We start from the raw sequence: 278,524 nt of genomic DNA on the forward strand, positions 1-278,524 counted from the left end.
GTTTTTACTCAAAATGATTTTTTCTTTTAAACCATTGTTTTGGAATTGTCGGCAAACTGAGAAATCGGTTATTCACGCCGATCTCTTTGGGACGGGCAGGTAGGGGGACCCGATAGCAACTGTGAGACAACGGGACAGAGGGTGGAGGGTAATAGGCGCCTATATATGAAAAAGTCCCCAAAAACGGAACTGTCCCTATAAAAACGGGACATCTGGTCACCCTAGATGGGCTGCATCAGTGGTGAATCCCACAGACCCCTTTGAAATTTCTTGTCTCCGCCCCCACTGAAATATACATGTGCTTGTAAGTTTCCAGGCTCCTCACTCCCCCTGTAAATCTTGATGGCTACATTTTGATAGGCTAACGAATGGGAATAAAAGCCGAGATCATTATTTTGAGGGGGTAGTAAATGTCTGTCCTTGTCTGACGAGGCTCAGGAGTGGAAAGGGGCTGCTATGAACACAGCCAGGGCGGAGGAGTACGGAGGAAAGGGCCGTGCGGGTGAGGTGAGGAGAACTCATGCAAATTCCACGCAAATTTCACCTCTAATTGCTCTCATTTGCATTCATTAATTATGTAAATTAGCCACCATTTTTAGGCTCCACCTCCTTCCTGGTGTGCTGTTGGTTACCTTGCCACTCCATAGCCAGCTGGAGGAAGTGGTGAAGCCAGAGATCCCAGCATACAGCATCCATTAGCTCACTTGCTCCCATCAGTGAATTAAGTGGCTCCATGGGGCTCTGATTTTCTTAATGTCCCCCGGGGGTACTTTTAATTATTATTTATATCATGGTAACGTCTAGAGGTTCCAACCAAGATCAGGGCCCTGTTGTGCCGAGCGCTGCCCAGACCCCGACCGAGATCAGGGCCTCATTGTGCCGGGTGCTGCTCAGAACGTGACCGAGATCAGGGCCCCCCGTTGTGCCGGGTGCTGCTCAGAACGTGACCGAGATCAGGGCCCCCTGTTGTGCTGGGTACTTCAGAGGCACAGTAAGAAACAAGCCCTTGTCCCAAGGAACGCACAATGCTTATAGAAAAGGGGAGGATCATTATGCCCATTTTACAGATGCAGAAACCAAGGCCCTGAGAGCTGCCAGGACTTCTCCAAGGTCACACAAGAAGCCTGTGGCCGGAGCAGATCTTAGGTATTCCCATCACACAGTATCTGAGTCACTCACCATTGTCAATGTACTTATCCTGCCAAGCTCCTGCTAAGACAGGGGAAGGTTTTTATCTCCACTGTACTGCAGGGGAACCCGAGGCACAGAGCAGCCTGGCATACCGTCACACAGGGAGTTTGTGGGTAGAGCAGGGTCCTGAACCCACATCTCCAGTGGCTGTTTTAACCTTCGTTCTGCCAGTGTCGCGCCTTGAAACTCCCACTGCAACGTGCCGCTCACCCCCATCACATGATCAAAACAGAAAACCCCGGCATCGAAACAGATACGACACGAAGGAAAGCTGGCGGGTCGGAGTCTGGTTTTCACTGTGCTTTATTGGTCCACAGAGCTGGCTACACAAGGACAGGGATCTAAAAAAACCAAAAACACCCCCCCCCCGCAAACCCCAACACCTGATAGACCAGGCCACCAAGCAGCTACACAGCATCAGCACCTGCAAGAGATGCGCTCACGGCCTACGGGGAGGGTGCCGGGGGAAGAGAGTCCTCCAGCTTGAATGGGAGGTGGGGGGAGAAATCAGCAAAAAACCCAAAGTGAAAAGCCCGAGAGACCAGGATTGGGAGGATCGGGGCCGCCAGAGGCGCCAGGTCCGAGGGATCTCGCTTTAGGAATGTAGCTAGGGAATGTAACCACTGCTTTGTGTTACCCATGGATGGGGTGTGTGTGTATGAATGAGTGAGAAAGACCCCTGCAGCTAATACAGTAGGCTTCTCTCTGCATCCCCTGCCTAACATACAGGACGTGTCTGTGTTTTGTCGCCCCGCAGCGAGGATCAGGCTACGGCTGCAGCCTGCCAAGCTCCCAAGCCTGTGCTTATGGGGCGACAGGAGGTGGGTTCCTGCTGCGTGGGACAGAGCAGACCCTTACAGACACTTCTGGGGTCAAACTCGTCCTGTCTCCTCTCTGATGCCCCTAGAAGTCTCCAGACTCTGAGGGCAGGACGGCTGCGGGGACATTCAGGTCAGACCAGACCAGGCTTCTTGCGTGCGAAGAGACCTCTCCTAATTACCTCGCCTTTCTATGAGTGATGAGCTGTGTGTGACCGACCTCTGGGGCTACAGGCCTTCCCCCCGTCACATCCCGGGCCAGGAGAGGCTGGGTCCCTGTCTATAGCCCAGCAGGAATCACAGAATCTGAGGATTGGAAGGGACCTCAGGAGGTGATCTAGTCCAAGCCCCTGCTCAAAGCAGGACCAATCCCCAGTTTTTGCCCCAGATCCCTAAATGGCCCCCTCAAGAATTGAACTCACAACCCTGGGTTTAGCAGGCCAGTGCTCAAACTACTGAGCTATCCCTCCCCCCTTAATCACACCTCGCTCCCCTGGTCTGCAGTGGAAACTCAGCAGCCCCCTTCGCTGAGGCGGGATCCGGCGCCCGCACCTCCCCACCGGGGCGATGGGAGTGGGAAAGCCCAGGTGGGACAGACGCACAGAGCCCTGGGCCTTGACCTCATCAGCCAGGCCAGCTGGGTACATGTCAGCTGTACCTTCTCCAGCTGACCCCCCCTGCCCCCCGCTATGCAGGCCCCCTGCCCCTCGGCTTTCCTGGTGCTACTGCGGCTGCCTCCCCCCATCTCCCCTCCACCTCCAGGCCTCCCGTGGGCCCGACAGGCCGAGCGCGTCTGGCTGCTGGTGAAAATGACCCCTTGGGAGGCGGGCAGAGCTGACCCCTGAGCCCAAAGCGATGGTTGGGTGTCGGGGGCGGAGGGGTCAGGGAAACCGAGGTTTCGAGGACCAGGCAGAGCCGCCGGGTCCCACGAGGCTGCGTGTTAACTGCCAGAGTCCGGCTTGCCCAGTGGGTGGGGAGCCAGGCAGGTTCCCCCCCTGGCACCGGAGGGTCCCCTCTTTCTGTCCCTTCTTTGGTGCCCCACAGGGGGTCTGCATTAAACAAGAGGCCACAAGTGAAATAAACTTCTCCCTCTTGGGCCCCGGGGGGGTGGGGGGAACGGCAGAGAATAGCCACAGCACAGTGCGCTCTGGCCACGCCCCATAGCCACCCCCTCTGGGTCCTGGGGGGCAGAGGTTAGCCACAGCGCAGCGTGGCTATTCACCCTTTATACCACGCCAGCTGCGGGCAGTTCTCAGGGGGACATTCCTACCCACTCGGTAGCCCCAGAGCGCACAGTTGCTGAGATCTAGGGTGCCCCCCCCAACATCTCTCACCCTCCATTGCTGGGGAGGGATGTTTCCTGCATGGAGTGGGTGGGGAGGGTAGGTTGAAGGGTTGGTTATTTTCCTTGGCCTCAGGTCGGGCTGGGTCCCTGACGGAGTCGGGGGGGCAGGGGGAGCAGATAGAAAATCACAAGCTCCGAGGCTTTGATAACAGTCCACAGCCGAGTGAGAGAGGAGAGGAGGGATATATATAGAGAAAGCACATGTGTGGGGGTGCCGGGGCGGGGGGTGACTCTTAAAGGGGCGGCCGCCCCTTTGTCCCCCTCCCACGGCTCCCTGCTCCCCTAAGGGGGCTGGGGAGGTCATCCTCTCTTCAGCTCCCGCAGCTTCTCCGCCACCTTCTTCAGTGTATGCTCTATCTGTTCCAGATTCTCCAGCTCCCGTTCCTGGATGGAGAGAAAGCAAGAGGGGCCGTGAGGATGGGGGACCCCCCAGGGCTCATCCCTACCACCCCCCAGGCCACTACATCCAAGCCACCCACCAGGCCTTTCGTTTATCGCTCCCCAAAACCGGGCTCTGCACCTCTGGCTGCCCAGGTGCATTCTGGGATCCCCACAGCACCTATCCCACAATGCCCAGTGCTGGGAGCGCAGGGGCGTTTGGGCCAATCGTCCACATGGCCACGGGTGGGGGGAGGATGGAGCGAGGAGGCCCAACTGACCCCAATGCGCTTGCAATGCTGCAGGCTGCCCCGTCTCCTCTCCACCCAGCTGGCCCTGCAGCTGCGGAGCCAGGTGGGAAACTTTGCAGGGTTCGTCACGAGGAGGAAACAGAGACCTTGGGAGGCGCGTAGCGAAAAATAGGAGAGCCCCACCGCAGAAGAGCCCATAGCCCCGGGTCAGAGCACTGAGCTGGGAATCCAGCATCTGGCCCCTGCTCAGCTTGATTTGGAGCAGGGACTCAAACCTGGATCTGGCCCATGCCAGCTGGTGGCCTTAGCCACCGGGCTACTGACGCTGGGGCATGGCGTCCCCTGGTTCTGACCACAAATTCCCTCCTGGGACGCTGACAAAACTTGGGTGGCAACTGGGCCGTTCCACTGAAAAATTCCCAGCCGGCTCCTTTCTGCCCACGGAGGGCCAGACCCCCGGGGCTCCCGAAGGCCGTGGGAGCTGGAGGTATGCAGGGAAGATTTTTTTCATGGGCACAAAGGCCGTTTAGCTGCCCACCTCCTGGCTTTCAGCTGCTCAGTCCTGAGAGCTGGCAGGCTCCCAGGCTGGAGGCTACCCCCAGGATCACTAGCCATGTAGCCCATGGAAAAGGGCTAAGTGCTGACCTTGTCCTTCTTGGCCTCCCTCTCTTCTTCCTCTTCCTCCTCCTCCTCTTCCTCTTCTTCCTCCTCCTCTTCCGCCTCCTCCTGGTGGCCCCAGTGCTTGCCCTTCAGGTGTCCCGCCTCATCCTCATGGTGCCTCTTCTTCAGCGCGTGGCCGGGTGGCCCGTGGTGGTGGCTGTGCCTCTCCTCCCCCTCCTTCCACAGCTGCCCGTCCCCGCGGAGGTGGCTCTTCGAGTTGGAGATTTTAACGCCCTTCTCCTCTGCCTCAAACTGGGCCGTCTCCTCGTCACTGGCCTTCTCGGCCATCCGCTTAGCTGGGCCGCCTTTCCGCTGGGCCGAGCCCGATCGCTTTTCCTCTTCCTCCTCCTCCTCCTCTTCCTCCTCCTCCTCCTCTTCCTCCTGCTCCCAGTCCTCTAGCCCCCCGCGGTGCCGGCCTCCATGGTGGTACGGCAGCTCCTCCTCTGAACTGTCCTCTTGGCTGAAGTGCCTCTTGGCTGGCGGCCCTGTTTTCTTGCTGGCCCTGGGGCCCCGGGTCTCCCGCAGCTTGGGCGATGCCCGCCTCACCTCCTCGTGCCTCCTCTTCCTCTCCTCCTCCTCTTCCTCGCCCTCAAGGATCTCTTTGGCCTCCTCCTCCACCTGGGTGCTGTCCTTCCCTTGCGAGACCTTCTCCTCCTTCACCTTCTCCTCAATCTTCTCCGTCTTCTCATACTCCTCCTTCCGGGCCTCGCCCTCCTTCTCCTCCATTGTCTCGGAGGCGGCCGAGCTATGCTGGAGGGACTTGTCCTGCTTCCTCAGCTCGTCCCCCACGGGGCCCTCCTCTGGCTCGTGCCAGGCGCCGCGGCTCGGGTGGTGGTGGGCATTCTCTAGGGGCAGAGAGGAGAACAGTGAGCTGTTCCCACCTCGTGGCAGTCCTGACCCCATTGGGGATGGGTGGACACAGGCCAGGGGACCCTATTCACACAGCAAGGCCCGTGTCCACAAACTGCCCATGCACCCTGGTCCCCCATCATCCGGGTGCCCCAGCCCTACCCCGTCTCCAGACACGTCTCCCTTGGCTTCTCTGCTCGGAGTGTCAGCTTTGGTGGTGAGTGGGATATTGCCCTAATGCCCTGTATCCCTTTCCCTGATCCCCCCCAGCCAGGTCCCCTCCACACGCACTAGGGTTGGATGAAACTGGGGTCCCCTCCAGGGGGTGCCAGCTCCAATCCGGCCTCAGGACAGGGGACTGGCTGCCTCAAGGAGGTGGGGAGTGGGAGCCAAGGGCCTTTCCCCTCTCGCGGGTGCCAGTTCTGATCCAGCCCTAGGGTGGGGAAACTTGCTGGCCTGGGGGGCGGAGAATGGGACATGGGGACTTTCCCCTCTAGGGTGCACCAGCTCTGATCTGGCCCCAGGGCAGGAGCGTGGGTGGCTCGGCGGGTGGGGGGGCAGGGAATGGGACATGGTGCCTTTCCCCTTTAGGGGGCACCAGCTCTGATCTGGCCAGAGGGTAGGGGGACTGGGTGGCTCAGCGGGGGCAGGGGCACGGTGTCTTTCCCGTCTACGGGGCGCTGGCTCTGATCTGGTCCCAGCGTGGGGGGCTGGATGAGTCAGAGGGGGCAGAGAATGGGATCTGGAACTTTTCCGCTCCAGGGGCTGCCACCTATTTTCCAGATTCAGGTTGGCAACAGAGCCAGGAATAGGACCCAGGCATCCTGACTCCTCGTGCGGTCACTGTAATTTGTGCAGGGAGGGTGGGATGGGGGCCAAGGCAGGTACCTTCGTGGACCAGCTCCTTCAGCTCCTTCAGCAGGTAGTGATGGTGCAGCATGGCCAGGACCCTCTCGTCTGGAAGAGACAACAGGTGAACCCCCTTATGAGCTTGTGCCCAATTGGTGCCCTCGGGCAAACGACCTGCCCTGGTCGTGGGCTAGGAACGAGCCGCAGCCACGTGCAGTGGTATCACTGAGCTGCCTTTCACCCGCAAGGACCGTCTCGTGCAGAGACAGGTGGGAAAACCTGTCCCGAGTGCAAGGTAATTCTGGGGGAGGGGGAGATTAACTAAGTGAATTAAGGTAGCGCCCCGAGTTCTCTGAGCAGTGCTAGGTGATGTACACACATAGCATGAAAAGCTGGTCCCCGATTACAGTCAGATTCCCTGTGTTTCTGGTAGAAATAGGGGGAGGGGACTATAACCCCCTTTGCCCTCCCCGTGTCCTGGGTCCTGCATGGTCCTCAGCATCACAGCAGCCTTAGAGCTGCTCTAACTCGTGGCCACCACCTCTGGGCCCTGGGGGGCAGAGAATAGCCATGGCGCAGGGCACTCTGGGCATGCCCCCAGTCCACCCCCTTACTCCACTTCCACTTCACTTGCTAAGGGGAGAGTCTCAGGGGGCTTTTTCCCACCCACCCCCACCAAGGCCCCTGGTTGCTCCCAGGGCAGCCCCGAGGAATCTGAGAGCAATCAGGAGCTGCCTTCTAAGTCTCTTCCATCAGAGATGGGACTGAGTCCTTGCTGAGCTGTGGGGGGTGTTCGGATCTGTATCCGGCTCCGCTTTCCCCAGGAGCTGATGGCCACATCCCGGGGCACTCACCTTCTTTCAGGATCTTCAGGCAGTCGCTGGCGACCGAAACCGGGCTAGGTTTGGCCAGGGTGTCAGCCAGAACTTCCGTGATGCATTTGATGACCTGGCCGGGGGGATGGTAAGAGTGAATTTGGGTTTACAATGACAACACACCAAAGATCCCCTCTGGGTTTCACCACCTCTCCCATGGCTGTCAACTTCCGACAGGTCAGGGCCAGCGTGATCGGAAAACGGGAGGGCCATCGCACGGCTGCAATGAATGGAGGTTATATTTTTACGAGCCACCGGAATGCCTCAGGTTCCCTGTGGTGTTCGTACAGCCGCCCACTGAGCGCCACCAGGAACGAGGGGCTAGCAGAACCGTCCCCTGCTCTGTCTGAGCTGGAATCAGACAGCTAAACCAAGGACCAGCCTGAGTCAACGCGGGTGAGCGAAGGAGCCGGAAGATAGATCCGATGGTTGAGACTTTGACATAGCAATTTCCAGCACCACTCTGCAGGGAAGCAGAGGAGAACAGCAGCTGGAAAGAAAGGAAAGCCCAGATCCCAGGAATCCAGGACAGTGGGAAATGCTGGTTTGTTTGTTTTTTTCTCCTGACAAGGCCAAAACCCAAAACTTCTTTAGGAAGTGACCATGGTGCAGCATGGGCGATGTAGTCTGGCTGGGGAGTAAGGTTCATGAGGAGAATGGGGTGTGGGAGGGGGGTGAAAGCATACAACTCCCATGGGGCACTGTGTCGACCTGCAACGGTCCCATTTCCCGGCAGGAAAGACGCCGCCAAAATGGATCTTTTCCCAGGGAGAATTTCACTTGAGATTTTCCGACGGGAAACCGTTTCGTTCTACATTTTTGCAGCCACCCGAGTCCTGACAACATTGGCCGGGGCTCTGTGGTGACTTATGCGGCATCGCGAACAAAGAGCTGACATAATCAGCGTTCTTAACAAATAATAATCCCGAGCACGGGGGGTCTCATCCCTTGTCTTTCTGAGGCCCCCCCCAACATGCGATAAAAACTCCACGGCCCAGCTGTGCCACAAGAACTGGTTTCCTGCCTATAAAAGCCAGGGCGGCGTTAGGGGGTGGGAAGCGGGGCAGTTGCTCGGGCCCCACATCACGGGGGCACCGCAAAACTAAGTTGCTTAGACTGCAGCTTCAGCCTTCGGTGGTGGGGCTCGGGGTCCTGGGCTGCAGTCCCTTCCGGTGAGGCTTTGGCTTTCTGCTCCGGGCCCTAGAGAGTCTAATGCCAGCCCCCCTGAAACCAGCTCGCGACCCCCCAGACCCCTGGTTGAGAACCACTGCCCTAGCGCTTGTCATGGGCAGATCCCAAAGCCCTTTCCAAAGGAGGCCAGCATAGTTTCTGCCATTTTACAGCGGGGAAACTGAGGCACGCAGCTGGACCACGACTTCCCCAGCAAGTTGAACTAGGAAGAGAACCCGAATCTGCTGAGTCCTGTTCCGATGCGCCATCCACTCGCTTACGCTGCCTCTCATGCGCTTATAGACGCCCATACGTACCTGAGAACACTCAGTGGCGCGGGGAGAAGAAAGAGGAAGACGATGGGAGAGAATTGCTATGAATGATTTGTGTTACGGTAGCACCTACGGACCCCAGCCCAAATCAGGTCCCCATCGCGCCAGGCGCTGCACAATCACCCCCTCCCCCTAACAGCATCCAGGCATATTGCCAACTCTCCAGAATTTCGGGAGACTCTTGAGATATTTGCTGATTTCTCGCCAGCCCCAGATCCTGGAATCACGTGAATTCCTCAGAAGCTCATGGAATCATAGAAACATCGGGTTGGAAGGGACCGTGAGAGGTCACTGTATCCAGCCCCCTGCACAAACTTAGCCCATCCCTGACAAGGGTTTGTTCTTAAAAACCTCCAATGACGGGGATCCCACATCCGCCCTTGGGAGCCTGCTCCAGAGCTTCACTCCCCTGGGAGTTAGAAAGTTTGTCCTGATAGCTCACTGCTGAAGATTGAGCCCATTGCTTCTTGTCCTACCTCCAGCGGCCCATGGAGAAAAATGGATCCTTGTCTCCTTTATAACAGCCCTTAACCTACTGGAAGACTTCTCAGGACCCCTCTCAGCCTTCTTGTGTCAACACTAAACATGCCCACGTGTTTTTGTCCTCGGCCAATTTTCAGGAAATAGAAAACCCGCCTGGTGTTAGGGTAAAGCCTTGAGCATGTGAACCTTACACCGGTCAAACAGCGCAGGGTAAATCAAAGGAGCTGAAAGTTTAGTTAAAAAAATCTCATGGTTTTTAAGACCAATCTCGTGAGTTTTGAATGTTTGAGGTTGGCAGCACCATAAACAGACAAGACAGACAAATGCACAAAGAGAGAGGCCCCACGGGTCTGGGGAAAGACCCCAGGTGTCCTGTGTCCCGGCCTCTCTACTGCACTGTTCCTGAAGCAGGGACCCCAGTTTAACCCCGTCAGGCGTCTTGTTCATTTCAGTGGAAATGTTGGGTTTGGTCCGTTTTCTTTTTCTTCCTTCCTGTGTTGTTTTTTTTTCTTACCTTTTCATCTTCCTCCGAGAGCTGGGTGGACAATGGCAGTGAATCGGCTGCAAAATAAAAGAGGTGAGGCAATCTATTATTACGGGCTTTCATTAGTCGGCAACACAATCGCTAGAACACAGTCCCTCTACCGCTTCCCGGGTGTTTCCGTGATTAGGGGTACTGCAGTAACTCATTAGAGGCTCCAGTTGAGCCTGGGGCTGCCTTGTGCGAGGTGCTGCACAGACACATAGTAAGAGACAGTCCCTGCCCCCAAAATCTTATGAGCTAAACAGACAACTCAAAGAAAGGGAAACTGAGGCACACAATTCTTTTTTTAAAAACTTTGTCCAAGATCAGACAGGCACTCTCTGGGAGAGGGTTGTAGCCTAGTAGATTAGAGTAGGGGGTGGAGAGCTGGGAGTCAGGACTCCTGAGTTCTAATCCCCACTCTGGGAGGGGGAGGGAGGTCTCGGAGTTAGAACCGTGGGGACAGGGGATCAGGGATGCCTGGGTTCTATTTCCAGCTCTGCCAGACTTGACTAGGTAACTTTGGGGCAAGCTGCTGCCCTGCTCTGTGCCTCAGTTTCCCCACCTGTAAAAATTGGGATGCAAGTTCTAACCCCCTGAAGTGTTGAGATCTGGGCATGACCCGCGTGGTATATAAATAAAGCGTACACTCACACCACTCGTTACGTGTATTAGGGTAGCACCTAGAGGCCCTGACTGAGGCCAGGGTCCTGTTGTGTTATCCATAGTGCAGACACACAGAGAGAATAAAGAGTTCACAGGCTATATTGATAACAAGCGGGAGGGGAAACCGAGGCATGGATGCAGCGTTTAGCTCTGATCAACGCCTGTAGGGGAATCTGGGGTTGAACTGAAGCCCGAGTTAGTAACACACCTTTGGTTGCAGTGTGGACATACCCAGAGGAGGCCTCCCCCCGAGGTCACACACCCTACCACTAGATCAGCCTCCCCCGCAGGGTCATTCATTACAGACCCACAACTCATGAGTGCTTAATGGCATGAGGAATCCAGGCTCAGACTAAGTCAGCTGACAATCAAGGTGGAAAAAAAACCATTCCCTGCCCATCTACTTACCCCTCGCTTAGCACACGCTGTTACCTACGCAGTGGTTCTGCCTTCCCGATGCTAACCACCCTCCAGGCACCAATTACTTTCCCTTCCTTTTTTTTTGGCTCCCTGAAACAGCTGCACTTCATGCAGTTTTAATGCACCAGGCTCTGCCACCGCCGGGGAGAGAAAAGCTTCTTTCTCTGGCTGCGTGATCGCCGCCATCATCGTAATGAGGTCCCCGCAGGGGCTGCTGGCAGAACAGCAAGATCTCGGGCAAAATAAATGACCAGGCTTTTGTTTCTTTGTGAAGAGCAAAGCAACCTGAGTAATTGAAGGCCGGCGGGTTTGCAGGCAGACAGGTGTGTTGCTTTTGGAACAATGAGGGGAAAATAGAAGGGTTGACAGTATTCTTGTCAGCAAGTTAAAGAAGTACGGGCTGGACGAATGCACTGTAAGGTGGGTAGAAAATTGGCTCGATTGTCGGGCTCAATGGGTAGTGATCAATGGCTCCATGTCTAGTTGGCAGCCAGTATTAAGTGGAGTGCCCCAAGGGTCGGTCCTGGGGCCGGTTTTGTTCAATATCTTCATAAATGATCTGGAGGATGGTGTGGATTGAACCCTCAGCAAGTTTGCAGACGACACTAAACTAGGAGGAGTGGTAGATACGCTGGAGGGCAGGGATAGGATACAGAGGGACCTAGACAAATTGGAGGATTGGGCCAAAAGAAATCTGATGAGGTTCAACAAGGACAAGTGCAGAGTCCTGCACTTAGGATGGAAGAACCCAATGCACCGCTACAGACTAGGGACCGAATGGCTAGGCAGCAGTTCTGCAGAAAAGGACCAAGGGGTGACAGTGGACGAGAAGCTGGATATGAGTCAGCAGTGTGCCCTTGTTGCCAAGAAGGCCAATGGCATTTTGGGATGTATAAGTAGGGGCATAGCCAGCAGATCGAGGGACGTGATCGTTCCCCTCTATTTGACACTGGTGAGGCCTCATCTGGAGTACTGTGTCCAGTTTTGGGCCCCACACTGCAAGAAGGATGTGGAAAAATTGGAGAGAGTCCAGCGGAGGGCAACAAAAATGATTAGGGGACTGGAACACATGAGTTATGAGGAGAGGCTGAGGGAACTGGGGATGTTTAGTCTGCGGAAGAGAAGAATGAGGGGGGATTTGATAGCTGCTTTCAACAACCTGAAAGGGGGTTCCAAAGAGGATGGCTCTAGACTGTTCTCAGTGGTAGCAGATGACAGAACGAGGAGTAATGGTCTCAAGTTGCAGTGGGGGAGGTTTAGGTTGGATATTAGGAAAAACTTTTTCACAAGGAGGGTGGTGAAACACTGGAATGCGTTACCTAGGGAGGTGGTGGAATCTCCTTCCTTAGAAGTTTTTAAGGTCAGGCTTGACAAAGCCCTGGCTGGGATGATTTAATTGGGGATCGGTCCTGCTTTGAGCAGGGGGATGGACTAGATGACCTCCTGAGGTCCCTTCCAACCCTGATATGCTATGATTCTATGGGGGAAAGAAAAAGAAAAAGAAAAGAAAGAGTACAGACCACCCACTGATGGCACATCCGTGGGAATCAAACCCTCTTCCTTGTTAAAAGCATAGGTCTCTATCGCTCGAGCGAAACGATTAGCCCCATCAGCTGCTAGCAGCAGTAGGCTGTTATCCTCATACGTGAACCAGCCACTAGAGGGGGCTGCATAACACACCGGTAACGTCGCTGTGGAGTCAGAGCTGTGGAATAGCAATAGCGCCCCCTTGTGGCCAAAGGAGGCTGACGCTGGTGGAGTCTCATGGCCCCTGAGGATGAAGCTGCCCGGCTTTGCACAGGCCCCGGCGTGCCAGGCCAGCGGTGTGGCCTTCCTCAAACGCTCTGCACCTGCCAGCGCACCAGAGCTCGCGCCATGCAGCTTGCAAATCCAGGCACCTCAGGGCCTGATCCAAAACCCGGTGGAAAGATTCCCCCGCCCCACCCCCCAGGAACCCCCCGGCGCTTGATGGCTCTGCAGAGTGGATCCAACGTGCCCTTCTGGGCGGGGGCAGAGCAGGTGGTAAAGGGCTGGGGGGGGGGCTGCATGCCTCAGCAGCAGGTGCCCACCTATTATTAGCTGCATTTAGCCCAGGGCATATCCCTCAGCTGTTCCGGGAGGGCAGGCTGCCCGCTCACGACACCCAGCAGGTGGACGCTGACACCAGCAGGGACCCAGCACCAGTGGGTGCGGGAAAGGGCCAAGCAGGGGTGGGGGGCCGGACCCCAGCATGGAGGTTTCAGGGCAGCAGGCGGCTGCATTCCCTGGGACAGCGGGAGGGCAGAATCCCTGCGCCGGTCACAGTTACACTGGGGCAAATCAGCTTGGAACCTGGCCCCCAGGTAGCATAGGATTCGATCCCCGGCTCCCCCGGGAGGGAAGTGGGGTCTCGCGGTTAGAGCAGGGAGGGGCGGGGAGGGGGTCCAGGACTCCTGGGTTCTATCCCAGCTCTGGGAGGGGAGTGGGGCCTAGTGGCTAGAGCAGGGGGGTCTGGGAGCCAGGACTCCTGGGTTCTATCCCCAGCTCTGGGAGGGGAGGGGAGGGGAAGGGGGGGTCTAGTGGTTAGAGCAGTGGGGTTGGGGCTGGCAGTCAAGACTCCTGGGTTCTATTTTCAGCTCTGCCATTGACTTGCAGTTCGACCTGGACTAAGTCATTTCATCTCCATGGGGGCCGAATGATACTGACACCCCCCGCCCCCACGTGGGGGATCTCCCTGGCGGAAAGGAGATGTTGATGTGCTGAGTGTCCTCCAGCCCCTGCTCTCCTACTCTAGCTGCCCCCAGACCCTCAGGCTGAGAACTTGAGGGGCCACCCCCCGCCCTCCTTATGTAGGGCGCCCTGCAATAGTGGGGCCCTTCAGCTCTCCATCTCCTGTAGCCAGCGTTGGCGTGCAGCCCCTGGATCCTTTTACCCCAGCCCTGAGTGGGGCGCAGGCTGGCCCCTGTTCACACAGGGGCTGGGACAAAGATTCTCCCTCGCAGGCGTCTTCCTCCCTAGCGTCTGCTGCTCCTTGGCACCCAGGTGCTGCACAGACCCGGGGGGATCTTTGCTTTAATATTAGGGGCATTGCAGCAGCAGCTAGAGGCTCAAACCAGGATCTGGCCCCCAGTCACGCCAGGTGCTGCACAGACCCGTCCACACACACACTTGTCAGAGAGGGGGGCCTTCCTTGTGCTGGATCTAGCATGGATCCTGCCCAAGATCAGGGACCCCCCATTTTGCCAGGCATTGCCCAGACCCTGACAGAGAGCAGAGCCCCCAGCCATGCCGGGTGAGGCACGGACATGGAGTGAGAGACAGTCCCTGCCCTGAAGAGCTTGCCATCTAAATAGACACAAAAAGGGGAAACTGAGGCACAGAGTGGGCAAGTGACTGGCTCAAGGTCCTGGAGCAGAGCTGGGCCCAGAACCCTGTTCTCCTGATTCGCAGGCTAGTGCCCCAGCTGGTTTTGGCCGAGGCCCTGTTTTGATAACCAGATGCTGGCTGGGTAGTGCGTTCCTGCTGTGGGGCCGAGAGACCCTACGTTTGGGATCTTCCTGCGAAAGCCAGACAAACGCAAAGGGCAGCTCATTCCATCCCAGCCCCTCTGTCTGTACCCGAGTCCAATTCCTGCTAGCATTTGTATCTGAAACCCTTATACGTGGATAATTTCACCCAGCACTGAGATGCAGCCACCTCTGGGCTGGAGCACAGCAGCTGTTTTTACAGGGATCCCTCACCCAGCGCTGCGATGCAGCCACCTCTGGGCTGAAGCACAGCAGCTGTTTCCACAGGCATCCCTCACGCCCTGCTGAAAAGCAGCCACAGAGCAAAGACGAATAATAATGCAAATAAGTCGGACCTGGTGCCTCCTATCTAACAGCTTCCTTATGCACAAGTCCCCCAGGGTATGCTCCTTCCCCAGCACGTGCATTGATAATCCACCCCTCCAGGGGACCCCGGGGTTGTCCCCCCACCCCACACACAGGCCAAACAATGGACTGCAGAAGGGGAGCCGTCGCTCTGGCACCTGGAGGCTGCAGCGAGGGACGCACCAGCCTTATATAATGATATTATGTAATGCGGGAGGTAGCACAATGGGGCGGAGAAAGCAAGCGGCTGGGATCCAGCTGGAGGAAGCCTTGGCCCACCTAGCTCCGAAATCGGGGCTTCGCTCCTGAAAGCTTGGGCCTGATTCCGGGGTAAATCAGCAGCCGCCGGGGTGATGGCGGCAGGAGAACAGAAGGAGGCCCCTGGGCTTTTTAATGACTTTGACCTGGTCGGGGACTGCTGGGAAAGACTCAGGGGGTGCTAAGTGAAGTCTGCCCCCCCCCGAAATTGATGTGAACCGAGCGCCGCTCTTTCGAATGCAACCGCAGGGGGAAGTTCCTCGGCCCTGCACGCAGATCTAGCGAGACAGGTGCACACGGGGGTGCAGATCGCCCCCCCAGATCTTCACCCACGCGGCCCCAGACCCACCAATCCGGGGCTGCAGGGACAATTTGTACAGTTGCGGGTGCTGAGAGCCATGGAACCAAACTGTAAACCCGGCACATGATGGAAACCACGTCAAGCCAGGGGGAGCTGCAGCACCCCCAGTTCCAGCCCTAGGTGCGTACACAGATCTGTGCGTGCAAAGGGGACACGGAGATCTGCACACACAATCTTACTCTCCCTCTGGTGCACCCCCATGACTGGGCAGGCCTTTGGATTCATATCAGCATGTCTAGTCTGAAAGCAGCCCTTTCTTGCCCTGATCCGGTCCCCTCAGGCCCCGATCCGGATTTGCCTTGAAACCTTTTGACTAATTGCAAATTCTCCACCACGCAGGATCCCAGGAGATGGCCGGGGAAGCCGTCCCCTTCACAACTCGGGAGCGGGGGCGCAGCGTTTTGAGCGCCGGGATATTTAAGATGCAGCTCAGATATTCCTCTGCCAGATGCCTGGGGCAGGATGCTGTCTAGGGTGCTGAAATCCTTCAAACCCCCTCCACACGCGGGGCTTGGCACACACCGGCTGCTGCCAAGACGGCCTTTCATTTGGTGCCACCCAGCGTAAAACAGGACTTTGTCCCACTTCAAGCCGAGCTCCTCCTGCAGAATACCCCCAGCCAAAGAATAAAGCCGGCTGCTGGTGAGCGCGTGTGTGTTTTTTTCAATGCAGCATGTTCCCCAGATGGCACGGAACATGGATTTCTGGCAGATCCCCCCAGAGAGGCTGCATTTTCCCAGGGGGCAAACAATCGCCACCTTCCCACGCCAGCCCCCTTTGAAAGAGAAATTGGCCACACGCTGTCCCAGCCCAGGCGGGATCTTCCCCAGAAGGCAGGAGAATGGGAAAGCAGGACTGACCCAAGCCAGAACACACAGTGGAAACTTACAATGATCAGAGACATCAGGGCATGGAAGAGGCACTTGGGGGCAGATTTACAAAGGTATCTGTGCATCTAAGATGCAAAGTTTGGCTCCGAAGGGGATTTTCAAAAGCACCTAAGCAGACCAGGCACCTAGCTCAGCTAGGCACTTCTGAAAACCCGCCTAGCTGTGTCTCTCCCAGTCTGGGCCTTGCTTTGCTCGGCTCTTACCGTGCCAGCAGGACAGGAGCAAGACGGAGAGGCCGACGGCCAGCATGGTGCTCGGGTGGCGAGTCCCAAAGAGCTGCCCAAATTCTGCTGTTGACGACGGGTGTAAAACAAAGGCAGGCGGGCTGGGAGCTCAGGAGCGAAGCGGGCTGCAGACGCGGGTTAGAAGGGGCTGGGGAGGCAGCCGCGGAACAGCTGGTCAGCCAAGGCCAGCGAACTTGCCCGAATCCCCACAGGTGCAGCCTTCGCGTGTGTGCGGGAGCGGCCCTGCCTCTGCATCTGAGGACAGGCAGCGGGATTTTAAATAGGAGGCAGGCTGCAAAGGAAGTGATGTCAGCTCGGGGGGGGGGGTAATCTCCCCCTCCTTTCCCTTCTGCACACTGGATTTATTCCAAGCCACCCCAGTGCCTAACCAAACCTGGCCAGCAAATAATCTAGCTTGCCTCCTCCCTAGCACACACTGGTCACTGGGCTTAAGGCCTGGGTTACCGAGGTAGCTAAAAGGTCTGGGCGGGCCAGATTCTGACCAGACCCTGGTGTAAATCAGGAGTGACTTTGTGGATCAGAGTCCATGTCCACACCAGGGGCGCTCAAGCTTTCCAGACCCCTTTCAGGAGGCTGATTTGTCTTGCGTACCCCCAAGTTTCACCTCTCTGAAAAACGACTTGCTTACAAAACGAGACAGAAAAATACAAAAGTGTCCCAGCCAAATGGCTTCCTGTCTCATTTTCACCACCGAATTATAAAACAAAGCAATTGGAATATAAATATTGTCCTGACATCTCAGTGTCTAGTACATAGAGCAGTATAAACACGTCATCATATGAAATTTTAGTTTGTAACTTCACTAGAGCTGTTTACGGAGCCTGTAGTAAAGCCGGGCAAATATCTAGATGAGTCGATGTACCCCCTGGCAGAGCTCTGCGCACCCCCATGGGGTCAGACCCGGTCTTGTGGACACGGTTTCCAAGCCAGCGCTTGACTGGGGTCCACCCTCCATTGTAAACCTGGCTTTACAATTGCTGGACCCCGGTCTCAGAGCCGTGCCCGCTCTGTGCCACGCAGCCCTTCTGACCCGGGTCTGCGGCTTGAGCTGCGTCCACACTGCAAAATAACAGGTCTGGGACCCAAGTCGCAACAGGACTTGGGCTCTAGAAGGGACCTCGGAGCAGGGTCCTGAGTGCTTGCTGATGGGAGTCAGACTGATTTGTGTGTGGACAGAAGCGTGTACGAGACTTCATTAACTAAGCCGAGTGCCCTGACGGCCACTCCAGTCAGAGTGCTGCGTACAAAGCTCCGGGCGAAGGTGCTCCCCAGCGCGGGTGAAACTCACACAAGCGTAAACGGTGACAAACATAGGACAGCTCCTCGTTTGGCTCCTCTCGGGAAATATGAGCCAGCCCGGCCGAGGAAACCTGGGGTTTGAAAAATGCCTCGTTCACTTTAATTAAATTAATTTCTCATTTTGATCGCGCTGCTGCCCTTTCAAATCAACCCCCATTAACGACGCGCTTCCCTTCGAAAACTTGACGCCGGCTCATCTTGTTCTAATGTTGTTCCTATGACAACCCTCTTCTTTTTGATTCCAAAGCCGGGGCCAGATCCCCCCGGCCCCGGCCAGAATCGGTGTCACTCCGTTGCAGCCAATGGGGCCAGATCTGTAGCAGGTGTAAACCGGCGTCACTCCGTTGCCCTGATTCTAAATGAGCCTCATTGATTTAAAGCTCCAGGTCCGTTTCAGTCTGAAGTCAGTCAAAGGTGATTCTCAGCTAGCTGCCTGCTCCCGGTGCTCTCAAGCACCCGGGGGGCGGGGAGGGGGAGAATGGTGCCAGGGCTTAGCTATGGCGAGCAAAGGAGTCAGGCGGATGCCAGGACCCGGGCCAGAACCATGCAATGGTCCTGGCCATCAATCCAGAGTGACTCCGTAATAAAGTACATTACAATCAGCATCACAAGTTCTAAGGCTGTATGGATAAGGATCATTCCTCCAGCATTAGAATGCAGCCACCTCTGGGTGGAAGTGTGGCAGCTGCTCCTATGGGGATCATTCACCCAGGGCCCAGGTGCAGCTGGCTTGTGGGGACAGCTACTCAATAACTCAGAGCAACGCTACGCAACTGCTTTCATCCAGGGCCTAATGCCACCTCTTATGGACATTGGTGGGAGAAACTGAGGCCTGTGATGATGGCCATCACTTGTGGAAAGTGCTGCGGGGGATGCAGGAGGGTGAGCCACAAGCCGTCATCGCTGACCCCAGCGGGGCTCTAGGGGCCGGCTCTCCCCTCGCAGTCACCGCTGACCCCAGCGGGGCTCTAGTGGGCGCTCTCCCCTCGCAGTCACCGCTGACCCCAGCAGGGCCTCTAGGGGGCGCTCTCCCCTCGCAGTCACCGCTGACCCCAGCGGGGCACTAGGGGGCGCTCTCCCCTCACAGTCACCGCTGACCCCAGCGGGGCCTCTAGGGGGCGCTCTCCCCTCGCAATCACCGCTGACCCCAGCGGGGCCTCTAGGGGGCGCTCTCCCCTCACAGTCACCGCTGACCCCAGCAGGGCCTCTAGGGGGCGCTCTCCCCTCACAGTCACCGCTGACCCCAGCGGGGCCTCTAGGGGGCGCTCTCCCCTCACAGTCACCGCTGACCCCAGTGCAGTGGGAGGTTCAGTAGTGGGCGCTCCTCCTCTGCAATCAGTGCTGATTAGCCCTGAGCAAATGACTGGCTGTTTTGGGACCCCCCCCCAAAATCAGGTAGGTTCGAGCCATAATGCAAAAAATAAAATTAAATTAAAATAACTGTTTGTTCATTGGATCGAACCCGGCCTTCAAACCAAAACACAGCTTTTCAATGGTTTCATTCAGAAATTTAGCTAATTAGACATTAAAAAAAACCCCATTTTTTCAGCCAAAACTATTTGCCAAATTCCACCCAAATGCACGAACAGTTTCGGTGCCCTGAAAAATGCTCTTTTGGGGGGGTGACTTTACTCTTTGCAAAGAAAAAAAAAAGAAGATCCGGCTCTCGTGCTGCCCTCAAAGCGAGGGGGCACGGTGCTGCGGGGGCAACTCCGGAGGGGGTGCTCTCCCCTCAGACGCAGCCGCCCGGGGCATCGCGAGCCCTCGCCCTGCAGCCGAGTTTGAAGCAGTGGGCGCCCGGCCCTAGCTCCCGGCGAGCGCTGATAAATGCCGTGCCCCTCACTATTGATCAGCGCAGCCAGGAACGGGCAGCTGTTCTGTGCTTGCCTTTGCAGGCCCCTCTTTGTGGCAGAGCAATTGTCAGGCTGAGCCAGGCACAAAGGGTTGCACCCTGTTCCCTTCGCAGGAGCAAAGCAGCCCCAGGGAGGACGCAGGAGGAACTGAATCAAATCAGCCGGCATGGCAAATTTCTAAGCAATAAAAAGCCCCGGGGGGGAGCAGCAGGTTTTCACGTAAACCTGGACTACTTGCCCCTCTCTGACGCTGGCTGGCAAGGGCAGAGGTGATGGACAAAACAGCTTTGTCCTACCACGTCTCTGGGATCCCAACTTGGCTACCGCCAACCCAATCGCACCGGGGCCTGTCGTTCTTTGAGCAGCCGGCATTGCTCAGCTGCTGCGTTCCGCACCAGAAGCGGGTGCATCTCAGCCCAGGGGGAGCGATCCCCGTATAAACAGCTGCCATCTTTCCACCCCAGAAGTGGCAGCATTTCAGTGCTGGGGGAGGATCCCTGGATAGACAACTGTGGACTGCCAACTTGGGGTTGGAAGGATTTCACTGGTGGGGAGCAATCCCCATATAAACAGCTGCCACCTTCCACCCCAGAGGTCGCTGCATCTCAGTGCTGGGTAAACTGTCCATCTATAAGCAGCTGTCACACCCCGCCTCAGAGACGGCTGCCTCTCAGTGGCGGACAGCAGTTCTGTACAATCACGAAGGGTCAGATCCTGCCCCGAAGGCAGGGAAACCACTGGCCAGGGGAGCTGTTCCAGTACCCTGCACCCTGTCCTGCAGGCGTCGCTCTCCTCCGTGGAATAACTGCTGGAGTACAGAGGAGCAGGGGTGCAGGAGCATTGGCTATTCCGTTCCCTGGTGACTCTGGACCACAGTAGCAATTAAGATCAATTTGCCACAGTCAATTGGTGCCTCCCCCTCCAACGCAGCAGGACTGGAGATCTCAAAGCACCAGGGCAAAGGGAATTCCCTGAGGCAGGAGGGTTTTCCCAACTGCACGACACCCGACAGGGCTGATCCAAAGCACACAGAGGTCAATGGAGATGCTGGGTCAGGTCCTTCCAGACCAACTTCCCCTCCACTCTGCCCAGGAAAGGCTCAGCCGAGGATCCACAAAGACAGAAGGGGAGGGGTGACCCCATTCCACACAGTGGGAAACAAAGTGATTTGTTCCAAGGTCCTGAGTCAGTGGTGGAGCTGGGAGAGAACCCAGGAGTCCTGACTCCCAACCCCCCTTGCTGTAACCCACTGGACCCTGCTCCTCCCGAACCAGTTTGTGTTTTAAGCAATGACCTTGAGAACAGAAGAACCTTTTCCAATTGCAGATTTAATGGGTGGCACAATCTCGTTGCCTTGATTGGCAGCTCCAGGAACCCCATGCCTCACTTTGGCAGCTGCCCCACTCAGGTATCTCTCTCCCCCTCTCAGCCCCTTGGCTGGGATCCTGCCCACCTGCAGTCAGTCCAGCGACCGATCAGGGAGCCTGGATCTCCCTTTCCTTCCCCATAGCATGGGCAGCTGCAAGGGCGAACCTCCCCACCCCACACACTGCCCCCCTGCTTGGTTGCCAGAGCCCCGGGGGACCTTGGCTACGGCTGAGGGGGAAGTACAGTCTCCATGGCCTGTTCTGCCTCTCCACTGAGGCTGCCGGTGAGAATTGGTGCCGATCCTACTCTGTGCGAAGCGGCTCCACCAGGGAACCGGGCTTAGACCTGGCAAAACTCATTTCACTTCAGGGTCTCCAAATGGCTGGCCGACGGGAACAGGCTGCAGCCAGCGCCGGCCCGAGTCAGATGAGAACCGGCAGCCCGCAGGGAGAAAAGCTCTCGATCTCATCAGCAATCAGCTCCGCCGGTCGTGGCTGGTACCGGCAGGGAGGTTGCGGAGCAGGACACGGAGAGGGAATTGTTCAGGGCGTGAATGAATCTAGCCATGGCGGCAGCATGCCCCCGCAAAGGCCTCTAAGCCAGATCTCTCCTCCTCCTCGCCAGGGGTTACTGATGGAGGAACCCAGGAGTCCTGGGGAGAACACAGCTTCCTGCCTCTTGCCAGTGCTGGGGTCTGGCTCCAGGCAGCTCAATCCAGTGCCGGAAGGATCTTGGGGTTTCTGAAGCACCTCAGACCCCATCCACATCGGCCCCATCCAGGTGCCACAGACCAACTCGAGGGGGCAGGAGAAGGGACGGGTCACAAGCCACTGAGAATAACCTGGGTGTGGCTCAGAGCCGGAAAACAAGCCAGGAAAGGCCCCTCCGAATGCTGCCGGGGTGTGCGCGTGTCTCGTCTGCGTCCGGCTGGGCTGGCTGGCGGGGTCGGGGTCGGGCGGGGGGAAGTGGGATCCCCGACAGCTGGTCCCTGTTACGGCTGCTCCCGGTGGGCGGCTCAGCAGCGTTTGGGCTGGTTGGGCCCGATGTATTTCAAGGGGGCGTAGCTGGGTTTGACGATGATTTCCGCACCCAGGAACGGCTGGAGGATCGCGGGGACTCGGACGCTGCCGTCCTGGGGGGAGGAACGGAGCAGGGGGTGGTTAAGACGCAGCACGGGGGGGGGGGGAATCCACCCCCCCATGGCTAAACAACAGCAGGGACTGTAGACGTTACCCGCTAGCTCCCACCTGGAGCCCACTCCACCATCCTGGCTCCGGGCCTGTCTGCCTGGGCAGAAGGATGCTCCCTGCTCCCCAAAAAACTTGGATCTTGTGGGGGGGGAGGGAATCTGGAATGGGGCCCACACTGCTGAGCCATCCCCTATTTTCTGCGCTGCTCCCCAGCTGACGGAGAGAAGGGGGGCAGGGAGGAATTTCCCCCCAGCTTGGCAGGGACATGGGGATTTCCCCGCCACACCCACTTTCCTCCGTAGCCAGGGGTGCAGGATCATCTGGGGAGATCTCCCCCCATCGATTCCCTGCAAGTGCAGGGGCATTGGGGGCCCCTTGCTCTCGGAGACAAATGCCCTGACTTGCCTCATGCTGCGAGCGCACTCCAGCCATCGGCGGGTGCTACTTTACGGCCCGTGCTGTGCGGGAGGTTGCACCGGATGAGCTAACGGCCCCATCTGGCCTGAAACGGGAACCGGGAAAGTGCCTTCTAAATTCGACCCTAGCCTGGCTCCGGTTCAGTGGGGGAACCTCCCCACTTCTCTACTCCCGGCTGGGGCAGAGAATCCAGGCTGCCACAACTCTGCCCTCTCCCCCAGGGCCGTGTGGCCGGCCCCCCTCCGCCGTGCTGGTCGTCAGTGGGGGCAGCTGTCCCCAGCGCCAGCAGGCGCCAAGCCCAGGAGCCGAACGCAGGGCACACGGGTACAGATGTCCCCCGCGGCGGGACGGGAGCGCACCTTGAGCTGGTTGGACTCCAGCAGAGCGATCAGCACCCGTGGGACAGCGCAGGCCGTTCCGTTGACCTGGGGGAGAAGAACAGCGTAAATGACGGGGGGGGATTTAATCCCCCCTGCCCCACAGCCGCTCACCAGCCGGTGACCTGCATCTGCCAGCCTCCCGAGCAGCTCCGGGACCTGTAGCCATGAAGTTTGCTCGCCCCCACGGCGGATGAATTTATTAACATACAACTTTCCCCCTGCACGATCCAACCTGACAGACAAAGGGACCCCTCCCTCCCCCAGTACTGAGCCGTAGCCCCCTCTGGGGTGGGGCGTGGGGACGGTTTCTACAGGGACCCCTCGCCCAGCACTGGGATGCAGCACCCAGGCTCTGTTAGGTCTCCCACCCAAGTCCAGCTAGATCTGACGCTCCTGTGAAATCGCCTGAGAAACGCCCCTCGCTCCTTTTGGGGGGCGTGCGGGTGTTCCCCATCTCCCCGCCACCCCGGGCGCTCACCGTATGTGCGTAGCGGAGCTGCCCCGTCTGGTCGCAGTACATGATGTTCAGACGCCGGCTCTGGTAGTCAGTGCAGTTGGAGGCGCTGGAGATCTGGGGAAGCGAGGAGGGGGCCGTGTGGCGGGAGGTGGCTTGGGGGACGGCAGTCACGTGACGCAGAAAGCAGCCACATGACCCGCCAAGGGCATTAGGTTGTCCCCACATCCAGACCAGTTCCCTCCCCCCACACCTCCCCAGGGACAGACCAGTGGGCCTGGTGCAGCCACACCACTCCCCACAAATGGACTCTCCCCCCCCCATCAGTACATTTACATTAGGGGTGTGTGTGAGATTGTATATCTCCTTCCTGACCCCTCACATGCCTATCCACCCCCACACCCTGAAGCATGCGGGTGGACAGCCATTGTGGTTGGGATCCTAACCTAAGGGAGCCAAGGCACATGGGGCAGCAGCAGATATCAGCCAGGGCTGCCCCCTTTGCCCCAGATCCCCTGGACAAGCTGCTCCCTTGGTGCCTGGATTTCCCCCACCCCCAGCACCGCTCCAGCTGGCGGTTCTCACCTCGCCATACTTGCCCCTGCCAGGCATCCAGGCTTCGATGTCATATTTCCGGTAGGCGGGCAGCCCGAGCTCCTGGGTGGGCATATCCAGGACCCTGCCGCAGAGAGATCGATCAGGCAGGTGGCGGGAGGTACGGACCAATCCCACCACTCCGGGCACCCGGTCCGAAGCAGGGCTGGGGCTGCTGGGGCTGTTTTCCCCAGCCGAGCTGGGAAAGCGGCCCTGAGCCGCCAAGGAGGGCAGAAGGGTAACCCTTGCGGGGGTGCTCCCCACCCCCACCTCATAGCTCCCCTTTTGACAAGGGCCTGCAGAACTCCCAGCCTCCCTTTCCCCGCTCACTTGTAGTGCAGCCCCAGCTCGGAGAAGATCTCCTTCTGCAGGGCGAGGAACTCCTCCAGCAGGGCGGCGCTCTCCTCCCCGCTCTCCGCCGCCGTCACCCCGAACATCTCCACCTGTGGGGGGGGAGGGGGGAGAGAAACTGGTGCATCAGGCAGGAGGAGCTGCTGCCACCCCGTGTGGAACCGGGTGCTGCTCCTCGCGCCATCCCACGGGCCTTTTATTCGGGAGGGCTCCCAGGCCCCCCTCCCTCGACCTGCACTGACCCTGTCCCCCAGGGCTGGGATCTTGGAATGCCACCCTGTTGTCAATGCCCTGTGACAGGACCCTCCTGACCCGAAGATGCCAGGCTGGTGGGAGCGGTTGGCCCAGAGGGTGTCGGTTCTGATCCAGCCCCGGGGAGGAGGCGCTGGCAGTCCGCTCCCCCATCGGGTCAGCGGTTAGGGTAAGAGAGAGGATCTCAGTCCAGGTCCCAGGTGCCAATGCAGATAAGCCCCCTTGGCCAGTAGCTGGAGCAACCCAGAGCGGGATCCTGTATGGAAACTAAGCGCCTCTCTGCTCACCCTTCCTCAGCAAAGGGAAGGTGGCCCTGCCTCTTGCAGAGGGGTCTAGTGGTTAGAGCAGGGGGCTAGGAGTCAGGACTCCTGGGTTCTAATCTCCCATTCCCCCTTGCCCCCCAGTTCCTGCTTTCCCCAAGAGAATGAATGGCACCCCTACCTTGGTGAACTGATGGACTCTGTACAACCCCCAGGGCTCCTTGCCAGTGTCTGTCTCGGTTCTGTAGCATGTGCTGGAACACACAGTTCTGGCAAAGGGGAAAGGGACAGGACAGGCCATGAAATTAAACCCATTGTTCCAGCCCTCTCCGGGGCTGGGTGGGGGAAAAGAACCCCCACAGCTGCCATGGGGGTGAGCATCATTAACTCCATTGGACAGAGTGGGGAAACTGAGGCACTGAAGTACAGACTTTTCCCTATTCGACTCCGAGCCAGGAACAGAACCCTGAGGTCTCGGGGCAGGCTTGGGAGTGAAGGAGGTTGGGAGTCAGGATTCCTGGATGCTATTTCGGGCTCTGGGAGGGGAGTGGTGTCTAGTGGTTAAAGTGCAGAGGGGGAGGAGGTGTTGTGGGTGTTAGGATTCCTGGGTTCTATCCCCGCCCCACCTTGTGAAATACAACAAGAATTTACTTTGCACAGCGTCCCCAAACCCCTGGCAGGGAATAAATGACACCGGAGGGACAGAGAAACCAAGTCTGCTGAGGGAGGAAATGAGGGAGGGATGCGATTCCAGATGAGACAGAGAACTGTCAGGGTGGGAGAAATACGGGGCAAGTGCCCAGGACGGCGAGCGCTGCGGGGGGAGAAGGCTCTTGCACTGAGCACCGTGGGATTGCACGGAGGGGCCAGTCAAAGGGCCGGAGCTGGGATGGGAGCAGAGAGAGACAGATCAAGAAGGAAGATGACGATTGTGAAAAACAAACCATGTGAGGCAAGGGGAAGGTTATTACCTGACAGGCATGTCCTCCAAATTCACAGCATGATCCATGAAGTAGCCTGGAAAAAGGGGGAGGAGGGTTTCAGTAAGGGGCACAGAAGAGGGTGATGGGGTGGCCCCCTCCTTGTGCCGGGCACGCTAAGCCCTTCTCCTGGGTACAGCAGCAACAAGACCAAGGCCCCTGAGCTGCTGGATTCTCTCGGTGGACGGCCGGAGAAAGCAGGGAATAGACAGAGCCCACACTATCAGCTGTAGGGAGATCTTCCTGGGCTGGCTAGCGACCGCACTGCTGGCTCAGCGGAGGAGAGAAAACATGTTCCCTGCAGGATCTAAAGCCAACGAAGGAGTTGGGGGGAGGGGGGCCGTTAATGAACCCCCCCCCGCCACCCCGAAACAATGAACTACCACCACCATGGGGACCAGGCTGCTCAACCTGGCTCAAAGGCCCTGGCACACGATGCACTTGGAACAGCACAAAGCGCCCGCCCTGACATAGGGCAGAGGGTCCCTCATGCTCCAGCCCAGAGACAGGCCCTGCTGGGTGCCTGGAGGTCTTCGAGACCTGCCAGCTGGAAGACGGGTGAGCACCTGTGGTTCCTGGTTTGGGGTTTTTTTCCCCAGATCTGTTCTCTCTGGAGCGCTTTTGTTCTGAATAAATAGGCCGCGACTGGTCGCTGGCTAACTCTCAGCACAGCGGCAGAGAACAGACTGGTGGGGGCAGAGCTGCTGGCGGATACGGGGCAGCCTGAGAATTAAGGCTACGCCGGAGCTTGGGGTGCAATTCCCAGCAGGGACAGAGGTACCCGACTCCGTAATACTCAGGCCGTTCACCGTCGACTGGAGAAAACCGACCGGATTGGCGGAAGACACAAGCCTACGGCACACTGGAGGAACCAGGCACAGAAACGGGACGGCGTTCGTCCGCCAGCCACCGTGTGAGTCCCGGCCTCGAGACAACCGAAGGCAGCGGTCGGGTGGACTGGCAGCGGCCACCTGCTATTCCCCTGGCTGCACCAGAGCGCTGAAAACCCAGAGGGGCTCGGAGACGCCTGGAAGAAAGCCACACAGCGTGGGCAGGGCCACTCGGTGTCTAAGTGCTCTGTTGGAGACGTACCCGGGCTCGCTCCGGTCGAGTGAGCGTGCAATCAAGGGCAGCCGCGGCGGAGTCAGGGCTAGTCTGAGGAGGTGCCTGGGGTCTCGCAGGGGAGGGGTCACACCGCTATTCTTTGCCGGCTAGCTCTGTCCGAAGTGGGAATTACAGCTCCCAGCTCCAGGGTAGACGAACTCAAAGCCCCCCGCCAGGAGGAAGAGGATGGTGGGATCCTGCCCTGACGAAGGTACCGGCTGGAGGCCTGAGATCTAAGCGGGGAGGTGCACTGGGATCCAAGAAGGGGCCGGTTAAAACTAAAATGTCCTTTTTAGGGCCCCTGAAGCAATCCCAGCTGGCAGAGTTCCTAGCTCCCGGAGCGTTTGAGGAGCTCGGGAAAGAAGCTGCTTAATCCAGTTTCTAAGGGCCTGGCGTCAGAGCCTCCAAACTTACAACTGAAAAACCGATTTTCCCAGGCCTAGGTCTGGTCTCTTCTCCCTTTGGCTCAGCTTCCTTTCCCTGTTTACACACAGCCCCAGTGCAGGGCAGGGTGCGCCGTGATTGCTCCCGGCTGCCAGTTCCAGCCGGTCCCTTAAAGGGGTAATATGCCCCGCCACCGGTGTAGGGTCGGAGGTGCAGCGAATGCAGGAAGCGTAAATGATCAGACATCAGCCCAGTGGCCTAGCGCTCCCTGGGGCTCAGGGATCAGACCAACCTCATCTCACATTGACCTGGGCCCTTCCATCCCGTCCCCACCACCGCTGCTGAAATGCGGCCACCTCTGGGGCACAGCGTTTCAGTGTCGCACCAGGAAGCCGAGGACGGACATGGCCCGCCGGTTCCTGCCTCACCTGCGATGCCGACCTCGGAGGTGCCAGCCAGGCACAGGTCCTCGAAGCGGGTCGGGTCGATGTTGTACACCGGGGACGGGACGGCGTTGGGCTGCATGCCACAGCCTTCCTGAAGGGCAGAGGTTGCAGAGCCCTGGTTATTTCCACGGTGTCCAGCTCCCCAGCAGAGCAACCCACCCCTGCCAGGGCTCCCCCAGTCCTGGGTGGCCACCCTGTCGGCTCACCCAGAATCGCGCCTGCCCTCCCTCCCTCCCAAATTCGAGGTTCCGAGAGGTGGCCAGACACTCTGCACGGCTGATGGACCCATGGCCCTGCTACCAGTGGGAGAAATGGAGAGTGAGGGAGACCGCAAGGGGCCTGGAGCAGGGTGGGCAGACCCCCGGGGAGCACCAGTAACAGGGGGAGGAGCAAGCTGGTGGAGAATGCACGACCCTGGGAATACAGGGCTTGGGGGAAGTCGGGCCAGCTGCCACTCTCAGTGTAGAGCTGGGGGACAGGGTGGATGCCTGGGAGCAGAGAGAGACCTGGGAGCCAGCAGAGCTGGGGTGGAATGGGCACCCGGGAATTGGCACTGCTGGGAATGCAGAGGCAGGAGCCAGCATCACTGGGATCCCAGAGCTGGGGGCTGGGGGGATCAAGTTGTAACAGGAACACTGGGATAGAGGAGTCAGGGGCCAGCACTGGGAACACGGCACCAACACAGCCGGCCTCTGGGAGACCCTACTGTCAAGGCCAGCAGAGAACAGGGGGGTGGGGGGGGGGTCAGAAACGTCCGTGTTCCTGGGCAGGGAGGGGCCAGGGCTCCGTCCCCAGGACACTTACAAACACGGCTCCTCGCAGCAGGTCTGGAACGGCCATCGGAATGAAGCCCTAGGCAGGGAGAGAGAAAGGAGAAGATCCTACAGGCCAGCGGACCCAGGGCGACTGTCCCTTCTCCCAGCATGCCCCGCAGGGACCCCGGGGACGGGGGGAGGAGGCAGGGGAGATTGGGCTCCGTGACCCCATTCAGCCTCTGCGGAGGCTGCCGACCAGGGGGTTGAATTCTGGGGGCGGTTTGGCGCTGCGGACAGCGGGGGCTGGCCTGAGACCGACCAAATGTCCTGACACAGGGTCTATCCGAGGACGCCGGTGGGGCATGGAGCCTCAAAATCCTATTAATGAACTGAATCCTGACGCCCCCTCAAACACGTGCGAGTCAATGGCACTGTCTGGAACAGAACCTAGGAGTCTTGACGACGACTCCCCCTTCCCCCGCCTTTTCCCGGGGCTCTATCCACTGGACACCACTCCCCTCCCAAGCCCGGAAATAGAACCCAGCAGTCTGAGCTCCTGATCCCACCCTCCCCTTCCACAGCTGGGAGCAGGAACCAGGAGTCCTGGCTCTCTGCTCTAACCACTAGATTCCACTCCCACCCTCCCCAAGCCCAGAAATAGAGCCCAGGAGCCCAACCTCCCTGCTCTAAGCCCTAGACCCCACTCCCCTTCCAGAGCTGGGAACAGAACCTCTGACTTCCAGCCCCTCCCCATTCCAGCCACCAGACCCCACCCCGCTCCCCAAGCTGGGGAGCGAGCCCAGACGCCTCGCACCCTGCTCCAACCACTAGATCGGGCTGCCCCCAGGCCACACGGCAAACCCGGCTGGAAGTACCTGTTTCACCAACTTGCTGACGGTGAACTGCACCAGGGCATGCTGGAGCATGGCTCCAGCCCCACGGAGATAATAGGAGCGGTGGCCTGAGATGTGAGAGAGACGCCTGCATGGGGAGAGAAAGGAAGAGAGACCATGTCAAGCCACTTCCACTGGGCAACATAACACAGGGAGCAACTGCCTGCTCCCGGAAACATGGCGCAGCCCTAACCTGGAGCCCAGCTCTGCTGTTGACTCCCTGTGCGATCACGGCCAAGTCGCTTAGCCTCTCCGTGCCCCAGTTTCCCCAGCTGTATAACAGCACCGCCCTACCTCACAGGGCAGGTGGTGGGGAGCTTCAGCTTGTCAGTCACCATTGGGGTCACGGAGCCCAATCTGCCCTGCCCTCCCCCCCGCGGGGTCCCTGCAGGGCATGCTGGGAGAAGGGGCAGTTCAGAGAAAGATTAAAGGATTGCAAAACCTGCCTTATAGCGAGAGATTCAAACTACATAGCTTAACAAGGAGACGTTTAAGGGGCAGCTTGGCCCCAGGCTATAAGTACCTCCATGGGGAACAACTATTTAATAACGGGCTCTTAGCCACTGGAGCAATTGACCAAGCGTCGTGGAGCATTCTCCATCACAGACAAAGTTTAAATCAAGAGTTTTGCTACAAGTTCTGCTTTGGGGCAGTTCTCTGGCCTGGGATATACAGGAGGTCAGACCAGACGATCACGGTGGTCCCTTCTGGAGAGGAATCTGTGACGATCCAAGGATGGTGGGCGAAGGAGTTGAGACGGAAACAGCTATTGTCCCATTTAATGGACAAAGGGGCCAGATTCGTCTCTGGAGTAATTCCACTCACTCCCGCCTTCCTGGAGCCACGGGAGCATCTTGAAGAGGGAGAGAAATTGGCCAAGCCCCGTGACACCCGTGCAGACGCCGAGGGAGAAGAGACTTTTTCCATGACGGTCCATCGCTCTCACCCCAGGGCAGTGGGGGAGTCAGGGGAGGCGTGCCTGATGTCGGAAAGTGCCCGAGGCCCACAGCCGAACAACAGGGAGGAGAAAGGGCAACCCATGCAACATTTATGGCCCCTCCATTCTGCAGGAGGCTGGGGGCATCAGCAATCAGCTAATGGGCCCAGAGAGAGCAACAGCTGATCTGGAACTCAGGACCCCCGAGGCATCCAGACACAGCAGGTGGCTGATCACTTTAGTGCGGTCGGATGCCCTAACTACAAGATCAACATGCCTATCGGAGGGTGCCCCTTTGATGTGGTTAGAGTGGGGGCAGGGGGCATCAGGACTCCTGGGTTTTATTCTCTGTCCAACCTCTGAATCCCTCAGGCAGCTCAGTTAAGTCACTGCCTTGCTCTGTGCCTCAGTTTCCCCACCTGGGAAGTGGAGAGAATAAGATGTCCCAGCCTCTCAAGGGTGGGTTTTTTAGAAGGGCTGATTCAGGGTGGTGAAGCTCAAGATCTTTGCCATTTCACAGAGAGGAGAAAACTGAGAGAGAGAGAGAGGGGTGAAGGGACTTGCCCCCAATAGAACCCAGGAATCCTGACTACCAGACCCCCCCCGGTTCTAACCACTAGACCCCACTCCCCTCCCAGACCGGGGATAGAACCCAGAGTCCCGATTCTCAGCTCCTGCTGCTCTAACCACTAGACACCACTCCCCTCCCAGAGCCGGGGATAGAACCCAGAGTCCCGATTCCCAGCTCCTGCTGCTCTAACCACTAGACACCACTCCCCTCCCAGAGCCGGGAATAGAACCCAGGAGTCCTGACTCAGGCCCCCTTTGCTCTAATCACTAGACCCCACTTCCTCTTTGTAATTCAGACCTAGGATCTTCCATGAAGGTGTCCAGTGGGACCCGTCTCCCCATGTCAGCTGGCAGCTGCGTGCTCCAGCCTAGCCAGAGCAGATCACACTGTTAACTACCAAAAAAGCCAGAGGTAGGTTCCCAAGAACCAGTGTCTGACAGCTGCCATTTTGGGAGACATCCCAAGGGGACTGAACCAAACACCTGGAGAGCTGAAATCACAAGCTGCTAGGAGCCAGGCCCCCGAATCTGGCTCTTAACAGACCCGCATCCCCTGCGGACATGAGCCATGTAACACACATGGCCCAGCACGTGGCACTTGGCCATTAAAGCACCAGATCCGCAACTGGTTTAAGCTGCCAGAGCTCCACTGAACTCAGCAACGCTTCATCCGTTTGTAGCTGGCCGAGGACGTGGGTCGTTGACAACGGCTGTTTCTCTTCCAACCCAGCGGCCTCCCGAGGTCTGTGGCGTTCTGCCTCGACAGCAGGCAGTTGCTCCCCCAGCAACCATCTGCCACCCTGCCAGAGAGAGTTTATGGCTCTCCCTGCACAGAGCGCAAAAGATGCAAGGCAGATTTGCCTGATGGTGGATGGGCAGGCGACATTTACGAGGGATCGGCGGCTTCGGGGGGGCCACCTAGTCTCGGCTGTTTTAAAGAGACAAGCCCTTCGACTCAAACAAGCCCCAATCTGGGCTACAGGCCAGACTATCTGACATCCTGCCTGGACTAAGGTTCTGCTCTCTTCTTCCCCAGGACTTCCCAGGTAGACAGCATCCCCAGGGCCCGATTTTCACAGGTGCTCAGCACCCACAACTCTGAGGTCAACCGCTCAGCGCCAGTCGAAGTCCAGCCCCCGGCCAATCGATCCTCAGCTCCCCCCGATTAGATGTATTATAGGAGCCCCACTGAAACCAGGGCCCTGCAGAGGCAGTCCCTGCCCCAAGGAGCTCACAGGCTGAGGTCAGGGTTGGGAGGGGAAACTGAGGCATGGAGAAGGCACATGACTCGCCCAAGGTTACTCAGCATGTCAGTGGCAGAGACCGGAATAGAACCCAGGTGTCTGGATTCCCATGCCTCAGTCCTTAGGCCACAGCGCCTTCCTTTTGTTACTTCACCCTGCAGGAGACTTGAGCTCGTTCCTTACCCGGAGCTATCCAGAGCCTCCATCACCCCAAAGGACACAAGAACCAAGCAAGTTGCAGCCACGGCTGTGAAACTGACTTCCTGGGCTGCTTGTGAACAGCTACCCCTCACTCTCCCATCTGTGCATCCGGCCCTCTCCCTTCCAATCTGCTGCGAGCAACATGCAGAAAATTTCAACCTCACAACCATCCACAGTTCAGGAGAGCAGACAGCCCCCTCCGCATCCCCTGGGGGTCCCCCAAGGGCAGGCTCAGGGGCCAGCTGCCTCATCGATGGGATAGCAAAATGCAGTCTCCCAGTCTGGAGTGGTCTCTCCAAACCTGACCCTCTGCCAGAGGCAGGAAGGTATAAACGTGGGGGGGTAGGGGGGGCAGCTAGCAAGTCACGGCCCTTTAGGCTCCAAGGGTCTGATGCTCAGATATATTCGGGACCCTTCGGCAGTGTAAAGGGATCCCACGGTGGGTGGAGATGGCCCCCCAAGAAGCCACCCTGCGCAGCAGTCTCTGCAGCTGGTGTGCAAGTGGCAAAGGGCCCGGCCTGCAGCACAGGGAGTGGATCGGGGACATGGCCGGAGCGCACTGTGCTGTGGCTATTCTCTGCCCCCCGCGGCCCATGGGTTAGAGCGGCCCTGAAGCTTTGCACCTGATTTCCAGTCTATTTGTCCAGCTTCAACTTTCAACCAAGGGATCTTGTCAGGCCTTCGTCAGCTAGACTGAAGACCCCTCTCTCGTCACGTTGCTGCTCTCCACCTACGTACCTAGAGACTGGGATCAAGTCTCTCCTTTACCTTCTCTTCGTTAAGCTAAAGCAGCGTTTGGGCTCTTTGAGTCTACGGCAGGTTTTCTAACCCTCTGATAATTCTCGCGGCTCTTCTCTGGCCCCTCTCCCATTTACCAACATCCCTCGTGAATTGTGGGCCCCAGTCCTGGACACGGGATTCCAGCAGCGGTCGTACCACCCAATTTAGCATTTAACGTGGAGGGCTCAGAGCCGGGTGGATTAAGCCTACGTATCAGGCAGGCCTTGGTATCAGATTTCAACCCAAAGTTCAGTGTAATGTAGCTCTAAAAACAAACCCTCCCCCCTCCACTCGCCCCCACCATCTTACCTTTGTCTGACGATAGCCAGGTCTTCCCCAATTTCCAGGTGCCCCTTCACTTTGAAATCAAAAGCTAAAATGAAGGGGAGGGGAAACAAAGGGTTAAAGTCACAACGGGGTCCCAGGAGACGCATCACAGCTGTAGGGGACTCTTCCCCCACTAACTCAGTGGACACAGTACTCGGCAGGTGCATCTACTGTGCAGGATCCAGTGAGCAGAAAGCACTTGGCAGTCGGGCAAACCACCCAGGAGATTGGGCAAGCGTTAGTCTCTGCTACAGCTGCGGAAACTGAGGCACAGAGCAGGGAAGTAACTTGCTCAAAGTCACAAAGGGAGCCAGTAACAGAGCTGGGAAGACACGGTCAAAGTTATTTAGTTTCTGAACTGCAGGACAGGACCCAGGAGTCCTGACACCCAATCGTCCTCTGCTCTAACCCTTTAAATCCGACTCCCCTCCCACAGCTGGGGACAAAATCCAGGAGTCTTGTCTCCCAGCCCTGTTCTGCTCTAACCACTAGACTCCACTCTCCTCCCAGAGCCTGGGATGGAACCCAGGAGTTCTGACACCCAGACAGCTAATGTTTGAGTGACCATGCACTCCAACTATCAGCATTCTCCTCTCACAGGGATGATGTATGACTGCTCTCATCCTATGTCTTAATATTTGGTGTCTTCCCCCCCTTCCCCTGCCCCCGCAAACACACATACTGCTGCCAAAGACCTGCAGAACCCCACTAAGCCAGCTACTAGGGCCCCATCCCCAGGCTCTCTCTGCCTGTAAGCTGCTGCTCCCAGAGTTCCCTGGGGCTCACGGGGACAAAGCCGGTCTTTCCCCTTCTCCCCAGCAGATGTTCCCATCTCCAAGGCAGATTTGGAGAAGGTAGGTCACAACCAAGGCTAACCGAGGGCCAGATGGATGGGATCAGGAACGCCAGCTGTAGATGGGCTTTGCAGCCAGCCCATGTGACCCTTCCCCACATACAGGGTCCGAAACCCACCCCCCGAGAATCCGTTTCCTACCTGGTTTCTCTCCCACGACCTCCACCACCCTCGCTTGGCTCTCATCTCCAATGGGCTGGAGGAAGGAAAGATCAAAGGTCGTGTGGGACCACCACAAAGATTCAAGAGAGGCATGGGGAACGCACTCCAAAACCAAACCGGATGAGCCCCATAATTACATGGATCTCTCTCTCTCTTTGACCCGGCCTTGGGACGCAGCACTACCTAGGGGCTAACTGAATTCCAGGACACTGGAAAGGGCACGTTCGACCCAAAGTCCCACAATTCCAAGGGCAGCGTGAGAAAAATCCCGCAATGCAGAGTGCGAAGCAGGGGAACACTGCATGCTGGGATGCTTACCCAGAATGCAGCGCGCCTATTCACAATCTGCAGGGGAAGCAGCTCTAGCCAGTTTAGCAAGGCGGTGTGGGTTCACTGCTTTGGGCCAGTTATACCTGTATTATCAGAGCCAAGACGGCCTTTCCACAAGAGGCAAGCCCTAAGCATGGTTCTCTAAGACCATCGGAATGGCCAGACCGGGTCAGACCGAGGGTCCATCTAGCCCAGTGTCCTGTCTCTGGCAGCGGCCAGTATCAGAGCTGCAGGGGGAGCGTACAGGGCAGGGCAATTCTGGAGAGATCGGCCCTGTCTTACCCTCCTGGCAGTAATCACACCCAGACTCCCTGATCTGCCTCTCCTATGTCCGTGGATGAGAAGCCGTTGGGTAAAGGTGGGGAGCCGGGCACAAATCAATACATCTAATGGGAGGGGAGCAAGGTCTAGCGGTTAGAGCTGCAGATACTCCACACCGTTAGGAAAAAAAAGAAAGAGTGAGGCCATGACATTGTAAGAACGGCTGTGTGCTATGCCGGGGCAACGCTCTCCTTACTGGGAGGATGGATGGAGAGAGAGAGAGAAGATAAATAAGATTTTAAGGCCAGAACAAGGGACCATTCGCTCATCTAGTCTGACCTCATGTAGAGCACCGGGTGGAGATTTTCACCCAGTCACCCCTGTATTGAGTCCAAGCACTTGTGGCTGGCTAACACGTCTTCCTGAAAGGCATCCAGTTGAGATTTGAAGCCATCAAGAGCTGGTACTGACGGTTAATCACCCGCACTGTTTACCGGTGCCTTCTTTCTAACTGGACTTGGTCCAGCTTTAACATCCACCCATTGGTCCTAGTTCTGCCTTTCTCCGCTCGATTAAAGAATCTTCTCACACCTGGTCTGTTCTCCCTGGGAAGGTATTCATACACGGCGACCAAGTCACCTCTCCATCTTCTCTTTGAGACACTGAACAGACTGAGCTCCTTAAGTCTCTTCCTGTCAGGCGTTTCTTCCAGCCCTTGGGTCCCTTTCGTGGCTCTTCTCTACACCCTCCCTTGTACACGAGCAGCTGTTTAAGTCAAAGCTCAGGGACAGACTTGACTGAAATAAGGTGAAAGTTCCATATCAACATCTAAAACCCAGGTGACTGAATCCACATACACGAGAGGCACCTAGCTTTACCTGGATCTCTTCTGTATTCATAAGAGTTTCCTACCAACTCTAATGTTAAGCCTCCCACTGTCTTGAGTGACTATTGTGCACCCGTACAGCAACCCTCTGTCCCATGACCCAGCAGCCCCGCCTTACCACGTCAGGGTGGGTCCAGTTCGGCAGTTTCAGAGCCTTCAGATAGTACTTTTCATCCAGTTCCATCTCCTGCTGGTACAGGGAATTCAGCTGGTTACGTATTTCCCGACCTCGGTTCCGTAGCGCTTGGTAATCGGGAAGCTGTTTGGGGGAGCAGATGAGAACACAGCAAGGAGGAGCGAGTCTCAGCCAGATCCAGGATTAAAAAGGAGCCAGGTATATATCCAATGGCCGAGTTTTGTGGCACTCTTGGAGGTTCATTGCCCATATGCCCCAGAGTATTACAGGATCTTCCCAACAGCTTGTACCCTGCACTGTATTACAGCATTCATTTCCACTGCCTCTGTCAACCACGAACCTCAAAGCAGCATCAGCCCCTTCTAGAAATTTAGAAACTGGGCACAGAAAGGCAACCCGCCCAGCGTCACACAGCGGCAGACCTGGGAACTGAACTCGGACATCAGGCCAGCCAGTCCCTTGTTCTCACAAAACTAATCCAGGAGTCCCCTCTCGGAGCTGGGAACGGAAACATTCCACGGGACACCCATCACACGCTCTAACCGCCAGAGAGCCCCTCTTTTCTTTAAAGCCCTGAACATCAGGGATTTGAATGGCAGTAAAGCCTCGAGGTCACAATGAAGACCAGAGCCTCATTGCATTAGGACAGGAAAAAAGGAGACTGGTCATGCATCAGAGGGCTTAAAATCTAAAGACAGACAAAGGTGGGGTAAAAATAAAAGATGTGTTCTCTTCACGTGATAGCTGGAGAACTGCGGCTCAGGGTCACACATGAAGTCCAGTGCCCTAACCCCCATGCCCTGTCTTCCTCTCAAAGCCACCTGTCCACGCCTCATCCTGTTGCCCCAACCTCCATCCTTCCTAGTGAAGGAGGATTTCTAAGGAGCTCTCCATATGCTCCTGCCAGGGCTTGTAACGTATGAGGGCTTCTGTTAATAGCACATTCATGCTAAAAGCAGGGATGGCCCAAAACCAGCGGCCACAGATCAAACAGGCCCTGCGGAGTCCTAAACATGAAGCCTTCTAACACAGCTGACCACCTGCAGTTTTCTGTTGCACAGCTTCACTAGTACATATCTATTCAGGTAGCTAGCAAGAAATCCAACGATCCAAGTCAGTTTCTGGACTATTAGGGTGGCCATTTAGCTTCTGAACAGATTATCAAAGCAGATTTGGGTTGCTACAGTCTGATCAATTTCAAATTTTCAGGGTATATTTTAGGCATCAAGACGCAGAGCCCAGTTGATTTGCGAGAGAATCGGAAAACGGGATTTCAGTGCTCTAAGTGAGAGCAAAGTCAGAAACCCAGTGTGGCCGTTTGCTGCAGTGAGTTGGTGGATATCTCTCTGGCGCCCCCTGCTGCTCCTTACACATCACAGGCAACAGCTTAATATTCTGCTCTCCTTGGGCTTACAGCTCAGTCTACTTAAGGAATTAAGTGTGTGACCCTCTAGCATCGATCTGCAGAGGTCAAGTGTGCACTTAATGCTTCCTTGAGCTTTCACAGATTGTTACATTAGCAAAATCTGGCTCTTACCGACTGCAATGTGCTCTTGTCCTGGGTCTCCTGGGAGGAAAAAAAGAAAAACAGGAGGTAGTAAGAGTTATTTCCTTGCTGAAGGGTGTCCGGCCTAAAGAAAACAAAACCAGGGGCGCCTGGATTGTATGAAAGTAAGCAACCTCATAGCTCCCCAGCATCTGTTCTTTTAAGATGCTGAACAGAGCATCTGTGATGACGGAAAATTATACCAGCTGTTAGAAGCCACAAGCAGTAGGGGCTTTTAAACATGGAAATATTGTATTGCACACTGGGGCTGTTTGGAAATATAGAGGAAAAGGGGGCAGCCTGTGACCTAGCAGAAAATCTCACCCCAGGGCCCGGGAGTAATCTACACACTATGCACCTGATTCTCTGCTAACTTATCTCAATTTTACACCAGTGTAACTCCACCCACTTCCCTGGGGTCACTCCAGTTTTGCACTAGTATGAGGGGAGAATCAAACCCAAGGATTGCCAGCTGCTGGATTTTTCAAAGGCCCACAAGTGTGAAATGGATCCAAAAGCAGCACAAAACCCTTAGGGGTGGGGTTAGAGAACGGGGGGGGGGGAGAGGGTTCGTCAGTCATGCTCGGCAGGGGGCGAGGCAGAAGGGGGAAAAAACAGACAAAACATGCACAAACCGCCCATAAAGTTAAACAAAAAAACCCACAAGCAGCAAGTAGACTAAAGACACCTTGCTTAAAAGTCATCAAAGTCCAAAGTCACATATTTTGAGCTACCATGGCAACCCATGAGGTCATACAGCGACAGACTGAAAGATGCACCCACTGAAGTCAATGGTAGTTTTGCCAACAGGAGTTGAGCCCAGTTACAGTACTTTGCTTTCTGGTAAAAGGCACTTGACAGACTCTCTCTAATGGATACAGTTCATCCAGCACTAAAATGAAGCTGTTGTTGCTAGAGTGATCGGCAGCCAGGATTAGTGACGGGAGGGGGAAGAAGATCTGACCCCCTATGCTTAAGAAACGTGCCATATGGGAGTTTTAGTGTTCAGTTTCTGACGTTCTGGTCTCATCGGAAGAATCCACATAACATAAAATATGTAGAATTTGAATTAATGGGAAGGATAAAGGTTTGCATCAACTGCTGGATCCATGCTCTAGATCCAGAGAGTCTACAGGTTTCAAACCTGATGTTTGGTTCACTGTGCCATCCCCTCTGGCTACAGTAGAGGGGACTGGACTAGATGCCCTACAGAGGTCCCTTCCAGTTCTACATTTCTATGATTCTATGCACACAGTCACCTTTTCGAAAGGGCCTGAAGTCATTCACGGCCGAGGAGATGGCAGCTGAGGCAGATGAAGCCAGGATACAGTGAATAAGGTGTCTGTGCAATTTCCAGGGATGCCCCTCGGATAAGTTCTGGACTGTGACATCTGTGTGATGGTGGGTATTTTTATTTTGGGGAATAGGACAGGTGCTGCTGTGTAGACTCACCACGAGGTATTTCACTTGAACAGAGACTTCCTCTTTCTCAGTTTCAAGTTTTCCAATCTCTTCTTGCACATTCACCAGTCTCTTCCACGTGGAGAGCTGGTGGGGATGGAAAACAGCAGCATGAGTGCTCCGAGCTGGGGTTTCTCCAACAGTCGCTCCTCCGAACACTACAAAGCAGCAGGTATTTTCCACTCTGTAGATCATTTTCCCTTCTCGCTCTCCCAAACCCTCTCTGTCTTTCTTTCTTTCCCATATTCAAAGCATCACCTTTCCCCCTGAATCCAACTCTTCAACTTAACCTCCTAACCTTACGTCCTTCCCTCCCAAATCCACCTCCTCTTCCAGCTTCCCCTTACCCTGAGCTGTCTCCTTCACCACACAGAGGCAGCTGCAGCGCTGCTGGCAGAAATAGCAACAGGGAAATTTAGAAGGCTCTAATCAGCTTCAGGGCTGCTGTTCAGAGTCCTGTGAGCAGGGGTGACAGAGACCAAAATCAGGTCAGGATCACCCTGTTGCTTTTGCTTGGGGAAGTTGGATCCATCTTCTCCCTGTTAGCTGGCTGCTGATCTGAAAGATGGAGCCATCACACCCAGCAGGAGCCAGGGACAACGGCAGCACACAGGAAGGCAAGCCAGTACCCTCCACTTCAGCAACCCCCCACACCCCATTCTCTGTTATCCTTTCCCCAAAGGCCCCTCCCCAGTTCTCTAAGACCCACTTCATATCCCATAAACCCATCCATTGTAGACTCCCCCATCCCCATAAACCCCACCCAGTAGTCCCCGGCAACTCCTCTATAGTCCTCATGACGCTTCCCTATAAGTCCCTCCCCTTTAGCCCATCCCATCCCCATAAACCTCCCACTCCTCTATAGCCCCCATCCATCCTCCCCCATAGGCCCCACCCACTCTATAAATCCTTCTCATCAGCCCTATCCTATCCACTCTCCACAAGACCCTCCTCCCTCTAGCACCCACCCCAACCACCCATATCCCCTTCGCCAAGGCGCTCATTGTCCCTGCCCCCTCCCCTGCCCGAAGCCCCACCCACTTACCACTAAACCCCTCCCATGTCCACAAGTCCCACCCATTTCCGCGGGCTCATTGCACACACGCCCCGCCCCTTTCAGATAGGCCCCGCCCACTGCCCACAAGCCCCACCCCTTTCCCGCTAGGCCCCGCCCCTGACTCACGATCTCGCGCAGGTCCTGGGGCCCCAGCGGCCCCTTGCGGGTCTCCAGCTCCCGTTCCGCCTGCTCGGGCCGGGCGCTCAGCGCCGCCATGTCCAGGCGGGGCCGCGCGCTGTTCCCTTCCCGCACGTGCTCGTACAGCCGGCTCCGCCCCGCCGCCCCCTCGCTACTCCGCCGCCTCCCCGCCCCGGGCAGCCCCGGCCCCGGCAGCGCCCGCCACGCCCGGACCCGCCGCAGCGCCCGCCCCAGCGCCATGGGCGCCGCCATGTCTGCCGGTCATGTGACACGCTCGCCCCGCCCCCCTCCGGCCTCTCCCGCGCGCGCCGGCCAACCGCAGCGCGCCCCCAAGACGGGGCGGAAGGGCCAATCAGAACAAAGAACCTGCCCCTCGCCCGGGCTGGCCCCGCCCCTGGAGACTGGTCGCTAAGGAGGGACCCAGCTGGTTGCCATGGGGACGGGAGGGAGGGATGCTGAAGGAGCAGGAGCCCCCCCCCCCCCGGCCACCAGCCCTACCTCCCCAGCAACCCCACCCCACTCCATCCAAGGACACTGCCTCCGGGCAGGGGGAGCCTCCCGCTGAGAGCCCCCCTCCCCAGACACCCCTCCTGTACCCTGCAGAGCCCTCCTGTGTCCCACAGCCTGAGCAACACCCCCCAGCCCTCCCCAGACAAAGACAGCTCCCCCAGGGAGACCCCACCACCCAGAGACCCCCAGTGCTCTCCCAATCCATAACTCCCCCATGTGACCCATCCTCAGAGTCCTCCAATGTCCCACAGTCTGAGCAACACCCCAGTGCTCCATCACCCTGAGTGACTCTCCTGGAGACCTCTGGTACCTGCAGGATCCCCCAATGTACCACAGCCTGATCAACACTCCAGAAGCCCCTCTCCCAGGAGCAGAGGAAGAGACTCCTCCCTCCCCCCCGAGCCTTAGTGACTCTTCCAAAGAGCCCCCTTAGCCAGAGACACCCCCTCATACCCTCCGGGAACTGAGACTACAACTCAGAGCCCTTGTTCAGAACACAAATCCACCCTGTCTCTCAGAGACGAGTTAGAATTTAATGAGCATGGTCTGCATGGAAATACTTCACAACAGTAGAGAGCAAGTAGTAATGTCTCTGGAGGATATCTGCCATGATACAAATGCAGACGTGATTAACACTCCTTTCCTACTATGCCGGGAACTTTACAATCCCACAACACCTCTCAGCGCGGAGGCGCTTATTTCTTCTTCTGAACATGGGCGCAGTCATATTTCCCACGCACTATTTTGAGCTTCACCCCAGGCAAGTCCTGTGTCCTTCCACCTTCCACCAGCACAATACTGTGCTCCTGCAAGTTGTGACCTTCTCCGGGAATGAAGCAGACCACCTCCTCGCCATTGCTGAGCCGCACCCGGGCGCACTTTCTGTTGGCAGAGTTGGGCTTCTTGGGCTTGCGAATCATGGTCTTGAGGACCACGCCCTTGACCTGGGGGTTGCCAAAGGTGGGGCCGAGTTTGGGTGGGGGAAACTTTGGCTTGCCCTTACGGTGCATCTGGTTGAGGGTTGCCATGGTGCGGGTTTCCAGCCTGCCCAGAGCTTGGGTTAATGGCCATCTCCCTGGTACTAAGGCATGAGGGAAAGCATTGATACCTATAAGGAAGAGAAGTTTCATTAATTACCACTTGGGAACAATCCGACTAATCCAAGCTGGCATCCCTTTCTGTACCAATGGTCCATCTATTCCTGTAGGAGACCAGAACAATGGTCCATCTATAATAATGCCTAGCTCTTACCTAGCACTTTTCATCAGTACATCTCAAGGCACTTTGCAGAAGAGGTTAGCATCGTCATCCCCATTTTACAGATGGGGAAACTGAAGCACATGGAGGCACGTGACTTGCCCAAGATCACTCCACAAGCCAGCGACAGAGCCAGGAATAGAACCCAGGTCTCCTGAGTTCTGCTCTAGTGCTCTCTCCACTAGGGATTATGTCTCATGCTGTGCTATCTTTCTAATCCATTATCCCACCTTTTGCCATGCCAGATAGGACCGTAGTACCCTGCCTCCGAACTGTGCTTCAGAGAAAGGCATAAACCCCTGCCCAATTATTCAAATTGTGCAGCCCTAGGATTATTTCTTCCTGTTCCCTGGCTGGTTGTTCCTGGAGCAACAAAAACGATAAGCGATTTAGAACAGAGTTTCTCAATGACCAGTCCGTGGAGCAGCGCCGGTCCCGGAGATCTCTCTCACACAGTTTAGGAGGCATCAAGACGGTCCCTGGTATTGAAAAGCTTGAGAAACACTGATTTAGAAGACCTACAGGGAAAGGCTGAAAGAACTGGGCATGTTTAGTCTAGAGAAGAGAAGACTGAGGGAGAACAGGATAACAGTCTTCAAATATGTACAAGGTTGTTATAAAGATGACTAATCAATTGTTCTCCATTTCCTCTGAGGGGAGGACATGAAGGAATCAGCTTCGTTTCAAGGGAGATTTTGGTTATATATTAAGAAACTTTCTAACTCCAAGCATGGTTAAGTACTGGAACAGGTTACCGAGGGAGGATGTGGAATCCCTGTCGTCGTCTAACCTTTGCTTAAAAACCACCAATAGACCTGCCAGGGATGGTCTATTGATAGTTACACCTGCCATCCTGCCTCAGCACAGGGGGAAAGGCTAGATGACTTCTCAAGGTCCCCTCCAGTCCAATATTTCTATGAAGACTGGGAGCCAGTATAGTTGCTAAATGCATTTTTTGCATAGCAAAGCAATACAGAGCAACACTCCAGAATCAATCAGACTCAAAGTAATGAATAGAAACAGATACGTACTCCATCTCAGAGGTGGTGCCAGCAACCTCAGGAAACCCCTGCATGACATTCTCCGCATTAAAAGCTCACTAAAGCCCCAGAGACCATGAATACAAGTCCCCTGGAAGAAAGGAAAACAGGAAGTTAATATTTCTGGTGGGCAGGAACTCCAGCTACCACATTGATAGGCACAGTCTCAGTCAAGTGAGACAAGATGGTTTATGGGATTGGTAACTGACTACAGAGCTTATCATTTTAAAATCACTAGCCCAGAAGAAAAGCGAGTGAGAATTGTTACTATCTGACAGGGGTTTGTTGCTGTACGTGGCACGAGTCTGGCAAGCCTCTGCCCAGTTCCTAGGCGGAATGACGCATCCAGGTTACAAAGCTGCTCCTTTGCCAAGCACTAAACAGAGTCACAGACCCACTTTCCTAGAGCAGATTCGGATTGAGGCCTGCTGAAGGGTCCTGGGGTGCATGTGTGTGGAAGGCTCAGCCTGTTCTCTACCTGTGTGGGGACACACCTGGCCCACCACGGCTGGGAATCTGACAACGGTTTTGAAAAAGGGGGCACAGTAACGGGGGCAAGGCAGGGAGGTGGGTGTGGGATTTTTCAGCAGGACAAGTCAGCTGATTTGGGGAGGGTACAAATCCCCTACGCCCCCAAGTGGTTGGGAGGGGAAGAGCAGGATAGGCACCAGCTTGGGAAGAGGGAGGGGAGGGAACACCCACACGGAGTAGCTAGGAGGGGACCACGAAGAGGAGAGGAAACGGGGCCCTCTCCCCAGCCCCAGAGCAGCTGTTGGGGGAGGGGGGAGCGGCTGAAAGGCGGGGCACTAAGTGGGGAGGGGGATGGGAAATCCTTTCCCCTCTGCCAATCACAGGGGAGCAGCTTGGAGGAGAATGGCGAGAAGTTAGGGCACCAGCTGGGGGCGGGGGGGGAGAACCCCCCCCCCAACCACCGAGGGGCAGCTGGGGGGAAGGAAGGGAGAGAAAGGACCGGGGGGGGGGGGGGGCGTTGGCAGGGGAACGGGAGGGGTCTTCCCCTGACCCGCTGACCAGGGCTTCAGATGTGGGGTGGGGGAGGGGGAGGCGTCCCCCCAGAGAAACCGGTGGGGGAGGGGCGGCGCAACCCCTCGCCGCCATCCACACTGACCTCACTCCGCAGCCGCCATCTTGCCTTCCCTTCCCCTCCTCCGCACGAGCCCTCCGCCGCTCGGCCCCGCCCCCCCCCCACTCTCTGATTGGCTCCGGCCGCGCCGCCTCTTGGTTGGCCACGCGGGAGCCCCGCCCCTCCACCGCGCTGGGTCGGTCAGCGCGCGGGGAACCTTGCCCCTCCTCTGATTGGCCGGGGAGAGCCCGGAGGCGGGATCATGGTGGGGAACTACGGGAGAGCGCAAGGGTCATTCCGCACACCCGTCACAGCCCTGCGTGCAGAGTCGTGCAGCGCAGCCGGGGGGCGGGGCTGGGAAGCGGGACTCCTGGGTTCTATCCCCAGCTCTGCTGCTGAGTCCCTGTGTGAGCTTCAGGCCACGTCCTCTTCCCCTCTCCAGGCCAGAGCTCGTCCCACTGCAGCGTGGGAGGGAGGGGAGAGGCCAGTGGGGCTGGGTCGCTTGCTGCCTGGGGAAGGCTTTGGGAGCCATGGGGCACTAGCCCCACCCAGCGCGCCCAGCCCCACACTGGCTGCCAAGGGCGCTGTTGCCCCAGCGGGCGATACCGAGGCAGCTGCCCCCCACCGCTGGTTCGGCCTTTAGTTGCCCCGGCCAGCGTCCCTGGGAGGAACGTGTCTTGCAGAGCTGTCTCAGGCTTCACACGCTGTTTCACACACACCCCGGCACGATCCTGAGCTTCGCCCCCCTCTCTGAGCATGCCGGGCAGCAGCCTCTCCTCCGCTGGCTTCTCAGCCGCTTGCAACCTGCTGCTCAGGGAACTGGGGGCACAGCTGCCTACCCCTCCTGGGCCAGGCCGCCCAGCACAAACTCGGGGAGAAGGCAAAGGGGGAGAGCTCTTCCCCTACAGCCCCCAGACTGCATCATTTAATTACCACCCCACTGCAAGCTCCCGTCCGCTGCCTCCTTCTCTCTGAGCTGTGCCTGGTCCCCACGTTTCTTCCTCTCATTGAAAGCACCCGCACCACATGCTGTTCAGAAAAGCACTTTAATCTTCATTAACAAGCTGCTTATGTCATATTCAGCGATTCCATTTCAGGACAGAGCCCTCTGAAACTGAACAGCTCATATACTCGCTGGCCCCTCTTTTCTGGTTGGTGACCAGCTGAAAACTTCCATACCCTTTTATTGATAAAAACAATTCAGACCAACAGGAAACCCATTAGCTCTCTCAGTAACTAACCTACCAGGGATTTCAGCCCAGGCCCATGGGATCATTTTAAACAACAGCAGCCTTGCTCCAAGTGCCACCATCCATTCCAGCTCTCTCCGCACCACGGGAACGGGCTGGGAGGTTGTTCAGTGTTCGGACTGTATGGCTACCTTAAGTCCCTTCTCTATCTCTCCGGTGTAAACCAGGCTTAAGACCATTGGAGTCAGCAGGCCTCCTTCTTCACTCAATCATTTGAGCAGTAGGAGAATCAGAGCCCCGGACTTCAACGGGGGCAGAATTTGGGTTTTTGAGACAGGTAACACAGAGCACCACATCCCCCAGCATCACGCCTCCAGGTCAACAGGACGGTATCCCCTGCTGGTGTAAGAGAGCAAAGACACCAATGGCAGGATACTGGTTTATACCAGCAGTGGTTCTGGCCTGTCTTTACTAGTAGGGCTAAGGCCCATCCCGATGGCTGTATGCAGGACAAGGTGATGCACTGAAGGCCGTCGCTGGGCCATGTGGCAGGAATTAGACCCCAGTCCCCTAGAAAGGTCTTGCCCGTCCACCCCTGCTGGGAGTGGGTTCTGTGGCTCCACCTACAACTCTCTTCTCATGCCCCGTGATCATGCGTTAGTACAAGAGTAGACTTTGCCTTACGTCCACATCGCCCCCCCACGGGGAGGGAACTGCACCAAAGCACTGCTAGGCCCCGGTTCTGGTCTCATGTAGACCTGTGTGAGTCTGGAGTCACTCTTCTGGAGTCTTTCCAGATTTACACACTTCAGAAGCTGACCCTTGGTTTATGTCAGCAAGAGGCCTGAGCATCTACCACGCCTGCTGGCTTTGCTGGGATCCGAGTGCAGTGAGAACAGACCTGAAGGTTACGTTCCCCATAAACTCCGGGACAATCAACAAGCAGCTATTTACGTTTGTCCAAGGGCTGCCCTGTATGGTATTCTCATGAGCGCTGGACTACCTGAAGCTTGCAGGAGCTGGGTTCTAACCCCCGCTTCCGCAGAATCATGCAATCTAACTAACATGGGGGGACGGAGGGGTATTTTGCTCACCTGCCTGTGAATCTGGATACACATCAGACAGGCAACGCCACAGGCATCAGCTGGCAGAAAAAACTCTTCCGTTAACAGAACACACAGCGAGCTCCCAAACCAAATCTCTGCAGCTTCCAAACGGAAACGTGGCAGAGAAGATCTGACAACTTCTCCTCACGGTGGTAAAAAAAAACACCTCAAAGAACTATTTTTTTTAACCCCTTCACGCTCTGATGGCACAGTCCCAAAGCCCCACAAATAATGGCACAAGCCCAGCTGTTTCCATCTTTAAAGACTTGTTGCTTTTGCTGTGCAGGGGCAGGTTCACAGGCACTAGGAACCTCAAGAGTCGCCACGGTACTCTTTTGTCCTGTGCAGGATGAGGCTGGCCGGAAAGAACGGACCGAAAAAGCGTAGGGGCATATTAATTTAAAGGAGACGCATCCCTCTGATTTGTTCTAGGACAGGAGAGGAGCTCGCAGCGGCAAATGGAGATCATCATTCTGGCTCGCGTGAGACTCGTGGAGACCCGCTCCTGGCTCTCAGCTGAGCTTCACCATGACTGTGGAGTTGGTGATCCGTGCACCGTAGTGTCCTGCCCAGAAATGAGTGTCCTTCCCTTTGTGGAGGAAATGCACATACCGGACTCCGCGGCCGTACTGCCTGAACCAGTAGGACACCTGGGAGGGAAGGAAAAGGAACCCAGATTGATCTCTGGACTCTGTCACAAATCCATGTGCTCCAGAGAAAGTCGGGGCTACATAGACTGGTGAAGATATTCTTGCAGAGCAGGGGCTGGGCAAAACGGAATAGCCACTGTGCAGTGAGTGGGGGGTCGGAGAGCAGGCCTGTCCCACATTCCCCCCAGAGTGGTGGCCTAAGTTCCCTGTAAGGTGCTTGGCCGTGCAGCAACCTATTTAGCTCTGTGCAGGTGCTCAGGGCGTGGCCAAGGCACCCCTTCCCTAACTCAGCCACGGTCGTGGGAGGGGTGGCCTGAACCTCCCATGGCCGGGGATGGGCGCCTATTCCCTGGCCCCAGCCCCAGAGCTGCCGCGGGGACAGAGGGCTGGAGGGAGCCCCAGAGCACTCTCCTGCACCCCAAACCCCTCATCCCCAGCCCCACCCCAGAGCCCACACCCCCAGCCAAATCCCTCACACCCCTGCACCCCAACCCTCTGCCCCAGCCCTGAGCCCCCTCCCACACATCACCTCCATATTGGTGCACATAACCAGGGTGGATAAAAATCAATGATTTAAGAAAAAAAAAAAAAAAAAAAGGATTTTTTGATAAAATGCTTTTTGAGGAAAAAACTTATCTAAAGATAATTTTAATTAAGATATCTTTGAGCTATAATGTATCTCATCATGGAATAGGGATTATAAATTCTAATTCTATAGTATGAAACAATATATTCATGTAATGTTTAAGAAAAGTTTTGTAAATGACCTCCAATAGTTCATGAATTAGGGACCCAATTTTATGGGGTTCCAGGGGCTTCTGTATAGACTATTTAGGTCAGGTGGGCAAACTATGGCCCATGGGCCACATCTGGCCCACAGGACTGTCCTGCCCGGCCCTAGAGCTCGTGGCTGGGGAGGCTAGCCCCCAGCCCCTCCCCTGCTACCTCAGCTCGCCATGCCGCCAGCACGTTGGGCTGCGAGCTCCTGCCGGGCAGCGTGGCTACGAGAGCCGCCGGCCTGCCCCGGTGCTCTAGAGGGCGCTGCGGCGTGGCTGGCTGCAGCCAGGCAGCGCAGCTGTCAGTCCTGGTGCTCTGAGAGGTGTGATAAGAGGGTGGGGGAGTTGGATAAGGGGCAGGGAGTCCCAGGGGGCAGTCAGGGAACAGGGAGCGGTTGGATGGGGTGGAGGTTCGGGGGGTGGGGAGGGCGGCTGGGATTGGATAGGTGTGGGAGTCCCAGGGGGCCTGTCAGGGGGGAGGGGTCTGTATAGGGGTTGGGAAAGTCAGGGGACAGGGAGCACGGGGGGTTGGAATGGGGGGTGGGGTTCCAGGGGGGCAGTTAGGGGCAGGGTGTCCCCAGAGGGGGCAGTCAGGGGACAAGGAGCAGAGGGGATGGATGGGTTGGGGATTCTGAGGGGGTGTGGGAAGTGGAAGGGGGTGGATGGGGGTGGGGGCCAGGCTGTTTGGGGAGGCACAGCCTTCCTTACTCGGTCCTCCATACAGTTTGGGAACCTCAATGTGGCCCTCAGGCCTAAAAGTTTGACCACCACGATTTAATCTTTCTATCTACCCAATGGGACTCAGTGCTCAGTCTAGAAGATACCATCAGAGATGCTTAGTTTTGTAGTTCTCAGACTGTGGATTTGTGTCTCCAGAGGTAACATGCTTGTTAACAGCAAACATGTTTTAAAATAAATATATAGAGGTGAGAAATAACAGGCCTCAACCCTACTGTCCCTCTGCAAATTTATGTACACACAGTCAGTCCCTTAACTCTCTCTAAGAGTGCAGTTTCAAAAAGTTCAGTGAATAGAAGGTTGTTGGGGGTGGAATAGATCTGGACAAGAAGAAGAAGAAGTCTGGAGCTAAATGTGAGAAGGGAGGGACAGGCAGTAGAAACAAAAGTGAAACTGTTTGAGCAGCATATTCCAGAAGTCTTGAGGTCTTTCTGAGTGTAGCCTTCATTGATCTGAGATCTACCATACCATTCTCTCACTAGAAGGGAAAGCCTATAATGGCTGCAGGCCATAAAAGAGACCCAATTTGGGTCTCGTCTGTCTCGGAGTTGTGAAGAATATGTATAAAACAACCAACAAGAATGCACTTTTATGTAGAAATCCATGATTAAATGGAGTCTTCCTGACTAGTGATTTAAATCATGATTTAAATCAAATCCACCCTGCACATAACAAAATTCATTCCGCACATGGGTGGGAAAAATTAGAGGGAGCGCTGATGGTGACTCCCGTCCCACAGGTCTGGGCCCGACTCCAGCCCCTTGCAGAACTCAGAGGAGCCCGCTAGAGCAGTGGTCCCCAACCTTTCTTGTGGGAATAGCATATTGCACCCGCAGGCACTGAGTTGGGGACCCCAGCGCTAGAGCGTCATGGAACACGAGTCTCCGTGCACAGGTGGGGCCATTCCTGCCTCCTTCCTGGCCCTGGTGCAGCTGGATACAGAGCTTTGCTTGCCGAGTGGAGCAGGCAGGAATAGATTTGGGGTGGGGGTGGGGAAAGAGGGGCTGAACACCCACTAGCCCTAGCCATCTGTCACCTGTGGTGGGCTAATGGATAGAGGACTGGATGTCAGGAGACCCGTGTTCTATTCCTCTCTCTGCCGCCGCCACCTGCACCTCCGCTCCTCCGTAATAAAACCTACATAATTTTATAAATTACACCCACTTCATCCCTACCACTTTTCAATGGTAGATCTCAAAGCGCTTCACAGTAGATCTTGGTATGGTTATCCCCCTTTCCCAGGGGAACTGAGGCACAGGGAGGGGAAGTGACCTGCCCAAAGTCAACCCAGTGGCTGAGTCGGTTCTAGAACCCAGGCGTCCTGACTCCCTGTCCCTTAATGTTCCCAGAGAGCTGGCAACGGAGTCGGCTCACCTGGTGATACCGCGCGTCGTTCCACTGCTGTATGGGATCGGGGTTGGCCTGGAATTCAGTAATTACAGTTCTTCCGTCGGCAGCCAGGAGCTTGACGCAGATGGAGTATTCACAGCCACAGTCTTCCCGGGCGCCCCACCTGGGGGATGGGAGCAGACGTTGGGGAACAAGCAAGAGGGAGACAGGACATAGGCCCCCGAACGTAAAAGGTAACAGGAATCCTGGGAACACACATAGCCAAATCCAACACATGCAGCACCACCGGGTTTTTGGTCCCCATCAGTCAGGGGATTTGCACCAGCATCTTAGCTCCAAGCACGTAACATCCTCACCCACTGTTCTTGTCTAGCCCAGCAACTTCAGGGCAGCCCGTCTATGATCCTAGCCAGCAAGTCCGAGAACAGACGCAACCTGCGAACATGCATTTGATGCAAGCCCCAACCAACAGTTGGGCTGGAGAAACTCACTGTTAAAAATCCAGCCCTTCTCACTGCTTTAATTAAGGGCTAAGAGGGCTCCCAACCCACATCTCTGGGTCCTCAAAGGGGACCTCCAGCAAAAAAAGAGATCAAAGAAGGTTCAACAGGCCTGATATTTTTAAGGTTTAAAAAAAAAACAAAAAAACCAACCAACCACCCCAAAACAAACCCAAACCCTTTGATTTTGAGGCACAGGTGGCCCCTATAACTAGAAATAAAGGAAACTGCAGGTGTCTTATTTTGGACATCAGAAATCAGGAGCAAAGACACAAACCCATTTCTTTCAGCAGGAGACCATTAAGGCCTCTAGGGAGAAGAGGGTGAAACTTACCAATCGGAGATGTAGATTTCCGGTTGGTAGTTATCCAGCAGTTCTTCCCACAACCCCTGCTTTAGAAGATCTACGAGCTGCGATTTGATGCACCACCTACAGAGGGGAAAAGGAAACCCTAATGAGATATTGCAATCGCACCTAACTGAGGTCAGGGCCACATTGTGCTGGGCGCTGCACAGACTCTGTGGACACTGGGGGGGAAAAAGAGAGTATTAGTGGACAGGTGTTGAAATCCGACTGTAGCTAGGGCAGTTGTGGTTTTAACATGTTGGCAGGTCAAGATGAACTCTAGGAGGAGACAATCGCTGTCCCAAAGAGTTCACGGTGTAGACACAGTGGACAAAGGGTGGGAGGGGAAACCAAGGCACAGACAGAGGAAGTAGTTTTTGCTCAAGGTCACAGAGCAGAGCCAGAAACAGAGCTCAGGTGTTCAAGCCTCTGGGCACTCCCGCAGTACAGCTCCCTGTGTAGACAGGCAACGCTGCCATAAGCCATGATTTGAACTCATGGGGTCAGCTCCCGCAGTGCAAATAATGTCTGCTATAGGAGTTTGCTGGGGCAGGGGCAGCAAATCAGCAGTACAGAGAAGGCCTCGTAAATCTGGGGGTACACCGTTCCCAGTTCTCCCCTGCCAGACACCTTGGGTTGATACCGACACCTGGGTAGCATGTGTTTGTGTGTGTGTCATGATAACGCAAGGGCAGCACAGAGTCAGGGCCTGCATCTGATCTTGGTTATACCGCTGCAAATCCGGAGCGACCCCCCTGAAGTGACTCCAGATTTACTTAGGGCTTGTCTACACTGGCAAGTTTCTGCCCAGCAAAGCAGGGTTTTGCACTCAAACGGAAGACGTGTACACGCTGCCAAGCCACTTTGTGCACAGAAACTCCGCAGTTGCAGCGCTGCAAAAAAACCCGTAAGGCTATTTGCACAGCGCTCTATGGCCAGTGTACACACTTGATGGCTTTCTGTGCTGTAACTGGCTTCCGGAGCTGTCCCATAATCCCTCAAGTGACATCCCAAGGTTCCCCCCTTTCCCTGCCTCAGGACTGGTTGCTTTCTGCCACTGTCTGAACTTAGAAGACAGCATGCTGACACACTCTCTGTCCCCCAAAACACACACACAGTCTCTCTCCCCCCGTCCGTCCGTACTGTAAAACTGAATCCACACTGGGGGCTTCTGCTAGCACCACTCTCTTCCCAATACCTGACCGACAGATCTGTGCCGGCAGGAATCTGTAGCGTAGCCCTGGCCTAAATCCAGAGCCACTCCGGAGTTACTGGTGTGTACATATATTTGGGACATGACAGTACAAGCTGCAGGGCAGACTCAGGCCTGGCACCTCTGGGTCTCATTTATGCTGGGTCGATCCAAGTGACTCTGGATTCATAGGGGCACACGCCAGACCAGGACCGGACTGGCCTTTGGAGAACGGGTAGCTCTCTGCCGCACACAGAAGCTGGGCGGCAAACGGGAAGGCTCAGGGGATAGACTCACTGAAAGGATGAGACGAAGCAGGTCTGGGCCGGGGCATCCTCGACTGGGCAGCGGTTCTCTTCCACCATCCAGCCATTGCCCCCATGCTCCACCTGCCAGTGACAGAACTGATCTGTGGGAAGACGATGCGTCAAGAGAAGGGGGGGCAAGGTGTGTTGGAAGCTGGTTTGATGGGGCGGGGGACGACGCTCTGGTGGGCACCCATTCCCAGGGGAGTGGGAGGAGTGGGTTAATGTGGCTCTCGAAAATAGACCGGGAGAGAAATAAATATCTGGGGAGGAGGGGTTGCTAGGGAGGAGGGAGACTCCCCCCCCCCCCATTTCCTGACACCCTTCCTTCACACCTGCCAGACCCCCAGGTACCTTTTTGCCCCAGTGCCCTCTCATCACCCCCTCCCTCACCAGTGATAATTTTCTCCCCTTCCCCCACTCTGGTGCTCCCTCTCCTTTGCCCCCCCCACGCCACATATCCCTCCCCATATACACACTCCTCAGTGCTCCCCATTCACCTCCTGCTCTCCCACCTGGTTCCCCCTCCTCCCATGCCCTCTGCCCCCCCGTGATACCTGGCACTGTCAGAAGATAGGTTACTGGGAGAGATGGACCATGGGTCTGACCCACTATGGCCATTCTTGTGGTGTCCCCTGCCCTGGACTCTCTCCACCCCCTTCCCGTGTTCCCACCTATACCTCTCCCATGGTCCCCTCCCATCCCTACTCCCCCTTTCCTCGCCCCCCATAACTCCCCCCATAGTCCCACAATCCCCACCCCCTCCCTTCCCTAATCCCCCCCTTTCCTCGCCCCCCCAATAGAGTCCCCCCCATCCCTCTCCCACGCCCCCGGGCTGGCACCCACCCTGCCCGCAGGGGTTCCGGAGCAGGTTGCGCCCCAAGGGCTCCAGCAGGCAGATCCGGCTCCACCGCGGCGGGAGGCAGAGGCGGGCGGCCGCCAGGGTGGCCCGCAAGCCCGGCCGCCTCTCGCCCTGCAGCCGCCACACCGTGGGGCCGTCGAGGAGGTCCCGCCAGCGGCGACACACCAGCCGGCAGCGGGTCACCAGGACGCGGCCCGGCACCCAGCTCAGGATCAGCGCCAGCAGCTCGTCCGGCAGCGAGTTCGAGTTCGGGTTCGGGTCCAGCGGGGCCGGGGGAGCCCGGCTCGCCGCCTGCCCCATGGCCGCGGGGCGGCCTGGCTAGCTCAGGCCCAGCTACCGCTCCTCGCTGCATCCGCTCATGTGATCCCCGGCCCCGCCTTGGAGCCGGCCCTGGCCTCGTTTACACGGCTGCAAACTGAGCAGCGGATTCTCCCCGGCTCTCGTTTACATGGGTGCAAAGCGAGCACCGGATTCTCCCCTTGCAACCCGGGGGCTGCTTGGAAGAGGATGCGGGAAACACCCCCGGGTCCGGCTCCTCCGCTCAGCCCAGCTGCAGGGTCTGATCGCCGGCTGGTGTAAATCGGCGTCGTCCCCAACCCGCACTGTCCCTGGTGCCCCTCCTCCTGTACACACTCCTCAGTGCTCCCCATTCACCTCCTGCCCCACTCCCCCGCACAGCGCTCTCCCACCTGGTGTCCCCCCCGCACCTGGCATTGGCCACTGTCGGAAAACTCCCAGCCCCCCTGCTCTCCTAGAGTTGGGGAGAGAACCCAGGAGTCCTGGCTCCCAGCCCCACCCCACCTCTAACCACTAGACCCCGCTGCTCTCCTGGAGCTGGGGAGAGAACCCAGGAGTCCTGGCTCCCAGCCCCACCCCACCTCTAACCACTAGACCCCGCTGCTCTCCTGGAGCTGGGGAGAGAACCCAGGAGTCCTGGCTCCCAACCCCACCCCGCCTCTAACCACTAGACCCCGCTGCTCTCCTGGAGCTGGGGAGAGAACCCAGGAGTCCTGGCTCCCAGCCCCACCCCACCTCTAACCACTAGACCCCGCTGCTCTCCTGGAGCTGGGGAGAGAACCCAGGAGTCCTGGCTCCCAACCCCACCCCACCTCTAACTACTAGACCCCGCTGCTCTCCTGAAGCTGGGGAGAGAACCCAGGAGTCCTGGCTCCCAACCCCACCCCACCTCTAACTACTAGACCCCGCTGCTCTCCTGGAGCTGGGGAGAGAACCCAGGAGTCCTGGCTCCCAACCCCACCCCACCTCTAACTACTAGACCCCGCTGCTCTCCTGAAGCTGGGGAGAGAACCCAGGAGTCCTGGCTCCCAACCCCACCCCACCTCTAACTACTAGACCCCGCTGCTCTCCTGGAGCTGGGGAGAGAACCCAGGAGTCCTGGCTCTCAGCCCCACCCCCACCTCTAACTACTAGACCCCGCTGCTCTCCTGAAGCTGGGGAGAGAACCCAGGAGTCCTGGCTCCCAGCCCCGCCCCCAACCACTAGACCCCACTGCTCTCCTAGAGCTGGGGAGAGAACCCAGGAGTCCTGAGCCCCAAGCTTCTTTTCCGGTGTGTGGCCTTTGCCGCCGGGCAGCCTGGGCACATGCCCTGACCCAGGAGTGCGGCTCTGCCTCCCTGCCCGGGCTGGCCGGCTGCCACCAGCCCATGGCTCGCTCGGTGCTTCCTGCGGGCTGACGTCCTTCCGCCCCTGCCCTGCAGCACCTGCCGGGCGGGCGGCGGAGGGAGCCCACAGCAGCCGGGGCAGCCTGGTGCGTGCATCGAGCTGACCGGGCTCAGCCCTGGGAGGACAGCGCGGGAGCCCTGGCCCTGCGGGCGGCTGCGGAGGAGGGAGGTAAACGCGATTGCGGGGCTAGGGAGACCCCTGTACCGGCAGGGGTGTGTGAGCGAGTGGTTAGAGCAGGGGGGGAGCTGGGAGCCAGGACTCCTGGGTTCTCTCCCCAGCTCCAGGAGAGCAGCGGGGTCTAGTGGTTAGAGGCAGGGTGGGGCTGGGAGCCAGGACTCCTGGGTTCTCTCCCCAGCTCTAGGAGAGCAGTGGGGTCTAGTGGGTGGGGGTGGGGCTGGGAGCCAGGACTCCTGGGTTCTCTCCCCAGCTCCAGGAGAGCAGCGGGGTCTAGTGGTTAGAGGTGGATTGGGGTTGGGAGCCAGGACTCCTGGGTTCTCTCCCCAGCTCTAGGAGAGCAGTGGGGTCTGGTGGTTAGAGCAGGGGGGCTGGGAGCCAGGACTCCTGGGTTCGATCCCCAGCTCCGGGAGAGCAGTGGGGTCTAGTGGTTAGAGGCAGGGTGGGGCTGGGAGCCAGGACTCCTGGGTTCTCTTCCCAGCTATGGGTGGGGGTCTGGTGGTTAAAGTAGGTCAGTGTTGTTGACCTCCCAGGGCTGGGTTCTATTCCTGCTGTCTCACAGACTCTCCATGTGACTTTGGGCAAGTCCCTTGCTACGTGCTGTGCCTCAGTTTCCTCACCTGCACAAATGGGGTCAATGACACTGAACCACCTCCATCGGGGTGGGGGTGGCTGAGAGCAGCCAAGGAATGATTGATGATGTCATCAGCACCGAAACTGGTACCCAGCAAATTGCAGAGCCCAGGCATGGAGCTGGACCCTGCCCCAAGGCATCTGCAGTCTGGCTGCTGCCATGCGTGGGAATGCCACAGTGGGGTAGAAAGCTCCCAAAGCTAGAAATAGAACCCAGGAGTCCTGATTCCCAGCCCACACCTCCTGCTCTAACCACTAGATCCCGCTCCCCTTCCAAAGCTGGGGAGAGAACCCAGGAGTCCTGGCTCCCAGCCCCCCTGGTCTAACACAGCACCCTGACCTAAGAAGCGCCAGTTCTTCCTTCCTCATTCCCCCCCACCTCCGTCTCGTGACCTGCTCTAATGTTGTAACACCGGCCTCTGGATAACCCAGCCAGTCAGGTCAAGCTGGCGTCTCTGCCGGCCTGTGCCCCGTCCCCTCCCGCGAGGAATCCCTGAGGTGGATCCATCCCTCGGTGCTTCTCCAATGACTGATTTCTTGGGCCTCGCTAGGTTCTCCCATCACCCCCTGGCTAAGGGAGCTGGGGCTTTAATGCCAGGGCAGGGGGCAGTATGTGTGTGTGTGGGGGGGCGCTGGTATCTCCCTGGCACTATTCACTCCGTGGTTGCACAAGTCGTCCGTTTGCAAGGTTTCCCATCTGGCACCGGCCGAGCCCTTAACTAATTGGGGTTCTGGGCAGAGTTGGGGGGCAGGATGGCTGGTGTGGGTGGCAGCTTGGGTAACAGGGTGTGCCTGTTTGTCTGCCTCTGCTCTGCTCTCAGGTTCGCCCAGGAGTGGGACTCTGGGCTGCCCGTCCTGGTGGGCCAGCGTGGTGCGGAGGGGCACCTGCTTAGTGCCACGGGGCGGAGCCAGGAGCAACTGGCAGGGGAGGGGCAGCCGGTGTCAGCCTGGGGCTTGAGGTGGGAGGGAGAATTTTGGTTGCTGTCCCAGGGCCCCCCATCCCCCTTCTGCCAGGGCTCCCCAACCCCTCCCCAACAGACTGTATCCCCCCAGCCCCCCTTTGTGAGGGCTCCAGGGCTGTTTTTACAGGCATCCCACTCCCGGTGCTGAGATGCAGCTGCCTCTGGGGTGGCGTGTGTTGGCTATCTATACAGGGATCCACCACAAGGGATGTGTTTGTCCCCTGCAGCCGGCTCCCCAATAACTCTGCTCCTACACCCCATCAGGGAGCCCCAGAGCTAGCTCCCCCAGGACCTCCTCCTAGCCTCCCCACTAGGAGACACCCGGACCCAGCTCCCCCTGACCCCTGCTCCCAGCCCTCCATCTGGGCCCCCCGAGATCCAGTCCCCCATCAGGGTCCCCCCCTAACTCTGGGAATTTGAACTCTGCCCCCCAGGAGCTGTCTGGCCTCACCGCTGACGTATCAGGCTGCGGAAATCAGAGCCGCGTGGCGCTGACTCAGGACCACAGGAGGATCTGACCTGCTCACAGGCCAGCACCCCACAGCTTTCGTTTCCCCATCCCTCTTCCACACGGCTGGGAAGAGCAGGGCGAGGATGGGGCTGCATGGCTGGCTCTGCCTGCTCTGCCTGGTGCTCCCCTGGCTGCTGTGCCAGGGCATCCGCCGGACCCAGCCCGAGCAAGTGCATCTCTCCTACCCAGGTGAGGCTGTCGGGGCTCCGCCTCCTAGCAGGGGGACCGAGGGTGGGGCAGACTGGGAGCCCAGCTCCACTGGGTTATTGATGTTTATATCACCGGGCCTGGGGTCCCCAGCTTTGAGAGGGGAGTGGGGTCTAGTGGTTGGTAGGGGGAGTTGGAAGCCCAGACTCCTGGTTTCTATCCCAGCTCTGGGAGGGGAGTGGGGTCTAGTGGTTAGAGCAGGGGGGCTGGGAGCCAGGACTCCTGGGTTCTATTCCCAGCTCAGGCAGTGACCACTTTTTCTGGCTTCAAGTGAGTCCCTTCCCCTCTCTGTGCCTCAGTTTCCCAACCCCCTGCAAACACTTCCCTGCCTCAGTTCCAGAGTGCTGGTGAGATGGGGGAAGGTTGAATCAGTTTCTCAGGCAGATTCAGCTCCTTGGAAACCAAGATCTGGCTCCAGGCCTGGCCATTGGCCCATCCATGCCTGGCCGGAGGGTTGGAGCCAGAGGCTGGTTCTGGGGCAGGGTAGAAGTGTCTGGAGCCGACTCAGTGTGTAATTGGCCCTTGTAGCACCTAGACAGAGCCGGTGGGAGGGAGAGGGCCGGCGTCCCGGGGAAGACTCGGGCTCCGAGCGCTCATCAGGCTGTTCTAACCCCGGCAGGCGACCCCACCGCCATGACCGTCACCTGGACGACCTTCGACCCGGCCGGCTCCATCGTGGAGTTCGGCCCAGAGCCGGGCGGTGCCTTCACCACCTCCGCCAAGGGCCAAGCCAGCCGGTTCGTGGACGGCGGGTGGTTGCACCGTAGCATGTTGATCCACCGGGTCACCCTGCGGGGTCTGGCTCCCGGGCAGCGCTACGGTAAGCGGGGGCCCGGCCGCGGCTCCTCTCCCGGCAGTGGGCCCCGCACACTGCAGACTTCGTCCACGCCAAGCCACGTCCACGCCACCAGACTGAGGGACAGAGCCATGGGGGCAGGGCTCTAGAAAGGGGCCCCCACAGGGAGGGGGCGCAGCAGGGCCGTTGAGACCTGGGGATATGCACTGATGGGGCGGGGGGGAGGGGGGCGCGTGCCCAGACACCCGGCCACGCTCCCTGACGCCTTGTCACGCTCACGCGTGCCCTGAGACACGCGCGCACACTGATAGGCGGGGCACGCACACAAGCACAGTGTCCCCCAGCAATATCCACCATCACCAGGTTCAAATCTGCCTTGGGCCCAAATACCCCCCCACCCTGAGCACCCAGCCATGCACACTCCCCAATCTCTCTCTTTCGCACACGCGCACACAGCTGCCAGCTAGTCCGATCCACGTGCACACAGCCCCCGGCCGTGCAAACTCTGCTCTCTGTGCAATCACGTGTGAACACACATAGAGCAGGGCTCATCCCCTCCAGCAGGGAGGGAGGGAGGGACGGACGGACACACGAGAAGCAGGCGTCTGTGGTGACCAGATGTCCCGATTTTATAGGGACAGTCCCGATTTTTGGGTCTTTTTCTTATATAGGCTCCTATTAGCCCCCACCCCGTCCCGATTTTTCACACTTGCTGTCCGGTCGCCCTACAGGTGTCTGAGTCTCTCCCTGCTCTTCCCCTGTAGCTTATCGCTGCGGGAGCCCGCTGGGCTGGAGCCGGCCCCACAGCTTCCGGGCTCTGCCGAATGGCACCGACTGGAGCCCGCGTCTTGCTGTCTTTGGCGACATGGGGAACATCAACCCCCAGTCCCTGCCCAGGCTTCTGCGCGACACGCAGCTGGACATGTACGACGTGATCCTGCACGTAGGTCGGTGTCATGCCGTGCTCCCCCAGGCCCTGGGATTGGGGCTGGAGAAGGGATGGGCTCAGGGGGCGGGGAATGGGACACGGGGCCTTTTCCCTCTAGTGGGCGCTGGTGATCCAGCCCTAGGGCAGGAGACTGGCTGGCTCGGGGCGGGGGGGGGGGGGGGGGGGGAATGGGACACGGGGCCTTTTCCGTCTAGGGGGCGCCAGCTCCCATCCCATCCATGTCAGGAATGACCGACAGTCATCCCCATCTCATGACTGTTGGTGCCCCCAGGAATGAACGCGCTGGGTCCGTGTCCAGCTCCTAGGATGGCAGGGCCCATGTCCCCCAAAGCACTGCTGGGGGCTCTAATTGCCCCCCTCGTTGGGGATGTCAGCCAAGGACTAGACTCACCTCTCAGCAGGGCCGGCCAGAAGGGGGGGGGGCAAGTGGGGCAATTTGCCCTGGGCCCCGCAGGGGTCCCCACGAGAGTTTTCGGCTGCACTTTGGCGGCGGTGGGGGTCCTTCAGTGCTGCCGAACACACCCGGGGTGAAGGACCCGCCACCGCTCCTTCCGCTCCGGGTCTTTGGCAAAGTGACCTGAAGACCCGGAGTGGAAGGACCCCCACCGCTGAAGATCCCAGGCCCCCTGAATCCCCTGGGCAGCCCTGCCTCTCAGCCCTCGAGAGCACCCCTCTCCCCTCCAGGGATTAGAGCAGGATTCAGAGGGCAACAAGCCAGCATCGTTGGCTTCAAACTGGGGGGGTAACCTCAAATCTGGGTAAAATCTGCGCCCAGGCTGCCCCCTGCCCCCAGGGCAGAGCAGCCGATTCACTGTGATCCTCTTGTCTTTCCCAGGGGATTTTGCCTATGATATGGACCAGGTAAATTCTGTATCCATGCTGCCTCTTTCTCCTTCGCTTCTCCTCCGGCTGTGCCCCATCCTGCTCCCCTCCATGTCTGGGGGGCTGGCCCCACTCACTGGTGTCTCTGCAGTGGAGATCTAGGGCCAACGCTGGGAGGGGTCCCCCAGGAGAAGGGGCTGTGTGCTCATCTCCAAGGGTTTCTAGCAGAGATGCTTGTGCCCCCATGTATGTACATTCACCTGTGTGCGTCCCACCCAGCCTGTATGGGTATCTCTACCCTGCATGCCTCATGGACTCAGTGAGGTTTACAAAGCTGCTCCAGCCCTGGAACTAACCCAGCTGGCAGAGGCTGGCACGTGGGGGTGGGGGTTTGATTCCCGCACACGGCGACTTGCCCAGGAGGCTGGTATTATGAGCCCAGGCCCATGGGAGATTGGAACTGCTTCGGGATGTGCTAGGGAGCTGTGTAGCCTGCGATGGGAATTGAAGCAACGATGCGAGGCGGGTTGGCCCCGTCCACCCCACACCCCATCCGTGCCCTGGTGGCCATGTATGCAAACGCACACATGTGTTTGCATTTGCACACGGATCTGCCCACCCGCTTCCAGGCATGTGGCCCTCCAGCCACCCGGGGTACACGCAGCCCCCAGGCATGTAAATGTACTCTGAGGGTGCAGCGTTCCCAGGTGCCTCGGCTGATGCGACTGTCTCTGGGGTGTAGTGTAATGCCATGGTCGGAGATGCCTTCATGCGCAAGATCGAGCCCATTGCTGCATCGGTGCCGTATATGACATGCCCGGGGAACCACGAGGAGAAATAGTGAGTGGGGGGAATTTGTTGCCCTGGGAACCTCTCAGCCTGCGGTTGGGGCGGGGAAAGAGGTGGCGGAGCCGGAGGTGTCTCCATCTGCTCCCGGGGGACGGACTAGGAGTGGCAGCCTAGAGGCCAGGGTGAGGGGTGCATTAGGGATGCTTGAGATGCCGGGCTGGGAATTGGAAGGATTAAATCCACCCCCCCACACACACACCCCCACTGCAGCCTCTAATTGTTCTTCCCTCCCCCAGCAACTTCTCCAACTACCGTGCCCGATTCAGCATGCCTGGTGACACGGAGGGCCTGTGGTACAGGTGAGCACCCCACCTCGCCCCCAGGGGGCAGCATTCCAGCCCCAGGTGCCCGACCCTGGCAGAGGTGCAGGAGGATAAGAACACCTGGGGCAGGACTCTCTGGGCCTGGCCGTACTTGGTTAGAGTGTGTGTGTGAGGGGGTTGGAGGGCGCCTGGGTTCTATCCCAGCTCTGGGAGGGGAGTGGGGTCTAGTGGTTAGAGCAGGGGGCTGGGAGCCAGGACTCCTGGGTTCTATCCCAGCTCTGGGAGGGGAGTGGGGTCTAGTGGTTAGAGCAGGGGTCTGGGAGCCAGGACTCCTGGGTTCTATCCCATTCTGGGAGGGGAGTGGGGTCTAGTGGTTAGAGCAGGGGGCTGGGAGCCGGGCCTCCTGGGTTCTATTGCTCCTACTGACTCACTGTGTGTGTTGAGGGGCAGGCTGCTTCCCCCCATCGTGTGCCTCAGTTTCCCCCCAGCATAGCACAGGGCTCATCCTTCGCCTTCCCTCCCTTGTCACCATATGATTCTGCTTCTCTGCCCCCCGAGCTGGGACATCGGCCCTGCCCACGTCATCTCCTTCTCCACTGAGGTGTATTTCTACCTAAACTACGGTCGCCACCTCGTCCAGGAGCAGTACCAATGGCTCGAGAGAGACCTACAGGTAGACACGCCCCCAAGCCCCCACCCCCGGCTGCCACCCGCCCAGACTTTCTCGCTCACAGAGTCTCTCTCTCCCCCCGGTGGCACGGCAGGAGGCCACGCGGCCGGATCGGCACCGGCGGCGCCCGTGGATCGTCACCATGGGGCATCGGCCCATGTACTGCTCCAACAACGACTTAGACGACTGCACGAAGCACGAGAGCATCGTGAGTGGGGGGGAGCCGCTGCGGAGGAGAGAGGGGGGATGCTCTCGCACCCAGCGGGGAGGGAGCCGAGTGGGGACCTGCAGACTGATCCAGGGAGGCCGTTCCAGGGGGCGGGGGGACCTCGCTGGAGGGCCTTAGGGAGAGAAAGTGGGGCAACCCACCAGGCCCCCCGCCAGCTGCTGATTCCCCTCTCCCCCCCGCTGTCTTTCTCCTCAGGTTCGCCGAGGGCTCCCCCAACATCAGTACGGCCTGGAGGACCTGTTCTATAAATACGGTACCCGCTGCCCCTCACCCCCCATCCCTCCAGCCTCCCCCGGCAGCACCCCCTAGGAGGGAACCTGGGAAGCTCCCCCTGCAGGACATGCGCTGGGGCTGTCAGCTGGAGCTCCGGGGCGATGGGGGGAAGGGTGGCAAAGTGGCACCAAGGCGCTTTGGGGGCTCATGCCGACCAGGACGGGCTTCTGTCACTTTCTGGGTGTCTCTGTGTCATGCAGCCCTAGCCCAGAGCCCTGCCACCAGCAGCCGGTGCGTAGCGTGGGGATGAGCCAGCCTGGGTACTGATGCAGGGAGACCCCCAACGGGCCTGAGTCTCCCCTGCTGGGCCCAGTCCCTCTCCCCGGACACTCCCGGACGTCAGCGACAGAGCCCACACCCCAGGGACTTCGGGCCCCCAGCACCTTTCTCAGCTCTGGCCTCGTGCGCCCCCCCAGGTGACAGGCACCTCCAAGGAGTTCTCTGCTTCTATCTCCTATTGTCTCTGTTTCCAGTTCCACGAAGGAATCCTGGCGCCGCAGGCTCTGTCCCCCGTCATGCTGGTTAAGGGGCCTGCCCCCCTCCCCACCCACTCATTTAGCTTGATGGCTTTGGTTGCTTTTTTCATCGCCCTCCGAGGTCTGGCCTTGCTCAGTTTATCCCGCAGGCCCAGGCAAGCGGGTGGCATAGCATTACCTTCTGTAGGGCAGGCTAGGTTTAGGTACCTGCTTGCGTAACTCCTTTTTGTTCCTGTTCCCAGCCCACCTTTCTCATTCTTTGTACAGTATGGACTCATATGAAGGACCAGCGGGTCCCGGTTGGTACATGATCCCTTCCACGTGTTCTTGTAGAGACACAGATTATGACAGTTTGGGCAATGAATATTTCTTTCCCTGTCTCCTACCTGGACTCTCCCGTGATTCACCTGGGAACATGGGCTGAGCCCCACACCCTATCTCTTAAAGGGCCGGCTCGCCCAGCGACAGGGCCCCAGGGCAGAGCATGCCTAGGCCCCCAATCCAGCCATGGGTCTAAGATCCAGTGGCCAGAGTCCTGAGCCAGTGCTGTCCTCTCTTCACCAGGTGTCGACCTAGAGCTGTGGGCCCATGAACATTCCTACGAGAGGCTGTGGCCGGTCTACAACTATCAGGTGACTCCTGATTGGGGTGGGGGTTGCGGGTGTCTGGGGGGGTCTCTCCGGGGTCGCTGTCCAGCCTGATTAGGGGATTGAGTCCAAGACCTGAGTCTGAAATGACCCCGTCTGCCTCCCCGCACTGCAGGTCTACAACGGCAGCACCAAATCGCCCTACACCAATCCCCGGGCGCCCGTCCATATCATCACCGGATCGGCTGTAAGTGACAGCGGGTGCCCGAGACTGGTAGTGTGGCGCCCAGCAGCACGGGCCGATACCAGCTGCCACGGGCCCGCCTCTGCTCGCCATGCGAGTCAATGGTGAAACCTACCGCTGACGGCCGCGGGGCCGGGTGTCTCTGCCCACGATTTAAGGGCCTGATCCCGTTAAGCACCAAACACCACCTGAGTGGTGCTGAGTGCCCTCAGATCCCATAGAAATTCAGTGCGGCGCTTCCAGGATCGGGGCCTAATTTAGATGCCTGTTGGGGGTGTTAGTTTAAGGGCAAGAGTACGAGGAGTGGAGCTGGGCCTGATCCTGTCCCAGGACAGTCCCGCTGTGTGGGGGTAGGGTAGGATTGGGCCCCAGCTGCCCAGGGGATGGATGGGTTGGGGTAAGAGGCTCCATGAGAAGATGGAGGGATTGGGAGAGGAGGCGTGAAGCTGGGAGCAGACTGAGAAGAGAGAAACTGAGGCATGGGCAGGGCAGTGATTCGCCCAAGGGCACCGGGGTCTCCATCCAATGCTCTATCTGCTAGGCCACGTTGCCTTGAAAGGGATAGGGGGTGGAGGGATTGATGTGCAGTGGAGGTGGGGCTGAGGCAGTGGGAGGAGGAGTTTAGCTGGGAACGAAGCTAAGATGTAGCCCTGCCCTCTTTCTCCCCCCTGCCCCAACGTGGTCATGCAGTGTGCTCTGCCCCCCTCCATCCCCCACAGGGCTGTAAGGAGAGGCTGGACTGCTTCGTCCCCTACCCACGGGAGTGGAGCGCCCTGCGCATCAAGGACTACGGCTACACGCGCCTGCAAATTGTCAACCGCAGCCATATCTGGCTGGAGCAAGTGTCTGACGACCAGGTATGGCATGGCCGGCGGATGGACCCCCACCAACGCCCACCCCGTCCTGCCCGATCCGATCCCTACCTGGGCTGGCTCAATGTGCATTGGACTGTGCAGTGGACCCATTGCAGGGGTATCTGGGCACTGAACATTAACCACTAGACCCCACTTCCCTTCCAGAACCAAGGATATAACTCAGGCGTCCTGACTCCCAGCACCCCTCTGCTCTAACCATTAGACATCACTCCCCTCCCACAACTGGGGAGAGGACCCAGGAGTCCTGCCTCCCAGCCCCCCCCTCCCAGCCCCCCCCCTCCCGGCTCTACCCACTGGGTCCCTCTCCCTCTGAATGCTACCACCTGGACAGCTCCTGCCATAGCAACCTCTCCCTGAATCTCAGCTGGCACCCATGGGGTGTTACCACGAGGCAGTGGCAGAGAGGGGAAACCCCGGGGGTAAAGCAGCGCTGAACTCTCCTCCAGCCTAGGATGGGAGAAGTCCGGAGCTGGGCGGCTCTGGAGAAAGGCACAGGAAGCATTTGGGCTTGTCCAGCTCCAAGCGGATATAGGGGGCAAGCAGAGAGGGGTGGTGGGGTCTAGTGAGGAGTGGGGGCTGGGAGTAGGTGCTGAAGGCTGTTGGGAATCTGGCTCCTGTGTTGCGGGAGCTGGGTGGGAAGCCGGGCAGATCCCTGCTGTTTTGGTCCTTCTAACTTCGGTGGGTTCACAGTGGAAATGGGCCTGAGCCATGGAACCTCCCAGAGTTCTCCCCACCTCTCTCCAGAGCAACCTAACATTGAATTCATATCCTCAGGGTCTTGACTTCCAGCCTTCCCTCCTCTAATTGCTAGACCCCATGCCTCTCCTAGCATTAGGAGTAAATCCAAATCCCTGTAGCTGCGGTTTGCTAAACATGGATGTTTCCTGTGTTAGAAACGTGATAATCAACTTCATTTGAATGCTTAATCGGTGCTTCAGATTAAGGGGGCTGCAGGGGAAGGGTTTAGTGAAATCCAGAATGCAGGTCTGGTGGAGGGGAAATAGCTCTAGAGAGCTGGGGGGATAAGGCACATCTTCATGCCACTGGGGATATATTGCAATCCCATCCCTGCCACCAGTGTGAATGTGTCACGGAGTCACTGAGTGATGCTCTGGAACTGCCCCTACGAAGCCAGGCAGGACTCTGGGGCAGCCTCCTCTCTGTGAGCAGCCTGTCTCGAGGGCAAGCAGCTCACACAGCTTCCACCTTCCTGGGGCTGACCTCGGAGCATTCAGCATCCCCGTCCACACCGTGCGCTTCCCGCAGTGAGTCCGCTCAGGCGGGGTCCTGGGGAAGCCAGAGGGTCCTGCACCCCAATTCCACAGTCAGACGTGATTCTCAGCCAGCCAGTAAAACAGAAGGTTTATTAGACGACAGGAACATGGTCTAAAACAGAGCTTGTACGTACAGGAAACAGGACCCCTCAGTCAGGTCCATCTTGGGGGGCAGGGAGGCCAGAGCCCCATCTGGGCTCCCTCCATTTCCCCAGCCAGCTCCAAACTGAAACTCTCCAGCCCCTCCTCTGGCCTTTGTCTCTTTCCCAGGCCAGGAGGCCACCTGATCCCTTTGTTCTCCAACACCTTCAGTTGGCACCTTTGCAGAGGAGGGGCCCAGGCCATCAGTTGCCAGGAGACAGGGTGTCGGCCATTCTCTGTGTAGACACCATCACACTGGCCCCCTAGGGCTCTGCCACAATCACACACCCTTATCCCACCACCTGGATACTTAAGAACTGCATCGGGGAAACTGAGGCACCCACACAGTATTCAGGGAAAACATTAAGAACATTCCCACTTCATCACAGAATGAATCTTGCCCCTTTGTGGTCTCAATTCATCCCTCCCGTCCCCATTCCCAACACGTTGCCATAGACCCGCCGTGGGTTCTGAGGCTCACCATGAAGCTTGTCTTGGGTTCTGAGCAGTGGAGGAACATCCCCTGGAGCCACCCCTGAACCTGAGTCCTGGTTTTGTCTTTCAGGACGGGAAACTTGTGGATGGGATCTGGCTCATCAAGGAGTTGCACGGCCCCAAAGCTTGGCTTTAGCCCGGCAGCAGGCACCCAGCCCTGAGTTGAGCAGAGGGACTGCATCCTTAGGAAACTCTGAATTCCTCGCTATCTGGCTGGAGTCAGAGCTCCCTGCATGGCTACAAACTAAACTGATCAAATCCAAAGACCGCTCTTGCAGGCCGTGATGTATGGCACTGGAAGGACACATCGGACCCTGCAGCTGGGTCTTTATAATGGTGAAAAAGCGCTTTGCTGCAACTGAGCGTATTAGGTCTCAGAGCACTTTATACGGGTGGGGTTCTGTCTGTGTATTCCCAGTTTATAGATGGAGAAACTGAGGCACAGAGACAGGAAGAACATTGACCAAAATCTTAAATTTAGGGGTCTTGCTTTCCAGTCTTCCCTCATCACTAGATCCCATTCCCCTCTCAGAGTCAGGAATAGAACCCAGGAGTCCCCCCTGCTCTATCCACTACACCCCACTCCCCTCCAAGAGGCAGGAGCAGAACCCTGATTCCCAGCCCCCCTGTTCTAACCACTAGATCTGCCCCTCGCATGTCAGGAATAGAACCCAGGCATCCTGACTTCCAGTCCTTTGTTCAATCCACTGGCCCATTCTGCCTCTTAGGAAAAACCCCCCTAGATCTAAAATGTTCTCTAGCCTTTGCCTGGGGCATCTCCGCTGCTTGACTTCTTCTGGCTCTCAGACTGTGTGCGGGGGGAAGGGGTGCCGGGATCTGATGGTTTTCTTTCCTTATTTGTTCTTTCCTCCATGAGCTGAGCCTCCGTACCAGGCTTTCTCCCCTGCTGCTGGTTCCTGTAATGCAATAAGCCCTACACGGAGCTGCAAGGCGGCAAGGGATGGGGCTAGATTTGCCTTTCGCCATCAAGCATGGCCCATGGTACATCTCTGAGGTTCGCTGTATGATCCTTAAATCTTCGAGCTACACGCTGGGTCCTTTGTACTGATGCTTTGGAAATTAACAAAACAAAATCAAGCTCAAAAGGTGTGCGATGCTCATCTCCTTCAGACGGCGCTTGATTTGCCTTTGGTGCCTTGACTGTTTTAGGGCCAGATTCTGCTCCGGTGTAAATCAGGAGGCGCCCCCTCCAAATCCTTGAGTCACAGAGAGGAGACTTCGGCTCTGTCACCGGCCCCTTTAAGGGGAGGTGGGCTCAGCCCCACCTGGGACTGATCAGCTGCCTCCTAGTTGAAGCTGGGGGGGTAGAGGTCAGGTGTTGGCCTCAAGGAGCACCTGGCCAGCAAGTGCTCAGTTGAGAGGACTGATGGCAGGCAGGCAGCCTGGCTTTATGGTGTCTCCCAGATAGGTGGCTGGCACAGGAAGAATTTCTGGGAGTCTCTGGGTCCACGTGCGGGCTATGGGGGGTGTGTATGGGGGGGGGTCTCTAGTGGGGCAGAGGAGCTACTTAACTTGGGTATTTTGCCTAAGTTTTCTGATTACTGATACACACTGCCCTGTGCCAAGGGCGTGAGATAGACGCTGCTGTAGCATCTCTCCTTCATGGGCCAGTGAGAGAGCCCGCTGGCTCCCAGGTTCCTCCTAGATCATTGCCACAGTCAGGGGCGGGCCAATGCTAGGCCAGATTTCTGCTGCCCTTTGCAGAAAGCCCTGGTGAGAGTTCATTTTTTCCCCACACTTACATCGGCGGCCGTGAGAGGTACTGCCCGTCTCGCTGACCAAGGCTGTCTCCCTGCGCTCCCCCATCGGTCCCACCTCTTCTCCTGTATGTGGCTTGTTAGCCGTTTTGGAGCAGGGAGTGTCTTTTTGTTCTGTGTTTGTACAGCGCCTAGCACGATGGGCTCCGTGACTGGGGCTCCTCCGTGCTAATGCAACTCAGAACCCGGGTGATGAAGGAGCTCAGTTTCCTGTCTGGGCTTTGATAACAGTGTAAAAGTCGCTAGCCTGCATTGACTGTTTTAATCTACTGGCTCCTATTAAGAGAGACTGAAAGAGTGGGACTCTGACCTTGGAGATGAATAAGAGGGAACATGGTAAAAATGGGGGGGGAAATAGTGGGTGCTTAGCATCCACCAGCCACAGCTGTTTGGTGGCACCCTGATCAGCTGGGGGAGGGACTTGGGAGAGGGCAGAGAGCAGCGAGTGGGTGGGGGTCTCGGGGAGGGGGCAGAATGGGGGTTGGAAGAGGCGGAGTGAGGGCAGGGCCTCAGGGGAGGGGTGGAGTGGGGGTGGAGCAGCCCCGGCGAAAAGAAAACCTCCAGGGCCTATGCCGTTTTCACCCATTAGCCAGTGGAACTCACTGGCAGATGATCTCCTGGAGGCCAAGAGGTTAGCAGGGTTCAGAGAGCAAGCGGGCAACTTGACTGAGAACCCAGCTCACCAGACTTAGCCTAGTTAATGCTACACTCTAAAAAAGATCCCTAGGTAGGCACTAGTTCAAACAGAAATGAATTCAGGGAAGTCCAATGGCCTGGGTTATGCAAGAGGTTAGACTGGCCCCTTCTGGTTCATAATCTCTGAATGAGGCAGCTGAATACAGAATGGCCCCAACGTCAGATACATTTAGATGGGAGGGCTGGATGGCTGTATATATACCTGGGCAGAATAAAAGCAAATTCATGACTGCAAGGTCTTTAGAATACCAGGGCTTGGTTTGCCCGTGTCTGGTAGAGAGCTGGGAAGGGGAGAGCACACTCTGTTTAGGTAGTACAAGAGAGGCGCCTTCCTAGCTAAGGCCCCTGAAACTCTTTAGGCTGCCGATTTACCCAGGGAGTTGAGTACAAGAGCTGGGCTTCAATTTTGCCTGTCCACGCGGTCCTTGATTTCGTCTTCTGACTTTGAGCTCGTTAGCACAGTTCTGTATGGGGCCCTGATGAACAGGGCAAGTTAGTAAAGTATTCCTAGAGCTTTTGGCTAGGCTTTTGCCAGGGCTATAAACCCTCATGCTTCCTGGGGATTGGGGGAAGCAGGGCTCGATGTGGGACTGGGGAGGGTGGGTCACGTTGACAGAGGTGAACCCAAAAGCGCATGAAAAAGTTTGGGGGCCCAGTGATCTAGGCTGAGGCCCTGCATAACACAGGCCTTTATGCAATGACCCCAGTATAGACCCCCATAACGTGTGGTGTTCTCATCCGGGCTGCGATGTGGGCTTCATCACTAGCTAAGATGTGATGGATGATGCTACCGCTCTCTCCTGTCCTAAGGATAAACCCAGGGCCTCCAGTCTCCAGGGCACTTTCACCAGCATTAACGCTAGCTACCACTAAGTTCTCCACGTGGGGGCGGAATTTCTCTGCTGCTGAGCATCTCAGAGCGACCTTACCGAGCCCAGGAAATTCATCTGCAAAAGCCCCAGGACTTTGAAATCTGGCTGGCAGCGAAGGAGCAAAGGTTGGCAGAGAGTTGGCAATGGCCCGTGCACGCCTAGGAGAGAGAATGGGCAGCGTGCACCAGGCACGGGGCGTTAGGATAGGGCTCTGGGGATTTTATTAATCAGCCATCTATTGCTGTAGGGTTTTCTTGCTAAAAGCAGCTGTGCAATATGTCCAGTTGGGCGTGTGTGTGTGTGTGTGGGGGGGGTGGATGATCCCCATGATAACTAGTGTTACTTACACAGATCTTTTTATCCTGTGATCTCAAAGCACTTGCCAGTGGCGGGTATAATTTATCACCCTCCCTCCCCCCCCCCCCAAAAAACACCCCACTCCCATTTTGCAGATGGGGAAATTGAGGCACAGAGAGGGGAATTGATTTGCCACAACAAGACAGAAACGGAGATGGGTATGGAACCCAGGCGTCCTGCCTTGCAACGCCCCCTCCCCATTCTTGTAATCATCCTGACTTATAAGCCCCTTTGTACCCACTAGACCCCACTCCCTCCTAGAGAGAAGAACAGAATCCAGGAATTCGGATCCCTGGTCCTCCCCTGCTCTAATAGCTAGGACCTACCCACCTCGCAGAGCTGGGCATAGAACCCAGGAGTCCTAGCTCACATCCCCGCCCCCCTTGCTCTAACCACTAGCCATTTTGCAGCTTATCTGTAGTCCTATCAATGCTTCAGGGGTGAGGACTGTGCCATGGAAATCCACAACTGATTGATTGACCTTTCTACTGTACAAAGGAATCAAAAAACACCAAATACCAGACTGACTCCGAACTAATGAAATTCTGTAACCTGCTCTCCACGCAGATTTCATGACCCATAACTATAGCAGTTAGGGGTGTGTGTGTGTGTATAACCTATATAGTTATACCAACACAACCCCTCGTGTAGACACTGTTATACTGGGATAGAGGTGCCTTATACCGATATAGCTTATTTCTCTTCCTGTACAGGGATCGCTGTCCAGCACCTTTATCTTGGTATAACTGCTTTCACACCAGGGGTTTGTACTGCTTTGACTAGACTGGTATAAGGCACTTATATCATTTGATTATTTATTTGTATTATGGGACCAACTAGGCGCCCCAGTTGTGACCCAGGAGCCCGTTGTGCTAGGTTGCCTGGATGCTCGTACAGCCACATCTTCTCTCTCTCTGCCAGACAGAGTCCCTCCAGGACCCAAGGCCGCACCGTACCTTTTTTGTGATTAAGCAGGGGTGTTGGTCCTCAGGGCTGTCAGGCTGGCACTGAATTAACTCCAGTGACAAGCCGATGACTATTATTAGCTGCCATGTGGGTGGCTCATTCTTTGCCTTGTACTGTCAAAGCACTTAATTTAGCAAGTCGGTTAGGGCTGATTGCTGGCAGGAACGGCTGCTGGGAATAGCTGGGTTCTCCGGGGCTGTGTTGGTCCTAAATACAGCCCAGGTGGCCATGCCCTTTGGATCGTGACTTTCCCTGCGCCCAGTCAGCCTCATGACCCACCTGGGAAGTAGGTATTATCCCCACAGTTTACAGAAGGGGAAACTGAGGCATAGGCAGGTGAAATGACTTGACCAAGGCCACATATCCAGACTCCCAGTTCCCTTCTTTAACCTCTAGACTGCAGGATGCCTGGGTTCTATTTCTGCCACTGGGAAGGAGTGTTGTCTATTGACTGGGGGAGGGTGGTGGCTGGGTTTCAGGACTCCTGGTCAAATACCATAAGAACATCACAAGGGTTCGCAGCCCCGGGGGTCTCGCATCTCACCTCATGACGCCGCATCATGGTGCAAGGATGGGACAGAGCGATGCCGGGTCTTCGTCTCGTGATGTCATCGTGCGGCATGATGTCACGTTTCGGCCGGAGCGAGTGACTGCAGGACCCCAGGAGATGATGCCCTATCACGCCACGATGTCACATTTCTCAGATGATCTTAGGGTGGGATCAAATGACCTCAGCCAAAGCATCATAGCGCGCCATGGTGACAACCCCCTGTGGCTGGATGATGTCATGCCTTTTTGTGATGACATCAAAGCACAACATGATGACACCTTGTCTTGCTCGGAGGACGTCATTAGGGTGCCTGGCAACATCACATGCTGAAAATGGTGGCAGTGCTGTGACAAGATGACCCCACCCGCCCGTGGCAGTCTGGGAAAGGTCAATAGGAGCCACCCCCCACGCCTCCACGCCCTTGCCCTCTCTCCGGGCTGACCCCACACACTCCACAGAAGGGGGCGACGTCCCCTTTAAGAGAAGGCACGCCCCCTTTTCCTCCTCCCATCAATCAGCCTCTCCTCTAGCCAATCAGAACGCACGATGCTGCGAGTTCTCCCTCCCCCTCCGCCCCCGAGTGGGCAGTGCCCGCAGAGCGGCGTCGTTTTCGGCCAATCAGAGGTGGAGAATGGGAGGTGGGGGTGGGTTTGCCTCCTCCCCCCCTCAGGAGGCGGCCCCTGTTGCCGGGGGGACGGGGAAGAGCCGAGGAAGGAGGGGGGTGTCCCCGGATGTTGGCTGGTTCCTAATATGGTGGCTGCGGCGGCGGCGGAGTGACCAGGACCCGGGGGGAGACAGCGCGAGAGCCCCCGCCCTGCCCCTGGGAGACAGCCGGTGAGGGGGGGTTGAGATATGGGGGGCACGGGGAGGGAGTGTGAGCGGAGGGGAAGCCGAGGGGGGTTGGGGGAGGGAGTGTGAGCGGAGGGGGAGCCGAGGGGGTAGGGGGCTGGGGAGGGGGATCAAGGTGGGGGGAGGGGGTGTGAGCGGAGGGGGAGCCGAGGGAGTAGGGGGCTGGGGAGGGGGATCAAGGTGGGGGGAGGGTGTGTGAGCGGAGGGGGAGCCGAGGGGGGTAGGGGGCTGGGGAGGGGGATCAAGGTTGGGGGAGGGGGTGTGAGCGGAGGGGGAGCCGAGGGGGTAGGGGGCTGGGGAGGGGGATCAAGGTGGGGGGAGGGGGTGTGAGCGGAGGGGGAGCCGAGGGGGATAGGGGGCTGGGGAGGGGGATCAAGGTGGCGGGAGGGGGTGTGAGCGGAGGGGGAGCCGAGGGGGATAGGGGGCTGGGGAGGGGGATCAAGGTTGGGGGAGGGGGTGTGAGCGGAGGGGGAGCCGAGGGGGGTAGGGGGCTGGGGAGGGGATCAAGGTGGGGGGAGGGGGTGTGAGCGGAGGGGGAGCCGAGGGGGATAGGGGGCTGGGGAGGGGGATCAAGGTGGGGGGAGGGGGTGTGAGAGGAGGGGGAGTCGAGGGGGTAGGGGGCTGGGGAGGGGGACCAAGGTGGGGGGAGGGAGTGTGAGAGGAGGGGGAGCGGAGGGGGCTGGGGAGGGGGATCAAGGTTGGGGGAGGGAGTGTGAGCGGAGGGGGAGCCGAGGCGGGTAGGGGGCTGGGGAGGGGGATCAAGGTGGGGGGAGGGAGTGTGAGAGGAGGGGGAGCAGAGGGGGCTAGGGGGCTGGGGAGGGGGATCAAGGTGGGGGGAGGGAGTGTGAGAGGAGGGGGAGCAGAGGGGGCTAGGGGGCTGTGGAGGGGGATCGAGGTTGGGGGAGGGGGTGTAAGCGGAGGTGGAGCCGAGGGGGGGAGGGGGCTGGGGAGGGGGATCAAGGTGGGGGGAGGGGGTGTGAGAGGAGGAGGAGGTGGGGGTATGTGGGGGATTGGGGGCTGGGGAGGGGGATCAAGTTGAGGGAAGGGGGTGTGAGAGGAGGTGGGGGTTTGGGGGCTGGGGAGGGGGATCAAGGTGGGGGGAGCGGGTGTGAGCGGAGGTGGAGCCGAGGGGGCTAGGGGGCTGGGGAGGGGGATCAAGGTGGGGGGAGGGGATGAGAGAGGAGGGGGAGCCGAGGGGGGTTGGGGGCTGGGGAGGGGGATCAAGGTGGGGAGAGCGGGTGTGAGCAGAGGGGGAGGTGGGGGGTATGTGGGGGTTTGGGGGCTATGGAGGGGGATCAAGGTGGTGGTTGGGGGAGGGGGTGTGAGAGGAGGGGGAGCCTAGGGGGTTGGGGGCTGGAGAGGGGGGATCAGGTTTGGGGAGGCAGTGTGAGAGGAGAGAGAGCTGAGGGGTGGGGAGTATGTGAGGGATTGGGGGCTGGGGAGGGGGATCAAGTTGGGGGAAGAGGGTGTGTGAGGGGAGGGGGAGCTGAGGTGTTGGGGGCACAAGGGGGATATGAAGGCATTGGGGTGAGGGGGGGTGGGGGAGCTGTGTGTGCACGTGTAGAGCCCTGCCAATCTGGGATGTCCGTGGACCATGTTCGCGGATTGGCACTGGATACAAATTTTTGTATTGGTGCAGGACTCTGTCTGCAACTGGGATGTGTGAGCAGAGTGGGGCTGGGGGAAGGGGGCATGTAAGGGAAGTGGCCATTTGAGAGGAAGGGGGAGTTGAGGGTGGGGGGTGTATAGGGGAGCTGAGGGCGTGTATAGGGCGCATGTGACAGGAGGGGGCAGCTGGGGCACAGAGGACTTGTGGGAAGTGAGAAGAGGTAAGTGATGGGGTTACAAGGCCACTGAAGGGGTAAGGGAGGGGACTGGGGCAAGTGAGGGGACTAGAAGGGGCTGCATGTGTGGGAGGCTGGTTAGGGTGAGGGACTTGGGGGGTTGTAGAGGGTGGAGATCAGGGTGTAGTTCAGTGGAGAAGAGGCCCCTGGATGCTCTGATAGTGGGTGAGCTAGAAATGCTCCGGGAGGATGGAGGGTGTCAGTAGAATGGATGGGGGGAGGAATGGCAGAGAAGTCGGGGCTCTGTTATCTGGGACATGCTGCAGTGGGGGTGGGCAGGAATGTTCCAAATGGTGCGTGACATCATGTCAAAATATATACAATATATAGCATCTGTGGTCACCACCACTTACTGTGTGGCAGGGGACCTCAGAGAAAATTCTTGTGCAGTGCCTCTCATCTGAGGATCTCAAAGCGCTTAGCAGAGTTGGGTCAGAATTACCTCCCTCTTTGAGGTAAGAAACAGATGCAGAGAGACAGTGATTGGCCTGTGACAAATGGGTGCCAGGACTGAGAGTGCAACCCAGGAGTCTGGATTGCTGTTGCTCTGATCCCCAGAAAACGTAGTGAATACTGTACTCTAGCTAAAGGACCCTCTGCAGCTTTGCATATTCCACCATAGCTACACTTCCCAGTGCAGTCAAACCTCACTTATTTGAATGAGAAGAGGGAGATGTGGAAATGAATCCAGAGGGGGGTTTACTGTTGAGGGGTGTTACTTTGGTTCTGGTAAATGGGAATTTTGGATAACCAGGGTCTCAGCAAAATGAGGCTTAGAGGGCAGACCGTGCTATTTATCCTGAAAGGTTAAGCTGATATTTTTCCCTGGTGGGGAAAATCAAAGCGGGGGAAATAGGTAAAATGGGACTGTTACTGCTCCAGGGCTACAGAAACACTCTAGTATAAAGAAAAGGAGTACTTGTGGCACCTTAGAGACTAACCAATTTATTTGAGCATAAGCTTTCGTGAGCTACAGCTCACTTCATCGGATGAAGTGATGAAGTGAGCTGTAGCTCACGAAAGCTTATGCTCAAATAAATTGGTTAGTCTCTAAGGTGCCACAAGTACTCCTTTTCTTTTTGCGAATACAGACTAACACGGCTGTTACTCTGAAACTCTAGTATAAAACTTTCCAAGCCCCCAGATGGCTTGTTGGAGTGTTTTTGTAGGAGTTGGCTCTTTTCCTCTGTTTGGTAACTGCTCTGTGTATGACAGTCTCTGGGAACAGCTGTCTCCGTTAGGACATTCTAAGCTTCAATTAGCCTGAGTGGAGATGCCACTAATTGTTAGCAAGTGAAATGCAAGTGTAAATTAAAAGTGAAGTAAGGCTCAGCCTGCAGACTCCGAAGATATTTTTATTTGGAAATAAATGTATAGACATCAGTACCCTAGAGTAACAAAGGGAGAGAACTTAACCTTCCTATATAGGCATGTTGATCAGCAGATGTGCTCTTGGATATTTTTGCCCTCACTGTTGCTTTTTATGACTGACATTTCAAATTGGACAGTGTCCTGGTTTGTAACTCAATCCACGCTGATATTTAATGCATTCAATGATCTCTGGCTGGCAGGAGCTGCCACATACTGAGGATGCGCTGGGTTAGCAATTATAGCCACTAGAAAGTGGGTCTGAGAATGAATCCAGCTCTGTACCCTAGCTCCACATAGCTGTTGCAGTTGGAAGGAGCAGATCATAAGAACACTTCTGAAATGTTAATTGGTTGATTTTCCAATAGCTTTCATTTTTTCTAAATATTAGGTCTGTCAATTAATCGCAGTTAACTCGTGATTAACTCAAAAAAATTAATCGCGATTAATTACAGTTTAATTGCACTGTTAAACAATAGAATACCAATTGAAATTTATTAAATATTTTGAATGTTTTTCTACGTTTTCATATATATTGTATTCTGCGTTGTAATTGAAATAAAAGTGTATATTTTTATTACAAATATTTGCACTGTAAAAATGATAAAAGAAATAATATTTTTCAGTTCACCTCATACAAGTACTGTAGTGCAATCTTTGTTGTGAAAGTGCAATTTACAAAAGTAGATTTTTTTGTTACATAACTGCAGACAAAAACAAAACAATGTAAAACTTCAGAGCATAGAAGTCCATTCAGTCCTACTTCTTGTTCAGCCAATCCCTAAGACAAACAAGTTTGTTTACATTTACAGGAGATAATGCTGCCCACTTCTTATTTACAATGTCACCAGAAAGTGAGAACAGGGATTTGCATGGCACTTTTGTAGCTGGCATTGCAAGATATTTATGTGCCAGATATGCTAAACATTTGTATGCCCCTTCATGCTTCGGCCACCATTCCAGAGGGCATGCTTCCGTGCGGATGACGCTCATTTAAAGAATAATGCGTTAATTAAATTTGTGACTGAACTCCTTGGGGGAGAATTGTATGTCCCCTGCTCTGTTTTACCCGCATTCTGCCATGTTAGCAGTCTCAGATGACCCAGCACATGTTGCTCATTTTAAGAACACTTGCACTGTAGATTTCACAATACGCAAAGAAGGTACCAATGTGAGATTTCTAAAGATAGCTAGAGCACTCGACCCAAGGTTTAAGAATCTGAAGTGCCTTCCAAAATCTGAGAGGGACGAGGTAGGGAGCATGCTTTCAGAAGTCTTAAAAGAGCAACACTGATACAGAAACTACAGAACCCGAACCACCAAAAAAGAAAATCAACCTTCTGCTGGGGGTATCTGACTCAGATAATGAAAATGAATATGTGTTGGTCTGCTCTGCTTTGGATTGTTATCGAGCAGAGTCTATCATCAGCATGGACACAAATCCCCTGGAATGGTAGCTGAAGCATGAAGGGACATATGACTCTTTAGCACATCTGGCGCACAAATATATTGGGATAGCGGCTACAACAGTGCCATGAGAACGCCTGTTCTCACTTTCAGGTGACATTGTAAACAAGAAGCGGGCGGCATCATCTCCTGCAAATGTAAACAAACTTGTTTGGCTGAGCAATTGGCTGAACAAGAAGTAGGACTGAGTGGACTTGCAGGCTCAACAATTTTACATTGTTTTATTTTTGAACACCATTTTTTGGTGTGCATAATTCTACGTGTGTAAGCTGTACTTTCATGATAGAGATTGCACTACAGTACTTTTATTAGGTGAGTTGAAAAATGCTATTTTGTTTTTTACAGTGCAGATACTTGTATTCAAAAATAAATGGAAAGTGAGCTCTGTACACTTTGTATTTTGAGTTATAATTGAAATCAATATATTTGAAAATGTAGAAAACATCCAAAAATAAATGGTATTCTATTATTGTTTAACAACGCGATTAATTTTTTTGGTCGCTTGACAGCCCTACTAAATATTTATATTTTTAATACTAATCCTGAGCACTTTCATTGCATTTCTCATGCTCAAAGAGCTCAGTAAACACCTGGTTGGGGGAGGGATGTAAGGTAAGATGATGGTTGAGTTGAATCATGGAGCGCTTAAGGCCACCATTTTCCAAAGCGACATTTGGTTTTGAGTGCCCAAGGAGTGGACTTTCAGAGGTGCTGAATTCAATAGGAGCTGTGAATACTCAGCGGCTCAAGCTCGGGTCCAAAGTTTCTCAAACTGGGTGCCCAAAATTGAGCTTGTCACCAACGTTGTACAGCAGAACACTAGAAAGCCTCCTCTCCTGTCTGTCCTCTCTCACTGACTTTCCCCTCCCTTCACTTTTAAGTGGGTGATACTTTCCAGCAGGGAAGTGCCATACAAAACTTGAAAGACTTCAAGACACTTTTTACTCGCAATTAAAAATGACTGAACTTGGCAAAAATCAGCTGGACACTCTCTCCAGGGTTGCGAGTTGACATGGCAGCATCTTTCACAATGGGTTAGTAAACAGGTGGACCTTGGGTTTATTGAAAATAACCAGCTGTAAAGAGTGGCTAAAGGAGGATACAAACGACCTTAGTAGCTTTGAAAAATGCTTTTTATACAAAAGCCCTAAACACAGTCTGAGAAGTCGCCAAGGAATTGGTCATCTGCTGCCAGTAAAAACATTAACTAATCCTGGCACCCTTGTAAGGAAAGTGCTTTCCTTTGTGATAAAGGAATAAACCTGTTAGCTGAATATATTGATTGTCCTTTGTGTCTTGCAAATCCGGTTGGGGAAAGTTTTCTTGAAACCATGACTAAATTGAATGGACAAACAGAAAGATTATGTGAAGCACCCAAAAAAAAACCAAAAAAAACCCCCGTAAGGTTTGGATTTGTTGATGGATGAATACGTGGCTGGGACAGCACCATGTTACTTTATAATCTATGACTCAAGCAGGGGGTGGTATACCTAGCCAGGTGCTTCCTTGCATTTATCTGGTGTCTCTTCTCGAATGTTAGTTTCATGCTTGTTCTGACTTTGCCCTCACTCACACCTCCTCCCTGCCTGAAAAGGAAAGCTGGTTTCGTTCACTGAAACCAGGGTTTATAATGGGAACTGAAACTCAAATATATGATCATAAACCATTACTTGACTTTACACTGCTGCTCGCTTTCGTGTTTGGCATGAAACCAACTACTGGAGACCGATCCCAGGGAAGTTACCAATGTGAGTGTGATCAGTGTCCACTTGCATTACACTTTACTTCTATGCATCTGATGAAGTGAGCTGTAGCTCACGAAAGCTCATGCTCAAATAAATTGGTTAATCTCTAAGGTGCCACAAGGACTCCTTTTCACTTTACTTCCACTGAGTGGAAATGTATTCTCTGCTCTCCCACAACCGCCCGCCCCATCCCCTCGTTTGTTCCAGTACCCAGATGTTTTTCAGATACCCAGTTACTTTTGTATTTTGTTTGCATGTGTTTGGATGACAGTTCTTTTTGCTAACACTTATCAGCACCACCAGAAGGAAACTCTTAACAAAAAAATAAATAAAAATCACACTGCTTTCTTCTTCCTCCACTGGTGGCCTCCTTTCATGCCTTTACTGCTGCCTTGTGGAACTGCTGATTGTCCTGACTGACTGCTCCCATGATTTTGCAGTTTGTTTCTTTGCAGGTGCTTCTCCAATGACAACATGGTGCAACTTATTTCTTGTATGTTTGCTTGTCAAAGAGTGCTCTGGGTGACTTCTTGTTCATTAAGGTCTTTAGCCACATGTCTCATTGTGACTGTCTCTTCTCTCCAGCCCCCTGCCCCGCCAGGATAAATGTAAACTTAGTGTAGATTTTGAGGCCAGAAGGGACCATTGATTATCTTCTAGTTTTGATCTCCTGCATAACACAGGCCAGAGAATTTCACTCTGTGATTCCTGTATCTAATACAACAACTTGTGGTTGAATTACAGTATGTCTTGGGCCATCTTTCTAAATCTTTATTTGAAGACTCTTAAGTGATGTGGAATTTGCCGCATCCCTTGGTAATCTGTTCCAGTGGTTAGTTGCCACTGATGTTAGTTTAAAAAAAAAAGAAAGAAAGAAAAAAGAAACCCAGTTTGAACTCTGCCTTTGGCTCTTCTTGTGCCTTTGTCTGCTGGATTAAAAAGTCTAGTATTGGATATCTTCTCTCCACATAGGTACTTGTAGACATGATCAAGTTGCCTCTTCACCGTCTCTCACTGACTTTCCCCTCCCTTCCGATGGTTTTCAGTGGTAATAAATGTAGGCCCCTAAGTGGGGGAAACTGCCAGTTTTCCAGTTGGGAAGCATGAAGGAGAAGGAGCCTTCCAATCACCCAACACAGTGATTATCACATTTATTTTTAAATAGTAAAAAAGACTCCTAGGCACCCTGATGTTCATTCAGTAGAATAATCAATCAGACAGGAACGAAGCCAGCCAGCCCCCTGCAGAAAAGCTCTCTTCCATCTCTTTGTTGTTCCAGGTATCACACCCTCAGCCTTCTCCAAAAGCCCTCTCTGGTTGACTTCTGACCTGAGTTCATCTGCAGGCTGGCAAAGCTGAATAAAAACAGGCACCTGGTAGCGCCCACTCAGATTCTATTCCTACCACATTGGAGGGTTCAGTACCTGAACTGTGGACACAGAAATGAAATCTAAAGCCCCACCTCAGTGCTGAAATCATATAGTACTTTATGACCAGAGAGACCTCGTCCTCTGCCCCAAACAGCTGAGGTACAAGACATGGGAGAGCAAGGAGAGAGGAATTGTGAGATGGAGGGGTATCTTGCATGCATAGACTTAAAGGGGGAGAGGAGGCTCACGTAAGGTTCTATGGTCGTCTGACTAGATGATCCCAATGGTGCCTTCTGGCCTTGGAATGTTTGAATCTTATGAAGGTTGCTTCCTTGGCAAACAGGAAGCACGAGGGGGTTCCAGGCTGGAGTGGGAAGAAGAGGATGAATAATGATGTAAAGATGAGGGCATACGAATTGTTAGAGTGGATCAGACACAAGGTTCATCTAGTCCAGTATCATGTCTTCAATATTGGCCAGCGCCAAATATGTAAGAGGAAGGTGTAAGAACCTCCCCAGTAGAGCAGATGTGCAATAATCTGTCCCCTACGTTGGGTCTCACTGTGGTCTAATGAAAATTGATTTAAGCCCTGAAGCAAAAGGTTTAATATCCTTTAAATTTGTTAGTATTAACTATTAGAACTCTGGATATTTTTATCCTAAATGCCCATGTCTCTTTGAATCTTGGCATTACTGACCTCAGCGACTTCCTGTGGCAATGAGTTCCACAGTCTAATTATTGGTTTTAAATTTGCCGCCTTTTACACTTTATTGAATGTCCGTCCCCATGTTCACGTGTTATGAGCGAGAGAACAGAAGCTCCTGGTATGCCTTTTCTATACAAAGGGAATAATAAAGGCACAAAGGAGGGCGAGATTCTGAATAACTCTGAAGGTGAGGACTTGGAGAGGAGAGGGAAGATAGATTGGAGTGACGAGAACTGAAAAGGAGAGAGAGACAGCAATTAAGATGTGATTAGGATAACTAATAATGGAGCACTTTGAGGAAGGAGTGGACTTCGGTGGTAGAGAAGCAAAGCAGCAGGACTTAGCGAGAGACCAGTTAATGGGGAGGTTGAGAGAGGAGTGAAATTATGGTTCATGCGAGGTTGAGTTTGGAAAGCAAGGATGATGGTGGAAAAGCCAGCATGGGGAGAGAAAAGAGGTGCTGGGGGGGTGTTAACAGAAGATGATCAGTTTTAGAAAGACTGATGTAGAGAAGGTAGTGGGTGCAGAATACACTTATGTAACATACATCTAAGACTCTTCACTGTGAAATCAAAGCAAAGGGTTGGGTTCCTTGCTACTTGATTTTTTTCCTCTTCAGATTAATAATTTAGGAGTCGGTGGGTGGCAGCAGCGTGGGGTTGGGGGAGGAAGTTTATTTTTACATTGGGGTTGGGAATGGTTTTCTGCAGAGCCTTCTGTTGCTAATTGTGAGCGCTTGAAGAACCATTCCCCCCTCCCCCCCCCCCCGAACATCTTTGAGAGAAGCTGTCAGTTCTGTGCACCATCTGGATTTATGACTGGGTCTGTCCTATAGAGTAGTATTTCTCTGCACCCTAAGATACATCGTTCTACTTACTGGGAATTTGGCAGCCTCAGCCCCCCTCCGTCAGGATTTAGATTTTTGGGTTAGTTCCTCTGTTTTTTTTTTTTTTTTTCAGTCAGCTCATTGCTCTCTCTGTTGGCTAGGCCCAAAGCACTGACCTCACTGTGTTGTTTCGTGCTCAGTCTTTGTATCTTTCCTCTTCGTTAGAAGCCATAATTCTTTATGTGGCTGCTCCTGAGTTGAGGAACTTCCTGACCATGCTGCATAGTTTTAAGACGACTTCTTCTAGGTCGATTGTGTTGCGCATCTCTGGTCAGCCTGCCTAGGAAGGAAGGAGTTAAATTTTGATCCCTATTGAATCAAGGCGTAGGACGCTCCTGGATCATGTCGTATCCCGTTCATAAACTTATCAAGGATGTTCCATGCACAGACAAAACTGAGCACAGTGATAATTTGGGCACATGACTTTGGGCCTGATCTTGAAAGCAGCTGTGCACCTTTAACTTCCATTGAGGGCAGGGAGTGGCAGCTACGCCGCACCCCTCAGAATCAGGCCCAGGACTTACTCGGAGCAGGGTTAGAGGGTAAAAATGCCAGAGCCCTGCCTGTACCTCTGCTTATAGCATTGCTGTTACCGGTGGTGATGCACTGGTGATGAATGAAGAGTTCTGTGTGTTCTTGCTGTAAACAAGGCCTCAGTTCCACACTCTAATTGTACGGCACGGTGAACAATGGGTTTCTGGGTATTGCTTCACTGCAGAGTTAGCTGGAGTCATCTGTACGTGAGGTAGCTTGGTGTGGGGGAGAGCAGTGTGTAGCGGAGTGATACTGAGCAGCTGTGCCCCATAGCATGACAAGCGCTTGTTTAAGGAGCACTGGAGTTTCGATCCGTGCCCCCTCGGGGACCGTAGCTAGCTCCAGTTTAAACCAGGACCTAATTCGAGCCAGAGATTTTTGTGCCTGGATGAGAATCAGGTTGGGGCAAAACTCTAGTCATGTTGCGCTAACGTTGCAGTGAAGACCAGTCCTGTGTGCCTATGAAAAGCTGAAGGAGTGAGTCAACTAGGACAGGACTCTGTGATTCTGATGCAAGCTGCATAATTAATGCTCGTTACGGGAATCTTGCCAACCCTCACCTGATCCTGTAAAACCAGAGATACCTCTGCGCTCTGGGACATTGCGCTACTGAAATTCAATCTCCCAGGAATGGCTTCTCTTGTAACTGAAGTATTATTATTAGTCGTTTGCATTGCAGGTGTATTAGAAGCTTCGTCTCCATGGTGTATTCAAAGTGCGTTTGCCTGTTGAGGGAGTGGTAGTTTATGATCAATTACTCCATGGTCACAAACTTTTCATGGGCTGGTGTGTGGGTCGTAATGAAAGTGGTAGGTCCCTTTTCTGAATGAGCTGCTTTTCAGAAGGCCTTTATGGCTCAGCAAAACATCCCAAGAATGCTCTGGTGCTTCTGTGAGGCCTAATTATGGCTGCATGTGTGTGTTTTATTAAATTGAATAAAAACTGATTTCTCCTGAGCTTAGGAGAGAACTGGAGGGATAGTTGCAAAAAGTGTTCTGAACTGAGCTGCGGCAGGTTTGTAGTGTTTCAAAGACCGCTTTATACAGGCCAGGTGCAGCTGCATTGCAAAACAGTGTGTCTCAAGGGAGTTGCTTTTCCCAAGATTCAGGCAATTGTTAAAATGGAAGCAGCTCTGTTCACTCTGCTTTCTATCCCCAGGCTTAATGGAAATCATCCATTCAGAAGAGTCAGGTGCTTTCGGAAACCGAAATAGCGGTTTGCTGGCCTGAAGAATTCCAGATTGCTAATTTCTTATGTGGGCCCGGTGAGGCAGGATCATCTGTTAGTCACGGTCAGAGTGCCACATCAATGCTTTATGGATTTGGGATGATTCTTTGTCTTTTTTGTGAATTTTTGGCAGGGGGGTGGGGAGGGGGAAGGGAAATCTGTCTCTTGTTGCTATTCAGCAGCTCCTGCATTCTTTCTGCAGCTTTGAACCGAGTCCTTCAGAGCTCTTGCAAGACTAAATAATTCAGAGTTTGTGTGTGAGTTTCGAGTTCAGTTTACGGGCAGTTCTGTTGCAGGTGGACAGAGGTTGTGTGTTGCCTTTCAAGTGTCTCCTGAACACGCTTCATGCTTCAGTGGCAGCATTACCCTGTTGACTTTGCCGGTGCGAATGGCTCGGTGGTAATTGGTTTTTTAGGAATCCTTGGGCTTTCATGTAGCTCTCACATGCTGGAATGTGCATTCTGACATGTCACTTTAATGGAAGAGGACAGGGAGAGAACACATCACCGGACATCGCAATACCAGGAGGGATGAACTGGAGTGCCGATGAGATGCATAGCCAGGAAAGTAACTGAAATATTTTCCTCATGGATTGTATTTTCTAAATGGACAACCTACCTAATTCTCAATTACTGAGGGACAATCTCCACTCATTGATATAGTTTGCTTTCCACAACCAAATCTCTGTACAACTTTTCACGAGTGACGTACCCGAGTATTCAGATTCTAATATCTAAACTTATTGTTAAATCTATTCATCTAAATTTGGGTTATTGCTGATTATGTACTCTATGTATCATATGACTTTTAAAAACAAACTTTCTGGATAATCTAAGCACTATACCCAGATGTACAGACATTCTTTTCTCAGCCTATGTATTACATAATTCTTTTAAGATTGGCTTTTAAATCTAATCCCTCACACCGCTAAAAGGATTCTTTTGGGTCAGAGTGCCGTAAGGAGGAAATTGAGGTCTCCTTGCTAGAGCAAGAAAATGGGCAGAAGCAGGAGTTCAGTGGTTAGGCTTATCCACTCTGTCTCTTAGGCCTTGTCTACACTGCCACTTTATAGCACTGCAACTTTCTCGCTCAGGGGTGTGAAAAAACACCCCCCTGAGCGCTGTAAGCTTCAGTGCTGTAAAGTGGCAGTGTGGACAGTGCACCGGCTCCGGGAGCTCCTCCCTTTGTGGGGGTGGGTTTTCTTTACAGCGCTGGGAGAGAGCTCTGCTGCGACTACTCAGCCATGTAAAAGCACTTTAATGTTGGTAGTGAAGACATACCCTTTGCCTGCCTTCTGCTCCCACCTCTGACCTTGATTTACGCTGCAAGTCACTTTACTTTTCTGTGCCCTAGTTTTCACCCTTTGTAAAGTAAGGCTAATTCCTGCCCCATGGGGGACTTTGAGGCATCTTTAATTATTGCTTGCAATGCACATAGGAAACTTCCAGTGAAAGTGCTATGGAAGGGCAAGGTAGTAATTACAATCCGTTACACTGACAAAAAGCAAAACTAGGGACTGTCCTGCCAACAAAATCCAGTCCTACAGCTGCTGCTCTGCCCTTAACGCATCCTGTTAAGGTCCTCCATCGGGATTCCTTGGAAGAGTGATCACCTAACTTCTATGTGGGCTGCAGTCAGTAGGAATGTTGCAGGGGGATTAAGGTCAGTGTTCTTATACTGTGTGTCCCGCCTCTTTATTTTGGCATATCCCAGACTTGTTGATATTGCTGGTCTGTATCCACTACGAACTCTTAGGGCTGGCCTATACATAAAACCCTGCAGGGGCGCAGCGCAGAGTTGCTGCCTCTCAGGGAGGTGGGTTGTCAGCAGGAGAAGCTCTCCCACTGACCTAGCACTGTTTAAGTGTGTGTGTCGGGGGGTGAGGTTGGTATAACTGTCGCTTAGGGGTGTGGATTTTTCTCACTCCTGAACAACGTAGTTATACGATGTAGGTCTGTCATGTAGACCAGACCTATGTTTGATCCCAGGCATAATCCATCTTCCTCTTTTGTGTGTGCAAGCAAATAAAGCTAGGGCCTTGCTCCTGGAGTCTTGCAACATACAATCCTGCACGTGGTTGGTGTGCAGAGAGGCAGTGAAGGCAACAAGCTTGTTGAATGGAGTTGTCTACCTGGATCAAGAACGCAGCAGCAGCAGCAACAACAACAAAGGATTGTGAGTAAGATGTCTGCATATCCATAGAGGGGCAGAGACTACTTATCCTTGGGGCCCTACAAAAATGAAAAACGCATCACGGGCCATGAAATCTGGTCTTTTGTGTGCTTTTACCCTATACTGTACAGATTTCGTGGGGGGAGTGTTTCTCAAACTGGGGGTCCTGACCCAAAAGGGAGATTTGGGTGGGGGGTGTCGCAGGGTTATTGTAAGGGGAGGGGTCACAGTATTGCCACCCTTACTTCTGCGCTGCCTTCAGAGCTGGCTTGCCGGAGAGCGGCGGCTGCTAGCTGGGGGCCCAGCTCTGAAGGCAGCAGCACAGACGTAAGGGTGGCAATACTGTGACCCCCCGCTTACAATAACCCTGGGAGCCCCCCCCAACCTCCTTTTGGGTCAGGACCCCCACAGTTACAACCCTGTGAAATTTCAGATTTAAATATCTGAAATAATGAAATTTACGATTTTTAAAATCCTATGACTGTGAAACTGACCAAAACGGACCGTGAATTCAGTAGGGCCCTATTTATCCTGTGCAGAGATCACTGTTTGCTAATTTGGCTTTGCTGGTTGGTCAGTCTATATTTAATTGAGCATTGTGGTAAGTAGATTTCCCAGAAGATGTTTTGAAGGACGGATTTCAGTGAAGGTGGGGCTCGCGAGGGTAGGGAGGGCGTTCCAAGCAAAGAGATGTCCTGCAAGAAGCAAAGTTGACTGGTAGAAGGACGCAAATGGATCGACAAGGGGGGAAGGCTGGAGTGGAGCAAAGAGGGTGTTGGAAGGCGGGCATTGAAAGAGGCAGGCGGGAAGTTGGACAATGCCTCGAAGAGGGGTATTGGGGGGGCTAACTTTGTGGACGCCTAGAGAAAGGCTTTGAATGCGGGTGATACCTGCTGAAAGCTTTGATAGGAAAGTGCTTCCCAAAGTGGATTATGTATCGCCCCTGCTTTGCCGAAAGCAAAAACAAGCTGCAGAAGGGCAGTAATTCTCCCAAGGTCGCCCAATGAGGTTATGTCCCATCTTTTTCTGTGCCTGTCCAGAGCTTTGCACAGTGGAGTCCTGGGGTGCTATTGTAATACACCTAATAGCCAAGCTGGCCGTAGAACCCAGGAGCCCCGTTCCCTATCTGCAGGGCCATATAGCCTTCCACACGTGTAATAAAGAAGGCGATTTGTACGCACCAAAGTGTTGTTTTTTTTTTTTTTAAATAATAAGAACATGGAGTTGGAGACCAACTGACCGGGGGTGGACAAAGAAATGCTTAAATAATGCCTGTTTCTAATGAAAATTAGCAGTGTTGTCACAAGCAACATAGTGCTTTAGAATTGTATCCAACATGGTCGCCCCCTGCCTTCCCTGCACGCACAATTAGAGGGTGTGAATAAGCTATAATTTTAGTAAGTGATGTAAAGGGCTAATTAAAGGTTTTACTTGGCTAATCAGCTTGCACTTTAATTAGCACCAAATGGTAATGACTTGCTGAAACATAAATTGACTTCTCGGTTGCTACCAGCTTGTTACATTCTCTTTAACCACCTGAGCCGCTTCGGAGGAGTGTGGGCCTCATGAAGAGATGCGGCCCCGTGCAGGCATGCTACTCCTTCAGGGCTCTGTCGCATCATGGGGGGGCTCCCTTCACTCTGGAGAAGCTGCCTAGGGTCAGTCAGCATGTTTCTGTTCTAGGAGGATGGGTTTTAAATAGGTCTGGCTCATCCTGACACAGTGCTGTGTTCAGGGGGTGATGAAAGCTGGGAGAGTGTGGGCGTTTGTCCGTAGCATTCTGGATTGTGGAGTTTGCAGGCTGATTTCTGGGTGTGCTCTTTGTGAACCCACCCCAGGGGACCTGAATTCGTGTCTTTGTGAAACAAGAGTTTGGGTCTCCACCCTGTTCCTGCTGGATGGGTGTGTGCATGTTGTGTACACAAACATTGACACTAATGGCCTCTCTCAGCGGGGGTGGAGGGGCCTAGAACCAAATGGACGACGGGAGACTGACTGCCCTTTTCACCCACTTAACAAGGGAACAGTGTGGGGTGAGGAACCTCCATTTTCTGTTATACTCACCCCCCGGCCCCCCAAATCCGTTCAAAACTCTGCTGCTAAGTTTCAGAGTAACAGCCGTGTTAGTCTGTATTCGCAAAAAGAAAAGGAGTACTTGTGGCACCTTAGAGACTAACCAATTTATTTGAGCATAAGCTTTCGTGAGCTACAGCTCACTTCATCGGATGCATACTGTGGAAAGTGTAGAAGATCTTTTTATATATACACAAAGTGTGGAAAAAATACCTTCTCCCACCCCACTCTCCTGCTGGTAATAGCTTATCTAAAGTGATCACTCTCCTTACAATGTGTATGATAATCAAGTTGGGCCATTTCCAGCACAAATCCAGGTTTTCTGCTGCTAAGATTACCCTCTGGACTTGTCACTCTGATGACCCCCTCCAAAGTCCATCCATTGGCTCTTCCCTTCCACAGCATCCAACACCCATACCTTGTCTGGGCTTTCAAATCCCTCAGTGAACTAGAGCTCCCTACCTATCTGACCTGTTATCCCATCACAAGGTCGACTCCTGCCTTCACTCTGCCAGTGATTGCCAGCTTTGGTCACTTGATTCTTTGCTTCTCCAGCAAGCGCTAGTGTTGTTGCCCCTTATGCAGGGGAAAAGCTCCTAATCAAAATCCATAAAGCCGCTATCTTGTCCCTCCTTAAAATTTGCCTTTGCTGAAACGTATACAGAGAAATGCAACCTCATAAAGGCAAGGCAGGCTGCAAGTTGTGATTGTGTCCACGGATTTGTGCACATCCTAGTTTTCCCCTCTTTCCCACTGCACCCTGCTGGTGGGGCTGGTCTAAGCGAGCGCTCCCAGTGGTGGGTCTGCAGGGGTGGGGAGTTTGAAGGGGCAAGGGGTGGTGTGGAGACGCCCACAGGGGATTGCAAAGGATGTTGATGAGGGATAGTCCAGTGGTCCGGACTCTGAGGGTTCAATTCCCTGCTCTGCCATAGACTCCCTGTGTGACCTTGGGGAAGTCACGTCACTTCTCTGCCTCAGTTTCCCCATCTGTACAGCGGGAACACTATCCTCAACATCCCACTGAGATAAGGAAGTGTTTAACTACATTAAAGATTGTGAGGTTGATTGAATTGATGCCACTGGCTTGTACTCCTTTTTGGTTAAATGCCCTGACTTGCCATGTTGAAGCCTCATTGCTCCACCGGTATAATGGCTTGGGGAAAAGCTGAGTGCTAGAATGTGTGCCTAATTAACCTGCTATTTAGGTGGCATAGCTGGAGATGCCTGTGTCAGATCTTCTTGCATTCTTTGCATGCCTGCCTTCCCCAGCCCTCTTCCTCCCCCCAGTCCTGCCTCAGTAGGAACCTTGTGCAGCAGAAAGGAAAAGCCAGCATTTTGGCCAAGTCCAGCCACCACACTGCTAAACTTATACAGTTTGTTGGATCCTGGTGGAGTCACTGGGTTATGTCTTTTTTCTTTATGAAGTTGTTAGTCACTGTCTCTCGTGGGCTAAGGAGCCAAGCTAGTTCCCTGGCTTTAGCTTTGTTTGGTGAAGTTTATACGCCTGGTTTCTAGGTGGCTGAATCGCCTCCTGAGATGAAGTCACGAGTGCCTGGCCTCTAGGGAGAGGGAAGAGTGCGTGTTCTGTTTTCCTAACCTGGCCATTCGACAATCTGCGTGACTGACTGTGCTTTGAAACACAGCTCTGTGGATGGATGATGTTGTGTGCTCTGGCATCTGTGCAATAAATGTTGGGTGGGGTAGAATAGCTCCACATCCTTCGTGTGCTGCTGTAAATAAGACCCTTGCTGTCTGTCGTTGGCTGGGTCCCTAATGTGACATTAATAAGGAGTCGAGCCCTGGCTGAATACTTGGATTCCAGCAGAGGCTGCATGTCAGACTTGCCCTTGTTTCAGTTCCTCTGCAAATGAGACCCTCACCCAAATAGCATAATGGGGAAACCACTCAGAGATGGGTAAAACTTCTGTGATAAAGGGGGAATACAAAGGGGCTAAATTACTCTGGGGCAAGCCCTGTGGAATTCCACCAAGGATGAATTTGGCCTTAGACATGAGGCCTTGAGATTCCACCTGTCCTTAAGAAAGGGACTGCATCTCACTCTCAAGCTCTTTCTAGATATATAAATAAGCTGTATATTTATATAGCATTCCCTGTTAGGAGCTCTGCTGGTCAGTAGAATCCATGTTGCAGGACAGTGGAATTTCCAGGGCTAGGCGCTTAGAACAGCTGGAACAACGAGATGGTTTGTAGCTGGAAATATAATGTTGCATTGGGTCTGGGAGGCTTTGGTTCTCTGTTCTTTCTGGCCAGGGCTGCGTATGGGTAGTGGCTAGAGCAGTACGAAAGCAAATTGGATTATCAGTTGTGCAAATTGGATGGCCTAATCTGTGTGGTGGTTTACGTGTGTCTTTGGTAATTGCTCACGTTTAAGACCAGTCGAGTTGGCTGGCGTGGTGCATGAGTATAGGGGGTGTAGAACTGGAGTTGGTGAAGGGCGCTGGATTGATTATGGTAGAGACAGAAACCCTATCTCTACCCAGTCCTGGCCTTCGAAAAATAACATTGTTTGGCAATCCCGTTCAGATGCTTTCGATCCAAGGAGGCTCTCAAAGCACTAATATGTTTGGAAGATTAGGCCCTGTTTACTAGTGGGGGAACTGAGGCACAGAGCAGGGATGTGACTTGCCCGGGTCATGCAGCGGAGCCAGATGTCCTGATTCCCAGTCCTGTGGCTCACCCGCCTTCCTCTTCAGACACTGCAGCAATCCTGAACTAATCTGTTGCAGCTTTTAGCGTTGGGAAAAACGTGTGTGTGATCACACACGGAGAAATGATTTGCTTAGCGTGTGTCCCCACCTCCCTTTTCCTCGTCTCATTCACAGCAACTCTTGCGTGGGTGGTATCTGAAATAACCTCTTTAAACCTGCATTTCTTTGGTTTCATGCCAAATGACGACTGGGGCTCTGTAGTGGGGCGGTCGCCCCAACCCCTCAGAAAAGGGCTGGAACAGGCCTTTTGAGGCTGCGCAGACTGGCAGCCAATCATTAAAGGCCTGTAGAGGGCCAATCAGGGGAAGGAAGAGGCAGCCAATCAGGGCTGGGTGAGGCCCTATATAAAGGCGGCCTAGCAGAGAAGAAGGTGGTCTCTCCCTGACTAGCAAGGGAGCGAGCACCTTGGACAGAGCAGTGCTGGGCAGGCTGGGGGGGGGCGGGGGAGCAGGAGAGAGCTCCAGCCCCGTTACCTGCCAGGCTGGAGACCCTGCTACAAAGGGCCGAGAAGGTGCACAGGGCCAAAGGGGAACTGGCCCAAGGAAGAATAGGTGGACAAGAGGGGAATGAAGGAGGGCAGAAAGAGGCTGCCGCTAGAGGGTCCCCTCCCCCCCCTTACACTGCACCTGGCCACCAAAGACGGTGGCCAGTACAGACTGCAACTTGCCCCTGAGCTAAAGGGCTAGACTTTGGGTTGTGGTTGGCCACTGAGGCAGGTGCGAGTCCCCAAAACTGCTGTTAACCCCCTCAGAACGGGGCGAGTCGGGAGTAGCGGGCACTGCCGGAGGGCAGTGTCCTAAAGCGGACGCCGCCAAGCGGGGAGCAACGTGGGTCTCAGGGCAGCAGAACGGACAATGAGCAAGACCTCACGCGCTGAGGACGCTCCGCAGCGGTCAAGAGCGAATTCCTGGAGCGACCAGCAGGAGGCGTAAGTGGTGGTGAGTCTTGACCCCATCACAGGCTGCCATAATTTTTTTTTTAAATGAAGAATTTGGATCCTTTTGTATATGTGGCAACAGCTACGTAGCAGTACACAGGGGACTGCTTGAACAAGAAGATCTATGAAAGTGTTGCCATTTTATGAATATCTAAGAGAAGTCCTAGTTTTTGTGTGTGTGGTTTTTTTTGGCTGCAAATACTTCAGCTGATGATAAAAATGTTGCATGCCTTATAAAATCATTCAAAGATGATGCCTTTAAAAACATCTGTGCTAAATAGCTTCCCTGCTGGAAGCTATCTTTCTCCTGTGTATCTCCTGTAATGGACTCTCTTGTGGTTGTGGATCATTGTGGTGGTCGTTCTAATACTCAGGAGGTAGTAATAATACGTAGTTCTTATATAATGTTTTTCATCAGAACTCAAAGACAGGAGCCAAGATTGGCCCGTCCAGCATGAGATGCCATATGGGGGCACTCCTGGGTTCTGTTTCCAGTTTACCCAGTAGGCAATGTCTGTACTGGAGATGGAGGTGTAATTTCCCACATGGGTGGACATCCTCCTGATATCTCTGATTGAGCTCGTGTGCTAAAAATAGAAATTATAGCCCTGGCGGGGCGAGAGGCAAGCTGCCCTGGATACGATTCCATCCGAGACACGTTCTTGTGGAGCGAGCCCCTCCCACCATTTGTCCCATCATGCCTCCACTGCTATTTTGTAGCATGTTGGCTCAGTTTGAGCTAGCTCAGGTATGTCTGCCCAAGCTGGCACAGCGTACCTGGGTTCAAAAAAGCATTGGATAAGTTCACGGAGGATAGGTCCATCCAGGGGTATTAGCCAGGATAGCTATGGCTGTGACTGTCAGATGCTGGGAATGGACGACAGGGGATGGGATCACTTGATGATTGCCCTGTTCTGTTCATTTCCTCCTGAAGCATTTGGGGGTATGAACAGACGGGATGCTGGGCTAGATGGACCCTTGGCCTGACCCAGTGTGGCGGTTCTTATGTCTACAATGGTGCTGGAGAAACATGTGCATTGTGACGCTCCCGTCGCTGTGCCTCAGTTTCCGTGTTGTAAAAGGGCTCCCTACGTACTTCCTGCAGAATGGATGGTGATGGGGTTTAGAACATACTTGCTAAAGTGCTTTGGGAAAGCAAAGTGTTTTCAGGTTGGAGGATATTTGTCTGTGTGGTTAGAATGTGTACAACATGGTTAACTGTGAGCATGCCTGTTTCCTTTGCCTGCCTTGACCTATGCTCCTGGCACTTCACTGCCAAAAGCAAGGGGTGACTGTAGACTTGCTTGGAAGCTGATAGGTATAAATTCCAGTGACCCTGCACGTTGAACATACTGCATGAAGCCTGCACTTCGCGGGCGTAGTCCCTTGCGCCAAAACCTCTTAAAGCTTTGAATCCAAAACGCTCCATGGGAGACCTTGAAAAATGCAGCACCTGACTGAATTGCTTTGACTGTGTTTTCAGCTTATCTGCTCCTACTGTGACAGTGGGATGGATCGCTATCACATGGAAAACCAGCTGAGAGAGTAAAGCGTGGGGGGGGGGGTAACTCTGTTTTATTTATTTTTTGGAGTTGGAGCAGTGGCTCTTACCTTTTCATAGAAAGTGATTTGTGTTTATTTTGTATCCCAAATCACTTCACTAACCATAACTTTAACTCTGTTAACAGTATTATTTGCCATGGTTAATTATTGAGTCCTGGTCTGCATTAGGACACTAGGTCGGTATAATTACATTGCTCGGGGGGGAGTGAGAAATCCACACCACAACTGACACAGTTCAACCAACCTAGCTTCTGGTGTAGACAGCGCTAGGTCGATCGGGTTGAGCCCCCATTTATGCCACGAATGTAAAGCGGATATCCGAGGAGCTGCAGGGCTCTACTGGGAATGACGGCGGCAAACGCAGCCGCACATTGGGCTTCCACTCGCAGGAGCCAGCGCCCCGCGTGGGCAGCGTCTCTGACGTGGCTGTACCGCCCCCAGCCCTGCCCACTGGGGTAGGCGCCAGGCTCAGCGGCAGCTGTCCCTGGTTGCGCTACTCCAGGAGCATGCAAGCCGCTGGGGCTGGGGTCGGTACGGCCATGCCAGAGGAGCTGCCTGAGCGGGGACTGTGAGCAGGTTTCAGGGGGTCTGCCAAAATAAACCAGCAAGCAAGGCTGGTGTTAGGCTCGCTGGGGCCCAGGACAGAAAATCGAAGCCTGAGTAACTTAGCTTTGCACGGCCCCCTGTGGTGTGGGGCCCTGGGCAATTGCCCTGCTTGCTACCCCCTTAACACCAGCCCTGGCTTGTAATCTACTAGATATGCAGAAGAACAGTTGTTGTGGGCCATGCAACTTTTATAGGGGGCCTCAAAAAAAAGTTGAGAACCCCAGTCGTAGACAACAGGAGATGCAGAGTAGCAGGCTCTTGTGCCAGTGGGGTGAGTATGTTGAGGGACAGAGAAGAGGTCCGTGCTGGGTGCATACAGAGAATGAGGATGTGCGTAAAGAAATGAGAATTTGGAGCAAGTTGGTGGAGGACTTCAATTACAGAGAGCAATTTTTGAACTTGATTCTGAGATGGGTGGGGGGCATTGGTGGGGAGGGGTTTAAGGATAATGGTCTAAGCTGATATGCTCATGCTTTGGGAATACATGTGAGAAGGCCAGCAGCAGCCTTTGGTCATGCTGGCGTCTGGGAAGCTGACTTTGAAAGCCTTGGAGAAGGGAGCGAGTTAAATCTTTGGGACAATGACTGTCATTTACCATATGTTTGTACAGAATTTAGCGCGGTGGGACCCTGAGCCTGCTGATTTGTAAAGGTTTAAAAGAAAATGGCCCTGTGGTAAGTCAAGAAGCGAGGCAGGCTCTGATGAGGCCTTCAGCAGCAATGAGTCACGGCCCTGGTGACTCTGCATGGGTGCCATGCTCCGATACCAATGTGGGGGGGCATCTTCTGCCTTTAACGAGGTGCTAATAAACAGACTTGCAGCTGGGGAAGGAAGAGGGGTCTGTCTCGAATGGCATTTGGGGGAGTGATGGAACCAGCTGACGGTTTGACTGGCGTGGCAGAAGATTCCAGCCATAGACATTCATGCTCACGCAGAACAGTGCTTTTTTGCGGGGGTGGGGAGACGAGACTGTTGCCTTAAAGTTTATTACATCATCCTGGAGACCTTAAAATTCCCCCCACCCCCCTGGTCAAGCTCCAATATACGCATGCAACTTACTGAGCCGTCTTGAGGCTAGCAGTTCCCCTCGGCTTACATTAAGACCTGCCTTGCTAAGTGTGCCACCCTTTTGAAATGGGGAAATATGGCGACGGATTCTAGTCGCTCATTGGTGCGAGTTCGTTGGTGTCCCTGGAGTTATTTGGATTTACAGCACTGCAAGCGAGAGGAGAGTTCGCTCCACAATGGTATAGAAGGGGCAATCGGAGGAGGAAACCACACGTCTGTATTTCTTCAGTAAAGGAGTCGCGTTGTTTTAAAAGCACTAGCGTTTAGAAGTACAGTCTACTGACAGATTACATTAAAATCCTCATTACAGCATGCTCGCCTTTGAGGCTGCTGGGAGTGTAGGATTGATTATGCATGAATGAAAGGGACTTTGACTTAATTTGTGATTTCCTCCTCGCCCCCCCTCCCCCCCCCCCCCTTAGTTTCTGTTCCCCGTGGTAGTTTCCAGGCTGACAGGACCTCTCAGTGAAGCCCTGGGTGGATGTGCATGCTGCATGGGTTTTTTTTTCTTTTCCCCCTTGTTGGTGTTGGTGTCTCTCCGAATGAAACTTGGGCTACTAAAAGAAAGGAAAAGGTTGGCTCTAGAAATAATCGGCTACAATATATCCCTTCCTCCACAGCCATCTAGAAGGAATGAGAAGCATAGCATTTTGCACTGGGAAGGCTTGGGTTATCATGGGCAGGGGGTGGGGCTTTTCTCCTGGCTCAGGTGATGGTAATGGCCGTTTAAAGGTATTCATTGCTACAAACTGCAGACTGATGCTACACACCATAATTCCAAAGACGGTCTCTACTCTGGAGAGTTTACAGTTCACAGAATGATAGATTTTTTTTTTTTTTTTTTTAAGGCAGAGGGAGGGGACTGTTGGGATCATCTGATTTGACCTTCTGCACAGCACAAGCCATAGAACCTCACAAAACAATTCCTGACTTTTGATGGAGCTCGAGCGTGTCTATTAGAAAGACTTCCAGCCTTGAGTTAAAGATTCCAAGTGGTTGGGTTCTCCACCACGTCCCTTGTTCCAATGGTTAATTACCCAGACTGTTAAACTGCATGTTCTTTTTAAGAACTGTTTATTAAGAAGTTTTAACAAGTTTACAAATCCTTGCCATGTAAATATTAGAAACAGAACCCTTGTTACAGCTGTTAGCTTTTGTTTTGAAGAGACAGGAATATAGTCATTTTTCTGTTTATCTCGGTGTTACTCATGCCATAAAATGGCATCATTACAACACGTCTCATTTCTAGTGATGTTTATTAAATTGGGTGAAACTTTTGTACACACATCTAACAGACCAGGCATGTCTATCAAATGTTAGTATTCAGTGAAGTTGGACAGGTGCATTGTTTTGGGGGGTGGTTTTTTACAGGTGAATGTACTTTGTCTGAGTATTGAATTAAAGGTAATCAAATATCTGCCCTCTGTCGGTTTTGTTGATGCACCTTATTTCTGATCTGAGTTATTCAGCTTTCAACAACTGGGTCTCATTCCGCGTTTTTCTGCTAGATTAAAAGAGCTATCAGAAATCTCTTCCCCGATAGGTACATGTAGACCGTGATCAAGCCCCTTCTTAGTCTTCTCGTGGATAAACTAAATAGATTGAGCTTCTTGAGCCTCTCGTGGTAACACATGGTTTTTCAGACCTTGAATGATTCTTGTAGCTCTATTCTGAACCCATTCCAGTTTTTGTCCTTGTGTTGTCAAGCTGTAAGTGACTTGCCAGGAAGTCTTTGGCAGAGCAGAGATTTGAACCCAGGTCACTTCAGTCATATCTGTTGAGGTTCAGTGCTTATGGAAATCAAGTCACATACCGGAATGCACATTTAGGAACCTGACTTTAGGCACCCAAGTATGAAAACTTGGCCTCTTATAAATACAGGTCAGTTTCCAAAAGTGCATAAAGAAAAGGGGTACTTGTGGCACCTTAGAGACTAACAAATTTATTTGAGCATAAGCTTTCGTGAGCTACAGCTCAGAAGTGTATCTGATGAAGTGAGCTGTAGCTCACGAAAGCTCATGATGTATCTGATGAAGTGAGCTGTAGCTCACGAAAGCTCATGCTCAAATAAACTGGTTAGTCTCTAAGGTGCCACAAGTACTCCTTTTCTTTTTGCGAATACAGACTAACACGGCTGTTACTCTGAAACCTAAATAAACTCGTAAACTTTTTTTAAAAACAAAATTGAATGCAGGTGTCCTCTTAAGCACGGGAAGAGACTTGGAAATGTGCAGCAGAGGCTATGTTGGGTGTCTTTGGTTTCAGAGGCTTGTCTTACCAGCCATGTGAAAGTTATTAAGGTAGCCTGGGAAGAACACACCACTCCACTGCAGCCTTCTAGGGTTTAAATACATCAGCTTCATTTAGCCCTGAGCATTGTGTAGTAATAATTTTGACTGGATCCATGCTTAATGTGACTGCCTGAATTATTTTCTAGAGCCTTGAGGTGCAACCTGTCACCCTTCCCTCTCCCTGGTAGTTAGTCTGCTATTACAATACTGGCTCCATGGTATTCGAAAGATTAGGAATTTTACATCAGCCAGTTGGGGGGTGAGGGGGAGACATTGCTCAGGTATAATGGGGGGGGGTTTGATGTTAAAAGGGGAAGAGGTAGGCGTTATTAATTAAAAGAAAATAGACTGTTTTTTTTACTGCTGTCCAATAATGTGAAAGGGTCATGTGACTGGAAATAATGGACCGAAAACGATGAATAAATAAAAGGGGAAAATTCCTCTAGGCAGGGTGTAGCGAGTCTGAATCCACTGCGAGAAGGAGGTAGTAATGCCCAGTGGAGAGAAGCCCTGGAACAGGAGTCAGAAATCCTGGATTCTGTTCCCAGCTGTGTCCTTGACTTATGCTGTGACCTTGGGCAAGCCACCTTACCTTCCTGTGCCTCCAGTCTTTTATCTCTGTACAGTGAGGATTGCCAACCACTTAAAATAAGATGAATGAATGAATAAATAAATATGGCTATCTGGTTTATAAATTGGTGCAAAAGCATTAATGCCTCATCCATACGTATAAAAAGACCTTGGAATGCAAAACTTGATCGTGTTAATACTGATAGTGTCACTCTTGTATCTTATTTCAGCCTTGCAAAATTATCATGAAAATGTACACTGCTGACACAAAATCCAGTTGCCTGCTCTTACAACAATGATGAAGAAACCCCCAAATATTACTCGCTTCAGTGAAGCGAGGGAATGCAATTTTGCAAGGTTGCTTTGTGTGTATCTGTTGGGGGAAGCAGGGGGAAGTGAATACATTTTTAAAATATCCAGCTGCAGTATTTATATTTATCTCTGGGAGCCAAGATAAGGGGAATTGGAGCTCCTGCTTCAGGGTATATATTTGAGTGTCTCCAGGGAATGGAAGGAATCTTCCCACCTCTGTGCAGTATTGTCAAGTGCTATTTTAAGAAACAGGCTAAATATCGGGAAAGATTTCCTGGGAGATGAGAGATGTTCTGAGTAGTTTCCTTAGGGCAAGTAGCTGAAGCCCCAAGGCTTAGGTCACTTAAAAGCAGTCTGGGTGCGTGCTGGAAAATAGAATGCACTCCTGACCCCCTTTTTGACAACAAAAATTACTGCATGACCTCAGGAGGGGGACCAAAGCCTAAGCCCATCTGAGCCCTACTGCCCTTGGCCAGGAGGGGTGGGGGGGAGGGCAGTGGTCAGAGCTGAAGCCGTTGGGCTTTGGCTTTGGCCCTGGGCAGTGGGGTTTGGGCTTCGGTCCCAGGCCCCAGCAAGTCTAACCCACAGTTTGAAAACCCCTGGTTTAGATGTGACTCAATCACTTTTCTTTATCTCTAAAGCTTGTGAATGGATCAGGTGTGTTACAGCTTTTATTTTTTTACCATGAGGTGTTGGCCAGCAGCCTGGATTTGACAGCCTAATTGCAAAGTTTGTATGCTTTGCAAACTTCGAAAAAACAACAAACAGAAAAAACCCCAAGGTCTTGCACACATGAGCAAACACTGTGGTGGTCTGGCTGTTTCTTAGGAAATGACTGATTCTTCTTTGAATAACGTCCCCATGGGAGAGTCCCACGTCTGTCAGAAGTGCAACTTCTGCCTGGCCCTCAAGTCTATGGTAAGGAAGAACAGGGAGATTAAACTCCGATGGAGTGCTCCCTTTGGTCAGCTGCTGATTCGGGTCAGGAGACTGCCACCACAACCACCCACCTCCTTTCCAGACAGATCCAGCACCCCTTTCACCTTGGCACAGGCTTCCCTCAAGAAAGGGAGGTTGTTGGAGGCTTCAGAGAAGACTTCCAAAAAAGAGGAGCACGGTCTCTCATCTCAGGGTGCCTGCTCTGAAAAAGCCCAGGCCCATTGCAAGATCTATGGTCTCTGCAGCCTCAACCTCTTGGCTCATTACTATTGAATTAAAGGTGCTGGTAGAGCCCTGAGCTCGAGGGAGAGACGTGGCTCCAACAGGACTTCGGTGTTTAGGATAGCAAGTATGAGCATCCAGTCTGGTACCGGATGGCTCAGTCCTGCCTTTGGCACCTACCCGCTCGGTCCTGAGCAAGCTACCCCAGCGCTCCAGCAGCCGGGCTCGGGCAGCGATTTAAAGGGCCTGGGGCTCCACTGCGGTAGCCCCAGGGCTCCCAGCCGCCTCTGCCACTGGTAGCTCCAGGGGTAATTTAAAGGCCCCGGGGCTCCCAGCCACAGCCACGCCCCCGCTCAGGACTCTGGTGTAACGTAGCCCTTTAAGTTACTTTCACCCTTGGGCACAGGGCACGTGCACAGTCCGAGTGAGTACTGGTAATGGACAAATCTCCTCCAATCTTGGGCTCGAGAGGGGTGTGCACCCCCAGTGTGGAGTGCTCCTAGAGATGCCCATCGCAAAGAACCACAGTTACCGCACAAAGCGAGTAACCGCTTTTCGGGGTTGGCAGTCACTTCCCTGTGCATGACACCTCTCAAGTTAAAATATTACTCCTGATCCGAAAGTGCTGGAGGAAAGTTGCTTTTCTGATGCAGTAACCAGACACGAAGGTCTCCAATCCTTTTTTCCCCCAAATATCTCACACTTTTGGGTAGTTGATACTGACTGTTTCTAGCATGTTTTATCTAAGGATCTCAAAGTTTATTACAAATAGTAGCCCTTTGAGTTAGAGCCATATTCATCCTGTTTTATACAACAGGAAACAAAAGCCCAGAAGTCTGATGACTTGGCTGAGGTCACACAGTGAGTCAGTGGTAGAACCAAGAATTGGCACTGGAAGTCCTTTGTCTCTACCAGCATTGTTTAAATGTTGAGTGACCCTATGACAAACACAACCAGATCGTAGGCGTGTGGTTAGACATAAATGTGGAAAGGTGAAGTCTAAGGCCAGGTCTATACTACTATGTACTTTGGGATAACTTACATCACTCAGGAGTATGAATAAACCAGCCCCCTGAGCAACGTATGCTCCTGGGGGAATTCTGCACCAAAAAATTAAAAATTCTGTACACAATATTTGTCAATAAATAAATGCAGGGGCTTCAGCACGGCGGGGGGGAGCACAGGCCACTAGCTGCACGAAGGTGGGAGATCACCCTGCAGCACCCGCACCCCCTGGGACACGGACTTAGCGGTGCGGCTGCACCCGACCCTGACGTAGCACAAGGCCTGGGCCTTCCCCAGAAACACCCTGTGGGCGTGCCCCTCTGCGCCAGGTGTGGGGCAGGTTCAACCAGGCAGGATCTAAGTGTGGAGGGCCTCTGGGGGCGAGGGGATCCAGGTGTAGGGTGAGAGGATTCCGTATGGGACAATCTGGGTGCAGATGCTCCGTGGGGGATCTAGGTGGGGGGGGATCTGGATGCACAGAGGCTCACAGGGGGTGGGGTGCATTTTCCAGGTGCAGAGGCAATGGAATTGCAGGGGCTTCCAAGAGGAGGGGTCTGGGAGTGTGGGTCTCAGCAAGGGGCTCCGAGTGCTGGGGGAGTGGGGCTTGATGGGGTAGGGGTCTGGGTGAAGCTAGTTGACGGTCAGTGGCATGGGGGTCTGGATGTGGGGGCTTGGTGATGGAAGAGTTGGGAGTTAAGTGCAGGGAGCTCAGTGGGAGACGGTCTTGGTGCAGGGGGTCTCCAGATGCAGGGGTTGAGGTTCGATGGGGCAGGGTTTGGGTGTGGAGGGCTAGGAGGGTTCTGGATGTACCAGGTGAGGCTTGGCAGAGGTGTCTGGGTATGGGAGGTCCAGATGCACGGGGGTTGGGTGGATGGGGGAACAGCTGTCCATACAGTGACCTGCTCCCCCCACAGCTAAGGAGTGGTGGGGGCAGGAAGCAGGGGAGGACGCTGAGCTTCCTGCAGCTGGGAGAGGTTTCTGGGGTTGGGTGTGACACAGCCCCAGTCAGCCCTTGCAGGAGAAGAGGGAAGTCCCGGCCTTTCCTGCCTCCAGCCCAGCCGGGATTAGCAGCTGATCCTGGCTCAGGGTAGGAGCCAGTGGCTGGGGTGTCCCCAGCCCCATGGTGATTTACCTCTCCCCCAGCTGCTCCGGGTGCCTGAAATGATGTACCTGTACTGGTAGGGAGTGGTGTGTGACTGCTCCTGCAGATTCCCTGTCAGAAACTCACTTTTCCGCAGGGAAGCAAAGACATCTGTGGGGGACATGAATTCTGCACACACGCGGTGGTGCAGAATTCCCCCCAGGGTAAATGTAAGTTACACCAACCTAAGTGCCGGTGTGACCAGCGCTATGTCAGCCGGAGAGCTTCTCCCGCTGACATAGCTACTGCCTCTCATGGAGGTGGATTTATTATGCGGATGGGAGAGCTCTCTCTCGTCAGCATAGAGCATCTTCACCAGACATGCTAGCGCAGAGCAGCTGTACTGGTCCTCGCTTCTAGTGTAGACTAGCCCTAAATCAAAAGGAAAGGCTTTCTCTATCCCAACGTGTCTGGACACGCTCCAAAAGGCCCAGCTGATTTGCTTAGTCATTCTTCAGCCTTAATTGAGGGTGAAGACTTAATGGCAGGTTTCTACTCCTGGGTTTCTCTGGTTTTGGTACCTCCCCCTTTTTGTTACCTGCCTTGAAAAGAGGCAGGGCTAGCATCAGAACAGGTTTCCCACACAGAAGCAATGTCCTTGATCTGCATGTGAGTCACTTGTGAAATCCTTTACTCCCCAGAGCTGTTTTATAGAGGAGGGAGCAGCGCGCACGCTCCTCGGCTCCAGGAGTGTGAGCATCTGAGCTGTGCTGTGCAGCTGAGTGCACTTTACACAGGCTCTTCGCTGCCACTATTTTACTGGGGATTCACAACAAGAAATGTGACATTCTCATTCTCTGGAAGCCTGTAGGTTCGGGAAGACCCAACAGTTCCTGTCTCTGTACACAGTCCAACAATTCAGACAGCCGCAGTGGATTGCATCAGAGCGGATCGCTTGGGGGAACTCTAACTGTGTGTTAATGCGAAGCACTCCAGAAAGGGGCTTGTGTGTTTTCTGAGAGTCAGCAAGAAGCTTAGTTATTTAGCAGAGCAGGAGGCTGTGTAGATGATCTTTGCCCACAGGGAAAACTGAGCGACTAGTTGTCCAGAAAGCAACAGGAAAGTGAAATCAGTGCACATTGCCAGATGACCCCAAAACAAGCTCTCAGTTAATAAGCCACGGTGCTAACTGTTACAAGTCCCCATAGTACAGCGTTGCTTTTTGCTGTCAGTTTGTGGTTTGCCAGAGCTAATGAGACTAACGAAGCGTAGCGTTTTATGTAGCTCTTTAAAACATTTTCCCTTTCATCTGAGGATCTGAAAGTGCATGCAAATATCTATCCAGTCTCTTGCAATGCCCTTCTCAAGCCTTTTAGAAATCACCCCTAGGTAGTCTTTTGTCAGAGTAGGGTGATTTCTCAAGCCTTTTCTACGCTGGCAAAATCCTCAAGTGTGGATGCAGTTATATCCATGTGAAAGTGCCGATACAGCTTAGGTTGGTTCGGGGAACCGCCATAAGCTGTACTGGTATAAACACTTTGATGCTGATATAACTGTATCCACCCTAGGGCTTGTACCAGCACAGCTGTGTCAGTAAAATCACCCCTCTCTGACGTAGCCATGCTAATGAAACGGGTCGGTATAGACCATGCTTCAGTATAACTAGGACTTGGAGTAGGTAAGGCAGCGCTATGCTTTTCAGCGGGGGAAAATGAGACACAGAGGAGGTGTTGCAACGAGTCAGGAAGAGAGCTGAGATAGGAACCTGGAAACTCCTGATGCCCTGCCCCTTTGGCCATATGCCACATGATGTTCACTTCCGCCCCATGTCAAAGGAGGCCAAGTACCGAGCCTAAATTAATTTATTGTCCTGTTTGTTTGTGTTTTTTTTAAAACCTGTAAGTCCTCCTGAAGTCATTTTCCCTTTAGATTTGTCCACGGAGGATTCGATTGCTGTTTCTGGCTGCTGATAAAGTAAAGCTTTTTTTTTAAAATACATCCCCAGGTCTGCATGCGTCTTTGGAGAGAGTTAGAAGCATACTTGCTACAGGCTCCAGCTTGTCGAAAGCAGCAGGCTGTTGTGCACAAAAGTTCTGTGCAAGCATATTCCCAACGCTCTTGGGGCACGAACGATGGCATTAATGTCTCCTCGTGCGAGACTGATGACCTCTTCAGTCAGGGTTGTATTCTCATGTGGGACATCATGGCTGTATAGGGGACCCATAGAGCAACCTCAGCAGATTGCTCAACCTCCGCTGGCAACATGGGGAGCATCCATATGAGTTATATGGTGCATGGCCTGTTGTAAGCTCACACGGACAGATCTGAATGCTGCTGGCTCTGCGCTGAGCTAAGCGCTCGCCGGTCCCTACCGTAATGCCCTCGTGCATAGTAGCACTTTCCATGAAAGGATCTCAAAGCACTTCACAAACGTGAAACCTCACTAGCCCCCTTTGAGATTGGGGGCGGGGGGAGTATTCTCTTCATCCCAATTGCAGCCTTTGGCTGCTACCCTAATATAAATATTTACCAGAAGCAATTTTACAGAAGGGAAATTGAAGGCAAAGAGACGAAGTGAATTGCCAAGGGCAGCGCTGCTGCAATGTTGTGTAGATCTGCTTTGAGCAGCATGGTGGTCAAAATGCTGGTGACTACCTGTGCCCCCTTTTTTCACTTCCTGCCTGGGGATATTGGGTTGTGAAATTATCTGGGAGGATCACTTAAACGGTAATCCTTTTGACATTGTGATGCATCATTTAGGTCTCCACTGTGCACCCTTTGAGACAATTGCCAGTTAATTGCTGTAGCCACTAGCCCACACTTATGAACACCTGCAAAATCTGAATGCCTTCTCCTCACAGAAACTTCTGTGACGATGGGTCTCCTTGGAGTATCATGGCACAACCGGAGCGCAGGCTCTTGAATTCTTGGAGTTCCTAGCTCCGCTTCCATCTCTTTGTTCCCAAGTTTATCTGTCTATGGCTTGGATCTTAGCCAGGATAGGTGCGGGCTCTCCTGGGATGGGAGATACCCAAAGAAATACCAGGCTTCTACTGAATTGCCAGCAGCTATTTCTCCACCAGTACTGAGCCATTGTGATGCTAAGGGACACCCTGCTGCTGGAAGTGTCCTCATGGCTGCCATGGCCCTCACAACTCAAATATTTGCTGATGAATGTAATTGAAGGCAAGGGAGGGAGCAATGGATTGGGGCTTTGACTCTAATGGGGGCATCTAGTGTTGGTTTAAACACCAAGTTTAAAAAACCAGCTAACGTTAAGGCCAGAATTTACCAGCCGATATGCAGACTGTCTGATTAAGAAGCCGACTAGTCAGTTATCAATCTCTGCAATTACAAAGCAAACACGTACCACTTGGTAGGAAAGACTTTAGCAAAGGATCATATTAATAAAAAATCAAGACCGCAAAGCTTTGTATGTGAGGAGCAGAGTCTGAGATAACGAGCCTTATTAGCAACCCCAGGCTGAGGCCAAATGATATTACGATCGTTACATAAATTGTGGTCCCAAGACTAAGGCTGTGTCTACACTAGAGACCGCACAGCTGTACCGCTGCATCTGTGCCACTGTAAGGTCTTCCGTGTAGCCGCTCAATTAGATCACCCCCAACGAGCGGCGGTAGCTACGTCCGCGGGAGAGCATCCCATGCCAGTATTGGTCTGTCCACACCGGTACTTCTATCAGTCGGGAGTGTTGGGGGGAAAAAACATTTTACTGTCAAAAGTTAGTGTAGACACGTGCTATATTGCGGCACAGAAAGTATGGAATCTTTATAATACCTGCATTCTCTTTGGACTGATGTATATAGTTCTGATTTGCAAAACGCATCATTAGCGGGGTGAGAGTAAAGTGGAGTCTGATTAAGCCATGCTGGCGATGTTTTTATACATTATTAGCGAGTAGGACATTGGACTAGGTCAATTCTCTCCCTAGTTCTGCGGCTTACTGGCTATCTGACCACGGGCAAGGCACTTTCCCTCTTTGTGCCCCTGTTTCCTCTCCCGCCCCTTGTTAAGACGTAAAAGGGAATTCTCCGAGTGTGTTCCTAAACACAGCCGGTGCTGGGGCAGTGGTCATGCAAGTGTCCCTCCTGTGTACACACCAGCATACTTAAGTGCTGAACACAGGTTGTCCCCCTCCCTGTGCCTTTCAGCTTAGGTCTCTTTCTCCTGAGAGCGCCAGCAGAAGGGTCCTTTCTAATGGTGGCTTTGGGCTAGCCATCCAGGGATGTAAGTTGGATCTTGGGAGAGGTTGTGCTTGGGTGGCTAGCCTGTGGCGCTGTGGCCATCCCTGTTACTTGTCGTGCTTCTCTTGAGTAGTGTGTACATCTACCTGAGCTGGGAATGACAGCTCCCAGCTGCAGTATACGTATTCTTATGGACAATGGACACCTGTTGTTTAAGAAATAGGCCCAAACCCACCTGTTTCCTTCATGTCTGCATATGAACAGCCATTAGACTGCAACGACTTCCAGTCCCTGCTGATCCTTGCTGCATTTGATTTTGTAACCTAGATAAGAAAGGGATCGATGTCCCCTTGCTTTCCTGACACTTCTAGATCCCTGCTTGTACAGTGCCAGCAGCCTTCCTGAAATACACGTTCATTCTTGGAGTATTTGGAGACTGCTAGAGCTTAAGCACATCTTCCTTACACCTCATCCTGCCGGGAGATGCTCTCTCAAAAATAACCTGTTCAAATGTCCCTGGCTTTTAAGTCTCTCAAGCTCCACAAGTAATGCCAGACTAGATTGGCTCATAGTGGGTTGTTTTCCCTCTCGCTCTTGAAGTGCAGGAGTTTTGGCTTTCATTGGAAAATGATTTTTCTTGGATCCCTCCCATCTTTCCAGTGTGATTCTGGGAATGCTTCCAAGTAACAGTTAAACAGTCCAGTGGTGGTGTGGCTGTTGATGGATCAAAATATAATAAGAGGAAAATTAACATAAATGGGAAGGGAACTGTCAACTTGCAAATCATGACAGATGATTAATTTGCCTAAATACATGTTCCCCATTTAAAAAAAAAACAACAACAAACTTCTGGGGTTTTTTTTGTTCTTTTTTAACATAAAAAGATCCAGCCCTTGTAGGCTACAAGTTTTGGATGTTGTCTAGTATTCAAAATACGCTTTATTTTCAGTTTATCAAATGCAATTGTCTGATTTAAGCTGCCTTAAAAATGTCATTTTTGTTGTTGAGATGGGACTGGAGCACCACTGAATAAGACTTTTTTTCACATTTGTACTGAAACAGTCCTGCTGGGTTTGCTGTTCAGGATTTCCTTAGAGTTCCTTTTGTGCTGATAAGACCTCAGTGCTGCCATTCCCACCCCTTTTCTGGACTTTCTAATGCATTTGAGGGAGGGTGGGGAATTGAAAGCTTAAACTCCTGCATATTGCAGTGATTCTCTTAGATGTGTTTAGCTACATGGATGGCTTGCACAGATGGACACAATGAATTTGCGGTGCTAAAGAAATGTCCAGGTTTTGTTTACAGGATACACCAGCTAATTGGGCCAATCCAGGGGCATTTTCTGTTAGCTCAAACATTTGAAAAAACAAAACAACCCAACAAAAAAAAAACTGAATATGGACACAGACCTCATAACATTGAAACATTTTAATATTGGAAGCCTTGCATATAGGCTTAGAGCCAGACCTGGTAAGGACTCAAGCAGTTTTAGCCTCCCTGTCCCCCCTAAATCAATGGAAACAGGGTACTCACCACCTCATAGGATTGGCCAATTAGAGTGGCAGACAATGTCATTCTTGGTTTACTTCCTGTGTGCCAAGGACAGATGGGCAGAAAAAAGCTTTAGACAACCATGAGATCAAAGGCCAAGTGTTAGGCAAGTTTATTAAATATGGGCTCTAAATTTCCTGGTTTTTGGAGGGGGTTTAATTCACCTTGTTGGTAATCTGGCCTAGGTTTTATCATTTAAGCATCTTAACTTTGGGTTCCATCTTTTTCTTATTTTAAGATCATAAGCTAAAATCTGTGTAGAGCTTCATTAAGACCTTGTTTACACTTAGCTATGTCAGCAAACCCTCTTAGTTTAGATTCCGTTTACACTGGTGGGGACTTCAATGCTGGTATAACTTTGTCTACACTAAGGCAGTTGCCTGCATGACTTTATCAGCAAAGGATAGCACACCTAACCAACAGCTATGCCAGCAAAACTGGTAAGTGTAGACCAGATCTAAGGGAGAGTTGAACCCCCTGAGGAAAGAAAGGAGTATGCTCTAATCCAGAGGTTTCCAAACCAAGCTCCCTGGTGATACTGGCTGGTTGTGGGGTCCCAAGCGGTAGTGTTGCCTACCGGATCGAGCATTGGACTGGGACCCAGGAGACATAGGTTCTGTTCATGGCTGTGCCACAGACCTGCTGGGTGACCTTGGGCAAGTCACTTCCCTTTTCTGTGCCTCAGTTTCCCCATCTGTAAAATTAAGGTGATGGTACTTGACTCCCGTTTAAAGCACCCTGAGACCTATGGATTAAAAGTGCTATAAAAAGAGCAATTTGGCAGTGGTGTCTTTTACAAACCTAAAAATACAATAGACATCCTTCCATGGAAGCAAGTGCAGTAATTGCAACAGGGATATTATGCTCCTGAGTAGAGGCACAGGGAGTCTGCTGTCCTGTACAGGAAGGCGGTTGGCCATGGAATAATCTCGTACTAATGTGTGGTGGTCCAGGCTGCTGGAGCGGTACTGCCAATCCCCCATGTGTTCAAATCTCACGGGTCTGACTTAATTTACTTGGCTTGATTTTGTTTGCTCTTTGCTTTCTGGTGTTGAGGTCTCTAGGGGTCAGGTTTTTCAAGCTTTGCTCCTTAACCATGAGGGTTGCTTGGTGGTTCTCTCCCCCCCCCCGCCCCCCATCCCGGTGAAAGCTGTGATTCTTAGGCACTCCAGGAGCTGGGGCATTGAGGGAAAAATGCATAAAATAGCAAGGGTTTGGAACATTGCTGCGTAGACTATTTGGGAACCCCTTGCTCTGAATCAAACTGGGGTTTCTGGCTTCTGTTCCCAGACCATCCTCTGATTTCTTAGGGTACTGAATAAGATAGGTATTCATAGATACTAGTATGGAAGGGACAAACCACTTTGCAGTTGTGTGGCTCAGTTTCCCTTTCTCTCAAATATCTAAAATCCCTCTCTGTGGGTGTTACGAGGCTTTAATGATTGATGCTGATAAAGTCTTTTGAGATCAGGTGAAAAGTGGTAGAGGTGCCATAGGGTTGGTTTTGTAAAAGTGTCAAGGACTGACCTGTGTGGCTGCTGAATTTATTGCTCGGGGTGGGGGGGGGGGGGAAAGGGGAAGGTCCTTTAGAATTGCTGTTTTTGTAAGCCAGTTGTATGGGGGTCCATTTGCCAAGTAGGGAAATACCCCACTAGTGACAGCTCTTGGGCGAGCAGCTGCTTGCGGTGCTGGTGGGAGGAACCTGCCAGCTTTTCCTGGAGGAATTTTTCCCCTTTTGTGTTTTCAAGCTGACCCTACATTGGGTTGCCCTATCCTCTTCCCTCCCTCCTTCCTCCTCTTTTGATCCTGATCCACTGACTGGAGCACTTGACTGGCTGCTTTGTTTCAAACGTTGCTGTTTCATTGGCTGCAGGCTCAAATCTTCTTGCGTTCTTGCTCCAGTTCTTGTTGGCTTTGCTTTTTAACCCTTGCCCTTCCAAATCCAGCGGACAGGGTGATGTGGGAGTCCAGCTGACCTTTTTATTTTATTAAGCTATCACTTTTCCTGATTTCTACCAGATCTGGATGTGCTTTCAGTCCCAGATAGTTAGGGGTTTTTTTTGTTTAAAAACCCTGTTAAATTGCTACCTGTCAGGTTATTGCATAGTAAAACGACCGTAATTAATGCCTGGAACATGTAGGAAGGTTGTCAAGGCCTGAGATAAAACGTGGCTTGTTTTGTTTTCTGTTAACCTGAAGGGAGAGTTTCCAATTTTGAGAGGTGGCTGGCGTTCAGTTACGCGGGTTGTCGTTGGTATTGGAAGCCATTCTCCCTTTGCACTCTGGTTCCTTGTGCGAAGGACTTAATGCTACTCTAGTTCTCTGATTTTTTTGCCTTAGGTTCAGTTTGTGTTGCTGGCAACCTGGTGAAGTGTAACTGCAAGATGAGGAAGGGAAGGAAAGTCCGGTTTCATTGTGTCCATTGCAGGGAACAGACTCCCTGGGCTGAGAAATAGGCACTCTTATTTCGTTGCTATGGGGAGCTGCCCATTCCTCTCCTCTGATAAGAGGGGGTGGGACTGCAGAATAAGAGTGGAAAGTGAGAACCTGTGGGGGGTGAGGGACTGGAGGAAATACCGTGTTAATAAAACCCCATTCCACACACTCTGTGCGCGCACAGATCATATCATGTAACTGTGTGACTGGACGAAAGGGGTGAGGTGGGTTAAATATAATACCTGTGGCTTCTTTTAATAAAATCTTGTTAGGAAGGAGAGCTAGAGGTAACTGGGGAGCTCTACCATTAGAGGGATTTGGGGTGGGGGTGAGGTGGAGGATCAGGTCACATCTAAGTCTTCTCACTTTTTGTTTGTGCATGATTGCTCCTACAGCAGTGGCTGACAACCTGTGGTCACAGACCTCAGGGGGGTCCATGGGTGCTGTCGAAGGGGTCTGCGAAAGACTTAGACTAGAAACTGACCGAACAGAGTACACGCAGGCAGGCAGGTAGGCAGGCAGGGCTGCCACTTGGGGTGGGTGTCTTTGGGTTGAAAAGGTGGCTTGAGGGGCTGGTCTTGACCACTGTTCCCTCTAAGCTGAGCGCGTGTGCCCACGCACACAGATCCTAAACCCCATGCACACGGTGAAACACCGCACGCACAGAAATTTGCACAGGAACCCAAAAATTTGCACACAAGAAATTTTTTGCACACACGGTCCCTCAAAAATTAGAGGGAACATTGGTCTTGGCTGACTCATTACACCAGCTACTGTCGTGATGGGTGCGCTATTAAATCCCGAAAGTTGGTCTAATAAAAGAGATTATCTCATCCACCTCCTCTCTCATAAATCGGAACACACACAACCCCTAAGGTCTAGCAGAGAAACACAATCCCAGCTGCTCCTTCCCTGTCCTCTACTCCCAGTGCAGCAGCTCGCTTGCCAAGAAGTAGGTGGTGCTATGCCCCCCCCCCACCATACACACTCCCTGATCCCCAGTGCAGACCAATTGCCACTGATGTATGGGGAGGTGCCTCACAGTTAGCAACGTCAGAAATCTGGGTCTTGCTGAAACTGACGCCATGCATGCAAGCAAGCTGAGGTCAGGAGCAGCTGAGTTAGCGACTAAACCACCAGCCTCCTTCTCTATCAAGGAACAGAGCAAAGAAGGAAATCTAATCTCCTCTGGAGCGGGGGGGAGGAATTGGTTATTTTTATCAACCTTTTTTTCCCCCCCGGCATTATTTTTTCCTGTGCTCTGAGTTAGGGCTCTTCCTGCGCCCCCGGCTCGTTAGCAGAAGGATGGTGAAGGTGAGTGGTTTGCTGCCTGGTTGCTTTATGCTGAGTTCAACACAGGGCGTTTTTTGGAAGGGAGAGTTGACTCTGAACTGTCTCCTGCCTGATTGGAGCTGGGGGCGGCCGTGTTTCAAAAGCTTGGAAGAACAAGGAGAGTCTCCCCGCCTTGAAGACAGGAGAAATGGACACCTGTTAACAAGCTGGCTTTTGGGAGGTGGGTGGGGGACTTTCCAAAGGGAATATGGCACTTGTATCTGTCCCTTTTTTCTGCAGAATATATTTCCTGTCTGGGATGTGGGTGCAGGTTCCGTTTTCTTCCACGCTAAAGTAAAAAAAAGAACAAAACAAAAACCACCTGTGCCCTACTTTTGTGACAATCTGAGCTGCCCAGGTGTTTGCGTTTTTTTTTTTGTTATCCCTGATAAAATTGGGGATGGCTGGGGAAAGTTTTCCCTTTCGTGTCCCCTCCTCAACAGCAGAGGTAAAACAAGAGCTGACTGTCTGTCTGATACAGGGCAAGTGTCTGAACTTTAAAAATGAACCCTCCAGTATGCACACTGCATTCAGTTCCAGCTGCAACCTGCTTTTAGGATGATTGTATAGGAAGGCTTGTTCGTATGTCTGAATCAATGATGGAAAAAATTTAGTGACTGTTCTTGGGATCAGATTTTTTTTTTATGTGGATGTCACAAAACATCAGCCTATCACCATCAGTTGATGGTGATCTTTGGGATCAACAGAGAAGAGGAGTTTTGGGAGTGGTATGTTTTGGGAGCATTGGGTGAAATTTGTGAAGAGGGGGCTTTGAGATCCTTAGATGAAAGACTACAGATGACCAAAGCGTGGTTATCTTTGTTCTGAGACCCTTCATTTCTGTCTGTATTCGCAAAAAGAAAAGGAGTACTTGTGGCAGCTTAGAGACTAACCAATTTATTTGCGCATAAGCTTTTGTGAGCTACAGCTGATGAAGTGAGCTGTAGCTCACGAAAGCTTATGCTCAAATAAATTGGTTAGTCTCTAAGGTGCCACAAGTACTCCTTTTCTTTCATTTTTGTCATTACTCTCCAGAAAAAATATTTTTTTTGCCTGCAGCATAATACAGTTTGAATGCCACTGAACTTAAGTAGACTGATATTTGGAGTGAAAATTCCAGGAGCAAACTCAAGACAACTGGGTAGATCTTTTTCATGCCAAACTCCTTCTGTGGTTATTAAATATTCTTATGCAGCCTCTTCTTATAAGGTTGATATGTTGTGGTTTGCCCTGAATTACCTTGCTGCTCTGTGAAGAAATAACTTTCCCTTCTAAACATGGTGTTGAAATAAAATTTTGCTGACTCTCAGATCAGGGAAAGGGGGTGGCCTGTTTGAAGTGTCATCCCAGTTTTACTCTGCGGACAGTTGGTTTACAGAAGGCCGTGTCTCAGAACTGATTAGCTCAGTGGTTCTCAAACTTTTGTACTGGTGAACCCTTTCACACAGCAAGCCGCTGAGTGCAACCCCCCCTCATAAATTAAAAAAAATGTTTTTATATATTTTAACACCATTATAAATGCTGGATGCAAAGCGGGGTTTGGGGTGGAGGCTGACCGCTCGTGACCCCCCATGTAATAACCTCATGACCCCCAGTTTGAGAACCCCTGGATTAGCTGCTTAAGGACTGTAAAATGGGTCCTGAATCTTCAAAGTAACCCTCAATGTAGTGACAGTCTTGCAAGGACTTGGATGCCAGGGCTTTTGGACAGCTGCGTTGATGGGTGTTTAAGATTTAGTTAAATTGTTGATAATGCATAGCTTTCATAGCACTTTTCATCAGCAGATTTCAAAGTGCTTTGCAAAGGAGGCCGATACCATTATCCCAATCTTACAAATGGGGAAACTGAGGGGTGAAGTGACTTGCCCAACATCACCCAGCAAGCCAGTCGAACCACTGGGAACGGAACTCAGGTCCCCAGAGTGACAGTCAAATGCTAACAAGGCCGCATTGTGTATGTTTTCCTCTTCAGCTTTTGGTAGAAGGGAGGTGGGGAGGTGGTATGTGCCTCTGATATAACTTAATTTTTTATTTTGACATGATTTCAGTGAACCTTCTTTGTCCTTGCTTTTCGGTCTTATCACTGCAAACGTAACACACGTTGACTTTGTGTAGAGAAACTTACAAAGGGTTTCCTACTGGTTTAGCTGAGAGCCATAGCGTGGACAAGGTTCTGGAGGTCTTTTTGGTGTGTTTTTTGTATAACATTTAATTAGACAGACTTCTCCACAGGTTTAACTACAGCTAGCTCTGGCCGCTGGAGCTTTGTCTTCTCTGAGGCACCTTCTGTCTATCGCTGGTTCAGCTGACCTGATATTGTGCCTGGTAGGATTTCTTGGTAAGCTCAGTGGGGCAGCGATTGTTGGTCTTTTTGTTCTGTGTTTGTCTGGTGCCTACCGCAATGGGGCTCTGGTCCATGATCATCTCTTGGACGTTACCACAATACAAAGAACTCCTTTTCACAGCCATGAGAAGCAGCAGTAGTGTAGTCACAAGTAAACTGAATTTACCTACTTCTCATTTGGGGCACACGAGGTTTAGTTTAGGTTAGCTTACCTCCCCCCACCCCTTTTTTTTTTTAAACTACTACACCATTGAGCTCCGATGTTCTTTTCAGAAAACAGAATGGGTTTAAAAACAGAGGTAAGCGTGCAAATTGCATAACGCTGTTTTTTTGTTTTTGTTTCCTTTTTGTAGAGGGTCGGGGGGAGCGAGAACTTACTCTGACCAGTGTGCCTTAATCAGGATAATACAGATCTGTTTTTGGAGCCGTTTTTTGAGCTTCATGTTGATCTATTTATAATTTGTCCGTACTTATAGCCGAAAACGTACCTACCAATGTATAAAACCCCAAAGCAGCCTGTTTCCGGGTTATATCTGATCCTGAAGAACCAAGTTTTTTGTCAATCCACTGTTTTTCTTGCAATCAAACTCTCTCTGCCTCTTGATCTTTTTATTTTTTCGGTGAAGGTGGTGGTAAACTCTTAGCCAGGGGCAAAACTCTTGGGTGTATGCTGGCAGGAAGGAGTGCTCTGGCTGGTGTGTTATTTATCCAGGGCTGCTAAAAGTGTTGGTTAATGGCTGACTAATTAAACAAGGCAGAGAGATAAAGGGAATGTGACCTGCATTAGGACAGCAGGCTGCGGAATGTAGCTCTAACTGGAGCACAGTTTGGTATCTAGCAGTGAACGGGGAACAGCAAGGGGAAAGCTGGCTTCTTGGCAGGGTAGGGGAAAGTTTAGACCAGTTGGGCAAAACGATCATGAAAGTTCAGCCGCTGAGGTACAAAATCTACTTGATGGTGGCAAAGCTAACCTTTTCCCTTGCCTTTTCCAAAAATCACCCTGGATTCATAGATTCCAAGGCCAGAAGGGGACCATTGTGGCTATCGCATTTGTCCCAAATAACTCCTAAAACATAATGTTTTAGAAAAAACATGAGGTAGAAGTTTGCAAGGGGAGCGCTTATTCCAAGGTTGAATAATCGGATGGCAGTACCTTATCTTATGGCTCTTAAGAGAGATGCTGATGAAAAGCCCTGTGTAAGAGCGTGGTGGTGGTGGTAATATACTAATATTTCATGTATATATGTAAAAATACTTCTCTAGTAAACTTCCATTTACTTCATTGGAAGCAGGCTTAAGCCAAACCCCAGTGCTTTTGAAAATGCTGGCCCAAAAGGATAGTGAATTCCTGCTTTTTCCTCAATAAGGCTCAGATCCTGCTTGTGCTGAGCCTCTTCGTCTCCTGTGGAAATCCTTATGACCCATGTTTTCAGTCCGGGTAGCTGTGCCATTTGTCTAGGAAGGTTTCTGCTTGTAAAGAGAAACTTGACCAAAGTTTGTAGCAAGAAACTCTCTTGGGGAAGTGAAAGGAGGGTGTGAGGTGATTCCACTTCATTCAGTGCCTAGTTAGAGTCTGAAACTTGTGATACTGAGTCATTAGGTGGAAGTGGTGTGAAACTGTTAATGCCCTGCAGAAGGAAGGGAGTTTTCCTGAGTGTTACAAAAGCTGACCACATAAAACCAGTGTGACTAATAGGGAGGCATAGTTGTGGGTATTGAAGCTTTTACTAGTCATTTGCACAGGTGACTATAGTCAGCAGTGGGCCGTTAGCCCAGATTTCGCTGAGCCAGTAAACCAGGTCGGTGACTAGTGTCTGTGGATGCCGGGTCTCTGTAAAGAGAATGACTTGAGGGTGAGGGCTGGGAGCTCAGTTAAATTTGGGGCTCTTTAATAGGACAAAAGGATATCATGAAAATCAAGGATTGGATGCACAGAGGTTGTCTCCCATTGCTGTTTTTATTAATCCTTATGTGTATTATGGTAGAGCCTAGGGCGAGCCAAGATTGGGGCCCTCTAGTGGTTGGTGCTGTACACAGAGTAATAGACTGTCCCTGCCCCAAAGAGTTTACAGTCAATGAAGGGGCAGTATATGCTACTCCCTGCAAAGAAACTGGATGGAGGTAGAGGCATCCGTGTGGGGAAAGATGTTCCCGGTACTCCACAAATACCAGCTCGGCTTGCTCTGTGCTCCATGAATACCAGATGGCTTTGAGATTCATTAAAGGATGTGGGGGGTGGTAATGGAAATCTCCAAGATTAGGAAAGTTCTTGCTGGTTAGGAAGGAGGGTCTGTCCAGGTGCCGGAAATACACAAGCAGCCACTGATGCCTTCCCACTTCAAGGGAGGGATCAGGTGAGGAACCGCTACGTTTGGGTGAATAAAAGTGTCAGTCACACCCCGTGAGTCCAGAACTCTGTCCCAAAGGATCAATTTGACAGCTTGTGCCTTGCGCTGGATGTGAAAAAGAGGCCGCTCTCCTTTTGTGGTCACTAAAGGTCCGATGGCATTTTTGGCAAGAGCAGGGAACACTCTCTTGATAGCCCAGGGCTTAGTTTAGGAGATCTGTGTATTGTTCCTGGCTTCTTCCCGGATTCCCTGTATGACCTGGGCAAGTCACTTATTAGCTCTGTTCCTCCATTTCCCTAGATGCAAAGAGAGGGGTAATACTTGTCTTAGCAACCCCGGGGTAGGCATTAATGCATTAAGTATATAAAGCTCTTGGAGATCCTCTGACAAGGGTGTTATAAAAGTGCAGAGTATCATTTGACTCCTGTGTGAATTCAAATGTATGTAATTCCACTTACTCACAAATCCCTTGCAACTTTATTAGGCTACAGGCTTATTCGCTTCCTCTTCTAAGCTATTGTGTAAGCTGCTGTTTGCTGTGAAGCAGCTCCCACGTTCCACCCAAGAGATGGCTGCATTTCAGTGATAAGGGGGAAATGGATTGTATCCGTATGGGGTTTACGGAGTTGAGATGCAATAGAACGCCTCTGTTTTTGTATGGTGGATTTTTTCGGTCTTGGTACCTTACCTTTTTGTTGTGGGACTGGAAAAGTTTCCAGTGACACTAGCAGAAGCAGGTCCCCGTGGGAAGTCGGTAAGGCCAAGTGCTGGAATTCAAGAATAGTGTGGGCGGGATCTGACTCCTGGCCTGGGAGGAGCAAGTGGGCAGGCCAGCTGGTTGACGCTGGAATGCAATTCCGTCTTCGAAGGCGGGAGGAAGCTTCAAACCAACCAACTGGCTTCTGTGGAAGGAGGTGCAATGAGACACTGAGGAGGAGGGGCCTAAAAGTAATAAATAAGGAACATATGTGTTTGAAGTTGCTCCCTGTGGCTGCCACACAGTCTCCTGCAATCCCCGGGTGGAGATGAAGTCCCAGGAAGAATGGGCTTGTAAGTTTCTTTTGAATGCATCTTTGCCTTTTCCCTGTGTAACTGGGTCTTCTGCTGCAATACCCAAAGCTTTTAGCTAGATTTCAAGGATGGGATTTTCTGTGTAATCTACTTTCACCTGCATGTTTCTTCTAATGTAGCTTGGGGGCCTTGTAAATTGCACAAGTAAATGCTCTGTGATCCTTTCTGGCTGCCTCATATTTCAAAGGAGTTTGCTCTGAGTACACATCTCTAAGGCCTGGTATCCTAGTGGTTGTATCTATGATGGCCAGATGTATTCTGATTTTTGTTAGTGGAAATAAACGGGGACTGAGATATGGGGGAACTCCAAACAAACGAGAGAGACGAAGTACAGCCAGGCATACCGCATCTTTGCGATGTGACAGAATTTAAGTCTGTTTAAATATTTCAGCATTAGTTAGCGGAACAAGAGCCGATCGGCTGGGGTGAAGTCAGTGGAGAGGTATCTATGGCACACACTTTGTTGGTAGGTGCTGTAATATGAAGAGGGTTTTTTTGGGGGGAGCTCTGTCAGCCTTCAGAGACAGATCGGGCTCTCTTCCCCCTCCCGTGCTTTGTGTAGAGCTTCTCCATTCCATGGAAATTATGGATCTGATGGGCCTTTCCAGACCAGCCAATATCTGGATGGGGGAAAGAAGAATGTGGCTGTTTCATGAGGCATCAGTCTCCGTTTGTTCTCTCATTTAGCACTTTGAGAAACAAATTGCTTAAAACAAACAAACAAACCCCCAAACAAACAGGGAGTGGCCCAAACCGCCAGGCTTCCTTTTGTTTGTTTTAATAGTCTGCTCCCATGTTCTTGATCTCTGTGTTAGCAGTTTGTGTTTCTGCTGTGTTGGCTGCTTTTATCGACAAACTGGTTTTTTTCCCCCTGCTGTCAGGCTCCAGATGTTGCATCAGGGTTGGACCCCACTTTGGTGCTGCATAGGAGGAGAAATCTTGCCATCCAAACCGCTGCTGGTGTGATGATGGTCTGTCGGGATTATCTCAATTAGCTGCTCCGCTAACGTAAAACTAGTCCTCATGCGACCACGATAAACTGAAGGATTATTATAGGATATGAAGTGTTCTGCAAAGGTACAGAGAGAAAAGGGTAGAGGGCACTTTTTTTGATGTTAAAAACCTTGAAGGGCTTAAAGTTTGAAGTATCAGAGGGGTAGCCGTGTTAGTCTGTATCCACAAAAATAACGAGGAGCCCACCTCTGAAGAAGTGGGTTTTTTACCCACGAAAGCTTATGCCCAAGTAAATTTGTTAGTCTTTAAGGTGCCACCGGACTCCTCATTTTAAAAAAAAAATTAAATCTTCTTTGCTTTCAGATTTTTGCCATTTTGTTTTCGGGCGAGTTAGACACACTTACATCAATTTGCAGATTTCCAAAGTTGTCACCTGGTCAGGGCACCGGGAATTTTACCCAGTGATAGGCTTCAGTCTTACACTGCTCCCCTTGATATAAAGTGCAAGGGACTATTAAGTCAGGGGCGCTGTGCGTCCGCTCAGATCCAGCTGCGAAGCCTCCCCTAATCAGATTAATACATAGGTTCTCTAGAATTGTTGGGATCAACAAGCAGCGTAAGGATTGCTGCTATTTCTGTCGTGTCTGGCTAGCTGTGGGGACTGCTAATGGGTAAAGAACTTTTTGAACTGGTGACCTGCAAATCCAGAACAGGTCTGTAGTCACCCGAACAACCTGGTTGTTCAATGGTTTATGTGAGCTGGCAGCATTCAGTGTTAATCCTTGTGGACAGGTGCCAACATCATTCTTGGCAGGCTCTGCACTGGGGTCATGGGGATGGAAATACTGTGTCACCATTTGTCCTTCCAGGTCATGGGTGAGGCACTTGGCCAGAGGGGAGGTTTGCCGTGCGGCTGCCTGGATTATATGTGTTGTGTGGCTTAGAAGGACTTTCTGTGCAGTGTCTAGTACAACGAGTTCCTAATCTATGCCTAGGTGCTTCACTAATACAAATAATAATAATATTAGACTGGGATTTTTCAACTGCAGATTCAGCTGCCTAACTCCCTAGGGGCCTTTGAAAATTCCATCCTTAAGCCTGGTCTATGCTTAAAATTTAGATCCAGCTAGATACCTATAATAACAACAGTGAGAGATTCACACTCCTGAGCGCCATAGTTAAGATGACCTAACCCCCCAGTGTAGGTCAATGGAAGAATTCTTAGGTCAACCCAGCTACCGCCGCTCGGAAAGCTGGATTAATGGTTGCGACTGAAAAACCCCTTCTGTTGCTGTAGGAAGAGGCTACACTAGAGCACCCACAGTGTAGATGTGGCCTCAGTTTCCAGAAGTCTCCATCTTGCATCTTTCACCACCACTAAATTCACTCTAAAAGCTTTAAGGACCTGATCCAGTCCTGGGCCTGACTAGTACTTGAATGGAAGACCACTGGGGATCCCAGCTGCTGCTGTAGGTGGCCTTTCTTTACCATTTTTCTCCTTGTCTTGTCCGCTCCCCTCCCCAGTATTCCCTCTGGAGTTAGTGGCGTTACTTGCAGGAGTAAAGTTTGCATGATAGAGGCCTAAATAGTTCATCAAGTCAGAAGGAGAAGAAGCACGAGTCCTTCTTCAATTCTGCTGCCTGACCAGTAAGTTTAACCGTGTTTCTGTGTGTTGCAGAGGCAGATCCATACATACTCCTGGTGCCTCATGATTGAGAATCTGCTTTATGTTCACTGTTAACCCCCCTGACCTCTGTCGCCTAGCTAAGACCGCTATGCCCACCCACTGCTGCTTTGAGGAGGCCAGGATATTTGCAGATGTTTTTCTTTGTCCGGTTCAGAGCATTCAGCTGATAATTCACCAGCGTCAAGAGTTACAACAGGGATGAATGTGGCTCTGGATTTTTCCTAAGAAGGTGTAGATTTCCTCTTGCTTTTTCCCTCCTCCCCCCCATTACAAAATTTGGCCCACATCTGTTTTTTGAGTTAGCTTTTTGTTCAAAAGTGGAAACTCTTGCTAGCTTGTTTGTTCAGACTGCGGACTTAACTTGCCTCTTAGAAATGTGCGCAATTGAATCTGAGGATTTTTGGATTGAAATAGATTGCTTTGACAAGTGCCTACATCTCAATGTGTCGAGAAACTTGGTAAAGGGGTTGCCACATATGCTCACCTACACCAGAGGAGCCAGCCAGATGACTGTGCCAACCAGTTGCATTTAATAACTTTTGTATTATGGAATTGGCTAGGATGAGCCAGCTGACAGGTTGTCACCCATTCTCTAGTTTATTAGCTTTCCGCTGTTGTTCTTCTGACCCGGGACTGTGGTTTCTGTCTTCCTTTTTTTTTTAAAGTGTCCCTGTGATGCATTCACTGGATGGCCCATATCAGCTTGAAGATGAGCAGCTGACTATAAGGCCACCAGCACTGTCTAGAATAGTGAAGTTGTAGGTGAGCAGAGGGAGTAGCTATGCGTTGAGGCTTGGGTTTGTGTCAATGACCAGAAATATTCTTGTCTGACCCAGGTGGCTGGTGAAGGGAACATTGGATTACAAGGGCTGTGCATTTACCAGCTGCTAGAAGAGTCGCCTTTCAGACGAGAAACACATTGTTATACTGAGAGTTTCTTTTTTGTCCGTTTGTTGGATTGTTAACTCCTCAAGGCATGCATGGATCGTGATTTTTATCTTGTGCAGGGTTGGGGCCACAGTTGGTACTTGAACAAATGAGAGCTTGGAAAACAGGTTTGATATCCATCCCCTGTCACATTATCAATGGCTAAGAAGATCTCTCTCTCTCGTGCTCACTTTCGTCTTCGCTCCAGAGTGTACTCTAGCTCATTTGGTTGGATTTCCTTTCCTCTAGATATAACTTGTCTGGTCCAAAGGAAGGAAAAGGACGGGTAAGTGAGAGGATGGTGCTTGTCAGAATCATCTTGGATGGACAAACCCTTCATCTTCTCTGTGCCAGTTTCTGGAAAATTTCTTTGTTTCTGTAGTGATTTGCCAGCACTTTGAACTGCAACTGGGCAGGACCAAAGCTGTATCTTTGATTTTTATTTATTTATTTTTTTAAAGAGGACACAGATGCTTAATGATGTAAACAGACGTTCATTGTTGCCTGGCTTTGTTTCTACAAGAAAAAATACATTTGGGTTCACCCCATGGCCAGATTTCCTGTGTAATGCCAATCCAGAGCACAGCTCTAAGCCCTCTGTAAAACCCTCTTGAGTCTGCTTTGAACTTTGCGTAGTGAAGTTTCTGAAATGGTAATAACAGACCATCCAGTGTCCAATTCCTGATCTGAGTCTGTGTTTAAAAACCCCCAACTCAGAACACTGATCTGGAAACACTATCTTTAAATCTGACGCTCTGTTTTAAAACCTCTGTCTCCCCCCCACATAAAGAGGAATATTGGCTCTTTAATTTCTGCCCAAGATCAACAAAACTACACCCAAGTACAAGTGCTTTGTACTTCACTAAAAAGGAATGGGATCAGGCTGTACAGCTCACAGCTGGAACCCCTGGACTTCCTGGCACCGCAGTTCGGACCCCAGCTGGGTCAGCTCAGCCCCTTTATTCTTTTGGAGGCAGATAAACTGGGGTCCAGGAAGAGAGTTAAAGGGTCATAGGACTGGAAGGGGACCTCCTGCGTCCATGAGTCCAGTCCTTGCTGTCACAGCCAACTCTGTGCGATCATCCCATTCATAAACATATCAAGTGCCAATTTAGAACAAGTTTGGTGGTTTGCCCCCACTGCTACTGTTGCAAGGTTATTCCAGAGCCTCCCTCCTCTGATGGCTAGAAACCACCTTCTCCAGCCTCCATTGATCCCTGACTAGTTGATCCCCATTTGTTCTTGTGCCAGCATCATCCTTTAGCTTCAATAGCTCTTCTCTCTTTCTGGTGTTTACCTCCCGCACCTGCCCCCAGTGTATTCATAGAGAGCCATCAGATCCACTCCGAGCCTTCGTTTTGCTAGGCTATACAAGCCTAGCTCTTTCAGCCTCCTCTCCTAAAGTAGGCTGCCCATTCCCCTGATCATCCTAGTCATCAGTCTCTGCACCTGTTCCCGTTTGGATTAATCTTTCATGCTGGACGGGTGGGAGGAATTCTCTTGAACAAATCATGCCCAGGCATTGGGAGTGGACATGAAAGACCCCATGGAGGCACCCCTCATGTGATTTCAGAAGATTTCGCTTCTTCATTCTGCATGCAGTGCGTCATGTACCTTCCTTGCTCAACGGCAGGTGCTTTGCAGTATGCATATAGCTTGCAAAGCCACTTAGCAATCCTTTTCGATTAAAGGCCCGTTTGTGTTACTTCAGGTCAGTGATACTCAGACTTCAGTGGTCCAGGAGCCAAGAAAGAGCCACAGTAGTGTGAACTGATTGTTTCATTTTGTTTCTCCCTCTCTCTCTCATATATATACCGTGCATGTGTGTATAATATTCTCACAGCAAATTGACTGACCAGCTATTCTATAATTGGTTAATAACATAGTAAAAGCATCTTGATTAACCAATAACTTGAATTGGTTGGTTGTTAATTGAATCGGTGTTTTAATATGTGCTGCAAAGAACCACTTGCAGCTCCCGAGCCTCAGTCTGAGTATCGCTGCTTTTGGGTGCAATATATGGGCCCGAAGAGTCAAAGGCCTGTAACTGACCAACATTAAACAGTTTTAAACAAGGTTCAGGGTTTGATATACAAAGACCTCTGCCTGTTGAGTACCATGGAAAACACACCATTAGAAATCCGTTTGAACCTTTAATAAAAGAAAGAAAAACAGGTAAAGCGTTTGAAATGTAAAGTACTAAATAAGGCTTTCATTTTAACAACATCCCTTGTCTCTTTCTATCTACTCAGGGAAATGTTTTTAGAAAGACACTTCCGCCCCTCGTTTGACAGTATCTTAGATGGTTTTACACTTGGTAATAACTGTCCTTTTGGGGAAAGGGAAGACATTTAGTTGAGATGGGCTGGAGCTGTTGTTGCTGTTAGTCTGTTCCTGTTTGCTAGAAGGCAAAACAAGACCATCACCCACCAGGGGAAAGAAAAGAACAGCAAAGATAGAAAATGCAGCTTCTGTCTCTGGTTCTAACTCTCACTTGTAACCTCGCTGCTGGAGGAGAAATAGGCCCAGCACATGGTCTGATCAGCCATTCTGAGACCTGGCAAGCTGCTGCCAGCATCGGACTGGGGAACAGCTGTTTTTGTTAAGCCACATATTAGACAGAGGGCAAAAGGATAGGGATACGATAGAGAAGAAATACAGCAAGGAAGGAAAAGGAACACACTAGGGCAGGGGGTGGGGGGGAGATGTAACAAAGTCTTACATCCCGGGTGGTGGTCAGGATTTAGCCAGACCCAGTGGAGGCGGCGCTGTCATCTGGCCCCCTCTCTCTGGCCCAGTCTAGTCGGGACATCTCTCAGGATTAGGATGAGGAAGGTCCATGGTCCTAGGAGGTGGTGGGGGTGGCAGCCATATGATGCTCTCTTCTTCCTCTTTTCTTTTCTTTCAGTCAGCCAGCATTACGGTAGCCTCTCTGCCCGTCCATCTCTGTTAACTTCCCCCAAAGTCTGTTCTGTTTAAGAACCCCAAAAGCTCCCCATTGAGTTCACAATTTAAGGTAAATTTATAGGCCCAATTATCACTACAGGCACCATAGAAATATCATAACCCCCTTCGGGAGGAATCTCGTTTTGTGGTGTTGTTTGGGTCATTACCATGTGGGCTTTCCCTTTGAGCAGCATCTCCGTGACCCCACAGCATGCAAAGACTTGCAGATCAGTCAGATCTATCCCTGATCCAGTCAGCTAGCTGTGGAATAGCATATACATTACTGAAACAGATACTTACTCTTATCAATTGACTGAGATTTGGAAAACTTTGAGAGCTAACCCTACAGACAATACCTCATGCGAGCCAGGAAGCCATTGGGGCTATTTTGTCTAATGATTGCTCATATGAGGTTTGGGCTCTTGCTTCAGTTGTCCCCATGGGGAGAAGCGCCCCATAAACATCTGCAGAGCTTACCCCCATGTCCTCCTTTGCCATCATGCCTACGAACAACTTGGCAGGAGGGGAAACTGGTGTGCTGTGATTGATACGGTCTCATAGTTTCCTTGTGCTCCTCTGTTTGTTTGTCTAACCTAGCACAATGGGGTCCTGGGCCATGATTCCTAGGCACTACCGCAGTAGAAAGGCTTCAGTGGTAGAACTTTTCTTAACTATTGTCCATATCTATGTAGTATGAGTGCCCCTCAGAAATTATGTATCCCTGGCTGGTCCTTCCCTGCCAGCAGAGGTACACATGGACGATGGGCAGAAAGTTTGCGGGGGTTCGTGAGTAGCATGAATGTATGCAGAACTTTGCAGGGAAGGCAACTCAAAGTGGAGGAGATTTCTGAGTACCGCGAAGCCAGTGGTCTCATCTCTTCAAGGGGTGAGTTCCATAAGCCAGATTCTGTGAAGCTTCTGTCCGCAGCCCTTAGCAGCCTTTCTCCATGGGTCAAGACAGTAGAACCTCAGAATTATGAACACCTCAGGAAGGGAGGTCGTTCGCAACTCTGAACAAACCGTGATGGTTCTTTCTAAAGTTTGCAACTAACATTGACTTCTACAGCTTTGAAACTTTGCTATGCAGAAGAAAAATGCTGTTTCCCCTTTGTGTTAATAGTTTATGTTTAGCACAGTACTGTACTGTATTTGCTGCTTTTTTCTTGTTTGTTTTTTTGGTCTCTGCTGCTGCCTGTGTACTTCTGGTTCCAAATGAGGTGTGCGGTTGACTAGTTAAGTTCGTAACTCTGAGCTGCTTCTTGGGTTTCTCTGTGGGGAAGAATGGAGCTGTCACCGGAGGCTGTGGACATTAAGATCCCTCAGTAGCTAGGGATGTAAATAATGTACAATTGTAATAGTTTAAACGGGTTAAACATTTAACCATTAGGATCCGCTGCTATCCTGCATGCTCAGGGTCCCCTTCCTCTTAGTTAATCCTAATTTTTTCACTTACCGGCACCCCCCATTCACCCCACATGCTGGATAAAAAAGCTTTTTCTGTTCTTCTATTTAGGCACCTAAATTTAAATTTTATTTATTTATTTAAGGAGCATAAGTTTGAAAACATGGGCTGTAATTTTTTCGCTGACCGTTTCTTGTCAGGTTTGCAACCAGATAACACTTACAGGACATGAAGTACGTCTAATATCTTAAAGCATCTCTACTCTGGGAGATTCCGCATGGTTGATACCCCTGTTTTTGTAAGAAAAGTTTAATTTGCTCAGTGGTGGCAAGGTCCAGGGGAGTTTCGCTGTCCTAGCAATTGTGGTATGTTTATGACCATCGAGCTTTAAAGCTGTTTGGCCTTTTTCTCATCAACTATCAATTCCAGAGAGCCACGAACACAGTTTGGCGTGCATAGCTGGATGCTGCTCCGTGTGCCAGTTGGAGCCTTAAGGAGGACAGGTGTCGAAATGTCACCAGATCTTGGCAGGCTTGGACTCGGGCTGTGAAAACATTAGGCAGTGCTGCCTGAAGTTGTTCCTGTCACAAAGGAGCAACACCATGCTCTGGTTTTAATCCCGAAGAATATCTCCTTTCTTTATATTGCTCCTGCAGTGCCTATAGCTACTGCAGAGCCCACTGATCTTCTTCGGCTCTCCCCTGGGTCCCAGGCAGAGGGGCCCCGCCACCCAAGTGCAGCGTGAGGAGCACTGAGCAAATGGTCTAGTGATGTGGAAACATCCACCATCCACAGCCTGCAGGAGGGAATGGCTTGTTGTAGGGGAACCCCTGTACGTCAGTAGCCATTTGGGGCCGGGGGGTAGGTAGTGGGTCGGACTGAGTTGCAGTGCTTCAGAGCCATCGCAGGGTGGCTGGTTCCCGCGGCAGTCGTGTTACTTGGCATATATTGAATGTGGTGTCGAGTTCTGTGATTCATTTTTGGTGGCTCTCCTTGACTCCCACTTGATGAAGAGGTTTCTTGAGGGTCAAGTCTTCGTGTGTTTTAGTGGGTAGTTCTAGAGTGCAGGGAGATGACAGCCAGGGCTCTGGTGGATTCTCTTTTAGAAGCATTAAAAGACAGACTATGTTGAAGGAGCAACATGCAGCATATCCTTTGGGAAAGATCCTCAGAGTCTAAGCCTTCTCTTGCTCTTCTGCCAGGGCTGAAAGGTCGAACAGGACAGGGCAGAGAAGACTCTGTATGCTCCATCTGGGCTCAGGAGGCTGTTGTTTCTGACCATGTCAGTGTCACGGTCTGATCGTTCATGCATACCGCAGACCATCTGCCTGGCACAGCCTGGAGTGAGAAGCGGGTTGTGTTTTCCAAAGATTAGCTAGGGAGGATGCACTCTGAATATCCAGTGCTGAAGACCCTTTTCTGCTTTTTGAATTTGGGACACATTTTCTTGTGACATTGGGAGACTCCTCTCCATCCCTTTAATGCGAAGTGACTGTCCTGAACACCAGCTTTCCCAGACTTCAGCTTGATCTTGGGTGAACTCCCATGGCTAGTAACAGAGGGATTCCTGCTCCTGTCTACATGTGGCTGAGATCTTCTCTGTTCTCTAAGCAGTCAGGAGGAGAGTTGTGGGAAGAAGGCGGCTTAAGCATAATGCGTTTGTGAACTCTGGTACAGAGTGTCTGCCCATCTCGGAGCCAGGTTGTAACAATGTGGTGCTAGCATCCTTCCCCTTCCGCTTTCAGAACATGTGCATTTTCAGTTGGTATCAAACTCAATTTCCCAGGTGTGCTACAGTGCATTGGAAACCTGGGCTCAGACTCGGGTTTGAGCCCCACCCCCATATTGTCCACACACACACACACACACACACACACACACACACACACACACACACACACACACACACACACACACACACACACACACACACACACACACACACACACACACACACACACACACCTGTCTGACTTGAGTCAGCAAGCACTCGGGTCCCAGGCCCCATCCAGGGAGGAAGGGGTCTACACACAAGCCCTGCTGAGACTCTGGTCCAAACCCTATCACTTCGCAGCGTGGACGCAGCTCAAGCCGCGGAAGGTCTGTGTGGTTCAGTAGGGACCCGTTAGCCCTGTGGTAAGACCTGGCTCCAGCAGTTATAAACCTAGATTTACAATGCAGTGTGGATGCTCGAGTATGGGCTTAAAAATACCAAGTCCGCATGCCCAGGTCCCACAGATATGGGTCCACAGAGCCATGCAGACATACCCATAGAGCCTTTCATCTCTAGGCCACTGGTTCTAATCCAGGTCAGTAGTGAAACAGTGGGGAGCTATCTGGTGGTGGCCAATGAGCTGCTGAGGCTCGGACCGATTCCCATCGGGCAGGTATCCATATCATGAACAATACCCACGCTTGATGCTAATGACATCCCCTTGTCCGCCCTTGTTAGAAACTGAGGATTGAGTAGACCACAGAGACGAAACACCCCCTCCCTCCCCCCCCCACCTGTAGAATTGGTCTCTTCTGCTCCTAGTTGATGCACTGTGGGCTGGGTTTACAGGGCTTCCGAGAGGGGGGTCGGTTTCAGGCTTCTGGAATGTTGGATTGGGGCTGATGTTAGTCTGATCAGAATGTACCTAGCTATCCGGAAATTGACAAAAGGCCTTCAGGCAGTCTGACGTGAGAGGTAGCCTGGGGAGAAAAATCCAGCCTCATTGTTCTACATCATTTGTGGTGCTGGGCAATAGTCTAGAGTGCCCAAGAAGTAATTTGCCAGGCGCTGCCGTTAGTGGCCTCTATCTTAATTTACTGTGTAGCAGATAACTGCACAGGGAAAGCCCAATTCTGTTTCTGCTCAAGTGGGGGGGGGGAAACTTGGACAGGTTTCAATGGGATCAGGATCGGGCTCAGCGTTTACAGAAATCATAGACCTGTAGGATGGGAAGGGACCTCAGTAGGTCATCTAGTCCAGTCCCCTGCACTGAGGCAGCACGTGCATCTTCCAAGATGGATGGGATTAGAAATTGGTGCTGGTGAGCAACTCTGTCCTGACCCTGCAGTTTGCACAAGGAAGGTGTGAACCTGCTGCTGCCCTGGAATGGGGTATAGCCCTGCTTCCTTCTAGTCCTTTTTACGTAGCTGCTTGGAAACCAGAAAAGGGGCAAATGGGATGGCGGGGAGAAAGAGTCTGTATTCTAAAGTTGGTTCCTCTTGGGAAATGATTAAAGCCATAAAGGGATTATTCTTCAATTGCTTGATTAGCTTCTAAACATTGGCACTTTAAAATGTTTGAGATATTTAGTTTCACTCTAAATATAAGGTGCCTCATGGCCCAAGTCCCAGGAATCCTTTTGCCTTTCTCTCTAGCACCTTTCATCCATGTTCTTGTGAGTGGGGCTGATTATCACCTTTTTACAAGTAGGGAAACCGAGGCAGAGTGGGGCAGTGGTTTACCTGAAGCCACATAGTGGCAGAGCAAGAAATAGAACCCACAATTGCTGACTCCAGTCTCTCTTGTTCCAGCCACTAGAGATCATGCATCTCCGTGCTCCTGGGCTCTCTTCCCAGCTATCTGTCCTCAGCAAGCTGAAGGCTAGACTCTCTCCCACGGGCAGGAGAGATCATGCTCTCTGATCTCTACTCTAAGCAGTGCCTGAGAGAGAAGGACAGCTCTGTGAAGTTACAAGCAAGAGATTGCCTGTTAGGTCACTGCCAGATTTAGATTCACGTTCCAAAGCAGCTTGCCTGTGTGCTCTTCTCCTTGCAGTTGCTAGAACTTCATTTTAATGGTATTATTTTCTTCCTAGTTCTAAATTTAAATATTAATCCAAAATCAGGGACAACTGGCAAGCAAGTAAGGCAAAATGCCTTCAGGTCGGGGATCCAAACCCAGGTGTTCTGTTGGAAGAATAACAACACAAGTACAAGTTATTTAATATGGGAAGCGGAGAGTAAATGAAGGAAGAAAACATAGGATCACTTTGACTGGGAATATATTTATCCTGTGCCTTTGAGATCTCAGGGCTCTAGAACACGACTGGTCTTCTCTGTGCACATCCAGAGCTGGCAGCCTTGGGATTCTGCTTCCCATGTGGAAACGGGGAAGTGACTGGCCCAAGATCTCGCAGTGGGTTGGTACAATTGCAAAGGGAACCCGGTAACAAGCCCTAATATATCTGAGGGCACATCCATCCCATGATTCCTAGCGCTGCAGGACCATGAATTCTCCTGCAGTATGCTGTGGGAGAACTGGTGGGTTCCTTCTGGGCCCATGGTGGGAGGATAGTGGGCAGGCCTTGGAGGACTAACAGCACTCAAGTGGAGCTTGCAGAGTGGCTGTGTAGCAGCTGCCAGGCTGTGCCCACTCGAGCTGTAGCTTATACGGCTTCAGGCCAGCCAACCCAAGTTAACAGCACTACCGTGGGCGAGTGAAGGGTTATCTGCATGTGGACGGAAGCTGAGTTAAGGTCAACACTCGCTGCAAACCAACCCTAGAAAGCAATCACACGCACGGTCCTTGCAAAGCCTCCCATGCCAGAGTTGGCGATGAAGCTGAGCCCTGAGTTGGATGGGTGACCCTGAACTCCCCAGTCACCCCTGGCAGAGGTCCCTCCAGTTCAGGGTTGGGTGGAGGAAGCTTGCTGTGTCTCTTGCGGTGCACCTGCTCTCTAGATAAAGGCCTCCACTCTCTGGGGCTGTCACTTCAGGACCATTCACTGGAGCTAGCTTAATTATGTAAAAATAAATGATTTCTTTTTCCCTTTGGAACATCAATTAGTTTTACATTAGACAGTGGAGCTGCATATGGCAGCTGGTTCCCATTAATTAAAAATGCTTATTTTTAAGCAGAAAATTATGAGGTGAAACGGGCCAGATTTTGTATCCTGCCATATCAGCGCCGACTCGAGTTTTCTAGGTGCTCAGGTTGCTCTGTGTGTGTGAGAGAGAGTGCGTGCTAGCTGGATCTCTGGGATTGCCCTGGCTGTTTTTTCTTTTACTGTTGGGTTTGGTTCTGTTTCCCAGTTGATTCAGGGCTGCTTGAGACTTTCTGTCGCAAGGCAAATGGCATCTGGTACTGGAGACAGATGTAATTAGAAAGGTCTTGGTGTAATTGCTGGTCCAGTGCACCACCTGAGTGACCATACATCAGAATTCTGAATCCTCAGACGGCAGCCCATCTCTAGGACTTTCCATTTGCGGGTCTCAAAGTTCCTTACAAACAAGACAGACTTTGGCTTCCTAAGATGTCCCACATAGAGGAGAATTATCCCTATTCTGCAGATGGGTAAGCAAATAAATGAGAGGCGAAGTGACTTCTTTAAAGCTAGCCTGCGAAGGGGTTGACATTTTGGGTAGACGGGACCTGGATTTCTAATGTGTTGGGAATCCAGTGGTGAGGCTGTTAGCTAGGGAGACCTGCTCCCATTCCAAGGCGGGGTAGATCAAAGCACATTACAGAGCTCTTAGTGCCCGGCAGCAGGGTCTGTGTGAACACTTAATGCATGGCAGGCTAGATATACAGCCCAGCTTGCTGCGAGCTAACAGACTAGCCCCAAGTCTCTCTCTGCCTCAGTTACTCCTCTGATGATAGCACTGTCCTACCTCAAGGGGGGTGTTGTGAGGATAAATGCAGAAGATTGAGATGGGGTCAACATAGGTATTATGGATGGGATATAAAAACGAGCCATCAGGCTGCCTTTGTACCTCATAAATAAGCATAAAAAGGGCACAAGGCCTTTATTTACATCAGTGGTTCTCAACTGGGGGTACACGTACCCCTGGGGGTACACAGAGGTCTTCTGGGGGGTTCATCAACGCATCTAGATATTTGCCTGGCTTTACTACGGGCTACGTAAAAAGCATTAGTGAAGACAGTACACACTAAAATTTCATACAGACAATGACTTGTTTGTTCAGCTCTATATACTATCCACTGAAATGTCAGTACAATATTTATATTCCAATCTGTTATAATTACGTGGTAAAAATGAGAGAGTCGGCCATTTGTCAGTAACAGTGTGTCTGTGACACTTCTGTATTATGTCTGATTTTGTAAGCAAGTCGTCTTTAAGTGAGGTGAAAGTTGGGGTATGCTAGACAAACCCGACTCCTGAAGGGGTCCAGTCTGGAAAGGTTGAGAACCCCTGATTTAGACCACCTGGAAGATCCCATGGTAAGAAGCAGGAGTAGAATTTAAACCTAGGAGATGGTGTCTGTGTGTTGCAGTAGCATCTAGAGGCTCAACAGAGCTGGACGTTATGGACATGTGAAGAGCAAAGGGGCTGTCCCAGCCCCATAGTAACCCAAAAACCATCCGTCCTCTCCTGGGTTAGGTGACGTCTCTCTCCCCTGTGGGTGGCAGGGGAGAATGATCATTGCTGCCCGTGACTTGTGTGCTGTTTGTTCAGTGTATCAGACAAAACAAGTTATTGGCTCCTCCCTTGTCCTATACGGTGTCTGTGCTCATTTGCCTCCCAGAGACTTCCGACTTGTTTAGAACCACTCCTGAATCAAAACTGGTTTGGCGTGGTCTCTCGGGACAGCTGGTACTGGGCAGCTTGGAGGAAACAGGAAGGGAAATTGTCTTCAGCTGTGATGAGCCTTAGGTGGAGAACTGGTTAAACAAACCAACCAACCCATGAGGAAGGAATGAGCTGTGACATGTTAGCAAAGCAGAACAATTGAGGTGGAGATTCAGTGTGTCACTGTACAACGAGGTGACCTTTAAACGTCTGCACAGCTGTTCTTATTAGTGCCAGAAGTGTGTGTGTGTGGTACTTAACAGAAATAGATATGTTCCCTCCCCGGAAAGAGTGAGCCTGTAAAAACGTAGCCACGTTGAGGACACGTGAGGGGGGTTTCCAGGATCTGCCTCCAAATTAAGCTGACATAGGAAGGAAGTGAGAGAGTTTGAGGTGAAACTAACGAAGATGATGCAAAACATGCTTGGCATAAAGCTTTGGAAAACCAGATTTTTAAACTGGACACCCGGGACAAGAAAGAGAAGCAGGTGGCTGTAGAGATGAGGTCATCTGGGGAAAGGCCATCGGAAAGTGAGAGGGTTTGAAGATGGAAAGACACGTGGACAGGAATATTGTTCTGACCAGGAATGGCACATGAGCGAACCCAAAGGTGGAAGAGGTAGCCAGGTTAGGATCAAGGTGAGAGATTTCACACTGTTCCTTCAGTATGAGCTGGTACAGGGGTACACGTGAGTGGCCAGGAGCCCTGAAAAGCTCCATGTTGCCAGTGTGCACTGCTCTGTCTCGTAAACGTCTCCTTCAGAGCTTTGGCAGGACAGACATAGCACAGAAGGGTTGGATTTCTCCTGGGCACTTCCCATTCATTATCATCATCATCATCTGTCTTGTGCATGCAGAAGGCATCTCTGTCAGAGCAGAACCCTTCAGGCTGCTGAGATGTGTCTCGTTCATGAAGCAAGAGCATGCTCGGGCCATGCTGGCCCATCTGTCATGAACATACATGCCATCTGCACAGCATGGCTGCGTTGGCTTAGTAGGTGCGGCTCTTCTCCATTTCTTCTAGCTGGCTGACCGAGTGCTATGGATGGGGATGAAGTCCTGGCTGTTTGTTTCTGGTGTCCACGTGAGCACTGAGACATTGAACTTTTTGGGTAAGGGTGTGGGGGAGGGCGTATAGGGGAGGGCGATGAGACTGTCTCTAAGGCCATGAGCCATGTGGGTGAATTTTAGCTGGTTTGTCCCACTTATTCTGACTTATTACACGGGGTGGAGCAGTGGTGAGCTGGAGCCAGTTCGCACGAACCGGTTGTTAAATTTTGAAGCCGGTTTAGAACCAGTTGTTAAAGAGGTGGGCAAACTCCGGCCTGTCGGGCCCGCCTGAGCTTTCAGCTGTGGAGAGAATCCCTTTTTAATTTTTACTCACCCGGCGGCGCTCCGGGTCTTCGGCAGTACTTTGGTGGCGGGTCCTTCAGAGCCGCCGAAGGTCCGGAGCAACAGAAGGAACCGGTTCTTCAGCTTTTGCCAGCTCATCACTGGGGTGGAGCCCAATTAGATATTTCCTCCAAGCCTCGGAAGGAGCATGAGGACCAATCCCATAATTGTCTCTAACACTTGTGCAAACCAGATTTATAGATCTATCTAGCAGGGGGAGCTCTGTGCATGGAAACTTACTCCTCTCCCCTGTCGAGGGTTGTTTTGTTTGCTCTCTTGTGCTCGGCTCTGTACAAACACAACACAGCCAGTTCTTGCCCCAAAGAGCTTACAATCTAAGGAAACATTTATGCCTTATGCTTTCAAAAGTGACTGATTTTTGACTGCTCAAGTTGGGGGACTCCTTTAAAGGAGCCTGTTTTTTGTCAGAAGCACTTAGTCCCTGCCCCCTCAAATTTAGACAGTATCTCAAGGTGGGCACGCAAAATAGCTAAATAACCTCTGGAAATGTATTTCTATGCATCTGTTCTGGCAGACGTGGCAGTGGGGTAGTTCCGTAGCTAGATTGTTGCAAACACAGCAGCAAAATTGGAGACTGACTAACACTCCACCACTCGGTCTTTTTAAATGAATGCGGGACTAGCTCCAGGCATTGGTAGTGAGCGAGAACCTGTTGCTTCTGAGTTACCAATTCAAATCCAGCCCATGACTGTAGTGACTAAAAGTTGTTTCCTATCTGAGAACACTTGGACCTGTGTGCAGTGAGTTGGCGAGTCTCAGCCCAGTTCGTAGTGGACATGCAGCTCCATCTCAGACCTCCCCCAGAGCTGGTGCAAATTGACCACCTCTTGTTGGCCATCTCCGCAAAGAGGCCAAGAATTGACTGAGCCAACCTTCTACCTCACAAGAGTATGGTGGGGCACTGACCTAAATCAGTTCTCTACCTGATTGGTGGCTAAGTTATAAGAACTTAGAACTGTCAATCAAACTCCTTTCCCAAGCACTAAAAATCAGTTTAGGCTATATTAACTCCCCCCCCCCGCCCTTTCTAGTCTGTCCATACATAATAGGGGCAGTGGGAGTCAGGAGATCTGGGTTGTTGTCCCAGGTCTGCCACTGACCTCTGTGTAAACTTGGGCACGTCAGTTCAGGTCTCTGGGTGCCTCAGTGTGCCTCTCTGGGGATAGTATTTAATAGCCTCTTGAGGCTTGATACTCAAATGCTTTGTGATGGTTCTGGCGGAGGACGTGAGAGACGTGCAAATCACCATCTCTTGTCTGTTGTAGAAGAGCATCCCTGTCTGGAAAGGGAGTTGGTGAAAAGGTATCGAGGTGCTATGCGGTGACAGAATTCTAAATCCTGTCTGATTGTATTTAGCTTGCCATGTGGTCCCTGATGGGTGATCTGAGTGTTCTACCATACGGTCACCTTCTGTTATGTGAAGGAGCTTGATTTTTGTAGCCTCCCGTGATTCTTGGGCAGTTCCATGGTGGTAAGTGCTCCCCTTCCTCCTTGACATTTATTTTTCATTCCCGTCTCAGGTCTTTTAGCCAACCTCACCATGTTCAGCAAGAAGAAGAAACGCGTTGAGATCTCTGCTCCCTCAAACTTTGAGCACCGGGTCCACACTGGGTATGACCAACAAGAGCAGAAGTTCACTGGTCTGCCAAGGCAATGGCAGGGCATCATCGAGGAGTCGGCAAAGAGACCCAAGCCACTGGTGGATCCCGTGTTCATCACGGCTATTCAACATGGCTCACAAAAGGTAGGTGGTCTGGTGAACCTTCATGTGGGGTCTGGTTTCTGCAAGAGCAAAGGGAGTTCTAGTGAATGAGGCCAGGTTGAGAGACCCTATAGTCCCTCCTTTCCCTAACAGATCAATGGTCTGTCAAGGGACATCCATATCTAGGGGTTCATACTTGTAGCACAGAAATAACACCTCTACAGGACCCAGGCACCTGCACTCGTAGCTTCAAGAAGTGCCACGTTGGCAGCCCTGAAGGAGAAGAAAAGCTTGGCCAGGGGCAATTTGTTCTCCTCTTTTACATTTTTGGGGTGCCAGTTTGGCCAAGTAACATGGCAACTTGTTCTCCACAGCCCATTCAGTGTTTCTCCACCTCTCTCCTCAGGCTGCCAGCGAGGGTGCAGGTTTCAACAGCATCTTTATGTGCATGATGCCCTGTCTTCTTACTAGGAACAGAACAAACTCCCACCAAATTGCCTCTTGCTAGTCACCGAGAGCCATCGGTGGTCCCCAACGTGGGTGGATTTAAGCTATTAGGGCCAAAGGCTCTGTATTCCCTTCCCTGGGCCCCCTGGTCCTCCTGGTTCAATGGCGAGTTTAAAAATGTGTGAAGGGAAACACAAGTATTAAACGGCATTTACCCCTCTTGCATCCCACTCATTTCCCCTTTCCCAGTGTTTGTCTTTTCCATCATTCCTGTCCTTTAAACTTTGACTGTGGCTTGTCCATTTGCTTGAGTCAGGAAGACCCAGGATCTGGAAATCGCTGCTGCTTCCACGCTAACCCTAATTAATTCTTTCTAAACCTCTCCAGGTGAATGTGTCTACATGGAGCATTAGCCCTGAGCGGGGCGAACTTGCCTGCTAGGGCAGGGGCACAAAGGCTCTAGTATTTGGGTCCGCTAGTCTTTTGCTGCGTGTTTTCGTGCACTGTCTCCCCTGGGCACATGAATGCTCATAAAAAAGGAAACCTTTTGAAGTGGGTAAGGCACGGGAAGCAAGCCATTTAAAGGCCAGCCTGGAAACCAGAAATAGCTACATCTAAGACTCCGAGGTGTGTGTGTGTGTGGGAGGGATGGCGAAAGCTTGGTAACCTTGAATCCGTCAATTTCCGGGAGTATACAGAAGTCTTGCAATGACTGAGCTTGCATCTCAAACCTATGAGTGGGGAATTAGAAGTTCCCAAAGGTACACTGGAGAAGACTGATCGAGAGCCTTAAATGTCACCGAAGAGGATTTCCTGTGGCGTATGGAACTGAATGTGCTACCAGTTCAATCACTAATGATGGGATGGGTAGTTGGGGGTGAGTGGGAATGCTGGGGGATAGGGGCCATTGTTGGCTAGTAGCCGTAGAGCAGGACTTGGCGTCGGGGAGCGAAGTCGAGTCCCAGCTCTGCTACTGACTTGCCACGTGACCTTGAACTAATCACTTAAAGATCTGTCCCTCAATTATAGGGAGGAGGTTTTAAAAAAAACAAAACGGGGGAGGTAGGCAGACTCACCTTTTTAAAGCACTTTAGATATGTAGGTTAAAAAGTGCCGAGTTCCGGCAATGAGGGAGGTTGCCGGTAAAGACAAGCCTGTCATTTCATGCTCTTTTTGGCTATGTTTAAACAGCCCTCTGCATATATTCATTACAGATGGCCAGACTGGTTTTTATGCCATGTTTTGTGCCTTCCCTTCAGCAGCAAGTTGCAGAGAGTGTGATGTCTGAGGGGAGCGGGAGTCGAAGCAAGGACTAGGGAGTTCAACAGATGTCAATGTCCCGCCTCAACGGAATCCAACTCCAGCTAGGAGGACAGAGAGTCTTGTGGTGAGAGCACTAGCTGGGCTGAGAGAGACCTGGGTTCAATTTCTGCTCCTCCACAGCTGTCCTGTGAGATCTCTCTGTGCCTTGGTTTCACACCTGTAAAAGGGGGATCTTTGCAGATTCCTTCCTAGCAGGGTGTTGAGGATAAACGTTAGAGATTGTGAGGGGCTCAGATATGGGGGCCAGGTAAGCACTGTAGACCGAAGTTCTCACTACTTCCAAAAAGTCCTTACTCAGAAGACCGCATGCTGGACACTTGCAGGAGCTACCTTGCGTTGCTTTGAGATGACATGGTAGCTCAAAGTCCAGCGCCACTCGGGACCCAGCCCTCAGGTTTTCTCTGAAGCAGTTTGTGTGCTGATTTGCGATCTTCCCAGGAGCAGCCCTCACTTGGACGGTGCTTGGAAGTAGAACTGTTTTAAAACCGGAGGCAATTGCTGGGATCAGTCGTTAAATCAATGGGAATAGAAAGTGCTTGGCACCTTGCAGATTAGGCCTAGATGGATGAAGGTGTGTTAATGGTATTAAATGTGACGCTTCCGGGAGGTACCCAGCAGTGGGAGGCACCTTGCTACCACCTGCCCTGAGCGTGAGAGAGCTCGCAGCACTTAGGTTATAGCGACAACACATAAAAGTTTATTTAAGAGAGTCTAGAGATTCAAATGATCTCAAGTAGAAGGATAGGAAACAAATGTTTTCCGATAAACTAAAACCGTAACATGCATTCTAAAGCCTAGACGTACTTAACAAGGTACTCTCCTGTCTCATGAAGTATTGCTCACGAGTGTTTTCCAGGCAGGCAGGCAGGCTGTGATCCCTTTTCCATGACACAAGCTATGCTGTCAGCTTGTCTCTTCGGGGAAGGATTCTGTGGGTCTCTGTGCAATCCCAGATATATCAAACCAGTCCTTTGATCTTCCTTCATAAACCAGACACTGTCCTGCTGTGTTCCTTCCTCTAGATTCTGCTGTCTCTTATGGATTTAGCAATTTAGATTAGCTGGTGGCTTAATATGAAAATAGACTTACATTGTGAGAGAGACAAAGACTAGCCAGAGAGAGAGAATTGTCTACTCTCCCCTGCCTGAACCCTCCCCTACCTAGTGACCAGCCTTTAACACCAAGGCTCCAAGAACATAGCTTGCAGTAAATTACTACTTTTGGAATATTATTTGTATACACCCTTGGCAATGGCTATGACAACTGGCTCTTGGCAGAGACCTCACATGCCACCCTTGGGGGAGTTGCTGTCCATATACTTGACCCAGGGGATGCCTGTAAAACTCTCTGTGCTTGTTAGCACATAAAGAGGTACAGACTCCATTTCCAGTGATACCTTTCTCTTTCGGAAGCCAGTGCTGTTCTTCCAGAAGGGGGGAGGTTACAGCCACTCGTCCAACCTGTGTCCCTTCTGCCCCCATCCCGACCTGCCTGAGTGCTCCGGCATTTTGATCTTTTGGACACCAGCATCCTTCTGTGGTAAACAATTCAGTGTAGTAGCAGCAGAAGTTTTGAAGCTAAAAAGAATTAGATGAGTCCATGGGGGATAGGTCCATCAGCGGCTATTAGCCAGGATGGGCAGGGACGGTGTCCCTCGCCTCTGTTTGCCAGAAGCTGGGAATGGGCGACGGGATGGATTGCTTGGTGATTCCCTCTTCTGTTTATGCCCTCTGGGGCACCTGGCACTGGCGACTGTCGGAAGACAGGAGACTGGGCTAGATGGACCTTTGGTCTGACCCAGTCTGGCCGTTCTTATGTTCTTAAGCTTGCATTCCTGCAGGGCCGGCCAGCCTTGCTCCCTCGGCTCGTCCACTTTAAACCACGAAGCAGCCTTTAATAATGGTGTGGTGGAACTGCTCCGAACGCTCTTGAAGTCTTGTGCTCGAGCGGCTTTACAAACAGCCCTTGGCCTCGCAGCGCTGGCTCTGTCCGAAGGGCTGAAAACGGACGCTTGTTCTCGCCTTGCTCGTAGGACTCTGTGCCTGCGTGAGTCTTCCATCCTATCAATCCGCAAAGTGCTTCGGCTGAGCCACAGACCACGCGCAGGAATTGCAGCGCCCGCATTCAGCAGTGGCCGTCCCGCGGCCCCCGAGCGGAATCCTGCTGCTGCTTTGAGTTACCGTAGCACCTACGGGCCCCAGTCACAGAGCTCCTTGGCACTGTGCAAACGGAGCCAAAGGACAGTGCCTACCCCGAGGAGCTTACAATCTAAGGCCAGAGACAGACAGGGGAGCACAAGGAAACAATGAGAGAGTCTTGGTCAGGATGACTGGCTGTGGTCTCAGTGCTGGGACCGCTGGGGTGATGGATTTGCATCGCTGTCGCTGCTTTCCAGTAGCTTTCAGGGCCCGCCTCTCCCGCTAACCTCCTCATGAGGGCAGGCTGCGCAGCACATGGCAGGGTCAGGCCTGTGGAGACAGCCTGTGAAGCAAGGTCTCGTGTAATCCCTTGCCAAGGTGTCACGGGGCGAGACCTAAGGTAGGGATGGCGACTCTCCCTGCTGGGGAGGATCCGTACGGAATCCGTGCCGGCAAACCAGAACCCGAAGGGCAAGCGGGATCTCTTTCCATGGACGCTCAACCGGATGCTTGCAGCACTGGCTCAGCCAGCATGGGGAACTGCGGAGCCGGGGGTGTGACCGAGAGGAGGGAGGGAGGGGAGTCACACTCCCTAGGGGAATCAATTGCAGCAAGGGGTGGAGGGAGAATTGCTTGGACTGGGGAATTACTTGATCCCCTTCCACACCAAGCAGTACTAATTTGGTTCTGGCTCTGCGCCACCGTCTTCCACCTGCTCTGATCTGCTGAGCTCAGCAGCAGGGGAATCCTGAGCGGGATTGGTGTTTGCCCTGCGTGAGTTGCTGTGGCAACAGGGGAAGAAAAAGCAGGGATTATAAGACACAAACAGGTTGAGCTGAGCTAATTTTGTGGCGGAAGCGAAGATATTCCCCTCCGCCCCTTCATTTAACATGACTGGGTGGAAAAAGGGAGTTGCGGGAGCCTGCCTTTCACTGAAATCCCTTCTTCGCTTAACAGGGGGCCCTCTTCCCCCCTCCTCCCATGGGTTAGTAGGGATCCCACCCCCTCAATAGCACTGGAACATGATCTCTTTGTCCCCGGTTCCGCGGCTCTGACCTGGAAGGTCGTCTGTGATTCCTGCCCTGCTAGCCCGCCGCTTAAATCAAGGAAAGTGGCCCGCTGTCTGCTAAGAATGTAGCTGGGGGCTACCCCTTCTCTGTAACTGCATGGACAGCGTCGCTTGATGGAAGCGTATTAAGCAGCCCCAGCAGATGAGAGACCTAAGTCGGGCAACCTCCAAGTACCAGCCGCTCTGGGTGCGAGTTTTGAACAGGGCCATCAACCGGCACCGAAACTGGTGCCAGTCAGCGCAGGGGTTTGGAAGGGGAAAACAAGAGACGACCTATGGATCTGTGTGTCCCGGAGCTCCGTTCCCACAAGCCCGTGGGAGCGCTGTGCGGGAGGGTGGGCAGTGGCTGTGGGTGCCCAACCTGACGGTCCGTTTACATGACACTGGGGAGGTGCTCAATGCTGTTTGACAATTACGGTCCTTTCACAGAGGCCCGAAATCCCTAATTGCTGCAAACTCTTCTCTTGAGCCGCCTGATGGAGACCCTCCTTCCTGATGTCTCTGCAGAACCCTTTGATCAGTCTGATTTTTATCTGACATCGTTGGGTCCTCCCCACCCTGTCCCCTTTCTCCTGCACCAGGCTGGGGATGGTTTTTGTTTTGTGGGCTGCAGGCATGAAAGCTCTGCCCTCCTGCATACGCTGCAGACTGAGCTAAAAATAAAACCCCGTCGAGACGGAAGAGGAAACAGCCCTGTTTTTTTTCGGGTCGTAGGGGCTGCTCCACCTTGTAATTTTTGCAGAGAAAATTGCCAGTTACCATGCAGGAAGAGTGTTTTTTCATAGCACCCTGGGCTTCTTCCCAGAGCAATGAAGAGCCGCATGGAAAGCGGTGGGCATGGCTGCCATATCTTGGTGACTCTGTGGACTGGGGGAGTGCTGTGAATCTGTCCCTGCTGAGATCTTCTCTGCAGCCTCTTGTTCTGCTACCGCAGACCAGGGAAGGCCACCATCAATCAGTGCTTTCCCCTAGTTTGTCTGGTGCAGCTCTGTCATGTCCGGCTCCGATCTCACATGCTAAGCAAAGGCCTGCTGGGCCAGCAGCACGTGGATGGGAGACCTCCAAGGAAGCTGAACCTAGGGATTGCAGCAAGTGGCGTCAGTGTTTGAGGGGGCACGTTCCCCGAAGCGACCTGTGGGAGTGTAGTAATAGGTGGAGCTCCTCCCTCTGGCTTGGTGCTGACCCCAGTGGCTTGGAATAAACGTAGAGCTTTTTGAATGTATTATTTGTATTGTCATAGAGCCCCGTCAGGGGCCAGGCCTCGACCGGGCCAGGCACGAAATGGCTCTTAGACGGAATGCTTGGGCAGTGTTATGCCGTTCTCCCACCCCAGGGTGGCTGCATTTCAGTGGTGGGTGAGGCACATGCTGTTCCTAGAGCGCTTGGGATCCTTTATCCTGGAAGATGTCATCCAATTACTGACTTGTGACCAAGATGTACTTATTGGAGCCCAGCAGCAGAGGGGGCTACTAGCAGCAATGCCCGCTATTGATCTGTTGTTACCGCAAGCTACTTGTTTGGGAAAGGAGGACGTAAGACCCTTGAGACGCACACGTGGCGAGCAGTTAGTATTCCAGTTTCCAAGTAATGGGGAAACCGAGGCACGGGGGGGGGCAGTGACTTGACTAAGGCCGTGCAGTGGGTCAGTGGCAGAGCCAGCACTAGAATTCAGCTCTCCTGTTTCTATTCCTGCGGTCTGACCACTGGATATGCTGCTGCCGTATTCCCTGATAGGGCTGGGATTTGCAACTTTTAAGTCTGTGACCAACAAATTAGCCAAAAACTTCTCCTGTGAGACCCACCATGTCCCACAATCCTTTGCACCCACAAAGCTTTGTGGGATTTGGGCCACCGTATGACTTTTGGGTGTGGTGGCAGGGCAAGGTAGAGGATTGTTTGATTTTTCTCTTGCTTGTAGCCCAGTATAACATGGTGAGGTGGCATGTTTTAGGACCCTGCCTAGGAATGCCAGGACTCTTCTGCCAGGTCACCTTAATGTCAGGTGCTAAACACTTCATGAAGATGCCGGGGTCTTGTTAGCGCTGGCCTAGGATATCAGTGGGTTGGTGTGTCCCTCTCTGAGACAGAGGGAACTAAGGGCAGGAATGTGGGAGTCTGGCAGAGAAAACCCTTGGAACAGCAGACCTTCAGGGAGTTTGCCTTTATTGTTAAAGATCAAGGCAAACTCCCCAAAGGGGCTGAGTTTGGAGCGGGGTGTCTTTGTGCACGCTCTGTTTGGAGCAGCGTGGGAACTCCGCCTGCTTACGCTTGGCTCCAAATTCTATTTTTCTGCCTCCTTTCTAGTTCTTCCCCTTCGCCCTGCTGCATTCTTGTGCTGGCATTATGCCCTTACCTCTCCTCTGCTGGCTTAGGGGAGCGTGCATCCTCTTAACGAGGCTGGGGGTCAATGACGTGCCCAGGGTTACACTAGTTTCGACTTGGAAACTCGCGAGTCAGTGGCAGAAGTGGGTCAGGTCTTGGGAGTCCAGATCCCAGTACTTTCTGCGTAATCTCTGGTTCTTCCATCCACAAGGTGGCTGGCTGAAAGCTGGCTGCATTGTATTTGCAGAGCAGAGGGTCACACAGTGTTTGGCTCTCATTCAGCTGGGCCTTTGGGTTTCCTCTGAACTTCTGGGTTAGGTGTGAAGGGGCTTGGAATGCATTTGATGATTCGCGTCGAGCCATCTCTCCCGCGTGGGGAGGGAGAGCCTGCCCGTGTGGGGACGCTGGGTGGATTTGTAGGAGCTGAAGAGTTGGATTCGGGGTAGCTTATGAGTTTGTTGGTAAATTCACTTGGGTATTGTTTGCTGGCTGAGTTCAAACTGTTCCATTGCCGCATGGGATGTGGTGAGGCTGGCTCTGATGTAGTGGCCAATTGCTGACTATCTCTGGCATCTGTTGCCTGTCTTCATGTACGAAGCAACCACCTTACTCCCATCCTCTGAGCTCCCCCCAACTTCCCTTCGACGTAGGATCTGGTGGGAAATTGCCATCCTTGGGAGTTCATAAAGTCCCCTCTCTACCCCTCCGCGTAGTCTCCCTGCTGGGGTATGGGAGAGCCTTCTCTGTAGCACGTGTGGATCAGCTTCCCTGTACTCATCCCCTGCCTCACTCTCCAGCTTTATTTGAAATCTGTTGGAGGCCTGTTATCTCTGATTCCCCTTTGGCTTAAACTGGTGTCAATTGATAGTAACACCTTGATTTCATTGGAGGTGCACTGGCTGCTTACTCCTGTAAGTAGAGAGTCAGGAGACTCCTGCTGATGTTTGCAGTTCAGTCATAGACTATAGGCCCAGAGGGAGGCTGAGATCAACTTGTCTTGACCTCCTGTGCAACCCAAGCCAGAGACCTGCCCCAAATAATTCATGTTTGAACTGGAGCAGACCTCTTAGGAAAACAGCCATGATGGAGAGTCCACCACAAGCCCTGGTAAGTTGTTCCAATGGTTAATTACTCTCTTTGTTAAAAAAAACATGCACCTTATTTTTGGCCTGGATTTGTCTTGCTTCAATTCCTAGGCACTGGATCTTATTAGACCTTTGTCTGCAAGATTGAAGACCCCACCAACCCTGATATTCTATGATTTTTCGTCTCCCATGTGTAGGTATGTGTAGACTGTGATCAAGTCATTCTTTACCCTTCTCTTTGTTAAGCTAACTAGATTGAGATCCTAGAGTCTCACTACAAGGCTGGTTTTCCAATCCTTGAATCATTCTGGTCGCTCTCTGGCCCTCCGTAGTTTATGAATGTCCTTCTTGAACTGTGGATCCCTGAATACACCTTCCAGCAGCCGTCGCACCAGTGCCAAATACAGTAACTTCCCTACTTGAGAGTCCTCTCTTTCTACATCCCTTTTGGCCACAGTATCACCCCAGGAGCTCGTCCAATTATCCACCTTGTCCTCCAAGTCTAGTTTAGCTGACGGTATTAGGATTCATCATCATGGCAAGTCCCAGAGGGCCATAGTAGTCTCATTGCAAATCAAGCGGCCCTCTGGTTCGATCTCCAAGTAGGACCTTAAGGCAGCCTGTCTGTCAGTTTGTCCTTCATTGGGAGACTTCTCAAGCTGCCGAAGCTTTTGGCGTTTGCGTAATCACTGGCCCTGTGGCGGCATTCCTCCATAAACACGCTCAGGAATTCGTCCTCTTCCATCCTGGTCTGTCCGAACCAAGGGAGCTGCTGAAACTGAACAAGTGGTGTTGCTGGGTTTGGCTGTGGGTATCCTCATTGCTAATCTTGTCCTGGCACTTACTGTGGAGAGACAATCAATCCAGCATTCCTCGGCTTTCCTCAGTGCCCACGGCTCATGGCCGTGCGATAGAGTTGGCATAACTGTGTGCAGTTCTGTAGGTCCTTCGCTTGGTATTGCGACGTCCCCACAGAGACTGCTGATGGGCATGAAACATGACAGCAGCTGCTGCCCCGACATGAGTGCCCGCATCTTTTTTGAGCACTGTCTTCCAGTGTCCTCAAGTATTGATGCTGTTGGCTGCTTGACGGCAATGGTAATCCTTCATACACAACACCATAAATATCATAAATGGCCAGACAGATAATGGGTCTCTTCCCCACAGGGCCTTTGAGCAGAAGGTATTGGTGCAGGCGGAGAAGAATGTAGCTATTGAGAACTTGTTCAGCCGTTTTGAGGTTGGCCAGGGAAGGCCTACTTGAGATGGGGGAAAGGGCCAGGCATTTGGTCAGACTCAACTCTGTTCTTCATTGCCAGGGACCTCCTCTGAACCTTTCACCTCCGTTTCCCCAGCGCTCTACAAGACTGGGTCCATTTCTTCAGAGCACAGCCCTAGCTTGGCTGCCCTCTTAGTCAAATCTCTTTGCTGTGGTGAAAGAGTCTTCCTAGGCCCGCGGACTCTTAAGGAGCAGTTTCATCTTTCATCTGCATCCAAAGCCGCTTTCCCTGGCAGCGTGGGACTCAAGCTTTTGCGGCTGGGGTTGCTTGGATGAGATTCAGCTGCTCTGGCTGGAGGCTTGCATGTCAGCCACTAGGCAACCATGCGCTCTGCGTGAAAGACGCGACACAGTATAAATCTGTGTGCTGTGCAGGCAGAGGCTTGGAGCAAACTCCCGTGTATTGATCTTGCTGGGGAGCAGCTTTGAGGATGGCCTGCGGTGCTCTGGGGGTGATGGCGATGGTGTGGTGGGGGACGGGAGGCGGGTTGCCGCACTGCTCTGCAACAGATGCTTAAAAATAAACCCTGTTGTCATTCCGTGTGTGACACTGCCCCCATAAATTACCCAGTGCTGTCAATCACCCCCCCAATCTCTCTCTCTCTCCCCCCCCACACACAGTTGCTGAAAGCAGGGCTGCGGGCAGAGAGAGGGCAGGCGGGAGCTGCCTGTGAGAGCCATGAAGAGGACTGCAGCAGTGTGCAGTGAAGGCAGAAGGAGGGAGCAGGCACCTTCGCAGGACATGACTCCCATCACGCTGATCCGTTCCTTAAGTGCTTTTTGGATTCCAAGGCTATATAACCACTTGACTGGGGTCCTGGGGATGTGGTCTGGGTGACTAGAACTTATAACCTCTCCCTTTGCTTTGCCGCCGTTTCCGCACCATAGCAGAGGCAGGTACAGCCAGGACACGTACAAGAAAAGACAGTACAGTCTACAAATAGTCTCAATTTTCTTTTGGGCCTCCTGATCTGAGGTGGCACCTTCTTACTTTTCTGGAGACCAAAGGATCATGGCAACCTGAGTCAGCCGCTGTGCAGGAACCTCAGGGTGTAGGACTCTGGTCTTACAGATCTCTAGATTCACAAGGGAAGGAAGTCCTCGGGGAGTGGCTAGAGCAAGGTCTGTGATTGGACACTCAAATATTCCTGGATTGAGGAGGAGGAAGTAGTTAAAAGTCAGGACACCGGTGTTCTATTCCCCAGGTGCCCTTGGGCAAGCCTCTTCATCGCTCTGTGCCTCAGTTCCTAATCTAGAAAAAGGAGTGTGTTTTTCTTCCACCCATGTTCCATCATAGAATCATAGCATCTCAGGGTTGGAAGGGGCCTCAGGAGGTCATCGAGTCCAACCCCCTGCTCAAAGCAGGACCAACCCCAACTAGATTGAGTTAGATTGTGAGCTGTTCGGGGCAGGGACTGTGTGACCACATGCACAAAGGGCCCCTGATCTCAGCTGAGGCCTGAAAGGACTGTTCTCCTACAATCGCAGCTTTCTTTAGGATTTAACTCGTTAACGCCTGGACAGTGCCCTGATGAGTATTTGAGAGAGCGAGAGAGAGAAGCCAAGGAGTGTGCCACCCCCTAGCTAGGACCAAGCATTCCTTCCCACATCCCCACTCTTGCTTCGATCACGCCTGCTCCTGCCTCAGCAAACTCCCTCTCAGTATTATCACTTTCTACTGCTGCCGTTCTTGTACGCAGCTTCTAACCTGGTTAATAAAGTCTTGGGGTGTCCGATGCCTCCGGTGCTGGGGGAGGGGCCTGGCCAGCCCATGCTGACTGGGGGCAGGAAGGGAAACGTATGCAGCGACTTGCACGCTCTGGCCTCAAAACCTTCCCTGTTTGAAAGGCTTTCCCGGGAGTTACTGGCATCAAGTGGGCTCACAAGGGGTTACAAATGCAACAGTCCCTGCATGCATTTCCAGTGATCCCAGAGGCCCTGGCACGGGCAGATCGCTGGAGGATGTGGGCCGCCAAGTAATAAACGGCCTAAATTATTCCACCCCTCCTCTTACCTCTCTTAAATGGAGTCCTGCCGAGAGCCTGCTGCAGCTGGATGTCGGCCAGGCCCCCCTTGGAGGAGAGAGCCCCTCCCTCTGCACACTTTGTTAATCGGCATGTTGGTAGCAAAACCAAGGCCCCTCCACCGAGACGTGAGCCAAGGCCCTCAAATGAAATCCCCCGAGCCTGCTGGGGCTCCAGCCCTGAGGCGAAGCGGCCCTCGGATCTTCCCTAACGAGTTGGGGATTCCTCTGGCAGAAGGGCCCTTGACCTCGCTGGGAGTCTTGCCCCGCAGCCTTGAGGCCCTGTGTCGTGCAGCGTGTCTTCCTGCATGCATGCAGGGTTTCGTGCAGTACAGAGATGGGGTGGGGGAAACAGGGGCATAGGCCAGGGAGAAAGGAGTTGTGTCCTTAGCTGAGATTTCAGATGGGACGGAGAGGCGGAGAGATACAGGAAGGCTGCTCTTGGTAGCTGCTGCTGCAAGGAGGAAAACTCTTGTGGCGAGGGGTTGGGCTGCATGGGGCTGGTGAAGCAGCTGCCTGTAGGCAAGCAGAGTTGGAGATGGGCAGAGAGAAGGCTGAGCCGGAGCTTTGCAAAGGAGGGAGAAGAGCTTGGCACAGGGCAGCCCAGGGTGTTGGCGGTGGAGGTGTTTTGTGCTCCCTGGGATGCAGGAGAGTGAAGAAGTGTAAACCAGCAACGGGAGGGAGGGGCGAGGCTCAACTCTCTGCCGAGTGGCTTAAAACTCAATTGCCAGGAGGCTTTATAATCTGTGATCCCAAGAATTCTGGCCGTGGGGCGTCTGGTGACTACAGTCCAAAGCGACTCTGCTTCTGGCCTGTAGTAGCAATTCTTCGCGTTCCTCTCCCCCCTTCCCTCTGAGGGTCATCCAGGGCTGTGCAAATAGCTTCATAGCGCCCCCTCTTTAACAAGGTGAGAGGATCCCCATCCTCTAGACACCAGCTCTCTTGCACGGGGCACGCCGCGGCTTTGAGCAGAACCCAGGGGTCCTGACTTGAGGCCCCTGCCATTGCCACTAACTGCACCACCCTCTCGGCACGCCAGGCTGGGGGACCTGAAAGCAACTGCAGGTAACGAGCAGAGATGCAACTGCTCTGCTCCGGCTTCTGCATTCCGCTTCTTCTCTTCTCCCACACGGTAGCCGCTGCTGATTGCAAGCCCTCGACGCTGCACGTGGGATTCGGGCACCAGATGAGCCGTTGTGGAGATGGTTCTGACCTGAGCTTGGACGCGACTGGCGGTTGTATGAAGGCTGTCTCTATTACAGACCCTGCTCGCCTCTTTGGCCGCACGGGTGGAGTTTCTCTCGCCTCCCCCCTCTTTCTTTCCCTAACTAGCTTCCTGGCGGGGCCATGACGGGTCCCCCTGCTGTAGCCGCGAGCGGGGTGGTTTTGTTTGGGATGACCGCAGGTTCGGTTGTACTCGCACCTACCCAGGGCCGGGTTGTGCTAGACACCTCACGCAGAAGTATCTACAGCCCCGGCCACAAATTGCTGACGGATCCAGGGATCTTTTATCCTTTCTGCTGTAGAAGGTCGGGGCTCTGACCTGCTACCTCCCACAAGCCTGCTGTCACGTACGCCTCTGCTTGCTGCACCTTGAGCCAGACCTGTGGCACCATCTGCTCTTTCAGCCCTGGGCTCACGCACAGCTCTGCCTCCAGGCCCGATCTGCTCCGCCCTAGGGCGGCTCAACCAAATGTCACTTGTCCTGAGTTACGTGGGGTCTGCGGGTGGTTGTGGCGACGTTTTCGATGTGCACCGGCCAGTTCGTTTTGTCAGCAAACTACAAACCCGCTCAGATTGGGCCGAGGCACGGGCTGCGGTTTTGTAATTGCTGCGTGTCCCTGCGTGATCAGACAGGCGAGCAAGGCCTTCTGTTTCATAATGGTGGGGTGCACAGAAACCTGCAGCCCATGCGAAGCGTCTGCCTCGCCTGGCTGGAGTTGGTAAGGCAGGGCAGCCAGGTGAGACCAGGAGGACTGAGCCATCATCAGACACAGGTGGAGGCGGGGAAAAGTCACGTCCTGCATAAATGGGCAGAGATCACGGCATTTAAATAAAACACGTTCCCATTGGAGGTGGGGTTGGGAGCGTTAAACTCCTCAGGCTTTTCTAACCTGCAGAGAAAAGACATCAGTCAATGTTGCAAGGAAGGATGTAAAATCCCCCAGCCTAGCGGCTGACTGGCTCAGAGGCAGGCTCAGATCTGTCCCGGGTTAGCAGCGAGCTCTGCGGTGACTCCTGTCTGAGATGAGCTGGTGGGGATCTCCTCTCAGGCCATAGCAGGCACCATGCCCATGAGCAGTGCCTTTGCTGGCATAGCAGAGAGGCCAGGGGGATAGGACTGGAGGCTATGCAGGTTGAGGGTGCGTGGAGGCGTGTGCTTGAACTGGTAGACGTTAAGAACCTGCCCCTCGTTTGTCCCTGTTGGTGTGTCTCGCAGTTGAGCCGTGTAGCTGCCACCACGCGCGTGTCATGTTCACCACCAGTCGTTTCATTTTCCTTTTTTTTTCTTTTCTGTGTGTCTGTGTTTTTTTTTTTTCCACCCCCCCCCCCATCCCATGTGCTGCGCGAAGACCATCGTGCGGGGAAACAAAACCGCCAAGGACGGCTCCCTGACCTGGCTGCTGGATGAGTTTGAGAACATGTCGGTGTCCCGCTCCAACTCGCTGCGCCGGGACAGTCCCCCCTTCCAGCCCCACCGTGACCAGCTCTTCCACGAGAACGGCCTCAACGAGGGGCCGGCCAAAGCCCGGCCCCTCGAGGACAGGAATAAGGACCACAAGGAGAGGAGTCGCCATGAAGCCAGGAACGAGCTGGATCGGGACAGGGAGAGGAAACGGGACAGGGAGGAGACCCGGGCCCACCCACAGCAGCCCCGAGGGCAGGAGCCCAGCGGCAAATCCACCAAGCACCCTGGCGGCAGGCCGCCCCCTCCTGAGTACCACAAGCCCGCTAAGGAGGGCAGGCCCAGAGCCCATGACCGGGATGGAAGGCGGGACTACCCGGTGGAGAGGGACTACAGCGAGCCGGCCGACCGTGTGGTCAGGAGGGATCGCCATGACGCCTCCGACAAGAGACCCAAGTCCACGTACACCGGGGAGAAAAGCCCGCAATCCCCGCGGGACAAACGCCCGCTCTCCGGGCCCAATATCCGGACTCCAAACATCCCCGTCTCCGAAGGGGTGATGAAGACAGCTCAGCAGACCGGCCGGCCTTTTAATACGTATCCACGAGCTGAGACTGACCCTGTCAGGGGCACAGGTTCTCAGGTAAAGGTTCCCCCACCCCTCAGGTCACGATCCAGGTTAGGACTCGGTCTCCTAGGTAAGAACTGAGTCCTCCTGACTATCCAGCAGCTAAGGCTGAGCCGTGTTCGGGCTCGGTTGACTCCCAACCTACCAACAGTGCCCCCAGAGCAGATGCACACCCCCCAGGCAAAGCACCCCTCCTGCTTTGCTTCCGAAGTTAATCCTCCGCTAAGCGGCTTCTTCCATGAGGTATATCCACTCTTGATCGATTTAAGGCCTATCGAAGCGGGTGTTTCTAGCAGCCTGCCGGAGTGGGTGGCGGGATGGTTTGGTGGCCACCTTCCGGCTTGTCTGGACACTTCTGTGCGTCGTGGTGCTAAACCTCTAGTGTGCAGTGAAGATGGTTCGTTCCTCTCTAACAGCTGCATGCTCTGCGGCCCATGCTGCCTCCTGCAGGAACCGGTTCCCTGAGCCGCTGCCTCTGAGCCCTGTAGCAAGCCGATGCCACCGCTAGACCGGTCTCCTTCAGCAGTTGCATGCTCTGCATCACCACTGCATTGGCTCCCTGTCCTCCTCCTAGCAAGCCTCGCACTGCCGTACCGCGGACGCAGCTTTGCTCCCTGCACTGTCTCCTGGAACAGCACCTGTCTCCTCTACACCCGCTGCGTTCTCGGTAGCTCTCCCGCGCTGCGCGCTCCTTCAGCAGCCGCGCGCTCTTGCCCCTTTCCTGCTGCAGCCGCGCTCCCCGTAGCAATCCTGCACCATCACTGCTCTCTCCTTCCAGCGGTAGCACCCTTAGGAATGCCAACGGATGCTTGAGGCCTCTCTCGCAAGGCCCTGTCCAGTAGAAACACCTGTAGATGCTGTCTGGATGTCTGGGTTTTTTTTTTTTTTTTTTTTCCTTTCTTCGTACCTATTCCTTCTCCTCACAGCCATCCCAATGCAGATCTCCTCTCTCTTTTCTCTCTGTCTCTCTCATTCAGCAATCTGTAAACTCTAATCACTGCCGTCTCTCTTCAGACAGTCTCAGCAGGGCTTCTCTGGTAACCCCATGGGAGGATGCCACCCTGACGTCTTTTTCCTCTTCCTCCCTGCAGCCTATTGGTAGGGAAGATTTCGGAGTGGGAAGCGGCTTTTGCTCTGTGCAAAGGCAGTCAGCGATCAGAGAGCCTGGGGTCGATGTTACATCTCCCGGCCTCTCTGTTTTACGTTCAGCTGCTGATGTGCTGTTTCTTTTCTTTCCCCCCCCCTCCTTCCAGGCAGAACCCAGGTCTGCGAGGCCCCAGGAAATGGCGTCCAATGGGCCAGTAAGCGGGAGCAGTAGCTCCTCCAGGGTCCACCAGCCAGGCCAGCCGAGGTCCAAAAACCCAGAGCCGCCCCAGCCGGGACTCTCCCCGCACGCATCAGAGCCCCACTTAACTCGCATCCCCCAGTCAAACCCCCAGCCATCTTATTCCCAGCAGCCCCAGCCGCTTCCACCACCTCCCCCCACCACAGTGTCCCAGCAGCCCCGCTCCCCACAGCGCGAGCCCCAGCGGGTCTCCCACGAACAGTTCCGAGCCGCCCTGCAGATGGTGGTTGACCCGGGCGACCCCCGGACCTACCTGGACAACTTCATTAAAATCGGCGAAGGCTCCACGGGCATCGTCTGCATCGCCACGGTCAAGAGCACAGGGAAGCTGGTGGCTGTGAAGAAAATGGACCTGCGGAAGCAGCAAAGACGTGAGCTGCTGTTTAATGAGGTAGGTGGCATGTCTAACACACGTGAGCCTCTCCAGGGAGAGCGAGTGGCTACTTACCCCTCCAAGACAGTCGCCTGTGTGGGAGCCCCACTTCTTCAGAGCCCTGCCTTACGGACAGGGGATGCTGGGGACCGCAGTCCCCTTCGGGCCGGAGAGTGCACTGGCGGCGTGGGACGTGCAGTCAGCGCCACTCATTGGGGTGCAAGCTTGGAACCCTAAAGGGGAGCATGCCCCAAGGGGAGCAGTCCATTCGGTTGGTTCTGTCATGCTGTCCCCTGGGTGGAAAGTGTCTGGATTTGGGGAGGATGTTTTGGAACTTCCCGTACACCTGTGCATTGCTATATGTTGGAGAAGGAATTCGCACTTCGTTTCTGAGGGAGCTCGTTCCGCAGCCTCAGACCAGCCCCCAAAGCGGCCTCGTCTCCTGGATAGATGAGCTTTACCCTTATTGCAGAAAGTTTTCATGGTGCCATAGGGGTGTCGCTGCTGACTGCGATCTTCATCGCAGAGTTTTAGTCTTGTCTTTTAGATATCCTGGGCCCAGGACCTTGAAGATAAAGGTCTTTGGCCAACTCAAGATGCAGACAGGCGTTCAGCAGGGTTTTCAGAAGCACCTGAATGAGTTAGGTGCTTGAACCTGCTTAGATGATTTTGAAAAATCTCACTCAGCGCCCATCTGCATCTTTAGGTGCGTAAATTCCTTTACAGAGCCGGCCCTTGGGCTCCCAATTCCCAATGAAAGTTGATGAGACTGGACTCGCAAGAAATCACTTCTGAAAATCGACGTAGGCTCCCCAATTACGTAGGTGCTCCTGGTCCCCGTTAGCCTCGTTCCTCCCCAGTCGCTGAACCAGCAACGCCCAGTCCTCTGGGGACAACCATCCCAGTAAGCGTTCCTTGTTCCCTCTCCCTCTGTGACTTCCATTGTCCACCTGGCAAATGCCACAGCGATGCAGTCTCCTTGTAGAGTGAGTGCCACCCCAGCTGATCTCTAGCTAGGCCTAGGGTGGCTTTTCTGGTGGGGTGAACCCTGCCTTTTAGGGAACCACATTCAAGTCAGGTTTATTTTCTCCTCCTTTCTAAAAAGGCTTTTCCTCTGTACGTTACGGGGCTGCAGCCACGTTTGCATTGCCGGCTGTTAAAACCCACAGCCCTGTTCCTCTGCCGGTGCCGGCCATAATGCCCCACTCTGCACCCTGCTTTTCAGGTGGTGATTATGAGGGACTACCAGCACGAGAACGTGGTGGAGATGTACAACAGCTACCTGGTGGGGGACGAGCTGTGGGTGGTGATGGAGTTCCTCGAAGGCGGAGCTCTGACGGATATCGTAACGCACACCAGGTACGATGGGGGTGGTAAATCCTGCCCTGGGGCCTCGCGCTTGGGCCAGCTGACCCCTCTGATCCCAGCCTCTGAAGCGAGGTCGGCAGCGGGCGTGGAAGTCATAGGTAGAAAAGGAGCACTAAAAATGCCAAGGGGTGAGAGAGTGTCTAGGCCAGGGCAGCCAGGCCAGTGGATCTCAGTAGCTCCAGCTCAGGAGTGTGACAAGCCGGAGGGCAGGAGAGGGGAGCCCTGGGAACAGGCAGCTCAGAAGGGAGATGGAGGGGTTAGGTTATATTTGTGGGTATCTCTCCGCCGCAGAGCTAACTCGGGTGCTGCCCCAACCCCTCGCTCCCGCCCACACGCGACCCTCTCACCTGAGTTCAGTGGTGCTTTAAACCCCGGCTAGCTGGCCCATGCGGACCCGAGTGAGGCGTTCATGCAGGCTGGTAACCTGTGCACTTTGCAGTGAGGACGCAGGCTAAACCACCGAGCGCGGATAATCCTCCAGTGCCTCCCCACAATTCTCTCTGTGCGCCCAGGACAGACGCATTCGCTGGGAAAGAGGCCTGGAGTGGCTCACCTTCCCCGCAGCACAGAGACCCATGCGATGTGCCCCCAGAAGTCCTGGCGATGCTCCTGGCGGGGGAAGCGCGGAACCTGTGGCTGGCTGCACTAACCCGAGTGGGGCTAGCCCAGAGATGCAGGCCCATGGGCCTGTATCCCTCTGCAGGGATGACCCACCCAAAGAGACTAGCGGCACTCCCAGACAGGCTACGTCTACACTGCACAGTCAGCTCGGATGATTGGCCTGGACTCCCTGGGTCTCAGCACCTGGGCTAGCACGGCCCGCGTGTGAGCAGCCACTCTGCAGAGCCTTACCCGAGTTGCTGTCTCTCTGCGCTGTCTGAGGATCCAGCCCAGGGGTCCCTGGGAAATACTCCTGGTGTCTCAGCGCAGTCTGTTGTGGGAGAACTTGTCTCTCCTTCCGAGGAATTGTGGGAAGGGTGTTGGAGGGTTATCAGGGCCCCAGTGATTTAGCCGGTGTCCTCACCTTAGAGTGTGTGGTTCCAGCCTAAAATCTAGGGACAGAACCCAGGAATCCTGACTCCCCAACCCCCACTCGAGCTGGGGACAGAACCCAGCAGACCTGACTCCCAGCCATGCTGCTGGGTCAGCTAGCTGGGCTTAAAACCCCTCCAAACCCAGGCCAGGGGTCTTCCTGTGTAGATGGTAGGGCGAGAGCCCAGGTTAAGTGTGGAGCATAGCTGTACCCCAGAGGTGAGTCTGGGGGTGCAGACATATCCTGTTCTAGGAGCGGGGTGGGGACCCACCCACAGGGGGGCTGCAGAGTAGCTCTCAGAGTTGCTTGTCTGTCTGACACCCCCCCCCCCCCTTGTGTGCGGGTCTTCCTTGTTGGTCCACAGTTCTCTGCGAGCCCACTGCGTTCATGCAGTGATTCTAGCTGGGTGTATCTGCTAAAGGCAGGCTGGGGCTTTCCATCCCGGCTCTGCCAGACTCTGTGTGACCTTGAGCAAGTCCTTCCTCAGTTTTCCCCATCTATGAAGTGGTGATAATACTTCCCCCACCTAGGGTGGGTCTGAGGCGAAATGAGAGCTGGCAAAGCACTTCCCACCGGTCTGACGCTGGGCATTACACCGGGGCAGTTCCCCCTGTTACTGCAGAGCATGAGGAGGCGGGCGGCTTGTCAGTGTTCTGAACCTCTCCCTGCTTCCAGGATGAACGAAGAGCAGATCGCCGCCGTCTGCCTGGCTGTCCTGAAAGCACTTTCTGTCCTCCATGCCCAAGGGGTGATTCACCGAGACATCAAGAGCGACTCCATCCTGCTCACCCATGAAGGCAAGGTAAGTGAGACTCCCCCAGCTGCCTTAGCTCTGGTGGGGGCCTGTGGGCTGATAAACCTTCTTGGCCTGCGGTAACAGGATTTCTGCACCGCATGGGGCTGGGTGAACTGGCTGTGCCCTCTCCTGTGGGGACAGCGACACCTAGAGGGCGCATTTTGATATCTCCGCATCCGATAAATCGCTGCGTAAAGGTAACAAGGAGTCCGGTGGCACCTTAAAGACTAACCGATTTATTTGGGCATGAGCTTTTGTGGGTGAAAAGCCCACTTCTTCAGATGCGTGGATTAAAAATGACAGATGCGGGCATAAATATACTGATACATGAAGAGAAGGGAGTTACATTACAAGTAGGGTGACCAGACAGCAAGTGTGAAAATCGGGACTGGGGTGGGGGGTGATAGGAACCTATATAAGACAAAGCCCCAAATATTGGGACTGTCCCTATAAAATCAGGACATGTGGTCACCCTAATTACAGGTGGAGAACCAGTGTGGACAGGGCCAATTCAATCAGGGTGGATGTGGTCCACTCCCAATAGTTGATGAGGAGGTGTCCATACCAAGAGAGGGAAAATTGCTTTTGTAGTGAGCCAGCCACTCCCAGTCCCTATTCAAGCCCAAATGAATGGTGTTAAATTTGCAAATGAACTGTAGCTCTGCAATGTCTCTTTGAGGTCTGGTTTTGAAGTTTGTTGTTGAAGGATGGCTTCTTTTAAATCTGTTCTAGAGCGTCCAGGGAGATGGAAGTGTTCTCCTGCTGGCTGTTGTATGTTACCATTCCTGACATCTGATTTGTGTCCATTTATTCTTTTGCATAGAGATTGTCCGGTTTGGCCAATGTACATGGCAGAGGGGCATTGCTGGCATGTGATGGCATATATCACAGTAGTAGACATGCATGTGAATGAGCCTCTGATGGTGTGGCTGATGTGGTTGGGTCGTCTGATGGTGTCTCTAGAGTAGATATGGGGACAGAGTGGGCAATGGGGTTTGTTACAGGGATTGGTTCCTGGGTTAGTGTTTCTGTGGTGTGTAGTTGCTGGTGAGTATTCGCTTCAGGTTGGGGGGCTGTCTGTAAGCGAGGACTGGTCGGTCTCCCAAGGTCTGTGAGAGTGAGGGTTCGTTTTCCAGGATAGGTTGTAGATCGTTGATGATGTGCTGGAGAGGTTTTAACTGGGGGCTGTACATGATGGCCAGTGGTGGTCTGTTGAGCCTGTCCTGTTGTAGGTGACTTCTGGTACCCGTCTCGCTATGTCAGTTTGTTTCCTCACTTCCCCAGGTGGGTATTGTAGTTTTAAGAATGCTTGACAAAGATCTTGTAAGTGTTCGTCTCTCTCTGAGGGATTGGAGCAAATGCGGTCGTAACTTAGGGCTTGGCTGTAGACAATGGATCGCGTGATGTGTCCTGGATGGAAGCTGGAGGGATGTAGATAAGTATAACGGTTAGTAGGTTTCCGGTATAGGGTGGTGGTTATGTGACAATCATTTATTTGCACTGTAGTGTCCAGGAAGTGGCTCTCTTGTGTGGACTGGTCCAGACTGAGGTTGATAGTGGGGTGGAAGTTGTTGAAACCCAGGTGGAATTCCTCAAGGGTCTCCTTCATCCTCTGGACCCACGGGAAGAGGTCATCAGTGTTGCACAAGTAGAGGAGGGGCACTAGGGAACAAGAGCTGAGGAAGCGTTGTTCTAAGTCCTGCCATAAAAATGTTGGCCTACTGTGGGGCCATGCGGGTACCCATAGCAGTGCCGCTGACTTGAAGGTAGAAGTTGTCCCCAACTGTGAAATAGTTGTGGGTGAGGACAAAGTCACAAAGCTCAGCCACCAGGTGTGCGTGGCCTCATCAGGGACACCATCCCAGGGTTCTTGCCATTGGCTGTGGCTCCCTCCACTGCTGCGCTAGCATGAGGCACAACTTGAGCGTTGCCCTGAACCTGACTCCCAAAAATCTCTAGCTTGGGTTAAGTGGTGCTGTAAGCTGGCCCATCAGAGGGGGGTGGTTCGTGCCGGAGCGGTGCGGACACTGGAGTTTCAAGGGGGAATAATGCCGTGGAGATGCAGCAGCTCACCCGAGAACAACTCCGCTGCCAATCCCATCGCTGTGCGTCGCTGGAACGGTGTTACGCGGTCTAGCCACGCTCACTAGAACTAGCTATACTGCGGCGGCTCCGGGGTAGTGATGGTTAGAGTGCAGACAAGCCCGTATCAATGTGCTAACTCGTGTGAGAACTCCACGCTGTCCTGTCGTCACTAGGGGCTTGGCTCCCCTCCACTGCTACACCGACAGGAGACCTTCTCCCGTCACTGTGGTTAAGTCGCCTCCCCGAGAGGCAGTAGCTATGTCTCCTGTCATCACAGCACTGTCTACACTGGGGGTTAGGTCGGTATAACTCCGTCGCTCAAGGGTCTGGATTTCTCCAAATTCTGTTTTTGTTTTTACAACCTCCTTTCCTATTGATTGTAGAATATGCTTTTTCCTTTGTGTGTGGAAGACGAGGGGAGCGGGCTGTGCAGGGGAAACCATGAAAGTGACTGGGCCCTGCAAACAAATGTGGGGTGGAGGGGAAAGCAGTTTTTTCTCTAATCTGGTTCAATTACCATCCTTTTATAAGTGGTTGTAAAAAGTAGGTTAAAAAAACCCTTCGGCTAGTGTAAGCTGATTGTGTCCCCTTTAAAGCAGAACAAAAAAGCTCTTTTTTTTTTTTTCAAATTTACATCTTCAGAGGGTGGTAGAAATGTGAGCTAAATGTCCGACTGGTAATGGAATATCCATGTTTTTCTCTTTAAATAACAGTTCCATTTTAAAATTGTTCATCTTTTTAATGTCCTACCAGGACCAAAGTAATTGGCTCTTTTTCCCTTCAGTGGCTCATGATTCTAAGCCCCTAGAGCCAGGCTCTGTCCTAGGTCTTAACAGCATGGTTACAAGTCTTAAGTTCACCCTTCCTTCAGAACCTAACCCGATCCACGAGAGCTAGAAACGATTGTGTAATGAAACAAAGCAGTCTCTATTTCAATATGGCATGAGTCTTGGCCTATCCATGCCTCTCTGGGCAGTCCATTCGATTCACCAGGCACCCCTTTCAATACAAATCTGACTTCCTCACAAGCGAATCATATGGAAGCGGCTTCAGTCCCTCGTGCAGATTTGCATTTGGCGTGCTTTAAATAAGAAAAGTCTGATTGATCTTTCCTTTGGCTCCATTTTCTGTCTGACTGTGCAAATCCGCCTCGTTTCCCAGGGTGTTTGCCATCTAGGCCCAACAGATGCCGTTCAATAGTGGGTTTTGAAATCTCAATAATTCCCTGTCTCTCTCCCCCCCCCCCCCCCAACCCTTTCATCCAGAAGGCCCAAACCTATTATACCCTGGCTATTATGGATTAATTGCCTGCCAAGCATGCTTTTGAATCTGAGCCATTTTGGGGTTATGCCGATGTGAACAGGGGTGTTTTGTTTACACTGATAAACTCCTGTGAGACTTTTACATTTCTGAGTATGGGGATTGTAAGTCTTGTCCTTTGGAGACTGAGATCACAGCGGGTGGAGGCTGGGGAGGAATTGTGTACTTAAAAACTAAACAACTTTGCAAACCAGAGTTGATCACAGGAATGTTGAGCAGCTTAGACAATTTTTAGAATTACACTTTATATTCATCTGCGTGGCTTCTTAATGGTTATCACTTCAATTGCATTTTTGGTCCCTCTTTCTTGCTGTGGATCAGGGATTGCTGGCTGTGGTGTGGCAGGCTGGTATAGCGGCTGCCAGCAGTTTTCCCTGTGCTAACCCTCTTCCTTTCCTCTCTCCCTAGGTGAAGCTCTCTGATTTTGGGTTTTGCGCGCAAGTGAACAAAGAGGTCCCACGGCGGAAGTCGCTGGTGGGAACCCCCTACTGGATGGCACCAGAGCTCATCTCCCGACTACCTTATGGACCAGAGGTAAGGTTAGAGGGGCAGGGCCCCAGAATCCATGGGGGAAGTTCATCCTGGCCCCTTCCTGAGAAGGCTCATTGAGAGCTAAGGGAGGCCGCTGCTAGAGAAGGGAGCTGGGAGGGTAGCGATGGGAAATGGAAATGATGGGAGTGTCAGGGAAACGAAGTGTCAGGGAAATGATGGAGTGTCAGGGCCTGGGCGATCCCTAGTTTAGTGCCTGGGTAATAACCTGGCACCTCATGCTTCTCTCTCTCCTGCCCCCCCACCCCCCAGTTGGGGATACAAACAGGGGCCTCAACACAGCCATGAGCGCTCCGATCCACCTTTTGACCCTGCAGGGAGATGAATAGATGGTAAAACCCCAGCAATGCGAAACCCTAAAGGCTGCAGGATGGAAAGGTGGATGCAGCCTTTAGCTTCCTAGGCCGCGGGGTAGGGGAGCAAGTTCCCAGCACCTCGTGTGGAATGAGCTGGTAGGAGCCTGTCCACATCCCACTGACGCTAACTGGTCCTTGGATCAGCAGCCCCGTGAGGATGCTGGTGGGTCACTGGGTCGCCCGTGGGGCAGAATTCGGTTGGTCTTGCTCTATAATTTTGATGATGATTGCTGTTTGTGCGCTTTTCCCCCCAATTTTTGTAGACCTAAAGGTTCACAGTTGTGGGAGAGGTTCAGAAAAGGGGGGGGAGGGGGACAATTAATTATTTAATGACTGTAGAGGTTCAGATTCGAAAAGTTAAAGCTTTGTAGCTATTAACCTGCAAATTGTCAGCATCACCTGTCAAAATCGGCAAAGTAAATAGCCTTAAACCAAACTCTCTCCTACGTTCATGCCTGCCTGTAAATTTCAATTATCTGTGGAAATGGTTTCCCTTGGTTTGTGTGTGTGCAGTGAAATTGACGGTTATACCCTAAAGGGAGGGTGGATGGGTGTGTTTTTTCTCTCCATGCTCCCAAACCCCGGGGGCTTCTCTTGACTAGGAAAAGCTGATCACGTAAGGCGAAGTTAAATCCGATGTGCTGACTCAACCTGCCTGAAACTCTCTCACTTTTCCAAGGCAGGACAAACCCTGCAGAGGCTTCCTGTCTGGTGGCCAGTTATTCCCGTAGCAGTGAAATCCGTTTGACTGTTCACGTCTGCTTCTGGCACGTCTGTAGCAACAAAGGCCACTGGGTGGCGCTGTGTATAAAGGCAAACTAGCCAGAAGTGCATTTGGGTCCTAAAAAGGAAAGTGTTTTACTCTACAGGTGCGAACGCAGAATTTGGTCCCTTTCTTTGGAAGACTCACCTGCTTGCTTTCAATTCATGGCATTCGTTCCTGGTTCCTGTGCATCTTTAGAAATGTCTGTGTAGTAATAAAGCACTAGACACGCTTACGGCCCTGCTAATCAAGGGGCAGACTGGTGGAGGTGGGGTTTGGGATTCCTGCGGTGACAGATTTAGAAACACACCAGTCATCTGGTGTAGCAGGCCAGGCTCTGGGTTTCTACACCACATGACTGGTGTTTCTAACATGCAGCTGCCGTCTTGGTCAGATCCAGACTCCAGGCTGCCTTGCCTGGGGGAGTGTGGCCTAATCGCTCTTTCAGTGAGACCCTATGGTGCTTTTCACCTCTGGCGAAGGTACCGGTCTTTCTGATTTTAAATAGGACACCGATGTGCCGCCCAGGGAGCGTTGTCTAGCAGACTGGGCTGGGAGCTATTCTTGGACTGGGCAGGCCACTTCCCTTTCTGTGCTTCCGTTTCCCCTCCCCATCCTTTGTCTATTTACACTGTCAGCTCTGGGGGCAGAGACTGTCCATCACTCTGCATCTTGTAGTGCCCAGCCCAATGGGGCAGTTCTGGGTGTACAGCAGCCCCCCACCCCACCCATCATTCCATCACCAGTCGCTGTCCCTTCGCTTCCCTTTCGCCCATCTCTTCTCTCTTTGCAGGTGGATATCTGGTCCCTCGGAGTGATGGTGATTGAAATGGTGGATGGAGAGCCCCCTTATTTTAATGAGCCCCCCTTAAAGGCAATGAAGATGATCCGGGACAACCTGCCCCCCAAACTTAAAAATGTGCACAAGGTAAAGAACGTGTGGGTCATCTCCTCCTCTCCGGAGTTAAGTAGGGTCAGGAACCTGGATGGGGGAGACCCACAGATGTGTTCCGCAGTGCATGGGCCTGGTTCTCCCCCATAAAGGCTTCCTAGGGGTGGCTAGTCAAACTGCTCCTAACTCTTTAGCAAGCCAGCTGAAGTCCTGGTGAACCGGGTTCCTTTGTATCTGTTTTTTTTTTTTTTGCTCTCTTTCACTTGCTCACTCACTCATTGGGGTGGGACGTTCCACACACAACAGCCCTGAGGATGTTGATGTTTCACGGTGACTCTCTCAAGTCCGGGAATGAGACATGGATGTAGGTCCAGTCCCATGTTCGTATGCGCCCTGGGTGAGATTGTCGAGAGCCTAGGGGAGGCAGCAGAACTGAGTGGACAGAGCACAGGAGTGGAACGCAGGACTTCTGAGGCCGATTCCCAGCTCTGCCACTGCCCTGCCAAATGGCCCTGGGCAAGTCCCTTCCCTCCCTGTTAGATTTCATGAAGCTGTCAGTGCGGGGTAGGTGTGGAACAGGATAATGGCAGGACCTGCAGACATGTAGCTTTTAAAACCCTCTGTCTGCATTGCGAGAGAGAATATGCAACTCGGACATGAGTTCTCCATATATGTTGTGTACGTGTACGTGTGTGCTCGCACGCCTGCTGTTGGCTCTCCAAGTGAGTGCATGGGTGAGCCATTGCCGCGTTGTGCTTCAGTTTCCCCTCCCACCCATTATCCATTCTGAGCTCTTTGAAGCAGGGACTTCTTGCACGCACACAAGGGAGCCGTTAGTACGTGATCTTCTGCTGAAGGGCTTCCCTTGGTCGTGACCACAGTCGGGGGCTGAGCTCAACGGGCTTTTGCGACCTGTAGTTTTCAGCATGCTGAACCACACAACCTCCACTTTCTCACAGTGATTGTGCGGCTTTTGCATCGAGCGAGGAGTTAACAGCAACCACCCATTTTACAGACTCACTTCTGGCCCGGGGGAGAGCGCTGTGCCCAGGCGAGCCGAGGCCAAAAGCTTTCTGTGTTCTGGTCTCCACCAGGGAACCCTGCCTCCGTGTCCTCCGGCCCCCTCTGGGGGTGGGGGTGGGGGGAGCGCACAGATGGTATAAAACCCTCAGAGAGGAGTCACATGTTAGCGTGGGTCTCTGGGTGCGTGGGCGGCGGGGGGGCCTCGCATGCAAACAGGTTTGATGTCTGGGGATGGATTGCTCTGGGGATAGGGAGGTGTCTTCCAGGATCTGTAACGTGTTATCTGTGACTCATTGCCAACCGCCCTGTTCCTCGTCTGACTTCAGAGGCCAGATGACTTGGCACTTAAGGCCTGGGGTGAAATGGGGCGAGCTCAAAAGACTTCTCTCTCACTGCTTTTCCTCTATGCCCGGCGGATGGAGGTTGTGCCAGTCCATAGCTCCCCCTCCTTCCCTTCCCCACCTCCAGACCGTCCAGTTCCTGCCTGCTGCAGGATCCGGGTGGGTGGCCGACTCAGGGGAGCCTAGGGCTGTTGTCATGCTCCTCCGGCAGTGGCTTCTCTAGTTCCCAGTGGCACTCGCTCTTCTCAGCCCCTGACTCATGGCTGCGCCTTCCTCCTCCTCCTCTGCAGGTTTCTCCTTCCCTCAAAGGATTCCTGGACCGCTTGCTGGTGAGAGACCCGGTCCAGCGAGCCTCCGCCAGCGAACTCTTGAAACACCCCTTCCTGGCGAAGGCTGGGCCTCCCTCCAGCATCGTGCCGCTCATGCGGCAGAACCGGATGAGATGAGAGTGCCGGCTGCACGAGAGAGAGAGAGAGAGACGCACACGCCGTCTAACCGCTCCCCACGCGGCCACCCGAAGCAGCCACGTCCCTGCCTCGTCCCCTGGCCCTCCGTTCTCCAGGGCGCTGCTGCCGTTCCCTTTGGCCGCCGCGGCAGGGACGGCGGCTCCCAACAGCCAGATCAGCAGCAGGAGCGTTCGGCTCTCTCGGTCCCTCCGGGTTCCCGGCGGCGTCCCGTCCGCTGCGGGGCCAGCGGTTCCGCTAACTGGATTTACAACCGTGCCACTACTGTGATGGCCGGCAGGAGTTCTCCTGCCTGTCGCACCATACTGCTGAGTCGGGAGGGGGGCGGGGGGGGCCAGCTGGGGCGGGGGGGTTTAATGACTTTAAAATTTCTGATCAAAATGGTAGTTTTTACACACACACACACACAAAGACAAGGCGGGGCCGGGAGCGACAGACACTAAGCAACTCAACACTGGAACTTCCAGCCGCGTCTAGAAGCAGCTTTGCCTGTTCCTCTGTGGCTGCGGGCTCAGTCTTCCCTGGGCCGGGACAGGAGCGGTCGGAGTAGGTAGGAGCGGTTTTGTTTAGCTCCGGAGCATTTGGGTTTTTTCGGTAGGGTGGCAGCCAACGGCAGGGCATCCTCCCCAGCACCTGGGTCCTCTTGGCAGGAGCAGCTGCCTCCAGGCGCAGCAAACGACGACGCCTGTTGCTGGGTTGTTGACAACCCAAATCTCCCCCTGCCAGCTCCACCCCCGCTGCGTGACTGCTGAGATCAGCCCAGCCCCTCTGCCTGCTAGGATCGGGGTCTCCACCACACCGTCCCGCGCAGGAACCTAAAGCCTGTTGATGCTGCCCCCGTGCTCGTTCTGCGTTGTCTAGACACGTGCTGCTGCTCAGTCTTCGGGATTGGGTGAGCAGAGACCTGGCCTCTTCGCTTCACAGGTTCCTTTGCATCCAAGTCGCCCAAAGTGCCTGGCTCACCCGTCCCCCAGGGGCTCCAAAACGCAATCCACTCCGGCCCCCTGCGGCTAGAATGCAGAAGACTTGGGGGAGAGACTCTGGTATCCCAGCATGCAGTGCCGCTTCTTGATCTGTGCAGCCTTGCATGCTGGGATACCTGGAGTCCCTGCAGTGCAGGGCTGCTGTACCATAACAGGGGGACAGGCGCGTGTCGGGGAGGGAGGTTCCCAAGGCTCCCGGCCTGTTGCCTTCAGTTTTGGGCAGCCTATGGGGTCAGAGGAATAAAGGCCCCAGTGGCCTACGGGGGAGCAGGGGCCCTGAAGCTCTCTGGTGTTGTCTAGGCTTAGGGGCTTGTTGGATCATCTGTGAGAGATCCTGCCAGAGGGGACTCCCCTTCCCCGGCAGGATCTTCCCCCTCTGCGCAGCCCATGGGCCCAGTTCAGCGTAGGGAGGAGGTGACAGGGTCTGGTCGTGGGTGTGGGAAGGGAGCTCAGCACCGGTCGGGGGGTGGCCTCCTCTCGGAGCTCAGGGGCTGGACTGAGCTGTGATCTCTGACGCCAGCCGGGGAAGGGGGCGGATTTCCTACCCCTGAGAGAGACTCTTCTGTCCGAGGCTGGCAGCTGCGTCCGCAAAGCAGCCCGCTCTGCGATCGGGGGAGGTCGGTGCTATAACACGGGTCCAAAGGAAGAATTGCCCCGAACTGGGCCAACGTTTTGTTGCTTCTACTTTCCATTCTGCCAGGGAGGGGCTGCTCGGGGAGGGTCCCGCATGCAGAAACTGAGCCATTTGGAGGAGGATTCCTCCCCGCCTTTGCGCCGTGCAATGAACATGCATGCTGTACCGCACAACCTCCCCTGCATGCTTTCTGGGGCGTGGGAGGGGCACAGGGATGGTCTTTCTTTACATGCTTTTAGCTACTTCAGTTAGAGTTCGCTGCCTTTTTTCTTCTCTGCGGGAGCCCCCCTCGTGCAGCAGGAGTGGGCTGGTTACAGACACAAGGGGATTGTTTGCGGTTATTTTATCTGGTTTGCCTGGCCACTGGATTCTTGTCTGCAGAACTGCACATCAGTCGTGCTTCTTGTTACAACAGAGAGAACTACAGGGCACTAGAGACTGACAGGGGCAAGGGGGGCGGAAACTGGGTCCAGTTAGGTATTTTTATGTGCTGGACCTAACTCTTCCCTGGGTGGCAATCGGGAATTGGCTCCACTGGGGTGCAAGCGATGGGCAGAGCAGAAGTCGGTCCAGTTAGGAGCCAGCCACGGGCATGTTGAAAGTTGGCTAATGCGTAAGATCTTCTAGAGCACTCCACGCTGGCTGAATTCTGCTCTTACTGATCCAGTGTCTTACCGGGGATTTTAGGGAGAGCAGGATTGAGCCAGTGCTGCGTGCTCAGTTGTCCGAATTCGTGACATGTTATGGCTGCGTCGGGTGACCGGGAAGGTCTGTTTCATGCTCTTTTTCTATTAGGCCTTAGCCTTAGCGTTTTTAAACATAAACTAGATCACTAAAACACCCTTGAAGTGCCCGACAGCATGACCAGGATGTGTGTATTCATAGCCACCCACGATTGACCATGATGCAAAGCTCTCTGTCACCCAAACCCAGCGCTACACCCAGACGTGTTTACGGTGTGGGGGTGGGTCTTGTTCAGTACAGCCCCTCGGGCACTGTGCTGTACCTAGGCCCTCCCTTCTCAGCCCGAGCCCTTTGTCTAACTCCTGGCTGGGCTCCTGCAGTTTTTCTCAGCTCTTGACACATCATTATTCAACCTTCTGCCGTTTCTCAGCCCGCTTAAATTGCAGCAAAGCCTGTGGGTGTGAGACTGTCCCGTGCTGTACAGTACACCCGGCCTTGCAGCTTCTCACGCCCATGTTCTGTTCTGACATAAACCACATCAGCCGGCTCTGAATTCCTCCTCCGCCTCATAACCCATCCCCTGATCTCCCCATACGGGAAAGTTTTTAACCAACATTTATTTTCTTTGGGGTTTCAGCTCAATTACACAGACCTTCTCCGGTCTCTTACTTCACCCAGTCATGGTGTGTTACTGGGTACCCTCTGAGCCCCATCCTCTACTGTTCAGACCCCCGAACCTCTCCCTGAGCTTCTCGGGGAGCACACGAGCTGGGGCGGACTCTTTACGGCTCACGGATTGGAGCAGAAGGGCTTTGTGGGTCACTTGGCAATGGCGGCTGAGCCCCCAGCCTGCCACTCAACATGCCTCTGGGCCGGCTCAGGATCCGGGGTCTCCTTTAAGCAAATGGGACCTGGGGCGTGGGGTCGAGCGTTCCCAGGGGGCACAGGGAGCGGGGGGAGGCATTATCCTTCCACTGGCATGAGCATTATTCCCAGCTGATGCCACTGTAGCAGCATCTGCTCCAAGTCCCCAGCTGGTGAAATCAGCCTCACACCCAGGGCCCGCTCCTCAGCTGCTGTCGATCCCTGCGGCCCCATTGCAGGCTGCAGCTCGGCCAATTTACACCGTTCGCTCGCCACTTCTCCGGGCGACCCCTGGCGCTGGGCTGCTTCGCCCCCGGCCAAAGAGCTGCTCCCCCTTTCCTGAATCACTCGCTCCCCCAGCACCTGCTGCTGTGGGGGAAACCCCGGCGGCGGTGGTTTGCTCACTGAATGACCGGACGGTCCTGCTTCCCCCCGCTACGTCATCGCACGCCAACAGTGGGCTTGTGACAATCGGCACAGGCTGGTCCGCTGCGGTGTAAGACACTAGCTTCCCCCCCCCCGCATCCCAACTTCCACAGCAAGCTGCTTAGTGTTGCAATCCTCTGAGAGCCTGGGGCGGGGGGGGCCTGGCAAGGCAGCTCAAAGGCGATGCAAAGAACTGGTGAACTCTGTCGAGAAACAACTACTGATTTGTTTTCTTGTTACTATTTTTTTTTAAAGAAGCTATTTATATTGTCATTTTGTAACACTACAGTATTCCTGATTTGGGGGGGGGGGGGCCTGATTCAGCCAGGGACTGACTTGTATAAAAAAAAGGAATTGGATCTTGTGCTGTGAGTTTGGGGTTTGGGGACTTTTTTTTGTGGGCCTCAGCCAGGCAAAACTTTTCGAACAGTTTTGAGGTTAGTGTGACAATTACAGGCTTTCTTTTTTGGGAGGAAAACGAAACCCTGGCCTCGTGTGGTTTCTTTGGGGGGAGGGGGGCGTATGTGCAGGTTCACGTGCTGCGGGGGCTAGAGCTGGGGTGGTTAGATGGCGGGGGGGGGGCGCTGCCCGGTGCTTGCTCTCGATATGTGACGTACCTTCCTGGGGAGAAGGCGTCAGCCGCTCCAAGGCACTTTCAAGCTGGTGGAGCAAGTCGGAGCCCTGGACTGGAAGTCAAAGCCAGAGGCCAGTTAGAACGAAGGCACCGATTTTCAACCGAGCTCCCGAGGGACGTGCTCCGTTCTCCGTCTCTTGACCTCTTCGAATCCAGGCCGGGGCCCAGACCCCTCGAGCCTCTGACTTTTCACTGATTTCAATGGAAACCAGGAGCTCGGCCCGGCTGGCTTTCTGGGGGCGGGAGCCCCGGGCTCACCGTGCAGGGGCCGCGGGTGGAAGCCTCCAGCCTCTGATCTCCAGGGAAGATCTCCCTGATCTCCTGATCTGGCTCTTCCTGGACTGGCTGGTGTCGGTAACAGCTCCCAGGGGCTGTATCTGAGAGGGTTGAACGTGCAGTGGGACCCCAGTGGGCTACGTGCTGCCCTGGCACAGGCTGAGAGCCGGCCCTGCCTTACTCAGCACTGCCGAGGGAGCAAACGGGGGGTAAGGATCAGGAGCCCGCCCGCCTGAAGGGGGTAGAGTTCCTGCTCAGCATCCCAGCCTCCTTTAAAACAATACAAGCCTGGGGGAGGGGGGGGAGATTACCCCCCCCCAGTGACCTTTAAAGACATCATACATCACTCCAGTGCGCCCTTTAGAGAAAGAAAGTCACCGTCATCTTCAAAAGTACCCTCCGGCTGCCTGGTCCCACGTCTGGGAGGAAGGAAGCTGCAGATTTCCCAACCGGCCTCGGGGTGGGGTGGCGGGTGTCTGCTGCAGGAACCCACCGCGCCAAAAAGCGCATGGTCGAGAGGGTGCCAATGTGTCTCCTTAGCAGGGAGCCGGGCCTGCTGCTGCCGCGAGGCTCCCACTGCGATGTCACTCTCGCCCGCCCCGCTCGGTCTGTCCTGCTCAGTCTGGGCCTGAACCCCCCCCCCGCCCCCCCCCCGAGCACACAGGGAGTTGAGGGGCTGGGGCAGGCCCATCGCCGTCCCAGTTCAGGATTGTGGTGGCTGGATAGCGCCTAGCCGAGAGCGGCTGGTCGGGGCGAACCCCCCGCGTAGAGAATCCGCTGAAGAGCGTCCACACACGGCCGGCCGAGCGACACGCCAAGGGGGCACCCAGCCAAGGCGGGACTCGCCCAGCGTTTTACCGGGACAGCGTCTAGGCCCGGAGCTCCCAGCGCCTGCTGATCACCTAGAGAAACCGAACCTGAAGAGCAAGGGGGCCGCTGGACAACAGCCGCCGGGGTCTGCCCCACCGCCTGACTCGGGGAGGCTGCTCTAGTGGAGGGTAGGGCCCAGCCCCGGGCTACACCAGCTCTCCCCCGCCGCCATGCCCAGCCCCGCGCTTAGTGTTGCCGTAAGTCAGATGCGTGGGGCAGGGGCCCAGGGTGAACTCTGTTTAGAGCCATCCCTGGAGTTGGAGCCGTGCGGCTCTGTGTCTAGCCGCAGGCCCTGTCCGCACTGCGAAGGGCTGGCTTAGCTACGGCGGCCAGGGCTGCGATCACCGAATGAAGCAGCTGGGCTGGCAAATGCCACCCCCACCCTGGCACAGATGCAGTTACAGCAGCTCCCCTGTGCTTTCCCTGCTGCAGCTGGTCTTGCTGGGCAGGACGCTGGAATAAGGCAGGCCAGGCAATGCACCGTTTAGCTGGTAGCCCTAGGAGCTTTTTGCTGGCCTAACATCCCGGCGACGGCTCTACAGGCAAAGCACTCCTCATGTAGACGGACCAGGTCACAGTCAGCCACAGGGTCAGCGAAGCCAGGGGTGGACCCCTGGGCTAAAGCAGGGGGGGGCGGTGTTCGTGTGTAGACAAGGGCTCGGTTCTGCAACTTCTCAGTCTCTTGCCATGCACGTTTCGCAAGGACGTGGGTCGCCACGGCCGCCCACTCTTGACAGGAACTGAATTCTTGCGGGGGTGGGGGGAAACGGTCTCATGGGTCTGGGCACTCATGGGTCTGGGCACGATCAGGGGGCCCTGATCTCGGTCGGGGTTTGTACAGCACCTGGCACAATGGAGGCCCTGAGCTCAGCCGGGGCCACGAGATGCTGCCATGATATAACTATCCTAATAATAAAAGGAGAAAGGATGTTCCCTGGCCAATGTTAACCACTGGGATTGCGTTTAACTTTCAAAGGGAGCCAGATACTACCATGATGGGCCCTGGCTATTGACCTCATTCCACTCGAATAGACGTAAATTAATTTTTGTAATAACTACAGTGTCCTCACAAGGTGATTTTTAGCTGTAGGGTTACGGGGGGGGGGGGAGAATGGAGCCCAAAGTCAGGTCTGCTGGGTTCCGTCCCCAGTGCTGGGAGGGTTGTGGGGGGTGTATTGGGTTAGAGCAGGGAGGTTGGAAGCCAGGACTCCTGGGTTCCGTCCCCAGTGCTGGGAGGGTTGTGGCGTGTTGGAAGCCAGGACTCCTGGGTTCTATTCCTGGCTCTGTCACTGACTGTGTGACTTGGAGGCCCGGAGAGGGGGAAAGGACTTTCCCAGTTTCCCCATCTTTGGGGTAGTAATACTCCAGCTTGGAGGACCCTGTGAGGATAAAGTCCCTCCTGGTTGGAGGACTCTGGCTTTGACTGCAGCTCAGAGCTCCACAGGAACCTACACGTTCTGGGTGGCACCCGGAGATACGCCGACAGCCTGTGCTGTCCGGGCAGGCCCTCGGGCTCACCTCCTGCCCTGAAGCTGGCCAGAGAGAGGGGATTCCCTGCTGCTCTGCTGGGGGATTCACAGCAGGCAGGGTCCTGGAGCTCCTGACACACAGCGGGAGCCTTGAAAGCCCGGGGAATTTCTGACCACCTGACGCTTCCCACACGCTACGAAAAGCCCCTTTGTTTCCCCAGCAGCCCCAGTAGCGTGGAGATCTCTCCCACCGCCCTCACTTGCTTTAACAGGCTTGGTGCGGTCCTACCTGCCTGGGAGATCGCAATCCAAACCCACTGCCTGATCACCAAGGCCACAGTGTCCCCCATTTCCCCTCCCCACTAGTATTAGTGATCTTTTTGGCTGGTGGGGGTCTGGGCAGTGCCCTGACATGGGGCCCCAATCTTGGTCAGAGTCTGGGTGGCACCTGGCACAATGGGGGCCCTAATCTCGGTTGGGGTCTGGGCTGCACCCAGCACAATGGGGCCCCGATCTCGGGGACACCAGGTTCTACCGTAATGCATGTGGTACTCAATATTTTCACCACCTCAGGGAGCGTTTGGATCCTCCCCATGTTCCAGTCATGGGTTCAAGGTGGGAAAGGGGTCCCATGTCCCAGTTCCTCGTGGGGAAGGCGCTGCTCCCCCGATCCCTCCCCCAGCCTCCCAGACCGAGGAACTGCAGTGGCCCAGCTGGATTCAAGGCAGCAGGTTTCGGCTCCTTAGACTCTTGCCAGTGGAGTGGCCGTTCACGGGGCATTGAGCCCTGCCCACGCCCGCGGTGGCTAACAAGAGCTGCTGGCGTCGGCCCCTCGGGGAATCGGCGCTGGGGGGAAGAATTCCAGTTTCTTTTCCATGTGAAATTTTGAAATGTGGCGGGGGGGGGGGTGTTTCCCCCTTAAATTTCCCAGGGGAAATTTTGGTGTTTTTCCAACTGCCTTCATTTTCAGTTTCCCCTATAAGCTGTCAGTAACCGCAGCTCTTTGAAACAAAAACCCAACGATTTCACCGGGAAATCGCCATTGTTCAGTGACATTAAACCACCAGCAAATCATCAGCTGGGATGAACAAATGTCACCTCCATCAAAAAACCCTTTAAAAAAAAAACCCCTCCAATGAAGCAATCCTCATGGGGCTCTAAGAAGGACTCATTGGCCGTGCCCGGGATAGACAGCTGGACTGCTTTAATCATCCTGGGGTAACTGGAGGGTCTGACTGCCCCAGGTGTGGAGGCATAAAGCACTCACACCTTGTTAGTATGAATTATATTATTGTAGTATATTACATTTGTATTGCTATTGGGTGTTTTACGGTAGCACCTAAGAGCCAGTCATGGACCAGACCCCATCATGCCATGCGCTGTATATTATTATCACTATTTATTACATGTATTATGGTAGCACCTAGGAATCATGGACACGGACCCCATTGTGCTGGGCAGGAGATACATTTTTAGAGCTATTAGGTGAATTACAGTAGCACCAAGGTATCCCACTCATGGTCCAGGACCTCATAGGGCTAGGTGCTCCCGTAATACACCTAATAGCAATCCAAATGTACAGCGCCTGGCACCTTGGGCCGCCAAGGTGCTATCGTAATAGACCTAATAGCAATATCCCAGTGCTGACCTCCAGGCCCCTGCCCACCCAGGGGCAAGGTGTAAACCCAGTTCACTTCACACCCAGCCAGCTTCCCTAGAGTGGCCTGGTGGATCAGCCCCTCCTTGGGGCACTTCCCCATTGCCGCCCCATTCTGCGCTAACCAGACCAATTCCTGGATGTGACAAGGCGGCTCAAAATCCACCCTCCCCACCGCATCTCTGAGCCTGTCTGTCCTATCCCAGAGCTAAAAATAGCCAGGCAGATGGTGAGATGGGCTGTGACTGAGGAAGGAAGAAACAGTTCCCCTAGAGCTCGTGGAAAAAGCCTTGTGAATAAGGTGGCTGAGCCACCCCTCCACAAAGCATCCTGTTTCATCACATTTACAGTCTGGGCCCCTACCACATCCCTCCCCAGCGTGGAGCTCCACAGCTTGGGCCACGCACCTCGCAGTCAAAAGGACAGCACGCTTGGAAGGTGCTGGGCACTGCTGGGAAGGGTGGCCTAGGGGTTAGGAGGTGAGCCTAGGACTTGAAAGACCCCGCTTCAATTCCTTGCTCTGCCACAGACACCCTATGGGCAAGTCACTTAGCTGCTCCGTGCCTCAGTTTCCCCACCAGTACAATGGGCGTAACAGCCCCACCTCACACGAGACAGTATGAGGGGCTCAGAGATTAGGAGAACAGGGGCCAGGTAAGTAATTAAAATAATAATCTAGGTCTTATATAATAATCCCCAGCTCCAATACTTTACAGAGAGGTCAGTTGCCTCATCTGTTTTACATATGGGGAAACTGAGGCATGGGGGAGGGGAAAGTAACTTTCCCAAGGGCAGTGGCATAGCTGGGGCTTGACCCCAAGGTTCATGATTGGCTAGCACTCTGTCCGCTTGAGGCAGAGGAGTTAGGGGCCACCAGTGACCCATGCTGCAAGTCATTAGGCGGTGTTTTCCTGCAGTCCCAGCTCCTGGAGACTGATTAATTCAAGGTATTCCAGTAATACCCAGCTGAGACCTGTCTCTGCGCAGCGCCTGGCACAATGGGGCTTCAGGCCATGACTGGGACTCCTAGATGCTACCGTAATACCTGTAATAAATAATACAGCCTAAACAGACCACAGCTGTCTAAAGACTCAAAAAAAACCCCAAACAAAATCAGAGCATCCAGAAAATTAGAACGTCCCCCTGAGCTCTCTTTCCTCATCCCTCACCTTGCTCGAGAAGTGTCTCAACAATTCTCCTTGTTCTCGCGCAATGCATCAATTCTCTTCTTTTTAGGCCTTCTCTCTGGGAGGGACATTGACTGGCATAGGCTATTCTGGGATAACCAGACACCGTTTTGTAAAGAAGAAAGCAATAGACCAGTGCTTCCCTGATAGGAGACCAACCCGTTATTCCTCTCCTGGTTAAAACACAATTGTGGTTGGTTCAGAATAACACAAAGCGGGGTTTGTACTTGTAGGAAATTCTCCGGTAGCATATTCTCAGCCTATGCACCAATAAGCCAAGCTGCAAGGCAGAAATTCTCCCTACTGGATCCCTTGTCTAGGGATAAGAACATAAGAATCGCCATAATAGGTCAGACCAAAGGTCCATCTAGCCCAGTATCCTGTCTGCCAACAGTGGCCAGTGCCAGGTGCCCCAGAGGGCATGAACAGAACAGGTCATCATCAAGTGATCTATCCCCTGTCACCCACTCCCAGCTTCTGGCAAACAGAGGCTAGGGGACACCGTCCCTGCCCAGCCTGGCTAATCGCCATGGATGGACCTATCCTCCGTGAATTTATCTAGTTCTTTTTTGGAACCATTATAGTCTTGGCCTTCACAACATCCTCTGGCAAGGAGTTCTACAGGTTGACTCTGCATTGTGTGAAGAAATACTTCCTTTGATAGCTTCAAAATGGGTCTGTTTATAAATGATTAGCAAGTGCTCGAAGAATGTTCTGAGCTATACTTGGAAGTTGGCCTCCTTATAGTGATGTTTGTCAAGGGGATGGTATTTTTTTGACCAGTCTAGCTATACTGGTACAGCCTGCTAGTCTGCGGATGCAGTTATACTAGGTTGTAGGTGCCTCCCCTGGAGAGCTTATTCCCCTTCCCATGTAGGAATGGTGCTACGCTACGGCTGGTGGAATTGCTTTGACTAGACCAAAATAGTTAAACCGAGAACGGGGCACTCTCTTATTAATAGCCCGAAACCCACGTGGCGTAGTTATAAACAACTTACTAACCTGGGTGGTTGAACTGATTGAAAAAAACCAACTTTTTAACCCAGAAAAATTTGGGAGGAAATGAAAAATGTTTGGGTTCCATAAAAAAACTTTCCGAGACTTCTGATGCGGTTTTGCCAATTTTTTCCCCTTTGCCCACTGAAAACGGAGGAAGGGGCAGTTGGAAGCCAAAAATATTTTAGTTTTTTTTGGCCAGTGAAAACCCCCAAGTTTGTATTTTATTTATTTTTAGCTTTGGCTGATCGAAAACTGACATTTTTCAAGGGCCGGAAGCCAAAAGCGTCTGAGGGTTTTTCTTCCAAAACCAAAAGGCCCAAAAGATTTCGAGGGGAAAAGGAAAATTTCAGGAAAACAAAAGTTTCTTCCACAAAAAAACATTTGGGTGGGGGGGTGGGGGGGACAAATAAATAAATAAATGGTGGGAAAGAAGAAACTCGTGTGAAAGGTTCATAGATCCACTGTGATCATCCGGTCTGACCTCCTGGATAAACTAGGTCCCAGGACTTCTCTGAATGAATCCCTGTTTGAGCTAGGCAGCTCTTTTACCAAAACGGGCCAGGTGGTGGGTTTTCTTTTGCCAAAGTGGGTCCCACCCCAGCCCTGACTGCACCTGGAGAGGTCCTGTCCAGCATTGTCACCAACCCCAAACCTGGATGGGTTCTAACACTTGCCCCGGGAGATGCCCTTAAGTAGCTCCTTGGCGGCCTTTCCTGGCCTATTGTCCCCATGGGAAGGGCTGAGCAGGGAGGGAGCCTTCCGCGGCTCTGCAGGTCGGGGCGGCTGGCACCTGCTGGATGGGTGCTGTGCTGGCATGCCTGGGAAGTGGGTGAGGTGCAGACGGGCCACAAGGTCCCCAGGGGTGGCACGGGTGGGTGGGGGGAGCCAGGACACAGCTCTCCAGTGTTTTGCCACCGGGCCAGCCAGCCATCTGTCCTAGGTACCTCACCATCGGCTCTGAATGCCTCCCGTCCCAAGCTTCCATGTCCAGACCAGGGACTGAAGGCACCCACGGCTGGCAGGGGACTCGGGAACGGGGAACCGGGGACAGGCAGGTGCCCCAGGGACTCTGGGTAACAAGCAATGGGGCACTGGGGATGGGCAGGGTTCCCAAGGGGATCTAGGTCACAGAGAATGGGGCACTGGGGATGGGCAGGGTTCCCAAGGGGATCTAGGTCACAGAGAATGGGGCACTGGGGATAGGCAGGGTTCCCAAGGGGATCTAGGTCACAGAGAATGGGGCACTGGGGATGGGCAGGGTTCCCAAGGGGATCTAGGTCACAGAGAATGGGGCACTGGGGATAGGCAGGGTTCCCAAGGGGATCTAGGTCACAGAGAATGGGGCACTGGGGATGGGCAGGGTTCCCAAGGGGATCTAGGTCACAGAGAATGGGGCACTGGGGATGGGCAGGGTTCCCAAGGGGATCTAGGTCACAGAGAATGGGGCACTGGGGATGGGCAGGGTTCCCAAGGGGATCTAGGTCACAGAGAATGGGGCACTGGGGATGGGCAGGGTTCCCAAGGGGATCTAGGTCACAGAGAATGGGGCACTGGGGATGGGCAGGGTTCCCAAGGGGATCTAGGTCACAGAGAATGGGGCACTGGGGATGGGCAGGGTTCCCAAGGGGATCTAGGTCACAGAGAATGGGGCACTGGGGATGGGCAGGGTTCCCAAGGGGATCTAGGTCACAGAGAATGGGGCACTGGGGATGGGCAGGGTTCCCAAGGGGATCTAGGTCACAGAGAATGGGGCACTGGGGATGGGCAGGGTTCCCAAGGGGATCTAGGTCACAGAGAATGGGGCACTGGGGATAGGCAGGGTTCCCAAGGGGATCTAGGTCACAGAGAATGGGGCACTGGGGATGGGCAGGGTTCCCAAGGGGATCTAGGTCACAGAGAATGGGGCACTGGGGATAGGCAAGGGCCCTGGGGATTCTGGGTAACAGAGGCTGGTCTGGTCTGGGTGGGCAGGGGCCCCGGGGGATTCTGGGTAATGCAGGTGCTAGGGCCCTGGGGGATTCTGGGTACGGAATGGGGCGCTGGGAGCTCATTATGCCAAAGCAAAACGGTTCAGGGCTGGATGGGCAGAAAGTGACGCTGGGAGGCGGGTGAGTGGGGAACAAAGGGAGACGTGGGACCCTGATCGGAGCAGGTGAGGATTAGGCAGGGGTGATGGGGGGGTGCAGTGCACTGGCTGTGGGGGGAAGGGAGTAGGGGTCTGGCTCAGGCTGGAGGTGCAGGGGGGAAGTGCAATGCATAGGTGGGAGGCAGTAGGGGGCTGGCTCAGGCCGGTGGGGGGGAGGGGAGCAGGGGTGCAGTGCACAGGCTGGGAGTGCAGGGGGATGCAGTGCACTGGCTGGGGGGCAGTAGGGGCTGGCTGGGAGGGGAGAAGGGGGGCTGGGGGTGCAGGGGGATGCAGTGCACTGGCTGGGGGGCAGTAGGGGGCTGGCTCGGGAGGGGAGAAGGGGGGCTGGGGGTGCAGGGGGATGCAGTGCACAGCCTGGGGGCAGTAGGGGGCTGGCTGGGAGGGGAGAAGGGGGGCTGGGGGTGCAGGGGGATGCAGTGCACTGGCTGGAGGGCAGTAGGGGGCTGGCTCGGGAGGGGAGAAGGGGGGCTGGGGGTGCAGGGGGATGCAGTGCACTGGCTGGGGGGCAGTAGGGGGCTGGCTGGGAGGGGAGAAGGGGGGCTGGGGGTGCAGGGGGATGCAGTGCACTGGCTGGGGGGCAGTAGGGAGCTGGCTCAGGCTGGGGGGAGGGGAGAAGGGGGCTGGCTCAGGCCGGGGGGAGCAAATTGATTCGCGCTGGGAATTACCCCCCCGCCCGCCGCTAGTCAGATTTTCCAGCCGGCCCCTAGGGCGGAGCCGGCTGCTTTAAAACCCGCCCCAGCTCGGCTCCGGCTCCGCTTTGCAAGTTGCTTCCGCTGCTTGTCGGGCCTGGGAGCCGGAGCCGCCGGGGGGGCTCGCCCAGCGCCCCGTGCGGTGACCCCGGCTCCGGAGCGCCCCTGGGGAGACGCGGCCGCCGTGATCCGGAGCGCCAGGACTCGGTGAGGGGGGGTGTCTCTCCGGGGGCGCAGGGGGACCCCTATGGGGAGCAGGCAGGAGCCCCTGCTGGGGCAAGGGGTGGGGGGTCTCATGGGGCGCGGGGACCCCCTGTGGGGAGCCGACGGGGACCCCAGATGAGGCTGGGGTGCAGAAGGTGGCGGGGGAAGAATCTTCAGGGGTGCAGGGGCCCCGGGATGGGGGGTGGGGTCTCCAGGGGCGCAGGGATGGGGTTTACCGTCTCCCTTTCTCCAGGGGTGCAGGGATCTATCTGTCTCGATTTGAAGAGAGGCCCCCTGACTCCCCTCCTCTCCCCTGAGCGGCTGGCTGGGACCAGGACTGGGACCCTGGGCATATTGTGGGGTGTGGGTGCCCCTTGACAGTGGGGTGGGGGGACTCGCTTCAGCTGTTGCTGGCTGGATCCCCCTCGTTAGCCTGGGGCAGGGAGAGCCCTTTGGGGTCTTGCTTTGGGGGTGCGGGGGTTTACCCTTTGAGTCCTGCCCTTAACTCTGGTACTGATGCTAAGTGCTACCTCTCCGGTGGCTCCTGGCATGGCCAGCCCTTTTTTGGGGACCTGGGCGGGGGGGGGGGGGTCCCTCCTACTCCAGGCCTCTTTGAAAGCCAGTAACCTGTGGAGCCCGTGGCTGCCCCCCATTCCCCTGCATCTCAGAGCGCCGGGAGGCCGGGTGGGTGGCCAAGCCAAAGGGGAGATGCTTGGCGAGCGAGTGGCTTGGGATCTGGGTGCTCCTTGCCCCCCACAGGGTGCGGAGAAAGGAGCTGTGACTCCCACCAGGGCACAGGCTCGCAAGTAGGGCGAGGCAAGTGGCCCCCACATCCAAATCGTGCCCTAGCCGCTAGAGACCAGCGGTTATCAAGCCCCTTTTATCTAAAGCATTTTTGATGAACCTCTAACTAAACCAGGGGTGAGCAAACTCTTTGGCCTGAGGGCCACATCCGGGTATGGAGATTGTATGGTGGACCATGAATGCTCATGAAATTGGGGGTTGAGGTGCGGGAGGGGGTGAGGGCTCCAGTGGGGCTGCGGGCTCTGGGGTGGGGCCACAAATGAGGAGTTCAGGGTGCGGGAGAGGGCTTGGGGCTGGGACAAAGGGTGGGGGTGTGAGGGCTCCGGCTGGTGGTGCGGGCTCTGGGGTGCAGGAGGGTAGGGACTGAGGGTAGAGAGGGGGATCGGGGCTGGGTCAGGGGGTCGGGGCACTTGAGGGGATCAGGGGTGCAGGCTCTGGGTGACGCTTACCTCAAGCAGCTCCTGGAAGCAGCGGCGTGTCCTATCTCTGGCTCCTACGTGGAGGCATGGCCAGGCGGCTCTGCGCGCTGCCCCATCCACAGGCGCTGCCCCTGCAGCTCCCATTGGCTGCAGTTGCCGGCCAATGGGAGCTGCAGGGGCAGCGCTTGGAGTGGGGGCAGCATATGGAGCCCCCGGCTACCTCTATGCGTAGGAGCTGGAGAGGGGACATGCTGTTGCTTCTGGGAGCCATGGCACATGCAGAGTGGGGCAAAAGGACCCTGCTCCCTGGGAGGAGCTCAAGGGCTGGATTAATACGTCTGAAGGGCCAGATGCAGCCCCTGGGCTGTAGTTTGCCCACCCCTGAACTAAACCCATTTCTCCAAAGCTAGTGGGTGTCTCCCTCCAGGTTCTGACCCATAGCTTGGGGTGGGGCGGGGTGGTGCTCACTTTGTAAGATGGGTTATCAAGTCCTACAGGATGGTAACGTGTCGGCTTATTGCAACTGGTTCTGCAGTTCTGGGCAGAGGCTACCGGTGAGATGGCGAAGGCTCCGGGATGTCCCAGGCTGCGCCGGCCTTCATGTTACCTCCCCACGGCTCTGTTCTTCACGGCGCTCTGCGGCTCTGGTGCTGTCCTCCGGAGGAAAGGTACTGGCTGGTGCTCGCCTTCCAAACCCGCTCTGCTGCCTTTCCCTCCCCTCCTGGGTGAAACCTTCCCATCAAAATGGTTTTGACGGAAAATCGGTTATGCGACTATTGGGTATTCAACAATTTTCTGGCAAAAAAATCATCTGCTTCCCCCTGGAAAACTTGGATTTTTTTAAACTGAAGAACTGAGCACCTGAAAAGCAGAATATTTGCATTTGGCCAGGCTGCTGTGGCCCTTCGTGGGAGTTGTAGTCTGGGTGTCCCCTGCTCCTGTTCGCCTCTATAGGCCAGTTAGACTACGCTTCCCATGTTGCAACATGGCGTCCATTCTTGGAGACTGGAGGTGGTGAAAAATGGGAGAGCCTGGCTCTGGTGGATCATGGGAGTTGAAGTCCAATCATGCAGCCCGGCCTGTAGAGGAGCATGAGGAGCACGAGTCACATTAACTACAACTCCCATGAGGTGCTGCAGTAGCATTTCCAAATTGAAATATTGTTTTGGGTGCTTGAATTTTTGCTGAGAAATCAAAAATTTCTGGGCGGAAAAACCCTTTTCCCGACGGTCTCTGCAGCCTGCCCCATAGCTCCTGCTCCCAGTGCCGCAACTCTAGGAATGGGGGGTGAGGTGGGCGCTGAGCTGGCTGCTGGCTCCTCTCCTGCCCCTCTGGCAGTAGATCTCGCCAATCCGGTAGCTAAGGTGCCAGTAGCTGGCTGAAGTTAGGTGCAACGGCTGGTGCTGGGGGGAGCCCTCGGGAGAGAGAGCTTGATCGAGATGAGGAACGTAAAAGCCCGGCCAGCTCAGCCGTGGGTTTGCGGGCAGCGGGCATTTCCCTGTTGGTGACTCACTACTTCTCCATCACTTCCCTGGAACCAGGAAGTCCCCCACCATGCTGGTTTTGAGGTCAGCCCTAATCAGGCTGAAATCTGGAGTGAAGCTGGGGCGGGCATCCTTCCCAGAGCAGCCAGATGCCGCAGGGAGCGGCATGGGGGACTCTGCTCCTCCGGATCTAACCTCTCTCTGCCCTTGGGGAAATTTTGGGGTGAGAGGAGAAGATCTAAGGGCAAGAGGAAAAAGAAGGGTCTGGAAGGATGCTGGGGTCCGGAGGGAAGGGAGAGAGAAACCACCACCCTGCCCTTTGCCATCCCTGCGAGATAAGATCTCCCCATCCTCCAGAGGTCACGGATCGCCAGTGACTCCACCGGGGAGAGATGCCCCATCCCCTTGCTCTAACCCACTGGACCTCACTCCCTGCCTAGAGCTGGGCATTGAACCCAGGAGTTCTGGCCTCTGGCAACCCCCTGCTCTAACCACTAGCCCCCATCATGCTTCACTGCCTTCTTACCCCACCGAGGAGATCCTGGACCCCCCCTTCCCCCATTTTAACCCTCAATGTGTCTGTTCCTCCCTTCCAGATTGCCAGTTCCCGGACCCCTCTGATCACACTACCTACAGGTGTGTGTCCTTGGCCTGCACGCTGTCTCTGGGCAGCGGCGGGTTTAAGGCTGGCTCCATGGTGCAGCATTTCTGCGAAGACGGCTACGTCCTGGCCGGCCACCCTGGGGTCTCTGTCTGCAAGGGTGGCCAGTGGAGCGTGCTGAAGCCGGTCGTCTGCAACCCCTTGACAGGTCAGTGCGCGCCCAGCCCGGCTGATCCTCTCCTCCTGCTGCGATGGGCAAGGGCCTCTGCCAGAGACGTGGTACCTCTTGGGCCCCCGCCGCAGCTTGCAGGGCCTGTTTGCGCCACCCGGCGGCAGCTGCTGGTGTAGGCAGACGTGGGGCCGTGCTCGTGCTGGCCCGGGCGCTGGGGTAAATGCGACCTCTCTGCCACTTCCTCCTCTGTATCCTCGTCGTATATTGCAGTCGCCCCAGGAGCTGCCACCCACGGCCCAGGTCCCCGTTGCGCAAGGCGCTGTACTTTTTTGTTGCTGTTAGGTGTATTACGGCAGTGTGTGGGTGCCCCGGTCGTAGACCACGTTGTGCCAGGCGCTGTTCATTTTAATTGCTATTAGGTGTCTTACAGTAGCATCTAGGACTCCCTGTCATGGCCCAGGTCCCCACTGTGCCAGGTGCTGTACAGACACCCAACAAAAAGAGCACCCGATAAAGCCTAAAATCCAGGCATTCGCCCCATTCTGCAGCTGGGGAATGGAGTTCCAGGTTTACCAAGGTCCTTTGATGCCCAACTCCCATGAAAAATCTGGGCCTCAGAGCGAGTCGCCCTGGGCTCCTCTGCCCCACAGACTTCGTCTGCACGGCGAGTCTCTGACCCTGTGCTGACGGGTGCTAACCAGAGCTGTGGACGCGCTCAGGCTCTGGCTGGAGCTCTGGCTCCCAGGCCCACCACCTCCCTAGGCTTCGGATCCCGAGCCGTGGCAGCCACAAGGCTGCATTTAGCACCAGCGTGCCAGGCTGCATCGGAGCGGGGCTCTGAGACTCGCTGCCGGGGGGGGCTGGGTAAACGGACCCCCCCAGGCGCTCGCCAGCGGTCGCTCCCAGGCACCTTGCCTCCGCGACCCACAGTGCGTGGGTGTTTCCCTGAGGTCAGGCTGCATTTCCTCTCCCTTACGTTCCTCTTCCGGGGGGGTGTGTGTGTGTGTGTGAAACTGCTGGTGGAAACTTTCTCCTGCTCCGTGATTGGGGGCAGGATGCAGCCTGTGTGATGCCTGCCCGGGGGAGGGGGGGGGGATGGTGGATGCACAGAGGAGACCCCCAGCCCTCTGCCCCTGAGCTGTTCCCTTGCTCCCTGCCCTCGCTGGCATCCCCATCTCCGTTCCAGGAGGTACGCTGTCACTCACAGGAATTGGGGGGTGGGGGGGGCCTTTGCTCCCTTATGCCCAGCCGCGGTTGGGACAAGGCGGGTAAAACCCAGCCGCAGTCAGTTACATGAGAACAGCCTGGTTAGTCCCCAGCCTACGGTGCTGTCCCTGCTCCAGACCGCTGTAACCTATTGACTAAAGGGAGGGTGCATGGCCTAGTGGATAGAGCGCTGGGACATGGGAGGCTGTTCCCTTGGCCAGCTGGATGACCTTGGACAAGTCACTGCCTCGCCCTGTGCCTCAGTTTCCCCGCCCACCCTTTGTCTATTTAGACTGAGCTGTGTGAGACGGGCCGGGGAGGGGGGGCAGCATCTCACTCTGGGTCTGGGCGGTGCCTGGCACAAGTGGGGGAGACCCAGCTGGAGTCTGGGCAGCCCCCAGTGCAATGAAGGTCCCCCAGATCTTGGTGTTGCCAGGTGCCGTGGACTTTCCCTTTATAGAGGCCTCTGCGCCCCAGCTGGGGCCCGGAGGGCTCAAGTCCCCCATCTGGGTTTCAAGTGCTTCTGGCCTCTTGTTGTTGTTTAATGCATCCCCTTGGGGCCCGGGCTCGAGTTTGGCGGGGCTGGGACCTGAGATCTGACCGCCTTGCGCTGCAGGAAACTATGAAATAGCCTCCTGCCGTGTGTGACCCGCTGACCTTCTCTCCCCCCCCGCCCCCAGGATCCCCGGTGCCTCGCTCCGGCTCCATCTTCGGTGTCTCCTCCATCCCCATGGTGGCTGCGGCCTCGGTGACGGTGTCCGCCCTGCTGCTGGTGGCCATGGTGTGCGTCCTGGTGGGGCCGAAACCCTGCAGCAACTGGTGCTGGAGGTGAGCTCTGCCGCCTTTCTGGAGGGGGGGGTCTGCCCTGGCCGTTGATGCTGGGGCGGCGGGGGGAGGAGGCCCAAACCTCTGCTCCCTTCTCCCACTGGTTGATGCTCCCGGGGGAGGGTCCAGCCCCCACCTTCTGTCTCTCCCCTTCCTGCCCAGCCCCTGGGGATGCCTGGGTCTGACTCACCCTCTGGCCTCGTCTCGTCTTTGCCCGTTCAGTCAGTGCTGACCCCGAGGTGGGACTAGGGGGCCCCATGCTGCAGGGGAAGGGGCTGCGCGGAGGGGGCTGGGGAAACTGACGCCCACCAAGAAGGGAAGTGACTTGCACAGGGTCAGTGTAAGGACCAGGGTTCCCAATCCCCTGCTCTAACCACTAGCCCCCACTCTCCTCCCAGAGTCAGGGAGAGAACCCAGGAGTCGTGGCTCCCAGCCCCCTCTGCTCCAACCACTAGCCCGCACTCTCCTCCCAGAGTCGGGGAGAGAACCCAGGAGTCGTGGCTCCCAGCCCCCTCTGCTCTAACCACTAGCCCCCACTCTCCACCCAGAGTCGGGGAGAGAGTCCTGGTTCCCAGCTCCCTGCGCTAACCACTAGACTCCTTGCACTCCACCTCCGCTATTCCCTGTTGCCATGGCGGTCCTACCCCCGTTGTGGTGGGGCTCCAGCAGGGAGGGGCTGGGGCCCCGGGGCGCAGGTGTGAACTTGACGGGGTCTCCCCGTCCCCGTGCAGGTGGTACGAGCCCATGGAGGAGTCCGAGGTGAGCATCGTCGACAGCTGCCCGGTGCCACTCCCGTCCTACGAGGAGGCCGTCTATGGCTCCCAGGGGGGCCCCGTGCCACCCACCTCCACCACGCCGACGCCCCTCGTCCTCTCCAGGGGCCTGGCCCCCCCATCGGAAGCAGCCGAGCCCTGTTGTGGTCCAGAGGCCGCCACCCCACCGCCTTCCTACCAGGAGAGCCAAGCAGCAGCTGCGGGCGGCTCCGGTCTGGGGCGGCCCACGGTGCCCCCTGCCCGGTTCCTGTTCCCTGGGGCTGCAAAGGACCCGTGCAGGTAGCCGGGGTGCCGGGGGTCCCCTGGCCGGGCCCCAACACTACAGCAGAGACTCCTCATTTGAAGCAAACGCAGCCTGCTCCATCTTTTAACTTGCTGGGGGCGGGGGGAGAAGAGACCCCCCCCTCCCCCCGTGCCCATTAACTCAGCACCTTGTGAAACTGATGGGACCGAAGCAGCCCCCTTCGGAGGGGTGTGTGCAGCCTTCTGCCTGGATGGGGGCCCCTGGGGCTGAGGGACCGGCCTTCTGCACCCCTCCCCCCCCAAAACTGTCTGTGGGGCAGCCCTGAGGAGCCGACCTTTGCCCACAAGCTGGTAGGCACCGGCTCAGCGTGTTCTTCTGACCTCTGCACTTCCACCCCATGGGATCCCACTTTTCCCTGCCCCCCGGTCCCCGTCCCCGCCCCGGACACACTTCTCCCACTGGGGTGTCCGTTCCCGAAGGGTTAACTCAGGCTCCTCCCTCCCTCCAGCTGTGAGGATGGGGGGGTGGGGGAGGCAGACTCCCCACCCCCCCAGTTCCTAACGCTCTGGCAAACATCCCCTGGGCTTGTTTCATTCTTGGTGCTGCCTGGACCCTGGGGGCCGCCTCTGGGGTCAGCAACCTCCCCCCCACAAAAAGACCCTGCTCCCCCCCCAGCTTTCCTGACTCTTCCTACGCTTCCCACCCCCCCATGCCACCGTCCATGTGTCCCTGCTGCCCCCTGCTGGAAAGGATGAGCCCAGCCCCTGCCCTGTGTGTGTCTGTGTCCCTGTCCGCGTCCTTACTGGAGGGGGTGCGCCCTGCCTCTTCTCTCCCCCCCCCCCCCAGCGTCCGTCTGTCCAGCTCCATGCACTGTGTGTGTGTGTGTGTGTGTGTGTGTGTGTGTGTGTGTGTGTGAAAACGACCCCGGCTGCTTTATCCCTAGACCACACTGATGCCCACCCCATCCCCCTCCCTACCCAGGCCGGGGGCGCTGCTCTGTGGCTCTGGAGCTGGCGGGCAGTGGCACCCGCATCCCAGCAGGGGGTGCTGCGGGTCTGGTTTCAAGAGCTGCACTCCCTGCCGCTCCCCTGGGCTGGCGGCTCTTGTCTCCTTCCCTGCCCCTGCCCTACCCGCCCCCACCGGCTTAGCTACAGTGGGGATGAGGGGGCACCCCTGGCCCGGGGAGCAGGGGGGAGCAGCTGCAGGCTTGGATCCCGGCTGCGCCCGGGCCCATCCCACACCGCAACCGCTGGGTCTGCGGGTGGGTGCTGGGCAGGGGCCAATCTTGGGCTCTTCCTCGTTGCGGGGGCCTGGCTTCCTGCCCCCCCCTGAGCCCCCCCCGTCCCCCTCGTCGAATGTGACAAGGGGGCAGCACCGGAGATGCTCAGTTGGGCCCCTGTGGCTGGAAGTGGCCCAGGGGGCAGGTAGCCCCTGTGGAAGCCGGCTTAGGTGCGTGGGCTGGCTCTCACACTCACTCACACTCACACTCACACTCACGCACCCCGCCTGCCCGCCCCGGGGCTGTTTTTGCACAAGGTTAATCATTCTCGGTTTGTATTTAATGACGGGGGGTTTGTTTTTCTTTGATGTATTTATATGGGGGGGGTATTTCTCAAACTTTCTCCCCCCCCCCCCAATTTATGATGCTGGGGCCGGGGTTGTGGTCCTGGGGGCTGTGAGGGAGCCGAGGTGCTAATTAAAACACTCACCCCGCCCGCCCCTTGTCTCCCATGTCTGGTTTTGTGCAGGGGGAGGGGCTGACTGTTAGAACTGGTGGGGGGGGTATGAGCCCCGATTTGTCCTTCTGAACCCTCCCCCCCCAGCTTGTCCCCCTACACTCCTCCAAAAGGCTGTTGAGAGCCCCCGTTGGCTTTGGCTGGGGGAGGCAGGTGCTTGAAATTCGGGGGGAGGGGGGTGTGTGTGGGGGGGGGGGGGGCCTTGACTTAGCCTCCTGCCTAGTTGTAGGTGCCGGAGGCTCAGAAAGGCAGGGTGTCCCCTCTCTGCCACCCCCCCCCATGCCAGTCACAGCCGGGGGTGGGGGGGGGATGCATCCCTTAAATCCGGGCTGGCCGAGTCCCTGCTGGCTCCGGCCCCCCTGCTGGGCTGCAAGGGGGCTCCCAGCTTGATTCCCCAGGCCCACGTGCCCCCATTTTGTGGAGGGACAGGGCCCTCAGGCCTTCCTCCCGCTGGGGGGCGGGGAGGGGCGAGTCCCCCGCACTCAGCATCAGCTCTCTTTAGCCCTTTGATTTCATCCCAGCTGGTCCCAGGTCCCTGCTCATCCCCTCGCCTGGTGGGACATCCCCTTGGAAGGGCTGCTGACCACACTAGCCCCTGGCTATGAAGACCGGGGGGTGGGTTAAGTCGATCCTGGGGCTGCTCAGTCAGGCGGGGCCTGGCCCCCTCTCTGACCTGCTGTATGTGGCTGCCACAAGGGCCCAGCGGGGGACCCAAAGCCGGGACCCGCACACGGGTGCTGCGGCCCCCCGAGGGGCTGCTGGGTGATTCCAGCCCCCGACCCTTGGGCCTATGCCAGTCGCAATAAATCCCTTAGCGGTCAGGCTCAAGTGGTTGGGCCGGCCCTCAGCTAGGTGGGGCGTTGCTGTTAGCTGTGACGTTCCGCCCCAGCCTTGGCCGCATCTCTGGGCATCGCGCGCTTGGCGAAAGGGCTGGAAGCTGCTACAACCAAGGCTGCTGCTGCCTCCCGCTGGCCCTTTGCCTGAGTGGGAGGGAGCGGCCGCAAGGGCCCAGCCGGCGCCAGGAATCTGGGGTGTCAAGGAAGAGACCGTGGGAGGCGCCGGCCCGGGCGCCTGGCTTCCTTTTGTTCTGCTGGGGCTGGGCCAACAGGTTCTGATCCCTGAGCGGGTTTGTTTCAAACCACTTCCTGGTGGAGGGTGCAGGCCCCTGCCCCCACGGAGCTGGGGTTGGCTCAGGTCCCATCAGCACCCCCGCTCCCCCCCCCCGTGCCCCTTCTCTTCTCTTCCTAGCTCTGGGCAGGAGTGGCTTAGAGGATGGGAGAGGGGGTGTCTAGGACTCCTGGGTTCCTGTCCCAGCTCTGGGAAGGGGTGTGTGTTGGGGGAGGCAGAGTTGGGGAGCCCGGGGCTGGGCTAGCAGGGGGCTGTGGGTCAGGAGTGAGGGGCCCCGGCAGAGCCTTGGGGCTGCGCCTCTGGGGCTTGCATAACGTGTGTGTACGTGTCCCGCCTGTCCGCAGCCCGTGTCATCACCTCCCCACCCTCACCGCGGCTGGATCCCCCACCCCGAGGTTGCCCCACCACCCTTCCTGTTCCTCCTCCCCTACCCCAGCCGCGTCCCGCCCTGGGCAGGGTGGGGTGGGGCGGCCCGGGCAGGAATCCCAGGCTCCCTCCGCCAGCCCCGAATGCCTGCAACCCCCTCGGCATGGCTTCCCAGCAGCTGCAGGCCCAGACCTTGCCCCTCTCCCCCGGGGCCCAGCCGCGGAGCTGGCAGCAGGAGGTCGAAGGGGCCTGGGAGCTGGGCCGCAGGGGGGTCCCCCTGCCCAGGGACCCCGACTGGAAAGCCCTGTGCGAACGCAAGCCCTTCGAGAGGAACCTGCTGCAGAACCCCAACCCCGAAGGTAACGTCTGTCCCGCCACCAACGACCCATGCCAGCTGCCCCCCCTACCGCCCCTATCCCTCGGGCAGGGCCTTGCTCCTGGGCCGACTCAGCCCTGGCTTGGGGGGATGTGGGGGGAACAGGGGAAACCGGGCCGGGGAGGAACTGTGTGTGTGGGGGGGTGTTGATATGTACAGCAGTAAAGGCCGGGGTCCCATCGTGCCAGGCGCTGCACACCATCCATGCCCTGCAAAGCTCCCACTCTCGCCGGCCAGGCTGGGCCGTGGGTAGGGGAAGGGGGTGTGGGGTGGGGGGCACCCTGCTTAATAAACCCCGGGGCGTGCCTGGCAAGCGGAGGGTCTGCGGGGGGCTCTCGGAGGTAGGCAAAGTTGCCCTCCCAAGGAGCTCTTTTGAAAGGTTCCTCAGCCCCCCCCGCAGATCCCTCCCCTGCCCCTCCCCTCCCAGGACCCAGCAGGCTGCTGGGCTGGAGCCAAGCGTGGGTGGGCTGGAATGCGCCCGGGGGAGCCTGACTAGCTGCACCCCCCCCCACCCCGCCCATACGCTAAGCACCTGCCTCGCTCGCTCCAGTAACTTGCCCAAATGCCGGCACTTCCCCCAGGGCCGCTCCGGGACCAGGCAGCGCAGGAAGGGTTAATCAGAGGAGTCCTGTGTCAGCAGCTGCCCCTCCCCAGAGGTGGCTGCATCTCAGCACTGGGGAGGGATCTCTGTAAACAGCTGCTGTGCTCCTCCCCAGAGGTGGTTGCATCGTGTGGTGGTCCTGGGCAGCTGATGAACTGCTTGTTGCACCCTCCTCCAGAGGCAGCTGCAGCCCAGTGCTGGGTGAGGGGTCCCTGTGTCAACAGCTGCCACCTCCCACCCCAGGGGCAGCTGGTTGTCAGGGCAGAGGGAGGGATTTTGAATAAAAAGCCCCCCCACGTCCCACCCCAGAGAAAGTCGCATCTCACTTCTAGTTGAGGGTTCCCTGTGTAAACAGTCGCCTTGCCCCACCCTAGAGGCAGCCGCATCTCAGGTGATGTGGTTCCCCGTTTGGGACGTGCTGTGGGATCCCTCAGGCGGGTGTTAACATCTCTCCTCATTCGTGTGGGCCGAAGGCCGCCCCGTCTCTGGGGAGGTCTCTGCTGAACCAGTTTGGCTGCGGGGAAGGAGGCTCAGAGGCCTGTCCCGGCTTGTCTCTCCGGAGGAAAGGATTTAGCTCCGAGGCCAGTCTCAGCCTGCTGCCCGGGATTGCCCCAGGTGCCATCAGGGCAGCTGCTCTGGGACTGCGCCATTAGCTTGATGAATCAGCATCCCCCCCCGCCCCTCCCGGCCCCACATGCTTACAAATATTTCTCCCCCATGGCGTCTTCTAGAACCACCACCCCCCGGCTACTCTAAACTGAGGCACCGAGCAGGGAAGTGGCTTGGCCAAAGCCATGCAGAGAACCCAGGAGTCTGGGCTCCCAGCCCCTCCCCACTAGCCCCCGCTCTGTGATACAGCCCAGGCGTCCTGACTGCGATGCTAACCCCCCCACTGAGCCATGCTGCCTCCCTGTAAAGCAGCCAGAGGAAGGGCAGAGGGAGAGTGGGGATGGGGGTGGGGCTGCTGGGTAGGATTGTGGAGGGCTGGGGGGTGTCGTGCTTAGGCTGGAGGGGTGACACTGTTGTGTGTTTCATTTCCCCCTCCCCCCATCAGGTGTGAACATTTCGGAGCCAGCTCCCCACCTGCCACCCAACAGCCCCCGGGTGTCACTGGAGTCTTTGGGTAAGTGCAGGGAAGGGGAGCCTGGGGCGGGGCTGGTCGGCAAGGAAACAAATAGCCCCCTCCCCATCTGTCGTCCTCCTATGGGGCGCTGTGCAGCGTGGGGATTGGGCTTGGCCCTGCTGGGAGCTGCCTTGTGTGTCCCAGGAGGGGGCAGCATCAGGCAGGAAAGCCTGCCTCTGCGTACTTCACCCCTGCTTCACGGCCTCCCCCACAGGGCTAAACTGGGTGCCCTTTGATTTCCCTGGGGGCAGCTGTATCCCTGTATAAGCCGCTGCCATGACCCACCCCAGAGTCAGCTGCATTGCAGCGCTGAATGCGGGCTCCCTGTATGAACTGCTCCCATGTCCCGCCCCAGCATCAGCTGCATCCCTGTATAAATCGCTGCCGTGTCCCACCCCAGAGTCAGCTGCATTGCAGCTCTGAAGAGGGCTCTCTGTATAAACCGCGGCCCTGTCCCACCCCAGAGTCAGCTGCATTGCAGCTCTGAATGGGGGGCTCCCTGTATAAGCCGCTGGTGCTCCCTAGTGCCAGCTGCATCTCTTGTGCCCCTGGCTCCTGGTAGAAGCCGCCCCTGGCTATGCAGACCCGATTGCTGTCAGGGCGGCTTTTTTCTGCTGCTTTTAACCCTCCTTGTAACCCTTCCAAGGTAATTTCAGCGGCTGGGCCATTAGCACTGAGAAGCTGCCTCCCCAGGAGGCTGGCAAGAAGCCCTGCTCTGAGGCTCCGTGCTTCAGGTGAGCATCTGTCCTGGGCCAGCCTGGGGATCTGGCAGCTACTCGTGGCTGGGCCATAGACGTGGTTTATGGCCCTCCTGTCGCCCCCTGGGCCCGCGCAGCTCAAGCAGGAGATCCGGGCGCGTTGGGCACGTGCCTCCCTGGGCTGGATCCGAAGAGAGGGAGCTGGGCATGCGTCCGGCCAGCTAGTGCAGCCCCCCCTGGGGTGGGGGTGGGAAGACGGGGAGCGGGAGGCAGGCCTCATTCTAGAGCTGCTGGACTTTACACACCTAGCCTGCGGCACCACCCAGCCTAGGTTAGGCCAGGGTGTAGATCGCCCCCATGTGGCAACACTGGCCGACGCTTGAGGCGACAGGAGGGAACCAGGGGGCGGGTCTGAGTCCAGCAGCCTCTGTGAAGAATTATGAGTATTATTTATTAGCTGGCTTACCGTGGCACCCAGGTGTGCCAGTTATAGACCAGACCCCCACTGCGCCAGGCGCTGCACGTTGTCATTGCTATTAGGTGCATTACGGTAGCACCTCAGTGCCCCAGTCGTGGCCCAGGCCCCCACTGCGCCAGGCACTGTACATTGTCATTGCTAATAGGTGTATTACAGTAGCGCCTCAGGCCCTCCATTGTGCCTGGCGCTGTACGTTGTCATTGCTATTAGGTGTGTTATGGTAGACCCTCAGCACCTCAGTCATGGCTCAGGCCCCCATTGTGCCAGGCGCTGTACGGACACAGAACAGAAAGATGCCCCCTGCCCTGTACACCCCTCCCCTGCGGTTCCTGGCTGCCCCGCTCCTCCCTGATCCTTTCCCCTCCCCCTCCTTGCAGCTGGTGCGTGAAACAGCAGCAGGTCGACCTGCTGGCGGAGGGGCTGTGGGAAGAGCTCCTGGACTCCTACCAGCCGAACATCACTGTCATGGACTGGTACTGGCTCTCCTTTGAATGCCCCGGGGGGGCGGGTCCCAGTTGCTGCCACGGCTCCCCTCCCCCGGTCCGTGGTCCAGCTCCCCAGGGCCAGATATGAGCCCTGCCTTGGATCCCCTGGGGGCGCTGGCCAGGGCATGGGGCACCGCGGTGCAGTGCCTTGGTTGGGCCGAAGGGGGCTCAGTGTCCTTTCCCACGCCCTGCGCAGAGCCATGTCCAGGCTATGGGCAGGAAGGACAGTAGGGCAGGGGGGGTGGCACTAAGCTGAGAATCAGGACACCTGGGTTCCATTCCTGGCTCTACCTCCTGGGCGACCGCCCCGTCTCTTGTGCCTCAGTTTCCCCGCCTGTGATCATTTGGGAGTCCTGGCTCCCCATCCTCTCTGCTGTAACCGCCAGACTCTGCTTCCCTCCCAGAGCTGGGGGGAGAACCCAGGAGTCCTGACTCCCGCCCCCAACACTAACTACTGGACCCCCTCCCCGAGCCAGAACTGGGGACAGAACCCAGGAGTCCTGCCTCCCTCTCCCCCACTCTAGCCTAGGCTTCGCCTGTAAAATGAGGATCATGATCCTGCCCCCCTCTGGGAGGTGCTGTGAGCTCTGCTGATGAAACGCTGGGTCACAGCTGTGGCTTCATGTGGTTACTAGTTGCCAGAGAGAAATGGGATTTCTTGAGCTTCCCTTATGCCCCCCATCCCTGACCTTCGTTCCCCCCCACCCCTGTTATGGGGACCAACTCCCCCGACCACCCCAGATTTTGGCTGCTGTTAACTGCCCTCTGCTCTGGTGCAGGTACGAGGACAGCCGGCTGGCTCAGACCGTTTACCAGCTGCACGTCCGGCTGCTGGCCGGCGACGGGCAGACGCCCCTGCGGGAATTCCACCATGAGGGCCCCGAGCACGGGGCGTCCCGGGAGGAGAAGAACTGGTGCCATGTAAGGGAGACGCTCCCTTCCCCACCCGCGGGAAGGGGGGGCGGGGAGAGGGGCGAGACAGCTCAGGGGTAGCAGGGGGAAGGGATGACTTGAATACACAGTGTCTGGGCTAGGTCCCAGTCTCCTGGGCATGACCCCTTAGGGAAACTGAGGCACGCATCGGCATCATGCAAATATTACAGCTGCTTCCCACTTGGTCACAGGGGGCTTGGGCCTTGCCAGGGCAGTGGTGGGGGCTGAGCCCAGAGGGGGAGATGGGGACAAGGGTGGGGCTCGGTATCTCCTTGGGGCCATGGGCTCAGGTCCTAATGGTTTTGCCCTTTCGAAGGTTTCCCACGTTTTCCACGGCTACGGGCCGGGAGTGCGCTACGTCCATTTCCAGCACCGGACCTTGAACGCCGAGACGCCAGGTGGGCTCTGCCGCACGAGAGCGACGGACAGCAGCGTCTCCGTGCAGCTGCGGGACTGACGGACGGACGGGCCGGGGGCGGGCACGGTTCGGTTTCTGTTCCCCCGGAGGGCTGACGACAGCACCCAGACAAAGATCGGCGCTGGATTCACTGGGAGCTGAGAGTCCAGCCCCCTCTCTGTGCCCTGGGTGCAAAGCTGGGGCTGCGTGGGGCCCGTCAGGTCAGCCTCGCTGCTGGGATGGCTCCAAAGGAAAGGGATTAATAAAAGTTCCTGAGGGGAGCGGGGTCTAGTGGTTAGAGCAGGGGGTCTGGGAGCCAGGACTTCTGGGTTCTATGCCCAGCTCTGGGAGAGGAGTGGGGTCTAATGATTAGAACAGAGGAGGGGTGGGAGCCAGGGCTCCTGGGTTCTATGCCCAGCTCTGGGAGAGGAGTGGGGTCTGGTGGTTAGAGCTGGGGAAGGGGGCTGGGAGCCAGGAGTCCTGGGTTCTAACCCCAGCTTTAGGAGGGGAGTGGGGTCTAATGATTAGAACAGGGGAGGGGTGGGAGCCAGGGCTCCTGGGTTCTATGCCCAGCTCTGGGAGAGGAGTGGGGTCTAGTGGGTTAGAGCAGGGGTGTGGGATGGGTGTCAGGACTCCTTGGTGCTATTCCCTGTTCTGGGAGGGGAGGCATAGTGGTTAGAGTGGGGGTGGGGCAGCCTGGGAGACAGGACTCCTGGGTTCTATTCCCAGCTCTGGGAGGGGAGTGGGGTGTAGTGGTTAGCCCTCCTGGTTTGCACTTCTGATTCTGGCTCAGTGTGTGACACTGAGTCAAGGCACATCAGGTCTGTGCCCCAGTTGCCTGATGGGGTGATACTTGCAGGGGAGCTGGGAGGCTGCAGTCAAGATGGGACCTGAGCAGTGGCATTAAAGAATTTCTGGTGCTTCCTGTGAGCCTACAGCCTGTCTTCTTGGCCTCAGCCCCAGTTCCCCCTTCCCCTGTGGTACACCACAGCAAGCCTTTATTGAGTGCTACCCCCACCCCAGAGGTGGCTGCAACCTAGCGTTGAGCGAGGGTTCCCTGTATAAACAGCCGCTGCGCTCCACCCCAGAGACGGCTGCATTTGAGCAGCTGGTGAAGGATCCCTGTATAAACAGCCCCTACCCCAGGTGTCCAGTGGTTTGGGCTCCCACCTAAGACCTGGGAGACCAAAGCTCCATTTCTGATACCAGCAGAAGCCTGCCATGGCAGATAGAGCTTGTCCCAGTTCCCCAGGTGAAATAAGCTACACTCTGGACCTGGGGGGAGAGCCCTATAAACCCCATATCCATCATTTTAGATAATTGTGACATTTCATCTAAAGCATGCCTTGCGAGGTATCGCGGGAAAGGTTACGATCTGCTGAAAGCCACTGTTCTCTCTAAATCTGTACATCCCTGGTGCTTATGATGGTATGAGTGTGCGTTGGCCGGGTGTCACTAAAATATGCTGTGAGTTGGGGAATCGCCCAGATATTAAATCCCCAGAGGCACGAACAAGGGAAGTAACCAATGCCCGGGTGGGTGTCGAACAGCCATTGCCCAGCAAGGGAGTTACAATTCACTGACTCACCTGCATAAGGCCACCCCAGGGGAATTGCTCAACCTTGCCTGGAAATTCGGCAGCGCCCCCCAGACATGTCTCGACTTGTATTCTCCAAGCGCACGGATTTAGGGTATAAAACAGAACACGGGAGGGTCCCCGGCTTCACTTTTCTCCCACCCCCACCCCCCCACGCTGCAAGCAAAAAGGACGCTTGGAAGACTGAAGACTCCAACCCGGGGGGAACTGGCCCAGGTCTCAAGGGTGAAACCTGTGCGTTATGAACTGTAACATGCAACGGGGTGAGAAACCTGCTTGATCAAAACCCTGCCAAGTGCCTTACGGGTTTAGGATTGAGATTGTGCGCTGCTTTTGTTTTCGTTGGTAACTAACTCCGACTTTCCTATCACTTGTAATCGCTTAAATCAGTGGCCCTTAAACTTTTGTCCTGGTGACCCCTTTCCCATAGCAAGTCTCTGAGTGTGACCCCACCCCTTATAAATTAAAACCACTTTTTTTATATATTTAACACCGTTATAAATGCTGGAGGCAAAGTGGGGTTTGGGGTGGAGGTTGACACCTCGCAACCCCCTGAGGGGTCCCGGCCCCCAGTTTGAGAACCCCTGACTTAAATCTGTCTTTTTGTAATCAATTTACTGTTGCTCCTACCGGTGAGTTTTGACTGGAGTGCTTGGTAAATCTGCCCGGGTTTACCGTCCCTTTCCAGTGACAACGTGGTGAACCAATGAATAAACTCGCCTTGCTCAAGAAAGGGTCTTGAGCAGGGCCAGACCGTATATTCCTAACATACAGAGCTGGGAGCTGGGGGGATCTGGCTAGTGCCTTTCTCTGTGTGATCCGTGAATGGCTCTGGGATTCATGAAATCTAGCCGGGTGCGGGACTCCACACGCCGTTGGACTGAGTGGTAACAGCACCTGGTGCTTGCCACCGGTAAGGCACTGACAACCCCCAGGGTTGTGAGACAAGGGGGCCCCACGGTCCTACAGTCCCAGGTTGCACCCCGGGAATCCCGTCTCACCAGGTACAAGGGCATTTCCGCTGATATCGCTGCGTGGACACTACAGTCTTTGCCACTATAGAAATCGCACCCAGCCACCGCTCTCCTCACCGGCATTGCCAAAACTTCCCGCCGCAGACCTGGCCTGAGTCACTCTGTGCCTCAGTTTCCCTAGCTGTACAATAGCGATCTTAGCGCTGCTCTGCCTCGCTGGAGGATAAACGCATTGTGAGGGGCTTAGACCCTTGAGTACCGGCTGAGATAGCTAAACCCTGAGTGGAAAATGAGAGAGGCAGCGTGGCCTGGCTGGATTCTATCCCTGGCTCTGCCACTCACTGGCTGGGTGACCTTGGACAAGTCACCTCCCTGCTCCATGCCTCAGTTTCCCCATGTGTGAAATGGGGATCCTGCTACCGCCCTCCTTCGTGCAGCGTTTTGCGATCTGCTGCTGGAAGAGCTAGCAATTACTAGTATTGGCTCATCATTGCAGTTCTGTTTATTGCAGGGAAAGGCGTGATAAAAGCCAGGGTGTGGGGGAGAGGGTTCGAAGAAAATTGGATCTGGGGGGTAAAACCAAGCAAGGCCTGTGTGCTTGAAGATTACAGTTGCCTGGAAGTATTAAGTAGAGCATTTAACCTCTCTGGCTGCTAAATGGATGCTGAATTGGGTCACTCAGACCAGCTAAAAGCCAAAGCTCGTAGTCTATTTGTTAATATCAACTGATTGTTATTTGGTATCGCCGAGAACGCGCTAGGTGCTGGATAAAGTTCAGCTTAACACAGCCTCCCGCAAAGGGGTTTGCAAGTTAAAGGGGAATTTACCAGCCGCTCTGCACAGCTCTCTGACGCTGAGATGCTTTTCCATTAGCGTTTTCTTGCCGGGAAATCACCTAGGTTTCAGACAAACAGTACACCTGCGAGAGCTGGGCTAAAGCCCTCCCAGAAGCCTCCGCCACAGAGGGGGTTGGGGATGTTGGCACGAACCCATGGGGCTGTGATCTGGCAGCAATCGCTCAGGCGCCATGGGGCAGCTGTTCCTGGAGGCGGATATCATGGTGGCGTGCAGGCACTGAATACCAAAGCAGTCAGGGATGCCGGTTGCCCGGTGAGCGGTTTGGTGTGAGAAGTGGGATTAAGGCTTGGCCCAGCTGGAGGTTTGGTGTGAGCGGTGGGATAAAGGCTTGGCCCGGCTGGAGGCCTGGTCTCACTGCTTCATCCCTGGCCTCGCCTCAGTAGCACTTGCAGTAGTAGGCGGAGATGGAGTTGTCCCAGTCCCCGAAGAGCCCCTTCTTGATCTCCCGCAGCCGATATACCACCCCGCTCTTGAACTTGCGGGTGTAGCCTTCCTTGCCCCTCCTGGACCAGACGTTGAGCTCACACAGGGGTGCCACCACCAGGGACGAGATCTTGTCGTTCCAGCCGAGCGGTATGTAGGGAATGTCGTCGCCGGGCTGCACCTGGAGCACGTCGCCCCCGCAGCACTGGGCGTAGTAGGGGCTGTCGTCGACGTACAGCTGGGAGCAGACCTTGCTCCCGTCGGCGTTCTTCAGATCCGCCGGGGCCGGGCACTGGGCCCAAGCCGAGGCCAGGAGCAGAGGAAGGAGGAGCAGGGTGCGAGCGGTGGCCATCGTCCCGGTGCCGATGGGGGAGCCTCCGCAGCGGTTCTCGTTTATAGAGCCCCCCTTCCGAGGCTGGGGCCCTGCCGGGGCGGGGGAGCCTGAGGACGCTGGGGGCGGGTGCGATAAGGGTGGGAAAAGGGAAAGCTGGTGGCACAGCGGAGGACAGTGTGTCCTGCCAAGGGAGCTCCCCCACCGAGGCCTCACATGGGCACCTGGGGGGGGTGGCAGCTAAGGGGGTTGGGGGGCTGCTCCCCCTGGAAAGGTGGGGTCACTCACTGCGGTCCCCCAATGGGCTTGGAGGAGTTGGAAGTGTTATTGTCCTCCCCCTCATTTTATAGCTAGGGAAACTCTGGCCTGGGAGGGCACGGAGGTCATCCAGGAGTCCTGACTCCCCAAACTTCTTGTGCTGTAACCACTAGATATCACGGGCAATGGAACCCAGGAGTCCTGCCGCCACTTGCTCTCACCATTAGACCCCGCTCCCCTCCCAGAGCAGGGAAGAGAACCAAGGTGTCCTGACTCCCAGTCTGTCCCTCCAGTCAGGACGCCTGGGTTCTGCTCCTGGTTGTGCCGCACGACTGTGGGTGAGTCATTTCACGCACTCTGTGCCTCAGTTTCCCTGTTTGTAAGGCAGAGCAAAAATGAGCAACGCGATGCCCTCCCCTGCTTGGGGAGTCCCCAGAGCAGCCACCACCTGCCTTTCCTAGGATGCCAGGGCTTCATTTTCACCCTTGAGTGGGAGGGAGAGCAGTTCCCCTTCCCCCCACCCCCACCAGCTGGAATGACACCTGATAAGCTCCCCGCACCGTGACAGGTGTGTGCTTTCCCCCGGCTATCCATTCCCCTCCTCCCCGGGTCATGGCCCCGAACCAGGTGTGTGTGAGGTGGTCTGATCCTTTGCTTCTAGCCAAGCTTGTTCCCAAGGATGTGGCCTTCTCCAGGCAGCTCTGTAAACATAGAATCATAGACTATCAGTGATGGAAGGGACCTCATGAGGTCATCTAGTCCAACCTCCCCCCCCGCTCAAAGCAGGACCAATCCCCAATTTTTGCCCCAGAACCCTAAATGGCCCCCTCAAGGGTTGAACTCACAACCCTGGGTTTAGCAGGCCAATGCTCAAACCACTGAGCTATCCCTCCCCCCCGTAAGATCTGCTCCAGAGCCAAGCGGATGAAACCTGGGGCCCGATCTCTACCAGCAGGTAAGCCCCTAAGGACAGCAGGAGACACCTAGGAGGATCCCCTTGAAGTGCCTAGCTGCTTTCGGTGCCTAAATCCCTTTGTAAAACCCAGCCTAATCCTCTCTGCTAGAGACCCTGTGTTCCCTTGGGAATAGCAGGGACAGCGGAGGGAAGCATTGTTACTGATGAACTTATTTTTGAAGCCCTTCTGCATGCAAGGGAGACCATCCTGGTGATCAGGATGCTGGTCTGGCTCTCTGGTGTTTCTGGTTCGAGTCCTCGCTTTTCCAGCAGTCACTTTGAACAAGCCATTGAGGGGGGGCACACAGGGCAGCTGGTTGCTACTAGCTCTGAAAATCTACCCCCCCCCACAGTCAAATCTCTGGGGGTGTCAGTTTCCTTGGGAGAACAGCCCTGCCTTTGTCTATAGAGGCCTCGTGGGGGAGTCCCCGGGGGCGGGGGGGCTCTCAGTCCTGCAGACCCCTCACTGTTGCGGGCGAGCAGCCTCTGGAGAGGTGCTGCGGGGTGGTTACTTTCCTGGCGTGGTTTTCTTCGGGTGGGAGGAGCCTCCCAGGCTGGGGCGGGGCTTAGCCGCTCACCACCACCCGGCGCTAATTAGAAGCTTCCCAGGTGATGGGTCTTGGGTAAGAGGCCAAGAAACAGCTGGGGGGCTCCCAGTCACCCCTCCTGACTTACGCTGAGCTGTTCGGACTTGGAGAAATAAACCCATCCCTGGAGCAAAGCTACTGAAAATGCCGGGGGTGCTGTGGCTGCACTGGCCGGTGAATGTCAATCCCACTGGTTTCCAGAGCCGGGGGGCCCCACCGGCCAGGCCCTGAGCAGGTTGGCGCGTTGTTGAGAGGCCAAGGCTCCCGGCGGCCTGGAGCCGCTTGGGAGTGTCCCGCTCCTCGAGAGCGCGGTAGCAAAATCAGGATGGCGGTTTCTTTACAACGATGCGCCCGGCCCTCGGTGGTCCGTTTCCACGGGTAGTTTTGTTGTCTTCAACCCTGCTGCCTTCTGGGGGGGCTCTGCCTCGGGGCTCTGCCTCTGGGCTGTCATTAGATCTCCCTGGGTTCAGAAGGGATGAAAAGGAAAGTGAGAGCGAATCGGTGTCGGGCCTGACCTCGGAGCGGGGGGATTCCCCAGCTGAGGGGAGAGAACCTGGTACAAGAGTCTGGGCCCTGTGCTTCTCTGGACGGATCCCAGCAGCAGAGCAAGAGCGGGAAATGATTAACGAACCCGCTGCCCTCGTAGGAGTGGACTCGGTGTTCGCTCCTGGTGGCGCGCTGTCCCCTTCCCGTGGTGCTGTAGCCTTCGCTAAATTGCCGGGGCCTTGTGCTGTTAAATTCATGGGTTCGATCCCTGTGGCTGGGCCTTGTTCCAGAACGGCAAGACCCAGAGGTGGTGGGTTTGATCCCTGCTGGTCCTTGTACCACTGTGTCTTATTCAAAGCTGCCCCGTGTCTTTTCCTTCTGCAGCTGCTTTGGGGATGGCGTTAGAAAGCCCCAAGAATGATGCAAATGGAACTGCTCTCCCAGCCTGGCCCAAGCCCTAGGGCGATGCAGATGACAAGAAATACGTGGTCTTTTTTTTTTTTAACCAGCCCTTTTATTAACACTGACATAAGGCACAACACAGCAATAGGAAAAGGCTCGAGGACCAAGCGAAATGTCTCCCATCATCACTCAAAATGGCACAGTGCAGAGAGCTCAGATTCTCTCCCCCCTTCTGAAATCACAGGCTCCCTGCCACTCACATAATAAATAATTATTAAAATACCCCCTCCATTAGCGGTACAGGGCACATGACATATGTCTGAGCAGTTCTCAATCCCCCCAGCAGAGGGCGGCATTGCACACACACACACACAAGTCGGCTCATTGCACCATGTCGGATGGAAGGTCTCTCTTAACAGATGATCTAAGTCATAGATGACGAACCGTGAATAAATAAATATCTAATCAAACTCCAGTTTCAACAATTACCCTGCTAATTCCAGGGACTGAAAATAAATTACATAAATAAGACACACAATTCTGTAACAGTGCTGCAGCCAGGGACGGCAGATTGAACCTCAAAACACGAATGCAGAATTTCTTCTGCAGGAGTGAAATTCACCCCCTGGGTAGCCGTGCGCGCCTTCTACACAGGATTGAATTTCGCTCACTAGTGAGCAGAAACCAGCTGTGTTCACTCACCAGTGAGCAGAAACCAGCACCGTCTAAATGAAAACATTGAGAAATACTGGAAATGTCAGAATCACGAGTTTTGAAAATCCAACAGTTTGAAAATCCAACAACTCTGTCCACCTGCTTCAGAGTGAGTTTGCAAATCCGGGATAAAAAGCCACGGAACTGGCCGTGCTTTGACCAGCGCTGATCGCGAGTCCCTTTCGAAAACGTTAGGCCGTAATTTCTTAAAGGAGAGGAAATTAGCCAAGGGAACGGCTAGTAAATCTCCGAGGAGGCCGGCAGGATCTGCTAACCCACAGATGCAATCTGAGGGGTTGACATTGACCTGAGAAGGCGAGCCAGGAGAAAGCTACATTGTGTGACTGTTTTCCAGCCAGTCATCAGCCAGGATCTTCTCCTGGTACGTAATAAATACAATACTTAAAAATATAGACGGTCCCATCCAGACTTTCTGTCTCTCTTCCCCCACCTCCTCCCCATTCAGTTGTGTAGATGTCTGGTCTAGCGGCAGCAGGGCAGGTTGACAGCAGCAGGGTTTCAATGGCAGGACTCGTTGAACTTGTAGGCAACATTCTTCAGATCTTCATTCAGTAGATGGAAGAGGTTGAAGATCAGACCTCCCTCCAGGCATATGGCAGACTCCTGGGACCAGAGAAATAGCAAGTGGGCATTACAGCTTGTCACAGCCGCGGATTCAGAGCCTGGCACGGAGCGCTGGGGCTGCGTGGCGGCGGCAGAAGATAGAACTCGGGTCACTTGGGCTAAAGGAGAATCGCCGCTACCCGTCAGCACTAGAAGGGATAGGACACAGGGTTGTAGTGTTGTTGACTCGAGCCAGCAGAGGGCAGTGGTGTGTGCGGGTACAGACATGTGCACATGTACAGATGTGCACAGAGTTCACTACTATCCCAGCGGTGTCTTTCCTTCTCAGCGGCTCAGGATGCCCCTCCCCCATCTCATCTCAACTGGCCCCGATGCCCCAGGGTGCAACTGACCAGGGATTTATCCACAGTGGCCTTAGGGTAGCACCTAAGAGCCTCAGTCATGGAGCAGGACCCCATTATGTCAGGTGCTGTACGTTCTTATTGCTACTAGGTGCATTACGGTAGCTGCCACGGACCAGGCCCCCATGGCGCTAGGTGCTGTTCATGTGTATAGCTACTAGGTGTATTACGGTAGCACCTAGGCACTTTGGCCATGGAGCAGGACCCTCCTGTGCCAGGCACTATATATTTGTATTGCTATTAGGTGGATTATGGTAGCATCCATGTGCTCTGGCCACGGTGCAGGACCCCCCCAGATGCCCGGCGCTAGGCGCTGTACAAACCCAGACCCATAGGGCAAAGGCCCGGGGTGCCGCCCCCACATTCTCACCTCACTTTTTCCGGCAAGGGATTTCCGTAGCCATTTGGCGAGGATGGGCAGCGGCCCGGCAGCATCGTGATCCAGGCCCTTCAACTGGATCTGAAAGTCGGGGCAGAACGAGTTACAAACGGCCCCCCCGCTCTGGTGTGCCGAGGGCGGCCAGCAGCTGTTCTCGGCCTGCCGCTCGTTGCATGGCACCAGCCTTCTCCCACCCAGAGACTCCCCAGGCTCCGGCTGGGCTTCTGCGCCTCCGGAAAAGCCAAACTGCCTGCTTCCAATTCCCTCCCGGTTGGCTTGCGGCACGTTGGATTTCACTGGAAAAGAAGCATGTGTGTGTGCGTACAGGTGCCCAGCGGCCAGAGCTACTTCCCCAGCTTGGGCGCAAGAGGGTCTGGGTGTGCAGAAGGTTGTGGGGTCAAAGCTGGGTGACAGTCCAGCTTGGAGGTTATTACACGGACAACGCGGAGACATGTTGGGATATGTTTTAGCTACACCCATGTGATATAAAGCCACCACCACTTGCATGAGTATACTAGAAGGGAGCGGTAGTTGTGAGTTTCCTACTCTGTGTGTCTGTGTAAATATAATCCATATACTCATAGCACTGGAAAAAGCTGCCTTCAGCTCACCTTAAAGGGATCAAAAGAAATATGTTTTCACGTGACATGCAATTGGCCTGTGGAACTCATTGCCACAGGAAGTTGGCAAGCTCAGTGTAACGGGGTGGCCTGCCCCTTTAAGAGCCTGGGGCCTGCCAACCTGGTCTATGATAAGCCCCAGCTGGGAAGGGCAGGTGTTTTCTATAGAGGGCTGGAAAAGCTCATGGGGGAGGGGAAACTTAGGCAGCAGCTAGCATGAGGACAGACTGGGGAAGGTGGTGCTGTGCCTGGCAGGAATTTAGCAAGCTTTAGGAAGGGGTGTTTCTAAGGAGCACAAGAATTGCCGGTGTTATAAGAGCTAATGCTAATTTTAAGATTTTTGGCAGGGAAACTGGGGTTCCTGCTTCCAGGTTTAAACTCATCCCTGGGTATGAGTGATGAGGATGCTGGCTGCTGTCAGTGAGGGGATACCGGGTTAGACCGTCCTCAGCTCTGATCCATCCTGGAGACTCGTATGTTCGTTACAAACCGGATTCTGTGCTCCATGACGCACTGCTGTGGGCCAGGCGTAGCACCGGGGAGTCACTTTGCTGTGACTGGGAGTGGAAGCTAGCCCCGAGTTCAGGAATCCACAAAACCCCCCGCTGAAAGGCAGCAGCCTCTGAGGTGGGGAACGGGTCAAACATTTGGGACAGGAAATCCAAAGCTTGCTATATCCCATCCCACTGCAGAGGGACGTGGGGACAGAGAGGGCAGCCAGGCTGGGACAGCCTTGTTTAAAATCTCTGAACCAACGTGGCAGGGCTGCATCTCAGTGCCATGCGAGGGATCCCTGTATATACAGCTTCTGTGTCCCACCCCAGAGGTGGCTGCATGTCAGTGCCAGGCAAGAGATCCCTGTATAAACAGCTGCCATGTCCCACCCCAGAGGTGGCTGCATCCCTGTGGTGGTCGTCAGTGCTGGTACTCACACAGCTCCTCAGGTCCTCCTCGATGCTCGCCAGGATCTCCAGGGGCCCGGACGCACTCCTGACCAGCTCGGGCTCGCTGAGGTTCTGAATGACCCTGATGGTCAGATCTACTTTCTTCTCCAGCACCACCAAGTTTTGACATGCCTGGGGGGCACAGCAGAAGGATGTCTGAGTGAGACTGGAGTGGAGCAGCAGGGGACCCTCAGGGCTGGGGTCAGAGGGCAGGTCTGGGGGATTGGCCAGGCATGGGGATGGGGGGAAGAGGAAGAGAGTGGAATGGGGGGGCAGAGGGATGGAGGGCGTGGGGAAGAGGGAAGGGTGGGAGGAAGGGAGGGGGAAGGGTGGGATGGGGCAGAGAGGGGGAGAGGGCACGTGTCTCCGCCGTGGGGTCTCTCACCGGCAGCTGGTCCAGCTTGTGGCTGAAAATCTTGTCGGAGCAGTTCATGACAGCGCCCTGGATCGTCTTTCCCTGTGGGGTAAGGCAACGTGGGTGGTTAGTCGTTCCTTGGGCCATGCAGAGAAACTTCCTCCATTCGGGCATCAGAGCAACGCAGGGTCGCACTTTACCTTAGAGTGACTTCATTCTCGGCAGCCACCCATGAGATGCAGCCGTCTCTGGGGTGGGGCGTGGGACTGGGATCCCTCACCCGGTGCTGAGATCCAGCCGCCTCTGGGCTGGGATGTGGGGATGTTAATGCAGGGATCTGTCACCCGGCGCTGAGATGCAGCCACCTCTGGGGCAGAACATGGCAGTGGCTGGCACCACCGTTTAGGACAGGAAGTGGCAATCACTTCCTTCTGTATATCACTGAAACTGCCAGGGACAGCATGAAATTTACAATTTGGCTCCAGTTCTGGAGTTACCCCCATCCCTTGTGCTAACTCTTCAGATCACGAGGGATTGGGACAGCGGTTTCATGTCTCCCCCGAGAGTTGCCTCTACTTACGTATTTATCCCTGAAGTCCTTGAAGGCTTGGATATGTTGGGGAAGAAGGGATCTGTATTGGGAAAGTTGGCAATTCTTTGCCGGAGCCCCTTCGGCGAAAGTTTCCACCAATACCAGCAGGAGAGCTGAGACTAGCAGGGTCCGGCTCATAGTGACTGCGCCTGAAAAAACAAAAAAAATCTCCTAAGTATGGTCTTTTCACCGCACAATATTAGGGCAGAGAGAAATTTTTCAGCCAAAACTTTTTGGGGTGGGGGGATCTGGTGACCCCAGAATGTTTTTGCCAATTTGTGTCAGTTTGGTTGAATTGATTTGGTCAAAAAAAATCAAAAGTTTTGAGGGTTGATTTTGGGTTTGGGCTGACTTTTGTTTTTCAAATATCCTCCCATTTTATTTCAAGAACAATCCAAAATGGTCAGAATGGAAGTGAAGCCTTTGTTTGACTCCAAATTCGTTCATTTTTTTTTTTTAGACTTTTCAATAGGCTCCAAATTTGGAAAAATTTCCTTTTTGGTTTGACCTGAAATTATTTTCTTTCTTATTTAAAATTTTTTCCCCCCAACAAACCGAACCCCCCCGCCATTGTTCACACAAGGGAGCCCCGCTGTAATCATGCTTGGACCATCAACAGCAAACTTTGGACCAGAACCTCCAGTCCAGATTGCTTCCACTTGAACTAGCTGCCATCCTTATGTGTCTGACCTTTCCTATAGTATCTGAGCAGCACCCGCACTGATCCTCACGACACAGAAGCGAGGGAGGGAAGTGCTGTTATCCCCTTTTATAGATGGGGAAACTGAGGCACAGAGTGGCAGCGTGACTCCTCCAGGGTCACACTGGAAGGGGGTGGCAGAGCAGGGAATTGCACTCCAGCCGCATGCCTTAGCCAGTGTCACACCCTTCTTCTGTATGCTAATCTGGGTCTGGGGACCCGGGCTTCTGAACTTGGGGTTTTGAAGCCCATGCTGGAGCGTCCACACTGCATTGTAAACCTGGGCTTTCGGTTGCTCGATCCAGTCTGGCAGCGTGCTAACACATCCACACTGCATTACAGGGACCTTCTGAGCTGGGGCTGCAGTCTGAGCTGCAAAAGGCTTTGACCCACCCTCCTGTCCAAGGGCCTGGAGCCTGCGTGTTTGCTGACCCGAGTCAGACTGGTTTGTGTGTGGACGGGAGGCGGGCATGGGCTCAAACACGAGTCAGAGCTTGAGCTTCGCGGGCAGTGTGGACGTGCCCTGAAGGAGTGACATCATTAGCTGTGGGGGTAGCGATAAGTCCTTGTCCTCTAGCAGAACTAGTCACTAGAACAGGCAAGCGGTTCTCCTCCAGGGTCAAACTCGCTCCGGGCGGAGCAGGAGAGCCAGAGCCATTCAGCAAGAGCTGCTGGCCAGATTTTTCCACTGGCTCTGCACCTTCAACTGGGGCTAGCTTTTCTGACGAGCTCAGCCCCAGATCCTCCACCCTAAACCCAAGGGCCTCAGCACCTGGTCTGAGACTCAAGTGGCACCTAGGCCTGGGAGCGGAGTGGGGCTGAACTGCGGTGGGGGATGGGGTGTACCTACCCCACACTGGGCCGGAGGGGGTTAACCCCACGCTGTGGGCCAAGGAAGCCACATACCCCCTTGCCCTGCTGGGCATGCTCCCACGGGGACCAGCGGATAAGAGGGAACAGCCCAGTTCGAGCATGGCAGCTAATGAACGCAGACGTGTATCCTGGGTTGGACTCTTAACAGACCCCTCCAGCCGGCCGCCGAGGCCGAGGGACCCCCACGTTGGAAGAAAGGGTAGGAAGCAACCCGGGGAGGGGGATGACCAAGACTGAGCAGCGAGGCGTCTGTTCCCTAGGGCCCTGGGTCGAGACCTGGTGCAGAAGGATGGGCCCGGGTCCCCCTACCCCATCCAACCTGCCATGGACACTGCCAACGGGCAGGGAAGTGAATTGGGTTGCAAAAGGCCATTGCATAGGCTTTGGCCATTAGGCTGTATTGCCCTGAACTCTGGGACAGCCCTATTTATTTATTTTGTATTCTCACACCATCAAGGAGCCCCAGCCCTGGACCAAGACCCCACTGTGCTGGGGGCGGTACATGTTATTGCTCTCAGGTGTATTATGGTAGCACCCAGGCTACCGTTGTGCCAGGTGACCTACGAACACACAGAACAAGCCGGTCCCTGCCCTGGAGAGCAACGATCTCCCAGTCACCTCGCTCCCTTCTTGCCCCAAGCGTGAATATTCATGTTCCGTAATGATCTGCCGACCAGCTTCCCCTTGGCTTCGGGGTGTCTGGTTTCTAGTTCTTGAAATGCACCCGATCTCTGCCATTCTGTGATCGCCCACACGCTGAATGCCAGGCCCAAAGCGAGAGAGTTTCCCTGTGTGGCAAACCTCACACACGTTGCTGGGGCGTCTACGGAGACTGTTTGCGTTACAGATGGGGCCGACTCGTGTGAGGAAGTCTCTGACGCGGGGCGTATAATTAAACATCCAGCGGGGTTCCATGGCGCTTAACGAACGCTTCCTCGGGAAAAGAAGCAATTTTGTCTCCGCTAAGCCGGCTTGCATAAACACGCCGCTAGGTTTTGTTTCTAATTAATACCAACGAGGCGGGATGGCTTCACTCCTCGAGTCGCAGCAATTTAGTTGGCTGCTTGCCTTGTGTGTTACGGCCGTACTACATCACGCTTGGCAGGTGTTTGCAGCACAGAAATTGCAGGGGTACGATCATTCGGCTCTCAGAATGAAAGGATCATTTTTGCCCATGGACCTAATGATCGGAGTTGACTTCTATTGAACTCCAAGCAACTGAAGGGCGGGTGGGTTGTATGGGTTTGTGGGGAGGGAGGGAGGGATGGCTAGATAGAAGGGAGTGCGTGGGGAATGGATGGATGAATATGCCTTGAATCCTGCATGCCATTCGGGTCGCCTCATCTCAAAAAGATACGAGAACTGGAAAAAGTCCAGAGAAGGGCAACAAAAACGATTAGGGGATGGAGCAGCTTCCGTATGAGGAGAGATTCAAAAGACTGGAACTTTTCAGCTTGGAAGAGAGACGACCAGATTGGGGGGATATGATAGTCTATAAAATTGTGACTGGTGCGGAGAAAGTGAACAAGGAAGTGAATAAGGAAGGGTTATTTACTTCTTCTCATAACACAAGAACCAGAGGTCACCCAATGAAATTAATAGGCAGAAGGTTTAAAACAAACAAAAGGAATTACTTCTTCACACCACACACAATTAACCTGTGGAACTCATTGCCAGTGGATGTTGTGAAGGCCAAGACTATAACAGTATTCAAAGAGAATGAGATAAGTTCCTGGAGGACAGATCCATGAATGGCTACTAGCCAAGATGCTCAGGGATGCAACCCCATGCTCTGGGTGTCCCTGAACCTCTGACTGCCAGAAGCTGGGAGTGGACGATAGGGGATGGATCACTCGATAATTGCCCTGTTCTATTCCTTCCCTCTGAGGCATCTGGTGGCCTCTGTTGGAAGACAAGACACTGGGCTAGATGGACCATGTGGCTGTTTAATTATGGGACTTGTCGGTGTCTGCCCAGTGAAGTCGCTCATTGCCAGGCGCAGTTTGGATTTCAATTATTTTTTAACAACATTTACATCAGCAAATTGAGTAATGGAGAGATTAGCACAAGGCAGGAATATGATCCAGGGGCTACAATGCAGCCGAAGGAATCATGATGGCTCGGTCCTATCTCAGTGCTACAGTGTTACTTGGGCGCTGAGTTGTGTCACTGTTCAGTACCTCAGTTTTCCCTTCTCTAAAATGGGTTAATACTGTCCTGACTTTGTAAGGCCAGACCACCAGCTGGTGGTAATTGGCCGTAACTCCACTGAAGTCAGTGAGGCCAGATCCCCAGCTGGTATAAATTCAGCCTCTTCTCCACAACTTCAAGGACCAGAAACTTTCTTCATTTGAAGTGAGGGAGGAGATTTTCACCCAACGGCAACTGAGGCACCAAAAGTTGGCCAAAACATTTCAGCAGCTTACATTTTCACCAGGTTGTAAGTGACCTAAAGAAATCTATGAGTGCTGGCTGGAAAATAGAGGATTTTTTTCTGCAGAAAATTTGGACGCTTTTTGTTAAAGAGCAGAAACCCAAAATCTTTGGATCAAAAACTGGCGAAGGCCAAAGAGATTTAGGCCAAAAGCTGCCAGCACCTGAAAAGTTTGAGCTGAAATGCCAAACGTTTTAGGCCCCAAACTGCCAAAAGCAAAATCATTCGAGACCAAAAGCAGATTTCTTTTTTTAGGGCAGAATCTAAAAAATGTAGGCCACAACCCTGAACGTGTTCAGAAGAAAATTGGAAAAGTTAAAGCCGAAAATGAAAACCTTTTGCAGCCCCGAAAAATCTGGTTTCGGTTTTCCCGAGAAAACGGGAACGTTTCTGTGGAAAGCAGGTGCCTTCTGTGAAATCTTTCAACCAGGCAAACCCTTCCTCCCCCATTTTCCCCTTGCATTGAAGTTTCGACAGAAAACTTGGGATCAGCCCTAAGGTCTGAAAAAGCCGTACCTGTGAGAGCAACTGCCAGGATGGTGGTTCAATTCCTCTGGATGCTGTGATCTCTTTCCACCTGCTTTTCGCTGCTGACTTTGTCTCTGCTGCCCCATTGCCATGGCTTTTATGCCCTGGACGTTTTCTGTTTGTAACCTTGCAAAAAAGAAAACGTGGTTTTGCTTTTGGCGCACGGGGCGAATCCTTAGTGCTCACGTTTGGAAAGGAAAAATGGAAAGGTTAGGCAGGTGCGTGCAAACAGGGTTGCAAGGGAATGATCTCTGGAGAGGAACCACCAGGTAGTATCCTGGCTAAGTGAGGTAGGGTTTGGGGAGGTTTTGTACAACGTTAGCATAAACTTGCCTCTCTGTTTCTGAGGTCTCGACCAATCGGAAACCACATCAGGAGGAAGTAAAAAGGACTTCCCCCTGCTCACGAAATCCCAAGTTTGCTTTGCTGCGTGGTTTTCACTCTGGTTTGCACAGAACCGGGGAGAGTCATGGGGACTCGTGTCTGGTGGGGGCACACGAAAAGATTTTGTGCTGACGCCAAGGGGCAAAAGTCAGCAAGGTGCTGGAGGCAGGGTGGACAGAGTTTGAGCCGCAGCAGCTGGGGCAGGCCCCGCTTGTTTGGGTCACAGGTGCCGGGAGATCTGAGGTTCGGAGGGGTGGGGGTGGGTTTGGCCTGTGATAGGGACCAGGAGTTGGACATGAAATTAGGATCCGGATGCCAATTTGCCCCCAAAGTTTGGGGCCAGTTTTTTTGCGTCAGCCTCCACTTTATACAGATCTAGGAGAGACTTTATATCAGGAAGAGGGGTGGAATAGCAGCTGGCACTGAAGGTTGAGAGCCAGGACTCCTGGGTTCTCCCAGCTCCAGGGGGCAGCAAGATCTAGTGGTCAGTGCAGAAGGCTGGGAGCTAGGACTGCTGGGTTCAAATTTCAGCTCTGGGAGACAGTAGGGCCTAGTGGTTAAAGTGGGAGTGGGGGGCCTAGACTGCTGGGTTTATGCCCAGCCCTGGGAGGGGAGTGGGGTCCAGTGGTTAGAGCGGGACGGGGGCTGGGAGCCAGGGCTCCTGGGTTCTAATGCAAGGACTGGGAAGCAGCATACTCACCTCGCTCAGAGTTTCCTGCATGGATAGATTTGGGTGCATTACCCGGAGCTGGGTCTCTGTCACGCCCTATGTCCCACCCCACCAAGCCGAGAGTTAGGGTTTCCTCTGACCTCCTGTCTTATACAATCCTTGGCCATTTCAACCCCAGACTCCCAGGCCCCGGCTCAAAGCGGCAGAAAATCTACCGCTGGGCCCTAGCACAAGTGCAGGATCTTCTGGAATCTGGGAAGTTTGGGAATATCTGAGTGATCATAGAATCATGGAATATCAGGGTTGGAAGGGACCTCAGGAGGTCATCTAGTCCAACCCCCTGCTCAAAGCAGGACCAATCCCCAATTTTTGCCCCAGATCCCTAAATGGCCCCCTGAAGGATTGAACTCACAACCCTGGGTTTAGCAGGCCAATGCTCAAACCACTGAGCTATCCCTCCCTCCCCCGATCTTAGATCTTAGATTATATTTTTTTGCATGTGGGATGTAAATTATTGGAAGAACAAATATTGTCTGTTAGGTGTATTACGGTGGCTCTTAGACACCCCAGGCATGGCCTAGGCCCCCATTGTGCCAGGTGCTGTACATTTTTGATGCTATTAGGTATATTACAGCAGGACCCTGGCTACTGCATCAGGTGCTGGACAAACCCAGACCAGAAAGACAGTCCCTGCCCCAGTGAGTTTCAGCCTAGGTTTGTGGCTCCTCTAATGCGTCAACCCTCCCCCGGTCGTCTTCTTTATTCCCAGCCGATTCTCAGAACGCGGCCCCGTTTTGAATCGTCTAAAGCAGAAACCCCCCAGCCAAGGACCCAGAGAACAGCTGGGTCCCTTTGGCACCTGTGCTGTGTCCCAAGCTGCAGGATGTGGGAACCGCCAGCAAGCGGCCCTGCAGCGCCCCGCGAAAGGGCGTCTCACACCAGTGAGTCTGTTCAGCGCCATCTGAAACCAGCTGGCATTTGAAGGGGACGGTGCCCAATAAAACAGGCCTGAGATGTCGATTTTTAATTTTTTTTTTTTGTAAACTTAAACAACAACAAACCCAACCCCAATCCTCCCCCAAACAAAAACCAGAACAGAACCCCCTAAAACTGCCCCACCCCAAGCCAATAACATCCCAACAGAAATTAGAAAAAGAAAATCTGATGGAAACGGTTGCCTCTAAACTGGTGGACTGTCCCCACCGATGCTGGCCGCCCACACGTGGCCAGGTTAAAGCTGATGGAAGGAAGAGCTGTTTTGTTTTTTTTAAACACCAGGCCAAATTAGCCTGTGGAACTCATGGCCACAGGCCGAGAGAGGGACAGGATTCCTTTGACGCAGCTGAGACCAGCCGCTGTCAGAGATGGGCCTTTGGACTAGCTGGGCCAGATGAATTGATTCAGGGGTTTGAAGGCCAGAAGGCAGCCAAGGGTTTGGGGGATATCACTTGGTTTGAAAAAAGAAATGTCTCTAAGTCATAGAGCAGGAAGGCCAGAAAATGCACCTGATCCCAGAGTCTTACTTTCTAGGCGGGTAGATTTGTAAGGCATGAAGGAGCTCAGTGGTTTGAGCATTGGCCTGCTAAACCCAGGGTTGTGAGTTCAATCCTTGAGGGGGCCATTTAGGGATTTGTGGCATAAATTGGGGATTGGTCCTGCTTTGAGCAGGGGGTTGGACTAGATGACCTCCTGAGGTCCCTTCCAATCCTGATATTCTATGATTCTATGAAGGGACTGTTAGATCTTCTAGTGACTGTCCCGTGTAACAGATCAGAGACTTTCATTCTGACCCCTTGGTGCTGAGTTTGGCTAATGCACCTCCTCCAGAAAGGCAGCCAGCTGGGATCTGACTCCAGAGATGGAGAATTCACCCCTTCCCCACGATGTTCACTGCAACGGTTAATTGCCGGCACTGTGAAAAATCGTGGCTTGATTTCCAGCGGGAATCTGTCTGGGTTTGACCTTCAGCCATTGGCACATGTTCTGCCTTTCTCTGTGAGACTGAAGGGCAGTTTTAGTCTCCGATAGGTTCTCCCCGTGGAGGTGTTTAGACACTGGGCTTGACTTACCTCTCTGTCTCTTCTCTTTGACTGAGCTCCTGAAGTCTCTCACCACCGGGCATTTTCTCCCACCCTCAAAGAATTTTTGTGGCTCTGCTCTGCCCCTTCACAGGCCTTCAACGTCTGTTTGAAAACACGGTCCCCAGAGCTGGTCGCAGTAGCCCAGTATTGGTCTCATCAAGGTTGTGCGCAGAGGTGGAATCCCATCGCTAACACCATGTATACAGCCCAGGACGGCATCAGCCCTGCTAGCCCCAGCGTCACCCGGGGACCTCACGCTGAGCTGCTTGTCTGCCATGGTCAAGAAATCTTTTCTAGCGTCCCTGCTTTCCAGGAGACAGCCCCCCCCCCATTCTGGAGGGACAGGTGCTGGTTTCAAATATTGCAAAACCTGCCTGCAGGGTAGTTCTTACCCAGCTAATAATAATCCCTCACTCTTATCAACGGGGAGATCTCAAGAGGCTTTACAAAGGAGGCCGGTATTGATACCCCCATTTTACAGGTGGGGAAAACTGAGGCACAGAGGGGGAAAGTGACTGGCCCAAGGTTGCCGAACAAACCAGTGGACTAGAACCCAGGTGTCCTGAGTCTCAGACCAGTGCTCTGTCCACTGCCTCCCTCCTAGGAGTGTGTTTGTTCCCGATACATTTTTATCCTAGCCGACATACCTCTGGGTGACCCTGCTATCTAGGTACATGTGTAGCCCTTGCTTCTACCTCCCATGATGTGCATGGCGCAGCAAGGACATAAGCCTGCTCTATCTGCCAGCCAGATGGGAGTGATCAGGAAGTTGTGAGCCCAGCCGCACTATTCAGTCCTGAGGATACCAGCTCTCTGCCTCAGTGACATCTTGTGGCGGTGAGTTCCACAGGTTAACGGTGCGGTCCTTCGATCAGTTGCCTTTCAATTTCCCTGGGCAGCCCGCGACTCTGACGAGTGATCAGTGCCTTGTTTGACAATAATCCGGGCCAACAGGGGCACCCGGCTACCTTTCTGGATTGTACATGCCTCTAGCCACATTCCTTCTGATTTCTTCTCTCCCGGAATGGCCTTGTTCTTTTCAACCCCTCTTCATTTCTCTTGCCTGGCTCCCCTCTTGCTGAGCCGAAGCAGGCTGCTGTTGGGGGGACGGGCATGCTACGCCTCTGTGATGCTATCATCAATATCACTTTCAGCCCAGCCGCTTGTCCCTCCGGCTTTCGTGGTGCTCATCAAGCGGCTGCCTCTCGCCGAGCTGTCAGGGAGATGGTTTTCCCCCCATGCTCGCTCTTTATTGAGAGCTCATCAGCTCGAATGCGCAGCTCCCATTGCCCTTTGCGATGAGCACCCCCTTGCTTGCACTTCAGCAATCAGTTCCCCGCCGGCTTCTCCTAGCGCTCGCTAAAGTAAACATATCATTTTGTGTCACCCACTCATCTGAGTCTATGCCGTCCCTACATTGTTAATAAAAACCCACAGGTGCCACGGCCTCCCTACAGATCTGCAGGGCAGCCGATACTTAACCTTTCGCCAGATTGAAAATTACCGGTCTCTGGCTCGAAGATGATGGTTTCTGACCCAAGACAGGGCTTCACTTCTCTGCCCCTTGGCAGGGAGCTATTTTCTTTTCTAAGCATGTGGGGGTGCGGGGAGAAATTGCTTCCCCGCTCGATGCCTCCGTTTCCTCACTGTCCTCCTTTGTAAAGCACTTTGAGATCCACCGCTGACAAGTGCTAGGTGGTGGTGTTTATTAGGTGTATTACGGTAGCACCTACCGGCCCCGGTTGAGAGTGGGGCGCAATCCTGCACAGGTACAGAGTGAGAGACAGTCCCTGCCCCCTAAGAGCTTAGTCTCAATAGACAAAGGGTGGGAGGGGAAACGGAGGCACACAGCGGGGCCTGGTCGCTCAGTGGCAGAAAGAGAACCCAGGGCTCCTGAGTCCTGTCCAGCACTTGACCCACTTCCCTGATCACTTGGTGCTGAGTTCCCACCTCCAAAAAACTGACAAGAGAGACACAGGACAGGCAGTGGGAAACTGAGGCTCAGAGACAGGAAGTGAGTTACCCAAAGTCTGACCCACCCCCCATCCTTCCACATGTCTGATATTAACCGGTTTGTCTTTCCCCATTGTCTCACTGATACACACAAAACATACAAAGACATTGCCAAGCGTTCTGGTCTTTTCTGCCGTTCATTGTGTCAGTCAATTTTCTGGAAGCGCAGTGAGCAGCAATGCTGAGATACACCCCCAGGGCATTTCTACAAGCGAACTACGAGCAGACAGCATGCGTGAGACAGAGAAACCGTGGCTGAGCGCTGAGGATGGCTCTCAGGGAAACACATCCAGAAGAATTCAGCACTGGGAAAAGCAGGTTCAAAGGTGCTGACCACAACCTAGCAGTGCCAGGGTTAATGATCCGTGGGGTTAGTTAATTATTAGGGAGGGGAAACTGAGGCACCGAGCCAAGATGTGACTTGCCCAAGCAGGCCAGTGTTAGGGACAGGATTAGAACTCAGGGGGCCAAGCTCCAGCCCGGAACAGCTGCGTGCTAGCCTGTGCATCATGGGTGTGTAGATCTGAATTCACAAAGGCAGATTCTGATCTCAGTCACTTCAGAGTGACTCCGCTGCCATCCAGGAAGGTGTTCCAGATTTACACGTGATTCCAGTCTGGTTCCTACTCCAGTGAAGTCAGCGGAGTATTTACCCCACAGTGAAAATGAGATCAGGATCTGGCCCTGGCAGCATTGGTGTGAAAGGAGAGAGACTTGGTGTGAAAGGACAGTGATTCTGGATGTGCACCACAGTGTAAATGAGATCAGGAGCTGGCCCCGGGAGCATTAATGGGAAAGGAGAGTCGCTCTGGATGTGCACCAGAGTGTAAATGAGATCAGGAGCTGGCCCCGGGAGCATTAATGGGAAAGGAGAGTTACTCTGGATGTACACCACAGTGTAAATGAGATCAGGAGCTGGCCCCGGGAGCACTGGTGTGAAAGGAGAGTTACTCTAGATGTACACCACAGTGTAAATGAGATCAGGAGCTGGCCCAGAGGGACTGATGTGACTCCAGGGACCCCGGCATGGAAGACATCTGGGTCTGGCCTCTTCCCGCCCTGCCCCGCTCTACGCTGGGCATGGGATGGCACGGAGCTTGTAGGTGAGGCCCTGGCCCCGGAAAACCCTCCGCAGCGAGGCCAAGTCGATGGCCCTGGGGTCCGTGAGCAGCTCCAGGGTGAAGCTCTGCAGCAGGGTGGTTATGAACAGGAAGATCTCCGCCTTGGCCAGCCCTTCGCCGGGACACACGCGCTTCCCTGGAGGGGGGACAAGAGGACATGCCCGTTGGTTGGGTCTCTTGGTGCCGCTCGGGGCCCTGCCTCCAGCCAGCAGCTGGGAACTGCAGCAGCCCCTGAGAAGGAACTTCGAATGCCAGGGGCAAGTTGCCTCTTTCGGAGACGCTCAATCTCTTCCCATTTCGCCTTTTCTCCAGCCCGCGGGGCCTTTTAGGGGCTCTTCTCGGTCCCCTCTCCAAGGGGGAACGGCGGTTTTAAAAGGCAGCCCCTGCCCCAGCGAGTGCCCAGTTGAAACAGGCAATGTGGGGGGGGGGAACTGAGGCACAGAGCAGGGGGAAATGACTTGCCTCAGGTCACCTGGCAGAGCAGGGGATAGAACCCAGGTGTCCTGAGTCCCTGCCCCAGGGTGCAGCTGTGTTCTGTTGTACGCGCCCGGAGCAGGACCCAGTAGTGACGATCTCACCGGCTGAAATCCCCGGGGCTGCTCCCCGGGTCATAGGTCAGGCGAGAGGCTGGCAAGGCCTTTGCATGGGTCTTTGTTCAGAACTGAAACGGCCCTGAGCCTCTGCCATCTCTCCTGCTTGCTGAGCCCTGCGGGGGCGGGGGGGTGTCCCTGTCCCTGCTGCCCCCTGCTAGAAGGGCTGAGCCCTGCTCTGTGTGAGCGCACACGAGAGAGATGGGAGGCGAACCCGTGTCCCCATTACCTGCAGAGAAGGGCATGGCCGTGTCTCTCTTCCTGAATGCTCCGTTCTCATCTAAGAAATGACCCGGGTTAAAATCCTCCGGGGTCTCCCAGCTGGCTGGGTCGAAGTGCACCGAGGCTAGGAGAGGGATGATGGTCGTACCCTGGGGGGCGACGGGGACAAGATACTGACAGTGTGAGGTTTTAGGCATTTTACGGCAATAGGACTGGAAAGAAAATAATAGCCCCAAGGGGTCGCTATGTCCCTTTCCCAAAGAGGGAAACAGAGGCACGGGGCAGGTAAGGGACGGGCCCGAGGTCACACAATGGACAGCAGAGCGGGGAGGAGAATCCAGAATGTCCTGCTCCTGTGCTGGCCGCATAACATTTCATCACCAAGCTGGCTAGGGGATCCCTTCTCCCACCACTGAAAGGCAGCCACCTCTGGGGTGGGACGGGGCAGCTGCTTGCCCAGGCATCCCTTGCTTGGTGCTGAGATGTAGCCACCTCTGGGATGGGACGCAGCTGCAGTTTAGCGGCACAGCAGCATGGGGAAGTGAAAGTTATAAGGGGGCAGGGTGGCATTTCCTCAGCTAGAGCTGGGCCAGTGACCCCCCCCCACCCTCCCTCGCCGCATTGGGGCCAGTGCTGGCTGGGGGAGGGGGGCTTGTGTGTCTCACCTGCGGGATGAGGTACCCCCGGAAGGAGGTTGGGCAGGTGGTGGCGTGTGGCAGGCTCATGGGCACCAGGTCGAGGTAGCGTTGGAGTTCATGCAGCATGGCGTTGGTGTAGGGCAGCTGTAGCCGGTCCTCCAGGGCTGGGGGCCGGGCCCTGCCCACCACCCTGTCCAGCTCCCCGTGCACCCGCGCTGCCAGGAGACACCTGTGGTCCTGGCACACCAGGGAAGGGGGGGCTCCCCCCATGTGTGTTCCTCCCCCCACTTCCTTCCTTAGCCAGCCTCCCCTTCTCACCCATACCTCCACCTCCTCCCCCACCCTCTATGGCCAGCCCCCCTTCCAGACAGTAACACTTTTCCCAGGATCCTTTGCATCACCTTTTCTGCCCTCCCCCACGCTGGTTGGCCTCCCCATGATGGATCGGGAGTGGGGGTGGGAGGGGCAGAGGTCCTACCTCCTTCTTCCCTCCCTCCTGCCTGGCTGGGGGCTCTTCCCCTGCACCCTCTCCCCTATGCCTCCTTCTCACTCCTTGGACCCTGTTCTTGTCTCCCACACCCTGCTCTCGGGACTGGGATGGGGGGGCTGTAAGTCCCCTTTGTTCTCCCCTTTGCCCAGTGCCCGATGTAATACAGAGCAACCTCAGGGCTGCTCTAATTCATAGGACGCCCCCATGGGCCCTAGGGGGGGCAGAGAATAGCCACAGCACAGCGCGCTCTGGCCATGCCCCTGAGCCGCCCCCTCTGGGCCCTGGGTGACTGGGAGCAGGGTCCTTGCATCTGCTTCACCCTGGCTGGGGTGGCCCCCCAAGTGAGGGATGGAAGGGTGGGATCCTCGGGACGGGGGGAGGTCCCCCTCCTTTTGAGACCCTTTTATTGCTGCCAGAGCAGCCCGGAGGAGCCCCCGCCTGCCTGAGGATGGAGCCCTCTGTATGGTGCCAGCTGGGGTCCCCCAGGCAGGGAGCGTTGGGGATTATCCGCAGGGCCCCCCCGCATGGCCCCCTGGGGATGGGCCGGGGGAGGGAGCCAGCGTGTCTCGGCCACTTGCACTCACCTTGCATGTCCGGGAACTTGCTGAGCACCAGCAGGGCAAAGTGGACGGTGTTGCTGGTGGTCTCCATGCCGGCGATGAACAGGGAGTTGGCCAGCGCCGTCAGGTTCTCATCCTCAAACTCTGGCTGCTCCTTCCCTTGCTCCTAGCACAGGGCCGAGGGTGGGGGGACCCCGGTGAGGCACAATCCCACTCCTCCACCGCAAGCTGGGGTCAAGGGGTGCCCTCCGCCAGCCAATGCTGCCCGGCCAAAGGCTGCCAGGCTCCCGGTCCCCGGCCTTGGGGAGATGGAGGGACGGTTGGCCTGGCTCCAGGGGGCTGGGAGGAACGAGCGTTGGGGCAGGAATCAGAGCTGGAGAAGAGACAGCCTGAGTCTACGTAGAGGTAATAGATTCATAGATTCATAGATATTTAGGTCAGAAGGGACCATTATGATCATCTAGTCTGACCTCCTGCACAATGCAGGCCACAGAATTTCACCCACCACTCCTACAAAAAAACCCCTCACACCTATGTCTGTGCTATTGAAGTCCTCAAATCGTAGTTTAAAGACTTCAAGGAGCAGAGAATCCTCCAGCAAGTGACCCGTGCCCCATGCTACAGAGGAAGGCGAAAAACCTCCAGGGCCTCTTCCAATCTGCCCTGGAGGAAAATTCCTTCCCGACCCCAAATATGGTGATCAGCTAAACCCTGAGCATATGGGCAAGATTCATCAGCCAGATACTACAGAAAATTCTTTCCTGGGTAACTCAGATCTTACCCCATCTAATAACCCATCACAGGCCATTGGGCCTATTTACCATGAATATTTAATTATCAAAACCATATTATCCCATCATATCATCTCCTCCATAAACTTATCGAGTTTAATCTTAAAGCCAGATAGATCTTTTGCCCCCACTGCTTTCCTTAGAAGGCTATTCCAAAACTTCACTCCTCTGATGGTTAGAAACCTTCGTCTAATTTCAAGTCTAAACTTCCTGGTGGCCAGTTTATGTCCATTTGTTCTTGTGTCCACATTGGTACTGAGTTTCAATAATTCCTCTCCCTCTCTGGTATTTATCCCTCTGATATATTTAGAGAGAGCAATCCTATCTCCCCTCAACCTTCTTTTAGTTAGGCTAAACAAGCCAAGCTCCCTGAGTCTCCTTTCATAAGACACGTTTTCCATTCCTCGGATCATCCTAGTAGCCCTTCTCTGTACCTGTTCCAGTTTGAATTCATCCTTCTTAAACGTGGGAGACCAGAACTGCACCCAGTATTCCAGGGGAGGTCTCACCAGTGCCTTGTATAACGGTACTAAAACCTCCTTATCCCTACTGGAAATAGGGTGACCAGTGTAGGGTCAGTGACTGGCTAGATAGACAGAGGGGTGTGTCTGGGGATGGGTGGGGGGATTGGTGGGTAGAGGTGTGGGTGGATACAGATGTCTGGGGTTGGAGGGATGGGTTGGTTAGGGGTGTCTATGAGGATGAAGGGATGGGTGGGGGAATGCGTGGAGGATGTGTGGGTTGAGGGGTGTCCATAGAGATGGATGGGGGGATGGGTGGGGGGTGGGTTGAGGGGTGTCCATGGGGATGGGTGGGGGGATGGATGGAGGGGGTTGAGGGGTGTCCATGGGGATGGGTGGGGGGATGGATGGGTTGAGGGGTGTCCATGGGGATGGGTGGGGGGATGGATGGGTTGAGGGGTGTTCATGGGGATGGATGGGGGGATGGGTGTGTGTATGTGGAGAGATGGGTGGGGCTGCATGGTTAGAGGGGTGTCCATGGGGATGGGTGGGGGGATGGGTGGAGGGGGTTGAGGGGTGTCCATGGGGATGGATGGGGGGATGGGTGTGTGTGTATGTGGAGGGATGGGTGGGGCTGCGTGGTTAGAGGGGTGTCCATGGGGATGGATGGGGGGATGGGTGAGGGGATGGGTGGAAGATGTGTGAGTTGAGGGGTGTCCATGGGGATGGGTGGGGGGATGGATGGGTTGAGGGGTGTCCATGGGGATGGATGGGGGGATGGGTGAGGGGATGGGTGGAAGATGTGTGAGTTGAGGGGTGTCCATGGGGATGGGTGGAGGGATGGGTGGAGGGGGTTGAGGGGTGTCCATGGGGATGGGTGGGTGGATGGATGGGTTGAGGGGTGTTCATGGGGATGGATGGGGGGATGGGTGTGTGTGTATGTGGAGGGATGGGTGGGGCTGCGTGGTTAGAGGGGTGTCCATGGGGATGGATGGGGGGATGGGTGAGGGGATGGGTGGAAGATGTGTGAGTTGAGGGGTGTCCATGGGGATGGGTGGGGGGATGGATGGGTTGAGGGGTGTTCATGGGGATGGATGGGGGGATGGGTGTGTGTGTATGTGGAGGGATGGGTGGGGCTGCGTGGTTAGAGGGGTGTCCATGGGGATGGATGGGGGGATGGGTGAGGGGATGGGTGGAAGATGTGTGAGTTGAGGGGTGTCCATGGGGATGGGTGGGGGGATGGATGGGTTGAGGGGTGTCCATGGGGATGGATGGGGGGATGGGTGAGGGGATGGGTGGAAGATGTGTGAGTTGAGGGGTGTCCATGGGGATGGGTGGAGGGATGGGTGGAGGGGGTTGAGGGGTGTCCATGGGGATGGGTGGGGGGATGGATGGGTTGAGGGGTGTTCATGGGGATGGATGGGGGGATGGGTGTGTGTGTATGTGGAGGGATGGGTGGGGCTGCGTGGTTAGAGGGGTGTCCATGGGGATGGATGGGGGGATGGGTGAGGGGATGGGTGGAAGATGTGTGAGTTGAGGGGTGTCCATGGGGATGGGTGGGGGGATGGATGGGTTGAGGGGTGTTCATGGGGATGGATGGGGGGATGGGTGGGTGTGTATGTGGAGGGATGGGTGGGGCTGTGTGGTTAGAGGGGTGTCCATGGGGATGGATGGGGGGATGGGTAGGGTGTGTGTGTGGGGGGGATGGGTGGTGGTGTGTGCGTTGAGGGGTGGGCAGAGGGATGGGTGGGGGTGTTTGTATCTATGGGAATCTAACTGCAGGATCCCATCAACCCCCCCGTCCCCCCCAATCAATGGGACTGAATTCCAGCCGCGGTCCCCTCCCCCGCCGTCTACCCCGCCGCTCACTGGGCGCTGACTCCTCCTGCCCCCCGGGACGCCCCTCACCTTGGCCTGCTGCAGGAGGAAGCAGTCAATGAGGTCGCAGGGGGCGCTGGGGTCCAGGCTGCGCTGATGGGATGCCATTTGGGCCTGGATGAAGTTTTTGATGTGCTTGTATTCCCTGAATATCCGCCAGTGCTGGCCAGGCAGGAAGTGCATGATACCTGGGAAGGTATTGTACAGCTGGGGGGGGCCGGGGGGGGGAGCAGAGAGATGGGATGGAGCGGGGGGGGTGACCGTTTAATAGCAGGGAGGGAGAAGAGAGGCTAAAGCACTGGGCTGGAATTCAGCAGCCCTGGGTTCTCATCCCACCGCTGCCACTCATCTGCTGGGCGTCCCGGCACCGCCCCTCGCTGCCTCAGTTTCCCCGCGGAGGCTGCTGAGCAGAGCTGGCTGGGAAATGGCTTTCCCGTCCGGTGAGCGGCGGGACAAATGTCCTGCCCTCAATCGGGACATCTCGCAAATCCTCACAAACCCAAACTGGGGCTGAGAGAAATTCCAGCACGGGACCGTCGAAAGGTCCTTTTTGGCGCCCGCCTCGTCCGTGTTTGCTTTTGCGACAAATGACCAGAGGCTTGGGAGCGAAAAGTCATTTGGACGCAAAATCCCGGAACCTTTTCCTTTCGAAAACCGTCCGCGCCGGTGGGGACAAGTTTTTCGGAAGTGGGGAATTCACCAGAATGGGCCCTTTCCCGCACCCAGGGCCGGGGAATCGGCGTTTTCCAAGGGGAAACCGCTTTGTCGAAGAATTCCCGACCCGCCGAAGGTGCGTCCCGGCCTCAGGAATGGGCCCAGAGAGAGGAGGCCGCAGCCCAGCGAGCGGCTGTTTTGCTGTTTAGGGGCTGGGATTGTCGGGGGCCCCCCCACCCCCGGGTACCTGTGCCTGGAGGGAGCGGAAGTAGCACATGTTGGACATGATGACACGCAGGAGCTCCTGGAATTCCTCGTTGTCGCCCCTGAAGCGGGTCCCGATCACCACGGAGCAGATGACATTGGTGGCGGCCCGGGTGAGGTCGAGCACAGGGTCGAACGGGCGCCCTGCGACAAGGCGGGGAGGGGGTAGCAGACAGCAGGGAACAAGACCCACATGGGGAAACCAGACAGCGCCCAGGAGCTCCCTCTAACCACTAGACCCCACTCCTCTCCTAGAGCTGGGGATAGAACCCAGGAGTCCTGGCTCCCCCCGCCCCGAGCTGGAGATAGCACCCAGCAGTCTGGACTGCGAGCTCACCCAGTTCTAACCACCAGGCCCCACTCCCTTCCCGCAGCTGGGGATAGAACCCAGGAGTCCTGGCTCCCGGCCCCTCCTGCTCTAACCACTAGACCCCACTCCACTCCCAGAGCTGGAGTGCTGACAGCCCCAGCCCCCTGCTCTAACCACTTGGACACTCCCCTTCTAGAGCAGGGCTCCCAGGACTCGCCGGTGGGTGCCCGAGGTTCACTGTCGGGGGATGCTGCCCGGTGCCCGTGGGGCAGCATCCGGCGTGCCACTGCTCACCTTGTTTGTCAGCCACAGCTTGGGTGAGGTGCCACGCCTCCTCCTGCACCCGCTGCTCCAGCGGCTTCTTGCCCATGCCCAGGTTCCGGAGGGTGGTGAGGGTGAACCGACGGAGTTGCCTCCAGCGCTCGCCATTGCTGTCTACTAATCCTGCCACAGCCCCATGAGGACGTCATCCAATGTCATTAACAGAGGCCCTGGCTCCCCTCCCGCAGCCGGGGATAGAACCCAGGAGTCCTGGCTCCCAGCCCCACGTGCCCGCTCTAACCACTCGACCCCGCTCCCCTCCCAAAGCTGGGGATAGAACCCAGGAGCCCTGGCTCCCAGCTCTAACCACTAGACCCCACTCCTCTCCCAGAGCTGGGAATAGAACCCAGGAGTCCTGACTCCCATCCCCCCCCCCGCTCTAACCACTAGACCCCACTCCTCTCCCAGAGCTGGGAATAGAACCCAGGAGTCCTGACTCCCATCCCCCCCCCCGCTCTAACCACTAGACCCCACTCCTCTCCCAGAGCTGGGAATAGAACCCAGGAGTCCTGACTCCCATCCCCCCCCCGCTCTAACCACTAGACCCCACTCCCCTCCCAGAGCTGGGAATAGAACCCAGGAGTCCTGACTCCCTTTCCCCCCCCCCACTCTAACCATTAGACCCCACTCCTCTCCCAGAGCTGGAAATAGAACCCAGGAGTCCTGACTCCCATCCCCCCCTGCTCTGACCACTAGACCCCACTCCCCTGCCAGAGCTGGGGATAGAACCCAGGAGTCCTGGCTCCCAGTCCCCCGGCTCTAACCACTAGAACCCACTCCCCTCCCAATGCTGGGGATAGAACCCAGGAGCCCTGGCTCCCAGCCCCCCCCGCCCCTCCTCCCGGCTCTAACCAATAGACCCCCAACCACCGCGTTAGGTTAGCATGGGTTACACAAACGGCCACTCCCTGGGATTCATTGGGAAATGTCCCCCACCCCATGAAAATTTTGAACAGTAAGGGAAAGAGGGGGAAAAAAGCCACGGGTTTTCTATACAATTATTTGAAGGTTTTCATCCCCTCTCGCCCCCCCAGAAAGGCCAAAGCAGGTGGCTTTCTCCATGGAGGGCAAACAGAGAATGAAAAAGAATTGCCTGACTAATCAAATTTGGGGCAGTGGGGGTTGGGTGCACTTTTTAAAAAATTTTTAGGGTTCTATCAACACCCCCGCCACACACCCCCTTAAAATTCCAAGCAGAAAGTTTCACTGCGATGGAAAAGCAAAAAAACCCAACAAAATTATAATTTTTGTTTGCTTTTAATCCCAAAAGTCCCATTTTGAGAGAAAATGGTGCCAGCCCCGATGTTCCCCTTGACATAGACTATGGACAATCCCTGGCTCTTTCCATCTGTCGATGTCAAAAGTGGGTAAACTGAGGCACAGGGCGTGCCGTGCCAGTGACTTGCCTGAGGTCACGCAGCAGGCCAGTGTTCTGTCTGGTAGCCCGCACTGCCTGACTCCTACAAGCCTGCTGTAATCTCCAGTGGCGGGCAGTTCCACAGATTAACAAAGCCACAGAGGCAGCGGAGCCAGTGTGATGCCACTTGGCAGGGCTTTGCAGAGAGACCCTCCCCAGCCCGCACTCACCGTAGCCGTGGTTCAGCTCCTTGAGCAAGGGGATGGGCCCCCGCCCACTGAATGCATCACTCTTCTCCACCAGGGCTTCGCGCAGCACCTCGTACCCGCACAGACCACCGCGGGCCTCGGGCCCAGCCAGACGGTGAAGATGGGGCCGTACTCCTGGCAGAGCTGGGGGTGGGAATCGCAGGGGGAGGGGTAAGACAGCAAAATGGGGCATGGGAGGGAGTTAATCAGGAACTAGAGGGACCCTGTTGTTTCTACCTATGGTGGCTTGAGCCTCCGTTTCCACTCAGGGCAGAGATGGGGGAAAGCAACTTTAAGCCCCTTTGTGCTGCTTGTACCCTGCCCGGCCCCCAGTGTAATTTAGGGCAGCCTCAGGGCGGCTGTAACTCATGATCCACCCCCTATGGGCCCTGGGGGGCAGAGAACAGCCACAGCTCAGTGTGCTCCAGTCATGCCCCCGATCTGCCCCCTATGGGTCATGGGGGGCCGAGAATAGCCACAGCTCACTGCGCTCCGTCCACTCCCCCGATCTACCCCCTATGGGCCCTGAGGGGCAGAGAATAGCCACAGCTCAGTGCTTTGGCCACACACTCCGATCCACCCCCCACTATGGGTCCTGAGGCTGCCAATTTTGGTTGGCTGTATTCCTGGAGGTCTCATCACATGACCTAATCTTTAATTAAAAACTAACCTTTAATTCCTGCAGATCCCAGGACAATCCTGGAGGGTTGGCAATTTTAGGCTGGCTCGATCGAGGGGCTGCCGGGAGACGGGGAGCTAGATAGAGGGGTGGGTCTGGGGCTAGATAAAGGGGTGTGCAGGGCAATAGGTAACTCAATTGCACCTGCAGATAGAAACCAAGATGCCTGCTAGATGGACGCCAGACGGACAGACCCGCCGTGGGAGCTACCTTCGGCCTTGGCTTTTGGGTTCCAGTCCTGGCGCCCGAGCCCAGCCCCCTTCCTTACCCGGTGGTAGGATCGGTAGAGTGGGAGGATGTTCTGGGTCAGGTTCCCCAACAGGGGCAGGGGGGCTGGCCCCGGGGGGAGGCGCCCGCGGCCCTGGCCTGACGAGGCTCGGAAGAGGAGGAGGAAGAGGAGGAGAAGAAGGCAGCCAGTGATCAACACGGCACCAGGCTCCGTCCTCCTTGGCTGGGGTCAGCACGGCCCGCACTGCTCCACTGCCTTGGGAGGTGTCCGGCAGTGCCCCCCAGCTATCGGCCCCTGGGCCTTATAGCCAGCCGCAGGCTGCCCCCTGGTCACTGATTAACTCGCTGGGCCGACCCCTGCCACAGCAATTGCACATTGACCCTGGCAGCCAGGGCTGGCCCACCAAGGACATCAATGGACTGGAGCCCCCGGCAGCCTCCCCGCTCCCATTCCTGCAGCAACCCCCCACAAAGGACCCTAGCCTAACTCCCTCTGTTGCCAGCACCCCCCAGCCTGGGCAGGGTGGGTCCCTGTGCTCTCGGCCCCACAGTTAGAGGCCGCGATCAATGCACGGAGGGGTCTATCCCCGCTGTCATGCACCAGGGGGCCCGTTCTGCCCAGTGTCCTATGTAGCTTTCTCCGCTGCCCGTGGGGCAGGTAGATTTGGCACAGTCCCCCACTGACCTTTGGGCTCTCGGCTTTCTCCACCCCCTGGGGGCACCCTGGGAAGAACAGCTCCATAGCAGCGGGGCAGGGCTGCCCCTCCCCGCCCCGGGCATGCTGCCATCGCCCTAAAGAGGAGAAATCTCTCCCCAGGTGGGTCGGTGCGGCCTAGTGGCTGGAGCGTTAGAGTGGGTCTCAGCTTCTCTTCCAGTTCTGGCACTGGGAGTGTCTGCTGGGGCAAGTCACCTCCCGTCCCCCCCCTTCGTGCCTCAGTTTCCCCATCTGCGCAATGGGGACAATGCTGCTGTGCTCCTCAGCAAAGCGGGTTGAGATCGCTGGGGGAGACCAGCCGGGGATTGTTATTGACCAGGGAGCGGGGGACAAGACTCGGGAGCGCTCAGTGGTAGCAGAGGGCTCTGGAATTGCCGGGTGCATTGAGGGCACTTGGCCAGTGGAGGGGGCCGGGACACTCACAAAACTGCAGCTCTGCCCCATTAGCCCAAGCAGCTGCCGAGGCCCCGGGGCAGAATTTGGATCCGTAGCCCGGTTCTGCCCAGATACCCCGGCCAGGGGTGCTGACTGTGTTTGTGTGCCGAGCTCCCTAAGAGATGCCAGTCGGTCTCCAAGCAGGTTGCCCCCCAGCGGCTGGCCACGGGCCTAGAGACCGGTGGCACCAGCAGGAAAGCAAGTAGCCCCCCCCATCAATGCCCCCGCTCCATCCCCGTGCTGCTGCGTGGGTGGGGGGCTGCAGCTCCGACCCTTCTGATTCCCTCCGGGTAGTGCACCGGGCTGGGGGAGCGGGGCCTGGGCACACCTTGCCCGCTGGCCCCAGGGTCCCTCCCCCTTTCCTGGAGTGGAGTCACTCTGGATTAACCCGGTGTCAATCCGAGCAGGATCTGGCCCTCTGGCACCCCACGCTGACCTTTAGCAGGGGCTGGGAGGAGTGGTGGGGCTCACACGCACAGGGCGGAGGGTCAATGTGAGATGCAGCCCCCCCATCCTCCCCAAGGGTGCACCCACCAGGGCAAGATGCAGAGGAGAAGTCTCTTGCGTCTGCAGAGGGGAGGGGAGAAAAGGCCGGGTGGGGCGCCCCCTTAGTGACTAGAGCCTCCAGGGAGGCTTGGCATGAAGGGATGGGGGCAGGTCACTTGGCACGGGGTGGCGCCAGCCCCCGGGGACGCAGAGGCCTCTGGTGCCAGCCGTGCAGGGAGCAGAGCGTGGGGGGGGGGCCACTGGCAGGGGTGGTGTCACATGGCATTTCTAGCTGGTGGAGGGGGGAGAGCTGGCAAGGCGCCAGGGCTGTTCAGGGGCAGAAAGCCCAGATCCTCAAGGGTAATTGGGCTCCTCATGTCTGTTGAAATCAAGGAGAGTCCTGGGTTCTATTCCCGGTTCTGGGAGGGGAGTGGGGTCTTGTGGTTAGAGCAGGGGGGCTGGGAGCCAAGACTCCTGGGTTCTATCCCTGGCTTGGGCAGCGGAGTCTAGTAGTTAGAGCGAGCGAGCGAGCGAGGGGGCGGCTTGCTGGGAGCCAGGACTCCTGAGCTCTATCCCCAGCCCTGGGAGGGGAGTGGGGTCTCGTGGTTAGAGCCGGGGGCTGCTGGGAGTCAGGACTCCTGGGTTCTATCCCCAGCTCTGGGAGGGGTGTGGGGTCTAGTGGTTAGATGGCTGGGGATGGGCTGGAGCCGGGGCTCCTGGGTTCTCTTCGCTGCTTGTTCAGTGCCCTTGCTTGAATCAGCGGCTCAATGCGGCTCCTGCTCCCGGCTCTTTGAGGCCAAACTGGCGGGCGGTGAATTTCGCTCCCCGCTTTGCTATCGGGGAGAGTGAGGAGACTCCCGGAGGAGCGACACCCGGCTCTGGTGTCTCCCCTGCTGCAGGGTGCGTGCGGCTTTTGGCTGGAAGAACCGTCCCAGTGGTGGCTTAATTATATGTCACGGCACAGAGGCGGGGGGAAATTAGGGCTTCAGGAGAAGGAAAATCCTCTGTGGTCCCAGGCTTCTCCTTGGGATTTTACCTCTTCCCCCGGCAGGGGTCCCCGCTGACTGATTTGTTAGGATTATAATAATGAGCTTATATTTCACTGCTGCCTCGCAGCCCGAAAGAGTCCCAAGGCGTATGAGACGCTGCGTGTAAATGTAGAGTGGCGTACGGATGAGATGCAGCCACCTCTGGGGTGGGGCGTGGCAGCTGTTTATATAGGGATCCCTTGCCCAGGGCTGAGATGCAGCCACCTCTGGGGTGGGGCGTGGCAGCTGTTTATACAGGGATCCCTTGCCCAGGGCTGTGATGCGCTGACTCCAAGCGCCCCCCCCCCGCTCTAACCACTAGCCCCCACTCCCCTTCCAGAGCTGGGGGTAGAACCAAGCAGCCAGTTGGGGTCTGTGCAGCGCCCGGCACAACGGGGGTGGGGGGGGCTCCAATCCCAGCTGGCACCCCTCAGTGCATCTATAACGCGCACAGGGCCAGATCTTCGAAGGTCCCACGCTCTGATCTCCCCCTGATTTCAAGAGGCCTGAGGGGCCCCAAACCCCTTGAGGCTCTGGGCCTTGTGCCCCTGCAGAACCCTGGTGCCCTGGCTGTGCTGGCAGGCCCTCCAGCTCCGTGAGGGGAGCAGGCCGCCTGGCAGGGCCGCAGGGCCCCCAGCTGCGTGTCGCTCCTGGTGCTTCGGCTGGGACTCGCACCCAAGCAGCTGGTCCCCAGCCAGAGCCCTGGGAGCCGGTTCAACAGCTCAGTGGGTGCGGAGGGGATGGAGGGGGGCTGGGGGGGCTGCCGCCATCCAATCTGTCCCAGGGGAGTCTGTGCAGCTTTCCCCCTACAAAGCCGGCTCCCCACCTCTCTCTGCTGGGGCCCCCCAGAGCTGGGCTAGCAGGGGCTGCGGGTCGGGAGTGAGGGGCACTGGCAGAGCTGGGTGGGACCTGATGGCTGGGCTAGCGGCCGGGGGCAGCAGAGATGGGGGTCACCGGCTCCATCCCTAATTGCTGGCCGTCAGATAAATCAGACTCCTGGGGGCAGGGACCTGGAGGGCCCTAAGGCTGCTCAGGAGCCGGAAAGTCCCCTTGTAGATGGACAGACGGACAAACCCTCCCAGATCCTCCTGCCTCCCCTCCCCACAGCCACGGCTCAGCCCGAAAACCCCTGAACTCAGCAAGATTCCCGGTTCCCCGCTGCCCCGGCCTGGACCTTGGCCTGGGACCTCCTGGTCCATCTGTCTGCCTCTGCCTGGGGGTGTCCCGCTCTCCCTGGCCCAGCCAGGTTGGTTTTGGGAAGCACTGCATCCCCCCGCCCCTCCCCTATCCCGGCACCCATTAATAGCCTGGGAGATTAATTTGCAGGTCCTCCCCCGCTCCCCTCCTGCAGGCCTTTGGGACTCTTAATGAGTAACTAATTAGATGTTAATGAAAGAGTGGCAGAGGCTGGGGGAGTGGGGGAGGGGAGGCTGTGTCCCAGATTGCTTGGGAGTTGGGGCGATCGGGACTCGCACCCCACAGGGAGTGGTCTGTCTGGGATAAGGGTCAGCCCTGGGCTCCTTGCTCCAAGCTCCAGTGCCCCTCACTCCCGACCCACAGCCCCCTGCTCACCCAGCCCTGGGCTCTCCCCACAGCTCTGCCAGAGCCCCTCGCTCCTGACCCACAGCCCCACCCTCCCGTTTGCTCGGTTGTGATGAATGCTCGTGTCCCTTGTGATGAATCCAGGCTGGGGGTGCCCTCCAGCCCAGGAACAAGGTGGGTCCGATGGTTGGGGCTGGGAACCAAGACTCCTGGGTTCCACCCCTGACTTTCCCAGAGACTCCTTTGTGCTCTTCCTCCTCCCTGTGCCTCAGTTTCCCCTCCCTCCCTTCTTCCCACAGGCCCTGCACAGGGGGGCTGGCGTTGTTCCTTCATGTCCAAGAGGCAGGGAACTCTCGGGGGCGGGGAACGAAAGCCCCAAGGATTTGAACAAGGAGGGGATCAGAAGGGGAAAAAAGGGCCTATGAAATGACAGAGTAACTGAGGAGGGCAAGGAAAGGGTTAATCCCAGCCCCAGGCAGTCAGCTGCCAGCAGCCCCAGGACCAGGGCTGGGGGCAGCCTGTCGCAGCCGCGGTGTCAGGGCTTGCTGAGAAGCTGCAATTATTGAGGTCAGGTAGGAAAGGAGAGGGCTGGGGGGGCGCCTGGGGGGAGCCATAACCTGCCTTGGAAAGTAGGCCACGGAAATGCCAGCTTGGCACTTTGTGGGGGCGGGACAGTGGCGTGGGGGCCCCGGAGAATGAGCTACAAGAGCGGGATGGCTGGGGGGGGGGCGCAGCGGAGTCTGACAATGAGCAGAGGCAGGGGAGATTCTGGGCATGAAGGAGGAAGGATCCGTGCCTCAGCTGGCCTCACTGGGCCTGTGCATGACAGATGTACTGAGACCCAAACCCCCCGTCGCGCCGGGCGCTGCACAGACCCCGCCCGAGATCAGGGCCCCGTCACGCCCGGCACCGCCCAGACCCCGACTGAGATCAGGGCCCCCCTGTGTTGGGTGCTGCCCAGACCCCAACTGAGATCAGGGCCCCGTCACGCCAGGCGCCGCCCAGACCCCGAGCGAGATCAGGGCCCCCCTGTGCCGGGTGCTGCACAGACCCTGACCGAGATCAGGGCCCCGTCATGCCGGGCGCTGCCCAGATCCCGTCTGAGATCAGGGCCCGCCCTGTGCTGGGCAGTACCCAGGAGTCTTGACTAACCACTGGACTCCACTCCCCTCCCAAAGCTGGGATGGAACCCAAGAGTCCTGGCTCCTCCCACCCAGCTCTAACCGCTGCACCCCACTTTCACATACATGCCTGACTCCCTGCTCTAACCACTAGCCTCCACTCCTCTCCCAGACTGAGATCGGGGGGGGGGCACTGCAGGGGGGGGGCACTGTTCCTGGCACTGCACACACACACAGAGCGGGAGGCTGCCCCTTCTCCATATGGTGAATGCTCTAACCATGCAGCCGGGGTAACGTGTCCACTGAGGAACCCACAAACTTGTGTCCCTAGTGACCCCGGCTCAGCTTGCTGAGCACAGGTGCCGGCAGCTCTGATTATTTCACAGCAGCAGGTTCCTGACCGTCCCAGGCCGAGGCTGCCACAGCTAGACAGGCCTCGTCACCACCCTTCCCCCGGCTCCTAGGGATGGGACCCGTGGTCTGGTCTGACAGCACAGATCCAGAGACCAGCAGCTGGGGGACAGATTGGCAGGGAGAGCAATGGACAAGGTCTGGGGGGAAAGAAAGAAAGAAAGGAAAGTCTGATCAAAAAGAAAGAAAGAAGAGGAAATGAGAGGTAAAGAAAGACAAAGAACAATCTGATCAGAAAGAAGGCAAAGAAGACAGGAAGAAAGGAAAATCCAATAAGAAAGAAAGAAAGAAAGAAAGAAAGAAAGAAAGAAAGAAAGAAAGAAAGAAAGAAAGAAAGGTCTGATCAAAAAGAAAGAAAGAAGAAGAAATGAAAGGAAAAGAGAAATAAAAGAAAAAAGAAAGGAAAATCCAATCAGAAAGAAAGAAGAGGAAATCAGAGAAGACAGACAAAGAAAGAAAGAAAGAAAGAAAGAAAGAAAGAAAGAAAGAAAAGTCTGACTGCAAAGAAAGAGGAGGAAATGAGAGGAAAAGAGAAATAAAAGAAAAAAGAAAGGAAAATCCAATCAGAAAGAAAGAAGAGGAAATCAGAGAAGACAGACAAAGAAAGAAAGAAAGAAAGAAAGAAAGAAAAGTCTGACTGCAAAGAAAGAGGAGGAAATGAGAGGAAAAGAGAAATAGAAGAGAAAAGAAAGGAAAATCCAATCAGAAAGAAAGAAAGAAAGATGTCCATGTAGGCGGCGTGGGCATGGGGTGGGGGGTGCGAGGCCGGGGGTGCTGGTGAGCAGGGGGCTTTGCACGAGTGTGCGTTCACATGCCTGAACTGTGTGCATGGCCGTGTTCTCGTGTATTCTGGGTGGGACACCCTCGAGCTGGGGCAGGTGGCTGGGAATTGGGAGCTATGATTGGCTGTAGAGCTGGAGGGCAGGGCTGGGGAATTAGCACGTTGGGCATCTCTGCATGGGATTCCTGCACAGGGTCGTTTGGGGTGAGGGGGGCGCTGGGCTCCCCAGAGACCCTCCCCAGGACTGGTGGCAGGGGAGTCATGTGTCCATGGGTGAGAGAAAGAGGCAGCGTGGCCTAGTGGAGCGACCACCGGACTGGGAACTAGGAGTCCTGGGTTCTATGACCTTGTGCAAGTCACTGCCTCGCTCCGTGCCTCAGTTTCTCCTCCTGCCTCTTTGGAGCGGGGACTGTGTGTCAGCAATGGGGCCTCGGGCTTGGTTGCTGGTGTGATGCCCAAGAACAACCCCAGCTGGATGACTGAGGACGCGGCCAGGAAAGGGCCTTGGCCGTCTAGCCACATCTGGCCCTTTCACTAGGCTTCCCAGCCAGGGAGTGCTCAAATGCAGCCTCTTCTGGGGTGGAGCGGTGACAAGAGAGGGAGCGAAGGAGAATCCGGAATTCAGCCGGTGGCTTTTGGCAGCTTTCGAAGCGTAACAAGGATTTGATGGTAACACCCTGCTCTGGGGACGAGGCCCACGCACGGTTTGAGGGCCAGAGACAGCGAACACCCCAGTTTTGGGTGTCACGGGGATTGTGGGCACTTCAGACGCCCGTCGCCCGTGTGCAGCACGATGGGGCACTGGGGTCAGCCCTGACTGCCAGGGGAGCGTGCCCCCTACTGGCCCCCTGCTCCCTGTAGCACAGCGCCCCCTAGTGCCACACTGAGGTGTTGGGGGCAGCGCTGACTGTCAGGGGAGAGTGCCCCCTACCGCCTCACTGCCCCACTTCCTGCAGCACAGCGCCCCCTAACGCCACGCTGGGGCATTGGGACCAGCCCTGACTGCCAGGGCAGAGCACCCCCTACTGGCCTGCAGCACAGCGCCCCCTAGTGCCCCACTGGGGTGGTGGAGTTAGAGCTGTTGCAGGGGGGCGAGCCGCTGCCCACTTCCTGCAGCACAGGGCCCCCTAGTGCCGCAAAGCCGTTAGGGCAGGTTCAGCGGGCGTCGCGCTACCATTTCAACCCGGCTCCGGCGCCGGGAGACCTCGTGGCCCCGGGAGTCGCATGCGGCTGCGGCTCCGGCACGGACACCTCCGCAGGCCCCGGAGCCTCGGACAAGGATAAATGTCTGCAACAAGTAACTAATGACTAAGCAGGACGTAGAGTTTAATTAAACCGCAATCCCTGCAGCTCCGGGCTGCGTGGACCGAGAACGGACCGGGGCTTGAGCTGCTGGCTCTGGGGAGAACCGGAGAGAAACATGAAACCCGATTTCCACGGCAAAAAATTTCCGATTTCCACGGCAAAAAGCACAATATAAACAGTCCTAATTAAGAGGCATCATTCACCCCTCTCCAGTCGCCCTGGGGGCTCGGCCGCTGGAGCGATTCCTGAATAACTGTCCTGCTTTACGTTCGCTCCTGACCTAGAATCTGAATCAGTTTCCCAGTGTAGACAAACCCTGTCTATTTTGAATCACTATGACTAGGAACTAGGCATCCTTGTCACCGGATCATGAGCGTCTCCCCGTGGCGTTAATCAGGAACAGTTAATCAGCTTTAAATTCCCACCCGACCTTAATCTGGATTAATTTTCCTGTGTAGACAAACCCTAAATCTCTATCCACTTTCCTCTGGTCACTGTCATTCACTATTAATTCTATGCATCCGATGAAGTGAGCTGTAGCTCACGAAAGCTTATGCTCAAATAAATTTGTTAGTCTCTAAGGTGCCACAAGTCCTCCTGTTCTTTTTGCAGATACAGACTAACACGGCCGCTACTCTAAAACTTGGGTTCTATTTGTGGCTCTGCTGCTGGGCAACCCTGGGCTAGTCCCGCCCCCTCTCTGTGCCTCAGTTTCCCCCGTTGTAGTAATGGGGGCCAGCTAGGCATGGCTAGTAACTAACCGACCCCTGGCAATTCCACCAGTCTCTCCCTGCACTTCTCGTTCCACCCCCTGTTAGTGCCTCGGGTGGCCTCAGGGGTCAATCTACCTCAGCGTCTTACGTCCAGAATGTGCCCCCAGCTGAAATAGGCAAGGGAAGGATTGTTTCCCGTCTTCCAGAGGAGCCCCAGAAAGATGAAGGGACATACCCAAGGGCACGCAAAGCTCTAGGAACAGACCCGAGATCTCCTAACTAGAGCCGCTTGTTTTGTCGGGAAATGAGGGTTTATCGAAATTGCAGCGTTTCCCGGGAAAGGGCCAATTGCCACTTTCCCGGCTGGAAACAACTTTGTTTCAAACCGTACCAGTAATCAGACTAAAATAGAAAGGGTCAGAATTGAAACGAAACAGTCGGCCCCCAATACATTGTTTTCAGTTCGCAAACGGTTTCGACACAGGGGCTGGCAAAATCTTCTGCTGCATTGAAAACTTTCCACTGGACGGGAAAACCCAGCTCCCGCCCAGCTCCAGTCTAGACTTCCAGGCCAACCCTTCCTCCCATCTTTCAGAACCTTGCGGCGGTGAGTTCCACTGGCGAGCGACATCACGCGGTGTCGCTTTTGCTTCGCGATCGGCCAGCGGGTGTAGCTAACTGGGTGGTGTCTGACTAAATCTGGATCTGCGCTGGGATCCACATGGGATATCTCTGGAACAACTCACCCTCCCGCCAGCTCCTTCTCCCTGCTTCCAGCTCAGACACGGCGCCACCAAGGAGCGGGCACCCAGCGACGAGGAGTGGCCTTTACTGGGCCAACTTCTGCTGCTGGAGGAGACCAGCTTTTGCATTCCACAGAGCCTGGAGAGCCACACCAACCCTGCAAAGAAATCGGCAACTGTTTCCGGGTTGGGCTCTGTTTCCACCTGGGGTTGGCTGTGCCCCCAGCCCTGCCGAGAACACGGCCAGACCTTTGCTTTCCAGGCGGCCTTGGTTGTTGTGGGTTTTTTTAGTTGAAAGGGGAAACTCGCGGCCTGGGGCGAAACCCTGCTGTGCGAGGCATGAGGGTGAGGTTTGCTGGGGGCGCGGGGCCTGGGTGGAGAATCTCTCTCTCTGGAGCTAGTGCTGTTCCGTCCTTTGAGCAGCCGGGCATGGGAATGGCTGAGAGGGGAAGACCCATCAAAGCTGGCACACTAGAAGGACTCCTGGGTTCCATCGCTGGCACCGGGAGGGCAGTGGGGTCTAGTGGTTGGGGATGGGGGGGGGAAGACTGGGAGTCAGGGTGCTTGGGTTCCATCACTGGCTGTGGGAGTGGAGTGGGGTCTAGAGGCTAGAGCCGGGGGAGCTGGCAGTCAGGACTCCTGGGTTCTGTCACCAGCTCTGGGAGGGAAGTGGAGTCTAGTGGTTAGAGCAGGGGGGCTGGGAGTCAGGATGTGAGTGAGGGGCCTGCTGCCGAAGTGACGGTCCGCAGGGCTATCGGGTGAGTAGAAATTCTCAGGGGAGCCTCCCCAGCCGAGAGCTCAGGCGGGACGAACAGGACGGTCCTTTAACAACCGGTCCTAAACCAGCTTCAAAATTTAACAACCGGTTCGCGTGAACCGGTGCGAACCGGCTCCAGCTCACCACTGGCTCTGCCATAGCCTCTGATTTTGCCGTCACCCCTTGTCCCCTCTGGCTGCCTCAGTTTCACCTGCTGCAAAACCCAGCCAATGGTAGCGACCCACCCGAGGCTTACAAGGCTCCAATCAGCAGCGGCTGAAGGACTAGATGGGCCAGAGAGACCCAGCTCCCCTCAGCCACTGGCTAGCAGGGTCGCCATGGGGCTGGCTCATGGGGCTGGCTCAGCTGTGCTGGGCAGGCGCGAGGGGAGCGAGGGCCCAGACCCCAGCACCAGGGACCGGGGTAGGTAGGGGAAGCCGCTGTCTGTGTGACACAGACACGTTGCCATCTCTTTCTCTTCCCCATCCCAGATCGGACCGGCAGGCCCATCTAGCCCAGCATCCCGCCCCGTCCCTGTCAGCCAGGGGCTGACCCACGGGGCCCATCTGCGCTCAGCTCAGCGCCCCCCACCTCCAATCCACCTGGTGCCAGGGGCGGGGCGGCCCTGATGCTCCCGGGGAAGGGGCTACTTTCCCCCACCTCCCCCGCCTTTGTGTTGCTTGGAGGAACGTTTCAGTTTCTGGATCCCCCAGGGGCTTGGGTTTCCGGGGTTTGGGGGTGGGCTCCCCACCACCCTCATCTCTGGCGATGCCCCTCAATCCCAAACCGCAGCCCTCTGCTAGCCCAGCCCTGATATCCCCTCATCTCCGGAGATATCCTGCAACTGCTGCATCTCCAGCCCCCACTCTGCTTGCGGCCATTCCCCCTCCGTGCCCCACCCCGGCTGCGTGGGGGGGTTGGAAGGGCATTGTAAAGCCCTGCTTAGATGGCTGGAGGCCCCCCAGCACCTGCCCCTGTCTCTGCTGATCACATACGGACAGCGTGAGCCACGCTGCAGCACTGACCTTTAGCGACGCATCCAGCGTGTGGAGCCAGGGAGACACCAGCAGCCTCCCCCACCCTAGCCCAATTCTGCCCCCCCTCCTCCCCGATCAGGGCCTGGGCCTCCCTGGGGTGGGCTTTCGTCTCCTCTCAGCAAGCCGGGCTGGGAGTGCGGACGCCTGGGTTCCATCCCCAGCTCTGGGAGGGGAGTGGGGTCTACTAGTTAGAGTGTGTGTCGGGGGCGGGGGGGTGGCCTGTCCTGCAGCACAGTGCCCCCTGTCGAGCCCCCACCCTGCTCCCCACAGCCCAGTGCCCCCTGCTGAGCCCCCACCCCGCTAGTCCAGACCCTTCTTGTCAGAGTTTTGAGCAGTTCCCAGCTTACAGGGGTGGAAGAGAATCGGGGGTTTGGCTGCTCCCTGCCCCCAGCACCCTGCTGTCCTGTCCCCCTTGGGGGTGAGGTGTGCCCCCCAGGAGGGGAGGGGGTGTTGCCCGCTTCAGCCCCCTCCCCTCTGTGGGTTGCTATGGGGTGAGGGGCTCCCCCAGGGGTGCGAGCTGCACGAGTGGCATTTCCCTGCAGGATGTTTCACTGGGACACTGCCCCTGCCCAGCTGGGCGTTAGGGGAAGGGGGGGAGCTGCAAATGCCTCAGCAAAATGGCCCCCGGGCGTGGCTCTGTGCCAGCACCGGGAGCAGGGGGCTGCTGCTCTAGCTCTGGGCAGGGTCGACCTAGGCGGTAGGGGCAGCCAGGCCAGCCCGGAGGAGTGGCATTGCCACCTGGCGCTTGGGCCCCTTCTACCGCAGCCACCGAACCATCCGCAGGCTGGCCGGGCCCCCCTGCAAAGTCCGACACATTCGCCTCACGAATGAGAACCTCTGTTCTAGGGGGTGGGAGTTGTTTTTCTGGGTGCTGGTCAGGTGGTACAGCAGGGGACTGGTTGCCCGGCACTGGTCACAAGGATACAGCAGCAGGGGACTGGTTGCCCGGCACTGGTCACAAGGATACAGCAGCAGGGGGCTGGTTGCCAGGCACTGGTCACGGGGATGCAGCCGCAGGGGGCTGGTTGCCAGGCACTGGTTGCCCGGCACTGGTCACGGGGATGCAGCAGCAGGGGGCTGGTTGCCAGGCACTGGTTGCCCGGCACTGGTCACGGGGATGCAGCAGCAGGGGGCTGGTTGCCAGGCACTGGTTGCCCGGCACTGGTCACGGGGATGCAGCCGCAGGGGGCTGGTTGCCAGGCACTGGTTGCCCGACACTGGTCACGGGGATGCAGCCGCAGGGGGCTGGTTGCCAGGCACTGGTTGCCCGGCACTGGTCATGGGGATGTAGCAGCAGGGGGCTGGTTGCCCGGCACTGGTTGCCAGGCACTGGTTGCCCTGCACTGGTCACGGGGATGCAGCAGCAGGGGGCTGGTTGCCAGGCACTGGTTGCCCGGCACTGGTCACGGGGATGCAGCCGCAGGGGGCTGGTTGCCAGGCACTGGTTGCCCGACACTGGTCACGGGGATGCAGCCGCAGGGGGCTGGTTGCCAGGCACTGGTTGCCCGGCACTGGTCATGGGGATGCAGCAGCAGGGGGCTGGTTGCCCGGCACTGGTTGCCAGGCACTGGTTGCCCTGCACTGGTCACGGGGATGCAGCAGCAGGGGGCTGGTTGCCAGGCACTGGTTGCCCGACACTGGTCACGGGGATGCAGCAGCAGGGGGCTGGTTGCCAGGCAACCAGTCACAGGGATGCAGCCGCAGGGGGCTGGTTGCCAGGCACTGGTTGCTCGGCACTGGTCACGGGGATGCAGCAGCAGGGGGCTGGTTGCCAGGCACTGGTTGCCCGGCACTGGTCACGGGGATGCAGCAGCAGGGGGCTGGTTGCCCAGCACTGGTCACGGGGATGCAGCCGCAGGGGGCTGGTTGCCAGGCACTGGTTGCCCGGCACTGGTCACGGGGATGCAGCAGCAGGGGGCTGGTTGCCCAGCACTGGTCACGGGGATGCAGCCGCAGGGGGCTGGTTGCCAGGCATTGGTTGCCCGGCACTGGTCATGGAGATGCAGCAGCAGGGGGCTGGTTGCCAGGCACTGGTTGCCCGGCACTGGTCACGGGGATGCAGCCGCAGGGGGCTGGTTGCCAGGCACTGGTTGCCCGGCACTAGTCACGGGGATGCAGCAGAGGGGGCTGGTTGCCCGGCACTGGTTGCCAGGCACTGGTTGCCCGGCACTGGTCACGGGGATGCAGCAGCAGGGGGCTGGTTGCCCAGCACTGGTCACGGGGATGCAGCCGCAGGGGGCTGGTTGCCCGGCACTGGTTGCCCGGCACTGGTCATGGGGATGCAGCAGCAGGGAGCTGGTTGCCAGGCACTGGTTGCCCGGCGCTGGTCACGGGGATGCAGCCGCAGGGGGCTGGTTGCCAGGCACTGGTTGCCCGGCGCTGGTCACGGGGATGCAGCCGCAGGGGGCTGGTTGCCCGGCACTGGTTGCCCGGCGCTGGTCACGGGGATGCAGAAGCAGGGGGCTGGTTGCCAGGCACTGGTTGCCCGGCACTGGTCACGGGGATGCAGCAGCAGGGGGCTGGTTGCCCGGCACTGGTTGCCCGGCGCTGGTCACGGGGATGCAGCAGCAGAGGGGGCTGGTTGCTGGGCGCTGGCCAGATGCAAGGGGCGAGGGGAGCCGGCGCTGACGGAAGGGGACGCTGTGCCTTTAACAGCGGGGCTGTGTGGGCCCTGCCCCCTGCTTTGCATATTCATGAGGCCCGGGGGCCGCTCCCAGCCTGGGCGAGCGGCCGTGCTGGGCTGCAGGGACCCGCCAGCCACCGCCCCGCGCGGCTCCCGGCACCGGCCCCCGGGCAGCCGAGAGGGCCGGGGGTGGGGGGCTGCCCGGTCCAGCGGTATCCCGGCAACCAGCATCCGGCTGTATCCCGGCAACCAGCGCCCGGGCAACCGGCCCCGAGCTGCATCCCGGCGCCGGGTACCAGCCCAGCCTGGATTCCCGAGCTGGGGGTTTGCTTTCGCCACCTGGACCTTTAACCCCAAGCGGGGAGGGGTCTGGCACCCCCCTCCCCGACCCAGGGAGTTTTGGCCCGATCCTGAGCGTGCCCTCCCCGGGGGCAGAATTGGGACCCGGGGCGGGTCCAGAATCGGTACCTGAGGCCCCCCCCCCGCTCCTGAACGACCCCCCTTCCCGGCGCCAGACGCTGCTTTGGGGTCAGTCAGAGGGGGCAGCCCCCTCCATTTCCTGTATCAGCACCGAGCTAAAACCCTGGGGTGTCTCAGGTGTCCTGGCTCTGGGGAGACGCAGCTACCCCCCGACCCCGCATTGCCTGACCCTCCACATTGCCTTGCACCCCCCCCCCCAGCACTGCATCGAAACTCACCCCCTCTGACCTCAAATCCAGGCTGGATATTTTACAGCCGCCCTCCCCCTGCCCCACTTCCCAGCTACCGAGGAAAGCCTGGGGCGAACACCGGATAGGGAGCAGCCAGGTGCTGGTTCTTGGGGTGCTGCTGGGGTTCACCACAGCAGCAGCTGGAGGGGAGAGCTCCTGGCACTCAGATCCCCTCAATATTTTTTGGGGAGGATTTGCCTTAGCCATCCGGGCTCGGTCTCAGACTCAGGACCCTCAAGCTGGGAGATCGGAGCCAGCAAGGATGGCTGAGCCCTGGCGTTAGCCAGCTTGGCACCCCCACCCCGACCTGAGCCCAGACCCCCGTCGAGCCGGATGCTCCTGAAGGTTTATGGCTCGCTGGAACCGAAGCGTGAGGTAGGTGGGCCCCTCCCTTTGTCTGTGACTTGCCGGGGCTGCCATCGCTGGGTGGGGGCAGGGCTGATGGGACGTGGTGGGGAGGAGGCAAGGCCATCTCAGGGAGATGTTGGACAGGGGCACGAGGAGTCAGCTGGGAGCTTGTCCTCTTGTCGTTAGCCTGCGGAACTCACCGCCACAGGGTTTTGACTGGGGCAAAGGTGGCGGGAGATGTCTGTGGATGAGAGCGACATCATCTGGGGAGGGGGAGCCACCCCCAGGCATCAGGGCACGGTTGTCTTGTGGCGGGTGGGCAGCATGGAGAGGCTAGTGCTGTGGGGACATTGGGGGTGAAGGGGGTGGGGAACTGTCCTGCCATGGTTCCCCCTCCACCATCGTTGCAAAATTCAACTAAAATCACAAGCCTGTCATTCCACCCGGACCCCACTTTGGCGGCCGAACTGGGGCAGCAGCATGGCCTGATGGTGGGGGAGGGGCTCGCCCTGGCAGGAGGAAGGGCCATTCTGGCCGCACATTCCCCCGCCCCCCAGCTGCGAATCTCCCCAACATCCCGCCTGGGGCTCATTGATTTCATGGTTTGTCCATCCCCAGCAGAGACTTGAGGGGGGGAGGGTGTAGTCTGGACCCCCCCATTACCCATAATTCCGTGGGGCTCGGGGGGCATCCTGCAGAGCACATGTGGGTCATGCCTGATTTGCCCCACTGCCCTGAGGGGGTGAAGCTGAGGATCTATCCTGGCAGTGGGAGGGGTGCATTGCATTGGGACTCACTGATGCTTCCTCCCCTCCGGTGGGGAGTTGGTGGGGGGGGGCACAGGCCAGGAGTTAAATCCCCACCGCCCAAGGCCCTCGGACAGCACAGAGGCTGAGATCCCTGTACAGCCGGCTCCGAATCCTCCCCATACATGGGGGCCGGGGTGTGTCTATGAACAGGGGTCGCGCGGCCTAACCAGCTCCCGCCACAAATCCCCCCCCACCCAGCATGGGGGGTGGGAGAAGTGTGTTGGGGCAAGGCAGCTGGAAGGGGCTGTCAGAGGTGTGTGTGGGGGTGGAGGGCATGCGGGAGGGAGGCTGTCAGGGTAGGGGGTGCTAGAGGGCACGAGGGGGTGACAGTGGGCTTGTAGGGGGGCTGTATTGGGGCAGTAGATGGTGTGTTGGGGAGTGAAAGGGGCATGGGGGTGTTTAGGGGGCATAGAGCATGTGTTGGGGGGCATATGGGTTTTGGGGCATTGGCAGGTGTGGGGGGCAGTAGGCCCTGAGGGTGTTTGGGGGCAGGGCACATTGGGGCAAGGGGTGGGGGGAGGGGCAGCGGCCTGGTCACATCCCACCACCAGGGGCATCATTCAGGGACCGGGGGGCGGGAGGGGCACCAGAGCTGCCGGGGAGAGGTCACCATACATGGGCAGGACAGCCGGGCCCAGAGGTCTGATCTGTGACGGAGAGGCGGGATACCGGGTTAGATGGGCCCATGGGCCAGAGAGAGCTACCCGAGTGGAGATGCAGCTGGGAGCCCCCCACCCCCAGCTGGGCCCAGGAGGTGCCGCTGGGAGCTGCGGTGGCTTCAGGCTGTCATTGAGGGTCTGATCCGGTGGGGCCCAGCTTTCGGGGCCGGTTCCGATGGGGTTTGTGTTGCCTTCGAACAGCCGAGACTCCCAGCGTCCTGGGCCAAAAGCACAAGATTTCCCCCAGAACCAGAACATCAAAACCCATCTGGGTCCGAGTCCGCCCCACAGCTGGACTGATGAGGGGCCAGCTGGGATCTTGGGACAGGAACCCAACCCAGATTCCAAAGGGGTCAGATATGAGGTTAGAGGAGCTCCTGGGAATCAGGGAGCCCAAGGCCAGGATACCTGGGGGCTACGGGCTGGGATCGAGGGGCATTGGTAGAGCTGTGGGGCAGAGCCCAGGGCTGGGATACCTGGGGGCTGTGGGTTGGGATTGAGGGGCATCGGTGTGAACGAAGAAGTATCACTGAGATGCAAGAGCAGGGAAAGGGTGTCAGGACTCCTGGGTTCTGTTCCCAGCCTCAGAAGGGAGTATTACCAAGGGGTGACAGATGAGGCATGGCCTGGGAATTAGGACTCCTGGGTTCCATTCCTGGCTAGGATGCTGGATGATGCCTCAGTTTCCCCATCTGTGAAATGGGGCGTGAGATACAGCCCTCCCCCTCCCCCCCCCCCCCCGCGAAGGACCCAGCCAGCCATCCCAGCTGATGCGGGTCAGCCACGCTGGCGTCCCGCCCACGCCTACAAGGCTGGGTGAGATCTGATCAAAGCCCCCTTTGAACCCGGTACGGCTCTGTGCTGGGGGGGCGGGGGGGGTTGTCCCTGGCAGACCCTGCCCCTGCCTTCCCCTATGTGGGCTGCAGGGGTGGGGGTTGGGGGCATTGTCAGGAGGCTAATCAGCTTGCTCAGCCCTGTGTGTGTCATGATAGCCTTGGATTCCCCAATTAAACCCAGCGGGCGAGTGGGGGCGAGCTGGGAATCCAAACAAAGCTGCAGGTTCCTGCTGCAAAGCAGGTGGGGGACACAGGACAGACCAGAGGCAGGAGCCTGGCTCAGAGCCCTGGGCTCCCCTCACTCCCGACCCACAGCCCCCTGCCAGCCCAGCCCCGGGCTCCCTCCCCCTCCCCCCGCAGCTCTGCCCGTGCCCCTCACTCCCGACCCGCAGCCCCCTGCCAGCCCAGCCCTGGGCTCCCTCCCCCTCCCCCCGCAGCTCTGCCCGTGCCCCTCACTCCCGACCCACAGCCCCCTGCCAGCCCAGCCCCGGGCTCACACTCCCCCCGAGCTCTGCCCTGGGCTCCCGCCCCCCCCAGCTCTGCCCGTGCCCCTCACTCCCGACCCGCAGCCCTCTGCCAGCCCAGCCCTGGGCTCCCGCCTCCCCCAGCTCTGCCCATGCCCCTCACTCCCGACCCACAGCCCCCTGCCAGCCCAGCCCCGGGCTCCAGCCCCCCCCCCCCAGCTCTGCCCGTGCCCCTCACTCCCGACTCGCAGCCCCCTGCCAGCCCAGCCCCGGGCTCCCCACCCCGCTCTCCAGTCTTGTCCAGACTGACGTTGGCCGGGTTTAACTATCCTGGTCTAGTTCCGGCAGCCCGACCCCTCCAGTGAGGCTGTGTTTAGAGGGGGATAAAGGTGCGTATAGCAGTACGGCCGCCCCAGTGTGGGAAGGGGAATGGGTTCCCTTGATCCAGATAGACCTGCGTCCACACTGGGGGATTACCGGCTCACGTCACCCAGCTTCCCTTCCCAAGCAGGAGCGCTGGAACCGTCTCTAGCGCTAGACAGGGCAGCGGGGGTCTGCTGGCCTCCTGTGACCCCGAGCGTTCGACTCTCCGGAGCCCGGCCTCCCCCAAAACCATGAGCCTGGAAAACGTTCGTCTTCTTTGTGCCCGAGCCACCTCGGGGGCGCGTTGGAGCTTTTCTCTGCGGCTGCGAGGGATAGAGATGCACTTTCATTGAATCTCATGATTCCGGCAGCTGGGGCTTTGAGAAGAGACCGAAAAGCTGCAAGAGGTGAAACTTGGCTGCCCGTTTGGCCTGAGCAAAGGAGGGACCCCCCCGCCCCCGAGCTCAACGCCCACACGGCCCGCTCCGGAGCCGCTGTGTGACGGACTCTCCCTTGTTTCAACTCATCGGAAACTTTCTGGCGCCGCGGGTCCTTGTGCCGTTTAGCCAAGCCACATGGCTCCTAATTACGTCGTTAATTTGTTAGTTAGCAGGCGATGGCTCAAGGTGCTTCCCGGCCGCGACCCCGGCTTTCCAGACCCCTGCTTGGCGGCGGTCTTGAATGGAATGAGACTGCTTCAGAATTCAAACCCCCAAACTTCCAGGTTTTTCCTTCTGGAAATTTGTTTGTCTCCCTGGATGTAGGTGTAGGGGGGTTTGTTTTTGTAGGGTAGCTTGGGAGCTGTCGGCTTGTGTGCATAGGTTTGTCAGAGTAGGGTCTCATGCGAGGGCCGGGTGGCATGAGTTTGTTGTACCATGATTGTTATTGTAGGGTCGCTGTCAGAACCGGGCTGGTGCGTTTTGATTTTTAAAACACAGTCCAGGCGGGGTAGATCCTGCTCTTCTCTGGGATAAGCCAGAGTGACTCCGGATTGATGCTGGGCTCAGAATCTGGCCCATCCCAGGATGCACTTCCATGACCCCGACGCTGAGTGGGGGTGGATGAGGTGCGTGTGTCGGGGGAATGGACGTGGCCTGTAGGGGAAGGGATTGAGGAGATGCATGGGGGGGCACAGCTTGCTGCCCCCCCCCGTGCCATGCACGTAGCCTGGTGCTGCCCCAGCTGCTCCTGCCTCTTCTGCCAGGCGGCCCCACTGCCCGGCTCCCCCTGGGCTCCCCAGCTGCTGCCCCCCGAATCTGCACCAGGACTGAGTTGTCCCAGCTCTGCCAAGTCCTCAGTGCGTCGGGACAGGGGAGGGCTTTGGGCAGCTGCTTCTCGACCCCAGTCGCCTCCCTCACTTTGTTCCTGGGGGCTGCTGGGAGAGGCTTGCGGGTGTGTATGTCCCAGGGGCTGCTGGGAAGGGCCTGGGGGTGCGCACCCCGGGGTCTGCTGGGAAAGGTGGGAGGGGGCGTACCCTGGGGGCTGCTGGGAAGGGTCTCTGTGTGTGTGCGCGTGAGCCCTGGGGGCTGCTGGGAAAGGAGTCTGGGAGGGGTGGGGGGAGAGTGTGTGCCCCTGGGCTTAAAGGGGAGGATCTGTGGATAAAGGGTTACTTGGCCCATTTTATAGGGTAGGAAACTGAGGCACAGAAAGGGCAGGTTAATAGCCCAAAGCCACACAGTGAGTCAGTTCTAAAATGGGGCATGGAACCCAGGAGTCCAGCCCCCTGCTCTCACCACTAGCCCCCACTCCCCTCCCAGAGCCAGGGATAGAACCCAGGAGTCCTGGCTCCCAGCCCCCCTGTTCTCACCACTGGACCCCACTTCCCCTCCAGGAGCTGGGTGTGGCGCAGGCTGCCCCCTGCTGGCGAAGGAGGACGCAGTCCCGGGTAAGAAAGGCTTCGCTGTCACCTGGCCCGTCTCTCTCCCTCTCTCCCTGCAGCCGGGCCCCCTGACGGCGCCATGGAGCTTCTGCTGCTCTACGCCCTGGCCCTCTGCCTGGGCCCCTCCCGCGCCCAGCTGTGCCCCCCCCGCTGCACGTGCCAGAACCTGTCCCCCTCGCTGGCCGTCCTGTGCGCCCGTGCCGGGCTGCTCTTCGTGCCCGGGCTCCTCGACCGGCGCACGGCCGAGCTGCGGCTGACGGACAACTTCATCGCAGCCGTGCGGCGCCCGGACTTCGCCAACATGACGCGGCTGGTGCACCTGACCCTCTCCCGCAACGCCATCCGCCAGCTGGTGCCCTTCGCCTTCGCCGACCTGCGCGGCCTGCGGGCCCTCCACCTGGACGGCAACCGCCTGCCGGCCATCGGGGCCCAGCAGCTCCGGGGCTTGCCCAACCTGCGCCACCTCATTCTGGGCAACAACCAGCTGCAGGCCGTGGCGCCCGGCGCCTTCGACGACTTCGCCGGCACCCTGGAGGACCTGGACCTGTCCTACAACAACCTGGCCCGGCTGCCCTGGGAGACCATCCGTCGCCTTAGCAACGTCAACTCCCTCAGCCTGGACCACAACCTCATCGCCCACGTGCCCCAAGGCGTCTTCGCCGACCTGCACAAGCTGGCCCGGCTGGACATGACCTCCAACCGGCTGAAGAAGATCCCCCCGGACCCGCTTTTCCTCCGCCTGCCTGTCTACGCCAAGTCGAAGGGCTCGCCCCTCTCCTCCCTGGTGCTTAGCTTCGGGGGCAACCCCTTGCACTGCAACTGCGAGCTGCTCTGGCTCCGACGCCTGGCGCGGGAGGACGACCTGGAGACCTGCGCCTCTCCGCCCGAGCTCCTGGGCAAGTCCTTCTGGAGCGTCCCCGAGGAGGAGTTCATCTGCCAGCCGCCCGTCATCACCCGCCGCACGGGCCGGCTGGCGGTGACGGAGGGCCAGGGGGCCACCTTGCGCTGCCGCGGGGCGGGCGACCCCGAGCCAGCGGTGCACTGGCTCTCTCCGGAGGGGAAGCTGGTGGCCAACGGCTCCCGGACGCTGGCCTACGAGAACGGCAGCCTGGAGATCCTGGTGGCCGCCATCCAGGACGCCGGCTCCTTCACCTGCGTGGCTTCCAATGCCGCTGGCGAGGCCACCGCCTCCGTGGAGCTGCGGGTCAGCCCCTTGCCCCAGCTCGTCAACGGCACCCGCCCCCCGGCGCCCGGGCCCTCCGATATCCTCACCTCGGCCAAGGCGGGCGCCGACGGGAGCTCCGCCCCGCGGGATGCGGGGGTCCTGGCCTCCGAGCTCTCGGCGTCCTCCGCCCTCATTCGCTGGGTCCCGCCGCGGCCCGGGCCCGGCGTCCGCATGTACCAGATCCAGTATAACAGCTCCTCCGACGAGACCCTGGTGTACAGGTGAGTCCATGCCGCTGGGCAGGGGGCGCCGGGCTGGGGGGGTCTGAGTGGTTCTGGCCTGGGTCGGGCAATGGGTCTCACCTGGGTGGCTCTGGGCCGGCGGGGTTAGAGGGGTGGATCCTGCCGGCTGGCTCTGGACTGGGAGGGTCCCATCTGGGTGGCTCTGGGCTGGAGGGTCCTGTCTGGTTGGCTCTGGGCTGGAGGTTTTGGGGGGGTGGATTCCATCTGGGTGGCTCTTGGCCGGGGGCAGGGCCGTGCTAGCCAATGTGGAGGAGGGTAGCAGGGTAGCTGTGGGGCGGGGGAGGGTAACAGGGTGGCCATGGGGCGGGGTGGGGGGGTGGAGGAGGGTAGCAGGGTGGCCGGGGGGCAGAGGCAAAGTGGGGGAAGGGCCGCAGTGGAGTAGGGGGGCATGAAGTCCAGGTGGGGCAGGGATCCCGGCTGCAGGCACCGCTCACCACTCTCCCTCCCGCCCTGCAGGATGATCCCCCCACCCAGCCGGGCCTTCCTGGTGAAGGACCTGGCGGCGGGGCGGGCCTACGACCTGTGTGTGCTGGCCGTCTACGACGACGGGCCGACGGCGCTGATGGCCACCAGGGTGGTGGGCTGCGTCCACTTCAGCACCCGGCCCGGCTCCCCGCAGTGCCGCTCCCTGCATGCCCACTTCCTGGGCGGCACCATGATCATCATCATCGGTGGGATCATCGTCGCCTCCGTCCTGCTCTTTATCATCATCCTCATGATCCGCTACAAGGCCCACGGAGGGAACAAGAAGGCCCAGGTCAGCAACGTCTATTCCCAGACCAACGGCGGGCACCCCCCGGCCTCCTGGGCACAGGACCGGGCCGACGACAGGGCCAGGGAACTCAACGGGGTGGCCCCGAGCAAGGACTGCGAGAAGGGGCTGGCCACCCGTGGCCAAGAGGTGGGCGTGGGAGAGGCACCCTCTCCCAGGAGGAGGAAGTGGTCAAGGACTAGTCTAGACCTCCAGACCAACTGCCCCGCACCTGGCCGAGCCGAGGAACAAGGTAACGGGGTCTTACGGGCGTGGTGAGGATCTGCCTGGAGGAGGCAGGGTTTCATGTCACGCATGGTGCAGGACGCTCCATGCATCTTCCATGAGTGGTCCTTGCAAGCATCATGCTTGATGCCTGTATGACTCATGCCCACGTGGGTAGCCTGTGCATACATTCCTGCAGCTCTCCATATTCCTGGTGGATGAACCTGTTTCTTTCTTCCCCTCGTCCCTCGCCCAGATGACCGAGGCCTTCCACTGCAGCCTGGCTACTCTGGAGAGCGCCCTCCCCTAGCTGGAGGAGAACAATATCAGACTCTAGCAAGAGCCACCAGAGGGTCCTGTCTAGCTCAGCCCCCCAGGCGCCTAGCTAGGGGCGTTCCCTATGGGTCCTTCTCCAGGGTTGGGGCCTCTCTGAGCGACATTGACCCTCGCGGCCCGGGCAGGGGCTGGGGGATGGAAACTAAGCAAAGGGTTTGGAAAGCAAGGATTGGAGAGGTCTGTAAAGAGTTAAAAAGGGAGGGGAACAGGCACCTGGATGCTATGGGGATGGATGGATGGATGGGCGGATGGATGGAGACTGGGTAAATGGATGGGTAGATCCCTGCCGTCCATGGAAAGGTGGGTAGATGGAAAGGTAGCAGAGGGGCAGATAGATGAATACTGCAGGTGGCTGCATGCGTGGATGGATAGAAACATAATGTGGATGGATGGATAGTTTGGGTGAAAGGACAAATGGGTAGACATAATGCAGATGAGTGGGTGGGTAACATGGACAGATGGCTGGATCATGCGTGTGCTTGGGGAGGATGGGTAATGCAGACGGGTGGATGGACAGATGGATGGACCAGTGGATGGACTAGGTAATGCAGACGGGTAGGTGGATGGATGGATAATGCAGATGGGTGGATGGACGGACAGATGGATGGATGGGTAATGCAGGAGGATGGGTGGGAAGAGGAAAGGATTCATCGATAATACAGATGTGTGGGTGATTGGATGGATGGATGGGTAATGCAGATGAGTGGAAGGTTGGGTGGACAGATGTATGTATGTATGTATGGGTAATGCAGACGGGTAGGTAATGCAGACGGGTGGATGGATGGATGGATGGATGGGTAATGCAGACGGGTGGATGGACAGAAGGGTAATACAAATGGGTGGATGGATGGACGGAGGGGTAATGCAGACGGGTGGATGGACGGATCGATGGATGGATGAGTAATGCAGACGGCTGGGTGGCTGGCTGGCTGGCTGGACAGACAGACTTGTTCCAAGCAGCTCGAGCAGGCCCCGTCCCGTCACTGCTCCAGCACCCAACCAACTCGCCGTGTTTGTCCCCTTTTTGGCAGCCCCCCCGGCAGCAGCGCCCCCTGTGGGCGAGAGGAGATGTGCCAGCGAATGGACCGATGTGAAGATCTGAGCATCTCACCCAGCTGGAGCGTGGCCGAGCTGTCAGGGGCGCCCCCAGGTGTGGGGACTGCGTCACCCAGGGAGGCCGGGGGGATGCCGGGAGCTGCTGCGCCGAGCGTCTCCACCGGGGGCACTGTTACTGTTTCGTCTGCAGAGGGTGATGGGGGAAAGCAGAGGAATGGGGTTGGGGGGGAGCTGGGAGCGTCACACTGACCCTCTGCCCTGCACCTAAGAGCTGAGCAGTGGGTGCCAAGATTGCCCACGGTGACTCCAGATCGACGCCGGGTGGCTGAACTCAGAACTCGGCCTGTCCCCATTGCAGTCAGGGGGTGACTCCGGATTGACCCTGGGTGGCTGAACTCAGAACCCGGCCTGGCCCCATTGCAGTAAGGGGGTGACTCCGGATCGACCCCGGGAGGCTGAGCTCAGAACCCGGCCTGGCCCCATTGCATTCGGTGGTTTCAGACCCATAGGCTGAGGGGATCGGAGTGGCAGGATCTGCTGGGGCCATTGGGGCTCCATTGTGCCCCTCCCCAGACCCTCTCTGCCCCCTCGCTGCCCCACATCCTGAGGGTCCATCTCTGCCCAGTCTCACCTTCTTTCTTCTTCTTCTTCTCTCCAGATCCCCATGGTCACCGGATCCAGTGGGAACCCCCTCCCTGCCCCTCCAGGGTTCCCATTTCACGCCCCTCACCCAACAGCCCGGACCACCTGGGACCCTGGGAGCCGGACTGCGCCCGCTCCTCCCCCACACGGAGCGGGGCCTGTGAGGGGGTGTGCCCAGACAGGCGGTGAGTGCGGGACCTGAGGCCGGGGGGGTCGTCTCCCTAGAGCCTGAGCCCCCTGGCCCTGATCCGGGGTGGGGGGAGGCATCTCCAGCAACTCAGTTCCCCTCCCTGTGGACCCCTGCTTTGACCCAGACTCCAGGGCCACAACCCACAGGGATGGGGAGGAGATGGGGGGTGGCCTGCTCTCCTTCAGAGCCCGACTGCCTTTCTGCCCCCCTTTCGCCCCTCCCTGCCCCCCCTCAGCGCTCAGCCCCCAGGCACTGACCCCATCTCTCTCTCTCTCTCTCTGTTTCAGGGCTTTTGCCATGGACCCCGTTTCTCCAGGGGATGGCACCGCCTACCCCTGCCCTGGCTCAGGGTTTGTCCTGGGCTCACGTGACTCGCCCCGTGCTGGGGCGGGAGCTCCCGCAACCCCCCCCCCCCAAACCCCTGCTCTTGCCTGAAGCCCCGGCAGCTGGTTTTCTATGACCCCCCCCCCCAGTTTTCGAACGGTGTCTGTAATTTTCTAATAAACACACCTGCTCCGAGTGGGCCCTGGCTGGGAGCTGTCGCTGGACTGGGGGGATCACTAGGGCGGCTGGGGCTCACTGCCAGAAGGGGGTGGTCAGGGTCATGGGCTGGGGGTTATTATAGCGGGGTGGGGATGGACCGCTGTCTGGGGGGCATTGGGGGACGGTCAGTGTCGGGGGGCACCAGAGTGAGGAGCTGGGGGTGGTCGCTGCATAGGGGGGATTGAACTGGGGGAGGGGGTGTCACTGCCCTGGAGAATCATTGCAGCAAAGGAGGGGGACTTGTCACCTCTGGGGAGTTGTCCCTAGTGATGAGAGCGGGAGTGGGGGCTGGGAGCCAGGACTCCTGGGTTCCCCTCCCCTTCCCCACCTCCCATATGGGATCATGGGGCCTTCCCGCAACCTGCTTTGCAGACCCAGAGGTAGTCTCCTCCCAGCCTGGCCTCTATCTCCAGCCGAACCCAGGGAGCGTCTTTCCCCCTGTCCCCCTCACTCAGCGATGGGCTCAGGCTCTCGGCAAACTCAGGCAGCGTCGGTCACACCCAGAGCAGCTCGCCCCGTTTCTCAGCAATAGACTCAGGCTCTCCCTGAGCCAGCCCAACTTGTGCAGCAAGATGAGGAAATACCCATGGCTGTCAGGGCACCGGTGGGCGCTGAGCGGAGGAGACAGGCAGCTGGGAGAGATGCCAGCGGGCCTGGGTTCTTCACCCGCCTTAATTAGGAGTGAAACAAAATGATCTAAACACAGCCAGGCCTGATGGATCAGCTGCCACGGCCCCACCGGGGAGGAGGGATGTCGATCTCGTCCGACGCTGCGGCTGAGGGGGGCCCGAGTGGTGCCAGCTCAAGGCTGGGGTAGCAGGGGTTTGGGATTGAGGGACACCAGCAGAGCTGGGGGGGAGCCATGCAGATCAGGAGTGAGAGGCACTGGCAGAGCTGGGGGAGGGGGAGTCCCGCCTGCCCAGCCCCCACCTCTAGGCATCAGATCATGTCCCCAGATCGGTCTGGTTTGAATTTGGGTGATTGGAGCAGGGTGGGGCCAGCCAGGTGGGTGCCCAGAAGGGAGCCCAGGGCTCTGACGGCCAGATGTCCCCTCACTCGGTGCCAGGGGCCGTGTTGTACCAGGCACCGGGCTCACCTGGCAAGTTCGCTCACCTCCTGTACCCAGCGATGGGTGTACCTGGGATGCTTGTCTGAACACTGGGCTGAAGTCCCTTCTCTGGAGGCAGGACTCCTGGGTTCTTTTCCCAGCTCTGGAAGGGCAGTGGGGTCTAGTGGTTAGAATCATAGAAGATCAGGGTTGGAAGGGACCTCAGGAGGTATCTAGTCCAACCCCCTGCTCAAAGCAGGACCAATCCCCAACTAAATCATCCCAGCCAGGGCTTTCTCAAGCCTGACCTTAAAAACTTCAAGGGAAGGAGATTCCACCACCTCCCTAGGTAACCCATTCCAGTGCTTCACCACCCTCCTAGTGAAATAGTGTTTCCTAACATGAAGGGGAAAGGAGTCCAGGAGAGCTGGCTGTATTTCAAGGAATCCCTGTTGAGGTTACAGGGACAAACCATCCCGATGAGTCGAAAGAATAGTAAATATGGCAGGCGACCAGCTTGGCTTAATGGTGAAATCCTAGCGGATCTTAAACATAAAAAAGAAGCTTACAAGAAGTGGAAGGTTGGACAGATGACCAGGGAAGAGTATAAAAATATTGCTCGGGCATGTAGGAATGAAATCAGGAGGGCCAAATCGCACCTGGAGCTGCAGCTAGCAAGAGATGTCAAGAGTAACAAGAAGGGTTTCTTCAGGTATGTTGGCAACAAGAAGAAAGCCAAGGAAAGTGTGGGCCCCTTACTGAATGAGGGAGGCAACCTAGTGACAGAGGATGTGGAAAAAGCTAATGTACTCAATGCTTTTTTTTGCCTCTGTCTTCACTAACAAGGTCAGCTCCCAGACTGCTGCGCTGGGCATCACAAAATGGGGAAGAGATGGCCAGCCCTCTGTGGAGATAGAGGTGGTTAGGGACTATTTAGAAAAGCTGGACGTGCACAAGTCCATGGGGCAGGACGAGTTGCATCCGAGAGTGCTGAAGGAATTGGCGGCTGTGATTGCAGAGCCATTGGCCATTATCTTTGAAAACTCGTGGCGAACGGGGGAAGTCCCGGATGACTGGAAAAAGGCTAATGTAGTGCCAATCTTTAAAAAAGGGAAGAAGGAGGATCCTGGGAACTACAGGCCAGTCAGCCTCACCTCAGTCCCCGGAAAAATCATGGAGCAGGTCCTCAAAGAATCAATCCTGAAGCACTTGCATGAGAGGAAAGTGATCAGGAACAGCCAGCATGGATTCACCAAGGGAAGGTCGTGCCTGACTAATCTAATCGCCTTTTATGATGAGATTACTGGTTCTGTGGATGAAGGGAAAGCAGTGGATGTATTGTTTCTTGACTTTAGCAAAGCTTTTGACACGGTCTCCCACAGTATTCTTGTCAGCAAGTTAAGGAAGTATGGGCTGGATGAATGCACTATAAGGTGGGTAGAAAGCTGGCTAGATTGTCAGGCTCAACGGGTAGTGATCAATGGCTCCATGTCTAGTTGGCAGCCGGTGTCAAGTGGAGTGCCCCACGGGTCGGTCCTGGGGCCGGTTTTGTTCAATATCTTCATAAATGATCTGGAGGATGGTGTGGATTGCACTCTCAGCAAATTTGCAGATGATACTAAACTGGGAGGAGTGGTAGATACGCTGGAGGGGAGGGATAGGATACAGAGGGACCTAGACAAATTGGAGGATTGGGCCAAAAGAAATCTGATGAGGCTCAATAAGGATAAGTGCAGGGTCCTGCACTTAGGACGGAAGAATCCAATGCACCGCTACAGACTAGGGACCGAATGGCTAGGCAGCAGTTCTGCAGAAAAGGACCTAGGGGTGACAGTGGATGAGAAGCTGGATATGAGTCAGCAGTGTGCCCTTGTTGCCAAGAAGGCCAATGGCATTTTGGGATGTATAAGTAGGGGCATAGCGAGCAGATCGAGGGACGTGATCGTTCCCCTCTATTCGACATTGGTGAGGCCTCATCTGGAGTACTGTGTCCAGTTTTGGGCCCCACACTACAAGAAGGATGTGGATAAATTGGAGAGAGTCCAGCGAAGGGCAACAAAAATGATTAGCGGTCTAGAACACATGACTTATGAGGAGAGGCTGAGGGAGCTGGGATTGTTTAGTCTGCAGAAGAGAAGAATGAGGGGGGATTTGATAGCTGCTTTCAACTACCTGAAAGGGGGTTCCAAAGAGGATGGCTCTAGACTGTTCTCAATGGTAGCAGATGACAGAACGAGGAGTAATGGTCTCAAGTTGCAGTGGGGGAGGTTTAGATTGGATATTAGGAAAAACTTTTTCACTATGAGGGTGGTGAAACACTGGAATGCGTTACCTAGGGAGGTGGTGGAATCTCCTTCCTTAGAGGTTTTTAAGGTCAGGCTTGACAAAGCCCTGGCTGGGATGATTTAACTGGGAATTGGTCCTGCTTCGAGCAGGGGGTTGGACTAGATGACCTTCGGGGGTCCCTTCCAACCCTGATATTCTATGATTCTATGATTCTATAATATCCAACCTAGACCTCCCCCACTGCAACTTCAGACCATTGCTCCTTGTCCTGTCGTCTGCTAACACTGAGAACAGCCGAGCTCCATCCCCTTTGGAACCCCCCTTTCAGGTCGTTGAAAGCAGCTATCAAATCCCCCCTCACTCTTCTCTTCCGCAGACTAAACAATCCCAGTTCCCTCAGCCTCTCCTCATAACTCATGTGCTCCAGTCCCCTAATCATTTCTGCTGCCCTCCGCTGGATGCTTTCCAATTTTTCCACAGCCTTCTTGTAGTGTGGGGCCCAAAACTGGACACAGTACTCCAGATGAGGCCTCACCAGTGTCGAATAGAGGGGAACGATCACGTCCCTCGATCTGCTGGCAATGCTCCTACTTATGCATCCAAAATGCCATTGGCCTTCTTGGCAACAAGGGCACACTGTTGACTCATATCCAGCTTCTCGTCCACCGTAACCCCTAGGTCCTTTTCTGCAGAACTGCTGCCGAGCCATTCGGTCCCTAGTCTGTAGCGGTGCATGGGATTCTTCCGTCCTAAGTGCAGGACTCTGCACTTGTCCTTGTTGAACCTCATCAGATTTCTTTTGGCCCAATCCTCCAATTTGTCTAGGTCCCTCTGTATCCTATCCCTCCCCTCCAGCGTATCTACCTCTCCTCCCAGTTTAGCGGCGTCTGCACCACTTCAGCTAGGTCAGTTTAAAAGCCCATTTGGCTCCGCAGCAGACAGAGGGGGTGTTTGTGCCTCGGGACGGTTCCTCACTGTATAATCCCCAAGAGACGAGGGGCGGGTCTAGTCAAGGTCAGCACTGCACCCCCATGTGCAGCTGGCTCAGCAGGGAGTAACAGCCCTCCACCAAGGGGCAGGGTGGCGAGGTGGATGGACTGATAGAGGGACAGACAGATGGAGGGGTGGATGGAGGGGTAGCCAGATGGCTGGATCAGCGAATAGATGGATGGATACATGGTGGATGGTTGGATGGGTAGACAGATGGATGGATGGTAGACAGACAGATGAGTGGATAGATGGATGGATGGATGGTAGACAGACAGACGGATGGAGGAGTGGATAGATGGATAGATGGATGGTGGACAGACGGATGGATGAGTGGATAGATGGATGGTAGACAGACAGATGAATGAGTGGATAGATGGGTGAGTGGATGGATGGTGGGCAGACAGATGGATGAGTGGATAGACGGAGGGATGGTAGACAAACTTATGGATGGATGAGTGGATAGCTGGATGGATGGGTTAGTGCGTGGATGGATGGTAGACAGACGGATGGATGAGTGGATAGATGGAGGGATGGTAGACAGACGGATGGATGAGTGGATAGATGGATGGATGAATTAGTGGATGAATGGATGGATGGTAGACAGACAGACGGATGGATGAGTGGATAGATGGATGGATGAATTAGTGGATGAATGGATGGATGGTAGACAGACAGACGGATGGATGAGTGGATAGATGGATGGATGAATTAGTGGATGAATGGATGGATGGTAGACAGACAGGCGGATGGATGAGTGGATAGATGGAGGGGTGGTAGACAGACAGATGGATGAGTGGATAGATGGACAGAAGGAACCGGTTCCAGTGTCATTCTCCCTGTGGCTGTTGCTCCATCTGGTCCCCCTGTGACGACAGCCAGACACAACATCGGTGCCCAAACTGGACCTGGCAGGGAGCTGTGCCCCCTCAGCTACCCACCCAGCCATGCCATGGCCTGAGACATGCCCCCCGCCCCCCCTCCCGAGGGGTCAAAGGTACCTCTGGCACTAACCGGCGCCAGCAGCCTCAGCCGCGAATGGGCAACCATTGGGGGATGGGGGATGAGGGCCCCTCTGCCCACAGGCACTAGTCTGGGGCTCATGGGGGTGAGGGTGGGGTGGCACCTCATGCCCTGCCCCGGGCACTGCAGGGGGCAGCACCGTTATCCCACGGCCCGAGTGCAGCGGCCGATCTGGATGGCTGTGCCTGTGGATGGGGACGGGGGGAGGGGGGGACAAAGCCTCCGGCAGCATCTCCTCATCCCGGCACGGCGCGCGTTGGCCTCGTTAATCGCCGGTATTTAGGACGAGATCTCCATGGCAACCACGCCTTAAATTTTCCCCGCTGCCTTTATGGTTTTTTTTTTAAAGCCCATTTGCCGCTGTGGCAATTAGCCTGGGGGGCTGGGGGTCTTGGCGGGCGGAGGAGGGAAATGGGGAGTCATTTCTCACCCCAAAGCCCAGGGCAGAGAAGCCAGTGTCACCCCAGAAGCCCCAATGGTATTAATGCCAGGGGTGAGTTTAGACCAAGGAGTTGAAAGGAGGGGAGTGGGGTCTAGTGGGTAGAGCCAGGGTACGGGGAGGGCATGGGACCCTGGGCGTCAGGACTCCTGGGTTCTATCCTTGGCTCTGGGAAGGGAGTGGGGTCAAGTAGTTTAGAGCAGGGGTTCGCGGTGAGGCTGGGAATCAGGACTCCTGGGACCTCAGCTCTGCTACGGTTGGCTGACCGTGATCGAATCACCACTCAAGACTTCTGCCTCAGTTTCCCCTCCCACCATTTGTGCAATTAAACTGGAAGCCCTTTGGGGCAGGGACTGTCTCTCACTGTGCGTGAAGCATTTGGGCCATGTGGCTAGTCCTGCATATCCCTCGTTCAATGCCCCCCCCCAAGACCCCGAGCCACCCTGCCCCTCGTATGACCTAGCCCCCAGAGAGCTACTAGATCAGCCCCTCAGCCCCCCATGCAGGACTGGGAATGGCCACATGAGAAGGTCAGACACTGGCAGACCATGCCTGGGAAGGGCTCTGAACCCAGCCCCCATCTCAATGGCTTGTGCCCCCTGCCCCTAGGAGCAAATTTCATCAGCCTGGGCACCTCATGTAACAAGCTGCCATGTTCTTCCCCAGAGGTGGCTGCATCTCAGTGCTGGGTGAGGGATCCCTGTATAAACAGCCCCTGCAACTTGCCCCAGAAGCACCTGCATGATCTCAGTGTTGGGCATATAAACAACTGCCGTGCGCCCCCCCCCATTTATACAGGGACCCCATGTGCAACAAGGAGATGCAGCCACCTCTGGGGTGGGTCACAGGGGCTCTTTATACAGGGACCTCTCGCTCAGCACTGAGATGCAGCCATTTCTCAGGGGGAACAGGGGCTGTTTATACAGGACACACCTCCACACCCAGCACTGAGGTGCAGCTGGCTCTGGGGTGGGTCACAGAGACCCCCCCCCATTGCCCCTCACATGCACACACTCATGAAAACCCTTCCCCCGCCCACACACACACACAGACAGACGCTGTGCTCCCCTCTGCTGTGGCTGATTCATCCCCACACATGGGGGGGTGCCCCCACTTTTATGGTCTGCTGTTGCCATGGAGATGGAGTGGGGGAGGGGCCTTTAGCTGGTGTTAGCCTGGCAAAGTCCTGTCTCAGAGGACTGTGATAGATGGGGGTGGGGGGAGGAAGCACAAAGGCAGGGAGGGGGGCAGAGAGCTGCGGGGAGTGGGGCAGGTAATGGAAGAGTGAGAGGAGGCCCAGCCAGCTTGGGGGGGGGCTGACCTCCAAATTGACCCCGTGAGTGGGGGCAGGAGGCCTTGCTGTTCCCCCCTCCCCCAACTGCAGCTAGGACAGAGGGCCACTGGCCCATTTGGGGGTAGGGGGGCTGGGAACTAACAGTGGGGCCAAGGAAGTGCTCCCCTGGGGGAGGGACAAAGATGAAGCTGTGTTGAACAGCAAGGAGGTTAGAGGTGCCTAGTGGTTAGAGCAGAGGGCTGGGAGCCAGGACTCCTGGGTTCTCTCCCTGGCTCCGGGAGGGGACTTGGTGACAGATCAGAATCTGCCTCCCTGCTGCATCGCATTCAGGGCGGTGACTGATCCCCTGGTGTCTGGTCCTCCCGCAATTCCCCCGCCCAGGATGCAGGCAGCCGGGTATGGCTGGCCCAGGCGTTGTCTCTCGCTAGCTGTTGCATTCTGCCAGGGGGCTGGCGCTGAGGGTAAAAGCCCAGGAGTTGTATGCCAGGCAGGTGACGGGGCAGGAGGGAGGAGGAAACAGCCCTTTGCCTGCATGATCCCAGCACTACATGGGGAGGGCAAGGACTGGGGCAGGAACCCACTTTGGGTGAGCAAGGGAGGGGCTGACGAGGGAGGCAGGAATGTCCCTGGCCCCCTTTGCACTGGTGCAAGGCAGTGACAAAGTGGTGGACAGGGGAGCGTCAGGCTCAAGGAGCAGAGCAGGACAGGATCAGGCCCATTGATCTTCACTGGGCTAAATCCAGAGTGACCCCACGTGGCTCCGGATTGACCCCGAGGATTGAGATCAGAACCCAGCCCTGCCCCATTAGTCAGGGGGTGACTCCGGATCGACCCTAGGGGGCCTGCGATCAGAACCGCCCCGTGTTTGGGGCCCGTCTCGCTAGCGTCGCCCCCCCGGTGTGGATCCGAGGCTCCAGCCACCAGCCCAGCGAGACGGATGGATCCACTCGCCCCCACGGCCCCTCTGGCCCCTGGTGCTGACGGGCTGCAGCGGCGTCCCGCTGGGGGGACCCCAAAGGCCCTGGTTCGGGGGCTGATGGGGATCGAACACCAGAACCTGGGGAAGGGACTCGGGGTAGGGGGTGGGGGTCAGTTTTCTGCTCTGAATTGAGCCACCCCCGCCCCCCAGCCAGCCCTGGTATCCGAGCCGGCCCTGGGGAGCATTTGGCTGGTGCATGGCGCCACCTGCTGGGGAGCTGGTGGTGCTACATAGGGCTACCCCCGAGGTGAGCTTTCAGGCCCACTCGCCCCCCGCCCGCCCCGCCGAGGGCTCCAGGGTGTCATGGCCACATGGGTCAGGGTGTGACCAGCCTCCAGGAGGGGTCAGAGCCCAGATGTGGTGCTGCTGGGGGTCACCCCCAGGTGGTGTGGGGTCGTCAGACAGGGCCTCCCGGCTACCCCCTGCTCTGGGGGGAGGGGGGGTCTCTTTGTGGGGCTGGAGGGAGTCTCAGGGCTGGAGTGACCCCCCAATGTAGCCAGAGCCCTGGGGGGCAGGGTGGCCATGGTAACCAAGCCCCTCCCACACACATACATAGTGTGTGTGGCTATACCCCCACCTCCCTGTCCCACCCCACAGCCAGCCCCACTGCCCCCTGACCCCCACCTCCCCTACCCCACAGCCCTCTTACCCCCCCACCTAACCCACCTCCACAACTAGCCCCACTGTGTCCCTACCCCTGTCCCTCACCCCATAGGCAGCCCCATTGTTCCCACATACCCCCCACAGCCAACCTCACTGCCCCCTGCTGCTACCTACCCCCACAGCCCTCCTACCGCCCCCCACCTAGCCCCCCCACAGCCAGCCCCACAGTGGGGGTTTGACGGGAGGCAGGAGGTGAGCAGCACCAGGGATGGGTGTGGGGGGGGGAGCAGGAACCTGCTCAGGATTTTAGCTCTGTAGCCTAGGGAGCAAGGGGCTGCTGGTGGTGGGTGGCAGAGTGGGGCTGGCTGTGGGGGATCAGACACAGCCAGAGGGTTAACAGCAGGGCCAGCAGGGGACCTGGGATTGCAGCAGCAGGCAGCAGAGAGCGTGGCCGACTCCTTTCCTCTGGCCAGCCCCCCTGGGCTGGGAATGTGGCGAGCTACAGCGCTGGGCTGGTCAGTGCCGGGAGGGGAGACCCAGAGGGAAAACCGACCTGCAGTAGGGGTGGGTGGGCACTCGCCCCTTGGCAGCCAGTGCTGACTGCAGCACTGGGGTCGGCATGGGCCGCAGCACTGCACCCGATACACCTGGGGGAACTCAGAGCGATGGGCTCAGGCTCTCTGCAGACTCAGGCAGGGTCGCTGCATCAGTTACACTAAGCCCTGCACAGCCTCAGTGGGGTGTTGCCGCGTCGGTTACAGTCGGAGCCCCGCACAGCCTCGGTGGGGTGTTGCCGCGTCGGTTACACTCAGCCCCACACAGCCTCGGTGGGGTGTTGCCACGTCGGGTACAGTCGGAGCCCTGCACAGCCTCGGTGGGGTGTTGCCATGTCAGTTACAGTCGGAGCCCAGCACAGCCTCGGTGGGGTGTTGCCGCATCGGTTACACTCAGCCCCACACAGTCTTGGTGGGGTGTTGCCGCGTCGGTTACACTCAGCCCCACACAGCCTCGGTGGGGTGTTGCCGCGTCGGTTACAGTCGGAGCCCTGCACAGCCTCCGTGGGGTGTTGCCGTGTCGGTTACACTCAGCCCCACACAGCCTCGGTGGGGTGTTGCCACGTCGGTTACAGTCGGAGCCCCGCACAGCCTCGGTGGGGTGTTGCCGCATCGGTTACAGTCGGAGCCCCACACAGCCTCGGTGGGGTGTTGCCACGTCGGTTACAGTCGGAGCCCCACACAGCCTCGGTGGGGTGTTGCCACGTCGGCTACAGTCGGAGCCCCGCACAGCCTCGGTGGGGTGTTGCTGCATCGGTTACACTCAGCCCCGCACAGCCTCGGTGGGGTGTTGCCGCGCCGGTTACACTCAGCCCCACACAGCCTCGGTGGGGTGTTGCCGCGTCGGTTACACTCAGCCCCACACAGCCTCGGTGGGGTGTTGCCACGTCGGGTACAGTCGGAGCCCTGCACAGCCTCGGTGGGGTGTTGCCACGTCAGTTACAGTCGGAGCCCCGCACAGCCTCGGTGGGGTGTTGCCGCATCGGTTACACTCAGCCCCACACAGCCTCGGTGGGGTGTTGCCACGTCGGTTACAGTCGGAGCCCCGCACAGCCTCGGTGGGGTGTTGCCGCGTCAGTTACAGTCGGAGCCCTGCACAGCCTCGGTGGGGTGTTGCCGCGTCGGTTACACTCAGCCCCACACAGCCTCGGTGGGGTGTTGCCGCGTCGGTTACACTCAGCCCCACACAGCCTCGGTGGGGTGTTGCCACGTCGGTTACAGTCGGAGCCCCGCACAGCCTCGGTGGGGTGTTGCCGCGTCAGTTACAGTCGGAGCCCTGCACAGCCTCGGTGGGGTGTTGCCGCGTCGGTTACAGTCGGAGCCCTGCACAGCCTCGGTGGGGTGTTGCCGCGTCGGTTACAGTCGGAGCCCCGCACAGCCTCGGTGGGGTGTTGCCGCGTCGGTTACAGTCGGAGCCCTGTCTCCGCAGGCGCAGGCTGCGCTGGTTACACTGGCATCACATTTTCAAGCTTTTTTTTGCCAACCACAAGGGTTGAAAATGCCCCGTGGACAATAGTCTGGTGCCGTCACATGGCTCCAGGTGCCAGGGCCCCAAGTACAGGGCTGTGGTGCCTGGCTGGCTCCTGAGGTCTACAGTGGCAAACAAGTGTGCACAGCAGAGCACTCAGGAGAGACCCTACAATAACAAATGAGTGTGAGCAGTTCTGGGGGCCCTAGTTAATGTGGCCTCTAGGGGAGAGCGGGCTCCTGGGCTCTAGCCCAGCTCTGGGAGGAGAGGGGAGGGGCAGGGCTCGTGGATAGGGTAGGGGTGGGACTGGGAACCAGGACTCCTGGGTCATGTGCCCAGCTCTGGGAGGGGAGTGGGGTCTAGTGGTTCGATCGGGGGCGGGGGATATCTAGAAGGCAGGACTCCTGGGTTCTCTCCCTGGCTCTGGGAGGGGAGTGGGGTCTAGTGGTTAAAGCAGGGGTGTGGGAGCTAGGACTCCTGGGTTCTGTCTCCAGCTCTGGGCAGGGAATGGGGTCTAGTGGTCCCACAGCCCTTGCCCTGGTTCTCTCCACACACACACGCCCCGGCCCGGTTCTGTGTCAGTCGGATCGGGAGTCAGCCTGGTTGTAATTGGAAAAAGAGTTAATGGAGCCGAAGAAATGGATGGTTCCCCCTTGCGCCCTCCCCCTCCCCGTGTCTGGGTTATTGATGTTGTTTTAACGGCTCATTTCACCTCCAGTCCCAGAAGGTTAAGGCACCACGGAGGGGAGAGGCGATGGCTAACCCAGCCGGGAGAGGACGGGGGAAAACTCGGGCTGCCATCCCTGATTATTGGTGAGCTGTACTGCGGTAGCCCCTCGAGCCCCAGTCCTGGACCAGGCCCCACAGTGTGCCAGGTGCTGTACATTTTTAGGGCTACTAGGTGTATTACGGTATTGCCTAGGAACCCCAGGCATTGACTAGGCCCCCCCCCAGTGTGCCGGGCGCTGTACATTTTGATGGCTATTAGGTGCATTACAGTAGCGCCTCGGAGGCCCAGTCATGGACCAGGCCTCCAGTGTGTCGGGCGCTGTACAGACTGACGGTCCCTGCATCCCAGCTTGACTCAGGTTCAGACCTGTCACCCCCCCACGCTCCATGGGGTTCTGGGCCCTTGGGTCTGGGCCTCGGGTTAGCACGATTTGGGTGTAGACGGAAAGGGGGTGGGGTTAGGCTGGAGCCTGAGTGCGAACCCGGGGCTGACGTTGCAGGGCTGACGTAGCCTCAGTTTGCCCAGCTGTAGAACTGGCCCAGCGGGGTCCTAGCCCACGCGCGTCGCTCTCCGATGAGTGAACAGAACGAGGTGCGTGCAGGCTTTAAAGGCTTGTTTCCCAGAAGGAGCCGAACCTCAGCCAAGCAGCATCGACTATTCTGTGTGTGAGAACAGGGTGTGTGTGGGGGGGAAGAACCCCTAGCTGGCGCGTTCAAAGCCCTTTACAAAGGAGGACGGTGTCAGTACCCCCATTGTACAGATGGGGAAACCGAGGCACGGAGCAGGGCCGTGACTTGCCCAAAGTCACCCAGTGGGCAGAGCTGGGCATAGAACCCAGGTGTCCAGTGCCCTGTCTCATCTGTAGTCCCTCTTGGGTGAGGCCCACACTCCCCAGTCAAGGCGACGCGCCCCACAGGTATATTCACACTCTACAGAGCGGGAGCCCAGCCCAAGGACCCACGGAGAACTATGTGGTACAATACCAAGTGGGCGTTGTCATACGTTAGCCCCGCCCCTGGGTGGAGCTTATTCGGTGGGTGGAGCTGGGAGGGCTCATCCCAGTTCTGATTAGTGAGCACCTAGGAGTGCCAGCTACTCCAGCCCTGGGCTATGCCAGCAGGGGGCGCTGTGGGGCATGGGCAGGCCTGCTGGCTGTGGGGCAGCTCCTGTCTACTCCAGCCCTGGCCTCTCCCAGCAGGGGGCGCTGTGGGGCATGGGCAGGCCCGCTGGCTGTGGGGGGGAGCTCCTGTCTACTCCAGCCCCGGCCTCTCCCTGCAGGGGGCGCTGTGGGGAGCGGGATAGGAGCTGGCTGTGGGGGGGAGCTCCTGTCTGCTCCAGCCCTGGCCTCTCCCTGCAGGGGGTGCTGTGGGGAGCAGGGCAGAACCACCAGCTCTGTCAGGTTTCCCCATTGTGCTCGGTGCTGTACGAACACCGAGCACAAAAATGCCTCCGTTCGAGCCTTGGGTCCTTTGCAGATGGGACGTGACCCCCGGGGGCAGGTTGGCAAACTACAGCTTACGAATTGCCCCCGTGTGTTTCTAAACCCTTGGGGGGTGGGCAGAAAAAGGGAAAGAAAATTCAAAGCGAAAGGGCCCTTCATTTTCCGGCCCATTATGTCATCGATTGTCGGTTAGTTTAGCTGGGACAGATCAATAATTAATTAGTGCTATTGGGCTGGCGAGGTGGCTGTTTAAAAGTTACTGGGATGGCAGGGTGAAGCCTGGGCTGCTTAATTAACACAGGCACTTCAGCCACCCTTAAACTCCAGCGGATCAACCCCTGAGCTTAATTGCAGCCCGGGCTTGGGGACCTTGCATGGTCCCAGCATGCACCCATGTACCCGAGCCCATCGGTTCCTTGGAAAGGGCTGTAGGGCGAATGGACCTCTTAGCTCCTCCAGTCCCGGCCTCGCCCAGCAGGGGGCGCTGTGGGGAGCAGGGCAGGGGCGCTGGCTGTGGGGGGGGGGGGAGCTCCCGGCTACTCCGGTCCTGGCCTTGCCCAGAAGGGGGCGCTGTGCTGTGGGAAGTGGGGTAGGCGACTCAGCAGAGGGCCGTCCCTTCTCCGTCAGTGCTGACCCCAATGCCCCAGCATGGCACTAGGGGGCACTGTGCTGCAGGGAGCGAGGTGAGAGGCGCAGCAGGGGGTGCTATGCTGCTTCTGTTGCCCCCCCTCCCGCCCCCCCAAATCAGCTGGTCTAGCCAAAAAGAAAAGGAGGACTTGTGGCACCTAAGAGACTAACCAATTTATCTGAGCATAAGCTTTCGTGAGCTACAGCTGAGCAAAGGCAGGCTGGCCCGTTTTGCAGGCAGACGTGAATCATACCTGGCTCCTCTTAGTTTTAGCTGCATGTAGCGGGCTGGGCCCTGCGCTCAGGCCATTCAGCATGGAAACAAACCCAGCCAGAGCCATGAACGCCAGCTGGGGATCGGCCCCGGAGCCCGCGCTCCTGGTGCACCTGCTGGCTCTGCCAACTGCCCCAGGAGAAGCATTTCTGCCTTGACTCTGCCCACCTGTGCCACGCCGGAGAGGAGAAAGCTTGGGGAGTTGGTCTGGCTTGGGAGTGGAAGGCGCTAAGGCCCAGCGCCCCCAAGGTATTTAGGCACTTAACTCCTTTGGGAGTTGCGCGCCAAGCTACCTCAGCGGCGCAGGACCTAAGGGGCCGTCCGGAGTCGTGTCCTGGAGCACCGTGGCTCAGTTTCCCCACTCTGCCGCGCCGTTCGCCACCTCCTCCCGTCTCCGAGCATTTCCCCCGGCCGAGCGACTTGCTAATTTCCTGCATCCTGGGAATATCCGCGGGTTTGGATTGTGTTGACAGTGGAGTAATTTTTAAATAGGATGTTAAGTGCCATGGAATGAATCACCGGTCCCCGGAGCGCCGCACCAGAGAGCCTGTTCAGATTAACGAGAGGGAGCGAGCTAGAGAATTGTCACTAAATCAAGCCCCTGACAAGGGCTCTCAGCTGTTGTTGGCTGAGTGTGTGTGTGCGTGTGAGTGGGTGTGTTGTGTGCCGGGTTGGGGGGGGGTGCGGATGTGCATGTGGGATTGCACAAACGTTTCTGTGCTTGGGTGTGTATGTGTCTGAATGAACGGGGACAGACCCTGGGGGGCAGGAATAGCCACAGCAGTGTACCCCGGCCATGCCCCTGATCCACCCCCTATGGGCCCTGGGGGGCAGGGAATAGCCACAGTTAGGGTGACCAGAGGACAAGTGTGAAAAATCGGGATACGGGATGGAGGGTAATAGGTTCCTATATAAGAAAAAGCCCCCAAAATTGGGACATCTGGTCACCCTAGCCACAGCAGTGTACCCCAGCCATGCCCCCGATCCACCCCCTATGGGCCCTGGGGGGCAGGGAATAACCGCAGTGCAGTGTGCCCCGATCCGCCCCCTCTGGGCCCTGGGGAGCACAGAATAGCCACAGCGCAGTGTGCCCCGGCCACGCCCCCAATCCACCCCCTATGGGCCCGGGGGGACAGGGAATAGCCACAGCTCAGTGAGCTCCAGTCACCCCCCCCCCCCACCAATCTACAGAGAACACACCAGAGTAAGTGTGGAATCAGTCCCCGCGACTCGAGTGGAGTTACTCCTGGTTCACGCTGCGGCGAGAGGCGAATCTAACTCGATTAGCTTTGTGGAGCGTTTGCTCAGGCGAGTTCTGAACACGAGCGCACGGGACCATGGCTCAGAGCTGGCCCGTTCGTTCCCTCTCGGCCCCCTTCATTGCCTTTGAACCCGCCACCTGCTTTTTGGGTGTTTGCCGCAGCGGGGAACACACCTCCCTCCCTCCCTCCCTAACTAGGTGGCAGAGTTTGCTTTTGAGAGCGCTGGGAGTTGGCGTTAGTCTGGGCTCCTGGCGCCTGGCTGCAGTTCCCTTTTGCTTTATTTACCAACCCAGGGAAAAGCCAGAGGGGGAGAAATATAGTTTAACAAGCTCGGTTATTTCACTGCAGCAGCCTCATTAAATAACCCAGGCAGCTGGAGCCAGGCTGCGCAGAGACAAACCAGAAGGAACAGGACGCAAATGAATAAGTGTCAGGGCCCAGAGCCCCAGCCACTGTAAATTGGCCTTGCTCTGTTCAAGTCATTGGGGCCAAATCCCTGGCTGGTGTCAATCTGCCATAGCTCCCATGGGAGTTAACGGGGCCAGCTCCCCCACGGATGCAAATTGGCTTTGTTCCATTGGAGACAATAGGGCCAGATCCCCAGCTGATTGGAATCATAGAAATAGAAATCATAGAAATCTCGGGCTGGAAGTCAGAGGTCGTCAGGTCCAGCCCCCTGCGCCGAGCCAGGGCCATGTAAACCTAGACCAGCCCCGATAGGGGTTTGCCCAGCCTGTTCCTAAAAACCTCCAGTGACGGGGATCCCACAACCTCCCTTGGGAGCCTGTCCCGGAGCTTCACTCCCCAGAGAGTTGGAAAGTTTGTCCTGATAGCTCACCTCAATCTCCCTCGCTGCGGATTACTCCCATTACATCTTATCCTGCCTCCAGTGGACATGGAGAACAGCTGACCCCTGTCCTCGTTATAACAGCCCTTTGCGTAGTTGAAAACTGGTCTCAGATCCCCGCTCGGTCTTCTTTCCTCCAGACTAAGCCTGCCCAGGTTTTTAGCCTTTCCTCCTGGGGCAGGTTCGCTAAACCTTTGATCCTTTTTGTTGCTCTGCAAAAGTGTGTTGTCCAGAATTCATAGACTCATAGACTTTAAGGTCAGAAGAGACCATTATGATCGTCTAGTCTGATGTCCTGCACAACGCAGGCCATGGAATCTCATCCTCCCACTCCTGTAACAAACCCCTAACTTATGTCTGAGCTATTGAAGTCCTCAAATCGTGGTTTAAAGACTTCAGCTGGACACCATACTCCAGCTGAGGCCTCACCAGTGCCGAGTAGGGCAGGGCAATGACCTCCTGTGTCTTACGCACGACACGCCTGCTAATACACCAGAACGATACTCGCCTTTTTTGCAATTGCATCACATTGTTGACTCACATTCAGTTTGTGATCCACTCGAACGCCCCGATCCTTTCACCCGTAGCCAGTTGTTCCCCATTTTGTAGCTGGGCATTTGATTTTTCCCTCCCAAGTGACGTACTTTGCACTTGTCTTTGTTGAATTTCATCCTGTTGATTTCAGACCAATTCTCCAATTTGTCAAGGGCTTTTTGAATTCTGATCCTGCCCTCCAAAGTGCATGCCACTCCCCCCAGCTCAGTGTCAGCCGCAAATTTTACATGCATACGCTCCACTCCATGATCCAAGTCATTAAGGAAAATATTGAACATTGCCGGACCCAGGACTGACCCCTGCGGGACCCCACCAGCTAGGCCCTCCCAACGGGCAGCAAACCGTTGAGAACTCCGCTCTGAGTAGGGTCTTTCGATCAGTTGTGCACCCACCTTACAGTCATTTCATCGAGACCGCATTCCCCTAGTTTGCTTTGGAGAATGTCAAATGCCTTGCTAAAATCAAGCTGTATCCCGTCTACCGCTTCTCCCCCATCCACTAGGCCAGGAACCCTGTCCAAGAAGGGAATTAAGTGGGTTTGGGATGATTTGTTCTTGACAAAGCCAGGCTGGCTATTCCTTATCACCCCATTATCCTCTAGGTGCTTATAAATTGATTGTTTAATAATTGGTTCCAGTTTCTTCCCAGGTCTGTAATTCCCTGGTTCCTCTTTGGACCCCTTTTTAAAGATAGGGGCTATGTTTGCCCTTCTCCGGTCCTCTGGGACCTCCTGTGCCCTCCAGCAGCTCTCAAAGATCCGTCCGAGATTGCCTCAGGTGAATCAGTGTCACTCCACGGGATGCAATGGAGCTGGATCCCCATCTAGTGTAACCTGGTGTCACCCCACTGGATGCAATGGGGCTGGATCCCCATCTGGCGTAAGTCAACTCCACTCCATCTAGGTCAACAGAGCAACAGCTGTTTATGCTGCTGGCAGCATGGTCCAGTGGGTAGCGCATTGCTCTGCAAGTCAGTAGACCTGGGTTCAATTCCCGGCTCTGATCCTGAGCCAGAGCCAGAAAACGGAGCCAAGAGACAGAACCGGGCCAGGGACGACAGGAACAGGGCTGGGTCCAAGGCAGGAGGGGGGTGAGACAGGGCCAGAGCATGGCAGGGCCTGTCTCAGCTGCAGGGCGGGGACCTCCTCGCTCAGACAGCTTCTATCCTGCTGGTCCCTCTGAGCTTAAATAGTGTGCCGGGACCAATCAGCGATGCTGGGATGCTGCCAATCAGGCCCTCTGTGGGCGGGACGTCCTGTGAAGCTTGGGTTGCAGCCTGTGGCTCCCCCCTCTGCCAGGGGGTGGCACCGGTGCAGCCCTAGACCAGTGGATGAGCTGCCATTCATAAAGCATGCAAATGACGAAGGCGCCGAGAAGCGAATGGATGCGATCTGCCCACCCAGGGCCCCGGGAGCCCCAGACTGGGGTGGGCAGGGAAGGCATTCGGAGCCGGCGTCTTGTCTAGCCAGGGCGTTTCTCAGCAGCAGTAAATTAAGGTTCTACAGCGTGCTGTCTGCTCCGTGCTGAAAGGCCAGCGGATCTTGCCTGGAGCGAGAGGAGCAGCTCCAGGCAGCCCCCAGTGAGATAATCAGCCCTCCCCGCAGGTGTCTCGGGGCCTGGGCTCGGAGATTTGTGAGCTTCCCCTTAATGAAGCCAGGAGAAAGGAAGAGTTCGGGAGCCGTCCAGCATACTGATTGCTCCCGCCGGTGCCGCAGTGAATGCAAAGCAGGGCTCTGCCTTGAGGCTGCAGGGCACAGCCATGCCTGGGCAGGCTGTTGCTCGCCACGTCTGCACCGCCGGCTGTCACCCTGTTATTACCATAGCCTTGGTGCCCTAGTCATGGTCCCAGCCCGCAATGTGCCAGGTGCTGTACATTTTTGTTGCTCTTAGGTGTATTACGGTAGCACCTTGGCACCCCAGTCATGGAGCAGGACTCCACAGAGCCATGATAACACTTCACGCTCCCCCAGTGCCTCCCATCCAGCTGCAGCGCTGCCAAAGGGTCAGGCTTGTGGCTAAGGCAGAGGTCTGCAAGTCAGGACTCCTGGGTTCTCTGCCCAGCTCTGGAAGGGGAGTGGGGCCTGGTGGGTGAAAGCAGGGGGAGCTGGGAGGCAGGACTCCTGGGTTCCACCCCCAACTCCCCACGGTGCTACATAGTCTTGGGCAAAGCTCTTCCCTGCTCTGTGCCTCAGTTTCCCTCTCTGTGGTCCTGGGATTGGGAGCTAATTACTGAGTGGCAGCTCTTGCCAGCGGAGCCGTTTGTGCTCTCGGCGGGGCGGGGTGTCTACGCCAACAACAAGGAGGGTATAAATCATTCCAGCGAGAGCCGGAAACAACAAAACAAGGAGGCACCTGCCAATTAGTGTCTCTTCTCCTCCCTGCGTTTGGGGACAAGTGGCTTTAAGATCCCTTTGCACTCGCTGTATTCTGCACCCCACATTCATGGCTGGTCAAGCTCAGGCTCCATCCACCCTGTATGGGCCCTGGGACGGGGCAGAGAATAGCCCCCCACAGTGCGCTCCGGCCACGCCGATCACGCCACCCATTATAAAACAAGGGGGTTCGGCACTGGGTTGGGAACCAGCAGACCAGGGGTCTAACCATGGTGCTGCTGCCGGGTGTCACTTCTGCCCGGCTCCTCCAAGGGGTTTGGGGCTGGATTTCCCACTGCAATCAGGGGGCATTAGATGCCTAAATACCTTTGAGGAACTGGGCCGGAGCCACTCTGTGCCTCAGTTTTCCCCAGTCACATGGGAACAGCGCAGCCGGCCTTCCCTTCCGACCGAGGGAAGCGCCCTGGAAGATCGAGGGGGCATCGCTGTAATTCACCCTGCGGCAGGTTGGTGTGTCGCTGCCACCCTCGAAATAGGTCAGGAGTGGGGTAAACAGCTGGGCACTGTGGGGTCTCCATACCCCTTCATCCATCCTCGGACAGCCCCATCTATCTGTCTACACACCCCTTCATCCATCCTCAGACAGCCCCATCTGTCTGTCTACACACCCCTTCATCCATCCTCGGACAGCCCCATCTGTCTGTCTACACGCCCCTTCATCCATCCTCGGACAGCCCCATCTGTCTGTCTACACACCGCTTCATCCATCCTCAGACACCCCATCTGTCTGTCTACACACCCCTTCATCCTTCCTCAGACACCCCATCTATCTGTGTACACACCGCTTCATCCATCCTCGGACAGCCCCATCTGTCTGCCTACACACCCCTTCATCCATCCTCAGACAGCCCCATCTGTCTGTCTACACACCCCTTCATCCATCCTCAGACAGCCCCATCTGTCTGTCTACACACCCCTTCATCCATCCTCAGACACCCCCATCTGTCTGTCTACACACCCCTTCATCCATCCTCAGACAGCCCCATCTGTCTGTCTACACACCCCTTCATCCATCCTCAGACACCCCATCTGTCTGTCTACATACCCCTTCATCCATCCTCAGACACCCCATCTATCTGTCTACATACCCCTTCATCCATCCTCAGACACCCCCATCTGTCTACATACCCCTTCATCCATCCATCCATCCTCAGACACCCAACTATCTGTCTATATACACCTTCATCCATCCCTCCATCCTCAGACACCCACTTCTGTCTACATACCCCTTCATCCATCCATCCTCAGACACCCCCATCTATTTGTCTACACAACCCTTCATCCATCCCTCCATCCTCAGACACCCCCTTCTGTCTACATACCCCTTCATCCATCCATCCATCCATCCATCCTCAGACACCCCATCTATCTGTCTACACACCCCTTCATCCATCCATCCATCCTCAGACACCCCCATCTATTTGTCTACATACCCCTTCATCCATCCATCCATTCTCAAACACCCCATCTGTCTATACACCCCTTCATCCATCCATCCATCCTCAGACACCCCCATCTATTTGTCTACACACCCCTTCATCCATCCCTCCATCCTCAGACACCCCCTTCTGTCTACGTACCCCTCCATCCATCCATCCATCCATCCATCCATCCATCCTCAGACATCCCATCTATCTGTCTACACACGCCGTCATCCATCCATCCATCCTCAGACATCCGGTCTGTCTATCTACACACCCCTTCACCCATCCAATCATCTTGACACACCCATCTATTCATCCATCCTCATCTATCTGCCTACACATTCCTTCATCTCTCCAGCCATCCATCCTCAGATACATCTAGCTATCCTCATACAACCGTTATCTAATCTGTCGATGCTCACACCCCCCCCCCCATCCATCCATCCATCCATCCATCCATCCATCCATCCCAGGGTTCTTCATTCCGGCTGCTGGCCTCAGCCAGCCCCCGTGGTTCTCCAGCGCCCACCTGCGCTGCCCAGTGGCCCCAGCAGGGCTCTCCCCGTGCCCCTCGCTGGGCTCCAGTACCAGCGTGCGCGGTCCAGGCCGGAGTCGGCCCCGAGGTTGCCATGGCAATCCGGCTGCATGAGAAGAAGGCGCCCGGCTCCTTCCTCCTCGGTGTTCATTGCAGTCGGGCTCGGTGCAGGACCAGGGAGGCGGGAAATACTAACGCCCGGGCGGCGATCACCACGGCGGGGCTGTGCGGGGGGCAGCGCTCCGCAGGGAGTCCCCCTGCCCTGCCCTGGGAGACGAACCCACCCCAGCAGCCCCGGGGTTCCCGCAGCCGGGAGCGTGAGCCTGTTACAACAACAGGGCTGGGGCCGCGGGCGGGAGGTGGTGCAGCGAACCCGGGCCTGGCCACGGGGACGAGTTGGGGCTCGGGAGTCTGGGTCACTGGGAGCTGGGACTCTGGGACGCATGTTGGGGGCCGGGTGCAAACTAACAGTGTTGAGCTCCCAGGGCGATGCTGTGACCCTCGTCTATGGGTCTAGCCATCCCCCCGGCCCGCTAGCTACATCACCCCCCCATGTCCTCACCCCATACATCCATCCATCCCCCCACACCCTGCTAGCTACGTCCAGCCCCTCATGTCCTCACCCCATCCATCCATCCATCCCCCCACACCCTGCTAGTTATGTCCAGCCCCCCATGTCCTCACCCCATCCATCCATCCATCCCACCCCACACTGCTAGCCACCCCTCCCCATGCTCTCACCCCATCGATCCATCCATCCCACCCCACCCTGGTAGCTACATCCGCCCTCCATGTCCTCACCCCATCGATCCATACATCCCACCCCATCCGGATGCCGACTTTCCGATTGCAGAAAACCAAACACTCTTGCCCTGCCCCTCCCAGGGCCCCACCCCCCACTCACTCCATCCCCTCTCCCTGGGTCACTCGTTCTCCCCCACCTTCACTCATTTTCACGGGGCTAGGCAGGGGATTGGGGTGCAGGAGGGGGTGAGGGCTCTGGGATAGGCCAGAAATTAGGAGTTCAACGTGTGGGAGGGGGCTCCGGGCTGGGGGATAGGGTGTGGGAGGAGGTACAGGCTCTGGGCTGGGGGTGTGGGTTCTGGGGTGGGACCAGAAGTGAGGGGTTCAGGGTGCGGGGGACTCCGGGCTGGGGCAGGGGTTGGGGTGCAGGCTCTGTGGTGGGGCTGGGGCTGAGTAGTTCAGAGTGTGGGAGGGGGTGTGGGCTCTGGGAGGGAGTTAGGGTGCAGGAAGGGGTTCCAACCTCAGGCAGAGGGTTGGGGTGCAGGAGGGGGTTCACGGTGCAGGCTCCAGGCGGTGCTTACTTCAGGCGGCTCCTGGAAGCAGCCAGCATTTCTCTCCGGCTCCTACTCGGCGGCGTGGCCAGGAGGCTCTGCATGCTGCCCCCATCCACAGGCGCCACCCCTGCAGCTCTCATTGGCCACAGTTCCTGGCCAATGGGAGTTGCGGAGCTGGCGCTTGGGGCGGGGGCAGCACGCAGCACCCCTGTGGCCGCACGTCCACGTAGGAGCCAGAGGGACATGTTGGTCACGTGGAGCCCCACTGCACCACTGACCGGACTTTTAATGGCCCAGTCAGCAGTGACCGGAGCCACCAGGATCCCCTTTCAACCGTGCATTCTGGTAAGTACGGCAACCCTAATCTGGATGTAAGCGGGTGAATGCTCCTGCAATTGTGGGGAACTTTCCTGTCTTACACATGCCCCAATGAGATGGGCTAGCGAAAGGATCCGAGTCCTGGCTCCCACTCCCTTTACCCAGAGGCCTACGTGACCTCGAGGGCTCCCCTTCCACCCTCCTGTCTGGCAGGGTCCTCGTAACTTCAGCAAGGCTGGGCCCAGGATTCCTGGGGGGCTCGACCTACAACCTTGTCAGGATACCCCCCCCCAAGTCTGGCCTGCAAGGCCTCTTGGTTGGAGCGGGAGTGTGCATCTCCCTGCACTGGGCCACTGCCCAGGGTCCCCCTTGCTCTCCCCAGCTGCTCCCCGCACCCGGCTCCGGACGGCTCCACCCCCAGCCCCAGCCCCGGCCCTGGCCCTGGCCCCGACCCCGGCACTGCAGCTCTGCCTCCAGCTCCCTGGGCTGCTCCTCTGGCCCAGGGGCTTTGCTCCCCAGCTCAGGTCGGGCTCCTGCCCGCCCCTTAGCTCAGCCCAGCAATTGCAGCTCACGCGGAGGATGGGACCTCTTGGCCTCCGGACTCCCTCATTGGCCTGCCTGCCCTGTCAATCAGGTTGACCTGGTGCATTGGCCTCTCCCCATTGGCCCTGGGGAGTCTCAGAGTCAGTCTCAGGGTCCTGATTTCCCATCCACCCTTTCCCTTACTTTTGGTCCGGGGAGTTAGCCAACCAAATCCACCCCACCCCATTTAAGTTTTAGTAAGGGGCCCCCCTTACATGGAGACATAGGATGTTCATTATCCTTACTAACGAGGCGGAGGATCCAGGGCTGGGAGGAAGGAAGGGAGGGGGGAAATGCAGCAGTTTGGGGGCATTTTTCTTGGAGAGAACAGCCTACTACTGCTGCTGGCAGAGGGGGCTGTTTCTTCGGCACAGGGCTGCGCTGCGGAGGCAAAGGTGGCGGGTTCTGTGCCGCACTGGTGGATGTTTGGACAGGGAAGGGGGGAGATGCTGGGTGCCATGTGCCTGGGGGTCAGCGGGCCAGGCCAGGGGGGCCCAGGCTCAGATCCCATCTCCCACATCCCAGGAATGAAAAGCAGGGAAAGAGCTGGAGGAGGGGGTTCTTCAGGAGAGCCCCTCAATCCTGACCCACAGCCCCCTGCTAGAGGATCCCCTCCTAGCCCTGCTGGTACCCCTCAATCCTGATCCGTAGCCCTCCTACTAAGGGATCCCCTCCTAGCCCTGCCGGTGCTCCTCAATCCTGACTCACAGACCCCCTGCTAGGGGATCCCCCTCCTAGTCCTGCCGGTGCCCCTCAATCCTGACCCACAGCCCCCCTGCTAGGGGATCCCCTCCTAGCACTGCTGGTACCCCTCAATCCTGATCCGCAGCCCCTCTGCTAGGGGATCCCCTCCTAGCCCTGCCGGTGCCCCTCAATCCTGACCCACAGCCCCCCTGCTAGGGGATCCCCTCCTAGCCCTGCTAGGATCCCTCAGTCCTGACCCACAGCCCCCTGCTATCCCCCATGTGTCTCCACTCCGGGGCACGCCCTGCCCTGCACTCCTTGCCTGGCATTGCTCGGCGTGATGACTTTATCTTGTTCCCCAGGGAGATGGCCCGGCCATCATCCAGGGCAGATCAATTGTACCATCGATTTTCCTGCTCGCCTCATTCCCCGCGGCTCCAGCCACAGGCGGCTGTAAGTCCTGCGCTGCCCGCTGCTCCCGCCCTGGGGAACCCCGATCGGCTGAGCCGGGTGGCAGTGGGGAGGTAACACACCGGGCGACGCCCTATGGGTGGAGCAGGAGATCCTCAATGCTGAGGGAGTCCCCGGCCTTGGAAAGCTGGGAGGGAAGGGGAGGCATTCAGCCAGAGGGGAAATGCGGCCACCTCTGGGGTGGGACGCAGCGGCCTCCTCATACAATGATATCAGAGGAGTAAAAAGCACCTTGAAACTACAGCGGACAGACAGGCGAACGAGAGGGTCTGGAGCTAGGGGGATGGACAGACAGACAAACTGCTTGAGATCTAAGATGACAAGTGGTCGAGGCCACAGGTTACGGCACCTTCAGCAGCACAGACGCCCCCTGCAATGGGACATTGGGGTCAGCACCGACGCAGAAGGGAGAGAGCCCCCTGCTGAGCCTCCCACCCTGATCCATGGACCCTAAAACTGCTCACCTGGCTTTACCAGCATCTTTATAAGGAGGCCACCTCACCCCAAGCCGATCCAACCCGTGCAGCTGGTCCCGCTCCACCCTCACCCCGACCGACAGAACAAATAGGGCTCTTTAGCACATAACCTTGATTTCCAAGGGCTGCTTTTCCCCCCGCAGCTGCCACATCCGACGTAAGCAGCAGTCACCCTTACTGAACGGGGGAGGTACCCTCGTGACAGGTGATGTGGAAAAAGCTGACGTACTCGGTGCTTTTTTTGCCTCGGTCTTCACAGACAAGGGCAGCTCCCAGACTGGTGCACTGGGCAGCACAGGATGGGGAGGAGGGGAGCAGCCCTCCGTGGGGAAAGAAGTGGTTTGGGACTATTTAGAAAAGCTGAACACGCACAAGTCCATGGGGCCGGATCTAATGCATCTGAAGGTGCTGAGGGAGTTGGCTGATGTGCTTCTAGCGATCGGGGGAGGTCCTGGACAACTGGAAAAAGGCAAATGTAGGGCCCATCTGTAAAAAGGGAAGAAGGAGAATCTGGGGAACTACAGACCGGTTGGCCTCACCTCAGGCCCTGGAAAAATCATAGAGCAGGTCCTCAAGGAATCCATTTTGAAGCACTTGAAGGAGAGGACAGTGATCAGGAACAGTCAGCATGGATTCACCAAGGGAAAGTCATGCCTGACCAACCTGATTGCCTTCTATGATGAGAGAATTGGCTCTGTGGATATGGGCAAAGCGGTGGACTTGATATATCTTGACTTTAGCAAAGCTTTTGTTACGGTCTCCCACAGTATTCTTGCCAGCAAGTTAAAGAAGTATGGGCTGGATGAATGGACGATAAGGTGGATAGAAAGCTGGCTAGATCGTTGGGCTCAACGGGTAGTGATCAATGACTCAGTGTCTAGCTGGCAGCCGGTATGAAGCGGAGTGCCCCAAGGGTCGGTCCTGGGGCTGGTTTTGTTCAACATCTTCATTAATGATCTGGAGGATGGTGTGGATTGCACCCTCAGCAAGTTCGCAGATGACACTAAGATGAGGGGAGTGGTAGATACGCTGGAGGGGAGGGATAGGGTTCAGAGTGACTGAGACAAATTGGAGGATTGGGCCAAAAGAAATCTGATGAGGTTCAACAAGGACAAGTGCAGAGTCCTGCACTTAGGACGGAAGAATCCCATGCACTGCTACAGGCTAGGGACCGACTGGCTAAGCAGCAGTTCTTCAGGGCATGCCCCCCTCGAGCTGGGGCCCCACTCCTGGGTCCCCCTTCCCCCCACGCCGCATCCCTTTCTACTAAACAGAGAGTGACCACAAACTTCCTCCCCACACCCTTGCTGCTGCCAGCTCCCTGGTTTTATACCAGCCCTGCTCACCCAAGGCTCTCTGCCCAGCTTGTCGCTTCCCCCTTTGCGGCTGAATAGGTTAACTGGCCCATCTGGCCTCCGTTAGCCCCCTCAGGGCAAATGTGGGGTGAACACCCTGTCACAGAGCCAACCCCAATACTGTGTGTGTGTATGGGGGGGGCTCACACTAATTGTGAGTGGGTGGGTGTGCGTGCACCAGCATTTGGGCTCACACCAATTCTGTCTCTGTGTGTGTGTGCTTACACTAATGTACAGACTCACACCAATTCTGTGTGTGCACGCCCCGGGGTGTGGGCTCATGCAAACTCTGTGTGTGTGTGTGTGTGCACCAATGTCCGGGGGGGGCTCAAACAAACTGTGTATGTGTGTGTACACCAGCGTTTGGGCCCACACTCATAGCGTGTGTGGGTACGCGTGCATCAACATCTGGGCCTATGCCAATCTTGTGTGTGCGTCTGTGCGTGCTCCTGTTTGTAGGCTCACAAACACTCAGATGCATGTGTTGTCAGGGTGTGTTTACAGGTACAGCCGGTACGTTGCTCTAGCGGGAGCCATCCGGCGGCACTGTTAATTTTGCACGAGCGTTTTTGCTTTGCAGCCGGGCCACTCTCAGCCTTTGCCCATGTGTGGCGTTGTGGTTAGTTTCACGATGTTCTTTTCCTGGGGGGGGCTGTCAAATTGGAGCCAATTCCTGGGGCAAAAAACGCTTGCTGAGACCTTGGCATTGGTGTGGGGCTTAATGGGCTGAGATCCCTGCCAGTGGGGATTGCCTAGGTGCCATCCGTGACCACCTCTGTTGCAGGACCGGGGCATATGATGTAAATAAACTAATTAAACTAATTTGCATCAGAGATTTCTTTTCCAATGGGAAACTGCAAAGCCATGAAACCAGCTAGGGCTTGGCAAAGGGGTGATCGTATTACGGGTGGTCTTGGAACAATTAGATTTTTCTCAGTAAATGTAGGTAAGCGTCGATTTCATGCAAAGCAGCGAAAATATTTCCATTGATAATAACCAAAATTTACCAATAGGTGCAGTAAGAAAAACATTCTTGAGAATTTAGGAGTCAAAATCCAGTGGACCCCATGGACTTGTCCATGTCCTCCAGCTGGACGTGCACAAGTCCATGGGGCCGGACGAGTTGCATCCGAGAGTGCTAAAGGAATTGGCGGCTGTGATTTCAGAGCCATTGGCCATTATCTTTGAAAACTCGTGGCGAACGGGGGAAGTCCCTGATGACTGGAAAAAGGCTAATGTAGTGCCAATCTTTAAAAAAGGGAAGAAGGAGGATCCTGGGAACTACAGGCCAGTCAGCCTCACCTCAGTCCCTGGAAAAATCATGGAGCAGGTCCTCAAGGAATCAATCCTGAAGCACTTATATGAGAGGAAAGTGATCAGGAACAGTCAGCATGGATTCACCAAGGGAAGGTCATGCCTGACTAATCTAATCGCCTTCTATGATGAGATTACTGGTTCTGTGGATGAAGGGAAAGCAGTGGACGTATTGTTTCTTGACTTTAGCAAAGCTTTTGACACGGTCTCCCACAGTATTCTTGTCAGCAAGTTTAAGAAGTATGGGCTGGACGAATGCACTATAAGATGGGTAGAAAGTTGGCTCGATTGTCGGGCTCAACGGGTAGTGATTAATGGCTCCATGTCTAGTTGGCAGCCGGTATCAAGTGGAGTGCCTCAGGGGTCGGTCCTGGGGCCGGTTTTGTTCAATATCTTCATAAATGATCTGCAAAAAGAAAAGGAGTACTTGTGGCACCTTGGAGACTAACCAATTTATTTGAGCATGAGCTTTCGTGAGCTACAGCTCACTTCATCGGATGCATATCGTGGAAACTGCAGCAGATATTATATACACACAGAGATCATGAAACAATACCTCCTCCCACCCCACTGTCGGGTGGGAGGAGGTATTGTTTCATGATCTCTGTGTGTATATAATATCTGCTGCAGTTTCCACGGTATGCATCCGATGAAGTGAGCTGTAGCTCACGAAAGCTCATGCTCAAATAAATTGGTTAGTCTCTAAGGTGCCACAAGTACTCCTTTTCTTTTTGCGAATACAGACTAACACGGCTGTTACTCTGAAACCTGTCATAAATGATCTGGAGGATGGTGTGGATTGCACTCTCAGCAAATTTGCGGATGATACTAAACTGGGAGGAGCGGTAGATACGCTGGAGGGCAGGGATAGGATACAGAGGGACCTAGACAAATTGGAGGATTGGGCCAAAAGAAATCTGATGAGGTTCAATAAGGATAAGTGCAGAGTCCTGCACTTAGGACGGAAGAACCCAATGCACAGCTACAGACTAGGGACCGAATGGCTAGGCAGCAGTTCTGCGGAAAAGGACCTAGGGGTGACAGTGGACGAGAAGCTGGATATGAGTCAGCAGTGTGCCCTTGTTGCCAAGAAGGCCAATGGCATTTTGGGAGGTATAAGTAGGGGCATAGCAAGCAGATCGAGGGACGTGATCGTTCCCCTCTATTCGACATTGGTGAGGCCTCATCTGGAGTACTGTGTCCAGTTTTGGGCCCCACACTACAAGAAGAATGTGGAAAAATTGGAGAGAGTCCAGTGAAGGGCAACAAAAATGATTAGGGGTCTGGAACACATGACTTATGAGGAGAGGCTGAGGGAACTGGGATTGTTTAGTCTGCAGAAGAGAAGAATGAGGGGGGATTTGATAGCTGCTTTCAACTACCTGAGAGGTGGTTCCAGAGAGGATGGTTCTAGACTATTCTCAGTGGTAGAAGAGGACAGGACAAGGAGTAATGGTCTCAAGTTGCAGTGGAGGAGGTTTAGGTTGGATATTAGGAAACACTTTTTCACTAGGAGGGTGGTGAAACACTGGAATGCGTTACCTAGGGAGGTGGTAGAATCTCCTTCCTTAGAAGTTTTTAAGGTCAGGCTTGACAAATCCCTGGCTGGGATGATTTAATTGGGGATTGGTCCTGCTTTGAGCAGGGGGTTGGACGAGATGACCTCCTGAGGTCCCTTCCAACCCTGATATTCTATGATTCTATGATTTAGACTTTTGCATTAGGCTTGTTACAAGCGGGATAGTGAATGAATGGTTATAAACAGGTCGGGTTTGTTGAGTTAAGGCTATTTTCTTCGTATGTTTGGGCATGCAGTGTTGACAATGTGTGTTTATAAAGGGTCTGCTGTCATTAAATAAATGGCTGTGAATATTTAAAGTGATACAAATCTAAAAAAAGTTTAACGCTCCACAGCGATATTATCTGTATATCAGCAAAATTATAAAAAATAAAACGCAAATTCTGCCAAGTCTAATTATGTGTGGGGTGTTTGTGTATCAGTGTGTACTCACAAATTGTGTGCATAGCCGTGTGTGTATCAGTGCTTGGGCTCACAAGTTGTGTGTGTGTGCATATCAGTGTGTGTGAGTGTGTCAGGGTGCTTACAAGTTGTATGTGTGTGCATCTCTGTGTTTGTGTGTGCACAAGTTGTGTGCCCGTCTGTTGGTGTGTGTAGCAGTGTGTGTGCTTACAAGCTGGGTGTGTGCATCTCTATGTGTGTGCACGCGTGCGCATCCGTGTGTGTATCAGTGTCTGGGGCTTACACATTGTGCGTGTGCATCTCTCGGCATGCGTGCTTACAAATTGCGTGTGCTCACGAGGGTGAGTCAATCTCCGGTTCGCGGGGTTGAAACCAGCTCGCTCTGCTGAAACCACGTTCTAGGCGAGACACAGATATTAACTGCCAGGTCTTACGCTCTGGGAAATACAACGTGTCAGAAAGAAACACCCCCCCACCCCCACCCCCCCGCAGCAAAGGCGAGGCAGAGAGAAGGCAGCAGGACTGGACCCTGGTGGACCCTCCTGCCCCGGCAGAGCCGTTTGCTCTATAGTTACCTGCAACTGCTGCGGAAATTGAACCGGGAACGGCGGGGCTGGGCATTGCAGAGCTGGGGAAGCTGGGAGAGGAAAAAGGGGGGAGATGCGAGCACCTCCTGGCCGGGACCCAGAGACAAATGGGCAGCGGCAGGGGTTTTGAGGTTTCAGGAGGCTGCATGGGTGTCAGGACTCCTGGGTTCTTTCCTGGGCACCGAGAGAGCAGTGGGGCCCAGTAGTTAGAGAAGGGGGGTGCTGGGAATCAGGATTGCTGGGTTCTATTCCTGACTCTGGAAGGGGAGTGGAGTCTTGTGGGTTATGGGGGGAGAGGGGTGGGGCTGGGACTCAGGACTCCTAGTTCTATCCTTGGCAGGCCCACAGAGTCCACGTGTGACGGGCATCCTCCATGAAAGCCCCTCGTTCTTCGTCCTGGCCCAGTTGTGGCCCCTCTCAACTGCAACACTCATGACAGCTTCTCCTGGGGTCGTCCCATGTAACCGCCTGGGGAAATCCAGTCCTCAGCTACCTGGCGCTCACCCTGCAAAGGGAGTGACCCAACGTCCTGTGTTGTAAGCGAGATAGAACCCAGGAGTCCTGACTCCCTGCTCTAACCAATAGCCCCACAGCCAGGAATAGAATGCATGAGTCTTGATTCCCCAGGCCCCACCCTGCTTTAACCACTAGACCCCCTTGCCTTCCCAGAGCCAGGAATAGAATCCAGGAGTCCTGACTCCCAGCCCCCATCCCCACTGCTCCAATGCACCCAATCTAATTTCCTTTAAAAATAGAAGCAAGAAACCTCCCTCCCTCCAGCCCCCTGTTCATTATTTCTGCCCCCAGGCCCCTTTCCCAACTGATTCAGAGCAGCCGATTCCAGAAATGCAGGCAAAGATGATTAAGAAGCTTTAGAAATTAACCCTGCAAGAAAGAAGGTCCCAATGCGATTTCAAAGGGCACCGCTCATTATATTATTGTTCGGCACACACCCCACCCCCCCGGTTTCTCCCTGTGCGCCGTAAGAGCTTTATTGACTCAGGGTGCACAGGGGACGGGGCGGGCGGTGGAAGGACGGAGGGGAGAGGAGAGGTAGAGACAAGAGGCAAGAGGCAGCGTCCCGGTGCCATCAGCCACAAGGCACGTCCCCCATCGTAATCATCGTCCCCAGCGCTTTTGAGCAGTGTCGTGACCCCCAGGGTGCAGATGGGGAAACTGAGGAACAGCGTGGCCAGGTGAGCAGCCCAAGGTCACTCAGCAGGGCAGTGGCGGAGCTAGGAATGGACTCAGTCCGCCTTTGGCCAGAATCCTCCAGGAAGATTTACTCAGGCCGCCTTTGATCCCCGCCATCGAGATCCTCCAGCCCTGACCTGCCAGAGCCAGAGAATCCTGCCTGGCTGCCCTGGCCGCCGTCTGGCAGGAGAGCGACGGCCGGTCTTTTAGAGAGAGGTGTCCGCTCTCCGTGCTAAGGTGCTGGGTGATGGAGACTCCACTGCATCCCTAGGGCTGTTCTAACTCACCCTCCGCCCCCTCTGGGCCCTGGGGGGCAGAGAGCAGCCACAGCGCAGGGTGCTCCGGCCACACTCCTGATCCACCCCCTATGGGCCCTGGGAGGCAGAGAACAGCCCCAGAACAGTGCACTCCAGCCGTGCCC

General features: G+C 55.4%; 9 protein-coding genes and 1 pseudogene across 14 annotated transcripts; 5 read left to right on the forward strand and 5 right to left on the reverse strand.

Moving 5' to 3' along the window:
* Positions 1-20,573: 20,573 nt before the first annotated feature.
* SARS2 (seryl-tRNA synthetase 2, mitochondrial) lies at positions 20,574-40,536 on the reverse strand. The gene is made up of 16 exons (XM_077840687.1): positions 40,273-40,536; positions 39,081-39,176; positions 37,620-37,649; positions 36,065-36,205; positions 34,449-34,503; positions 33,437-33,500; positions 29,378-29,483; positions 28,552-28,599; positions 27,730-27,838; positions 25,805-25,850; positions 25,015-25,102; positions 24,301-24,413; positions 23,962-24,055; positions 23,401-23,493; positions 22,902-22,967; positions 20,574-22,067 (listed from the first exon to the last, which is right to left on the reverse strand). Exons 1-16 carry the CDS (start codon positions 40,534-40,536, stop codon positions 21,951-21,953), a joined length of 1,530 nt encoding a protein of 509 aa, XP_077696813.1. The 3' UTR covers positions 20,574-21,950.
* Positions 40,537-41,308: 772 nt separating this feature from the next.
* Positions 41,309-44,267, reverse strand: MRPS12 (mitochondrial ribosomal protein S12). The gene is made up of 3 exons (XM_077840170.1): positions 44,218-44,267; positions 43,083-43,182; positions 41,309-41,902 (listed from the first exon to the last, which is right to left on the reverse strand). Exons 2-3 carry the CDS (start codon positions 43,138-43,140, stop codon positions 41,490-41,492), a joined length of 471 nt encoding a protein of 156 aa, XP_077696296.1. The 5' UTR covers positions 43,141-43,182; positions 44,218-44,267; the 3' UTR covers positions 41,309-41,489.
* Positions 44,268-45,202: 935 nt separating this feature from the next.
* Positions 45,203-53,684, reverse strand: LOC144279079 (F-box only protein 17-like). 4 transcript variants are annotated; one of them, XR_013348648.1, is made up of 6 exons: positions 53,172-53,656; positions 52,318-52,429; positions 50,817-50,912; positions 50,007-50,145; positions 46,457-47,118; positions 45,203-45,758 (listed from the first exon to the last, which is right to left on the reverse strand). XR_013348648.1 is itself a non-coding variant. In XM_077840516.1 (5 exons), the coding sequence occupies exons 1-5, from the start codon at positions 53,485-53,487 to the stop codon at positions 46,981-46,983; spliced, it is 801 nt and encodes a 266-aa protein (XP_077696642.1). In that variant the 5' UTR covers positions 53,488-53,656; the 3' UTR covers positions 45,203-46,980. The 4 variants fall into 4 exon arrangements, 2 of the variants coding, with proteins under 2 accessions (XP_077696642.1, XP_077696643.1); XR_013348647.1 differs by having other exon boundaries at positions 45,203-45,761; XM_077840516.1 differs by having other exon boundaries at positions 45,203-47,118.
* A 1,204-nt stretch (positions 53,685-54,888) lies between these two features.
* Positions 54,889-67,406, forward strand: ACP7 (acid phosphatase 7, tartrate resistant (putative)). Its single transcript, XM_077840548.1, has 14 exons — positions 54,889-55,038; positions 57,074-57,339; positions 57,977-58,177; positions 58,918-59,100; positions 59,938-59,963; positions 60,667-60,764; positions 61,010-61,072; positions 61,595-61,709; positions 61,801-61,914; positions 62,131-62,188; positions 63,249-63,316; positions 63,447-63,518; positions 64,235-64,372; positions 66,371-67,406. Exons 2-14 carry the CDS (start codon positions 57,234-57,236, stop codon positions 66,434-66,436), a joined length of 1,308 nt encoding a protein of 435 aa, XP_077696674.1. The 5' UTR covers positions 54,889-55,038; positions 57,074-57,233; the 3' UTR covers positions 66,437-67,406.
* Positions 67,407-72,284: 4,878 nt separating this feature from the next.
* On the forward strand, positions 72,285-161,878 carry PAK4 (p21 (RAC1) activated kinase 4). Of its 3 annotated transcripts, none has more exons than XR_013348659.1 (9): positions 72,285-72,353; positions 133,744-133,967; positions 148,185-148,880; positions 150,119-150,601; positions 151,809-151,942; positions 153,660-153,786; positions 157,594-157,719; positions 158,770-158,959; positions 159,647-159,777. XR_013348659.1 is itself a non-coding variant. In XM_077840697.1 (9 exons), the coding sequence occupies exons 2-9, from the start codon at positions 133,764-133,766 to the stop codon at positions 161,553-161,555; spliced, it is 2,061 nt and encodes a 686-aa protein (XP_077696823.1). In that variant the 5' UTR covers positions 72,285-72,353; positions 133,744-133,763; the 3' UTR covers positions 161,556-161,878. The 3 variants fall into 3 exon arrangements, 2 of the variants coding, with proteins under 2 accessions (XP_077696823.1, XP_077696824.1); XM_077840697.1 differs by lacking the exon at positions 158,770-158,959 and adding an exon at positions 161,400-161,878 and having other exon boundaries at positions 159,647-159,781; XM_077840698.1 differs by lacking the exon at positions 159,647-159,777 and having other exon boundaries at positions 158,770-159,621.
* Positions 161,879-177,077: 15,199 nt separating this feature from the next.
* LOC144279267 (sushi domain-containing protein 6-like) lies at positions 177,078-182,156 on the forward strand. The gene is made up of 4 exons (XM_077840757.1): positions 177,078-177,186; positions 178,599-178,811; positions 180,662-180,809; positions 181,538-182,156. The coding sequence occupies exons 1-4, from the start codon at positions 177,078-177,080 to the stop codon at positions 181,860-181,862; spliced, it is 795 nt and encodes a 264-aa protein (XP_077696883.1). The 3' UTR covers positions 181,863-182,156.
* Positions 182,157-185,216: 3,060 nt separating this feature from the next.
* Positions 185,217-190,204, forward strand: NCCRP1 (NCCRP1, F-box associated domain containing). Its single transcript, XM_077840138.1, has 6 exons — positions 185,217-185,412; positions 187,085-187,153; positions 187,800-187,887; positions 188,707-188,802; positions 189,594-189,735; positions 190,064-190,204. The coding sequence occupies exons 1-6, from the start codon at positions 185,217-185,219 to the stop codon at positions 190,202-190,204; spliced, it is 732 nt and encodes a 243-aa protein (XP_077696264.1).
* Positions 190,205-193,949: 3,745 nt separating this feature from the next.
* On the reverse strand, positions 193,950-194,348 carry SYCN (syncollin). Its single transcript, XM_077840070.1, has one exon. It carries the CDS (start codon positions 194,346-194,348, stop codon positions 193,950-193,952), a length of 399 nt encoding a protein of 132 aa, XP_077696196.1.
* An 18,009-nt stretch (positions 194,349-212,357) lies between these two features.
* On the reverse strand, positions 212,358-222,842 carry LOC144279268 (cytochrome P450 2C23-like; annotated as a pseudogene).
* A 19,102-nt stretch (positions 222,843-241,944) lies between these two features.
* Positions 241,945-245,746, forward strand: LOC144278985 (leucine-rich repeat and fibronectin type III domain-containing protein 1-like protein). The gene is made up of 3 exons (XM_077840389.1): positions 241,945-243,311; positions 243,789-244,336; positions 245,676-245,746. The coding sequence occupies exons 1-3, from the start codon at positions 241,945-241,947 to the stop codon at positions 245,744-245,746; spliced, it is 1,986 nt and encodes a 661-aa protein (XP_077696515.1).
* Positions 245,747-278,524: the final 32,778 nt, after the last annotated feature.

This window comes from Eretmochelys imbricata, chromosome 23, assembly GCF_965152235.1.
Source record: "Eretmochelys imbricata isolate rEreImb1 chromosome 23, rEreImb1.hap1, whole genome shotgun sequence".
NCBI lineage: Eukaryota > Metazoa > Chordata > Testudines > Cheloniidae > Eretmochelys > Eretmochelys imbricata.

What these genes read in the sequence shown, in the direction of transcription:
- ACP7 (XM_077840548.1), top strand. Translation starts at nt 57,234, where the DNA reads ATGGGGCTGCATGGCTGGCTCTGCCTGCTCTGCCTGGTGCTCCCCTGG. An exon ending in CGACGTGATCCTGCACGTAG is followed by an intron (nt 59,101 to 59,937) that starts GTCGGTGTCATG and finishes TGTCTTTCCCAG; the next exon opens with GGGATTTTGCCTATGATATG. An exon ending in GGACCTGTTCTATAAATACG is followed by an intron (nt 62,189 to 63,248) that starts GTACCCGCTGCC and finishes TCTCTTCACCAG; the next exon opens with GTGTCGACCTAGAGCTGTGG.
- LOC144279267 (XM_077840757.1), top strand. Translation starts at nt 177,078, where the DNA reads ATGGCGAAGGCTCCGGGATGTCCCAGGCTGCGCCGGCCTTCATGTTAC. An exon ending in TGCTGTCCTCCGGAGGAAAG is followed by an intron (nt 177,187 to 178,598) that starts GTACTGGCTGGT and finishes CCTCCCTTCCAG; the next exon opens with ATTGCCAGTTCCCGGACCCC. An exon ending in TGCAGCAACTGGTGCTGGAG is followed by an intron (nt 180,810 to 181,537) that starts GTGAGCTCTGCC and finishes GTCCCCGTGCAG; the next exon opens with GTGGTACGAGCCCATGGAGG.
- SYCN (XM_077840070.1), bottom strand. Translation starts at nt 194,348, where the DNA reads ATGGCCACCGCTCGCACCCTGCTCCTCCTTCCTCTGCTCCTGGCCTCG.
- LOC144278985 (XM_077840389.1), top strand. Translation starts at nt 241,945, where the DNA reads ATGGAGCTTCTGCTGCTCTACGCCCTGGCCCTCTGCCTGGGCCCCTCC. An exon ending in GACGAGACCCTGGTGTACAG is followed by an intron (nt 243,312 to 243,788) that starts GTGAGTCCATGC and finishes CCCGCCCTGCAG; the next exon opens with GATGATCCCCCCACCCAGCC. An exon ending in TGGCCGAGCCGAGGAACAAG is followed by an intron (nt 244,337 to 245,675) that starts GTAACGGGGTCT and finishes CCTTTTTGGCAG; the next exon opens with CCCCCCCGGCAGCAGCGCCC.
- SARS2 (XM_077840687.1), bottom strand. Translation starts at nt 40,536, where the DNA reads ATGGCGGCGCCCATGGCGCTGGGGCGGGCGCTGCGGCGGGTCCGGGCG. An exon ending in TCAGCAAGTTGGTGAAACAG is followed by an intron (nt 28,600 to 29,377) that starts GTACTTCCAGCC and finishes CTCCCTGCCTAG; the next exon opens with GGCTTCATTCCGATGGCCGT. An exon ending in GAGCTGGGGCTGCACTACAA is followed by an intron (nt 24,056 to 24,300) that starts GTGAGCGGGGAA and finishes TCTCTGCGGCAG; the next exon opens with GGTCCTGGATATGCCCACCC.
- PAK4 (XM_077840697.1), top strand. Translation starts at nt 133,764, where the DNA reads ATGTTCAGCAAGAAGAAGAAACGCGTTGAGATCTCTGCTCCCTCAAAC. An exon ending in TGCTCACCCATGAAGGCAAG is followed by an intron (nt 153,787 to 157,593) that starts GTAAGTGAGACT and finishes CTCTCTCCCTAG; the next exon opens with GTGAAGCTCTCTGATTTTGG. An exon ending in GACTACCTTATGGACCAGAG is followed by an intron (nt 157,720 to 159,646) that starts GTAAGGTTAGAG and finishes CTCTCTTTGCAG; the next exon opens with GTGGATATCTGGTCCCTCGG.
- MRPS12 (XM_077840170.1), bottom strand. Translation starts at nt 43,140, where the DNA reads ATGCGGAGAATGTCATGCAGGGGTTTCCTGAGGTTGCTGGCACCACCT. An exon ending in GGCACCACCTCTGAGATGGA is followed by an intron (nt 41,903 to 43,082) that starts GTACGTATCTGT and finishes TCTTCCTTATAG; the next exon opens with GTATCAATGCTTTCCCTCAT.
- NCCRP1 (XM_077840138.1), top strand. Translation starts at nt 185,217, where the DNA reads ATGGCTTCCCAGCAGCTGCAGGCCCAGACCTTGCCCCTCTCCCCCGGG. An exon ending in GGTGTCACTGGAGTCTTTGG is followed by an intron (nt 187,154 to 187,799) that starts GTAAGTGCAGGG and finishes AACCCTTCCAAG; the next exon opens with GTAATTTCAGCGGCTGGGCC. An exon ending in AGGAGAAGAACTGGTGCCAT is followed by an intron (nt 189,736 to 190,063) that starts GTAAGGGAGACG and finishes GCCCTTTCGAAG; the next exon opens with GTTTCCCACGTTTTCCACGG.
- LOC144279079 (XM_077840516.1), bottom strand. Translation starts at nt 53,487, where the DNA reads ATGGGGCAGGCGGCGAGCCGGGCTCCCCCGGCCCCGCTGGACCCGAAC. An exon ending in TGCTTCGTCTCATCCTTTCA is followed by an intron (nt 50,913 to 52,317) that starts GTGAGTCTATCC and finishes TCCCCTCTGTAG; the next exon opens with GTGGTGCATCAAATCGCAGC. An exon ending in ACGACGCGCGGTATCACCAG is followed by an intron (nt 47,119 to 50,006) that starts GTGAGCCGACTC and finishes CTTCCCTCCCAG; the next exon opens with GTGTCCTACTGGTTCAGGCA.